The 216,825-nt window shown below is 37.7% G+C and overlaps 8 protein-coding genes and 1 long non-coding RNA gene across 13 annotated transcripts; 4 read left to right on the top strand and 5 right to left on the bottom strand.

Annotated features, from left to right (window-relative positions):
• Positions 1-9,675: 9,675 nt before the first annotated feature.
• Positions 9,676-11,031, bottom strand: setmar (SET domain and mariner transposase fusion gene). Its single transcript, XM_052101329.1, has 2 exons — positions 10,844-11,031; positions 9,676-10,567 (listed from the first exon to the last, which is right to left on the bottom strand). Exon 2 carries the CDS (start codon positions 10,486-10,488, stop codon positions 9,844-9,846), a length of 645 nt encoding a protein of 214 aa, XP_051957289.1. The 5' UTR covers positions 10,489-10,567; positions 10,844-11,031; the 3' UTR covers positions 9,676-9,843.
• Positions 11,032-12,831: 1,800 nt separating this feature from the next.
• On the bottom strand, positions 12,832-14,389 carry brk1 (BRICK1 subunit of SCAR/WAVE actin nucleating complex). The gene is made up of 3 exons (XM_052101334.1): positions 14,223-14,389; positions 13,644-13,726; positions 12,832-13,553 (listed from the first exon to the last, which is right to left on the bottom strand). Exons 1-3 carry the CDS (start codon positions 14,338-14,340, stop codon positions 13,527-13,529), a joined length of 228 nt encoding a protein of 75 aa, XP_051957294.1. The 5' UTR covers positions 14,341-14,389; the 3' UTR covers positions 12,832-13,526.
• A 4,111-nt stretch (positions 14,390-18,500) lies between these two features.
• On the bottom strand, positions 18,501-20,000 carry gpx1a (glutathione peroxidase 1a). Its single transcript, XM_052101330.1, has 2 exons — positions 19,699-20,000; positions 18,501-19,162 (listed from the first exon to the last, which is right to left on the bottom strand). The coding sequence occupies exons 1-2, from the start codon at positions 19,921-19,923 to the stop codon at positions 18,812-18,814; spliced, it is 576 nt and encodes a 191-aa protein (XP_051957290.1). The 5' UTR covers positions 19,924-20,000; the 3' UTR covers positions 18,501-18,811.
• A 682-nt stretch (positions 20,001-20,682) lies between these two features.
• Positions 20,683-102,001, top strand: LOC127625886 (testis-expressed protein 264 homolog). Its single transcript, XM_052101327.1, is given in 5 exon segments — positions 20,683-20,868; positions 20,871-21,155; positions 38,293-38,514; positions 81,945-82,107; positions 100,466-102,001. Coding segments are annotated over 5 exon segments (1,026 nt in total). The 5' UTR covers positions 20,683-20,805; the 3' UTR covers positions 100,759-102,001.
• Positions 102,002-105,396: 3,395 nt separating this feature from the next.
• On the top strand, positions 105,397-160,100 carry grm2b (glutamate receptor, metabotropic 2b). 3 transcript variants are annotated; one of them, XM_052101313.1, is made up of 8 exons: positions 105,397-105,462; positions 105,693-105,777; positions 107,325-107,510; positions 123,497-124,100; positions 143,720-144,557; positions 145,179-146,242; positions 156,550-156,730; positions 158,734-160,100. In XM_052101313.1, exons 4-8 carry the CDS (start codon positions 123,603-123,605, stop codon positions 158,805-158,807), a joined length of 2,655 nt encoding a protein of 884 aa, XP_051957273.1. In that variant the 5' UTR covers positions 105,397-105,462; positions 105,693-105,777; positions 107,325-107,510; positions 123,497-123,602; the 3' UTR covers positions 158,808-160,100. The 3 variants fall into 3 exon arrangements, with proteins under 3 accessions (XP_051957273.1, XP_051957271.1, XP_051957274.1); XM_052101311.1 differs by lacking the exons at positions 105,397-105,462; positions 105,693-105,777 and adding an exon at positions 106,877-107,212; XM_052101314.1 differs by lacking the exons at positions 105,397-105,462; positions 105,693-105,777 and adding an exon at positions 106,877-107,212 and having other exon boundaries at positions 107,325-107,514.
• LOC127625897 (uncharacterized) lies at positions 137,535-141,748 on the bottom strand. The gene is made up of 3 exons (XR_007968381.1): positions 141,448-141,748; positions 140,993-141,130; positions 137,535-137,935 (listed from the first exon to the last, which is right to left on the bottom strand). It is a non-coding gene; the product is annotated as an uncharacterized LOC127625897 (long non-coding RNA).
• Positions 160,101-160,381: 281 nt separating the features above from the next.
• Positions 160,382-176,545, bottom strand: rrp9 (ribosomal RNA processing 9, U3 small nucleolar RNA binding protein). 2 transcript variants are annotated; one of them, XM_052101770.1, is made up of 15 exons: positions 176,376-176,545; positions 176,127-176,212; positions 175,915-176,033; positions 175,471-175,538; positions 175,339-175,380; positions 175,111-175,237; positions 174,807-174,931; positions 171,774-171,866; positions 171,230-171,330; positions 170,369-170,503; positions 170,055-170,117; positions 166,014-166,168; positions 165,690-165,769; positions 165,318-165,391; positions 160,382-160,542 (listed from the first exon to the last, which is right to left on the bottom strand). In XM_052101770.1, exons 1-15 carry the CDS (start codon positions 176,454-176,456, stop codon positions 160,440-160,442), a joined length of 1,452 nt encoding a protein of 483 aa, XP_051957730.1. In that variant the 5' UTR covers positions 176,457-176,545; the 3' UTR covers positions 160,382-160,439. The 2 variants fall into 2 exon arrangements, with proteins under 2 accessions (XP_051957730.1, XP_051957731.1); XM_052101771.1 differs by having other exon boundaries at positions 166,023-166,168.
• A 2,544-nt stretch (positions 176,546-179,089) lies between these two features.
• Positions 179,090-185,526, top strand: si:ch211-213o11.11 (probable G-protein coupled receptor). 2 transcript variants are annotated; one of them, XM_052102087.1, is made up of 2 exons: positions 179,090-179,329; positions 184,116-185,526. In XM_052102087.1, the coding sequence occupies exon 2, from the start codon at positions 184,219-184,221 to the stop codon at positions 185,524-185,526; it is 1,308 nt and encodes a 435-aa protein (XP_051958047.1). In that variant the 5' UTR covers positions 179,090-179,329; positions 184,116-184,218. The 2 variants fall into 2 exon arrangements, with proteins under 2 accessions (XP_051958047.1, XP_051958048.1); XM_052102088.1 differs by lacking the exon at positions 179,090-179,329 and adding an exon at positions 181,739-181,839.
• Positions 185,527-202,327: 16,801 nt separating this feature from the next.
• cav4a (caveolin 4a) lies at positions 202,328-215,249 on the top strand. The gene is made up of 3 exons (XM_052101925.1): positions 202,328-202,688; positions 207,227-207,414; positions 213,695-215,249. The coding sequence occupies exons 1-3, from the start codon at positions 202,470-202,472 to the stop codon at positions 213,843-213,845; spliced, it is 558 nt and encodes a 185-aa protein (XP_051957885.1). The 5' UTR covers positions 202,328-202,469; the 3' UTR covers positions 213,846-215,249.
• Positions 215,250-216,825: the final 1,576 nt, after the last annotated feature.

Here is a 216,825-nt window from a genome sequence, read left to right as displayed (position 1 = left end):
ATACTCAAACATGTTTTCATCACAATTACAAAGAATTTGCCAGAATTCCAAAGGCAACACTGTACAAAGCGGCTCAGTTTAAATTGAATGCTTCAATAAATTTGGAATGTTCTCTCTTTAAACAGCCTGATACTTGGACTGGCAGGTCTTGGTCTGGATCTGTGCCTCAAGGGGTCTAGTCTTGATCTGGGTCCAAGCCTCCAATATCTAGCTTTGTCTTCAACTCTGAGAGAGAGAGCATACAGTAGTACTGTAAATCTATGAGAATTATATTATGTGAAATAATATATATGTGACATAGTCAGTTTCTTTGTATAGACTACGTAACATGTCCTTACATTTTACTGACTTGATTTAATAGGTATCCCCTCCGATCTGATCAACACCATCTGGAGCTTGTAATGCAGCCAAACTTGTTGAATCCAACCCTGTATCACAAATTCTACCATAACACATTGTATGATGATGCGTCATGATGACCACATTGATAAACACATCTAAAAGATGCACAACACAGTTTTGTGTCCTGCAACCATATGGTAGCTTTTGCTGTTCCACCTTAAAGGACAAAGTTCCTCCTCGCTAAAAATAAAAGACAATTATACAGTGATAATGGCTTTGGTTTACCCAGAGGAAATGCTCTTATTAAACGAGCTACAGCATTTCTCTAACTGGGTCTAATGGCTTGCACTTTTATTGCTCCATTAGCCTGTACAGTCATTGATAAGCTACATTATTTTGTATGTCTTTCATGTAAATTAGACTTGTAGCTAACCAAACATGCTATCTCTGCTGAAAGCACCAACTTAGACAAACAAGAATTTCAATGATGGGCCAGGTTAAATACATTATTACAAGTTAATGCATAACACTCAAACAAATAGCTTTTAGGCTGAACTTGATTTAATCGTAGACAGTGGTTTCACATGTTTGAAATGAGTTTTCTTCACTTAAAATGACTATGTAATCTCAACACATACACTTTGTGTAGCAAGAACCCTAGCTGAATTGGGTAAACCCAACAATATTAGGCGTGTCATTGTAACTCAAATCAATCTTTTTAAATTCTTTATGTACTAACTAGAGAAAGTGAATGGTAGCATGATAATTACATGCTGGTTGGAACCACTACAGTGTCATTTAGTAACTATGCCTACTGAATTGCCTACTACATAGAGAGATTCCCTACTTTCATTGGATAGTTTAGAAACACCCATCCTGGTTTGAAAACGCCCTCAGATTGGGAAACACCAAATATTGTTCTGCAGAGACCTATTCTTCCTGTTTTATCAATGCTACATTAACACCACAAAAAGTATTAATGTAGTCCCAACTCAAACTTAAAACATTATAACTTTCCACCCTCATTCTGACACTCTGTCAAAAACCCTCAGTTTTGGTGCTGCTTCTCCTTTAAGACTTAATGTAAACACCCATTGTTTTGATTGGCTCTCTGCTCTTGACTGACCTGCTCTCTCATTGCCATATCACTGCTCACCACTACTGGGTGGTTTATGGAAGTGATTAAAGGTAAAGTAGCCTTTTATGTGTGGTTTTGGAGGCGATCTGATGCAAATGTCTACCACAGGGTGACATAACAACATGGAGAAATTAGAAAACTAGTCATTTTGGAAGCTTGGTTTCAACAAATGTTCTTTTTGCAGCGAGAAAGAAGTTTTGAGTCGCGAATTCTCCAAGAAGCATAGGCGTTAATCGCGGGGGTCGGGGGTCGGGGGTCAGGACCCCCTATCTGAGGGTTGTCCCCCTAAAATATCATTAAAATATGTGTATTGTAAATAATATAATGATATATTCTTAAAATAATTGTTTAATAAATAAAATGATACAAATGCAAACGGGGCAACAACAAAAAAAACCTTGGTGTCCCCTTCAAAAATTGCTCTTGAGAATTGTTATGTTTATTGTCCCCCCCAACATTTTTATGAAATTTTCGCCCCTGCCAAGAAGCTTGGAAAATCCTATCTGCCAACAACCAAAAATAACAGTGTCAAGGTGTAAGTTGGAGAATTGGTGCTGTTTTGAAGGCAAAAATTTTTCACACCAAATATTTATTTAGCTATTTTTCTGGTTAACTGGACTTTGTATGACATTAATGGATTAATGAAAACAATTTATGTCATTATTTTTATATATTTTTACAGTACTGTTTATCTTACCAAAATAGTGTGGACATGTTGTGCTCCACCACATAGAGTATGACTAACTTCTCAAAATAAAAGGAAAACATTGATAAAAAAAAAAAAAAAAAAAACGCACTTCAAATAAATTACATTATTTTGCCGAATGGCTGATGTCACAATTAAAGGTCACAGCCTCATAACAGGGAGGTCAATAAATCAAAGCACATACAAAAAACGTCCACTATCAGTGTTAAAATGACACATTCACCACAAAGGTATAATGATTATCGGAATTGTCCTACTTCCCAATTAGTAAGTGGTAATTATGAGTGTGTCACATTTAAGTTCTTTGTTGTCGGAAAGAACAGGAAACATGGCCGACTTTGGATAAAATGTCTGCCAAATGCATAAATGTTCATTCATACATATTTTTGTGGTACTTTTATTTTGACACCATTATACCTATTACTCAGTTAGCTTGTTGACGATGATGAATTTTGGTCAAATAAAAGCTACTTTCAGTGTGTAAAACTATACAACATGCATCAAATGTTTGCTGATATACATAACTGAATATGACAGAAACTGCAAGCGATAGTAATTAGTTGTATTTAGAAAAATGAATAAAAAACCTATTAATCACTTCAGTCGTAATTACAAACTTGAGGGGTCGTTCGTGTGCAACTTCGGAGTGGGAAACTCATCTTTACGATAATTCCGATAGCACGTGAAGGCAGCATTACAACTTATTTTTGTCAAAAATTATTGGCTTGCATCTCCGGGGACATGAGGAAATAATTGAAAACTATTTATTGACACAATGTTAATGTATTTCTACGTTTTAACCAAGCCTGTTTAAATTGAACTCGGGTGAAACATTATAAACACCACAACTTGTGGTGGGGACTTAAAAGGCTCCGAATTATAGGAATCACCCAACAATTTTGAATTATTATTATTTTATGCAAGAAAATACAGTCTTAATCGAATTTCTGCTCACTCTCGGATGTGGTAACTATGGAAATGTATAGTTTGTACTCTACGGAGATGTAATATCAAAGGATGCCATGCAAACAAGAAATCCATTGAAACCAAACGAGGCACAAACCATTTTCAGCCTCTCGTCTTTCATCAGTATTCATCAATTAGCTCAATTTCTCCTCGCCGAAAAGGGCCTGTGATCTTGCGCAGTGCAGTCTTACACAATAAAAACAACTGAGTTTAACACCACTTTCTCTCTGTTCCAGATGACAGGACCTCAAGCGGGCTCTGATAAGGGGTCGATTAGCAGATTTGTGCTTTCAAAGCTGAGCTGCTTCAATAAGTCACAATTAAACACTGTGCAATCTGACTGTCACTAATAGTAGTGTGGAGGACAGGCATAACTGATGAGCGGAAACTACACAGCTCAGTGGGTTTCTGTAGATGGAGAATTACAGAATGTTAAACAGATGTAAGGGAAAAGAGAGTGCAGATTGATTTCCTTTTAACACAAATATATGAGCTCTTGATGGCTAACCTTATCCTTTTTTTGTGTTCCACAGAAGAAAGTCATACAAGTTTGGAACAACATGAGGGTGAGTAAATGCTTACAGACCACTCATTTTGGGGTTAACAATGCACTGAAAACCCAAATAAGTTGACAATTGATTGAGTAATCTCATTCCCTCAGGAGCATAGATATTTGAGTTATGAGCCCAAAACTTGACATTTCAAGTAATATTTAATTATAACAACTTGATCTTTCCAGTAATGACAACATTAGGGTTACAGTGTGCCTTTAAAGGAATGGTTCACCCAAAAATTTAAAATGTCTCATCATTTACTCACCCTCATCCCAGATGTGTTTGACTTTCTTTCTTTTGCTGAACACAATCAAAATTTTAGAAGAATATTTCAGCTCTGTAGGTCCTCACAATGCAAGTGAATGGTGACCAAAATGTTGAAGCTCCAAAATACATATAACGGCAGCAAAAAAGTAATCCATAAGACTGCAGTGGTTAAATCCATGTCTTTAGAAGACCATGATAGTTGTGGGTTTGAAACAGATCCATATTTAAGTCCTTTTGTACAATCAAACTCCAATTTCACATTCTTCTTCTTCTTTTGTTTTTGGGGATTTTCATTCTTTGTGCATATCGCCACCCACTGGGCAGGGAGGAGGATTTATAGTAAAAAAAACACCCTTAAACATTGATCTGTTTGTCACCCACACCTATCATATCTCTTCTGAAGATATAGATTTAACCACTGGAGTCTTATGTATTACTTATTTGATGCCTTTATGTGAATTTTGGAGCTTAAAAATGTTGGTACCCATTCTCTTGCATTGTGAGGATCAACAGAGCTGAATTATTCTTCTAAAAATCTTTGTTTGTGTTCAGCAGAAGATAGAAAGTCATACACATCTGGGATGGCATGAGGGTGAGTAAATGATGAGAGCATTTTTATTTTTGGGTGAACTATCTCTTTAAGGCTTCAACTCCTGAATTAAGAATAATAATTGATTATAGCTAATAAATGAAATCTGGAGCCCAAATGTTTTGTTCCAAATGAATATACATATATGAAACATATTTGGCCATAATTCTCCGTTTCTCTCTCAGTCTGTGTGACAGTATTCGATACAGCTCCACTGTCTAATCAAGTTGCAGGCTCATTATATCACAAAACTATTGTGCTGCAACCAGACATGCATTACAGTAACATTCATTTCAAAAACACAGCACACTTTAATTTACCCAGCAATTCTTGTGGAACTCTCAACAATATGAAAAGCAGTAACTTCTATTTATTTTGAAGTTACACTGTATTTTATGATGACTTTAGGTAAACAGTTCAGAGAAAAAATAAGAACCATCTTTTTTAGAATATATGCCATTAGTCATATGCTGTATGTACACACAAACACTGTAAAAGAAGTTTGCCATGTTTCACTTTCAATGTGTCAGTCAGTCTACTTAAATTTCTCTGCCTACTTTTCTCAGCCTTAGAACGGCTCTTTCATATATCATGAAAATCCAATCATTCTGACAGGTTCATAGTTTTATGTCAAGCTAAAGTGTGAATAGTTTGGTCTGAAATCATCTTGATTCAAATAAATCAGATGTGAATTCAGACTGCACTTGCCACATAGCAGAGTGTGGCATGCTTTTAATAACTGTCTAACACATCTAATATACAGGCAAGTTTAAAGCAACTATCTAAACCTTTAGTTTCTTTTTGTTGTAATGATAAGCCCTCTTCATTTTTATACAAATAATGGTTCTGGGGATTACATTTAAGAGTGCTTTAAAACATTAACTACTTTTATTCCTTTTAATGTGATGCAAATGACAGCTCATTAATGGTTTCCACAATGTAAATGGTTTTTTTTTTTTTTTTTTCAAAAATGGAATTGTTGAGATTATGTATATATCGATAAACATACAGTCTATATACCTAATAAAAATAAAACATCATGGAAGTAGAAATGACTATAACATCCTAAAGTGACATTGTAATCTGGGCCACCAGAATATTTCTCTTTCTATTTTATGTTGCAGTGGAAATCTCCTGACAATGTTCTACATAAAAACACAGTTTTAAATGAACACCAGCAGTGTGGTGTGGACATCAGCAGAGTCTTGAAGTAAACACACACTCGTTTGATAAAACATTGCCCTACTTTCTCGAGAGGATCTGATGCCAAAGAAAAAAATATCCACTACAACAAACACAAATAGAGGAGTTTAATAATATCAAGTCATATAGATGTAAGTAAACTATTTCTTAAAAAAATATATATACATTTATAAATTTAAGTTATTTCAATTTATATTTGTATAATTATTTATACATAAATAAAAATGTATGTTTATCGATTTATAACTTCAAACTGAAAATTGCTATTACAGGTAATTAATTCAAATCAATTAAAATTAATAATTATTAACAATAGCATTGAATTATTAATAACATTTTTATGACCCTGCATATTTCATTATACTTAATATTTTTATATGGAATATACATCATTATATACAAATTACAAATATTATTTTCATAATTATGATATAATATATTGCATAAAAGTATATTAAATATGATTTATATTTCAGATTATATGAAATAGAAATTATAGCATAAATTATATTATAGCACAGCACATGAAATAAAAAAATGGATGACATTACTAAAAAATTATATATATGTTCAATATGTTATTAAATTAATTTCCTTAATATATTAATAATATTTTAAATATTATAAAATGATATGGAATATATTATATGGAAATTATATCTAAATTATATATATTATTAACAATAGCATTGAATTATTAACAACAAATTTGTTTATGACCCTGCATAATTCATTATACTTAATATTTTATTAATTGCATAAAATGTAATGTGCATCATTCCATAAAAATTATTCATTGCACAAAATTATATGAAATATTATTATATTTTTTATATTTTGCAGATAGATTATATGAAAAATAAATTATAGCATAAATTATATAATTATAACCTAGTAAATTAAATTTTGCAAAATGTATGACATTTTGTATTAATTATTTATAATAACAACAACAACATAATAATAATAACAACAAAAATATTTTTTCAATATGACATTACATATAATGTTACATTTGTATTACTTTAATTATATATCAAATATTATATATTTAATTTGGTTCCATTTTGCCAATTGCTCCTAAACTAAACTACATTTAATGTACTGTATAAATATAAGAAAACATATATATGAATATATTAAAACATATATATATATATATATATATATATATATATATATATATATATGTCTCCATTTCTGAAAAAAAAAGAAAAGAAAAAAAAGAGCAGTGCAGGGTTTAACACCTTGTCTAGGTCACAAATATGGTCCAATGAAGGGCCCTGCAAAATTTGAACATTAGTTTTCCTTTTCACAATATAGAGGTTTCAATAATTTCTCCAACAAACAATGCAGTCCTCTCTCTGGGATGTGACCTCAGAGACGCCAACAACACCTTGATGTGACCTCTTCTGTCTGAATACATACACCGACATGACAGAAAGCTGCCACTTGCTAACTGAGCATACACAATTTCTAATTTTACTCTGCAACAATCGTTGTTAAACACTACAGCCTACACGCACCGTCCGGTCGATATCACACATTCCGTTGCCATAGAGACCTGAGAATGTGCTTACTCACCAAACCCAATGAGTCATAAGACCGAAAACAAAATTGGGAGAATTTACCACAATCTTCACATTAACAGTGATGTGAACTGAGAGGAAACACAATCAACATCATTACACGATTACTACAAAACAAGGTGAATATATGTGTGTGTGTGTGTGTGGTATTTCAAAGTAGTTGAGTTTTTCAAAGGCTGATTCTTGTGACTGAAACTTTTCCCCTTGATGGCCCACCCTGCTAAACAACCAATAAGGTGGTTTCCCAGTCAATGAGGTAGCAAGGCAATGAGGTAAAATAGCTCTTAGGGGGGAAACAATAACAGCACTTCTATGATTTAAAGGTGAAGTGTATATTTTCTACGCCACTAGCATCACTAAACAGAACTGCAAAAATAATGACTGTTATCCAACAGGACTCCCAAACACTCCCATAATCTTCCATTATTTAGTTAAGCAGACAGTTCCAGCCCCAAACTCACACCACTAGGTGAGCCGATGTTGCTGTGTCGGGCTGGTCAAGATACTTAAACAAAGCATTGTTTTAATGGCGCCTCAGAGCAATAGTGTTCACTCATTTCAGAACAATCAAGTATTTAAACATCAAAGAAATTGTATGCTTCACCTTTAAAGACTTAAATGTCTACTGATTAAGATTTCCATAACAAAAAGAAAGTTAAAATCCTGAATGACCACTGGCAGTGTAACCAAAAGCACTTGATGCATATGAAAAAGATGGAATCCATCTGTTCCTTCTCAGCATGCCTTGTGCTATGCTCTGGTTTCTGGTCTCTGTGCTAATTAACCTAGATGTGGATATTAATATTGCGCTGGAGATGAAAACAGCACTGGACTGGAAATGGGGTAGATTTTAGGGTGGCATCAGAATGAAGTGGGTCACTCCCTCCCCAGTGTGACAGGAGAGTTACAGCAGCAACTATATTAAAATACCCATGGGCTCTTTTTAATTGCCCATTACCCGATGGGCTATGGGTATGGTGACAAATGCAGACTGATCTTAGAGGAGAAATTTTTGGTGTAACGTAAGATTCTGCTATATATTTTGAGAAAACTTTGATAAAGATTTGGAATAAGACGTTTATTAATAGATGAACCTACATCTACAAGAACTTCAACTAACATACAAATACCGATCAAGATTTGGAGATTGTTGTTTAAGTTTTTGCACATTTGGGAAGACGTTAACTTTTACATGGGTAGTCCACACACACAAATAACGTCTCCAGGGGCGTTACTACAGGGAGGGCAGGGTGGGCAGCTGCCCTAGGTTCCGGGGTGAGAGGGGGGCCGTGAAGTTTGACCAAAAAGAACCATAAAAATGACTGAGGGCCCAATGGGCAATTAAAAAAGAGGGGGCCTGACAGGTTCTTTGCACTGGGCCCGTTAGATGCAAGTTACGCCACTGAACGTCTCAATGGCCATTTAATCAATCAAATCAACATTAAGATTTAAGGTTGGGTGTGCTTAGTGACTCCAGCCAGGCCTCCTAAGCAACCAAATTGGCCCGGTTTCTAGGTAGGGTACAGTCACATGGGTTACCCTCCTCATGGTCGCAATATACAGCAAGTGGTTCTCGCTTTTGATGGGGGATAGTGTGAGCCTCAACATGCGCTAAGTCTCCGTGGTAACATTCCCAGCAACCCACGTAATAAGATGTGTAGGCTGACTGTCCCAGAAGCGGAGACAACTGAGATTTGTCCTCTGTCACCCGGATTGAGGTGAGGAACTGCACCACCACCAGGACATTGTGGGCATTGGGAATTGGGCATGCCAAATTGGGGAGAAAATCCAAACAAAAAAAGATTTACAGATAAAATTGACAACCACCCTCATGACCTCCCAGATGTGTATGGCTTTATTTCTTCTGCTGAGCACAAATGAAGATTTTTAGATGAATGTCTCAGTTCTGTAGGTCCATACAATTCATGTGAATGGTGGCCAGAACTTTGAATTTCCAAAAATCACACAAAGGCAGCATAAAAGTAATCCAAACAACTCCAGTGGTTAAATCCCTATCTTCTGATGCGATATGATAGAGGTGATGGTTGAGAAACAGATCAATATTAAAGTCCTTTTTTACAATAATTTCTCCTCCCTGCCCAGTAGGTGGTGATATGCACAAAGAATGTGAATTGCCAAAAACAAAATAAGAAGTATGTAAAAATGGAAATTGATCATAAAAAACTACTTGTATATTGATCTGTATCTCACCCACGTCTATCATATCACTTCTGAAGACATGGCTTTAACCACTGGAGTCATTTGAATTAATTTTATGCTGCCTTTATATGCTTTTTGGACCTTCAAAGTTCTGGCCACCATTCACTTGCATTGTATGGACATACAGAGCTGAAATATTGCAAATCTTGGGTGAACTATCCCTTTAAATGGATTAAAGTAGATGTAGTATTAAACTAAATGGAGAATATCCAAAGCCAGGGAAGATTTACACTGCTATTAAAACTGGTTTTAATTGAGAACTGAGATATCTAATGGTAAAAATCTTTAACAGTTCGAAGCCCCACAATAACAGGCTTTTCTCCTTGTATTTTTCCACCAGCAGGCCATGTCTGAGTCTTGCTTGACACTCTATCCCATTTCTGTTCATTTGTGTTGCTGTTGAGTCCAACAACATAGTCAAAGGTCAGTTCTTCACACTTCTCTATATGTCGGTTCACAAACAGAGCGAGTCTGAGCAACAGTGAGTGCACGCGTACCAGCACCATGAGCAGGTTGGGCTGGCACGAGTGGTTGATGAACCTTCCCACATTTCCCACACACACAGAGTCTAAAAACATCTGGGTGACCCTGTCTCCTCCACTGTGCTCCTGAACAGCGATAATGTAATTCATATCATTGGGAGTCTGGGACAGCTGGCGGTGACATGCCTCACGAGGCCCGATGATTTCCCCTGCGTACTCGCACACAAAGCGGCCACAAGGGAGGCGTTCTAGTCTCCACCCCAAGCCTTTGTCCTTGGTGCTGAAGACACCAAGGCAGACCTTGATCCCATTTTGGACCACATGTTTTTGGAAGGAATTGCTGCAGGCACATAAGGCATTGCACTCAAACACAGGCCTGCTGTAGCCGCCCTCCTCTTGTTGCTGGTTTAGAAGTCCCTCGCTGTTGTACATCTGGCTGAATCTCAAGCAGGTGCAGCTGTCTGGCAGGCAGGACTGGGTACGACTAGAACAGCCTGGGAGAGTCACCGCACTAGGATCAAGATCACAGCCTGGTCATTGTGCATTCTCTGGCGCATACTAAGGGAGATTGACTTGGAGTTCAGTGTAAAAAATACATGAATGTGCTGCCATCTAGAGGTGGTGTTGCATAACTACACATAGCATGTAAATAAATGGTTATACGTATTCTTTATCGTCATTAAGACATATATAGAGTGTGGATATTAAACTAGGAGCATTATGCATTATGGCATTTTCCCTGAAAGTTGGAAAACGCCTCTTTCCTTACCACTGCCCTCAATTTTACCTGAAAGTTGGAAAAAGCCTCTTTCTTCACCACTGCCCTCAATTAAAAAGGGGGACATTCTCTAGTCCATTACTCTGATTGCATTTTGTTTTCCGGAAACTTATGGAAGACTCTAGTGTGAAAGACAGCATCATTCCCACGTTTGTTGTGAATACAAAAGTGTCAATGTGAGCAACGCGATCACAAACGGAAAGTCTACGTGACTTCTAAACACTTTGGTTTCTTCAAAATAAAAGTCCACTCACGTTTCACGAGAGACCCAAGCATTTATATTGATGATATTTTATTATTATTATTATGTTTTTCCTATTTGATTTAAAGGTGTTTTAGGAGGCGACTGGTTATAAATATCCTGATGTTAATTAATGCTTATTTTAGGAAAAAAGCTGCAACATTGGAACCATCAGTTTTTACAGTAATACAATTTCAAGTATTCAAGCACAAATTATTTTACTTTGTTTGGAAGCCTCCCAGTAAACTAGGAGGCAAATAGGATATTTTCATGGGATATTGGATATGAAATTAATTGGGGTATGTATGTTAATGTCAGAGCAGTCCTTTAAATATAAAGATATATATTTAAAACGAAAACATGTATTCTATAATATTTTTTGGTGATCCGGGGATCTTCCTTCACATCACTGACTCAACTCATTTATAATTTACTGAATTGGCTGAGTTGCTTGAATTGCATAAATTGTTGACAGCTTATTGTGCAACATATGTGCAACGTTCAGAAAAACTGCCTCATGTTTACGCAGGTTCTCCTGAGACCCGAGCGTGACTGCTGTGTGCATTTTCCATTTGCCTTTTTTGAACTAGTAGCACCAAATAAACATGAAAAAAGAAAGAAAGAAAAAAAACATTCTTGAGCAAATAGCTTTCCTAAAAAAGTATGTCCACATTTTTGTACAGCGGGACACCGTTGAGAAATACTGGTCTCAGAACAGATTGAAATGCATCATATTTTCATCCTAACTCCAAATAAAGTCTCTAAAAGCAAAACAATGTTCTCAAAGTGAAAATGCACAGTAAATATAGGATTTCTAATCAAAACCTGGTGCTAATGTACAGATTAGTGGACATTGTGTTTAGCAGAATGGCATTTCACGATATATCACTCACATTTTTTAAATGGCATATCGGATCAAACTAGAGACTCTAATCTTTTTCCTCAAACTGATTTCAAAGTAAAATCCTAATTAGGTTTCTAACCAGATGTAGTTTGGTGTTCCTGCCAAAGACAAACTCCACTGTGATCGGCGCCATGTTGTTTGGTCACATGACTCAAAAATTATGAAATTATGCGTTGCAAATAGCGTAGCCCAAATACAACGTCCACGCATGTTTACACGGAGTTGCAGGAGGGTAAATGTTTTGCCATGTTGCCGTTTTTCTACTGCTGATTAATTGACCAATTACTTTTTGTTATGCCCAACTAAAACTTTGTGAATATGGATAGTAAAACAAATCCCCCACCTCTGGCAGATTATGTTATAATTAGCATAACCTATTTTCTACTATGTGACTGCTCGTAAACTGTATAATGATTAATAACAAACACATTTGCTTTTTAAGAATAAGCTGCAGTTATCATGTATTGACATGAAAATGTATATAACAAAAATTCACAATACGAATTCATGAGCTGCCATAAAAAGTGCTCTTTAAAAATGTAGGCTAATCAAAATATGACCAACTCAACACATTAGCAAAATTGAAATAAAATTACATAATGAGGGCGAATGATCATTGAAATATTAAAGCATATTGATTACAATTAAGGTCATATTCTTTACTTGAAGAGAACCTTACAAACATATCTATATATTTTTTTAAACGTGGTCATTACACTATAATATTAATAATTTCCCCAGACTCTTCCAGGAATGAAAAACACTTTTTAAAGATTCCCTGATATTTCCACATCTTCAATCACAGTGGGCACTCTGTCCAAAGTATTCAAATAAAACAACATTAAACATGGCTGATTTAACTGACCTTTTTAATGTTTAATCACAAAAACAATATCATAACAATACTACAACAAGAAGCAGGGACCGCTTTAAAACAGTCAATTTGGCACTTAAGTGCTTTCCATCCACTCCCACCTCCAACTCACATCTCTCATGTGCAGAAGTTTGTAGCATGATAAATGTACAGCAGGCTGCAATGTATTTCAAATACTTATTTTTGAATTTAACAATCTGTTTAAAAAAACAGAAAAGACTCTGGTAAAATGGAAAAAATCAAAACTATTTATTTTTCTTCAGGAATAGAAAAGAAAATCAAGGCAAAGTATGTTTTTATCTCAGGTAATGTCAGTCTAGCTTTGCATTACCATTAATATATTTTGTATTTCATGGTTTTAAAACCAGGTCAGAATCAAAATACACACTACATAGGGCTGTTTGCATAAGAAAGCACATCAGAGACCGTAACAAGTTATCTAAAAAATAAAAGATTAAAAAAATGGAGGTCCAGCTATAGCATGATGTCAGCCATAATCAGGCATAAAATGAGGAAGAACCTAAATCTGTTTATAGCATCACAATGGTCCATACATAAATGAACTGATGCACAAGAACCAACCAGTTGGAATTCAGTTTGAATAATGAATGTAAATGTAGACAGGAGGTGAATGTTTGTAGTCATCTTGTCCTTGTCATGGACAGAGTGATGTTTAAGTCAAAGTTTCCCCTTTTGTGACCTTAAGAGACAAAACAGACAACAAACTCGATGTTTAAATATCAAACAAACCAAGACTAGAGATTCCTGCAAACTTTTGTAATTAACTTACTCTGGCTTCTATATACTCAATCCTCCTCTCCAGCGCAGTAAGTTTCTCATTTAAAGTGGCTAAACGGGATCTGCAGGACATATCTGAAAAGAAAGACATGTCAACAATACACTGATAAAGTAATGGTTGCATACAGAAAGGCTGTAAGTTATCTTGACTACAACTATATAGTAAAATAAAATTACATTGCAAAAAAAAAAAAAAAAAGGAATTTACAAATAAACACTGTGATACGTGACTCTATTTATTGAATTATTGCAGCGTTAAGCATTTATGCTTCCATTGATATTGGTATAAATATTGCTTGTTTTGATTATAGGGAGGGCGGGGTTTACCTCCCCTGTCCCAACGGAATCTACGCCAAGTCCAATAAATTGCTTCTCCAACATATATAGACACATATTCTGATACGGTGGGGTCCTAAACAGCATTAAAAAGCCAAAACAGTCGTAAATACCCCACATATTTTCACACATACCAGAGCCAATGGCCTACGTCTCTCGATTAGCATGCTAGCATGAAAGATAGCATAATAAATCGAGTAAAATTAGACGACGCGCTGCAGCTTCTGTATCTTACCGAAGGAATTGAGGAAATCGGCTATTTTCTTAATGCTGCTGGTGATCACTTCGATGTATTCCCGATTAGCCCAGTCTTGGTGAATTTCTCTTTGCACTGGATCTTCCTGTCCGGCCATCGTGAGCTAGTTAGCTTTAGCTGCTGTATGTGTTAGAAGAAATGAGCGCCGCCTGCCGCATTGAGACTGACTCACGTACAGTTAAAGGAATAGAACATTCCTTCATCGTTTACTCACCCTCATGCCATCCCAGTTGTAAATGAAGATTTTAGAAGTATATCTCAGCTCTGTTTGTCCATGTAATGCAAGTAAATGGGGTCCAGATCTTTGAAGCTCCATAAAAGCACTTAAAGGCAGCATAAATGTAATCCACTCCAGTGGCTTAATCCATGTCTTCTGAAGTTATCTAAATTGGTTTAGGATGAGAACAGACTAAAATGTAACTCCTTTTTCACTATGCAACTTGCCATTGCAGTCTCTAGGCATGATTATGATTTCAAGCTCAATTAATTTGTGTGAGCTTGAAATCATGATTGTCATGGACTCAACTCCTGATGTTAAGATTTAGTTACAAAACTGATTATATCGCTTCAGAAGACATTGATTAACCCACTGGAGTGGGTTGCTTTGATGCTGCCTTTGTGCTTTTTGGAGTTTCACTTGCATTGCATGGACCTACAGAACTGAGATATTCTTCTAAAAAGATATTCTTCTTTTGTGTTCTGTAGAAGAAAGAAAGTCATACACATCTGGGATGGCATGAGGGTGAGTAAATGATGAAAGTTTTTTCAATTTTGGGTGAACTATTCCTTTAATGCTGGAATGTATGGAGGGATCATTTGAAAATACAAACACAAATATGCAATGTAAAATGAGGAATGCTATTAGACATTCTGATGCACGTTATAAACAGACAGCTCATCACGTGCATGTTCGTGACAGATCTCAAGATTTCATAACAGAACAGCATTCAATTTATCCAATAAGCAGCAACGTTTAAATTGACAAAAACTAATTTCATATTTAATTATTTAATACCTGTTACACTAATATGATGATGTACAGGCCTTTATTAATGCTCAGTTTTTTTTATTTATTTTTTATTCAAATTCTGTATAAATACAAATGCATGAACATTTAAAGGAAATTGCCTTATTAGAAAAAGTACTATGCTGTATGGTACTTTAATATGGTAGCCTACTGAATATTGATCATATTAATTTACCATGATAGTAACATGGCAATTTCAAGCTATTTTATTGAATACTACAGTATTGTGGTACATATCCAAAGTTGTTGTTTTTTTGGATCAGGCAAGAGGTTCCTAAATATTTCTCATCATCGTCTCCAAACATCTTAGAAGCGGTCAGTAACTTCTTCCTTGGCCACATCTGTGACCGTCTTAACTGCAGCTTCATTAGATTGTCCCAGGAAGAACAATAATGTATTTGACCACTGGACAGAGGGACAAGATTGCAGATGTTTTGGGTGCATACTCTCGTGTAATATACAGTATGTCAGTAATAAATGTGCAACTAATTATTCAACTAATAATTGAGGTCATTCTCCAAAAATAGGAATGAAGACTTTCTGTGCTGCAGACTAAGTCAGTCTAATGTCAGTTCCTTGGTCAGTGGTTGCCAGGTGTATTTTTATTATCAACAAGATCGTGTCAGGAATGAGACTTGAAAGTGATTAAAGCTTTCGTAAACAAATGTTCTCCTCTGTGTTCAGATGTGCGGACCTGGGAGGATCCTGATGCAAAGCTGGAGTTTGAGATTGAGCTAAACCATGTGTGCTGTAGACCAGTGCAGCATATGATTTCAGAATCTGTAGACCAAGGAGAACAAACAGGAAGTGAAAATACTGACGTGGAAGAGGAAAGTACAGACCGCTGTATATTCAAAGCACTGACTATTCCTTCTTGCTTGACACAGATCTAGAGATTGAATGGGATTATGATTTAACTTTTGACTGTGATGTCAGTTTGGTGGAGCATGGTATGTAGTTATCATGAGTGACATCAAGTATCTTATTTTCTTTTTTGATTACTCAGTTTATTATATTCTGAATTTATGTTTATGTACTTTAGAAATAAACAATCAATGCAATTAGTTCTCAAATATTAATTGTTTAGATAAATGTAGCCTATTTCTATATAGAAATCAACACCTTGAAAAAATCTGATTACATTTAAACCATCCCATTCAGGGCCTATCATGCACCATTTATTTCTACATGTTTGGTCAACCTTGGTCTGTTTAGCTTGCAAGGAAAAACAAGAACAAGCCACTTTATGACTGGCCCTGAGTCATTGGTGGTAAACATATTTTTTCTTAACTGAAAGATTGTAAATACAAAGCTATGAAATATAACGTGTTCTAAAATTGTTGCAGCTAATATTTCAAAATAAAACATGTTATTAATCCTTTAAGATCTGAAGGTGTTTTTAAAGATGTCCTGTTTCAGTGGCATGCCCAAAATTAAAGGCTTATAACTTATAACAAAAAAAAAAAAAAAACAAACAGGGTCAATTTTCTGGTATTATTTTAAAGAAAGCGTTTACATTTTTTGTTAAAATTATGATTAAATAATGAGACTCTCACCCTTAGAAACATGAACCAAAATTGACAGTTTTTCTTATTTTTCTATATCTCAAGAGTGTAAATAACTGTAACAGAGTAAAATTCTGTATTGATATGACAAAACAATCAAAAGTTATAGCTTTTCAAAAAAGATTTATCCTAGTGTCCAAAAACATCCCCAAGTGTCCAAAAGCCTCTCCAAACAAATCAAATATAATAATTGGATGTAAGAACTAATTACACATGCAAATACAGCAATGACTAAAGGTATTTTCTCTCTTCAAAGCATGCAGGCATCTCATTCAGTTCCATTCTGTGTCATCTGAGCAGTTATTGAGTCTGTGTCATGTACTTGGCCCCATCTCCTGGAGGCCATTTGTAATTAGAGTGAATGATCCTCTCTGCCCATATTTAGAAGACTTCCTCCTCTGGTTGCAGCGATCTGAATCCTAATGAAGTTGGACAACATACTAAATAATTTCCGATGCAGTCATGTGATCCAGGAAACCTAACCTGTTTTTAGCTAGATAGCACATGATGACCTGTGTGCACATTGTGCTTCATGTGAACTGTCTAATGATCTATGCATCTGATTAAGTTAAGTGTGGGCTTGTTTTAAAGATAATCGCATCTAAGTAATAGTTTGTAACATTTTATTGTCTGTTTATTTTTCGTGACGTTATAAGCGAAAACGTGGCAACACCTGTTTACGTGTAACATGTATGTCAAAGGCATGTTGCTAAATTTTTATCTGTGAGTAAAAAAATAGGCTTGTTGTATTTTACTCTTTGAGAGCTTTTCAACGACATAGGACAAATGGCTATTTGATCAGTCTGATGTTTTTACAGATTACAATAATATGTATAGTGCAAAATTACTAATAAATTATCAAAATGGAAAACTTGTGATATGTCTACCAGTTTCAAAGCACTTGTTCTGTGTAGCTCATAATGCCTACATTCATTTTAAAGTACAGCTTCTAAGCTTTAAAAGGATACCTATTTTGTGTTGGTCAAGACTCTAGTTATTAATATTTTTATGTTTTATAAAATAATTTGTTGGCGCGGGGCAATCCAAAATTAAAGGGTTAATAAGTTTGAATACTGTTGTTATTTATTATTTTGTAATTAACTAGATACCACCAGGGACAGACATTAAGAGAAAAATTTACCCGTGATAAATTATTCTGTTCTGCTTGTATCGTCTCATATATTTTATTCTGCCTATAATTAAATATATTCTAATACAAAATATGAGTTGAACTGATTTCTTTTTATAGATTACAATGATTGCACATGTGTAAGTATGACATACAGTGAAAATATATGCTCTTGTAAAGGTAAAAAATACCCCTGAATATCAATTTCAGGGGGAAAATATTTCCCTTATTTATGTGGCAAGTCATTTTTGTTTAATCATGCTGAATCTAATGATCATTATGTGGCAAGTCATTAAGAGCAGCCCCCCACCACAGACATTATATTTATCAATTTATTTGATGCCTAATCTGTGTTGTCAAATCCCAGAAACACCCCTTAGAACACCGTTTAAAAAATGTGCCATGTGAAAATATTACACATCATTTGTGAAGTAAAATGAAATAGAAAATGTAGAAGTGAAAATGTAGAAAAGTTGAGGTTTTGCACTACTTCAGCTTTTTCGGTGTTGAAGAAAATTAAATGAGGAACAACAGGGAACTTTTTAGAAGTATTTATTTTTCAATAAAAAGTTGCACGATTACTGCTGAGCTCTGCAGTTCGTGGTCAAAATGCAATTGTTGTAATAAACATTTACATTTACATCAGAGACTTCCCTCAGAAGCATTTTAGGAAGAATCGTCATTAAGTAAACAGTCTAAAACACAGTCGCACTATAACCATGTCTGCACAGTCGGCCTGAATCAAACAACAATCTTATCTCAGTTACACTGGTTACATGTGATAGGCAATGGACGGCAGCTTATGGTCTCTATCTTGCTTGCCCACAACACCAGGAGGCCAAGATGTTTACTTCGCCCTGCTGAGAAGCGCTTGGATGTCGGCCTCAATGTCGATGGTGATGAACCTGCGGCTGTAGCGCTTCAGTGGTTCTCCATCCGGTCCAATCAAGAACTTCTCAAAGTTCCAAGAGATGTCATTCCTGTTCACGGGATTCCAGATGATGAATTTGGGATCAGTCATCAGGGAAATGGAGTCGTCACTTGGCTGAGGCAGCTTCTCTTTGAGGAACATGAACAAAGGGTGGGCATTCTGACCATTTACTTCCAGCTTCTCCAGAAGCTGGAATTTGGGCTCGAAGCCATTTCCAGGACGGACGTATTTCAGAGAGAGCAGGATTTCTTCATCCTTGCAGTTCTCCTGTTAAGCAACCAGAATTGCACAATGTATTTGGTAATAAAGCAGATAACAGCACATGATCATAAAATCAGTTTACAATGCTGATATTATGCATTATCACTGTTTAATGTAGAGTTCATATAATGATAGAGTTTCTATAATATAGAGTTCAGCATGATCAAAACCAAAACTGCTATGATCCCCTTAAATGGTAAATAAAGTCACTAACAATTGTGAAATATGTAAGCCCCTTTTAGTTTTATTCTTAGGAAAGTAGAAGTTTCATCATTATAATTCGTATTATTTCATTTACTATAAAGCAGAAGTTAAAATGTCTAGGTTGGGAACATGCTCAAAATAAAAACATACATAGGGAAATGTAACCTTTCAACAAACGTAAAAATTAGGAAAATGTGATTAAATTGGCACAATAAAAAGTTTATTTTCCCATTTGAAAAATATTATTATTATTATTATTTTGTCTTCAAAACAATACTAGCGGAAGTAAAAACGGTAATGGAAGAATCATCCATATACTGAAGACTTGGAAGTCTCACCTGATGTCCAAACTGGTTGCAGGGAGCACCCAGGATAACCAGCCCCTGATCCGCATAGCGGCTGTGGAGCTCGTTCATCTGAGTGTAGTCCCTGACTGTTGTGCCTCAGAGCGACGCTACATTTTCAATAAGCACAACTTTTCCTTTCAGCGAGGCAAAATTCAGCACTTCCCCAGACAAAAGTTTGGCGGACAGATCGTAAAACTTCTTCACGGCCCCTGCCATGCTTAGACGTGCAGCTTACTAAGTTCGCGAAGTACGAAATACAGCTTAACAAATCAAGGAAAAGCATGAACCTTGAAACACAGGGGAGGCGCATATTATAAAAATCAAGGAAGTGCATGTCAGGGCCATATAGAGAGGCTCTGGTGCATGTGTACAGTGCGAGTGGGTTGACAAAGAGTGATAGAGGTTTTATATAGGCCTATTACTTAACTAAATAATTTAATTAATACCCCATAAAAAACAAAAACAATAAAGTAATGAAATCTCATAAACATACATTTTAAGGTGCCATTATAAACATTTGCAATGTGTCTTTTTGTTCATATTCGGGATCTCACAAAGAGGGCGGAGTTACTCCAAACGAGGCGGGGTTACTCCAAAAGGGATTTAAATACATATTCCATTATGTATTTAATAATTTATTTAAATCATTATATAATCATTCAGTTTTAAGTAATTTGGCCGTCCATACGGGGTTTGGTTGGATCTTTGCTGTCTTTATATCCGCTGAAGGCTACTCTTTCTAAATTCAAAATAAAAGCCTTTTTTATAGATATGTATAGATATGGGAGTATAGATATGTAAATAATTTAAACAGTTTCAAAAACCTTACACCTTGAATGACAGACATCATAAAGTTAAATGAAACAAGTACGGCATATTGGTATATGATAATAGAGTAACAAATAAATCTTAGTCTAATTTAGTAAGTCGACTACGCCCCTGAAACAAGCGAATGGTTCAGTCCAGGAAGCCAGCTCAACATGTTCTGTGTTTAGGGAAATGTATTTGCGCTTCCGAAAATCAACGGATCTGAGTCCATTTCACATTTAACTAATGAGGTCGATTGACAAAACTCTTACAGCCCGAATGGTTTGCTGAATGAATGAACCAGGGAGGCTGTTATTTTCTATTAAATCTGTCCACGGTTTTTATTTTTGCACTTTTACCTCACAGTAAAGCAGTCAGCAGACATGTGGGAATGGCAGATGCTGAGTTTCATAGGCATATTCTGCCTAGGGCTTTTTATCGTAGCAATATGTTATATTTTGTACTCTGGACTAACCACAGTAATCCATATCAAGACTGGTTTACCCCCCATCAGGGGCATCTCTATAGGCTATAAATATAAAGTTGGACATTATAAAGACTGTGGATCACTGTTCAAAGAGAGCTGCAGCATTGCACCAAAACTGACATCCATTGGAATCTTCTATGATGATCCAAAGAAGGTGAGAAGACTGGATTTTAATGCATGATTTGGGCTACACTGGTGCATCTGGTTGGGGCCGGTAGAGAACCCTTTATTGCTATGACACTGTGATATAAGTGTATGAAAGCTTCTTATTAGAATATTGTTGCAACACCATAAATCTGAAATGAAAAAGATAATCTAGATAGACATTAGAAGTACAGTGTAGTACATTTTAATGATTTTTTTTTATTAATGAATTATTTAGAACAAGTGTGTGTGTGTGTGTGTGTGTGTATATGTATATATATATATATATATATATATATATATATATATTTCACTTTAAAATATAGTTCCATTAGTTTAAATTAGTTAACAACATTAGTTAACATGAACTTACAATTAACAATAAGTTTACAGCATTTATTAATCTTGGTTAATATTTATTTAAACATATAGTAGTATATTTAAAAAAAATAAAAAGTTGTAAATGTTAACATTAATTAATGCACTATGAAATAACATGAACTAACAATTAGAAATTGTTTTTTATTAACAAAGATTAATAAATGCTGTAAAATATCTGTACAGCATAGATAGATAAATAAATAATATATTCGGCTATAAAATAAAATATTATTTCAGTATTTCTTTGAGCCTGTTTAATGTTTTCTGTTTAGTAGTCATGAAAAGAGATGTTAACCAGCTCCAATGATTCCTTCAAGTCTTTAGCTGTCATTCTAGGGCTCTCTTTTACCTCATTGAGCATTCTCCTGCTTGCCCTTTGAGTCTTTTTGGCTGGACGGCCACTTCTAGGGAGAGTAGCCACAGTACTAAATCGTTTACATTTATACAGATGAATATCTAAGATCTTCTGAATAACTTTGTAACCCTTTCCAGTTTAATGCAAAGCAAAAATTCACGATAGTATGTATTCTAAGATATGCTTTTTTGCGAAGCATGGTCCACGTCAGCAGATGCTTCTTGTGAATATCAAACTCAAAATGTTTGAGTGATTTTTATAAGTCATTGTGGCTCTAACCCACACCTTCAATCCCATTTCATTAATCTGATGCCAGATTTGCCAACTCCTGACTCATTAGCTTTTGTAGACATCATTAGACTAAGGGTCCACATACTTTTTCCAACCTACACTGTGAATGTTTGAATGATATATTCATTATATACAAGAACAATACATTAATTTGTGCATTGTTAGTTAAGACAGATAACGTATTTTGTTCATTATTGTAACTTTAAAGATCAAAACAGATTGTAAGAGAAATGTATACATAACTGCAGATAATTCCAAAGGGTTCACATATTTTTCTTGCCACTGTATATTCCTCCATTGCAGAATTGCTCACCATTAATGTTATTTGCACATTGTTTTCATCCTTAATGCATGTGCATTTAGTATAGTATATTGTGCAGGCATGAAGAAACACCTGCAGCCAACATTTAAAACAGCACACATAGTGTGTTTACTTCTAGTTGCTCCATCCATACTCTAAAATGTGAGACTGACTAATGAAAATGCAGATATATAATGTAGTAATATATGAATAATGTAATAACATTAGTATGTGTGAATAAGAGAGCATGTTTGCATTGTGGCTGTTTAAGTGTGTTTAAAGCAACCTGTGCTGTTTCGTGTTTTTAAAACTCTCAGTATGCAGAGCTCAGCTTATCCAACACATTATCTATGCATTAAACTTGAATTACCTAATGGAGGTTAATTGCTTGAAATAGATTATAATGAATTCCTTTCATTTAAATTAGAGTTCTGTTTGTTTGTTCCTAAGTAGGTTAATCTAAATCAAAAATTTCAAAAGAGAGTTTTTAAGAATGAGAGATTTGTGATTTAACGTTGAAAAACGGTTTGTTCTGTTTATATCCCTGAATGAATTTAGGTAATTTTGGACAGTATGGCGTTTGATATCCTGATGTACCACTAGATGGAGATGTTAATACAGTTATGCTTATAACACAATTGACCATGTGGGGGTGGAATATGTTTGTATGTTCTAATATGTATTCATGATAAATGGTTTTGAATATTCAAATTTGCTTTCCATATAGATATTATTTTCATATTCCTTATATGCACCTCACAGTGTGAGTACATCATTACTAAAACCAGATAAATAGTTATGGCCATTACATAATAAAACCAGTTTTTGACTGACGTACTATTATTCCTTTAAGTAGGCATTGTAGAGGAGGTGAATTCTCAAGTGGTATGCTGTAAGGTTCGGTTTAAATGTAACTGGCGTGGTGACCTTTCATATTGATTGGGAGTTTGCTCAACAATGTGGACACAGTAGGGCAAGTATATAGCAATTTCAAAACCTCGACAAGTAAGAACTTTTTGGATCAAGTCAAACAGAATTAGCTGATCGAAGTGGCCAAAGTTTGACTTTAGAGAAAGGTTTGAGGGTTCTGTTATTATTGTATGAGCCTTAGGCAGGCTGAACTCGAACTCTAAAGAGGAAAGTAAAAAAGGAAAAAAGTTATGCTGTGTGCCTAGTCAGTTTGACCTTACTTTATTGCACTTTCAGGGAATATAAATTAGCTTATATCACAACTTTTGCAACTTATCTGATCTTTGTTGGCTCTGGCTGCACTTGGGGTTGAATCAGTTTCAATTTCAGTTATCATAAAGTGTGCAGAAAAGTGTTTGATTGAATCAGTTAAGCATGAGAGGCCGTACTTTATTGGGAATATAGCACAACGGAGTGTCTGCAACCCCTTTACCTGTAACTATATTCACAATACAGCACAGCCTTGTTTGCCTTTTATTTTTTATGTTACTACACAAATTAATATTTAAGGAATATTCTGGGTTCAATTAAGTTAAGCTCAATCGGCAGCATTTGTGGCATAATGTTGATCACCACAAAATTGTATTTTGAATTGTCCCTTCTTTTCTTTAAAAAAATTAAATAAAATCAAGGTTACAGTACAGTGAGGCACTTACAATGGAAGTGAATTGGGCCAATTTGTGGCAGGTATAAAGATGGGCTGTGTCGATACAATCAAATATCGATATATCACGATACATTTTCTCACGATATAGTATCAATATAGTATGATGTGGTTAGCCACTGAGCCCAAAGACTAGATGCAAGCAAACCATTTTGTTTAATTGTTTAATAATGTCATCTCTGTTCTCTACAGTAGGGATGCACCGATACCACATTTTCTCTTCCAATTCAGATATCGGAAATCTCAGTAGCAGCCAATTCCGATCCCCGATATGTTTTGATGCATAATCAGTTTAGAATATCTTTACATTATTGTGTAGAATTAATTGAGTGTACTCTTTAATATGTAAAGAAACACAAACCTCTAACTACACATTGTTTCAATATAAATGTATAGCTTATTAAGAAAAACTTTATTATTAACTAGTTTACTGGATAATGTAGCAGCAATATTAACAGTAATTCCAGTATAAGTCATCAGAAGAAAAGAAACCAGTGTTTTATTTTTGATTTTTTGTTCTTTTTTCCCCAAAAATGTTTCAACTTGTATCTGGATTTTAAAGGATTCATATCTCTTTTTTGTTCAATTTTGTTTGTAAAATATCAGTCCACTTTTCATTCACACAGTTATTTTTTGGAAGCCATTCAACTTAAATATTGTAAAAAAATTAAACAAATACTAATGATAACAATAAAATAATAATAATAAATTGGTATTAATATTGATGTCTTTTAAAGTTTTAAAAACAAAAGTAATATATTTAAATTGTGCACTTTTTAAACACTTACGCTTTTATTTTGACATTCTGAACTCTCCAGGAAGTCCTGTATGTGTATAGTGATGGCTTTCCAGCTCTATTCAGTGAGCCGGCTTGTCCGGGGCTCAGCTCACTAAAAACAGCTCTTTTGGCTCCCAAAAGGCTCTTTAAATTATTAATTTTTTTAATTTTTTCAAGTCAAACAGTTTGCGATAGTTTGACTATGATTGGTGTTAAAACAATTCTGCAAATATTATTTTTGCTTCCTCATTTGCTTTAGCAACAAAGGAAAAAAAATCCATGAATATATTTAGAAAACTTCCCATATTATATTCAATTTAATAATTAAATAATTCAATTAAATCATACTCTACCTTAACCACACTGTATTTATAAAATGCATTGGTTTGCATTTACATTTAAAGTATAACTTTGAACTTTTATAATGTATAGAAACAAAGTGCATAAATGTAACAATTCAGAACAAATACAATCTGAACAACATAATAAGTTGGCTCCGCCCTCCCTCACTCATCTTTGGTTCATTGGTTGACACTGCGTGTCTGATTGACAGGAAAACAGGTGAGGCTGTTAGTCTGAGCAGATAGTCATAACGAATGTGTGCGCTTGAGCATTTAGGCCTATATTATTTGATTTATTTTTTCGTTCTTTGAATTTGTTAATTCTATTCATTTAAATATTTTGATTATTTATATCTTAATATTTTTATAAATTGATTCGGCTCTTCTGAATTGTGAGCCGGCTCCCAACGTTCACCTACAAGAGCTGGCTCGCGAACGACCATCACTAGCAGTTTAATTCGTTTCTAATTCAAATTCAGGTAAACTGCACCTCCAGTGCCATTCTAAATGCATATTATAAGTGAACCGAACTATTGAACATCTTCATCTGAGATGCTGTTCTTGAGTAGCGCTCAAATATTGCGCACCGCAGTGAAGGCTAAAAATTTGAGCCTGACCGATGTGGGATTTTTGAGACCGATACCGATTTTAGAGTGGGAAAATTCACTGATTACCGATATGGTGACCGATATAGTTAATTTTTGAGCTGGAATGAAAACAGAACTTTTCTATGTGGATTTTGCACCGATATGACTATCGATACCCGATCCGTCTAAAAGCTTCAGTATCGGAGTCGATACGATCCAGGTATCGGATCGGTGCATCCCTACTCTACAGTCAGTTATTTATCAAAAACAACAAAAGAAACTTTTAATTCTAATCACACATAGCATGGATGCTGTAAAGAAACAATTCGACCAAACAAACACTACTGTCAAAGTCCCTGCCACAGGTCTTAAAGAGACAGTACAATTTTAGCACTTGTTCTACATATATAAGTAAATACTTGTAAATAGTACAGAGTAGGCATGTGAAAAACAAACGTGTAACAATATACTGTATGTATGCAATATAATATACTGAATTTCATTACAGCATATTTATTTATAAAGTACATGGACAAATAAAAAAACGAATAAATAAAATGTATATGTTCATAATTTAAGTTAGAAGTATGTGTACAATGTATAATGAATAAAAGCATTAGCTGAAAATAAATTATTTCATAGTGTATGCAAGCAAAATACATTAGAACTGAACTATACCAAAATTAATTTAAATTAAAAGCTAAATAGATCCATGATATCGTGATGTATCGCGATATATCGAATCGTGACGTGTATCTCAATATGCATCGTACTTTGAGGTGTCTCAGGTGATACCCAGCCGTAGTTTAAAGGCAGAAGCTAATAGTTTTTATAAAAGCACTTGCATTAATTCTTCTGTTAAAACCTATGTATTATTTGAGATGTAAGATTGCTTATATTGTCCATTTTACAGTAATTGTAGGCTTTAAGGGTTTGTTGACATTACATTGTCATGTCAAGTAAAATTGGCTGTAACTTAGAAGGATATAATAGGTAAGGGATTTTATCACACTAAAACCACGTTAACACGCATATTGTTTATGTCTTGTGGCTATACTTTTGTAAAAGTGAGTATGTTAACGTAAAACAATTGGCGCCCATTCACTTCCATTGTAAGTGCCTCACTGGAACCTAGATTTGTGCTTTTTAAAGAAAAGGAAGGATTTTTGTTGTGCTTATCAACATTTTGCCACAAATCCTGTTGAATTTAGCTTAACTTGTATTGAACCAATATATTCCTTTAAGGACACAAATTTTCATTAAAATGTTAACTTATAAAGCAAACTCTTAAAAAGCATCCTTTGATTAAAAACCCTGGCATGTTAACTAAGGTTAAGTGTAGGTCCCTGTTGGTGCTACACACAGTGTCTAGCTGAACAGTTGTTTGTGTCATAGTTACTTTTTGTGTATTTTAGCTCAGCTGCATTGACCTATTAGCATCCAGGAACAGAACTATCCATTTTATTATACAGCATATAAAAGTGCACATCCACTTTTCAACTGTCTTGGTTCAGGAAATATTTTCCTCATTAACTTTTTCCTTGTGGATTAATGTGAATTTAGTGATTTGGACTGTGGCATTGATTGATGGTGCCAGACGGGCTGGTTTGTGTTTTTCTGTATCTGCTGATCTCCTGGGATTTTCACACACAACATTCTAAAGTTTATTCAAAATGGTGCCAAAAAACAGTAAAACATCCAGTGATTGGCAGTTCTGTGGACAGAAAAACCTTGTTGATGAGAGAGCTCAAAGGAGATTGACCAGAGTGGTTCGAGCTGACAGAAAGGCTACGATAACTCAGATAACCACTCTGTACAATTGTAGTGAACACAATAGCATCTCAGAATGCACAACACTTCAAACCATGAGGCACATGGGCTACAACAGCAGAAGACCATGTCGGGAACTTTATTAGGACCATAGTGTAATAAAGTGCTAAGTGAGTGTATATGGACTGCCTCGCCATTTGGATTTTAATAAGCAGATAATTAAGAGCCTATGATTGGATAATTATTGTTGTGATTAATATGTTTCAGCTGGCAAGAATTCTTGTAACTCTAACCGATGCAGTGCAGAGCTTGTCATTTCTTAAACAACTATGCCGGAAACATATCCTGTGGTCGTGGAAAAGATGTTACTGTGTTTCAGAAGGGGCAAATTATTGGCCTGCATCAAGTAAAGCAAACAACTAAGGAAATTACTGAAATCACTGAATGTACTGAATGATAGGTTATCCCATCAATGGATTTTTTTTCTTCCCCGACGGCACGGGCATATTCCAAGACGACAATGCCAAGATTCATCAGGCCAAAATTTTGAGTCTTGACCATAACCTCATTGAAAGTCTTTGGGATGTGCTGGAGAAGACTTTACTAAGTGGTACGACTCTCCCGTCATCAATACAAGATCTCTGCCAAAAATGTATGCAACTCTGGATGGAAATAAATGTAGTGACATTGAGTAAGATTGTCGAAACAATGCCACAATGAATGCGGTGTCTAATGGCCATTTTGCACTGCACACCCTGTGGCTACTACTGCCAACAAGACAAATTTAGAACGTTCGTTTCAATGAGTCCAGTGTACATTGCCTCAAGCCACTGTGACGTGACTGCACTTCGCTCGCATCCGTTGTAGACAGGGTGTTATACCTCTACACCGAACGTGCGGTATGTTGTGCCAAAAGCATTTTCACCTATTATAATTATTACATTTTGCGCTGCACGCGCTGGCGATACTACTGCCAACAACATAAATAAATAGTTTAGAACGTTCGTGTCGGAAATTCGTGCTGTAGACAGAGTGACAAATTGTTCAAACAGCCAATGACAGACTCCAATTAAAACTCCAAATGTCAAAAAAATTCCAATGTAAACAAACCCACTAAAGGCTGCTAAAGGTGATTTGTTTTTTGAACGATTATTTAACGACATGCAGAAAACGTCCTTATTACCTGTCAGATATCATTAAAATAGATGCCATGAAATATCTCGCCTGTCTCTGTATGAGCCCTAGTTTTGGTACAGCGGCGAAAAAAGGCTGAGAACAGATTGTTAGTTAAAGAGCAATTTTGTTTTAAAGGTCTTATACAATAGATTTACATGCATCCAAGGTCAAAAACACTTTAATTTGGTCATCATTTTAATTGCAGCATAATTTTTCCCCCAGTGTCGACTCGTATAATGAGCCGTTCTAAAGCATTCATTCTAAACTCCTTTCAGAGAGCCTTCACTGCTCTGATTGGTCAGATGTCCCAGTCGGTTGTGATTGGTCTACTGCTTAGTGTAGTGTTTGAGGGGTGGTCAAAGCTGTTCGGGAGCAGCCAATGAAGACTAGAGGCTGGTTTTTTGTTACCAAATTACATTATTAATTATTACAGGAAGTAAGTCTGGAATTACTAACAACTCGTTTCAGGTGTTCAGAATCGGTTCTTTCTTTTGGGAGTCAATAACTCCATTTGTCGTGCACTTTGGTTTTTGAAATTTTGCAGACTTTTTTTTACATTCACAAACAGCTATATAACACACTACATGAAAGGTAATATTTGAAAAACTATAATAGGTGCTCTTTAAGCCAATCAGGTGATTTCTGTTCTCAGTCATTGTGCACGGCCGACCTACCGACGAACGGACTTAATGTCCAATGTCTAGCTAGCTACATGTTTGTCTGTATTACCATCAAACTTTTAAAACGAGTTTAAACATTCAGACAAGTGTTTGTCAAGCCAACATCAAAGTTTGTCTTCACAAACTTGACCTATCTTATTTAGTCTGATGTTTAACACTTAATAAAGGTGCTGTAAGATATATTTTTTTATGGAATAGTATCCAGAAGATGTTCTTTTATCACTGAAATAAGTGTCCTGAGTCCGGTCTTAATGGTATCTTTGATGTGTGGGGTTTTGAAAAGAGGGGTGATTTAACTCTGGCTAATTTAACTATCAGTCTCATGGAAGTAGAATGGCTAAAATCGCTTATGATTTTGATGAATTCGTATGATTACATTTCTTACACTTCCTGTCCACCTCCATTTCAACTGGTTCCATAGTATTAATGTGTTGTCAACCTACCACCAGAAATTCCAACGTTGAGTGACAGCTGGCCCTTGCCTTCCAAGGCTCATTGTCACAGACAGGCTATTTTTTCCCCCAAGTCCCCAATTAGCAACTGTCCAAAGCTCCTTTGCACACATCCATGGCCAAGTCCTGATCTAGTTCAGCTAATTGGCATAATGATCTCCGCTCATTAAGAGCGGAGCCTGGGGTGCTAAATCAGGGGTCAGAAGCTCCCAAAGTCTGATTAGAAAGAAGAAGAATAAGAATAAGAAGAGAGGAAAGAACAGGATTGGAAAACAATGATCTTCTCTGGGATGAAAGATTTTTACCCGTGGATTGGATTGACCACCCCGGCCCTCCCAGTTATAATTCACTGACTGCTACTGTTGTCTTGAGTCCTCTGCAAGCTTTTGGGAACTTCCTCTCATCAGGCCAAACAATATGGTGAAAGAGAAAGCCCATGGGTCTTAAGATGGTTGCCATGGATAAGAAGAGCTGGGCAGACTGGATCCTGCGATCCAGCCCATGAAAGACATTCCTGTCCCTAAGTGACTGAGAGATTTAGGGTTGGCTTTTTCTCTGTTCTTCATGATGGTCTTTTGCAACCCTCTTGTCAGTCAAAATCGAGAATAAACAGGCAGAGCAGACATCTTGGCAAATGTGGTCATGGATGGGTGGATTACATTGAGGGTAGACTAATGTGTGGGGTGAGAATAAGTTATGGAGACTGGGTGGCTGAATCCCATTCAAATCAGAATAAAAAGTTGTACTGCCAAGTAATGCACAGTATTTAATAAGCCTAACTGTAGGGTATTTATGATTGCCAAGCAACTTAGTGCATTAATATAGGCCACATTTGAAAATTATGTTTTCAGTTTCCTAACGTCGTCATTTTCATTTTTGTGGCTGATGTTTCCTACCATCTCTTACGCTACAGAAAACAGTTTTGCTATTAACCTCAAGAATTTTGAATCTATATTTAAAAACGGTGATATGTTACAAATATCGAGAGTTCATGGCAAATTTGCAGCAAATCACAAGCATGTGAAAATAATGAGTGTCAAGTTTGCGGCTAGTTACTCTAGATTATTTTTAAGGGAATTACTTTTGCAGCTTAGTGCAACTGTTTCTGTCTCCACATTATAACTGCAGAATTCGATTTACCAGATTAATATCCACCGAAAATACTTGAATCGCCTATTTGGGAGCATTTGAATGACTGAGGGTTACTGAAGATGGCGAATGTAAAACATGCAGACAGAAGTCATATAAATGTACACATCCTACAAACAGGACAGGATGCTACACTAGTCGTCCAATAACCAGCTAGTTCATGTAATATTTTTAGCTGTGGTGCTTTTAAAGGGTTGAATTGAGAAATGCAACTTTTCGGAACGTTTATGCATGTTGCATCGTGCTTTGTTTTTGCTTGTAGTTAATATCAGTGCAGTAAACTTCGAGAAGTTGCATCTCAATTCAAATGGTAAAAATGGTAAATGGTCTGCACTTATATAGCGCCTTTTTAACCTTTTCGGTATTCAAAGCGCTTTACACTGTTGACTTGTTCACCCATTCACACACACATTCATACACCAATGGCGGCAGAGCTGCTATGTAAGGTGCTAGCCTGCCATTGGGAGCAACTTGGGGTTCAGTGTCTTGCCCAAGGACACTTCGACATGTGGAGTCGTGTGGGCCGGGATTTGAACCACCAACCCTGCGATTAGTGGCCAACCCGCTCTACCAACTGAGCCACAGCCGCCACCACAACATTCACCTTGTTTTTTAAAGTATTGCTTGTGTATAAATTAAACACACTCAATATACATTTCTTACTTTAAATCAACTGCTGTAAGCAAAGTTACAATTTTTATGCATAGTCCACAGGTTTATTATTGTGTCTTGCTATGCTAATTCTTTATGGTGGGGGGTGTCTGACAGACAATGAATTGCTTTAATAAATTGTTGCAGAATGTTGTGCAGTGCAATGTTCTTAAGTAGTGTTGCACCCTATAGGCCTTTTCCCACTTACGTTTCTGGTACTTTTCCCTTTGTAACTTTCTAGATGAGAACTCTTACATGGAACGGTACTCTCGTGGAGAATTTTCCTCTTTTGCATTCGCATGTATCTATTATCGACCATTTATCTTGTGGTGCTTTTTGCAAAGAAGACGTACAAAAACTCACTCCGTGGCATCCCTACTAGTGACTGAATACATGTTTTCAACCAGCTGCCATGTTTTCAGGAAGAAACTGCCTATTCAGGAAGATATATGAATATGATGCACAAGCCACATGGACTATTTTTATGACACCTTGGTGTCCTTTTTTATCCATCCTTTTTTGTGTTTTCCACGTAAGAAAGAAAGTCATACGGGTTTGGAATGACACGAAGGTGAGTAAATTAATAGTCCTGTTACACAGAATCATCAACAGACGTCTTGTGACTGAATTCTGACTGGCTCTCACCGTCACATTTATTAGTATTTTCACAGTGTCCTATCTTTCTGAGGATGGCAGGAACATGAAAAGGCATTTGACTCTGAAGATACGGATAGAGGGAGTGACAGTTAGAGGAAAGGAAAGATGCAAGAGCTTTTTAAAGCCATTCTAAAGTAATAAATAAATTTGTCTGCCTTCCAATAAGCGCCTTGGAGTCGATTTCCCACAGGACTGCCACAACATCGTAACCCCAGTGACATTTCACAAATTTGCCTGAAATGGATTCGACTATGGCATGACAAGTAAAAACGACAAGCCTTAAAACAGAGCTGTTGTGCTGACAGTTACATATGCTCATCAGGGCCTCTGTTTTTCTTAGTCTAGTGTGTTGAATTATCTTTTACTTTTCAGGCACCTTTTCAGTTATGTGTATAAGGACTTGTCTTTTCACATATTCAACTCTGTCATTACCTAGTAGGGCAAAATGTGCCACCCTACAGTTAACCCAGAATGTCCTGAATCATCTAAATCATCTTTTAAAACCCACTTTTCACAGTATGCTTGTAGTGGATTAGTGGTTAAGGCCACATAGGGTTACACGGTATACCGGTGCTATGGTATTATCTTAGCTTCAAAATACTGCTGATGCCACTATATTTATTAATATATTAGTACCGTAAGTTATGTTGTATGTACGGTAGTAAATATTATTTTCGCTAAAGCTGTCTGCAATAACATTAAAAATGTATTATTTTTGTGTGGCGTCTCCTTCACGCAGTGCCCTTTAAGAGCACAAAATGCTGTTTAGAATTTGCCCCTTATATGGTATTGTTTACTTTTCGATGTGTGGTTTTCCCATGCTTCAAACACACACACACACACACACGTCTGAATCCCAGTGTCTTAATTTGATGTTTGTATCTCCTAATGGATAATATGGATTTAAATAAAACTTTGGAGAGTGAGAAGCTTTTTGAAAAAACACAATTCACGCAACGAGATTTGGAATTAGTTTGGGGTTTGCCTGATGAGACCAGGAAAACCCAATTTCTGTGAATGCCTACAAAGATTTCAAGCCAAAGGGCGAACACCAGCAACCTTATTAAACACTGCAGAATAAACACCGGTTAGTGCCACTTCATTTAACCTAAATGCTTAACATTTTCTTAGCATTTACAGATTTACAGTTTTTTCTAAAAAAATCTAACATTGCACTTATTTATTTTTTTCCAATTACAAATGCTTTTGGGAAATGCAGCCCAGATTGATTTGGCCACGGATTGATCACGTCCCTGAGCTGTGTGATCAAACCGGTGTGTGTGTGTCTGTAATCTGCATTCGTGCTGCTTTTTACCAGGAGAGAGGGGCTAATGCGGTTGTAATGAGAGGTGCTGAAGCAGTTGTAATAATGTAACGAGCTGCTCAAAATAGTCTTTTACGTTACAATATCTTTATTTTTATGTTACCAACATTCATATAATCACAGATTAATGGAATAAAAGTTTAAAGCCATTTCCGTTTGAACTGACTGTTTTGACGTGGCAAATTATTCTTCTTTTTTTTTTTTTCAAACTAATCAAACTAAGAATGCATTAGGTAACAAGTTAGTCCATTTGTGCATTCTCCCAGTTCATCCATCAGTTAATTTCTCCACTCTGGAGCAATAAGTGGAATGGCTAGTTTCTTATAATCACTATGACAAACTGTGTTAAAAATGAAGACACTATCGTGTGGTAACGTGATACTACTTGGTATTTTGATACTTTAGTTGGTATAGTATTGTAAAATATGATTATGGTATCATGACAACCTTAAGTCCACAGGTGAGGAGTAGTGATTAGTGGTCTTCTATTCTGTTCTACACTGCTGTTGGAGTCCAAAATAAGCCCAGTTGATTAAACATTGGACAGAACATGGAAAATCCTTAAAGATTTAGTTGTTGTGATCTAATTTGTAATGTAGTGCTGTGTTGGAAGAGATTTAGTCTCAATTTCTGTCAAATTCTCTGAGTAATTGAAGGTTGACAGGCCAGTCTGTTAAAACATACTCTCAATGAACAACACCTGCTGGGAGCACACTGGGACAAAAGATATCCTGCTGACTTGGTCCTCAAGATGCTCCAGCTGTGAGAAGACTACTCTTTCAAAGAAACATGTTTTCGGAAGAGTTTGGCTACGTACACATGGAAGTTTTGGGAATGACAACTGCACTTAAATGAGGTATTGAATCCCCTAGATTATCATTTTGTTGGCCTTGTTCATAAAACACAAGCAAAACAAATGTGTGTTGGTCTAATTCTACCATAAATTGACCCACTGAATTCAATTAAACCATTTATGGAAGAATGGATTCATGAACGATTCACACACTAATTTGTCCTGCTCATATTTCACGAATAATGCCCAGTGTGTGCACAGAATACACCATGATATGTATTACTCCCCTTACAAAAAAATCAAGACATCTGGCAAATTATCCACAAACTTGCCAAAAATTTGCAGCAAATTTGCCAATCAATATTTTCACATACAAATGAGCTTTTGATTCACTGCAGTTGTTTGCCAGAATTTTGCAGCTCCAGTAGTGGTGAATCTGCAGTAAACCTTTGGCAGCAATGGACAATTTGCCGCAAGTTTGCAGCAAAGCGAATTTTGCGAATTTGCTGTCAAGTTTGCCATAAACTCTCGATTTTTGTAAGGGTCAGCTTGCTGATGATAATGGTATTGTGGGCAAATACATGCTATTTTCTTGGTGTAAAAATGTACAACATGCATCAAATGGTTGCTGATATATACATAAATGTACTGTACATGACCGAAACGGCATTAATTAAATTGAAAAATTAATAAATGCTGTCATTCACTACAGAAACTGCAATATCCTCCACTATGTTGAAAGTTTACATTTCCTCCCAACTCAGAAACTTGGCTATTAAATTATCTCTGAATTTCCCAGTCGTAATTATGACTTGAGGGGTCATTCATGTGCTACTTCCGAGTCGGAAACTCATATTTACGATAATTCCAAAAGCACGTGAAGGCAGCAAAACCCTTACAAAAAACGAAACTAGCTGCGAACTTACAGCAAATTTGCCGCTTGTTATTTTCACATGCAGATGAGCTTTTGATTTGCCGCAAATGTTTGTCAGAAATTTCACAGGTATTGGTGAACTTCTGGCAAACCTTTGGCCACAATGTACAATTTGCCGCAAAGCTTATTTGCATGTGAAAATTATCACTGAAATCTTGATTTTCGTAAGGGTAGACATCTATTTCCTGTTTTTAGAGACTACAGGATAAGCTACATATGGTTACGGCAATGGCTTATTCATAACGCAAGTTACGCATTTAGCATGCAACATTCACACAAGTTTGCTTTCTGAATAGACACTGAAAAGAAATGATTTAAATCTTTATGAATTTATAAAAAATGTATGCTTCAAGTTTAATGCTTCAATGTATGAGACTTTCAGTTTGGAACAACCCTTCAACATGGCGGCCACAATCGTTCTGCCTTCGAAGTGCCCTTTGCAGGGCAATTTTAAGCAGCAAAACGTTCATCCTACTGTTGCAGAATTCACACATGAACACTAGAAAAAAACTGTCTACTACATTTTAAACTCTTGTCTTGTTCTCAACTTCCCTGATTGATATTTTTCATGACTGGCAGTGGAATCTATTCCTGATGGGCACAGCAGAAGGCTTAGTGTGACCTAGAAAGCTACGAGATGAATGAACACCCCTCCAATTTAGAGGATGGATATTGTTGGAAATGTTGCATCCTCTTTCCTAAACAGACCTTCATCTGTCACAGCCCAGCTTCACCTATCCAGTACCTCTCTCTCCCAACCCTTAAGGGACCTAATCCCTAAACCGAGACAAGGTTGTACAATCCATAACAAATTTCCCTGGTGTCCTCATTTGCATACAAGCATTCCTCCGGTAGGTAAAATGTAAGAGCCAAACATGAAAGTGACAGTTGGGCATCGGTCCACCATTACCGAATCTGCCAGATGCCTGGCAATTAAACGCAGGATTGTCAAACTACAACTTAATTTTTTTTCCACAACACTATGCCACCTGCTCATACAACTTTATCCTGTATTCAAATACTTCTGTCTGAAATTTCTTTGTTTATCTTATTAAGAGTGATTTTGCTCTATGACTCACCAAATCATGGACGCTTCATATTGTCTTTGAACATAACTAGGCTATAGTGAGTCAAAAGTGATGGAGTTCTTCCTGTTTATTGTTTAATGTGTATGATTACCAGCACGAGTCTGTTTGGTGATAACTTTAGGCAGCTGATGGGTTTTAATAGCGTGCTGGGCAAGCTGACAACAGGGAATGCTTGGAGGGACAAACTATTATAAAAGAGATTGAAATGGCTACATTCATTATTCGCTTTTTGTTTTTGAGGAACGTGTATGTTTTACAGTAGGGCTGTGGCAATACAATCATATTTTGATATATCACAATGCTTTTTCTTGCAATATTTCATCCGTTGACACTATAGATCTTCGTTTAAGTAGGCTATGTATATTTTGTATTTATTCATGTGTGCATTCATAAAACTTGTTTGGTTAAAGCACCTTCAATGAAGCACCGTGCTGGATAAAAGTGAAGTGAGCTGCGTGAGAGAGCCTAATATATACAATGGAAGAAGCAAAACTTTTTTTTCTCTTCAATGAACGAAACCACTTTATGCAAACTAAGTCTGTGTTTATACTTCTCGGGCCATTGTTTTAAAATGAGTTTCTTGAGGAAAATGAGATCTGTCAGTCAATTAAAAAATGTAATCGTGATTAATCGCATAATTTTTCATAGTTAATCGTAGATTTTGAAAGTACTGAAATTTGACTCTATATTCTTATTTTCCTGTCAGAATCCTCTTATTGTTTTGTTTTCAATCCTAAGAAGGAAATATGTTGCAATAATGCCCCTTAAATAACAATAATATACAACAGTAATTCAATACATAATAAATAATTCTAATTAATTTTATATATATATATATATATATATATATATATAACAAAAATTCAGATAATTAAAATTATAATCAATAATTACATTATTGAGGTAGACGAGTAAAGCATTGATAAGACAATAAAAAAAAGTGGCTTTAGAAGGCAGGAGATTGTTTATCATTGGCCTACAGTCAATAACTTTTGCGATTTTGAATTTGTCAATCTGTCCAAGACAGATTTATTATTAAGACTTTTCTAAGGACGCGTAAATGTACATGTGTCAGACGGATGCTTTTGGAGCGTCTCACTTTGGTTGGGTCGTGTCATAAAGACAGCGTTAAGTTACAGTTAGTTTAAAACTTAGAAAACATGTCTTGAGATTCCTACATTCAGAATGCACTCTGTCCAGCTGTTTAGAACGCATTCTAATCTTGTGCTGTCGCTGGTGTCATGCAAATGTGGTTTGTTCTCTGTACAGTTGCACTTTCCCTATGCAGTTGGAGTTTTACTTACTGCCCCTCCTGGAATCAGGTGGTACTTCAAGCTTGAATTTCTCCGATGGTAGGTCAATTGGTTGGAGATGTGTTTTTTATGTAATTAATTGCACTGAATTAATGCATTATAACGACTATCCTAATTTTAACAAGTCATTAAAGCTCTTTAACTAGCCGAGTTCTACTAGGTCAAGAAATGATTGGATGTGGGATAAATATTACCAAACAAAAATCTTAACTAAACAAAAACATCAATGCATTTCATTGTTGTGATACAACAATACATAATTGTTAGGCAAACTAAAAGAACCTATTAAGTATAAAGTAGCCTTAAAACTGAATCAATTCATGCTATCTTGCGGTTATGCTGGATCTACATTGTGCTTTTGCCACAGTTTCAATCGCAGTCCAATTATGGTATTCTGATGCATTGCAATTAATCGCAAAGTGTATCGTTATTTGGGTATCAATACTTAATCGTATACCCTACAGTATGTAATGTTTGTTAATCTGTATTGTAGGTTCCGGGACACAAGTGTCGCTATGCAGTTGGCAGTATTTTGAGTGAAGGAGACGAGGAACCCAATGAGGAACAGCAGCAACTATATGAGAAGCACGGCTTCCGGGTGTACTCATTCCCAGAGGTCACACACGTTGTCACAGCCTCTTTCCCTCACCGAACCCCCCTCTCTATTTTCCTGGGAGTGCAAAAGGTCTATCCACAACTCAACAGCTACATCAAGGTAAGGGCTTCCTCACCATTATTAACAGAAAATATGTTCTCTACCTCCAGATAAATCTAAAAGTCACTTCTAGAATTCTAAGGTGATTTCCTAGCCGAAGCTTTACAACTTGCCCTGTCATATCACTTGAGAATGAAGAACATGTTGATAGAGTTATCTCACCATTGTCCCATTCAGGTGCAGTAGGTGCTACAATTTGAAGATACACTGGTGGCCAAAAGTTTGGAATAATGTACAGATTTCGCTCTTATGGATAGTAATTGGTACTTTGATTCACAAAAGTGGCATTCAATAGGACCACAATATATAGTCAAGACTAGTGCCAGACAAATTTATTTGTCAGCCGATATTATCATCTGATATTAGCCTTTCACAGATATATCGTATCTATGTTTACCGATATGCGCAGATTATGAACATATAATGCAGAAAACAATGCTTGGGGTGATTTAGAATAGTGTCATAACAAAGTTTGACAGTTAAGCGTTATCTTCACAGTAAGTTAACTAGTTTGTGAAATAACTACTGGAAAGTTAATAAACAATGAACCCATCATTTTCCTTTTTCAATATAGCTAATATAATGTTAATTCTGTCCCTGACAACCATGTCATGTCATGTTTATCACATCTGTTTGCTGTTAGCCAGCTATAGTTTGGCAGTGCAGTCAGTAACGTAGCAGATTGAAAGGTAAACATCACAGCATCTTTTTGCAGCTCAGCAGACAATGGTATGGTGATGAATTGTGTCTGTTGAGTGCTGATTTCATGCTACGCTGTTACATAGTTGGTGAGATACAATGCTGGAAAGTAAATAATCAACATCCATCTTTTACTCTCTGTGACAAAGAGCTTATAGCTAACAAGCTAACCACATAGCTACTTTCATAGCTTTTCAGCTGTGTGGAAGCTAATGTGTAAACATGTATCACCAAACTATTTTGTTTAGGATTCGCAGTTTGGTACCCCCTTCAACCGAACAATCGAGTCATTACATTTACAAAATGTCATATGTAAAAGTCTGGTTTTCCACCGTTGAAAGCTTCCCCTGAACTTGTATAGCAGAATACAGTGTAACACAACCTTTACAACCTGCCTCTAATTGACTGGCAGTATTAAAATAGTCTGCATATGACTGATACTAAACATAGAGTACTGATGTTTATTTAGCTATTTATTTTATTTGAATGTATTATTTATTTAAACAGTCAGCCATTGACTGATACTAAACATACAGTACTGATTTTTATTTAGCTATTTATTGTATTTATATTTATTCTTTATTTTAATGGTCAGAATTGACATACTAAACAGTACTGATGTTTTTAAGCTATTTATTGTATTTATATTTATTCTTTATTTTCTCAGTGTTCATTTCTAGAATTAGTTGACAGTGTATAATAATAATGTGAAATATTCTTTGATAAAAAAATTTGTTTAAGAAAGCAGACTTCTGAGTACCTAGCATAGTCATATTGGTTCAAAATCGGTGCACAATCCACATAGAAAAGGTTTGTTTTAATTCCAGCTCACAAATGAACTACAGGTGAAACTCGAATAATTAGAATATCGTGCAAAAGTTAATTAATTTCAGTAATTCAACTTAAAAGGTGAAACTAATATATTATATAGACTCATTACAAGCAAAGTAAGATATTTCAAGCCTTTATTTGATATAATTTTGATGATTATGGCTTACAGCTTATGAAAACCCCAAATTCAGAATCTCAAAAAATTAGAATATTGTGAAAAGGTTCAGTATTGTAGGCTCAAAGTGTCACACTCTAATCAGCTAAACACCTGCAAAGTGTTCCTGAGCCTTTAAATGGTCTCTCAGTCTGGTTCAGTTGAATTCACAATCATGGGGAAGACTGCTGACCTGACAGTTGTGAAGAAAACCATCATTGACACCCTCCACAAGGAGGGAAAGCCTCAAAAGGTAATTGCAAAAGAAGTTGGATGTTCTCAAAGTGCTGTATCAAAGCACATTAATAGAAAGTTAAGTGGAAGGGAAAAGTGTGGAAGAAAAAGGTGCACAAGCAGCAGGGATGACCGTAGCCTGGAGAGGATTGTCAGGAAAAGGCCATTCATATGTGTGGGGGAGCTTCACAAGGAGTGGACTGAGGCTGGAGTTACTGCATCAAGAGCCACCACACACAGACGGGTCCTGGACATGGGCTTCAATTGTCAAACGTCTTACCTGGGCTAAAGAAAAAAGAACTGGTCTGTTGTTCAGTGGTCCAAAGTCCTCTTTTCTGATGAGAGCAAATTTTGCATCTCATTTGGAAACCAAGGTCCCAGAGTCTGGAGGAAGAATGGAGAGGCACACAATCCAAGATGCTTGAAGTCCAGTGTGAAGTTTCCACAGTCTGTGTTGGTTTGGGGAGCCATGTCATCGGCTGGTGTTGGTCCACTGTGCTTTATTAAGTCCAGAGTCAACGCAGTCGCTCTACCGGGACATTTTAGAGCACTTCATGCTTCCTTCAGCAGACAAGCTTTATGGAGATGCTGACTTCATTTTCCAGCAGGACTTGGCACCTGCCCACACTGCCAAAAGTACCAAAACCTGGTTCAATGACCATGGTATTACTGTGCTTGATTGGCCAGCAAACTCGCCTGACCTGAACCCCATAGAGAATCTATGGGGCATTGCCAAGAGAAAGATGAGAGACATGAGACCAAACAATGCAGAAGAGCTGAAGGCCGCTATTGAAGCATCTTGGTCTTCCATAACACCTCAGCAGTGCCACAGGCTGATAGCATCCATGCCACGCCGCATTGAGGCAGGAATTAATGCAAAAGGGGCCCAAACCAAGTACTGAGTACATATGCATGATTATACTTTTCAGAGGGACGACATTTCTGTATTTAAAATCCTTTTTTTTTATTGATTTCAAGTAATATTAAAATTTTCTGAGATTCTGAATTTGGGGTTTTCATAAGCTGTAAGCCATAATCATCAAAATTATATCAAATAAAGGCTTGAAATATCTTACTTTGCTTGTAATGAGTCTATATAATATATTAGTTTCACCTTTTAAGTTGAATTACTGAAATTAATGAACTTTTGCACGATATTCTAATTTTTCGAGTTTCACCTGTATATCGGCCACCATATCGGTAATCGGGGAATTTTCCCAATCTAAAATCCAAAAATCCTATGTCGGTCTGGCTCTCGTCATTAATAACGTGAAAAATTACTTTTACAATTTGAATAAATTAAATTCTTAAACTAAAAATAGTTCTCATCAAAAAATCCTTCATGTGCACCAATGACAGCTTTGCAGATCCTTGACATTCTAGCGGTCAGTTTGTCCAGATTCTCAGTTGACATTTCACCCCACGCTTCCTTGCCATAGATGCAGCTGTCTTTTCGGGCACTTCTCTGGCACCTTACAGTCTAGCTGATCCAACAGAAGCTCAATGGGTTTAAGATCCATAACACTCTTTTCCAATTATCTGTTGTCCAATGTCTTTGTTTCTTTGCCAACTCTAACCTTTTCCTTTTGTTTTTCTGTTTCAAAAGTGGCTTTTTTTCTTTGCAAATCTCCCCATAAGGCCTGCACCTCGGAGTCTTCTCTTTACTGTTGTACATGAAACTGATGTTGGGTGGGTAGAATTCAATGAAGCTGTCAGCTTAGGACACGTGAGGTGTCTATTTCTCAAACTATAGATCCTGATGTACTTATCCTTTTTGGCCTTCCACATCTCTTTCTGTCATTGTTAGAGCTTTTGGAAACTGTAGTGTACACCTTTGTATGAAAAAATCAGTTTATTAGCTATTTCAAGCAATGTATAGCCTTCATTCCTCAAAATAATGATTGACTGACAAGTGTCTAGAGAAAGCGGTTTCTTTTTTGCCATTTTTGACCTAATATTGACCTTAAGACATGATAGTCCATTGCATTCTCTGACAACTCAAAAACAAACACAAAGACAATGTTAAGCTTCATTTAATTAACTAAATAGCTTTCAGTTGTGTTTGATATAATGGCAAGTGATTTTCTAGTACCAAATTCGCAATTTAGCATAATTACTCAAAGATAAAGGAGTGATGGCTGCTGGAAATGGGGCCTGTCTAGATTTGATCAAAATGACTTTTTTCAAATAGTGATGGTGCTGTTTTTACATCAGTAATATCCTGACTATACTTTGTGATCAGTTAAATGCCACTTTGCTGAATTAAAGTACTAATATTTTTCCGAAACAGTGAAATCTGTACATTATTCCAAACTTTTGGCCGGCAGTGTAAATCAGATAAATTGCCAGCATTGTGTAATAAATTCTCAGAGTACCTCTGTTTCCTTCAACATGATGGGTGAACTGTAGTGTAAAGGCTCTTGAGGAATGAATGCCTAGTCTCTCTTTCTATCTGGATGGATGGAGACAGTAATTATTAAGCAGTAGACTTAATCATAGCAATTAAGGAAGAAAGAAAGAAAAGGAGCAGGGGAGAAGTGCAAAGAAAGCAACAAAAAAGAGTTACAGGACTGGAAATTGGGTGAGAGGATTGGAGAGATGGAGGGACAGAAAGGCTTGGTGTTGGAGAGGATATTTTACCTCCAAAATGTTTAACTCGTGTCTTTAAAAAAAAAAACATGCTCCAGGTTTTTGACTGGAGCATATAACATTTTAAGGTTTCTTGTTAAGGTAGCAGATTTAATGGCCATCACATGTTCTCCATACTTGCTGACACCAGTGTGTGTAAGCCCCTTCAGACCTCCCCATCATCTGCCCTGATGCAACCTCAGTGTGAATGCAACCAATAGGCTGAAGCTTCATCCTCCTCACCTGACTCAAGATCTGCCTGCTCAACTGCTAGATAAATTAGCACCTCCTGTTTGAGTCATTCCCCCTTCCTTTCCCATGCTTGTTTACTTTCTGTCCTTCATCGGGATCTTTATATCATCAACCTACATTTCTAGGCATCATAAAGTAATCCATATGACTCCAGTGGCTTAATCTATGTTTTCTGAAGCAATCCAGTTGGTTTCAGGTGAGAATAGATCAAAATATAACTCCTTTTTCACTGAACATCTCGCCATTGCAGTCTCTAGGCACTATCATTATTTTAAGCTCGATTTCACTTCCTTGTGCTTGACGCATGCACATAGCGCTAGCGTATATTCTTAGTGGGTAATGTGGTGTTTAAAGTATTACATTTGTAAACATTTTCAAAATCATGTGGTTTTAAAGTGCCGATACTTAACAGAATTGAGATGATAATTTTTTTGACAGTGCCTATCCGGAGTATGTAGATGTCATGAAGCGATGGACCAATGTTTGTTTTCTTAAAAATCATTATCTACTTTGAGTTGATATGACAGCTAAAAACTGTACAGGTTGAGCCTGAAATACATTTTTACTCCAAATAACACTTAAAGGTTTTTTGTTCTCCGTCTGAATCACTTGTTTCGGTAGTTTTTACATTGTGTCTTGAGACCAGAAACTCAAAACAGGCAATTAGAATCATCTTGGCGCCGCCCGGTGTTTGCTCAAGAAAACTGTGGATAGGCATTGTAATACAGCTTGAAATCATGATCGCCAAGGGGACAGCTGTCAAGATATATAGTGAAAAAAGAGTTACATTTTAGTCTTTTCTAACCCAAATCAAACTGGATTGCTTCAGAAAACATTGATTAAACCACTGGATTCATAAAGATTACTTTTATGTTGACTTGATCTCCTTTTTGGAGCTTTAAAGTCCTGATCGCCATTTATTTGCATTGTATGGATCTACAGCGCTTAGATATTCTTCTAAAAATCTTTGTGTGTGTTCTGCAGAAGAAAGTCATGTTTGATGGCATGAGGGTGAGTAAATGATGAGAGGATTGTTTAATTTTTGGTTAATTTTTATTTTAAAGTACTGGAACCTTATGATTTTCATGATTTTCAGTTCCATTAACAGGTATAGTTTGATTCTCAAACAAATGACACTAATGAGCCAGTTCTTTTGAATCTGCAGCTTTATATCTGCTTTGTTGAAACTTTAAATGATCTTAGCATGTGGTAATAGACTGCACAGGCCAGTAAATGCAATAAGAATTGTATCTCTTATTTCTAAATTATACTTTCCTCAAAAGTACTATAAGAAACATTACTGGAACCGTTACTGGAACTGTTATGGAACAGGAATCGTTAAGATGGTCATGCTGGTCAGGCTGGTTTTAGAGGGGATTTGATTTTTTTATTTGGTCTCATAGCCTGGCCAAGCTGGATTAGAATGGGAGGCTAGCCTGTCTCCCAGCCTGACCAGCTAAAAATATTCAAAACCCCTCTGAAAGCAACCAACTGACCAGCTGCTGGGCGACCAGCTTAAACCAGCCAAATGGCTTAAATAATGGCCAAGCTGGTTTAAGCAGTTTTTTTTTCAGCAGGGTAATCGTACATCAACTTTGAATTTTGAAGCCACAGTGTTTTTAAAATTTTAATGTGGCTAAATAAGAAATACAACTACTATAAGCTTGTGAGTATAAGTGGCTGATGTAATGGACAATCATTATAGTCCTTAGAGCAGCTTGCTACTAGGGATGGGCATTCATCAATAATTTGTTATTTGAATATTTAAACTCATAAAAAACGAATATTTGAATATTCTATTATTTAAATGAAGATAATTAATGAGAAAGAGACGTTGTAAAATTATTTTAGTCATGAAGGTTGTGTCACCTTTAAAAAAAAAAAACAAGCTTCTAATTATATTAAAAACAAGCTTATGTCATGTCCTGTGTGTTTTTTATAATTAAACAAGCAATGCGTGAAAACTTGAAAGCATGTGCTCACGCAAAGCGAAGAAAAAAAAATGCTAATGAAGTAGACTGATGCAGTTAACGTACAGGACGAGTATAAACACTTGGTATATAATAGTTATCATATTTATTTTGTATCTCATGTCATATTTTTGTTGAAAAAACAAGCATATCCATGTGCTCAGTAAACTATACTCATTTATTCACACCAGTTTAAATGATGGAATGTCCCTTACCTCAGCTAGCATAGTCTTTCTCAGATGCCATGTTTGTTGTTTACAGAAGCGTCGTGGGGATTACTTTGCAACAGGGACGCTGCTTTCTAACGAGCTGCACCTATATGAGAGTAAAGTGTATACCGCTTATACAGTACATTTAAACAGGAACCCAGCTTTCTCGCAGTAAGCCACATTCTCACAACAACCCACCTTTTGGTGTCCATCTGAATGTACCGACAGAACCGTTTGCTCAACAAATGTGATCAACTTCTAATTTCTAATGTAATGGTCATACAATAATGCTTGGCGCAATAAGGTTTCCTAGCCCACCCAGAAACCCTTGTGCTACAGCAAATTGTTTGAGATTGTATTACATATCAGTTATCAATTATTAACAAAACTTCTTGTCTGACCATAGAGTGCTGCTGTCTGTTACATGATATTTTTCTTTGTTTGCTGTCTTATCACATTGTGAGAAGACAGATTTGTTAAGTTGGAAGTTAGCTGTGGAATTTACAGAGGTGTTTGGATTGTGCAATATGTCTCAGAAATAAAGGGTTAGGTCACCCAAAACAAACGTTTTGTCAACATTTTTAGAGAAATTATTTACACATATTGCTCTTGAGGTAACAGCGGCAATATCAAAGTTTGACCTGGTTAGTAGCTTAACATCAACAAGTGCATACACACTTCAGCTTTAACCCACTAGCATGTAATGTGTTCTGTCGAGCAAATGTTCAGCAGTTTTTTCTTATCACATTAAACATCACATATAGCTTGATCTTTCCTTGTGCTTTCATTGGTTATGCTACATAGCACAACTCCGATATCGGCATATGTACAGTAGCAACTGCATATGCATCCCATTACAAGACCTGCAGATACCCGGCCCTAATCAACACCCAGGATCCTACCAAACACAGAGCGGTTCTTTTTTAGCACCTACATTCACTCTGCTCTCTTGATCCCTCACAGGCGGCCTTTTCAAAATCACTCTTAAATATAACTTTTAAGAGTGAAATTCCATTTGAAATATGATTTCAATAAATTCCATTGAAGCTCCCTTTTTTCTTGACAACAAAAGGCTAAAATTTCTCATCATGAATAATCCATGGCACAGGCCTTCCATAGCTAGTGTGGGCTGCAGACGATTAAACTTTTCTTATAGTCAGAATAAGTCATTTGAAGGCAGTTGGCAATGTGAGACAGAAGGCTAGTCCCCAGTGTGTGTTCCATGACCCTCTGGTTCTGTGGGCAGATTGCACGTTGGCGATTCTAATTCTGACTAGGACAACAGAAAGTGTTGAACACACTTTGCCGGATTCAGGTGGAAACATTGTTCTGCTTCCTTTGTGTTTATAATGTGCAATAATGTGAAATTACGGTATCGGTTAAACATGCATGTGTGCCCACAAAATGTAATCCCTTATCCTTGAAAACACTTAAAGACTTATATTGGAAGATGATCCTGAGCTTTATCTAGGGACCAGAATATCAAAGAAACTTGGGGGTGGGCTCTTTTGACTTGGGTTAGTATGCAACTACCTATTAATCACCCCCATTATGGTATGAGGAGTTTTGCTTCAACATGAATTAATATGAGGAGGAAATTTAATACATAATATAATAACTGTGAATTTGGCGACAGTAGGTCGAAAGTTTTGCTGCTTAAATCAGTCGATGTTTGCTGAAATTTGAATCACTTGTTGAACATCTAAGAGCTCCAGTTACCGGAGCTGCATCCGATGCCATATATTGTCACAGTATGTATTGTATTTGTTGAACGCACTTATCTGCCGGCAAAAAAGTATGTTCTTTTTGGTATGTATGCGAGTAGCAGGGTTTCCGTTAGCCTGTAAATAATGTTTTGACTGTAAAAATGTCCTAATGTCTGACAAATTCAAACATGGTCGGACACAATATTAACACGAAGTGTCAGCTGCTACTTTAGTTGATGCCACAAATGCACAGTGCAACACCATCCCAATGATTACAGCGTTTTCGCTCCCACGGAGGTTTAAACTTTACCAAAGCTTGCAGAGTTCTAATCCGTGACTACAGCGGGTTTTATACCACTGGCAAAAACAGCCTGAGTTATTCCCTTCTTACGTACGCGCAGTGAGAATCTTCTCATTTAAAACTTGCGTTGCCGTCTTCTGGAGGTGCTTTTATGCTATGAAAAATCTGAGGAGAATAGTCATAAAGCATAAAGTGTCAAGAAAAGAAGCCAAGGTGAGAATTAAGATGACATAACTTGGGGTGGCCGATATGACCAAAATCTTACATCACAAAATGAGTAATTTTATATCATGATAACAATATATATCACAGAGTATAGTCATTTTTTAAACCAGTTAAAATGGGCTTTTACTGTATATTAAATAACCATATTTTTCATAACTTTTTTTTAAATCATTACTATAATGCTAAATTTCACATTATGCCACATTTCAGTCTGATATGTTGTTGACCTTATTATTATTAAAAATTTCCTCAAGAAATTCAAGATCTTCCCAAAGCAATGTAACAAAGAATATAATAGGCTACAAACGTGTATATAGGCCTAAAACCCCCCTGAAAACACTTGCAGAAAAATAACCTAAGTTATGTAAACACTTCTTTTAGAAAATAAATATCAAATAATTATAAACCCTTCTTGCAAAAAAATGAATGACCGAAATAATGTGGAGTGCATCTTTTGCCTTTATAATATTCTTTTGCGTGCTTCATTTTGAACAGGTAAAATGGATTGAACCCACACCAGATGGCGCACCTTTTGTAATAGCAAGTTCCTCTTAATTTTCTGTGATGTTATTTTTCTTCAGGGTTTTCCTTGGGTCAAAAGTGATTTAAGTTGCACAAGTGATCCTGATCTGGTTTTCCTGTAAATTTCGGGAAGCCTGCTGGACTCACCCGCACTTGCGTGCTCCAGAGAAAGCGCACGTGACACTCTCATGAAACACAGATGCATGTGTCAGATAGATTTCGGTTATTTTAATATTTCTTTGTAAAGGAAAGGACACGTGGTAAATATCATTGTGTTTTTGTTGCTTTGCCTGCTTTTGCTCCCTGGTGAATGTGTTTTTTTATTATTAGACGCTTATTCCATAACAGCTGTTTATTTATTTATTTATTTATTTATTTTTACATAGAAAGCAGCTATATAGAACAAACGTTTGCCGTTTTGTTTCATTATTATATCACATTATAATGCATAGTCAATCGTGTTACAGCGCAAAATCAACACCGAAATGAAATGGCCGGATTTCCAGTTTGTCCGGCAAACGTTATCATTCACGGACACGTTGGCCAGCACCAACATTTCTTAGTGGAAACTCTGGTGAGTAGTATGAATAGATTTCGGATACTTCATCCAGGGACGTGGGCATTTTCTCATGACCCAAATATATTACATAAGAACAACAACCGCAAAACCTTTCTGCTCTGGTTTTGTTAAACATGCGTTGTTTAAGCACTATTATCTTGGTATATATATATAGCACTTATAGTTCAGAAGTGCCGTCCGCCTCGTGATTCACTGCCGTTCCTTTAAATCCAGTGTTTTGAACATGACCTCGCCTCTGCTCCCAGTGTGTTCTTGCAATAATGTGTGTCGGAGAAGGGTGCTTCTCAGCAATTCGTCTGAATCGGGTTGATTTAAGGCTACATTAACTTTCGGAAGCAGCATGTTGATTTCCTGTGTGATCATGTAGGCTTTTCATCAGCCAGTGGAGCACCTGCCGCACTGCATATTTTTCTAAAGGATCCCAATATTAGGAAAAAGGGGCTGAAATACGTTTTTAACATGGTCCACAATCACTTCATCTCACCCTGGAGCATCATGTAAGATGAGTTTGCATTATAATTTCATTGTAAAATATAGATTTTACAAGTGCAAAAGTCATTTACAAGTTGTAACTAGCCTGAAATTAGTTAGCTCCTTGTCAATTCAAGCTCATATTGTTTTTAACTTCATCACACCTGTTTAGACCACGATAAAGCAGATACGCTACATTTTACATCAATGGCGACTTAGTATAACTCCTGCATGTCACGGAGATCCTCAACAGTCCTCATCAAGGCCAGGAAGAGCGAGATAAGGTGGAAATTGTCAGGAGATCATGACTGAATGAATGAGATCAATATTTGGTCAGTCTTAGCCTTTCATTTCCTTTTACCTGAGCACACAGGAGAAACAGTAACTTTTTTTGTACCCTGCTTGCTTTCCTGCTCCCTTGCTGCTGTGTATTGATCCAGGAGCCTCAGGTTACCTCTGCAAGATAACACCACATGCTCGTTACTTCTTGGTTGTTTGAATAACCTCAGTATCTTGGTGCAATTAAATTTTGTTTCTCGCAACATCTACATCTTTGGGATTAAAGGGTTAGTTCATCCATTTACTCACCCTCCCATCCCAGATGTGTTTGACTTATTTTCTTCAGCAGAACTCAAACAAAGATTTTTAGAAGATTATCTCAGCTCCTTAAGTCCTTTGAATGCAAGTGATGATGATCAGCACTTTAAAATCTCCTTAAAGCACATAAAATCGTAGTGAAAGTAATCCATATGACTCCAGTGGAATGATTGCTTTGGGTGGGAAACAGATAAATATTTTAGTCCTTTTCACAATAATTGTTTATTTCCGGACACTCTCCAATGCATCTTCAATGGTGACTCAGTTGACCATGCCTCTCACGTGACGCATGTTGGCATGTTCACGCGAGAACTGGAGCACTATAACCGGAAGTGCAACAAAATGTTTTTTTTTATTATTATTTTTACAATAGATGTTCACAAGGTTCATTGGTTTTCATTTGAACACGCCAGCGTCACACTTACATTGTATGGACCTGCAGAGCTGCGATATTCTTCTAAAGAATTTCTGGTGAAGAAAGAAATTTGTAATTTTTTTTAAGGCTTTAAGGGCAATTTTGGATTTGCTTTTAACAATATTATCTATGCAAAAGGTTAAAGTTCAGCTTTCAGTGTAATTACTTCATTACGTATATGTTGAAATGTAAATGAAAAGAATAGATTTGTATTTTTTTCACCCAAAAATGAAAATTCTGTAATAATTTACTTAAATTACTCTAATGTCGTCCCTAAACCTTATGACTGACTTTAGAATTTTAATGAATTTTCCAGTCTGTCTTTTCAATACAATGGTATACTGCCTTACTTAAGATCATAAAAAGGACCCAAACATATCATAAAAGTTGTGCATGCAACTTGTATGTCATTCTGAAAATAAATTAAAACCGTTCAGTGAAAATCTTGTCCTCCATTACAGGTTAATGTGTGCATGAAAGAAGCTTGTTGAATGCGCAACGGACGTCAGGGTTATCACTGAAAAATTACTTATCATATAGTTTCAGAGGAATTGGCATATTTAAAATGTGCCTAAACCTTTGGGTCCTTTTTTAAGATTTAAAATGAGTCCCTATTGACTGCATTTGTATTAAAAAGATGGACTGGAATATTAATTATTCATTATTCATGAATATTCATCTTTTTTTGTGTTCTGCAAAAGAAAGAAAGTCAAACGGGTTTGGAACTAGTTGAGAGCAAATTATGACAGAATTTAAATTCTTTATTTATTATTTAAGTCACATTGTTTAGAGTAAAAAGTGAACTATGCTGTTTATATTTAGTCCATGTCTTGCAGGAGCTCAAAATTTATGTAGATGAAAAACAACTGCGGTAATGAGGACACAGTAGCCTTAGCATTGGCTTCTACCAATTATATTGTCTACTATCTATATTTGTGAATCTTAAAAATAACAACAAATTATTCTAGAGAAACCGTACAGTTAATGAATCATTATCAAAGTATGAATAGATGTGAAAAAATTTATAAACCTAACCAATAGTGCCATAAAATCAAATGTGAGTTGGAAAACGCGATATCTGAAGCAACCACGTTATTTCCTAGCACTTCTATGACACTTTTGGATTGCGTGTCGACTCGTGTTGAAAGTCCAGCGCTATATAAATTGAGCTACCATGCAACTTAATCACATTGGAATAAGCTTGTAAATATATCACCTAAAAAAAACAAATATTTATTAAGATTGTGGGATTAACAGAGCAAAAAATACATGTTTTAATCTGTCGTTTTACTCGTGATATGTGTGAAAGTGAATAAAACCAGACTATTTGTCAGAGATGGGCCACTTTTATAAAAGGGAACATATTATGCCCCTTTATAAACTATTTCATATAAATCTAAGGTGTCCCCAGAACGTGTCTCAAGTTTCAGCTCAAAATACCTCACAGATCATTTATTCTACCATGCTTTTATACCGCTGTTTTGTAGCCCTGTTCCAAATGGGCTGTTTTAGTGTCTGTAGTAGGGTTGCAACGGTATGAGATTTTCACGGTATGATAACAGTCTCAGAAAATTTCACGGTATATGGTATTACACAATTACTATTATCAGTGAAAACAGAAGGGTTATTTTATTTATTTATTTATTTTTGAGCAAACACTTTATTATAATTGAAACTTGAAACCATTTATTTTATTGAAGTATGTGTAAAAAAAATAGCATGTAACTATAACATGTTATATAACTAAAGCATGTTAGTTTATATGTTAAATTAACTACTAAATTAAAAATAACATCAGCTGTGTGAGCTTTTGAAGTAATGTCCTATAACTATTAACAGTTAACATATACTGTAGGTGCGCAACAGTGAGGCCAGTCTGCTCTTGTCTGTCCCTTAAACTCACTGGTTCTCAACTGGTTTTGCTTCAGGACAGATTTTACATTGGAAATCAAGTGGCGACCTGCCATAGATTAAACATAACCTGTATTTAATGTATCTTGTGTTGCATTTCCTTTTATGTTGCATAGTTTTGTTCATGGTTTTCCAATACAAGGACATGCAGCAAGTGACATTATTTTTGTTGTTGATGTCAACGTTTGACTTTCAGCACACAACTGAATAACACAACTGCATGAATATGATAAATGATTACTGCAAGAGTTAGATTAACATACAGGTGCGAAGGGACTTCAACATTTCTAAATTGCACAAATAATAAATACATATACATATTTGTCTCTGGCTTGCTTTTGCTCGCATGTCAATGATGCTGAGATCTACTTTTATTACAAAATGTATGTCACTGCCAATACTTTTGGCCATGGCTGTACACATACTGGGGACATATTTCTGTTTAAAAAAACATTTTAAGTGGATTTTGCATATTATACCTCACAGATAATTTATTCTACCATGCCTTTATACCACTGTTTTGTAGCCCTGTTCCAAACGGGCTGGTTTAGTGTCTGTAGCTTTAAATGCAAATGAGCTGGAGGTGGGCTAAATGTTGATCTTTAAGATGAATGGGAGAATTTGGAACTCCCAACAGTCAACGGATGTAGAAAAAAATTTCTGCCTTACATGTAAAAGAGCGAATCACCTTTTAAATACTGACATCACCTGTCAATAAACTCTAGAATGCACATTCACATTAGCTACACGATCCTGGAAAATTATGTTTTTTTTTCATTATCTGAAGTAGCTGAAGTTATGATACCAGTGTTTTCTGATTTTCCTGCTGATTTGAAATATGTTCTTTGATCATAATCCTGAAAACTGTTTGGGAGATTCCTGCCTTTCCCATTCAAGTAGACAGGAGCTGCACTTGAACGGCACTTGCTTGCATAGAAAAATAGCTACCCGTGGTGCGCGTGCAGGCACTTTCTCACCCACACCATCATAAAAATTATCATAATTTACATGTTGGGCCAAATGTTCATGCTGCTCCTTTCCATACTATGAAAGTTAATGAGTATGGATGCTGTCGAGCTCCTAAAAGCACCATCAAGGTTGTAGACCATTTGACTTGTGTGCTATATTCCAAGTCTTCTGAAGCCATCCAGTTGTGGGTGGATGCCTAGAGAATAGCGTGAAGACTCCATGCGCGCTAGATCTCTGCAGTAACGCACTCAATGAGCCACGTGAAAAATATTTGTGGATTAGCATTCTCAGATGCGGAGGCCACTGAGATTTTTCCTCCGCCACCCGGAGTAAAAGGTGACAAAAGTTGTATTTTTGTATATTTTATATTCTGAATTCACCGAAGGTGCTATATTTATTGTTGTTTTGGGGGCATTTTGGTTGTTGACACCTGCTTGATTGGTAGGTATAAAAATATGTCAATGCATTAAGGTGCGGGCAAACTACTCAAGATTCTTGATCACATATAGGCAGCTGTCTGACTTGTCATCTGGATTATTTATTGCAAAACCAGACAGTCAGTACAGCAGCACCTTGAATTTCAAATACGTTTACTCTGATCAGAATTCCGATACTGTTCGATGTTCAGATACCACATATGTATGTATTTTCTATCTATCTCAGTCTCCCTCTGTATTTTGGTCTTTCGTTATCTTCCCTCTCGATCCTTCTGTATTAAGTGGAGAGTTCTAATCAAACAATCAAAATGGGCTGAACATTTTGGACGATTCCAAATGCCACATTGACATTTTAGCTCAAAAGCTCCCTCTAAAGATTATTGCAGAAGAATGACAACATGAACCAAATGTTCCTGCTGTTTGCTCATGAAAAAGCTCTTATTTTTTGATAAACCCCTGTTGTCACACTGCAGGAGAGATGCATCTAGAAAGCACATCCTCAATCCTTATAAAGTTAACGAAATATGAACATCTGTAGGGAAAGGTTTAATTAAAGATCTGATTCACATCCAGGGCATTTTATTGACATCTAGTTTAGATAGCATCAACAACCGGGTATCACACTGTGTGTGTTCACAGTCCCAGTTGTCTGGTTTCTTAATTAGCTGCTTGGTATTTCAGGTGAATGTGCGTCTTATTATTGTAGGGGATTGAGCAAAAAATTGCACATGAGCTACTGTCTAGTCTTCTCAAAATTTTTACCTACAGTAAATAACTAAATATATTGTGTAATGTTTTATAATGCCTCAGGCCATTGCTCAGAGCCAGAAAGGGAACAATGTGGGCAGTTTTAAATGCTGTTCATTACCCTTTGATATATCATATTGAAATATGTGCAGTTAATGTGTTTATAATAACCTTGCCGATACTGGCCAGGCTAGTATCTCTATGAGCAATGCTATCCTCATTAATTGTGCAGCTCTTTACTCTTAATGCATGTCAACAATGTAATTTCTTTCTATTTTAGTTTTTTAGTTGATACCTAAATGATACATAACTCCATTACATAAATAAAATATCTTATGATCAAATCTTCAAATGATTAAATTATGACCAAAGTTTTGCCAGGTTGCTATGTCAGGATTGCCTCAACAATTTTGCACATGCATGTCCCAAGAACAATTCCATGGTTTTATAGACATTTATAATTTTAGTTACCATGAAGTATGTTGTAATACCATGTAAATACTATAGCACATCAATATAGTAATAATTTAGTAACATGGTACCACCGGAGGGCTTTTCTGTACAAGTAAAAAGCCCATCCAACTGTTTTAATATTAAATGCTCTGGAGTAATAAATGTTAATGATTCAGTGAGGAATAAAAGGTGACAGTGGAAGTAAACTAATGCATAATTCATGATCTGGAGGAAACAGAGGGGCCATGGGTGCTGCTGAATAGAAATGAAAACAAACAAACAATTTAAATTACAAATTAGGAATAAGGGTCACTGTCTACACCTACAGTAGAAGCAAACTAAAAATATATCACTTTCATTAGAAGCGTGTATGTGTGTCTAGTCTTCTCAGGCACATCAGACTGAGAGCCTAGTCAGGGGTCACAAACAAATTTGGCTTTCGGTCAGGAAGGCCATGTGGTTGAGTGGGCAGCAGGGTGTCTGGAGAGGGAAACACAGAGACCCAGCCAGCAGTAAAGGCCAGCAATGTCAATACTTACAGCACACACTAGAGTTGGGGTACACAAGACTTGGGCTTGTCATGGACTCGGATGCATTTTTACTTGGACTTGACTCGGACTCGAGCCTTTGGGACTCTGGATATTTTCAGAGTCTTGCCAAGTCCATGGCATTTCATTTGTGATGCGATTTAAAAATAAATAAATAAAATAAATAACGAAACTAAAAAATAAATGAACGATCTGTCTTCAAGCAGTTGTAGCAGCCCCTGATGTTGTAGACGTAGCCAGAATTTGTTCCACCATATTGAGCAAACACACCTGCAGAGTGGCACACTCAGTCAACCAAAACGCTTGAATGTTAATACGGAGACTGCTGTATAACATCGATTTTCCGAGGTGGCTGGCACAACGAACACATAAAGACTGGTATGTAGCCAATGTGCTAGAAACTACAATGCAGTTTCGCACGGCACAGGACCTGACAACTGGTAAGACAGTGCTTGCATCGCGGTTTCATCGTGGTTTATGTCAAGTCACCCACATCATGTCTCACAGTTTACTAAACAACATATAAAAATAGAAATTCAGAAAAATTGTATTGGTTATTAAGTCTTTTTAGGCATAATGTATCCACACATGTAGCATCTATAGTCTCTTGTGGTCCACGCAGTGTTGTCAGCTTGAACCTGTTATGGACTCTGTCTTGTGTCCGACTCTGCACCTTTTAGGCGCAGACTCAACTCAGACTCGATTGTTTAAAGACTTGACTTGGACTCGAACCCAACACAAGCACACACACACACACACACACGTACTATCTAGTCAACCTTTCAGGTTCTCCATGTGTCCTTTTGTGCCCTTTACCAACAATGATCTTGGCCCAGGCCTGTGGGGGAGCCAAAATGCCCTCAAGTGCAACAGCTGTGCTTTCAGCCTCTGTGAATCCAGAGGGCATCTCTAGCAATCATTTGAAACACAACCTAAGGGAAACTAAAGCAATTACAGTATTAACGTAGCAATGAACTGCTGAACTGTGAGATATTTGTAAATCATACAGTATTTCCGTAAATGTATATTAGTTTGATGCTGTAATCCAATATCCTTCATTCAAGAAAAGATGGATTGATCCTTAAGATTATTAATTGAAGGTCCACTGAGGCTTGTTCTTTTGCAAATATAATTAATCATCTATGGATAGTGTATATGAAGGACAGTTTACATGTTGGGTCCCTAAACTGGCTACCATTTCTTACCAAGTTTTGTGTCATTTTAAATCAATTATTAGCTTTTTGCAGGTCGCTTAAAGAGTTTTATTTTATAAAAGAGCAAATACTCAGTCTCTCAATTTCTATTTCATTAAAAAGGCATTCATAATAATTATAAAATAGTTGTACATGAAGTATAACAGGTCACACCATAGAGCACTGCTTGACATTTTATATCATCTATTAAAATAAAGATTCTATCACATATTCTGTAAGGCCTGTGGATTATGCAATTTAATATACTGTACTTAAACAGCCATCAGACAAATTCCTCCTGGTCCATGATCACCAAGGAGACTGCAGATGGCAAGATTTATAGTGAAAAAGGAGTTACATTTTGGTCTGTATCCAAAACTAGGGCTGGGCGATATGGCTCCTAAAATCTTGATATTTTTTTTAGCCTATTGACAGTCAGGGATGTTTATTGATACAGATTTCCTGATTTGATTCGATTCCGATTCACAAGCTCTTTATTTGATTCGATATCAATACATATGGGTATATTTCTTTTACAATGTCAATTTTGCTTACATGAAGGAAATTTTCTCTTAGCTAATACTCTTAATTATTAAGGAACCTTTTAGAAAAACGTTCTAGGTACAATTCCAAAATATGAATTTTACTAATGAAATAAAATCATCAAATTGGTCCCATTTTAGCTTTTGAAAAAATTTCAAATTCAGTCTATTCCTTCCTTCAATGAATGTCTTTAAATTGCATATATTATGTTGCATGTATATTTTTGTTACATGTTTATTGTTTACTTACATAATAGTACAATTTTTGTTTCATGAGACCAGAGGACATCTCCAAAAAGTAAGATTTTTGTCCTCATATACACTTGCAAATTGTAGTCCGTCTTTTTTATGCAATGGCTTCTTCCTTGCTGAGCAGCCTCAGGTTATGTCAATACAGGACTCAGTTTACTGTGGATATAGATACTTGTCTAACAGTTTCCTTCACAAGGTCCTTGTTCTGCGATTTTATTTACACTTTTCATACCAAACTATGTAAAGAGACATTTGAAGGAGAGTTTGAAGGTAGGCCTTAAAATATATCCAAAGGTACACCTCCAATTGTCTCCAATAATCAATTTAGCCGATCAGAAGCTAATTGGCTAATTGCCTAAAGGCTTGACATCATTTCCTGGAATTTTCCAAGCTGCTTAAAGGCACAGTTAATTTCTGACCCACTGAATTTGTGATATAGCCAATTAAAAGTGAAACAATCTGTCTGTAAACAATTGTTGGAAAAATGTCCCTCGTTTTATGTGGCAAACTCGTAAAATCGCCCCTCTGTGACGCTTTCTGCAAGTCTTGTCATGTGGAAGGCGTTGCGGCGCATGCCGCTGAGTTCAGCCTCCATAACCAAATTAAAACTGCCATGAGAAATCGTCTGTCCGAGGCAAAGACACAAAATCTAATGACTACCTCAGCATCAGTCTCCCTTGATGTGTTTGATTACGCACAGGCGAGCACCCGTCGATGCGGACCAGGAGGAAGATTTGACTTGTTGATTAAGTTCTGTTCAGTTCATTTTTTATGTGTTTTGTTCATATTTTAATCATATTTGTTTTTTGTAATATTGCGTTGTTCATATGCCATGTTTTATTTGCCTCCGCTGTCACTGCGGGGGGAAAAAACATCAATCTGCTTCGTGTGGCATCTCTGTTGTTCATCTTTTCTCTTCAGAAATAAATAAATGCATAATCTGCTATATACTCGTCCTGTAAATTCATGATAAAAAATTAAAATGTGAATGAAAATAAAAGCTATTAAATGTCTTATTATCATTAAAATATGAAAATTAAAATGACTGGTAATAATAGATTATGACGGAATTTTTACAACCCTGTCCGTCAATATGACAGATGATGAGAAGGTCTAATTTTTTATTGCGTAGCCGAATCTTAAACATTACAAGTAAACATGCTACTAAGATGGACAGAAAACATGGACAAGTTCTTGAAGAGGAAAAATATTGACAGTGGTTAGCATATGTGGGATAGTGGTGTGCTGTTGAATTTTTTAGTCGTAAAAAGTGTGCCGTGGCAGAAAAAAGGTTGGGAACACTGTCCTAAATGACTTGCCAAAACTATAGTTTACTAATATGAAATCTGTGGAAAGTTTGTTTTAATGACTTCAACCTAAGTGTATGTAAACTTCTGACTTCAGCAGTATATATACAGGGTTGGGGAGTAATGGAATACATGTAACGGGATTATGTATTTAAAATCAAAATATAAGTAACTGTATTCCAATTCAGTTACAATTTAAATAATTGGTAATTAGAATACAGATTAGAGATTACTTTGCATTTTATTGTTATTTTTTTCATTTAATATTTAGTCCTTTCATCGGGGGCTTGGATAGCTCAGTGAATATTGACACTGACTACCACCCCTGGAGTCGCAAGTTAGAATCCAGGGTGTGCTGAGTGACTCCAGCCAGGTCTCCTAAGCAACTATTGGCCCTGTTGCTAGGAAGGGTAGAGTCAGATGGGGTAACCTCCTCATGGTCGTGATTAGTTGTTCTTGCTCTCAATGGGGCATGTGGTAAGAAAATATCCCCATCATATATTGTCTACATGTATTGCATATGTAATATTTTGACATTTTGATAATACTGAGACCAGCCCATCTGGCACCACCAATCATGCCACAGTGAGATCACATTTACTGATGCATATCTGCATGATTTTATGCACCGCTCTGCTGCCACACGATTGGCTGATCAGATAATCGCATGGATGATTGTTGGTGCCAGACGGGCTGGTTTGAGTATTTCTGTAACTGCTGATCTCTTGGGATTTTCACACCCAACAGTCTCTAGAATTTACTCAGAATGGTGCCAAAAACAAAAAACATCCAGTGAGCGTCAGTTCTTGGATTGAAATGCCTTGTTGATAAGAGAGGTCAACAGAGAATGGCTAGAGTGGTTTGAACTGACAAAGTCTACAGTAACTCAGATAACCGCTGTACAATTGTGGTGAGAGGAATATCATCTCAGAATGCTATTCTGAGATGTGGTTTGGCGCTATTCTGGTTTCACGAGGGGGAGCTACACAAAATTAGGCAGGTGGTTTTAATGTTGTGGCTGATCATGTATATCATATAGCTTTAAAGTTGGAGCATCCAATAAAATTGTAATAAGTTCCATTTCTCCAAATCTTTGCACCATCTGTGACATTCACAAATGTCAAGTGTAATAAAAACTAGGAAAAATTGAGAAAGCTTGTGTAAATTGTTGCAGGCACTGATAGGAAAATAATGTGTGTGTGTGTGTGTGTGTGTCTGTGTGCGTGCGTGCGTTTGTGTGCTTGCACGCCCGTAGGGTCTGTGCTGTATGAGAGAATGGCTAGCGGTGAATGTCTGGTCAGGTCGCAAGAGTCCTCGCACCCGTCCCGTTCCGTTTTTTAACAGTTCAAACATGACTTTTGTCCCTGAGCCCAGGGGGAATCGAGGAACATTTGCAAGAGGTAAATGTCACATTTGAATATGATTGATCAGCCCTCTGTGCGAAAGTGGCTCAGAATTAAGATAAGATGAATACAAAATTAGTAAAGGGTGGGAGAAGATGATAATTTTGCATGGTTACGGTGCTGGAAATAGATTGTTTTGTGCTTTGTTTTGAAGATTCACATGCTTGATGTTGTTAAAATGCAGTACATTACAAGGTGAATTAATAATTTTTAATAAGACACATAAGATTTTTGTGTGTTAGAGGGGCAGGTTTTGCCTGTAAAATGGTAGTAAAACATGCAATCATGTAATTTTGGGTACCAGTCAAGGTCTACACAAGGACATGGCGTACTAATCATTCTAAATAAAGTCATTATAGGGATTATTCACTCAAAAATGTAATTCCTGACATTTTCTTTCCCCCATCTTGTCCAAATTGTTTTTCTTGAGCACAAAAGGAGATGCTAGGGAGAATTTTAGTCTTAGTCACCATTCACTTTCATTGCCTCTTTTGGAACTATATATGATGACAGAATTTTCATATTTGGGTAAAATATCCCTTTAATGAAAATCTAAAAATGCAAAAAGGTTTGTGTGGGGGTCATGTTTAGGGGGTACATTATGGAAAATAGAAAAATCGTTAACTTAGTATAAAAACAATAAAGTCTAAGGAAAGACCACACCATGGTAGAAAAACAAGTGTGTATGTCTCCGTGAAGCTATTAAGAAATAAGCTGAGCATGTCAAGGCATAAGACTTTATGGCACACATGATCAAACCCAGTTTAAATACTGTGAATGACTGTGAAGGGCACTAATGTGGCACAAATGCAGAGAGAATCGTGTTAAAACGCTTGATTAGCTGAATTATACAATGGTGGATGGATGTTTTTTGTTAATGTGAGTGTGCATGGGTCTGTGTGGAAGGTGGGAATAGATGAGGCGAGCCAGTTGATATTTGCCGAAAAGGCATGTTGAGGAGGATCAAGCTGTGCCAGCAAGCATGTGTGTGTATAATGGTGTATGGGATTGTGTGGTCACCGAGGTGTAAATGAAACAGCACGCTGACCCATGAGGTGAAAATGAATTAGCAGCTCTCAGCTTGTCATATAGTCTGGTCACTGCATTTTCTCTCTTTTCTTTATCGGTCTTTATCTTTCTTGCACTTTTCCCCGCTGATAGTCACACCTCTGGACAAGAGACTGGATTCCTCTACATCCATTCTGTGGACTTGCTGAAAATAAAAACAGCTTCACAAGTTTTAACCAGTTTTAGGAAATAGTTAACCTAAATATGAAAATTCTGTCATTATTTACTCACTCTCATGTTGTTCCAAACCTGTATGGCTGTCTTTCATCTATGGAACACATGTTAGCCAGAATGTTAAGCTTAGTGACTATTTATTTTCATTGAATCTTTTTTCCATACAATAAAAGAAATTCATAGGTGTTTGGAACAAAATGTGAGTAAACGATGACAGAATTTTCATTCTTTTTCATGTTCTTGTCCCTTTAAAGGAATGTTCTGGCTTCAATACAAGTTAAGCTCAATTGACAGCCAGGGGCGGTTCAAGATCATTTTGAATGGGGGGCAGGTTTGCTTGTAGGGGGGCAATTGTATTATACTTTAAAGTATACTTTTACATGGTGTTTGTACACAACCACTCTACAATGTTAAACGTCCACCCACTCCTCTTTCTAATATTTCTGTTAATTAAAAACAGTGTGTCAAAATGAACTGTTTTCGTTTCTGCTTTGTGACGTCACTTTCGAGCAGGCCTCGCCCACGACTGGTGACGGACTCCACCCTCCTTCCCTGAGTGATCTACACACAGTCCGCCATTTTTTTTCCACGCTGGAGCAGATATAGTGAGAAGAATAACGTCTCAGCTTTGTAAGCATCAAAAGTGTTCAGTTGTTGTCTGTAAAAGTGAACATAAGAGTCTTTATGTACTCCCGACATCAGAGCCACTAAAGATGCAGTGGACAAGCTGGACTGGTAATCTAGCACACCGGGCATTTTCCCAGTGAGCCGACGCACTTTGGGGCCGATCAGGGCCGGACTGGCCATCGGGAGAACCGAGCGAGCCGGTGGATAGGCCGAATGGACCGTGATAAGCTAAAATGAGACGCCACAAAATGCCGCCGTGATATGCAGAAAAGGACAGCGATCACATTTGCACCAGTTACTATGTAAAATCCTGGGCCGATTTCTCTTCCAAGTGCAGCCCTGCCTGAACTCCGGTATTTCACGCTGTCAGTCATATAGGTTCTGATTTGCTGTTGCTGTAGTAACCGAAGCACGAGCTGTAAAGGCTCAGCCCTCTTCCGTGAAATGGGGTGGGGAGCAGTAGCTCATTTGCATTTAAAAAGACACACACAATCAGTGTGTTTTTGATTCCACCCAAAAAGAGGCATTTATAACATGGAATAAAATATTATCCGTGGGGTATTTTGAGCTGAAACTACACAGACACATTCTGGGGACACCACCATGTAAAAAGGGGGCATACTAGGTCTCCTTTAAATGTCTCCTGTTCTTGCATTTCATTTGCAAGAGAAGCAGCAGCTTCAACTTTGCAGTCGTCAATTTTACAATTATATCATTAACACAATCTTTAGTTTTTACTTTAGTGTTTTGGTAACTTTGCTTTAAGATTCTCAACTTTGTTTAGTCCAGATGAAGTCACCATGCTTTGTTGTCATCTAGCCACCTTGTGCTCAAAACTTTTCTATTATAGATATATCTGAGTCAAAGCAACTTTGAGTTGTCTTTCATCCAAGGTTATGAGAAATTGGTCAGGTTAATTGGAGAGCTAGCCTAATAGGTAAGTAGGCTATTGTGAGTTTGATTAGCCCATATAGAAGTTTGGAATTGCCCCATAATGATATACACTGATTGGGATTCCTTGTCTTTCTCTCTCTGACCCCCCTCTAATGATGAATTTTCTCAGCAGATCTGCGTCTTTGGATGGCTCCCTCTCTCCCATCCCTCTTTCTTTCTCTCTCTTTGGAATATCAAAGGATCTAATCTCCATGGAAATCTTTTCTGAACGTTTCCTTGGTAACCAGAGTTTCACATGCCTCTGATTTTTTGAAGTATAACTTTTATCTTGGCAGTTTTGAAAGTGATATAAAGGCAACCCTACAATCCTTGGTACCATTCACAAATTTGAGCAAACAAAGATTTAGTCTGCAAAAGAAAACTTTCAACATTATTGGCTGTCTGCAATCAATATTTGGTGATGCCTCCCCTGAAAAGTATAACAGCCCTGAACCACTTATTGTAAAATGCACTTTTTGGGGAGATCCAGGACCATGTAATGATAAGGTACGATTTAAGATAAGGTAATCTCTTCTTTCAGTCTGTTTGGTAAAATGTACTTTTATCTTGTCTTTAGTGCAATATGAACACCTTTATTTTACTGACTCTTGGATTCATTCCTGCTCTTTCCTTGAGCTGCTGTGAGATTTCATTTATCATGAAGAGAGTTTCAGACTTTGGCCATTTCCCAGGAAATAAGAAATGGTCTGTGTTGAATTTTATAGATGGTCCGAAACATCTAGATTTAACTAGCCTTTTCTTGATCGTTCTTAGTCATACTACCCATTTTTCACTTCCAGGGGAGTTGCAAGCCCTCTTATTTTGGAGATGACAAAAATGTCTCTTCCAAACCTGTGAACCTCTCCTTTAAGTTAAGACATGCAAATTTCAGCTTTCCTTGTCATTTCCTGCCAAGGGATTTTCAGCCAGACCTGTAATGAAATTTAGGTGCAGCGGACTGTGACTTTGGAGTCTCGGAAGCTCAGGGGAGCTTAGGGGAGCACCATTTAGCTTAAGGAAATGGCTTTGACAAAAGACCAAACACTGGACCATCTTTCTCGGGTCAGTGATTTACATGGGAGGGACAGTTTAATGTATTTAGCTGGTGCAAATAGGCCAAACTAATCTGAGAAAGCAAGTTTCTTCAAACAAAGTAGTTGTGAAAGAAGATGAAATTAGTGCTTTGTGTGCCAAATTGCATAATGAGGTCTTAGTGATGTTGTACCATAGACTTGTGGTAAATAAATTATTGGGAGAAATTCATACTGTCTGTTTGTGTGATTTACAAGAAATCTGGGTAAACACTAATGTGTTTCAGTTTGTATCTTATTATATTATTGCTTATATACTGCTTATACCCTATTTTTTTACACCCCTTACTTTATGTATTAAGTTTACAGACATGAAAAATACATCAAATAGTGTGCCTTACTGACTGTTTGTCCAAAAGTATGTGAACAATAATGAGTTTGTCTCTACATATCTATACATAATATGAATACATAGCTATCTATAATAGGAATGCCAACTATGAGCCAGGCCCTATTGCCCACAATAATAATGCTCATTGACTTATAAACAACCACCCAGAAATAACTTAGCAACCACCCAGAACACTAGTAACCATCAAAATATGAATTTTTAATTTTTTTAAACGTAAAAAAAAAAAAGAAAAGGAAAATCTAGTTAAGGCTGGATTACACTACAGCAGCCATATCACCCAGCAGCTCTTGCCTGGTTGCCCACTAAAGCTAAGCATGGTTAAGCCTGGCCAGTACCTGGATGGGAGACCTCCCGGTGAGGTTGCTGCTGGAAGTGGTATTAGGGAGGCCAGCAGGTGGTGCTCACCCTATGGTCTGTGTGGGTCCTAATGCCCCAGCGTAGTGACGGGGACACTATACTGAAAAAAGAAAAAAAAAAAAAAGCACCGTCTTTCGGTGACCTGGCTCTCTGTGGTCATTAAAAAAAATTCCAGGACACTTCTTGTAAAGAGTAGGGGTGTAACCCCGGTAACCCTGGTGTCCTGGCAAAATTCCCCCACTGGTCCCCAGCTATCGTGGTCTCATAATAATCTCCATCCCTTAATTAGCTACATCACTCTGCTCTCTCCTCTCCACCAATAGCTGGTGTGTGTGTGGTGGGTGTTCTGGCGCACTACGGCTGCCGTCGAATCATCCAGGTGGATGCTTAGTGCCTAGAAAAGCGCTATATAAATGTAAGGAATTATCTGTATTATTACAGGACTTTAATGCTGATTTTATACCAGATTTTTAATGGGTCTTAGTTGATGCTAGTCAGGGTTAGTCAGGGCTAATCCTGACTAAAGGTCCTGACTCCAGTTTCTTACCTTCCAACAATCTTGTCGAAAGATATCAAACATGTTTGATATTTTTGAGCCGACTATCCACAACTACAGAGGAAATGTTTTAGTGTATGAGGCTCCACGACTCGAATTCGAAGACCTACAGTGAGCAGCCAATGGAAATCGCACGTGGAGGTAGAGTAATCTAGCATTTAGTCTGTTTAATTGTAGCATATCAAACAGTGCATCTTAATAACTTTTAATGGTCAAACAATCAATTTAAATTTTGTTTCAGAAACAGTCTTTACCATGGAATTCCTTCTTCAAGTGTCAAGCTTCTAAGACCTTAAACATGTTTTTAGAGATTAAGTGGTAGATAATTGTGATGGCTGGTAAAGACACACTTGTTGCCCATCCCCTGTATTTTTCAGTGACGTCGGACAGTTGTCCACCCAGTTACCCTGTAGATTACTGTCATTACCGGAGGAGGACAAGTGTAGATGTCAGAAGACAAGACTAGTGAACGGCAACAGTCTATTGTGGAATATTCAATATTATGGGTCTTGAGAAATTGAGGACTGTGTGTGGTCAGCATGTACATTAATGTGAGCGGCTGCTTTCACAGAATGCAATCAATTGAAATGAAAATGGTACATCTCAAGATGCGATTAAACCTATTCTATTGTAACAGTGTTAGAAATGAACTTTTTTATATTAAGAACCAATAATTGCCCCTACAATTGATTTTTAGGGATTTTTTTTATCTTTATGAGGGCATATTTGTTATAACTATATAAAATACACATCATATCACCCATTTTTGTCCAATTGAGTCAATTCATTTTGTACTATTATGGCTTCTAACTACAATATTGAAATCAAATACGAAAGTTATATTGTATTATACATATTGCTGACATTTTTGTGTGCCCAAATTTAAAATCTGGTATATTATTCTCACTTTTGGTGGCATTTTTGCCTTGAGCCCTGTTTATTTCTTACCATGAGTTAGGTAAATTGCAATCCTTATGCTTTTTTAAATCGTGGTTAAATCTATTTGTGTAATGCCCCATTGTATCTCACACCACAATCCACTATTAGATTCCATTTGAATAGAATTGGTTCACTTTAGAGGATATCACCTTTTAGAATCTCCTACACAATGAAAATATATTACCTCTGCAAAGCAATTTAAATATGATTAGGCAATTCGTCTCCACAACAAATCTGTGAAATCTGGAATATTGAGGGATCACCTATCCATATAATTGATTTTAATAATAAAGACATATTCCATTCCAAGATCATCATTACAGAAAAGTGCTTACCTGGATGCGTGGTATGTTGCCCTATTGGCGCATTCATCTCTTTTTAACACTTTCAACCCACAATAAATATAAAACAAATGCCCCAGGCAAAAGCATATGTGCATTTCTACTGTATGTGAGATGATAAAGACAGGGAAACTGTATTTAGATACATTACATTTGAATGTTATGCTACAAGGTCTCGTTTCATAGCCCTAAATTTATCCTGAACACTTGTGCATAATATTTGAAAAGGGTTTTCCTCTCCAAGGTCCATCAGATGTTTATCCCAAGGCAAGAAATTGACCAGGAAAAAAAGCACTCATCTGCTGCTATATAGAGACATCAATAATGCTTCATTCTTGAGTATTCTATGTTGACGTGGCCAGACTGACCTTTCCTCCCATTTCTATTTTACTCTTGTATGTGTGTTGAGTGAGTGATTTCTACTTCTGTGTCTGTTTACACTGTTTACTGTATCTGTCAGTTTTAAAGCAGGAGGCATTTATCATTCAATCTGGCCAGAAATAGGTTTAAAAAATGGTTCTACAAACCCTGCAAGCTTTGTTGGCTGCAACCAACTGAAAATTCTGTTATCTTTTACTCAACATAATGTTGTTACAAACCCGCACAGCCTAGCTGTAGGCCATTTTTGGTTGCTGAGCAACGTAGCCATATTTATACACTGATGAACATTATGACCACTCACAGGTGAAACGAATATAAGGCCACATGTCAAGGTCTGGGTAGATTATATGGTAAGTGAACAATCAGTTTTCATAGTCAGCATGTTAAATGCAGGAGAAATAGGCAGGAGTGAAGACCTGAGCGACATATTTCAATGTGATATTTCATATTTTTCTTTTATTAAATTTGCAAAGTTATCAAAAACCTTCTGCTAAAGCCATCAATCTGCGTTATTTAAACATAATTTTGTTTTAATTTTTTTAAAGGGGTAATGAAATGGAAAATCTAATTTTACTTGACATTTAGGCATAGAAGACGTAACTGTACTATAAAAACATACTGTAAATTTCAGACATAAAAACTTCCTCCCCAGACTTGAGCATTTATACACTCACCTAAAGGATCATTAGGAACACCATACTAATACTGTGTTTGACCCCCTTTCGCCTTCAGAACTGCCTTAATTCTACGTGACATTGATTCAACAAGGTGCTGAAAGCATTCTTTAGAAATGTTGGCCCATATTGATAGGATAGCATCTTGCAGTTGATGGAGATTTGTGGGATGCACATCCAGGGCACGAAGCTCCCGTTCCACCACATCCCAAAGATGCTCTATTGGGTTGAGATCTGGTGACTGTGGGGGCCATTTTAGTACAGTGAATTCATTGTCATGTTCAAGAAACCAATTTGAAATGATTCGAGCTTTGTGACATGGTGCATTATCCTGCTGGAAGTAGACATCAGAGGATGGGTACATGGTGGCCATAAAGGGATGGACATGGTCAGAAACAATGCTCAGGTAGGCCGTGGCATTTAAACGATGCCCAATTGGCACTAAGGGGCCTAAAGTGTGCCAAGAAAACATCCCCCACACCATTACACCACCACCACCAGCCTGCACAGTGGTAACAAGGCATGATGGATCCATGTTCTCATTCTGTTTACGCCAAATTCTGACTCTACCATCTGAATGTCTCAACAGAAATCGAGACTCATCAGACCAGGCAACATTTTTCCAGTCTTCAACTGTCCAATTTTGGTGAGCTCTTGCAAATTGTAGCCTCTTTTTCCTATTTGTAGTGGAGATGAGTGGTACCCGGTGGGGTCTTCTGCTGTTGTAGCCCATCCGCCTCAAGGTTGTGATTGTTGTGGCTTCACAAATGCTTTGCTGCATACCTCGGTTGTAACAAGTGGTTATTTCAGGCAAAGTTGCTCTTCTATCAGCTTGAATCAGTCGGCCCATTCAACTCTGACCTCTAGCATCAACAAGGCATTTTCGCCCACAGGACTGGCGCATACTGGATGTTTTTCCCTTTTCACACCATTCTTTGTTAACCCTAGAAATGGTTGTGCGTGAAAATCCCAGTAACTGAGCAGATTGTGAAATACTCAGACCGGCCCGTCTGGCACCAACAACCATGCCACGCTCAAAATTGCTTAAATCACCTTTCTTTCCCATTCTGACATTCAGTTTGGAGTTCAGGAGATTGTCTTGACCAGGACCACACCCCTAAATGCATTGAAGCAACTGCCATGTGATTGGTTGATTAGATAATTGCATTAATGAGAAATTGAACAGGTGTTCCTAATAATCCTTTAGGTGAGTGTAGTTACCACCCTGCTGAAATGTCTAGTTTTGAAATTTGTCTGTTCGTGACGTCATGACACATTGCTCATTTGTATTTCACATCCCACAACATGTGTCATCGCACTCTTGGCCCCGCCCACTGCCGCAAAGTTCAAGTCAAGAGAGCCTTGTGTGGGTAACTATTCCTAACATAACACCAAAGCGGACCATCTGCACAATTTTTAATTATTTTGTATATGAACATGAACTACACAGACTCTTTAACCGCTGTCATGTATCTTGCCGCTTTTAAAAGATGTGGTGTCAAGTTACAACTCTGAAAGGGAGAAGCAATTCTCTTTCATTCAGCTGCTGCCTCTTGTTGGTTTGAGTACAAATGCATTATGTTCTGCCCATATGCGCTATTTTTATATGTTGGTGTATGTAAACACAGGACATAAGTTGATGATGGAGGTCTTTGACCATTTCGGTGTGTTTCCGGCGATGTGCACCTCAGTGTGCATACAGTATGTGTGTGCATCAAAACGTTGATATTATTATCATTGGACCTCAGGAAAGATAATAAAATTATAAAATAACACTTCGTGACCTTTTAATAGTGTCATTCCAGGTAAACTACATTAAATCTACATTATCCATGATCCATAATTTTTAATTCGATTCACAATTCTTCATGGGATTGTAGTACATACCCTTATACAGATTTCAAATCAAAGTTTGTAATGATTTACCTCTGAGCTTATTCATTTGGTTCAAGTCTTAGAACTCTTTCATGAAGGATTTTATGAAATTCCCATGAAAAAACAATTAATGGGGGAAATAGTTCCAGAACCAAGATTATTACAGTGGCGAACGTAGCTCATCCAGTCAGAAAGAGATCTATCCATTTTAAAATATTTTAATTTAACTAACACTTATTGTTGTTTAATTTAATTTTAATTACAGTGTTATTTAAATTAGCTAATTCTCACACTGCTTTTCACATCCCCTTTCATTATCCATATGCATGCCAAACATCTGCATTCAGCTATCATGCTATATATCAACACAATTTTAATGAGAGGTTTTGGCATATCCCAGCAACATTCTCCCCATTTCTTATGCCGAAGAGAAACAACAGTGTTTCTAAACATAGAGCCTGTTTAGATTGCAATAGAGGGACATCTCAGACAATCTTAAAGCTACACAATCACCAAGCCATAAATTTGATGGGTTTCTCCATTAGCCAACGCAGGGACCTTTACTTCTTGTCACTCACATGTCTTTTCGTGAATAGCGTAGAGTCGCTCTCTGCGTCTTATTGTTATTCCCTTATGAAAGGTGCTACCCCTGGAGACACTGAAGATAGTGTGCATGGTTTATGGCAGTAGTTCATCACTAAGAAAGTGCCTTCCTTGAAGGTGCCATTTTTTTATTGTTATCAGCCTAAATTTAAGGCCCAAAAATGAGTGCTTGTCTGTTCTGAAAAGGCCACGGACAGCAAGTAAAATACAATGCTAAATGCAAATAATCAAATCCAACTAGCAAAATAATCAAGCATAGTTAGGAGAGCAAAATAAATAGGCATCTATTGGTGTTGGCATCAAAGGCTGTGTCCATTCAAACTATTTTATGCAAATTACATGTTGCTTGGTAATATTTATAATACCAATACAATATTTGGCCAATTGTTTTTTCCACATGTTATGCTGGGTTTTTTTTTTCTTCTGTTTTTCATGCATTTGCAAAGTTGTCGATTTTTCTATTCAGCCTATGTCTTGTTAATATTTTTGCATTTTGTTGGGTCTTGGCAGTTTATGTAATTGAATGAATTTCAATACTTAATTTCAAGGGCATTTTAGTTTACTGGTGTACAATAAGCAATTTTGGTTCTGGGTCGAATCACAAATCGATGTCCAATGTAAAATATGGGGATCCCTCCCACTTTGTATTAAGTGTCTTTAACTACTATGTATTAACATTAAAATACATACAATGCAAAGTACTTACTGTGTAACAACATGTACTTCAAAATTCTCACAAGATTCACATTTGCTGCGACTTTGCTGGTTGAGGTATGGGTAGGTTTATGGGTAAGGTTTAGATTACAGTTAGGGTTGGTGTACAGTTAGGTTTAGGATTAGGGATAAGGTTTACAGTGTAACTACAGATGTAATTAAGTGCAGTTACTTTAAATGTAACTACAATTCAACAACATGAATGTACATAATAAGTTCATTGCATCAAATGCTTAAAAGGATAGTTCACCCAAATTCAATGTTCAATGTTTACTCACCCCAGTGTTGTTATAACCCATATTACTTTTTTTCTTCTTCTAGACACAAAGGGAGAAATTGTGAAAGAATTTTGTGCTTCGTGACACTGACGTGCACATAATTATTTTTGTTTATCTAAAAAAAAAAAAAAATAGCGACAACAGAACACAACACATCTGCACACAAAACAGAGAACAGAAGTTACTAAACGTATCTGAAGAGTTTGTAGTCATAATATTGATGCATTTCTATGCCCAGCCTTGTTTTTTGGACTGGTGGCAGCTCACAGTGGATGGATACCCATGCGATACTGAAAATAGGAAACAAGCTATCTATAGAATGTACACAGGAGATCAATGGTCAGTGAACATTTTCACAAAATAATACATTCGATTTCAGATTGTTTCTCACCAAACCTTATCGTATGCTTTCATAACAATCATGAGTCTCATGGAATAATTTATTAGACTTCTGAATTATACTTTTGTGTCGTTTTGAAGCTTGAAGAGGTGGTTCACAATATCTCCCTTTGTGTTAAGAACAAGTAAGTTATTGACTGAATGTTAATTTTTAGGTGACCTAATCATTAATGTACACAGTAGTTAAAGACACCTAATATAAAGTGGGTCCAATCTGGGTCCTGAAGCAAAACCAGTCAAGAAGCACTGATCTAAAGTGTAGAAAGGGAATTTATGCTTAGCATCTGTCTCTTATTGTTGAGAAGAGCAAAGGAAATTGCACTGCTCTGTATTTGAGTCTAGCGGTGCTGGATCTATATGAGGGAACATTAATTAAAGAGAAATGCAGAGTAGAACAGCCAATGTGAGACTCAACCTTTTCTCTTGAATTTGGATGAGAGAATTTGACAGCTTTTCATCTTTGTCTCTGGCTCAGCCTTGTCTTCCACTGTCCCTCTTTTTTTTCCTCTCCATCTGTTTTCCTTTCTTGTTGGAGTCTGCAATGACGCCTCTCTGCTTTTTTTCTCCTTGTCTCTATAAATTCTCCTTGCATGGCTTTTCGTGTTCTTTTATAAACAAATGCCTTATGTCTCACCTTTAGATGCTATGTACAGATTTAGTAACAGATAATGAGGACCAAAATCAACTGAAAATTAGTTTATATCACATTTGCTCATGCAATACTGAATGAGCCACAGAGTTGATGCCAATATAGCTGAACATTAGGGTTCCATAAGTAAAAGTGCCATTCATGATCTTCATAGTGAAATAGATTTTGAGCGGTAACATTAAAACCTTTTAAGACAGACCTACTGTGAGCTTCAATGAGCTTTCACCAAAGCTGTAAGTGAGTGTGATTCATTCATAAATTGCATTTTAAAGAAAACCTGTTCCTGGTGAATTACTACACTACTCACAGTCCTAAAGCGAGATCAACCAATCATGAATGTTTCTGTTTAAAACTGGAATAGAGCTTTTGCATGTTATCAGAGACTAGTTATGTAACATTAAACTGATTTGATTATATAATTTGCAGTGCTTTATGGGATGAAAAGTTAATTTATTCCCTCATAAATATTGTCTTGAAACTTTTGCCTATTGTTTTTTTGTTTTTTAAATTATTTGTTTGTTTTTTGCTGAGTTCATGAAAATGATGTCACTGTGATGCCATTTTTGGAAAATTATATTTTTAAATTTCCTTCTTGAAAATCCTCCAAATATTGGCCTCATTCACTTTTATTGTAAGTGCCTCTCTGTAACCTCGATTTTTGCTTCTTTTAAAGAAAAAGGAGGGACTAGACTAAATACATTTTTGTGGTAACCAACTTAATGCCACAGATGCTGTTGATTGACCTTAACTTGTATTGAACCCTGAATTTTCGTTTAACCATCAATTTAAACCTAACCAATAGTGTCATACAAAGCAAATGTGACATGAAAAATGCAATTGTTGAAGCAACCACATGGTTTTGTGGTTTGCCTTTCAGCTCATGTGTCTACTTGCATGCTCTGTGGGACTTGTTCTCTGGACTTTTGCATCTTAAGTGCAATGCTCTATCTCAATTTAATCACATTTGAACAAGCTTGTAAATGTAGTTGGTTGTGTAATGCAAACATTAAATGTATCACCTTGCAAGTCATGCGAAATGGTAAAAGTGTTTAGATGTCATAAGAAATCATTTTGTGAGCAGCAGGAGCAATTTATAATCTGCCATATTTCCTGTGATTTGTGTGAAAGGAAATACAAGTCGTTGTTGTAGCAACTATATAGTGTTCTTTTCAACAGGAAACTGCTGCAATATGTACAACGAGTCATGTAAAAATCATTTTACAAAAATGTCAGTACAGTATACACCAATGAGCCAAAAAATTATAACCACTCATAGGTGAAGCGAATAATGTTGATCATCTCCTAACAAGGCCACATGTCAAGGTTTGGGTAGATTAGATGGTAAGCAAACAATCAGTTCTTGTAGTCAACGTGTTGAATGCAGGAGAAATGGGCAGGATTAAAGAGCCTGAGCGACTTTAACAAGGGCCAAATTGTTATGGTTAGAAGACTGGGTCAGAGCATCTCTGAAACGACAAGGCTTGTGGGGTGCTACCGGTCAGTAGTGGTGAGTACCTACCAACAGTGGTCCGAGGAAGGACAAACCATAAACCGGCAACAGGATGTTGGGCACCTAAGGCTATCCCATCTGGTCCGAACCAACAGAAGGTCTACTGTAGCACAAGTCACAGAAAATGTTAATGATGGTTACGGGAGAAATGTGTCACAACACACAGTGCATCACACTCCACTGCATATGGGGCTGCGTATCAGCAGTGCCCATGATGACACCTGTCCACCTTCGAAAGTGCCTACAATGGGCAAGTGAGCATCTGAACTGGACCTTGGAGCAGTGGAATAAGGTTGCCTGGTCCGATGAGTCCTGTTTTCTTTTTACATCACATGGATTACCACGTACGTGTGCGCCGTTTACCTGGGAAAGTGATAGCGTCAGGATGCACTGTGGGAATACGACAAGCCAGTGGAGGGAGTGTGATGCTCTGGACAATGTTCTGCTGGGAAACCCTGGGTCCAGCCATTCATATGGATGTCAATTTGACACATGTCACCTACCTAAACACTTTGCAGAGCAGGTACACCTCTTCATGGCAGTGGTATTTCCTGATGACAGTGGCCTCTTTCAGCAGGATTATGGGCCCTGCCCCACTACACACATTGTTTGGGAATTGTTTGAGGAACATGATGAAGAGTTCAAGGTGTTGTCCTAGCCTCCACATTTCCCAGATCTCAATCCGATTGAGCATCTGTGGGATATGCTGGACCAGCAAATCTGATACACAGTGGCTCCACCTTGCATGTTAAAGGACTTGAAGGTTCTACTGCTAATGTCTTGTTGCCAGATCAACTTCAGGGGTCTTGTAGAGTCCATGCCTCATTGGGTCGGCGCTGTTTTGGTGGCACACGGAGGATCAACAGCATGTTAGGCAGGTAGGTATAAACTTTTGTCTCATTATTGTAGTAACGTGATTCTATGAGACCAGGTTATTCAAAACGATTAGGCAAAAAATACTTTCAGTATGCTTTATATATGGAATGATTTTCCAGACATTATTCAAAAGGAATTGCAAATTGTATTTGCAATTGCGTTTTCAATTTGTGGACGCATAAAATGTGACATAATCCAAACGCAATTGCAAATCGCGCATTACCGTTTGCATTTTCGTTTAAGCGAACGCACAGTGACTGCCAGATTTCAAATGGAAAAGCAAAGTCCGTTTGCAACTGTGTTTCCCATATCTTACGAGTTTTGGCCGTCATATTTAAATAGCAATTTCAATTACCATGTCTGCTTTTTCACTTTCTCAGCGTCGCGTATGTAGCCAGCCAAAACTCAAATGGAATACTAATTCCCTTAGTATTTCCATTGATGCCTTACACGGAAACCTGTCAATCAGGGTCAAGGGTGGGATTATGCTATGGGGCGTGTTTGTCTTGGGAAGAGACGTCACTCACAGTCGACGGTCAAGATCAAATAAACCGGCATCTGTTCAGTTCAGGGCATCACCTCTTTATTTATTTTGTATTTATTTTAATGTTTATTTGACAGGGACAAATGCATAGAACATTGCTTTATAAAGAATAGGCCTACAAAGTAGATGCCACGCATACATGTTTCTAGCCATGACTAATTTGCAACCCCTGTCCCTGGTTAGGCTTATAAATTTAAAACAAAAATTACAGAGTATTGAGTTTAAGATTTATAATTAATAAAATACATACAACAAATACATCCCATATATGAAATAAGATATGGGCTTAAGTAGATGTGGAAGTCACTATAAATCAAAGTCTAGACACATTTAACAATACAAGAACACAAAAGGGTGCATATATCTGTGCGTGCTCACACATGCAACATTATGTTTGTATGCATTGTGTTATGTCCTGTACAGTCAGTGTTCACAAAGTTGTTTCAGTTTCAGCCATTGCTTTAAATGTGTATTAAAAACCTTGAAGTCTGTCAATGTTTTAATTTCAGATGCAGTCCACAAATGTATGCCTATTACTGAAAATGATGTCTGACCAAATGTTGTTCTACCTTTTGCGGCTATAGTTTCCAATTATTGTGCCTCTAGTTCTTATTCCGCTCTTTTGTTTATGTACTAGTTGTCAGAATATTTCTGGTGCAACGTTGTTCACACACTTTACAAAACTGTCAAAACTCAAGATATTATGCTTCCTTAGAATGATGCAGTGATGCCATCTTACAGATTTCTGGTCCATTACTTTTAATGCTTGTTTATATAATGACTCTTGACCGTCGACTGTGAGTGACGTCACTTCCCAAGACAAACACGCCCCATAGCATAATCCCACCCTTGACCCTGATTGACAGGTTTCCGTGTAAGGCGTCAATGGAAATACTAAGGGAATTAGTATTCCACTTGAGTTTTGGCTGGCTACATACGCGACGCTGAGAAAGTGAAAAAGCAGACATGGTAATTGAAATTGCTATTTAAATATGACAGGGCCAAAACTCGTAAGATATGGGAAACACAGTTGCAAACGGACTTTGCTTTTCCATTTGAAATCTGGCAGTCACTGTGCGTTCGCTTAAACGAAAATGCAAACGGTAATGCGCGATTTGCAATTGCGTTTGGATTATGTCACATTTTATGCGTCCACAAATTGAAAACGCAATTGCAAATACAATTTGCAATTCCTTTTGAATAATGTCCGGAAAATCATTCCATATTTATACCTTTACATTCATGGGTTAATATAATAAATGAGAATACAGAGGATTATTCAGTTTATCTACAATAAGGCTGATTCTTTGAGAGGCAAGAATGCCAAAGAGAGACAGTCAAATAATACCTGACAATGGTGCTGATGAGGATGGATATGAAACTTCTTCCCCTCCGGCTTTAGTTTATTTGTAGATTGCCACATTGTCCTGGGCACTGGTTAATTTGACAGAATCAATAGTTCAGCCATAAGCCAATTTAAAAAATCCCACAGCAGGGAACTGAACAATACACTTATGGATTATGCATCAGCAATTTAAGTTGTACTGCACAAACCAAAGAAACATGAGCTCCTAAATTCTTAATAATGATAAATTAGCTGACCTTTGATTAGCATAGATCCTTGCACAAACAATAGGCCCAATTTTGGAACCTACGTGTTCAAATCAATAAAATCAACATTGTTAAAACTTGCTTATCTGTGCATTTACATTTTCAAGAGACCAGAGCTCAGACAGAATGGCACAAATACATAGACTCCCTTCCGTCTTCTGTCCCTGTATATGGCCCCAGTCCTCCAGCTTTGTTTGAAGTAGTGCATGCCAATGATCAAAATGAGAGAATTCTCTGAGAAGAAGAGCACCTGGGGAAGATCAATGTTTCAGATCAGATCTCCTTTCTCAGTCTTTGCATTTATTTGTTAAACGTTAAGAGTGCAGCATGCAAGTACAAAGGCAAGTCTATGAAGAATTGGTCCAAGTCCATACTAGTCTGAGGGTCAATATATTTGATGGTTAAGCATTTCAAATGAAGTATATGTAGATATATCATCGTAGATAGATACTGTATGTCGTTAACATAAGAGTTTATGTTGAATTCTGGTCATAATTTAGACATAAATGATGTGTTTCTGTTGCTCATCTGGTAGAGCATGGTGATTGCAATGTCAAGATTATGGGTTTTAACATTTATAAAATGCTTACATTGAATGCACTATATGTCATTTTTGGATAAATCAGAATTAGATTATGAGACTGGATGCATCACAGGCATTACAGCCAGACTGTGTCATGCAGGTGTTAAAATCCTTGTCTAAAAGAAACAGATGGTGGGAGGTATTTAGTAAAGATGCAAAAAAGAGATTTCTCTGGTGTCCCAGACTGTATTACTACACATAGACAGCTGAAAATCAGAGGTCTCTGATGGTCCTGTTTTTTTGTGATTTAGTTAATTTTTAATCTAAGACTTTGATATAAAAGTTCACAAAACACAATTTTGTCTCAACAGGAGGTTCTAAATTCTCTCTTGGAGCTCCTTGAAATCTGTTCAAATGATGCTAGCTTTAATTAGAGGTGTGTGTATGTTTTTAATAATATAGTAAACGTTAAGTGGATGTACCAGGGATGGAGAGAGCAGTACAGTTGTCAAGGCCTCATCAGTGTTAAAAGCAGGGAGTAATTAGGGAGAGAAGAGAGGAAAGAAAGGATGAACAGAGGAGAGAGTAGAGGAAGAAGAGGAAGTGTCAGTGGGTGGACACAGCTCTCTAATCTTTGTGTCTTACTGAGAACCCTGGAAAACCAGCTCTTAACTTTTCCTTTAACCATACATTGTTTGTTTTGATGGTCTTGACAAAGTTACAAAGTAAAATTGATTGTTTCTTTTTTTAATATAATTGGCCCGTATGGGAAGAACCAGATTTGACCTTTAACATTCTGACTGTCTAAATGTTTTACAGCTTTAAGCAATTTTTTGTACATCTATAAATAAAATTTGACTTGTTGTAGTATAGTTAAGATATTAACTGTAAAGGCATTTTGACATCCTTGATCAATGTTTTTTTCAATTCTTAAAAATGACATTTCTCCATATCTTTTGTAACACTTTTTTATGAATCCCATATTTATAATGCATTGTAAAAGCATTATGCATGCATTATACTTCATTCATAATGTCTCATAATACACCTTAGAATAAGTTATAACTTCACATATATAATTATAACTACAGTTATAATACATTATAAGACTTCCACTATTATACTCTATATAGTATTCATTATAACAAAGTTAATCGTATAAGTGCTGTATAGTGTAAACAGTCAAAAGGATTTATGGAGTGATCATATTATAAGTGGTCTTTGCCTGCTCTAAGTAAAGTTACAAAAGCAATATCCTCTTATATAACAGCCATAATATAAACTTGTAACATACAATTAATTTCAAGTCAAACTTATACAGTGGAAGTTATTTAAAAAAATAAGTCTCCAAAAAAGATGCACAAACATTAAAGTTTATTGAATAGAGTCCAGTATAGAATTAGTTTGATATTTTTTTTTCACACCCAAGAAGATTGGCTACATATGTGATCAACACATATGTATTATAAAGGTGTCATAAAGTGATATTTTTTTTATAATTGTATTATCTTCCCTGAGGTCCAGTGATAATGTTATAAAAGTTACAATTTGGTAATATATGATCATTTTCCACCCTGTTTTTGGCACTCTGTTTGAAACTCTCTGTCATGGCCTAAGCGCCTCCTTAAAACTTAAATGTAAACTGTTGAATGGACTCTTAATGTTAAATGTAAACCCACTGTTATGATTGCCTAACATAATGCAGCACCTCAAATTCAGCAAACTCATTTGGAAGAGAATGGACAAGCCCCTCAACATTATAAAATAAATTACAGGGTTTACACACACATCCAACACATTGTATCTGAAAATATTAAACTGTTCATCTCAAGCACAACTGTTATCACTCAGCACAATAAACTATCAAACAGTCATGACATTTAAAATTAAATGGTTTACTTACATTTTTTTAAGTGTTTTTAACATTTCCTTTGCAAAGCTTGAATCATATTATGACTGATTCACAAACAATCTATGCTGACATGAGCCGGAAAAAAAGAGGCAGCAGCGGAATAAAAGAGAATTGCTTCTTCCTTTCAGAGTTGATGGAAAGTATTCATAGAAAGTGTTACTATATATTTTTCCCCTATCATTTTACACTTTGGGACCACAATAAAACAGATTTTCTCTAAGGGGTTCTTTGTACTTTACTCAAGAATTTTTACAATTTGAATTGGTTTTCAATTCATACAATAATGACAAAAGGAGGGTGCCGTTTTTAAGACTATTGGAAGGTTATAAAAAAACAGCTTGCTATGTCTTATGTTTAGAGACAGGGTTGGGAGGGTTACTTTTTAAATGTATTCCATTACAGAATACATGCTGTAAAATGTCATTTGTAATGTATTCTGTTAGATTACTCAAGGTCAGTAACATATTCTAAATACTTTGCATTACTTCATCAGCACTGGTCGATTTTTTCACTTATTTTGACTATAAAATCTCGGCCAGTACAGTAAGACAAAACACAAGTGTTAAAAATACATTCTCTGAAAAAACTAAATATCTTATGCAGTGTTGTTTTTAAAACAAGATCAATCTAATTGATCTTGTTAAGGATTTTTAGATATTTTTACAGGAAAACAATACAAAAATTATTTTCAAGAATATGATTTTTGCCCTAATATCAAAGGTATTACTAGAGAAAAAGAAGTTATGATCTAATGTGAATTTTCTTGATTAAAAAAATATGATCGTGCCTGGTAACGTGCATGTAAAATGGCTAGAAATAGCATTTTAGCTTAGCGTAAAGTTGACAAGGTTTATTTCTATTTCTTCTGCTCCAAACTTACTTCAAACGTACTTCTTTGTCTCCTCGTATGAATGTAACACATCATAAGAAAGTGTTTCAAAGCTGTTCAAATGCACTTTGGATTGCATAATTTATATGTATAAATGTTTTTCATCTAAAAGCACTAAATATTAAAAGAATCAAATGACAATAAAATGCAAAGTAATCTCTTCAGTAATCAATATACTTTTTGAATGTAACTGTATTCTAATTACCTATTAAAGCTGCAAGCAGCAATGAATGGGCCCCCGCACCCTGGTGCACGTTGGGGCTGCTGTGCCAGGGGAATGACACTCCAATTTTTTTTCTGCACTTAAATGTTATTAAGAGTGTATCACAGTGTAAAACATGTCATTTTCTGTTGCCAGTAGGTGGCGCTATGACTAACTAAATATTGGCATATAGTTTTCAAGTTTTCAGGCTGGGACTCTTATAAAACATATAAAGTTTGGAGCAGATTGGACATTTTATGTTTGAGTTATTACAACTTCCTGATTCATGGTGAAACATCAAACTTTGTCAGGCCACCACGGATATGCCGTTCAAAGAAAACTCGCAATTTAGCATCATCAAGGTCTTTAGATTAGTCTGACCAAATATGATGTTGATCTGATTTAATCTGTAGGAGTCGTCCGTTAAAGTACGAGGCCTGGAAATGGCAAAAAAAATTAAGGAAAAATCACAATGGCTGACTTCCTGTTGGTTTTAATATACTTTTTTGTACATGTTGACATGTTACATATGCCTACCGATTTTCTTATGTGTAGGTGAAATGTTGCGTGAGGGCTGCTTCGTTGAAATTTTGTAGGTGGCGCTATCGAGCCATTTTGCCACAATTAATTCTAAAACCAGTGTCAGATGTCAATTTTCCCCACTTTTGAGATGTGTGCAAAGTTTCATGAGTTTTCGAGCATGTTTAGTCCTCAAAAATGTGACTCGCTTCATATTGAAATTTGTCAGGCCGCCACAGACACACCCTTCAACGAAAACTCAAAAGCTTCATAATTTAACATCACCAAGGCCTTTAGATTAAGACTGACTAAATACAATGTTGATCTGATTAAATCTCTGGGAGGAGTTCAAGTATAAGACCTGGAATTGGCTGTTGCCAGTAGGTGGAGCTATGACTAAAACTGAATATTGGCACATAGATGTATTCAGGCCGGGACTATTATCAAACGTGAATTTTTGGGCAGATTGTGCATTGTATGAATGAGTTATAACAACTTCCTGTTTCATGGCAAAACATCAAACTTTGTCAGACTGTCACGCCCACGCCGTGCAGTGAAAACTCAAAAGCTTCGCTATTTAGCATCGCCAAGGCCTTTAGATTAAAACAACCAAATATTAAGTAGGTCTGATAAAATCTCTAGGAGGAGTTCGTTAAAGTATGAGGCCTGGAAATGGCAAAAACTGAGCAAAAATTTTTGTGAAATATCTAAATGGCTGACTTCCTGTTGAGATGAGTCCAAGATACTTTTTTGTAGGTATCGGCATGTTACACAGGTGTACTGATTGTCGTATGTGTAGGTGAAAAGTAGCGTAAAGCGCACATCTTTGAATGTTTGTAGGTGGTGCTATCGAGCCATTTTGCCACAACTAATTCTGAAACCCATATCAGATGTAAACCCTGATACAAAGTAGAACCCTCTTATTACATGGCTACATGCCAAATAAACATGAAATATTGATTTGAGTTTAAATTATTGTATGTAAGAAGAAAGATACTGTAGAGTTCAAGAGACATGACACTACCACAGATGTGAAAGGCAGCAATTTTTCCAGATAACTGTGTAGTTTTTAGTTGTCTTTTTTGTATTTTTATAAAGTAACCTTGAGTCTGTATATACATGGCACTGTATACATTTTATTATTATTATATTGCACATATTTAACTAGCCTTTAAATGTGCTTAGAACATTTTTTGTAATATGAAGTGGTTGGATTGAAAGATGATTAAACCTAAACCATGGTATTTTTTCCCCTTTTGTATTTGTTTACCTATTAGGAGAGAAAGTTGTGTGCACATCCATTTCTGGAGATCTTCCGAGAGGGAATGATCCACTACATGGCTCCTCTGGCCAGACAGGGTGATTTTTATGTTCCTGAGGTCAGAGAGGCCCAGAGGTGGTTAAAGGAGTCTGAAGAGGATGGGAGGACAGATATCACAGGTAAACTAGTTACTAATTTGTCATTTAGTAGATCTAAAGCAGCTTTCAAATACATTTATTTCAGTGACCGTAGACTCCTAGAACCATATTTCCGACTATCAGCCAGATGTAGGGGACTCGGGTTATATGACTCGACTCAGATCTGACTCCGATCAGATTTGCAAATTTAAGGACCTGTGATTTGCTCGATTAAATGCAGAAAATGACTTGACTTAACTTCAGGGCAAATGACTCTAGACTCTACTTGGACTTAAATGTGGAAGGCTCTGGAATGACTTGGTATTTTTTCATGTTATGTGGTTTTATGTCTAGTAATAGTATACAATTAAAAAATATTATTGCTACAACAATGAATTGATTCAAATTTAACCAAGGAACCACTCATTGGTTGCCCTAACCAAAAATGATCTGTCATTTACCGCTAAAAATAGACTTTATGTTTGGTAGAAGGCAGTTTAATAGGCATTAATCACCACCTTATGGAGTTTTAACTTGGGCGTGTCATATTGGATGAACTCCGCGATCACTTACACCTGCACTGGTGATAAACTGAAACTGTGTGTGTGTGTGTGCGTGTGTGCCTGCGCACACGTGGCTGTTTGCCCTCGTCAGACCAAAGCCCAGGGGTACTACTGAGCAAAATTAAACATGGTTGAGCTGCTTGTGACCTAGGTGTGTGTTTTCCATACCAGCTGTCCTGAAGTGTGTGTATGTGTGTGTTCTAATGGTGCCAGTTCCACCTGTTAGTCTGTTACCCTAAAACTAACACATAATAATAAATATAATATATGATAGAGGGTGAAGATTAAAGCAGAGAAGAGGGAAGATTAAAGGACAAATTTAAAGCATCATAATTCAGTCTTTTGATCTGTTGGTTTAATACGTCCTAATGTGGTGCTAAATTTAATATGTTTTACAGTATGTTTTGTTCCTTCTGTCCTCTCCTTATCCAAGCACACGTTTGATCCTGCAATGGGACACAGTGGCATGCACAGACCTCAGCAGGGACAGGGGCGGAAGGAAAGTAGGCTAATTTATATTAGCCTACTTAACTAATTATATCAATAGTAAACTTAACTAATTTCTTTGCTTTTAGAGTATTTAAGCATTTTTCTTATATACATATCCTCATTTTCAACATTGTTTCCTTTATCACAAATAGCCTATTTTAAGAGTGTTAGTGCTAAGCATATTTTTAGTGATGTGCTTCTTTTATAGCCATGGAAAATGTAGTTCTCGTCAGAATTTGGATTTACGCTCCATTAAATTAGAGAATGTAATTATTATTAATAATTTTCATCTACTGACACAAATCATGGCTGGTATTAACAGTGATTGTAATGGAACGCACTTCCCTTCTACCCCTTTCGATGTTGATTTTAAACCATTTATTTATTGAAGCGTGAAAAAATTAAACCAAAAATATTTGTATATTCAAATTACACTTCAAATGAAATTAAAATATAATCAAAATAATGAAGTGGTCGAAGAAATCAAACGTTTTCCTCCAACTTCTTCCACCAGCCCCTTTTGCTCTGACTGAAAAATAACTCTACGACAACAGGTGGAAAAATGATCATGCAAATTAGATCATAAATACAATTGTGAATGTAAACATAATATTAATAATTGAAAATTAGACCATGACCTAAAGATAGTTTAACACAAATCTCTTAAATATTTATTTTAATAAAACTGCTACAACAGTGATCGTAATGGACATAATTTGATGTTCCACTATATTTTCAGAGTTTGGAGATAGATTTTATGACCACCTTCTGGTGGTATCTCCAAACTGCAATTGTAGGAACTGAATTTGGACGTGCTTTTAATTCCATACATTTATATAGTGCTTTTCTAGGCGCTCAAAGTCCTATGTTGTATAGGGGAAATCTCCTCAACAACCACCACCAGTGTGCTGCATCTACCTGGATGATGTGACGGCAGCCATAGTGTGCCATTACGCTCACCCCACACCAGGTATTTATGGAGAGGAACCTCTCATTGAAGACAAATTTGAGACAAATTAGCGCAATTAGCTATTTCTCAGGAAAATAGCGAATTGCACTTTGCCCACTTCATTACCAATACAATAGACCTCATTCACAGCAGTGCAATCTTTTTTTAATTGGAATGACAACTGGGCTGTGTGGGATAGACTTGCAGTCTCTTCAATGGGTTGTACTTTAAACACAGTTTAAAGTGTTTTTGGATCGTTCCGCAAACAAAACATTGAAAAAACATCTTTTCATGAACATTCAGTTGACAAAAAACTCCAGACAACATGAGTTGTGGAATATCAGATGTGATCTAGGAGCTTTTTGCATTGAAGAGATGTTAAGTCTATCCTTCACTGCCTCATTGTCATTCCCATTAAAAATCAAATATGGCGCTACAGTGAATAAGATCTATATACCCATAGCTGCGCGCATACACCCACGGAAAACGCAAACCATAGTTTTTTTGTACTAAGTACCTTGGAGAACAATGATAATATCATGAAATATTAATACAGTAATCATTTAGTTAAAGGGTATTATAGTATAGTACAACCTGGGAATGGCAGTGCTTTTTGTTAGGGCTCTGAACTTTTCCTTGTCTCACTTTTTTCACATTCTCTCATCTCTACTCCCTCACTTCATCCTGACATCTCTACTGCTTCCTCTCTAACCTCATCATCCTCTTACAGAACTGACACTTTTTACAGTACTTTCTATTTCTGTTCTTGTTAAAGTCAGCATGAAACGGCATTCGCAACCCATTTTACTTGTGTAATGTGTCCTAATGAGTGTGGCAGGATGGTCAATGAGGGGAAAAAGGGTGAGACTTAATTTCATACATCAGGAATTGATTGGATGTTGCAAAATGGGCGTTCCAGGCCAGAATGGACTAGACGTTAATATGAGTATTTTGCTAAAATTTGCTAAAACAATGCTTAAATATGTATTTGGCTATTGGTTAATGTTACCCAATAGCCTGCCCAGCCTTGGTGATTTTACCGGGAAAGGAAAAGTAAATACAGAGGTGGAGAAAGTTGTTAGATGTTTATGAGATTATAAAGACAAACATTTTTATTCTTTTTTGTAAATAAATTTTTTTATTGATTCATATATACACCACAAAGAAAAACCCAACATATATACACTGAATAAACATTTCATATTCAAACCCCACTAATATCTCTCCCCATTCACCAACCCTACCACCAACACCCCTGTGGTCCCATTTAATAACACACACACACAACAACAAAAAAAAGAAGAAAAAAACATTTAATAAACATATATAGTTCAACTAAACTACACTCCCCACATCCCCTCCCCGAGAGTCCCCCCAAAAAACTAAATAATTGCCCCATTTCTTAACAAATAAGTCCCAAAGCCCCAGCCTCCTACTTACCCCTTCCTCGAAAGCAGCCACCCTCCCCATATCCACACACAAATCTGAAAAAGGGCACTCCATCCAACTTCCATCCTCTTACAATTATTTGCCTGCCAATCATGAGATTGGTGAGAACCCAATATTTAATGTGATTATCCTGCAAACTTATGACCACCCCATCACCCAAAATACAGAGTCTGGGACAAAGTAAAATTTGAGTACTCAAAACGTCACACATACAACTATGAACTTTCAACCAAAATTCTTGAATCTTTGCACACACCAAAAAAACATGGATTGTGTCTCCATCTTCTGATTGGCATCGCCAGGAGGTGGGTGTATCTTTAAGACCAAGCCTATTCAATCTTGAGGGGGTCCAGTAGAATCTATGGAATATCTCGAATTGCATAAGGCGAACCCTTGCATATTGCAGATGCAGACTTGAAATTTTTTAGAATCAATACCAAGTTTAAATCTTTCTCCCATAATCTCTTGATAGAAATTAAAGCCCCGTCCCCAGACTCAATTAACGGAGTAATACACTGATGCCTCATGACCTTGTGAGCTACTCCCCAAAATATTACAGAGCAGGTGGCGCAGCTGTAAATACCTATAGAACTGAGATCTGGGAATCTCAAAGTGTTGAACCAAATTTTCAAAAGATCTAAACACTCCACACTCATATAGGTCACAGAGTGTAGTAACCCTCCTCACAATCGACTCTGACCAGCAGAAAGGGGACCTTTCAATACATAATGTGGGGTTCAGCCATATGCTCGAGGCAACATTTAAAAAAAAATCTGAATTAAACACTCTGGACACTTTTGTCCATACTGCATGCAAATGCAAAATAACGGGGTGTAACTTAACTTCTCCGGTTAGTTTGAAAGAAAGGCTTTGCAATGGCGAAATAGGGGCAAGAACTTCCTGTTCAATACCAACCCAGGGAGGGGCTCTTTCAGGTGGAAGCGACCAATGAGCCGCATATCTGAGACCGAATGCATAATAATAAAACAAAATCTTGGGTAGGCCCTATCCAGAGTAAAATAATCTGAAATTAATCCATTTGTTTGTACCGCGACTAATGGGTGTATAAAGTAACTTAATCCATCCAATAAAAGTTTCCCAAACCCGTCTATTTCCAAAATCTTAAAAAGATAATCCCATTCTACCATATCAAATTCCTTTTCGGCGTCAAGTTAGATTGCAGTGACCGGAGTCTGATCATTAACCACTGACCACATAATATTGATGACCCGCCTAATGTTAGCAGAAGAGCTACGACCCAGAATAAACACAACCTGATCTATATGTATAAGAGATGTCATAATTTACTTTATCGGTTAGCCAGAATTTTGGACAATATTTTAACATGTAGTTGGATCAGGGAAATTGGACAGTAACTCTTACACTCGCTTGGATCTTTGCCTTTTTTTAAGAATCAGACTGATCCGGGCTTGCGTCATGGTTGGCGGAAGCTTTCCATTCTTTAATGATTCAGTATAACTTCTAACAAAAGTGGAGACCGTTCTTTAGCATAAGATCTAAATAATTTGGCGGCAAAACCATCTGACACTGGTGCCTTGCCTGTAGACAAGGCTTTAATTACCTCGCTAAGCTACTCCAAGGTTATCTCAGAATCAAGAGAATTATTTTTGCTCCGTCTTCATTTTAGGGAGTTCTAATGGTTTCACAAAATTTCTAATATCATCATAAGTAGACAAAGACGAGGAACTATAGAGATCAAGATATAATTCTTTAAAAGCATTTGTAATACAATGGCCATGGTAAATATATTACCACCAGCAGATTTCACTGAGGTAATGGTTGAAAAAGACTCACTCTGTTTTATATATCTAGCCAAAAGCTTCCCTGCTTTGTCCCCCGACTCAAAGTATGACTGTCTTGCCCTGAACAGCCAAAACTCCACCTTCCGTGACAAAATAGTATTTTATCTATCGGGTCAATTCAATGAGGCCATTAGATGACATTTGGAGCTTCAGCTCTGCTTCGGCACTTTTAATATTCCTTTCTAACTCCACAAATAATCATGCTTTGGATTTTTTCATGAATGACTATATGATCCGGCCCCTAAGAACCTCCTTAAGTGCCTCCCAAGCCATGCCTACAGAGGATACTGAGGGCCAGTTGGTCTCCATATAAACATATATTTCAGCCTTTAACATTTGTTGGAAATCAGGATTTTACAAAAGGGATACATTAACCTTCTGGTGTCGACGGACACGTCGGAGCGTCCTGCTGGATCTTTTCATCATTACAGCGGAAAGAAAATAAAATACTCCATCATTTTGGGGAATACAGATAAGTGTAAGACTATAAAACTATAAAAACTATAAAGGGTCTACTTTTATTTGTGTACACTCACAATAACAACAAAACCTTCTGCTTTTGTAAAATAAAGAAAATAAAAAGGGTGAGCTGTAAGCAGTCTCTGTGTTCAGGAGCATATTTCTGAAACGCGTCACAAAAATGAACTGAAACTCCGCAAATACTTATCACACAAACATGAAACATTTGTCTAAAGAAAGCTTAAAATGTCTACTTTAAAAAAAAACTATTCAAATTTAAAACAAATATTCTCCTGCAATGTAATCTGTATGAAACAAAGCAATGTACAGTTTCTCCTGGCTCAGCTTATTATCCCTAATGCGATCACACCCACGGGCAGAGGGCGCTATTCATACGGTAATGTGCTGAGGTGATCAATGCAAATGGAAAATGCCACCTACTGTGTCTTAAAAACAACAAGTTCATTCACTTTTCTGCGCATTTGAAAGATCGCAAGATACAATTTCGGACGAGTAAGTCATTTCGTTTTCATTAGCTGACATGCTATTTTGTATAAATATGTACATATTTTGCTAGTGGGACTGTTTCCAGACTTGCCAGCCAGGATTCAGAGTATTGAAATTTGAAATATGTCTCCTAATAGGCAAGTTTTAGTTACATTTAAATACGGTTTCGGCTAAAGCAGGTATTTAAATTGTATGCTGTATGATATAAATATGATATGTAATATGATATAAAAATAATATGAATGTCTAGATTATATTTTATGTTGCTTACATATTATTGTAGCCCAGTTTGTGTCGAATAGTGTTATCAGACTTTAGCTGTTTTTAAGCAACTGAAAAAAGCACAAATGTCAAGGTATGTCAAAACTTCTCCAGGGCCCAAAACACCCTCAGACCCCAGAGGGTTAAAGAGAAATGTTTGTCTGTCCATAGTGTTTAACTGGCCATGTATTTATTTCTAAGTTATGTAAATTACTTCTGAGAATCTAGATAAACTTATCAGAATGATATATTAGTGTACCAAAATATACGATCAAACAATGTCCCAAAAATGTTTTTAAATAATTTTTCAACTTGTATTGATCCAACAGTATACTTAATGACACAAAGTGCTTTTGGAATTTTTAAGGGAACAGATGTGTGTTTTTTAATATTTATTTAAAATACCTTTGATCGTCTGTGAGCAAATGTCTGCTCTGTGTTTAAATGTGTTTATTTGCTGAGATTTTTCAATGCTACTGTAGTCTCATAAATGACTGACCATTAAATAATTAATATGCATTATCACCTCTTCTGAAGAATTGCAATCATTTACAAAAAATAAATGCATTTCATTTTTTCATGCTGTGTCAGTTATGCATTTCTGTGCAGATATTTCAAGTGATGTGTTTAAGGGATGTTTTAGGTGTCAAGAATTGCCATATTTTGCTGAAATGGAATGAAACTGACCCCTCTTCTCAGACTTTAGCAGTCAACATCTGTTTACTCAAGAAAGATGCTATTCATGGAACTGCAGCAAAATTAATTTTCTTCAAAGTGGTATATTACACCGAAATGTGCTTATAATTTGAGGGTGTGTGTGTGTGTGTGTGTGTGTGTGTGTGTGTGTGTGTGTGTGTGTGTGTGTTTTAAAGAGAGATGTGGGTTGAATGTTACTCCCAAGCAGAGATGCTGTCAGCTTTCTCAGTGGAAAAATAGCCGCTCAAGCGGGGTTTCCTCTCTATTTTGTGGTAGCGGTGCACTAGAGTCATTCACTATAGAAACCACAATATCATCCGCCATTTTAAACAGTATATATCCAATGTGGAAACTCCGGTAAGAGGTAAGTGCCTTGAGTTATGTAATTAATCGGTCTGTTGTGTCTCTCAGCTGTGATGAGTCGTAATGCTTAAGTTGTTCATTTAAAGCAGTTTAAAGCTATTTCCTAGCTTTAGTAGTTTAGTAGTAATACGAGCGATTATGGAGTGCTGTTGTATGTAAACAGTGGCTAACGCAGATTCACTTCAAGTCACCTAACTGACTCATATTACACATAAAAATTATCTTTTGCCACCAACTGCTGGCAAACATATGTAATGTAAAAAAAAAAATTATGTACACATATGCACTGCTCTTACATTTTAGTTTACCAAGCAGAGTGATACACAGTGAAGCGTCTGAGTGCTGATGCTGTGAGACCAACAGTGCTCTTGTCCAATCAAATTCGGGGTCCTGAACTAACTGTTTTATACGTGTGTATGTATGTATGTATGATATATATATATATATATATATATATATATATATATATATATATACTGTATATACTGCTGCCCAAAAGTTTGGAATAATGTACAGATTTTGCTGTTTCAGAAGGAAATTGGTACTTTTAATTCAGCAAAGTGGCATTCAACTGATCACAGAGTATAGTCAGGACCTTACTGATGTAAAAAAAAAACAGCACATCACTATTTTAAAAAAAAAGTGGTTTTTGATCAAATCTAGAGGCCCCATTTCCAGCAGCCATCACTCCAACACCTCATCCTTGAGTAATCATACTAAAAGGCTATAAAATGCTTGAAACTGCCAGAAAATTGAAGATTTCATAAAAAGGTGTACACTACAGTCTTCAAAGACAAAGGACAACTGTCTCTTGCAAGGGCAGAGAGAGATGTGGAAGGCCAGATGTACAACTAAACAAGAGGATATGTACATCAGAGTCTCTAGTTTGAGAAATCAATGCCTCACTTGTCCTCAGCTGACAATTACATTGAATTCTACCCGCTCAACACCAGTTTCATGTACAACAGTAAAGAGAAATCTCTGGGGTACAGGCCTTATGTAAGGAATTTCAAAGAATAAGCCACTTTTGAAACGGAAAAACAAAAAGAAAAGGTTAGAGTGGACAAAGAAACACAGATAATTGGAAAAGAGTGTTATGGATCTTAACCCCATTGAGTTTTGTGCGATCAGCTAGACTATAAGGTGTATGAGAAGTGCTCTACAAGATATGACACATCTATTGCAAGTGTTACAGGAAGTGTGGGGTGAAAGGAGTATCTGGTCAATCTGACAGCTAGAATGCCAAGGATCTCCAAAGCTGTCATTGCTGCGCATGGAGGATTTTTTTTTATGAGAAATCTTTGAAGAATTTCTAGAAATTCTGAAATGTTTTTTCAAATTGTAATAGTAATTTTTCACATTATATTTTTTTTATTATTTTCTCCCCAATTTGGAATGCCCAATTCCCAATGTGCTCTTAAGACCTCGTGGTGGCATAGTGACTTCAATCCGGGTGGCGGAGGACATCAACCCGCACATCTTATCACGTGGCTTGTTGAGCGCGTTACCGCGGAGACATGGTGCGTGTGGAGGCTTCACGCTATTCTCCGTGGCATCCACGCATAACTCCCCACGGGCCCCACTGAGATCGAACCACATTATAGTGACCACAAGGAGATTACCCCATATGACACTTCCCTCCCTACCTACCGGGTCAATTTGGTTGCTTTGGAGACCTCAGAGAGTCCTGGAGAGTCACTCAGTGCGCCCTGGATTCGAACTCACGACGCCCCAATTTTTCACATTATTAATTTCCTGACTATACATTGTAATCCGTTGAATGCCACTTTGTTGTATAAAAGTACCAATTTCTTTCCATAAGAGCAAAATCTGTGCATTATTCCAAACATCTGGCCACCAGTGTGTGTGTATATATATATATATATATTAGAGATGCACCGATCGACCGGCCAGGGACCGAAATTAGCCCATTTTCCGCATGCTCGGCCCGGACCGGTAACCGGCCGGTCAGCCTCACGTCTTACCGATTCCAAGTTTTGTTGCCAGCGCTGCAGGCAATAACGTCACAGCCGCATGTAAACATGTCATTGGCGTGGAAGATCTTCACTGTGTGAGTTTAGAATACATAAAGTTCGAAATGTGTAATAATTTTAAGGCCAAAGGTAACCGTGGGGGAACCACCACAATAACTTTCGGATCAACAAACCTAATTAGACATTTATAACACCATCACCCAGCTGAAAATGCCCATTTTAAAAAAAGAAGCTAAAAAGTGAAATGCCAGAGCTCAGAGCTAGCCACAAGTCAGCAGCCTCTCCTATCATTCCTTGGAATGAGCAGCGAAAATACCAAAGCAATTACGAGGAAAATTATGGAATTCATGGCCCTGGATGACCAGCTGTTCTCCATAGTTGAGGACAGAGGGATCAGAAATCTGATAAATTTCCTCGATACAGAGTAGGAGGTACTTTCTGACGTCGCATTGCCCGAGTTGTTTAATCTCGTGTCATGTAACACGCAGCCTGTTATGTGTCAACATTTGGGTACACAAATCCGGGAGAGGGGAAGTGGGGTGCTGGATAGCAGAGGCAGGCTAAATACTATACAAATTGTGCCGTTGTGATTTAACATAATTTTTCCCACCGTGTCCGATATTAAAATCAGTGCGACACACATTGCAAAAGGCGTGGTCATTGTCGATATGGCTTCAGGATATGAAATTCAATTCTTCCTTCCAGCTGTTGTTAAATCTACATGTATATTTTGTTTTTTTCACCGGAGCACCAGCTGAGTCTTCTCCTCCCATCTACCAGTGATGCTTGATTTAACATCCCGCGTCTACTACCTGCGCGGATATCAACAGCGCAAATGCGTTGTAGGTTGCCAGATTGAGGTCATACATGATTTGTAATTTGTATGATGTGTCGATTGTGTGAGTAGGATGAGTTTCATTCAAGATCTGGCAACTGGACCACCTTGGAATAATATACTGATTTGATTATTCATATAACGTGGTTTGGGCCATACAAATTACGGGAGGTTTTTTTGGGAGAAATAACAAAACAGGAGACTCCCGGGAAAAACGGGAGTGTTGACAGGTATGCAAGCCTTCCCGAAGATGTGCTCAGTTTTACAACTGATATTTGTACATCTAACGTAAGTTGAGCGTATTGGACATTTCAGTTTTTCAGATCTTTGGAATTGTTTTGTTAGACGAGTAATAAAGAGAAAAAGGTCCATTTATAAAAATAGTCGGAAATGACATCTGTTATATAAAGCAACTCATTTGCAGTTAATTGTTATTTCTACCTCTTTCTAGTCACAGAGCACTTTATTTTGAGAGTTGTTTAAAGTGAGAGAAGATCCTGTAACTTAGTGCAGTTTGGGGGAAATTGTAATGTTTAATAATTTATTTTACTATGAAAATAAAATTTAGCATTGAAGAAAGGTAGATTTTGTTTGTATATGTGGTCAATAATAGTTCTTAGAAAGAAAATCGGAATCTGAAAAAAATCGTTATCGGCAGGTCACACTTCGAAATCGAAATCGGCCAAGAAAATTGCAATCGGTGCATCTCTTAATATATATATATAAGAGATGATATATATATATATATATATATATATATATATATATATATATATATATATATATATTTTTTTTTATTTTATTATTTTTTCTTAATATTTTGATGATATTTAATATTTATCTCAATATTGATATACAGTATTTGCTCTGAAATTTATATTGAAATAAATAAAATTGAAATTAAAATAAATAAATCCTTCATTAAAATTATTCACAGCGCTTCACTTTTTCCACATTTTGTTATGTTACAGCCTTATTCCAAAATGGATTAAATTCATTATTTTCCTCAAAATTCTACAAATAATACCCCAGAATGACAACGTGAAAGAAGTTTGTTTGAAATCTTTGCAAATTTATTAAAAATAAAAAACGAATCACATGTACATAAGTATTGACAGCCTTTGCTCAATACTTTGTTGACGCACCTTTGGCACCATTTACAGCCTTAATTCTTTAAGTATGATACTACAAGCTTGGCACACCTATTTTTGGGCAATTTCTCCCATTCTTCTTTGCAGGACCTCTCAAGCTCTATGAGGTTGGATGGGGAGCGTCAGTGCACAGCCATTTTCAGATCTCTCCAGAGATGTTCAATCGGGTTCATGTCCTGTAGCCACTCCTTTGTTATCTTGGCTGTGTGCTTAGGGTCGTTGTCCTGTTGGAAGATGAACCTTCACCCCAGTCTGAGGTCCAGAGCGCTCTGGAGCAGGTTTTCATCAAGGATGCTGCCACCACCATGCTTCACTGTAGAGATGGTATTGGCCAGGTGATGAGCGGTGTCTGGTTTCCTCCAGACATGACACTTGCCATTCAGGTCAATCTTTGTTTCATCAGACCAGATAATTTTGTTACTCATGGTCTGAGTGTCCTTCAGGTGCCTTTTGGCAAACTCCAGGTGGGCTGTCGAGGAGTGGCTTCCGTCTGGCCACTCTACCATACAGGCCTGATTGGTGGAGTGCTGCAGAGATGGTTGTTCTTCTGGAAGGTTCTCCTCTCTCCACAGAGAAACGCTGGAGCTGTCAGAGTGACCATCGGGTTTTTAGTCACCTCCCTGACTAAGGCCCTTCTCCCCCGATCGCTCAGTTTGGCCGGGCGGCCAGCTCTAGGAAGAGTCCTGGTGGTTCCAAACTTCTTCCATTTACGGATGATGGAGGCCACTGTGCTCATTGGGACCTTCAATGCTGCAGACATTTTTCTGTACCCTTCCCCAGATCTGTGCCTCGATATAATCCTGTCTCGGAGGTCTACAGACAATTCCTTTGACTTCATGACTTGGTTTGTGCTCTGACAGGCACTGTTAACTTGGGACCTTATATAGACATGTGTGGGCCTTTCCAGTTCATGTCCAATCAACTGAATTTACCACAGGTGGACTCCAATCAAGTTGTAGAAACATCTCAAGGATGATCAGTGGAAACAGGATGCACCTGAGCTCAATTTTGAGTGTCATGGCAACGGCTGTGAGTACTTATGTACATGTGATTTTTTTTTTTCATTTTTTATTTTTAATAAATTTGCGAAGATTTCAAACAAACTTCTTTCACGTTGTCATTATGGGGTATTGTTTGTAGAATTTTGAGGAAAATGATGAATTTAATCCATTATGGAATAAGGCTGTAACATAACAAAATGTGGAAAAATTGAAATGCTGTGAATACTTTCCGGATGCACTGTATATTCCATTATTTTTCAATAAATAATTAAATCATGAAATGTCAATATATATGTCAATCAATAAATAAATTATAAAATGTGTCAACAAATAAATAATTATCCAAAAGAAAATGTATTTTACATGTCATTTATTTATTCATTTACTGACACATTTCATAATTTATTTATTGAAAGATATAATGACATATACAGTATATTAATGTTTTTATTGAAAGATTTATTTATTAATATGGCACACTGAGTCCTCCATAGTTAATGGCTTAAAAATTTCTATTTTGTATTCATTTAGAGGAATTTATATTTCAACCCTATTTTTCTAAATAGATTCAGAATTTTTAATACAACATTTTAAAACACAGTACTAAATGTATATAAAAATAAAGACTTGCTTTTCACACTGTTTTTCAATTAATGAACACAAGGAAAAATTATATTTAAAAAGTTTCATTTATATGCACAACATGTGCATATAATTTATATCCAAGAACATTTTGTTCTGGACATCTAAGATATAACATTGGATTATTCACTAATTTTTAGAAAACTGCCTAAGGTAAAACCATATATAAAGGTTTTAATTATTCAGGGCTTACAGCATCAGTGATCAGCGGATAAAAGAGACATTTGCATTTGATGTCTTACTCAATTATATTTAGGGGCCAAACACTGAAAGTGCATAGGCACCTATTGTAATCATCAGTGTTCTTTTTTATTCTTCTTCTTCTGCCATTGAGTCTATGGCAGCCCATAGAACCATATGTGTCACACAGATAGAGGACAATCTGAACATTAACTGGAGCAAATTTGGAGTCTCTAACTCAAATCCTTTAGCGCCACCAACTGCCCAAATTTTCACACATGTTAATACGAATAACTTTTGAACACCTAAGCAACTGCATTGCAACACTCTGGAACTCAAAGTACTCAACAACCTGGCAACTGCCCATAGCATCCTAGTAACCATGTAGCAACATACTAAAAGCCCCCAACAACCTGGAAACCACCCAGAACATCCTAATAACCCTATTGCAACATACTAAAAAAACTCAGAACACCTTAGCAACAACATAGCAACCACCCTCAACACCAAAGCCTTGAGGCGATGAGTTTTACATGGGCAGAAACCATTCTAAACATTCTGTTCAATGCAACAATTTACATGGTTTTACGAACAGAAATATGTTCATTGGTCCTGTTTTATGAATAAGGCCCATTGTCTTCTGAAAATATTAAAATCGAATTATCTAAAAAGGTTTTTTTGTTCACACTCTCCAACACCCTTCCAATGCCTACACATGCAAATACTCAAAACACTCGTCTGCTCCTTTCCATCTCACACAAGACTGCTAATTAGTAGCAGTCCAAAAGTAGCATCATTGAAGAAACAACCTGGAATAGCTGATTAAACAGAAGGAAACAAGTTCTTCTCTCTCACTCTAAAATGAGAAGATGTTCAGGGGCATTATTAAGAGGAGGAGGGCGTGAATTTTGGGAATATTTAATAGGCTACGTTCACACAGAGTTTACTAACAGCTGTGACTTTCAACATTTTCTATTCTCACGGAAGCCATAAACGATGCCTGTAACCATAGTGACAGTGACTAAAGTGAATATCAAATATGGCAATTTCAGTAACATCGAAAAAAATTATTTCAAACAAAATCTTTCTAGCATGTCAGGCCACTGGTGGCCATCTTTGGAATGCTCTCAGGAAGCTTTTTCCAGTCATGAAAGTGCAGCTCCTATCAACTTGAATGGGTAAAGACCAAAATCTCAAAAACAGTTGTTCAATATTAAGTTCAAAAAACATATTTCAAATCAGTAGTAAAATCTGGTTGGTATTATAAATTGTGCTTCTTTACCTCAGATTATGCAAAATAAAAATGTCCCGGCTTGTATACTTGAGAACTGCTTTCTCAAGATGATTGACAGGCAATGTCTCTATCTAAAAGGTGATTGGCTTTTTAACCTTTAAGGCAGGACTTATTTTCCTCATCCATTGACCGATGGCCATTCCAATTTTCCCTATTAATTTTAATAGAAGTGGCCCATCTCTGCTAAATATTCTCATATTCAATCGAGGCACCGAGTTCTCTTAGGTCAAGAATCAAGTATCAAAAAACGAACATCATAGAAATACAAAAACAGCACATTTCATCATAATTCTTAGGAGAAATAAAAGTAGCCTGTTCACCCAGTAATTATAAATTAGTCTTAAGAGTGTAGAGCGCAGCATTTGCATCGTGTCCAGACCACAAAACTGGGAGTACTGGGAGCGTTTTTGGTGGAAGCGACTACGTTTACATGGGCACCAGAAAACAGTTTTTTGCGAGGAATCAGCTTATTGCGAGAAAGTGGTATTCCCGTTTATATGCACTTTATAAGCGGCATACCCTATATGCCCGTACACATGCGGCTCGGTCAGTAAACAACTTTATCAACGTAATTTCCATGCAATGCTTGTGTAAATAACAAACATGGAATCCAAGGAAGACTTTGCTATTTATTCTCTGTTGTTTGCTTTATTTCCAGATATCCTAGAGTTGTTTATGTGTTTGTTTCTTTAACTTTCTATCGCAACCTGTTGTGGAATTGTGCTGCAATAGTGGGATTTCCCGCTTATGTCAAATTCCGTGATTCCCCCAATGTGCTAGCGCATATCAGAATCAGAATCAGCTTTATTGCCAAGTATGCTTACACATACAAGGAATTTGTCTTGGTGACAGGAGCTTCCAGTGTACAACAATACAAACAATACCAAAACAGCAGGGAGACATAGGTAATTAAAACAAAAAACAAAAAAGAATACAAAATAAATAATTATACATATACGTACATACACTCACCTTCATACATACACACACGTAGTCTAAATCTATTACAATCTGTTATATAGAGAACAAAAAACTGTATATTATGTACAGAGCAATGTAAGTAATGGAAGAAGTGGATATGTTGGATAATATAAAATAGAATTAAACTGTGTATTGCACATAATTATTGCTTAATGGGGCAATTTAATTGTTCATTAGATGGATAGCCTGAGGGAAAAAACTGTTCCTGTGTCTGACGGTTCTGGTGTTCAGAGCTCTGAAGCGCCGGCCAGAAGGCAACAGTTCAAAAAGGTAGTTGGCTGGGTGAGTGGGGTCCAGAGTGAATTTACCAGCCTTTTTCCTCACTCTGGAAGTGTATAGTTCTTGAAGGGGGGGCAGGGGGCAACCAATAATCCTCTCAGCAGACCGAACTGTCCTTTGTAGTCTTCTGATGTCTGATTTCGTAGCTGCACCAAACCAGACAGTTATTGAAGTACAGAGGACAGACTCAAGGACTGCTGTGTTGAACTGTTTCAGCAGGACCTGTGGCAGGTTGAACTTCCTCAGCTGGCGAAGGAAGTACAACCTCTGCTGGGCCTTTTTCACAATGGAGTCGATGTGTATCTCCCACTTCAGGTCTTGTGAGATGGTAGTGCCCAGGAACCTGAATGACTCCACTGCTGCCACAATGCTGTTTAGAATGGTGAGGGGGGACAATGTTGGGGTGTTCCTCCTAAAATCCACAATCATCTCCACCGTTTTGAGCGTGTTCAGCTCCAGGTTGTTTTGACTGCACCACACAGCCAGCCGTTCAACCTCCTTTCTATATGCAGACTCATCATCATCTCAGATGACGCCGATGACAGTGGTGTCATCTGCAAACTTCAGGAGCTTGACAGAGGGGTCCTTGGTGGTGCAGTCATTGGTGTACAGGGAGAAGAGTAGTGGGGAGAGCACACATCCCTGGGGGGCACCAGTGCTGATGGTACAGGTGGTGGAAGTTAATTTTCCCTGCCTCACAAGCTGCTGCCTGTCCATTAGAAAGCTGGTAATCCACTGACAGGTAGAGGTGGGAACATGGAGTTGGTTTAACTTGGTTGGTTAAACAAAAAGGATCCTTATGTATGTCCCCGGTCTGTCCAGATGTTGCAGGATGTGATGCAATCCCATGTTGACTGCATCATCCACAGACCTGTTTGCTCGATAAGCAAATTGAAGGGGGTCCAGAAAGTGTCCAGTGATGTCCTTTAGGTGGGCCAACACCAGTCTCTCAAATGACTTCATGACCACAGATGTCAGGGCGACAGGTCTGTAGTCATCAAGTCCTGTGATTTTAGGGTTCTTAGGGACAGGGAAACCTATATGTGAACATGAGGGACAGTCGCTATTGTACATTGGTGTGTAGAAATGGGTATAGTTTATTGTGTATGTGCTTTTCCCATTGTACTTCCAGAAATTTTATATTCTTTCCACTTTGTTGACTTGTTGTCTTATGACGTTCGTTATCCGGTCTGTTCACATATATGCGCACTCCTCAAAAACCTGAATGATAAGTGTTTTATTTGGTCACACTGACCCTGTTTACACCTGGTATTACGATGCGTCCTGGGTGATCCAATCACATGTGGTCAGGTGAGACACATCACTGTTTACACCTGGTCGCAAAATGCATCTCGTGTGACCACTTCTGTTCGGATTTTGAGAGGAGGGACTCCTTCATGACATATATCAATCAGCTGAATGATATTAAAGTGCAACAAAGTCAGAAAAGACCAAGAAAGCACGGAAACAATTGTGTGCTGTTTCCCCCAAATTAATTTATTTAATCTAAGCACAAACGCAACATTTCAAGCAGAATTATCCGTTATTTTAGTGTATTTCCTGTATTAACCTGAGTTTAGATGTTTGTGCTTCTCATCTGGCACGGTTGTTATTTTTAAAGCCACTCGAAATGGCAATGTTTAAACTCTTGTTTTAGCTCAGTGGTTAATTGACAGGTGATGTGTTGTGCTTCGCTGCTGTCTGGGACACATTCAGGATGGACAACATTTACACCTTAAATACGATGTGGTCACATGCATTTTCGTATGCGCTTTTTGTAATCCGATCACAAAGCGTTTTAGATCACATTTAGACCCATATTTAGGGCTTACCACGTGTGAACAGATCACCCAAAACGCATCTTAATACCAGTTGGAAACGGGGTCATTAAGCCACATTCTTGGGCAGAAACCTAGGTGTGTTTAACTGCTTTCTCTTAATCCCTGAAATCACACTTTTGTTTCCTTGATGTTTTTAGAATTCCGTTTACTGCAAAAACACTGGAATAAGCCGGCTTCTTAAGTGCATGTAAACGTGGTCAGTAACTGGATCTAAAACCTTTGGATGACTCAGCTCATATCTCCATCTCTGTGAGATAACATAACTCTACATGGGAAAAAGCCACACAGCATGTGTGCAGTGAGAATCACACTCTATGACTTTATATACAACTAGTTGTTCAGTGCAGTTCCGTTCAAATAGCACAGGTTTACCAAGCACACTCTCAAAGAGTCAGTTCAATTATAGATTGCGGATGTCACCCTCATTCACATATAAACAAACTGTGTATAATTAATCATATATAGGACTCTAATTCTGCTGCTGTGTGAATGTAGCTATAGCTTTTCATTAGTGAAAGTGTTGCTTGCTCACTGTGAGACATTAAGGCGAAATTAATCACCAGAGCTCACGTTGTTGTGTTGTGTGTGTGTGTGTGTGTGTGTGTGTGTGTGTGTGTGTGTGTGTGAGTGTGTAAACACACAGGTGCTGACTCTCACAGCGAGCGCAGTTCAGTGAGCCACCTGCCTCCCTCGGAAAGCCGAGACACCTCACCTGCCCCGTCCACCACACGGTCGCATTCGCATGGAGACATAAACTGGGAGTGTGATCGGGATTTTGACCATGTGGAGACGAGCGACACTTCCAGCGTCTCCTCCTTTGAGGAGCTGGATCTCAACTCAGACAAGATGGACAGGTGTGGCCGCACCCCTCCACCCCTGATGGGAAGTAACAAAAACAACCTGCAGGGCCAAGAAATTATGGTCGAGGAAGAGTGAGAGTGAAAAATGCGAGGAAACCAAAATGGTTTTGGTTAATTGTAAGTGTTTTGCATTTATATGGGGGAAAAGCCCATATAAATGGCTGTTTCTTTTGAGAAAAAAAAAACAAAAACATGTTTTGTGAGGATTGTTGTCTGCCCTGCAGAAGTAAGAACAGCTTAAACCAAGTCAAGCTTGTTTAGCTTGTCTGTTTTAAAGGAGTTTGGGCACTTCTCAGTTGGCCAGGCTGGTAAAAATGCTTGTGCACCAGTTATGACCAACTAGACCTGCTTAAGCCAGCTAAGAACAGCAAACCACCTTAGGTTGGTTTTAGCTGGGGGGTTTTTCCTGCAGGATATCCTGAAGGGAATCTATAAATTGTGGCTGTAAAAATGTAAAAAAAAAAAAAAAAAAAGAGCCAGGTTACCTGAATTTCTTGAAAACATTGGTATCATTTTGTTTAGGGTTTTCTCATTAGTATTTCCTCAGTAAATCTGATGTTTGTTTTTCGAACCCATTGTACATTCCTAATGACTGAAGTTAAAACTGACATTCTGTTCTAATTTAATGTGTTAGTCGTTCTTCACGTAAAAGTGTGTAATGTTGTACTTTCAATTATTTGAGTATGATTTGTTATTTTCTTTCCATATACTATGCAGTCTTAATCCTTCTGTAATTACTCATTTGCACCCACAGAAACTCCTGAAACTGAAGACTTGTGTGACTTGAATATTCTTTCATCAAAGCCATATGTTCTTAGACAAACCAAATCTTTATTTGCACCAGAAACTGACAGATAATATTGCCTCGGCAGCAGATTTGCAAAACTTGTTGTTTGTTATTTGCAACTGAAGTTATTTAGAGCACATCATTATCTTGTGTGCTTTTTGTTAGAGCTTATTTGATCATATAAATTGTTTTTACATATACTTTAGATTTTTCTCTGATATTACAAATTACACTTGATCGGTGTAGTATATTTTTTAAATATTACAGTGGTATTTTCTATACAATGAATGTTAATACATTTACAGTATGATAGTTAGGTGTTACTCACAATTGACCATTTTAATTTCTTTTTTTTTAAGAAGCAAATGTGGGCCTCAGCGGATGTCTTGATGTTTGAAAAATGTTCTCTTTGTTCCTAATTTTAGCTGTGTGAATTCACACAGGACAGACTTGATATGTTTAGATACAGTTCAGAATGTTTTATACCTATGTCTCATTTTCTGTGTTAATTATTTGTTCTACTAGTTGTTGAGCAACTAAATAAAGAGTTTTAACAGAAAGGACTGTGATTGTTTGTTCATTATTCGCAAACTATGCTATTGGTGCTATACAAATGCTATGCACAGCTCATATCCTACCAGACCAGTGTGCTTAAAGAGATAGTTCACCCAAAAATTCTCTCTTATTTTTTCTTCCAAGTCAACATGAAACACCATTTCAAAGTCATTTAACTTCAGTAATGTGCTGAGTGAAACAGAACATTCAATGAGAAAAGAAATGTAAAAAATGTAGAGAAAAATGTCCATTTCATACCAGAATGGAGTAGGACCTGAATGCGAGTTTGCAGTCGATTGTGGAGAGGTTGAAAATATTGTCTCAGGAACTAAGCCATATTTATTTGAGCCTTTTCCAGCTGGGAACCAAGATGGTGAATGGAACGTGGAGGCTGAAGGTCAAGTTCACCCTCAAGAGCATCTTGATGTATACCAATGGTATTCAAATCTTTCATTATTTGCTATTATTGCCGGAACCTTTATTACATTTACGGTAGCCAGAATTAAATAACTACTGGCAAGATTTTGAGAGGCAGCACAACATGAAATTAAAAGTAGCATAAAACAATGCCTAAATAGGTAATTGACTATTGGTTGACATTATTTCCCCCTCCTGTGCATTGGAGGAGACATCAGACAAATTGTTACATTTTGATGAAAGATAACAAAGACAAATATGTTCTTTGGAATAGCATGTACTGATGAATTATAACACCAGGATCATGTATGTAATTGTAAATGTAACTGGGTCAGTTTTGATTTCATACTGTTTAAGTTGCCCTTCAGACATACACAAACTACTGTAACCCCCATCTGTATTGTTATGTCTGGTACAGCATTCTTTGTTGTACCAGACATAACAATTGTTTGGTCTCCCGAGAGTTCAAATTACTTTTCTTTTCCCTCTGAACATAAAGTTTTTGAGTAGGTGTATGTACACAGTGACATTGAAATGCACACCTTCTCAGAAATGAAATTTGCACTCACTGAAAAAAATACATCACAATCCCTCCTCTAGAGAAGTTTTGAAAAGCACAAAGACAAAGGTCAGTGTGTTTAAAATAACTATTTCTTTGTAAGAGTCTTGGTGGAGGTAATGTACCCTGATTCTCCTTATACTGTTTTTTATTGGCTAAGATCTTTTGACCCATTGGGTCACAGAGGCCATTATATGAACTGACCCCAACCTGAACAGAATCAACAAATAGATTCTGAAATATTTTAGCATTTCTAAAGAATGCTTTGTGCATTATTCTGGCTGATCTGTTCATAAAACTTCACTTTCATGCTTACTTTAGCTCCAACTATAACAAGTACTTGTTATTTCAGAATGAATGCTTTAGCATATCAGTGGACATTTTTGCAAGATGTTGCGTCATACAAAGTTTTTCCAGAGGGCTGACCACAACTTTCAGATTTGTCTGAAAATCTGACAAATTACTTGTTCCATTTGGGTTGAAAAGATTGTAATGTAGGGGAATACAGCTTGACCCATAGAGACCAGCAGAGACTATGAAGAGTCTGAGTCAGAGTTGAAGTTTCAATTAATGAAGAGAGAGTTTACTGAAGACAAAGTTCAAAGATCAGATCTTGAACTAGAACTAACAATTATTGGCAAATGCAAATTAATTGACATCATCTTTACAGGTTTACAGGCTTCACTCAAAAAAAAAAAACATTTGCTACTTAATCAGTTTACATCATTCAAATGAGCTAAGGCAACAAAATTCTAGAACATTTTATTACAACTTGATTTCATTGTGTTCTATCCATTTTACATTTGTAAAATGGAAGTTTAATTAATCCATTTGAGTTGGGTCTACATTAATTCTTTTTGTGGTGTTAATGATGAAATTGGTCAGGGGATTTCCATTTCTCAGCATGTTTCGCATGGGAGTCGATAGTGAGTAAATGTTACATTTTTGAATTTCTACATATTTTTGGGCATTATGAATATGAATTATTTTTAGTGTTTAATGTTTTGTAATGTTGAGATTTAGAAGAGTTTATGTTATATTGAACTAACAATGATGACAGATAGATGTCAATCGTGAAATTGACACTCTGTAGTGCTTCTGACCAGCATGTGTTTAGCATGCTAACATTTACCTGTTAGTACATAAAGATTTATTTGAGATACATTGACATGTCTAATTTTGTTGGATTTACCCAATTCAGCTAGGTTCTTTCTACACAAAGAGTTTGTGTTGAGATTATATAGTCATTTTAAGTTAACTAATTTCAAACACATGGAACCACTGTCCATGATTGAATCAAGTTCAGCCATTTTCTTTTTGCGTGTGTGTTCTGATAGACTGATATACAGATATTTGTGGAAACTTTCAAAATGCAAAAGCTGTTATTTAGAGACCAAACATGAATTATTCTTAACCACTTTGTCACACTTGGTCAGCAGATAAGAATCAACGGTAATCGTAAATCCAACAGGACTCTTCTTCTTTTAGACCTGGTGCCAGAGGGTGACTGACCCTCTCACTCAATCGCCTGGCTCCCATCCCTCCAACAATTCCTGTAATCAATTTAAAGAAAGACAATAGTAGAGTTAGAGATGTAAAGAAAAAGAAAAGACTGCATCTTAAGAGAATGGACAGACCGTATCTTCTAAATGTTGAATGTCATCAAGACCCAGGCTGACTATTGGCCTTATATACTAGAACAAAACATACAGATAACATACCGTTTTAGGGCCTGCAGACCTGAGTAACAGGGCACAGAAGGTTCATTCCTGACCTAAGGGTCTACACATGGATAGCATTTTTAGCCTAAGGGTCAAATGGGTTAAAACGCACCTGCTTCGTGCTGCTTTTATGAACATGAGGCAAAACAGAAGGTCTTGTGAATTAAGAGCTCTCTCTTTTAAGAATTACTTAAAGATTAAAATGGTTATAATATTGTTTTTTCAAAAACAAACTTATAATACTGATCACTCTCTGAACTACTGATTATAACATCACACTTAATCAATTGGAAAGGATATGATGACATGAGAGGGTGTGGGACCTGAGATCGGAGAATCATATCCAAGCTGACAGTAAATTGTACTTATACTCTTATTCTAACTTCAGCCTGTTTGTCTTTTTCCTCTGGATCTCTCTGCCATTGCAATGTTTAGCAGACATGAAAAGTGTTTGCTGCCCTAATCACCACGCATGTGCAGTCCTCTCCACTGTCCTCTGAAAATATCCAAACTACTTGTGTAGAGATGTGTGTTTGGGATGTGTGTGTGTATGGAAGACAAAGCAAGCTTTGTACTCTCGTCAATGTGTGTCTTTCCATCATTGACCAACCCCCTCCTGATTTCCCTTTAATTGGTTTAGAATCCAAGAGAACCACATTTGGAGGGTGCTTGAGGGTCTAAACACAGTGTTCCAGTATTTTCACTATCTTATCCATTGGCTTCTACTAATGCATACTTACAGTATGTACTTATATTTCTCAGAGAGGGATCAGTACATTAAGTTTTGTTCTGTAATTACACCGTCTTTTATGCTGCCTTACACTGATGAATGACCTCATCATTAAAAGACCCTTTCATAAGAGTTTAGACTCAAAACCAGTTTGTGGTTAGCCTCCATAATTCCAATTGCTATGCTTTTAAATGTGTGATTAAGCTGTTGTTTCAAAGATTTTTATTCATGTCATTTGTAGAGATGGACCACTTCTATTAAAATGAATGGGAGAAATTGGAATGCCTAATGGTCAACAGATGTAGAAAGGAAGTCCTGCCTTACAGGTAAAAGATCCAATCACTGTTTAGATACAGATATCACCTGTCAATCAACTTGAGAACCCATTAGCTACAAGCTGGTAAAATTATAGTTTTTTTTACCATAATCTGATGTAAAGAGGCACAATTTATGATTCCAGTGTCGTCAGATTTTACTGATGATTGGAAAAATGTTTTCTTTGATCATAATCTTGACCAACCATGTATGATATTTCGCAGTTCCCCCATTCAAGTAGATAAGAGCTGCACTTTCTTGATTGGAAATAAATTCCAAGAGAGCGTTCCAAAGATGGCTGCCAATGGACTGACTTGCTAGAAAGACTTTGATCACACTCGTGGTGAATACATCAGCTCAACAGCAAGGACAGCAGATCAGTCTTAAAAGAATCGTCATCAAGATGGAAAATACAGTGGTATTTTGAAATTAGTGGTTTAGTTAGATTTTATTTATTTTTTGGATAACAAATCACTGTATAAAAAATAAATAAAATGATGTGTATACAGTTGTTCCCTTAAGGAACTATTTGTACCTGACCTGACCAAAGTTACTTTTGTTGCTGTACGGCCCTGGCTGTAACCTAATGTATTCAGTCATATTTAGTCATACTTTTACTTGAATATAACTAGTTAATTTAGATAGTTTCGATTACACAAACGATTAACAATCTTGGTTATACATTAATAACATATAACCAATCATAAACCGGCTCAATGATTATCTCATTAAATATTCATGATCTTACAAATGTTGATTGGTGCAAAATACGAACCTTAAATGCATTTTTACAAAAATACAGTTTGAAATTCCGAAAATTGTCTACCAAGATAATTACTTACCCAACCAGGGTGAAGTGTGTAAAACATGAAACAAAAATAACCCAGGATTATCTTAACCCAGGGTTAAAACTGATCCGTGATCATTTTAAATTAAACTGTTGTGACTCCTCCTATCTGCACACATTAAAAACAAGAGAGAGAGAGAGAGAGAGAGAGCTGTGAGAGAGAGAGAGAGAGAGAGAGAGAGAGAGAGAGAGAGAGAGAGAGAGAGAGAGAGAGGTACACTGATTGGGAGCAGGGGGTAGCTGTTCCAGCCAAACCCCACGAATGGATGAAGCTCGGACCCTCAGCACATTAAAACCCCGATAACAATTATTTTAAATTTAATCTTGACCGAAGGATTCATAATTTGTTTCTGAGGCGCCACTTAATACATATGGCAAATATTGCTCAGTAAAAACTCTGAAGTTTCAATAAGGGAGATTTGGAAAGTCGTGACTGGGAGAACCGAAGCGAAAAGATTTAGTTTGAGTTTATTAAACCTCTCGTGATGGCAGCATGTGTTTTGGACTGAACTTTTGGGCTCTCACAAAACCCTGGCTTTGAAAGAGAACAATTAAAGTGGACTTAGGTGGTCTAAAGAAGGTTTGGGTGTGTGTGTTAAGTAAGTGGCCATTAATGAGAACGCATTCATCACTAAACCCCGCTGTGTACAGGTAATATTTCCTCCACCTTCTCCTCATCACCTCATGTGCTTCTTGGTGTCTTTGTTTCAGCACCAAGGACAGATCCAAACACATCCAACGCGTGTACACCTGCGAGACGTCTCGAGCGAGCACTATCACCTGTGGGGACATTATGAATGGATGCTGATTTATCACCGACTGTTTTGAAGCAGACATCTTCGCATCTCTTAACAAGTAGAACAAGATTTTGAATTTCTGCCTGATAATTCTTCCCATGTAAGTAAGTATGCATTACATGCACGCATACATGCACGCACACCTTTGATCGCGCGACGCACTTGTGCATGCATTTGCGCAACCTTTGGGTATATAAAAAAAAAAAACAAACAAAAAACTTTTAACACCATTTGCATGATGGACTGACTGTCTGTAATATCATAAGGAATTATTTATTACTAAATGGGACGATTTATTTACATGCTACAATAACAGCAAGTCAACGTGCTTGAGAATTGCCTTGTCGCGTGAGTGCACGGATCCTTTGGCATTTCTTGAGCAGAAACGCGTCGCGTGATAGGATACAAGCATAATAGGCTTGTAATTGAATGTTAAGAAAATGTTGCTCCTTTGTTGCCAAGAAATCCACTTGGCAGAAGAGCACAAAATAATTATGATTGACAACATGACACTCTCATCTCTCTGATCTAGTTAGGGTGTCTCGATTACAAGGTAGTATTAGTATCATTACACTTTATACAACAAGTATGAATGCAAATACGTAGAAAGATTTTTTAGGTTTGCTTTCCTTTTTTTCTTTTTCTTTTTTTGGTCACATCTTCAGGAATTGACTTTAAAATGATCAAAGAACAGGTCTTGTTTTGAATATTTTTTTACATTCCAGTATCAATGTTGTTCTATATTCCCAGGCTCTACCTGTAATATTTTGGAAAGATTTTCTCAAGAATGGGCGTGTGACTGTTGCATTATATTTCAGACAAAGTCTCAGACTTTTCCGACTTGTTGAAGCATTTCCTTTTAGGGTTGATGTTTTTGTGTGTGTGTGATGGATACTAATGTCTTTATTATGTCATGCAAACATTTATACTGCTTACAAAGACAATAAAATTACATTTATTTTATTAGAAAATAATACAATAAAATATATTTTTATGTATTTTGATGTTTTATTTTTATATATATATTAAAGAGATAATGCAACAAATCAGGACAAATCTAGAACAGGATTCATTAATTTCCCACTGAAATTTCTTGAGCCGCAACTGGCTGTTAAACATATATTAAGCTACACATAAGATACACATAATCAACACATGTGGATTATCTCCGGCACTTTTTGAGTCTAAATAGATGCACAACTTGCATATTTTCAATAGTACACCCAAATGACAATAGTCAAATCATACTGTTCACGTGTTAAACTTGCTATAGTTTAATTCCATGTTGGTTCTTCATCAAATTGAAATGTCAAATGTAATTCAAGTCAATCACTGAAAACACAACCAAACTGAGTAAGAAATAACATGTATAATATGTACTGTTTGTTTACACACATAAGTGGTATTGATATTCACCATTGTCACACAGAAAATCAACATGATATAGTATTTATGTGTTTGAATATAGTACACATTTCTCTTGTAATAAACAAAGAAAAAGATTTCCTGTGATAAACTTGCAATTTTGCCTTTTTTTATGCTATACTATTTAAAGAGAAAGATATAGGAATACCCCTGCGATGGACTGGCGACCTGTCCAGGGTGTCCCCCGCCTTTCGCCCAATGTTAGCTGGGATAGGCTCCAGCCCCCCGCGACCCTGTACACAGGATAAGCGGTTGACGATGGATGGATGGATGGATATAGGAATACTAAAGAGGTGTGGGCACAACTCCAAAAATGGATGAGGTTCAGGTGGAGGAATGAGTGTTTAAGTGTTAAAAACAAAATGTGTCTACATTTTCTAACACTGAATACATCATAGATGCGGTCCACCCTCCAAGTCCACACCCTCATGCAGCCAGAAAAAAACAACACTGCATCTTCATGAATATTCCTATTTATACAAATACAAAATAGCAGATTCCTTTCTTTGAACACATTTTAAACTGTACAATTTGTCCATTTAAGTGCCATTTTCCTGTCTACCAAGTAGCCATAAGATTGTGTAAAACTAAACACCCTTGTTTAGTTCATTCACAGGCATTTTGAATAGTGTAAAGCATCCATAGCAACCTATCTAGGGAAGCTTATTGGACATGCTGAGATAAACATCTCATAGTTAATTTGCTCCATGTCTGTGAATGCTTTCATCCTTGGATAACTAACCGAGCCATTCAACTGGTCTGGCTGATCTCCAAAAGTTATCAATGAAACCAAAGTGGGTCTTATAAAAAGGAAAAAGGACTGCTTTAATTGAATGTACATGGGAATAATATTTAAGAGTTTAATGTATATTTTGATGTTCTTGAAATCAACCAATTTTTATCAGATACTAATAACACACATTATGTCACAGATATGACAGATATGTCACACAACATGACAAGTATTGATTCACGTTAAACTTCTTAGCAGCCATGTTTAAAATTGATGGTGAGCCCAGACTGGTAAAACCCCAGCTGGTCTCTCAGTATACACATAAATGCTGCCAAAAAGAGAGGATCAAGGGAGCTAACCCTCCTGCAAGCTCGGCATCTGAATTCCAGCATTACATGGGTTTGTTACTCAGACCTTTATCTATGGATTTTAATGGCCAAAGTAGCCTGGGGTTCATGGGTCCAGATAAGACCGTGTGGTGCCCTGCGCAATCAGATTACGCTGAAAAACGCAATAAAATTAAGCTCATTTATCATAATTATCAGGCTTTAACCTGATGGAAAAGTTTATTCTCACACCAGATGTGAGCACTAGTTTTATTGCATGTTATAGAGAATAAAATGTAGATTCCCCATACGATTTATGTCTTAATGTGATCATTAATCATATAGAGCTGCTCTTTAAAATCTTCAAAAGTTGAGATAGGGGTCAAAAGTATTTTAGACAGTAATGAAGCAAATTAATGACTTTGCATAAGTGTTTAACCTCCTGAGACCCGAGCGTGAATACTGTGTGCATTTTCCATTTTCCTTTTTGATTTGTAACTAGTGGCACCTAATAAACAAGCAAAAAAAAATTATTATAATAATTCTTGAGCAATACATTTTCCCAAAAATGTATGTCCACATATGTGGACAGTGGGAGTAAGTTGTGAACCTTTAAATAATATCAAGCTATAGAAAGTCAGATTTTTTAAATTACATTTTTTATTATGTTTCCAGGAGTGTTAGTTATTCATGTTTTTGAGACGTAATCAGAAATTAGCATAATTCATTATTATTAAAAATTATGTCCAGCATCATCTAATCACTGCCAACCATGTTAAAAATGCAGTGTTAAAATTATAAATTATAAATTCTTATCTTAAGTACAAATTACCATTGTCCCATGTCTGCCAAACATTTTGAGTGGTCCAAACATCATCTGCAGCCTGAAACTAAACTTTTTAATAAGAAACTAGCTACATTGACTACATCGCAACTAGCTACATTGAGAGCTATAGGATGCTGTCTTGCTCCCTGTAACGGTTTCAATGAAATGAGGAAGCGGGAGAAGGTGATTCCAACTCAGGAATGTCACTTTTATTGATACACAAAATAAAACACGTTCATCCAAGTGCAATGGTGCACCTTCAATTCAACGGCAGCGGCCAACACACAAACAGCTTCTCAGCTCGGCTCTCTCTTTCTTACACTCTGAGGACTGGCCCTTTTATTTCCCCCATCTCTCACTGTGAACACAGAAACAAGAAATTACCAGCAATTCATCTCAGGTGAGAACCCTTACCGCTTACTCCATTTCCAGACGAACACTCGACCATGCCGGGGAACCATCCGGACTGCCAACTCCCCCCACCCTTCTGAAAAGGAAGTTTGGTGGACCACCTCAAACTTAAACAGCTGGAGTGCCAAGTACCAACGGGTGATCTGGGCATTGGCATCCTTCGTGCGTTGGAGCTACTGGAGTGGTGCATGGTCCGATCAGAGGGTGAATGCTTGTCCCAACAAATAGTAGCGGAGAATGAGGACCACCCACTTTTCAATCCAAGATGGCGGCGCGGTAGCACGCAGCGGCCACTCCGGATCCACAATGGTGCTATTTTTGTTAAAAAAGCCCGACTTTTGCAACACATGGACATCGGAGCAACCAGTGTTCGTGTCTACCATCGCCAGACACTACTCAAATATAAGACTCATGCAAAAACCAAGCTGCATGATGACCTGCAGGAGGCGCTACGCGTACTCGGCTTGCTGCGGAGACCAGGCCTCCAGCCCTCGGCGTCGCCTGATGCCGGTGGCCGAGGAGAGGGCGTCGTAGCGGTGTCGCGAAAGCGAAGCGCGAAAGAGGCGGGGGTCTATGCTAGGCTAAAAACAAACCCTAGCCGGCCGGCTCTCCCGTCTATCCTGCTCTCAAATGTTTGCTCCCTGGACAATAAACTGGACTATATCCGACTCCAGCAGGCTACGTGGCGTGAGTTTAGAGACTGCTGCGTCTTTGTTTTCACGGAGGCGTGGCTCAGCGACAGAGTTCCGGATGCCGCCATTCAGCTAGGCGGGCTCGCCTGCGTTTAGTGCCGACAGAAATACAGCTCTCTCGCGGTAAGACTTCGCGGTGGTGGCTTGTGTGTTTACATCAACACGGAATGGTGCAAGAACTCTATGCTAGTCTCTAGTTACTGTTCATCGCTGTTGGAGCTTGTGACTGTTAGATGCAGACCTTTTTATCTACCACGGGAATTCACCACTGTTTGCATAACCGGGTTTACATTCCCCCAGCTTAACGCTAAGGAAGCGCTCTGTGAACTGTATGGGGCTATGAGCGAACTGCAGAGCGCTCACCCCGACCGGACTGTTTATTGTCGCCGGAGATTTCAACCATGCAAATCTCAAGACAGTGCTCCCTAAATTCCATCAGTATGTGGACTTTGCAACGAGAGGCTGACGCAGCTTGATCTTGTTTACACAAACATCCCAGGCGTGCACGGTGGAGCCCGCCCCCACCTCGGCTACTCAGACCACATCTCTGTTATGTTAATTCCAGCATACAGACCGCTCGTCAGGCGCACAAAACCGCTTCAGAAGCAGGTGAAAACCTGGCCAGCAGGAGCCATCTCTGCTCTTCAGGACTGTTTTGAGTGTACTGACTGGCACATGTTCAGGAGGCTGCAACATATGGCGATTCTACCAACTTGGAGGAATACACAGCATCAGTGACCAGCTACATCAGCAAGTGCATTGATGATGTCACTTTCTCCAAGACCATCACCACACGCTCCAACCAGAAGCCGTGGATGACTGCGGAGGTGCGCACGCTGCTGAGGTCCGAGACTCCGCCTTCAGATCAGGCGATAAGGCAGCCCTAAGAACAGCTAGGGCCAAACTGTCACGGGCAATCAGAGAGGCAAAGCGCTGCACGCCCAGAGAATCCACAGTCACTTCCAGGACAGCGGTGACACGCGGCGCATGTGGCAGGGCATCCAGGCCATCACCAACTACAGGACAACATCAGTTGCCTGTGACAAAGATGCCTCCCTTCCAGATGCGCTGAACGACTTCTACGCTCGGTTTGAAGTGCAGAACGACGTGATGGCGAGGAAGTCCACCCCTCCTCCCAACGACCAGGTGCTCTGTCTTACCACGGCAGATGTGAGGAAAACTCTACGTAGAGTCAACCCACGGAAGGCTGCTGGACCAGACAACATTCCTGGCAGAGTGCTCAGAGGATGTGCAGACCAGCTAGCAGATGTTCTTACCGACATCTTCAACATCTCTCTGAGCAGCGCCGTTGTTCCAACGTGCTTCAAGCCCACCACCATCATCCCCATGCCAAAGAAGTCTTCAGTGTCCTGCCTCAACGACTACCGTCCCGTCGCACTTACACCCATCATCATGAAGTGCTTCGAGAGGCTCGTCATGAGGCAGATTAAGACCCAGCTGCCCCCTCACTAGACCCACTGCAGTTTGCGTATCTTTCAAACCGTTCAACAGACGATGCCATCACCACAACCCTCCATCTGGCCCTCACCCACCTAGACAATAAGGACTCATACGTTCGAATGCTGTTCATAGATTTCAGCTCAGCATTCAACACAATCATTCCCCAGCACCTGATTGGAAAGCTGAACCTGCTGGGCCTGGACACCTCCCTCTGCAACTGGATCCTGGACTTCCTGACTGGGAGACCTCAGTCAGTCCGGATCGGGAACAGCATCTCCACCACCACCACACTGAGCACTGGGGCCCCCAGGGCTGTGTGCTCAGTCCACTGCTGTTCACTCTGCTGACTCACGACTGTGCAGCAATGCACAGCTCGAATCACATCGTCAAGTTCAGCTGATGACACGCGACCGTGGTGGGTCTCATCAGCAAGAACGACGAGTCAGCATACAGAGAGGAGGTGCAGCGGCTGACGAACTGGTGTAGAGCCAACAACCTGTCCCTGAATGTCGACAAAACAAAAGAGATGGTTGTTGACTTTAGGAGAGCACAAGGTGAACACACTCCGCTGAACATCGACGGCTCCTCTGTGGAGATCGTCAAGAGCACCAAATTCCTTGGTGTTCACCTGGCGGAGAACCTCACCTGGTCCCTCAACACCAGCTCTATCACCAAGAAAGCCCAGCAGCATCTCTACTTTCTTCGAAGGCTGAGGAAAGCACATCTCCCAACCCCCATCCTCACTACATTCTATAGAGGGACTATTGAGAGCATCCTGAGCAGCTGCATCACTGCCTGGTTTGGGACTTGCACCGTTTAGGACCACAAAGCCCTGCAGAGGATAGTGAGGACAGCTGAGAAGATCATTGGGGTCTCTCTTCCCTCCATCAAAGACATTTACAAAAAACACTGTATCCATAAAGCAACCAGCATTGTGGACGACCCCACACACCCCTCACACAAACTCTTTACCCTCCTCCCGTCTGGCAAGAGGTACCGAAGCATTCGGGCCCTCACGGCCAGACTGTGTAACAGCTTCTTCCCCAAGCCATCAGACTTCTCAATACTCAGAGACTGGTTTGACACACACGTGTCCTGAGTTGCACTTTAATAACTGTCACTTTATAACTGTCTGCTACCTCAATAACTGCTATGTGCATAGAACATTATCTCATAGTATGTTATGTTTACATTTTAGAAACTGTCATCTTTTTGCACTACTGAGTACTGGTCGGTGCTGCACTGTCTATTGTCCTGTTCATTGTCAGTAATTTGTTGTACTGTCCTGTACTTTTTGCACATGTTTGCACGTGCACTTTATATAGGTATATATAGGTAGTTTATATAGGTATTATTTCGTTGTGTAGTCTCATGTGGTCCTATGTTGGTCCTTTGTTGTTTTTATGTAGCACCATGGTCCTGGAGGAACGTTGTCTCGTTTTGCTGTGTACTGTACTAACTGTATATGGTTGAAACGACAATAAAAACCACTTGACACTTGACTTGACACTTGATGGCCAAGCACTTCTTCTCTATGGTGCTGTACTTAGTCTCTCTCATAGAGAGCTTCTGACTAAAGTACAGCACCGGGCAGTTCTCCCCCTCCACCACCTTGGATAGTACAGTACCCAGCCCCCTGTCCAATGCATCTGTCTGCAAAACAAAAGGGGAAGAGAAGTCAGGGGAAAGCAGAAGCGTCCTGCCACAAAGTGCAGCTTTTACCTGCGTGAATGTTTGTTGGCATGGATTGTGTCTGGAGCTCCCCTTTTAGTGATATCAGTCAGCGGGCTGGTGATGTCTGAATAATTAGGCACAAACCTTCAATAATAGACAGCCAGCCACAGGAACTGTCTCACCTCCTTTTTGGTCTTGGGTCTCGGGCAGGTCGCAATCGTAGCGGTTCTACCTATGACCCAATTAGAACCACAGATATCGTACCTCCACCTGCCCAATTGTGCAAGTCTTCTGGTTTGCCATGAGCCCTGCTCGTCGCAGTGACCTCAGATGCCCCCAGATGCTGCATGTGCCACTGCAAATGGACCCTGTCCATAAGACACTGGAGAAGGACATTTTTCACAGGACATATGCAATAAGGGAATCTGGCAATAACCCTTTGTTAAATCCAGTGTCTAATAAAAACAAGCTGAGCCCAACCGATTGAGCAGTTTATCAATACGAGGCATTGGATACGCATAAAATTTAGACACTGTGTTAACTTTCCTATAATCCATACAGAACCGGACAGAACCATCACTCTTAGGTACCAGAACCACCGTGCTGGCACAATCACTGTGGGATTCTTCTATTACCTCCAAATCGAGCATGGCCTTTAATTCTTCCCATACTACCTGTTTCTTGTGCTCGGGTATGCAGTAGGGACAACTACGTACCACTACCCCGGAGCTTGTCTCGATGTGATGTTCTATGAGATTAGTGCAGCTGAGGAGAGGCGAGAACGTGGCAGCAAATTTTTTTGCAACGTGGTAACCTTCTTACGTTGCAATGGCGAGAGGTGGTCTCCACAAGAAACCAGGGTGAACTGATTGGCTTTTAGATTCACCTCTGGTCCGAGCTCCTCCCTCTCCGGAACTACCGTCGGCAAGGATATGGGGACCGCCTCTCTCCATGGTTTTAGGAGGTTGAGGTGGTAAATCTGATGTGCCCCACACCTGTCCGTATGCACTACCTCATAGTCGATTTCTCTAACCTGCCGTGTGACCTAAAAGGGCCCTTTCCACTTTTTGAGTAATTTTGAGCTTGATGTGGGCAGCAATACAAGTACTTTATCTCCCTGTGAAAACTCCCATATCCGAGCTCCCTTGTTAGATCCCCCTCAGATCAAGAACGTAATGAAATTAATTTTTGCTCTGTGAAGGTCCTTCCTCCAAATTTTCCTTCATGACGTCTAACACGCCACGATGCTTACGCCCATATAACAATTTAAATGCCGAAAACACCATGGAGGCTTGAGGGACCTCTCGCACTGCAAATGAGGTTCAAACCACTTATCCCAATCATAATATCATATTTTTTTTAACATCTGATTAAATCGTTCGACCAAGCCGTCAGTTTGTGGGTGGTACACGCTTGTCCGAATCTATTTAACCCCCAGTAATTCATACAGTTTTACATAGTGTATGTGACATAAATGCAGGGAGGTTTTTGTCTTGCAGATTTTTTTCGTAATCCACACTCAGGAGATCATTCTGAAGAGTGCCTCCGCAACACTATGTGCTGAGATGTTGCACAGAGGCACTGCTTCCGGATATTGCGTTGTGTAATCCACCAGGACTAACGCACAATGATGCCCACGGGTCCATTGCCCTGTTTTAAACCAAGCATTGGTGAATGGAGGTTTGATTACAACCTGAATCCATCAAGGCATTGTATGTACCCCCCTTTACACTCACCGGTATCTTGTACGTCCCTGCTCGATCTGGGGCAGTCTGTGGAGTGTAAGGGACCCAGATCAAGGCCCCCATCTCCATTACTGGGCACTGATCTCGGACCTGACCCACCTCCCCACCACTCCAGCAGAGCGGCCCGAGCTTCCTGCCCACACCTGTGCCAGTGGCTTCCCTCACCTGGGAAGAAGAGAGGGGAGAGACAGGGTTTGCTGGCACAGGAAACACCCAAGAACAGGGAGCCAGTTTCGGGGGAATGTTCCCCCGTTTCCAGGGGAACGGAATGCAGTAACGGCGCAGCTTCAATTCAATGGCAGTGGCCAACACACAAACAGCTTCTCAGCTGGGCTCTTTCTTTCTCACACTCTGAAGTTAGGCCCTTTTTTTTCTCACGTCTCTCACTGTGAACACAGAAACAAGCAATTACCAGCAATTCATCTCAGGTGAGAACCCTTACCGCTTAGTCTCTTTCCAGACAAACGCTCGACCATGCCCTCGCCTCCACACTATCTATTTAGTTAATGACTTAACCTCCACTGTGTTGTCTGTCTGCGCTGGTCTCAGAACAGTTTGAAATGCATCTTATTTTCATCCTAACTCCATATAAAGCCTCTGAATACAAAATGTTTCTGTTTTTGGATGAACCTATTGATTCTCAATGTGATAATGCACAGTGAATATAGGAATGCATTTACTAATGTTAATTTATAGAACTGTATTGTACAATAATACAATTTATATTCAAATGAAGTGAATGTGATACACACTGATGTGTGAATGTTGAAATTCAACTTTTGATTACCAGTAAATAATATCCCAAGATCCATGTATGTGGACATCATCTTTATTAGAGCTAACGTATGAAAAATAAATACATTTTTTAAAGCGGAATATCAAACAAAATTAGAGACACTACTATTTATATCCAAAAAGTTTTCAATGAAAAAAACGTAGAGGTTTGTTACCAGAGGCACTTTTGTTGGCACCTGTCACGTGACTCAGTGCGCAAGAAGTTTAACCCTTAAATGTCAGTCTAGAGTCTTGTGAACTGTATTAAGTCAGTTTAAATTAATTACAATTATGCAAAATACAACGTCCATGCATGTAGACGCAGGGGTCGCACAAGGTTAAACAACAAATAACCTTGGTATTCAATATGTTCCCCTGTGTCATTACTAAAAAAATACCTAAAGATGAAGCAAAATATTTCTTTATACTACAAAATAATTTGTTGAACTGGCTGAATATATTGAGTCTAGAAATGTTTTATTGCTTGTCAATTTGCTGGTGCTTTTTTTCAGTCCAATTTATAGCACAATGATTGCATGTGCTGTGCCTCTGGAGCAATCTTGGTTGAAGTGTCTTGTTCAAGAGCTCAGTAATAATGGCTCCTCTCTATAACTCTTCAGTTAATAATTTGTCAGAATGCAGTTTCTTTTTATTTGCAAACTGTGCATATATTCCTGCTGTTTTTATTGGGTGGACCAGCCATCAGTCTGGGTGGACTAGTGCCACACTGGCCTTGTATGGCCTTGCGCCTGATAGATCCATTATCTTGACATATCTTCTTTGTCCAGGTAGCAGAGGGCTCCCAATGGTTCCATCTGTTCCAGAGGAGAGGGAAAAGCTATGATTAGTTTTTAATGTCATTTAAATGTTTTTGTAATTTTGGTCAATGGCTCCAGATGCTGTTGGCAAAATTGAGCTCCAATTTGAGACACATTAGACCTTATAACACCTAGCCATATTAAAGGAATAGTTAACCCAAAAATGAAAATTCTCTCATAATTTACTCACTCTCATAGATGTGTATGACTTTCTTTCATCTACAGAACACAAACGAAGATTTCTTCAAAGAATAGCTCAGCTCTAGGTCCATACAATGCAAGTGAATGGTGAACAAAATTTTAAAGTTCCAAAAAAATAAAAATAACAATAATATAAAAGCAGTATTTTACCAGTGTTTTAATCTATGTCTTCTTAAGCGATCTAATCGATTTTGGGTGAGAATAAACTAAAACATAACTTGTTTTTCACAGTACATCTTGCAATTGCAGTCTCTAGGCACGATCATGATTTCAAGCTCAAATACACTTCCTAGCACTTGACACTTGCACGGAGCGCTAGATGGTGGTAGGAAGTGTAATCGAGCTTGAAATCATGATCGCCAAGGAGGCTACTGATGTCAAGGTTTATAGTAGAAATGTTGAACATTTTGTTCTATTCTACCCAAAACCGATTGGATCATTTCAGAAGGCATGGATTAAACCACTGGAGTCTTATGGATTACTTTTATGCAGCCTTTATGTGTTTTTTGGAGTTTTAAAGTTTTGGTCACCATTCACTTGTATGGACCTACAGAGATGAAATGTTATTTTAAAAATCTTTGTTTGTGTTCTGCAAAAGAAAGAAAGTCATGCACATCTGGGATGGCATGAGGGTGAGTAAATGATGAGAGATTTTTTTTTGCCTTTTTGTCAATCAAAGGCATGTATTCTGGAAAAGTGAATATATCACACATGTCTAGTAAAAATGTTTTGTCAGGTAACCTAAAAAATTTGCTTAATGTGGTAACATCTAAATGAACCGGTTTTATTTATGTAAAAAATGTATTCAACAAAACTAAATCAACTTGACTAAATTAGGTTGCACCAACAAAAGAATTGGCTTAAAGAGTTAGATCAAGTAGAAATGAGCAGAATTTACATTAAGACTGTAAAAAAGAAATCCATAATTTTAATGGTAAAAGAATGTAAAAATGCTTCAGTAAAAAAACTTCAGTTATTTAAAGGGTAGTTACCTTAACAAATACAGTTAAAAGTGATAATATATTTCAAATATATATATATATATGTAATTTTACAGTAAAATATTATAAAAAACATTTAGATGTAAAAAGTTTAATTTTATTGTATAATTAGTTGTAAAAATGAATATTATATTTAACAAGAGAATACATGTACGTTTTTAGGCAAACTTTAGTTTTTAACAAATGTCCCTGAGTGACCCATCACATTTAACTATATTTTATGGGAATCAGGGCTGGACTGGTAATCTTGCATACCGGGCATTTTCCCAGTGGGCCGACTCACTTTGGGGCCGATCAGGGGGCGGACTGGCCATTGGGAGAATCGAGCGGGCCGGAGGGTCAGCCGCGAAACGGGCCAAATGGGACGCGATAAACTAAAATGAGCCGCCGCGCTATGCAGAACTGACCACAAAACAGCGCCGCGATATACAGAAAAGGACAGCGATGTAATTACATAATTTCATTACATAAACGGTAGTGAACCATAAAATATACAGGCATCTAAATTACATCTCTTAAAGCCTGAAATATGGTCACCATGTTTTTTTATGGTACATTTCAGGCAACCACAGCTGCAGGTATTTTTCCATAAATGTTACAGATTTTTTTTTACAGTGAACAGTTCTGAGCACGGTGTGGAACGGTTTCAGTAGCATTTCCACTTGAGCATGGGTCGGCACGGCACCATTACAAACCGTTCTTAGCCCGGTTAGCTAACCGTGCTTAACTGTGCTCAACTGTGCTGGTGGAATGGCTTTAGTATGCGAGGCAAATCGCCAATGCCAATTTGCCAACACCAAGGTAACTCATTTGTTTTTAGGTAGCTGGCAAAATTTGCTAATGTGAGGTTAATAAAATTAAATAAAAAATAGCATATGTTTGGTGTATCTTCATTATTTTATTATGATGGTTTTACTATTTTTCTACACCCCTTTTTAATCAGGGAGGTAGATTACGCTAGCTAGCTCATTAAAACTCAAATAATATATCATTATATGAGTTTTATAATATTTTGTCAATAAATGTAATTTTAGGTAGTCTGGGCTCTTTTAAATTTCTGTGTGTTTGTGTCTGGTGACATGCACAACTCCTGAGCAAATGATGGTACTGTAAACCTCTCGCCTTTTCTCTTTGCTTTCCTTTTTGTGACATGGGACAGGTCTTTCCTGTGCTTAGCGAAGAAAAAAAATATAAGTAGAATATGCGATCATCCTCCATAGCACACTCGCACCAATGTACCTCTCCTGCCATTGGCAATTGACAAATTTGTTACATACATTCAAGCACCTTAGTGTAAAAGAAACCATAACTATGCCAACTGGCCCGGATCAGCACCAAAGGCACAGTTTCGCAACGAGAACTGTTCAGCCCGATGGTGAAAACAGGAAAACAGCTATAATAGATCTTTAAGATCATTAATGTGATCACATGTTCTCTTTATCTCAGTTTCAATGTCTATGATCTTGACTCTAAGGAATATTGTGGTCAGGATTTGAACAATGGAATTTTACAATGTTTCATCAACTCACGACTTTGTCGACTTGTTATAATCCTCTCATTTATTTTAACCACCATATGATAACAGATCTTACATTAATTGTAATGCATGCATGTATACATCTTTATCACACCACCTTACCACCCCAATCCACCGACTTTTTCTTGTTTCCATGGTAACAGAAGATAAGGAAGAGAGCCCTAATAAACGTGAAGATGTTGCCTCATTATGCCAGCAAGGGAGGGTACAGGAGGGGAAACATAAGGTACAGAAGTGCTTTATCTAAAATTAAATCGCATATGGCATTTTTGAAAACTTAGAAGTGCAGCTTCCCAGTGCTCAGAGGCATCTGTTTTGGTGTCTAAAGAGAAGATTACATTCTAAAATTCAAATGATCTCATTCATCAGAATATCTCAGGCAATAACATGGTACAATGTTAATATTTTTCATTTATACTATATATCATTAATGACCCTGTGTTTTCCAGTGCAATTTATACCTTAATATTGTCACTATATGGTACTAGAAGATGATAAACAGGCTGTTTACAGAAAAAAATATAATACAAACAGTAAAATTGATAAGCTTAGAGGGAAAAAATCACACCACTTCAAGGAAAGCATATAGTATTTTAGATTTTGTAATGAGAGGCGCAAGCATCACTATTACTATTGCTCCTAATTTGACTCCAAATCCAAATTTGGCATGAAACCAAATTTTGCAGTGCAGACACATATTAAACCTTAATTGTGTGGCTTTCACTTTTTAAGTGATAATAATAAATGTAGATTCAATGGGCAAGAAAATTCCATATAGTTACATTGAAGGATGGACCCGAGCCATATACACGCACTGAGCATTTTATTAGGAACACCTGTACACTGACTTATTCGTGAAATTATCTAATCAGCCAATGGTATGGCAGAAGTGCAGTGCATAAAATCATGCAGATACAGGTCAGGAGCTTCAGGCAATGTAGGTGCAAAAATTTAGGTATAGTAATGTGATTCTATGAGACCAGGTTGAGTTTTATACAGTCAAGCACCACTCACATATTTTCTTCAGATAATGTAAACATCTAGTTTTTTTTTAGTATTTTTGATGTTTGGAAATAATTATGAAAAAATAAGAGACAATGAAACTTGTGGACTGCACTTTCCCTGGTGTATACAGAAAAAGATCATTTCATATTTTGTTTCACAAAATAAATCATACACTGAGCACTTTATTAGGAACACTATAGTCCTAATAAAGTGCTCGACTTGGTCATCTGCTGTTGTGGCCCATTCGTCTCAAGGTTCGACATTTTGTGCATTCTGAGATACAGAGTGGTTATCTGAGTTACAGTAGCCTTTCAGTCAGCTTGAACCAGTCTGGCCATTCTCTGCGGACATCTATCATCAACAAGGCGTTTCTGTCCACAGAACTGCCGCTCACTGGATGTTTTTTTGTTTTTGGCTCTAGAGACTGTTGGGTGTGAAAATCCCAGGAGATCAGTTACAGAAATATTCAAACCACCCTGTCTAGCACCGAGAATCATGCCACGGTCGAAACGACTGACATCACATTTTTCCCCCATTCTGATAGTTGAAGTGAACATTAACTGTAGCTCCTGACACATATATGCATGATTTTACAAATGTAACTTGTGCCACACTATTGGCTGATTAGATAATTGCATGAATAAGTAGGTGTACAGGTGTAACTAATAATGTGCTCAGAGAATGTAAGTCCCAGGAGAGACAGGAAATTCAAGATATATCGGAAGAGTTGGGCCCTCACAGAACCTGTTACATCCAGTCATTTCTAAAGATATAATTAATAAAACAAATTAAAAAAACTGCTACGAGAAAAGTAAAAGAGAAGTGGGCCCACCAGTGTATAAATGCTCTTAAAGCACATACTGTATATCATCTAAAGAATGTAAGGATGGGTAATGAATGAAAGCTTATATAATAATGTTCACATAAATATCACACCAACTGTGTTCTTGACAAGAGGAGGAGATAGTCTGGAATTACTCAACTGAGATGAAAGCTTTTCCAGCCTGTGCGTTATATAGTTGAGAAAGTCTCCTCTATCAGCTACATTTATTTGTCGTTTCACCTTCCTTTTTCTATTCCCTTAGGTTGTAATTTTTCATAAGCCAAAAGATGATATCCATCACCTTTGACACCTCGAGAATATTATATATTCAGTCACAGAGAGTTATTGATGTATCGGAATTAATGAAGCTAGAAAACATGGCCTCACCTCTCAGATGTAGAGTTCAGTCAGGCTGAATTGCTATACTGTATCTAGACCTGCCCACCTCCTCAATGCAACCGCAAGGCCTTATGCAAGTTAAATTTATGTAATATGTGACTCGGTGCTTTGTATGTCCAGTCCAGGCTATTATCTGATGTATTAATCATTGAAAACAATGTTTTATTTCTATTTTGTTTTGTGCTGAGCTCTAAAATCAATTTAAGAGTCAGGGGTATTCACATCTATTTTTCAGGTGCAGAGAAGATACCGAGATGTGTCCCCAACCAACAGCAAATATTTCTACCAAGTAAACCACACAGGGTAGCTACAAGGGCTCTTCAACTCTCATAAACCCTGACATGGCTGGAGTTCTGGCAGGGCCTCTCGCCCTGGCCTCTACGTCAGTTTGGTTCCTGATTCTGTTAATCCCCCTGGCCCAAACAAGCCCTAGGTACCCCCCAACTCTGGCCGGCTCAAAGCGGGAGATCATCATAGATGGAGACCTGGTGATTGGAGGGCTATTTCCAGTGCACGAGAAGGGTGATGGGATGGAGGACTGTGGAAAGATAAACGAAGAACGTGGGATCCAGAGGCTGGAGGCCATGTTGCTGGCACTGGACGAGATTAACCAGGACAACCGCATTCTGCCTGGCTTGAAGCTGGGAGCCCACATACTGGACACTTGCTCTAAAGACACATATGCGCTTGAGCAGTCGCTGGAATTTGTGAGAGCTTCTCTCACTAAAGTACATCAGCCGGGGTTCATCTGTCCAGATGGGTCAAATCCTGTGCCGGACGAGTTGCCTCTGGCCATTTCTGGGGTGATTGGAGGATCATACAGTGATGTGTCCATACAGGTGAGATAGATTTCCATCCATCCATCCATCCATCCATCCATCTATCTATCTATCTATCTAAAGCATGTTTCTAAAAACATCTCAAATTGGAATACACTTTGGAAAATCCAAGCCTTAAGGTGGTAGCTGATTTAACATGGTTTTAGTTGGTCCAAACTGGTGTAGATAGCTGGACTACTAGATGTTTTTGAGCAGGTAGATAATTTTGGCCATGCTGGTTAAAGCTGTCCATTCTCAGTCAGCAACAAACCATCTAAAAGGTTTCAAAAACCATTGTGACCACCTCAATCAAGCAGGGACTAGAATACTTACATGGTACATACCTGCTGAATCGTTAGTCATACATGGTAAAACATAAAGGGATCATGACATGTTTTCCTTGAGGTTCACTTATAATGTTAGTAAACTAGTCATAATATAGTATTAAATTACCTTTTCCCACCCTGTCTCTGGCCCTCTGTCTGAAACACTCAGTTTTTTGTGCTGTCCCCTTTAAGACTTCAATATAGGCACCCACTGTGCTATGATTGGCAAACACCCCCCAACAACACTCGTGGAACTGTTGTTTCTAAGAATAAAAGAATAAAAACATGCAAGTGATTTGCAAAATCACCTGAAAGCACTCAGTCCAGACAATCACTAATAGCTATATGTCCCAATTTATGTGAAGCGCCATCAAACTACTACAATAATACTGACTGAAATAACAATCAAAAACAGAACAAAGTCAGCATACTGTTACACCCGAATACTTAGATCATTAGGCGTACAAGATATAGTTTTACAATAATGCTATTTAAATCTGAGAACAGTGAAAATAGTCCAGATTTACACAAGCTGCGAATTTGAAAGATTAATAAATCTGTTTCCAGCTGTAATGGACAATCGACCAGGGTGTTGCACCCCTGATCATTTCATGGTTAGTCGGGAGAGGAGACTGTTTCACTGCTTAAATATGGGATAATGCACAGCCCGACGCTTTCATTTCAGCCAAATTACAGGACATCCTGTCTAATATAAGGCAGCTTCTAGCTTGTACTAATGTAGCATTAGCTATAAAACCCAATTTCAGAACTAGTGCGATGGTTGCCAAAGGCTGTTTTGAACATTTTGTCACCATTCTTAAAAGAGTCGGACCATAAAGAATAATATTTTTCAATCCTTTGAGATAAAAAGTGTTCTAAACATTGTAAAAAATAAATAAAAAATCTGGACTTTTCCCTCCAAAAATAGCATTTATAAAAACTATACTGAATAAAAATCTTGTTCCGAACTTGTTCAGTTTATGGATGTCAGACAGATGACAACAGTAACACATTGACTACCCACATTCACTTGAAGAACTAATGATAAGAGTAAGGTTTGAGAACGTTCACCAAATCTTGTGGTTTTCCTGGCTGTGTGTAGCACCTGCTGCACTGCATGTCCTTCAAAATATCATGAATAAATGTCAATCAACAATATCAGAAAATTACAAAACCGTGGAGCTGGGAATTCACCAAATATATTAAATAGTAGCCCAGGGTATGAAATAAGCACTATGCGGGTATAAAATATCAAACACATGGTGGGTAATTTTGCTTATCTTCCCGGCACTGTGGCCGGCTGACTGTAGGGCATCTAAGAATGACACATGACAAGAAATGCCGTTAGACACAAAGACACGCTTGGAGAAACACACTTTATTATATTTTTCAGAACAGACAGGGACACTGAGGATGATATAAATCGAAAACGTTTTGTTTCTGCTCTGGGAACTTTTTGCACTTTTTGGCCTCTTAATAAATCTCCTGAAAGATTTTTTTCTATGGACATTCATGTGTGAGCCTTCTCTTTCCTTGGAAGAACAGACAAAAGCAATCAATTTGAAGTTAGAAATATCTTCAGATTATGTTTTTTGTGTTTCAATAAATAAATAATTTTTTTAAAGCACAACCAATAATCAATCAGTAATCAATATCACGATCCCTCGGCTGGGAGGTTGATAATGTAATCAGATATCGTGATATTTTTAAAAAAATACAAATATTGTGAAAGTATTTCTTGCATATCGCCCAGCCCTAGTGTGAACACATCAAACTATTGCTACTCATTTCACATGCGAAGAGGGTGTTTTGTAAAGGTACAGCCGCAAAAAAAACCGTCTAATTGTGAAGGCTGCGATGTACTCACAGAAAAATGCACCTTTGAAATGTGTAATCAATGATTACATGCCTCACTTTATGAGTATAATTCAAATGTGATTGGTAAAAGATGCTGTTTTAACCAAAGATGCTGTTAGTAAAATACATTATATTCAGTAGATAATGTGTAGTTTGTCATGTTTACATTCTGCATTCATGGCGCTAATGTGCTAACATGCTAAACATGGCCGTAATACTGTATGCTCCAGTAACCCTCTGTAATTGTATTTCATGTTGACACTGAAACTACTGCAAAGATAGGTGTATAACAGGGTGTCAGACAGGCATAAATGAGTAGAATCCAGACAAAACATGATGATTATAGGCCTATCTCACTTTGGGCAGACATGTGAATAGCTTTTGCCTGCAAAACTCATGAATTAAGCAAAATATGAACATTACATTCATTTGAATGAATGTTACATTTGAATATCAAAAACCAGAGTGAATGGGCACTTAAAGGGATAGTTCACCCAAAAATAAAATTCTCTCATTAATTACGTACCCTCATGCCATCCCAGGTGTATGATTTTATTTCTTCTGCTGAACACAAACAAAGATTTTTAAAAGAATATCTCAGCTCTGTAGGTCCTTACAATACAAGTGAATGGAGACCAAAACTTTGAAGCTCCAAAAAGCACATAAAGCAGCATAAAAGTTATCCATAAGACTCCAGTGGTTTAACCCATGTATTCTGAAGTGATCAAATAAGTTTCAGTTCAGAACATACCAAAATGTAACCAATTTTTTACTGTACATCTTGTCATTGAAGTCTCTAGGCACAATCATGATTAGACTTCCTAGTGCAATAAGCATGAGCAGAGCTCCACATGGCGCTAAAAAGGGTAATTGAGCTGAAAATCATGATCGCCAAGGAGACTGCAGATGTCAAGATTTATGGTGAAATTTATTTTGCATTTTGGTCTGTTCTCACCCAAAACCGATTAGATCACTTAAGAAGACATTGGTTGCACTGGCGAGCTGTCTTATGAACTCAAAAACACATTTGTCTTGGCCAGATTTTGTTCTAGATGACATTGCACTCATTAGTTCTTCGATTTTGCTAGAATTATATCAGGGCCTTAAGGGTCAGAGACAGGCTGGGAAATAGTCATGGAAAAACGAAACAATGGCTAAAAATGTAATTATTCTGACACAAAAACACTTTAGTAGATTTCTACTAACATTAGTGGACCACAAGTGCAAACAAACATAAATGCAAAAATAAACTTTGTTTTCAATACCTTTCTGCCATTGGTCAAACAAAGTGAAAGTAACATTGTAGGGTGTTCCAAGTGGGTCCCGTAAAACAAACAGAGCAATTTACAGTTGTTGGTAAAATTAACCTAGGAATGGCTTACTTAGAGTATTTTAACACAGAAAAAGTTATATACTTCAGCTTTAATTAATAATAAAAATGTATGATATGATGTTTGATATGAAATTTGTGTGCAGTAGCTAAAACAGGAAAAAAAAATTTTTTGCTAGTCAACAAATATACAACAAAGTGTTTTAATTATCCTTTATAACATATTAAGACACCGATACACTAATATACACAATATAGCACACAAACATTTGAGTCTTTCACTTATGTGAGAAGGACATGACAGCCAGTTGATGGTTTCAGAGCAGCATTGCATCGACCCCTACAACTGATCTGACCAACAGGGCCCTGACAAGGCCTGGCAGAGACCATGCCACCTGTCCGTCACTGGGGAAGGAGAGCCTAGAGGGGCCTTCGGGCACCCCGCTCAGCCTAGATGCAGTTGGCAGAAGACCCAAACAAGCATGACACGACTGAACATTAATGTAAATGAGATAACACACATGGCAGCATGTCCTCGCTGTTTTTCTCACACCTGTTTTAAACCCATTGCCATCTGGATTGTGAGACGGAATCTGGCCTGACATATTACCATTCGTTGGTTGATGGTATAAAGCTTAATGTGTGGGTAATGGCTACAGGAGGCAGATCCATATCCAGTTCTAGAGTGGGTGGCAGTGATGAGATTGGCAGACTATCCCGCTTATTTTGTGAGTGACGGGTCTCCAGAGAGGGAATAAACACGGATGGCTTCACAAGTCTCTTTTTCATATAACGCACCTCATCCTTGATAGCTTCATTATCTCATCCTTAAATTCATATAAATAATGCACAACATTAAGAGCAAACATATTGAAAAGTGTGGCCCATTTTATGTTACACTATTTCAATATTAAACGATCATTCTTTTACTGTCACCATTGCCTGGCAAGCATTCATGCTTGGGAGAGAGAGAGAAAATCAGCACTTTCACAGCTCAGGAGACTTAATGCAGTCCTCAGTTATGTTATATTTAAGTATCATGCCTCAGATGTTTCTCCAAACATTCCATAGGATAAAGAAAAATGGACACAAATGAGGCAATTGTTGACATACAGTAAGAGTAATGAATTAATTTGCACCATATAGCCGAGATAATTTGGTTTTGGAAGAATTTGATGTGAAATGTTTAGAGGGGTCATGTCATGCATTTTTTCTCCTAATTTTATTATTTTCCTTGAGGTCCATTAATAATGTTAGTAAATTTTTATTTTGCACCAAATACAGTGAAAAATGTGGTTATATATTATCCTTAAAAACCCTGTCTCTGGCCCTCTGACTTCGGGGGCACCAGAATTCACACTAATTTTTTATTGGGTCTTTAACATGCATGGAATTTCTGCAACTTCATAACCATGCACTACAAAATCTCTGAAAACCTGCTTCAATAATCACCAAAATTATATACCACTAGATATGTGTCGACCAAAGAATCAGTTATGCAAAAACCCATATCCATCCATCCATTCAGACAAGACACCGTCAAGCCAACATTTGTATACAAACAAATTATTTTGTATAATAACTTTGATAAATGGGTTGAGTGTTTGAGCCAGAGGATTATATTTAGTGACCCATAAAACTGATTAGTTTTAGTCACAAATGTTTCCACTGAGACATGACACAGTACATGGCCAATGTCAGCAGGTGGCGCACTGAGCACAGAGTCTTTAAATATTTACTTAGCCATGAAATTCATATTTATGATCCATCACACCTACTCGACTTGCCCCACGAGCCAAACTCGCGTGCCCACCCTGCACGCTTTATTTTAACAGCAACACGTGGCATGTGAGCGAGGAGCACGCGGATGATGCTGCAACAACTCCCACAGCAGAAACATCCTTGTAAAAAGTTTGAGAAAACTGGGCGGTGTGGGAATTTGGTCACATGGACTTCACAGACTAAAAACATACCTGCTTGAAGTGCAAAGGGAATAGTTCACGCCAAAAAATTATATTGTCATAATTACTCACCCTCATGTTGTTTTAACCCCTATGACTCTTTGTCTACTGTGAAAAACAAAAGGAGATTTTAATGAGAATCAGAGTCTCAGTCACCATTCACTTTGATTGTATGGAAATAAAGATGCAATGAAAATGAATGGCGATTGTGTTCCACAAAAGAAAGTCATCTGGGTTTGGAACACATGAAGGTAAGTAAATGATGACAGAATTTTCCTTTTTGGGTAACACTTTTCTGTAAGCAAATGTTTCCATTGCTCACTATTTAATCTTTTTGCTTGTCTACAAGGAACATTTACGATATTAAATAGATCTCATGTGTGATATTTCTTTTCTGTGGGTGTTTTTTAAGCGGTGCACTCACCATCTGAACTGAATGTTTTCCTGTCAGATTATTCTGCTAATTAAAGAGGCAGAGCAGTTTTTGCGATGTGTGTGTGTATGTGTGACATTTGGAGAGTTTGGCACATATTGAGGTATGCCTTTGATTATGCCAACCAATCAATACACACCATGCTCCTCTCCTCTCTGTTGCATTTTCTCACCCCCACAAGGTGACAGAATATATTATCATGTTTCTGCAGCACAAAACGGGTGTGTGTGACCACAGAATTTGAAATAATAATGACATGCATAAATATGTGTACATATGGTATCCTTAGATGCTGTGTGGAGTATTGTCAGACCATTTTACCCTTTTTAAGGTGAAGTTGTTTGCCAACAGTTATCGGAAGAATCTTATCGGGGTGTTAGTTAAAAGGATATTTCAGCCAAAAATGAAAATTCTGTCATTATTTGACAAAGAGTGAACTTTTATTTTTGGGTGAACTGTCCCTTTAAGTGTATCTGTATTTGGGTGGTTTACGATTACGATAAATTTTTAGGTTACTAACTGGTAGTGACAAGGGTATTATGCTATAAATGGGGTTCATGAGGACATTTCTATTGTCCCCATAATTCAAATCTATTAAAAAACATACTAAACGGTGTTTCTTTTGAAACTGTAAAAATGCAGATAGTTTTTTGTGAGGGATAAGTTTAGGGTTGGGTAGGGTTAGGGGATAGAATCTTTAGTTTTTACAGTATAAAAATCATTATGTCTATGGATAGACCTCATAAGGATAGCCGCACCAACATGTGTACGTGTTTGTGTGTGTATGTGTGTGCGTGCGTATGCGTCTGTGTGTGTGTGTGTGTGTGTGTGTGTGCGCGCGTCTGTGTCTGTGTGCCTGTGTGTGTATGCGTGCGTGCATGTGAGTGTGGGACAAAACCTCCCTTTGGGGACATCCAGGAATGTCCTCATTTGAAAGAATGTATTTTCTATAATAGTTGTTTTTATAATAAAAAATGCTATATGTTTTCTTTTATATGGACAGGGTTAGGGGATAGAATCTATAGTTTTTACAGAATAAAATGCTTGTCTATGGATAGACCTCATAAGGATAGCCGAACAAACATGTGTACGTGTGTGTGTGTGTGTGTGTGTGTGTGTGTGTGTGAGCGTGTATTTATCACTTTGTGGGGACCAAATGTCCCCATAAGGATAGTAAAACCTGAAATTTTTGACCTTGTGGGGACATTTTGTCGGTCCCCATGAGGAAAACAGCTTATAAATCATACTAAATTATGTTTTTTGAAAATGTAAAAATGCAGAAAGTTTTCTGTGAGGGTTAGGTTTAGGGGTAGGGTTAGGTTTAGGGGATAGAATATAAAGTTTGTACAGTATAAAAACCATTATGTCTATGGAAAGTCCCCATAAAACATGGAAACACAACGTGTGTGTGTGTGTGTGTGTGTGTGTGTGTGTGTGTGTGTGTGTGTGTGTGTGTGTGTGTGTGTGTGTGTGTGTGTGTGTGTCGAGGACACTCATATGGAGAGCTCTGCTGTGGTCTGAGACACAGAAAATGTTAATAGGTTGTAACTGCATGTGGTGTTTTTGGGATGACAAAACAACAGCTTCAGTGGAGAAAAACAGACAAAGGAAGGCGTATTTAGTGCCAATTAAATGACACATACTTTTCATTCCTACATAATAAAAGATCATCAGAATTATATTATTATAATCTATCTCTCTGTCTGTCTGTCTGACTGACTGTCTTTCTATCTATGACATCTGAATGTCTGTTTTTATTTTGTTTGTCACTTTGTTTGTCATATTTAGTGATTTTCAAGACTCCAGCCCTTACCGTAGAGTAATGACACCACTTAGCTCGGTCGCACTTGCAAAAAGTGTCCTGGGAAAAAAGCAGATGGTGTTTTTATATTAGTAGGAGGGTGGGAAAAGCTTGAAAACAGGTTGGGCAGCCAAAGAGCATCACTTGACCCTGTTTATTTGGGTTTCATCTCACATTCAGGACAGGGTCAAACATCCTTCATTCTTTCAGAGCTCTCTAACTGCTAGAACAAAAACTGTTTTGTGTTTGACCAGCCTTTCACTGTTGTAAATAAGAGAAGATTTGCTAAAGATTGGATTATCCTTTGTTAGAACCAAGAATGACATGACAAGAAATAAATTATGGACTAGATTTGATTCTGAAGAAAATTTGAGTAGTGCTATCTTGTGCAAAACTCACTGCTATAATGCAAGGGTGGTTTGGGTGGTTGCTATGTGGTTGTTAAAGTGTTCAGAGTCTTGCTAGTGTGTTTTATCATCTGCTGGGTAAGCCTAATGGATATGAAAAGTAATAGCAAACCTCTCCTCAACAAGTCACACAATTTGAGTTTTTAATCATGTCCACAGCACAAACCTAAGACAAGTTAGACACTGAAGTTTAATCCTTGTGCGCTGTTCGTCTTAGAAACACAATTGTACTATTCGGGGCAAATTTGACCCAAAAACTATAAAGATGTTTTTGGTTTTTTTTTATGAAAGAAAAAACAACAACTTAAATAAAGTAAAAAAGGAAAAAAAGTTATGCATTTCTTTTGTGATTTTAAGATGTTTTTATCTTTTCTTTTTTTTTTTCCTAAAAATTACTCAATTATCCCATTATCTTCACTTCTATAATATCCTTCATTTCAGTAAATTGAAAGATTGTCAAAACATCAAAATATGTGATGCATTGCATGTATCTCTGGCGACATCTGCTGGAATAAAAATAACAATTACATGAAATGACAACTATGGCCAATAGATGGCTTCAGTGCTGCATTCATTGGCTGAGCTACACTCACCTAAAGGATTATTAGGAACACCTGTTCAATTTCTCATTAATGCAATTATCTAATCAACCAATCACATGGCAGTTGCTTCAATGCATTTAGAGGTGTGGTTCTGGTCAAGACAATCTCCTGAACTCCAAACTGAATGTCAGAATGGGAAAGAAAGGTGATTTAAGCAATTTTGAGCGTGGCATGGTTGTTGGTGCCAGACGGGCCGGTCTGAGTATTTCACAATCTGCTCAGTTACTGGGATTTTCACGCACAACCATTTCTAGGGTTTACAAAGAATGGTGTGAAAAGGGAAAAACATCCGGTATCGCGGCAGTCCTGTGGGCTGAAAATGCCTTGTTGATGCTAGAGGTCAGAGGAGAATGGGCCGACTGATTCAAGCTGATAGAAGAGCAACTTTGCCTGAAATAACCACTCGTTACAACCGAGGTATGCAGCAAAGCATTTGTGAAGCCATAACACCGAACAACCTTGAGGCGGATGGGCTACAACAGCAGAAGACCCCACCGGTACCACTCATCTCCACTACAAATAGGAAAAAGAGGCTACAATTTGCAAGAGCTCACCAAAATTGGACAGTTGAAGACTGGAAAAATGTTGCCTGGTCTGATGAGTCTCGATTTCTGTTGAGACATTCAGATGGTAGAGTCAGAATTTGACGTAAACAGAATGAGAACATGGATCCATCATGCCTTGTTACCACTGTGCAGGCTGGTGGTGGTGGTGTAATGGTGTGGGGATGTTTTCTTGGCACACTTTAGGCCCCTTAGTGCCAATTGGGCATCGTTTAAATGCCACGGCCTACCTGAGCATTGTTTCTGACCATGTCCATCCCTTTATGGCCACCATGTACCCATCCTCTGATGGCCACTTCCAGCAGGATAATGCACCATGTCACAAAGCTCGAATCATATCAAATTGGTTTCTTGAACATGACAATGAGTTCACTGTACTAAAATGGCCCCCACAGTCACCAGATCTCAACCCAATAGAGCATCTTTGGGATGTGGTGGAACGGGAGCTTCGTGCCCTGGATGTGCATCCCACAAATCTCCATCAACTGCAAGATGCTATCCTATCAATATGGGCCAACATTTCTAAAGAATGCTTTCAGCACCTTGTTGAATCAATGCCACGTAGAATTAAGGCAGTTCTGAAGGCGAAAGGGGGTCAATTACAGTATTAGTATGGTGTTCCTAATGATCCTTTAGGTGAGTGTATATTAGCCAATGTTGCAACAAACGTAATTTCAAGATATTATCACAAGTTATGCATTGGAAATAAAAAAAAAATATTTGTCAAACTGAGGCATGTTTTTAAAACACTTGTTTTGAAGTGTCATATTTTGCAATGATGCTCTAATGTGCTGTCAAACCTGACCATGCTGCCATAGTCAAATCTGACTGTTACAAAGAAAATACAGAATAATTAGTTATTTATTTCAAACAACAAACATAAATATTCTAGCATAAACTTTGTCACACTGTAGCCAGAATTAGACTTGGGTCAGATGATGTCGATCTTCAAACCTAGTAATGTGCACATGTTTGTTTGATGGTTAGGTTTAGGGGCAGAGTTCGGAAATAGAAAATATAATTAGCCAGATATGAAATCAGTGGAAGTCTATGAGAAGTCCTCATTAATATAGTCCAACAAGCCTGTGTGTGTGTGTTTAGATAGCCGGTGGAGGAAGTCTCACTAAGTCTCGTACAACTCAGTCAATGGAAACCATTTTTATTAAATGAACAAAAATTACCCAAACAGTGCATAAGGTTCTCAGGGGTTTGTTCAGCTTTATCTCGGCCAAAAAGATTTGCTGAAAAACCTCTCTGTCTGTTTTGCTCTTAAAATGAAAAATCCATCGACGTCTACATTTCCATGTTACAATGCCTGAGTGCTACCCTTTAGGGCAGCAATACTCACATTATAGTCAATCTCAGGTTGTCCCTGTCAAATGCTTCAGTGGCGTTCTGACAGGTTTGGCTTCCTGCTGGCTTTTTCATCTGAAAAACAAAAAACTAATGTGTTGATGGAATATCAACATATGCTGAAGAGCTCTAAAAGTGAAAGCCAGTAGCCAGTGACACCTTTGAGGTGTTGACAACTGCATCATTTTTTCTCGACAGCACACACTTATTAACAATACAGATAATTTAAATCCTTATTTCTGCTTTAGACCAATTACTCAAATTTTCTAATGGATCGATGGGGTTTGATCTTGTGTGAATTTAAATGTTAGGGTAAGAAAAAACACAGTATAAAGATAGAAATGCTCTAAAATACCACCAATTCATGTAAAAATTAAACGTTTTCCAAAGTCTAAGTGGGAGTTTCACTAATTGAAAGAACTAATCCATCGCAAAGGTTCCACCTTAGTTCCACCAGTGTTTTTGCTGGTTTATGCTTTATTAACGTAAAATGTGTTAATCGCAATTTAGAAAAATTAACGCATTAAAGGTTTTATATTAATCGCAAGCATTAATGCGTTAATTTTGACAGTTAATTGGTAATAAACCAATTAATAACAATTCTTCAATTATATTTTTGACTAGACTAAACACAATTTATTTAGATATTTCCACATGAAACACATATTTGGCTACATTAAGTTTTTCTATTACACTGTAACAATGAATGATTATTTTAGTTCCACTATTCACAGATTTTCTCACTTTTGTTTCCAGTTTGGCCCCAACAATGTAGAATTAAGCAGAGGTGCGGATGCCGTACCAGTGTTGTGCCTGTGATGAGAATTTCACTTGTCTAAATAAATCAGATTTACTCTGTTTTTTAGTCTGCTCTCCCTCAGGCATGAATGCACTGGGCTCTGTAAACGTGCCTGTCAGAAACTGACATGTGACTACACTGCCCTTTAGCTCTAACAAGGGCATAGATTTGGCTTGAACTTTGAGGGGATTGCAATGTGAAGCATTGACATGTTTCCATTGGTAATGGTATAAATATTGGTTGGGTGTTGAAACTTGCTTGTTTTTATTATTGTGCAGATTACCACTCCCCCCATCCAACCTGGAATCTATGCCCCTGAGCTATAATGTCCATCAACTCAGAGCTGAGACCAACCACTATAGCCAAATATTTTTGTTAAGCCATTGAGTGATTCTTTTTTAATCATGCTACCCAAAATATTGGCCTTAAACATAGGTTGTGACCTCTGTTTTTCCTACGCAATGGGCGAAAATTTTTAACAAATGTACCATATGTTATAAAATAAAAAATTGGATATATTTGGTATCTCAATCTTGGTTGTTTCTTCTAAGCAACAATGAGATTTAATGAAGAGCAAATAGAGATGTTCGCTTAAGTCTCCTACTTCTTAGAATTCTAACATTTGTCTCAGCTGGAGTTTCAGGAAAGATATCGACAGTCACAAAAAGTGCTCAGATTTGCCTACATACCAAAGTCTGCAATTTGAACATTTGCACCATTACCAATGGTGGTGGTGTAGTGAGGAACTTCCATTGTAAGTTCCTCACTGTAACCTCGATTTTTAAAAATTTTTTAAAAGGAGGAACGAGTTGAAATACATTTTTGTGGTAATCAACATTATGCCAATGTGGCAGGGCAGAGGGCGGGGCCGGGTCGTGATACTACACACCTGGTCCCGACCTCCGCCCTGCCACAGCCACATATGCTGTCGATTTAGCTTAACTTGTATTGAAGCCGGAACATTCCTTTAAGGCTTATTTAAGCATCTAAAACACCTACACGTGCTGCTGTGAATTCAGATGTATTGTCATTATTCACAAATTCCTGGTGACTTTACTATCACCATAATTTGCAGTGTAATGAGCATCTCAGGCTTTCATCACCAAAACTCAGCCAGTCATTACAAGAAAAAAAAAATGGAAATAGTAAATATCTTTCTTAAAATACCTAGTTCATCAACAATACAAGATATTACAGTACATCAGTTTATAATGTTGACACAGAAATTAATTCTGTTCATGTTTCATGAACCAAACCTAACTATGACAAACTAAATTTATTGCATTCTTGCTAGAAAATTTTTCAATTTTCTCTTTCTTCTTTGTCAAACAATATACTATTTACAGTGAAAAATAATCAACATCAGCATCCAATTCACATTACTGAGGTGTGACATACCCTGAGGTAAACTTATACTATGCCTAACATTATTTTATTTTCGGTTGCACATTTATCCTATCTTCCGTGATCAGAATTCGGTCTGTTTGAGAAAGACCTAAAATCTGTATCTTTCCCTCTTACAGGCAAAAACATTACAAATAAATAAAATAAAAAAGATTATGAATATTTGTATTATGTCTCGCTTTTACCAAGTTTGAAAAGGGTATCTGTTGGTTAATTTCAGTACTGTCGGTTACTGTCGACAGTAAGTCCAAATTTCTTCAGCTAAAATTGGTCAGTGCTAACTGAAATTTGAATCACTGCCCCCAGTGGCAGTGATAAATGTATCACTGCCACTGGGGGCAAAATGTTTAATTTTAAGTTTCATTTTAGAGTGAGAATCAGCACTGTAAAAATAATTCCTGTAAAAAAACAGTAAATTACTGGCAGCTGTGGTTGCCAGCATCATACTGTAAAAATACAGTGAGAGACCATTTTTTAAATGAACAGAAAGATACTGTTTTTACAGCTACAGTACACAACTGTATTTTTGCTGCTTATTGCTGTTAAATTACATACTAGTCCACCCCATCTCAATTTTAAAAAGATTTTATTCCCTACATTTTGTATTTGTCAATGTGGATTACAAAATTGAAACAAAGTCAATGAAAAAGACTCGAAAAAAAAAACGTGATGAAACAGATACAGTTAATAATCAATGCAACCACTGTGTTGCTACAAAATAAGAGCACTGTCAACAAACCAAAATACAAAAATGGCGTACAAATCGACATAAAAATTAGGCTTCAACACGATACAATACCCACCCCCCCACAAAAAAACACATTTTGGGGAGTTGGGGAGTTTCAGCTCCATTTTAAATAAAGTCCCATTTAAAGCCTCTCAGCTCTTCTACCTCGTCAGTTACCTTTGGATTGACGGTCGCTGTTTGTTTTGGGGTTTTTTGCACTGTTTTTCCAGTTAGACACAACTTATCTCCACACAGCCTTAGTCCCCTTCTCAGCATTTATTTCACTGAATCGTCTGAAAAATAACAGAGGGGAAGATTTTCAGAGAATAATATTACATTTTGGACTGTTCCTCACAAACATGAAAAAGCTTGTGTGAATGTTCTTTAAAAAGTCTCCTTTTTTGATCCATGGAAGAAAGAAAGTCATGGGTGAACTGTTTCTTTAAAGGAATAGTTAACCCAAAAGTCCTTTCATAATTGTAACACGTTCCTACGTTCCTGGGCAATGGAGGAGACAGGAGACAGCGAACAGTCAAAGGTGAGTATTTTATTACTCTGTCTGTGTCTTACAAAGCTTAAACAAAAAGGGCTCTCGGTGGCCAAACACACAAACAGGTCAACAGTATAACATATAGCTTCTGGAACAGGCTCTGGTGTCTCTCTCCCACTCTGACCCAGGTGACGACCCAGGTGACGAGCCATACCGCTCTCTCTCTCTCGCAGACCGACACATGACCACGCCCCCAATGTCACAATAATTGACTTACCTTTAAGCCATCCCAGACGTGTATGAGTTTCCTTCTTCAGCAGAACCAAAGTGAAGATTTTTATAAGCACATTTCAGATCAGTTTGTACATACAATACAAGTAAATGGGTGCCATCAGGCTGCTGGCTGTTTGAAGGTCCAAAAGGCATATTTATGCAGCATAAAAGTAATCCACACAACTTCAGTTGATCAGTTAATGTCTTCTGAAGCAAACCGATAGGTTTGTGTAAAAAATAAATCAATAGGGGACTGGGTAGCTCAGCGAATAAAGGCACTGACTACCACCCTTGGAGTCGCAAGTTCGAATCAACGGCATGCTGAGTGACTCCAGTCTGGTCTCCTAAGCAACCAAATTGGCCCGGTTGCTAGGGAGGGTAGAGTCACATGGTATAACCTCGTCGTGGTCGATATAATGAGGTTCTCGCTCTCTATGTGGGGAGCATGGTTAGTTGTGCGCGTATGCCGCGGAGAATAGCGTGAAACCTCCACACATGCTATGTCTCAGCAGTAACATGCTCTATAAGTCACGTGATGAGATGCACGGATTGACTCAGAGGCAACTGAGATTTGTCCTCCGCCACCCGGATTGAGGCGAGTCACTACGCCACCACAAGGACTTAGAGCGCATTGGGAATTGGGCATTCCAAATTTGGGAGAAATTGGAAATAAAAAAATATATATATAATAATAACATTTAAAATAATAAAACAAATAGATAATTACAAATTTACATAATCGCTTCCTGCCAGCAGTTTTTGCATCGGTGACGTAAGTGCAATGGCACATTCTTGAGAGAATTGTCTTCAGAGGAACGAACGTCACGTGATAGTTAGTTCATTTCAGCAGCGTCTCTACATTGGGGCAAGTGGGGCTAAGCCCCGGCAGAGGTGGTGCCAAATTGCATTACATCATCATAAATGTATATTAAGAAATAATATATTTTCTGCAACTTAAACATGTTTTACTTTATATACATGAAAAAAGTAATATTCGTTTGAGAAATATTATTATTATCAATGTCTGTTTCATAAAATCCATTTAAATGTTCTCATTGCTATGCGTGGGGCTAGCCCTTCATCCTCAATGTTAATCAACAGAGATCTGGAGAACGTCTGTTCAATGATGGCTGGAGGGTCTAGTTTGCCTTTGCCCCAGAGCCAATCAAAAGCTTTGACCATATTTATGTCAAGCTGCCTCGGAAGTTACCGGGTGCAGAGTAGACTTCATTGGTAAGTTTTAAAAGCAAATTAGTTTCTAATGTGCTGCTGGTTGGATTAGTTGAAGTGCACCGTTCATCATTTCAATGAATTGTATTGCATTACATTGAGGTGTTGTGTTGTTGATTCATTATTTTGTATTAGACTACAATTACTGCAAAATATTGGGAGTCTGAAATCTTGATTTGTTTTGTTATGCTATGCTGTTCATTCAAGTTAGTGAGATCATATGCACACCCTTTGAGGATTTGCCTATTTGTGGTTTACTTTCACGGTCACTTGAGCTTTTTGCCGTTGATGTGCACGTCTTAGTGGTGTTTTGTGCTGAGATTAAATCATTAGGGATGTTTGTGTGGCATCATGTATGCATATTAATACCAGGGAATAAACAGGGCACATGGACAGCGGGAATGTGAGGGACAGAGAAGGAAGTCAAAACTGATGCACTAGGTTAAAATGTTTTTCTGGCTTCTTATTTATCTGCCAAAATGATGGACAGAATTTGGAATTATTGGTCAAATATTTGATTGTTAAGTGATTGTTAAGTGATTGTTTGTGCCCCACACTAAATAATGAACCTAAGACCCCACTGGTTCATTTCAAACAGAAACACAGCGCTTGGCAGAAGCAACAATTTAAAGTAAAAAAAAATTCAATTATTGATTTGTTTTTTATCCAACCTATTGGTTTGCTACAGATGACATTAATTGATCGACTGGAGTCATGTGGATTAATTTTAAACTGCCTAAATATGCCTTTTGGACTGTCAGACAGCCAGCAGTCTGATGGCACACACCTACTTGCATTGTATGGACAAACTGAACGGAAATCATCTTGTAAAAATCTTCACTTCGGTTCCACTGAAGAGGGAAAGCTGGGATGGCTTAAAGATAAGTAAATAATGAGAGGATTTTCATTTTTGGGTAAACTAAACCTTTAACCACTGGAGTCATATGCTTTTAAATGCTAGAAACTTTTGTTTCCTTTATGTGATATTTGGAGCTACAAATAAAATGACCTATAAATGGTCTGCACTTATAAACTTTTTTTTTAACCTTAGAGGTTACCAAAGTGCTTTACACTGTGTCCCAATCACCCATTCACACACACACTCATACACCAATGTCGGCAGAGCTGCCATGCAAGGTGCTAGCCTGCCATTGGGAGCAACGTTGGGTTCAGTGTCTTGCCCAAGGACACTTCGGCATGTGGAGTCGTGTGGGCCGGGAATCGAACCACCAACCCTGCTATTAGCAGCTGACACGCTCCACCACCTAATATCATTATTTGTGTTCCGCAGTTCCTTTGAGTCATCATACATATTAATGACAATTTAACAAACAAGTAACAAGTGCAAGCTTGTCACCTTCTAAAGACTTCCAGTGTGGATGCTTCCTCCTGGCAAGTCCAGTGAGAAAAGTTGTCTGCACACACTCGCAGATTATTCGGCCTTCAATGCTGACCAACCATTTTTTCATCCATTACCCAAGTATATCGCCTTGACCTTAAAGTAATGAATAAATAGATTAATGTTTAATTAATGTTCTTAGGAAAGATGGATATAGACAAGACAGTGGGAAAATTATACCAGCTCTGACAATGTCACACATCTCTCATCTTCCAAGATAACTGATAAACAGACAATAAAAGTAAATGATAACTGATGCTGTCAGCCACTAGAAAGAAAGTTATATGGTTTTGTGAGTAAATGATGACAGTATTTTCATTTCTTTATGTTTGACTATCCTTTGAAGAACTGAGAACTTTGTTTTAGTGAAACAAAATTCTGTACGTTTTTCTAATCTGATGTAGCCTACTTACCAAGCAGGGTCACAGGTAGATTACCCATCTTCTAAATGTCAGCTGGAGTGGCAGACATTTAATGGCAAAGATAACAATTTGAGATGACTGACTGTAACTGCAGATTAAAAACGAATAAATAAAAAGCTGAAAGTGCTAGTTGTTGTTGATATTCTGAAGACAGGCATATTCCACTCTTAACAGCTGTTCATACTGTAAAACAATAAATACTGTGTATGAATATGAATATAAACGTACGTTTTGTTGAAGGATGTGTCCTTGTTGGCTTTCTGCGAAGTGAGCCATTAGGAGATGAACTACATTCTGACAACTCCTCTTCAAGAGAAACATAATGTAAAGAGTAGCAAACCTCTCTTGTTATCAAGCTATTGATGCCCTCAAGTCTCGAGAACAAAAAGTATTTTTAGAGAAAGGGCAAGAGCGAAGTACAGCATGTTCCTCTCTTCATGCCTCTAAAAGTACTGCGTTCAAACCAGCCACAATTTGAATATGCATGTCGTTAAAAGTGTAACCACAAGATACATAAATGTAAAAATAGTCATTGATTTTGTTGTTCCTTATCTCCCACTTTTCTTTTACTAAGGTGACATTTAGGAAAATGTGCATGCTATATACTGTGTAACTTTAGGTTACTTACCAGATGGCGTGTGTGATTTGACGGAAGCAAATGCAGACTGATTGTGTGTGTAACTAGTACCTGTCATACCTTGCTCATTCACCCCTTTGCCTGAGTAAAGTACGCTAGCCTGTCATCTGCATAACAATAGTGGCTTCACTGGATGTTTTTAATCTTAGTAATAGATAACTAAGAAATTATACAATCACAGGTAAAGTTGCAAATAAATGTGGCAGAAAATCTAAAATGTCTCCCTCAAAAATGCACACGCAAAAAAAAAAAAATAACAGTATCATTCTGTTTCTGGTCATCATGCAATTAAAATCGTCCAAGTCCACCCATAATACATTGTGAAAACAGTATCTTACTGCTATTCCTAGTAAGCTACTACTAAATTTACTGTACATGTAAATTTACAGGAATGTTTGAGGGGAAACCAAAAACAACCTGAATTTTTGGCAGAACATAACCAAAAACGGGAACAAAGTCCCTTTCAATTCATCCGGAGGGAAAACATAACCGATTAATAAGTGGTTAATTTAATTCCGAATTTCAAATTTTTTTTTCTTCATGAAACCAGTCTAAATAGTTTATTACAGTACATTTTCGGAATCATACCACTTCCTGTTGCCAAAAAAAAGAGGCTCTTCTCTGAACTTAAGCTAGTAACTGGCCCAATTTAGTTGCTTAGGAGACCTGGCTGGAGCCACTCAGCACGCCCTGGATTCAAACTCACGACTCCAGGGGCGATAGTCAACGTCAATACTCACTGAGCTACCCAGGCACGGCAAGATGTATTTTTTTAAATATTTGACATTTTTGGGGATATATTTAATATTTAGAATACATTTCTTGAAAAGACGATATTTTATATAGGCTACTTACTGTATACTTTGCGTGTTATGATTTCTATGCTGATAAGTCCCCCACATTTCTAATTATAACTTATATTAGTTGAGGCAAGTCCCTTATTTTGAGGATATTTTTCCAGATCAGGTCCCTTTTTTTGAGAGATAGATTTGGTAACACTGCAACTGATACAACACCCATCCTTAGCATAGAGTACTGTCATTTATAAAAATAATAATAAAAAACCTTGTTAACCGTTCTTTCATTTTTTTAACCGGTTACCAATTGGAAAAGGAGGCAGCGAAACGCTGGAACTGGTACAAAAAACGAAAAATACTGTTTCTGCTCAGTGGCGAGAGTGCGACCTCCAAATTGCATTCATCATTGATTAAGAGAACACCGTAACTTCCTGGTTTCTATGTGATCTGAAACCATGTTTCTTTGGCTGCTTACACAATGTGCTATCAGTAGTGCAACTTTTGAATTGATACAAAAATGTCTGATTGGAGATGCCGCTTGTAACTCAGCAGAAAGGGGGCGATGTCAGGGTAATGGAATAGTCGATAGCAACATGTCGTATTCCCATGTGATCATGTCAGGAGAACCGAGGTTCTTTCAGATAATGGTATAAACTCTAAAGCTGAACAGAGGCCAAACAAGTATCTATTTTCATGTGCTTTATAATTTTGTAATTTTTTAGAAACCTTAGTTCAGTGCATGGTGTTTAATTTACTTGGTTCACTGTTGCGAATGGTGTTGTACAAAGGTATTATTGCTTAATGGCCATTTTTATATATCTCTGTACAGGTGGCAAACCTCCTTAGACTCTTCCAGATGCCCCAAATTAGCTATGCTTCTACTAGTGCCAAGCTTAGCGACAAATCCCGTTATGATTATTTCGCCCGAACTGTCCCACCAGACTTCTATCAGGCCAAAGCCATTGCTGAGATCCTACGCTACTTCAACTGGACCTACGTTTCCACTGTAGCCTCAGAAGGTGACTACGGCGAAACGGGTATCGATGCCTTCCAAAAAGAGGCCAGAGTGCGCCAAATCTGCATTGCAACTTCAGTCAAAGTCAGCCGCTCGGTAAACCGAGGGAACTACGAAAATATAATTCGGTCACTTCACCAAAAAGCCAATGCCAGAGTCGTGATCCTCTTCACCAAAAGCGAGGATGCTAGGGAGCTGCTCTCGGCCGCAACCCGGATGAATGCTACTTTCATTTGGGTGGCTAGCGATGGATGGGGGGCACAAGAGAGTGTTGTACATGGCAGCGAAAAAGCCGCCAATGGGGCCTTCACAATTGAGCTATCCTCATACTCCATACGGGAGTTTGAGGACTATTTTACCAAGCTCACACCTGAGCTAAACACACGCAACCCATGGTTCAGGGAATTCTGGGAGCATAGATTTAGCTGTAACCTACACGAACACGGCTGTGCCAGTAATAGCCTGAGGAATGGATTGTTCAAGCCAGAATCAAAGATCATGTTTGTGGTGAATGCAGTCTACGCCATGGCCTACGCCCTGCACAACATGCTCCAAGCTGTGTGCCCCAACACCACGAAAGTGTGCGATGCCATGAAGCCAGTGAATGGGAAGAGGTTCTACCGTGAGTTTATACTCAAGACTAAGTTTGATGGTGAGTAGAACTGGCAAGCATATGAGACCTTACAGGTTACCTGCAAGGAAGCATGTAAGTCTCAGTCACTATTGTAATGATAGAATTTTCATTATTTTAATTAACTTTAAGGTCCCATTTCTTGCACTAACACATATTCTTGCAATAGTACATGTCCTTCAGTCCTATGAAGAAGATCTTCAATTATCCATCTAAATTTAGAACTAACCCATAATTTGTATTCATCAAAATCTCCAATCTTCCAATTCAGATCATGTTGTGTCTTTCCACAGAAAGTATCAGATATAATTACATTTATAAACGTGAATGCAATCTTAGACAGGATATTCAGAGTTAGTCTGGGAGTGGACAATATGCTGTATTTTAGTATGAATAAGACACATTTTTTTTTATAGTTGCCACATTTGGATATGAATGTTACTTTTACAGATACATACTCTAAATAGTAAAAAATTAAACATTTTAATTGATAGTTCATTTTGGGGTGAATTTAATCACTTTTGAACTAATGTCATAGGTGCAACTCAATGGCTTCTGGTCAAGCTGCTAGAAAATGTACCTTAAGTTTTTAACTCTGGTTATACTGCATTTAAACAAGACATCTTATTTTTACCTTTTCAGCACCTTTCAGACCTGCCGACACTGAGAATGTGGTGCGGTTCACCTCATTGGGTGACAGCTTGGGTCGCTACAACATCTTTAACTATCGCCAAGAGGAGAATAAATTTGTGTACAGGAAGGTGGGCTACTGGGCACAGGGCTTAGTGCTCAATACCAGTATGGTACCCTGGGTTGGTGAAGCCGTACCTACATCCCAGTGCAGTGACCCGTGTCAACCCAATGAAGCTAAAAGCATGCAACCTGGAGACGTGTGCTGCTGGATTTGTATCCCATGCCAGCCTCACCAATATCTCCTAGATGAATTTACCTGTGTGGACTGTGGTTTTGGAGAATGGCCCCTCGCCAACCTGACAGGTTGTTATGAGCTTCCCGAGGAGTATATCCACTGGTCAGATGCATGGGCAGTGGGACCGGTCACCATTTCTTGTCTGGGAATGCTTTGCACGATTGCTGTGGCTGGGGTTTTCTTCCGAAATAATGACACTCCGGTGGTGAAAGCTAGCGGTCGAGAACTTTCATACATCCTGCTGCTTGGTGTGCTCCTGTGTTATGCCATGACCTTTATTTACATCGCTAAACCCTCTACATTTGTGTGCGCTCTGCGTCGTCTTGGCCTCGGGACGTCCTTTGCCGTTTGCTATTCGGCTTTGCTGACGAAGACGAATAGGATTGCACGAATATTTGGTGGGGCACGAGACAGTGCCCTGCGACCACGCTTCATCAGCCCTGCCTCTCAGGTGGCAATCTGCGCCATGCTGATCTCAGCCCAGCTGTTGGTTGCCCTCGTCTGGCTCCTGGTTGAGGCACCAGGGGTAAGGAAAGAGGTGGGCCCAGATAGACGAGATGCAGTGACTCTGAAATGCAACAGTCTGGATTCTAGTATGCTGGTGTCCCTCACCTACAACTGCATCCTCATCATACTCTGCACCTTCTATGCTTTCAAGACCAGAAAGTGTCCGGAGAACTTCAACGAGGCCAAGTTCATTGGCTTCACCATGTACACCACCTGCATTATCTGGTTGGCCTTCCAGCCCATCTTCTATGTCACCGCCAGTGACTACAGAGTAAGTCGGACAAAAAGTTGTATTCATCCAAAGTTTTCATCCAGTTTCAGACAGAATTGAATTAATCAAATAGCCACTTGTTTGAACTTCACTTAAACAACAATAAGCCTGCTTGGACTATGACTTTTAGTTATCTCTAATATAGTCTCAACTTCAGACAGCATACCTACAATCTGTTCACCAACCGACCGATGCATATTGCACACACAAATCGTAAGCACTTTCTAAATCTGGCAAACCCTAATTCAATGGCTTTACACAACTTCTGCAAATAAGGGGTCACAGGATTTTACCAGTCTGCCTTGAAACAAAATTGTTCTTACAAGGTGCATGCCAGTCTGTTATAGTGTTATCATTAATTTCAGATAAGCCAAACAGCACATAAAAACAAAACATACTGTAGTTGGTCACTGTACAATATCTGTGATGGTCAAACATTCCTGTTAAATGTGCGGTTCTTTGTCAGACTAATATGCAAAGTGGACCAGACTTTATGCCGATAGTGCAAAGTCTAGATACTGAAGTAAGGATAGGAATCTTAAGGAATTTACAGATTTCGGTTGCAATTCCTCTTAGTGATTCCAGTTCCTTTATGATTCTTTTAGTACTTTTGAGGAAGAAATATTTGGAAATTCATAAGAAAATAAATTCTTATTGGATTTACTGCCTGTTACCAAATTATTAGATCATTTCATGTTTTAACAGAACAGATTCTTGCAAAAGGTCTGTTTACACAGACTTTTTTCAGATTAACAATTTTTATTGATTCTCATAAATGAACACAGAAAAACAAAACATATATACACAAAATCAATCAATCTTAACCCCCACTGTTGCCCCTCCCTCCCAATCCCCAATCCCCAACCCGACCCCAAAAACATCCCTGTGGTCGCAAATTATATAGACACACAGACACAAAAAAATTTATAATATAAAATTACATTAAAATTTTAAATAAATAAACAAATATAAAATATAATAAAAATAATCACCCATCCATAAATGATATACATACCCACCCCATTTCCCCACAAACCCATTTTACTTCCCCATTCTTCTAAATGACCCCTCCTCAAAGGCCGCCACCCTTCCTATCTCAGAGCACCACTCCTGACGGTGGGTGCTCCAGCTGACCTCCAACCCCTTAAAATGGTCTGTCTGGTGATCATGACACTGGTTAAGACCCAACTATTTATGTGTCTATTTTCAATGTCAATGATAATGATACAGAGTCTGGGGCAAAATGATCCCCAAGTGCCAAATAAATCGCACAGAGTCACACCAGACTCTGAACCTTCAACTAAAACTCCTGAATCTCAACACACCCCCAAAAGACATGGGTTATGTCTCCATCCTCTGATTGGCATCGCCAGCAGGTGGGTGTGTCTTTAAGACCAAGCCTATACAATCTAGAGGTTGTCCAATAGAACTGAAGTAAAATCTTGAATTGCATAAGGAGCACCCTCGCGTCTCTAGATCCAGTCTTGAAATTGTTTTGAATTCCAGCACATTCTCCCTCTTCCAATTCCAAGTTTAAATCTTTCTCCCATAATCTCTTGAGAGTGGCCGAGGTTCCATCCCCCAGACTCTGAATTAACAGGGAGTAATACACTGATGCCTCATGACCTTTTCCAAAAGCAGTAATCACCACTCTCATAGTATCTGCCACTTTAGGGGAGCGAATGCTAGTCCCGAAAGTAGTACAGAGCAAGTGGCACGGCAGTAGATATCTAGAGAACTGAGATCTGGGGATCCCAAAATGTTGAACCAAATTTTCAAAGGATCTCAACACACTACTCTCATATAGGTCACAGAGTGTAATATCCCCCCTCACAATCCACTCTGACTAGCAGAAAGGGGACTTAATAATACATAGTTTAGGGTTCAGCCATAAGCTTGTGGCAACATTTAGATAAATATCAGAATTAAACACTCTGGACACATTTGTCCATACCGAGTGCAAATGTGAAATAATGGGGTGTAGTTTAACTTCTCTGGTTAGATTGATAGAAAGGCTTTACAATGGCAAAATAGGTCCAATAACTTTTTGTTCAATACAAAGCCAGGGAGGGGCTCTTTCAGGTGAAAGCGACCAATGATCCAAATGTCTGAGACAGAACACATAATAATAAAACAAAATCTTGGATACGCCTAGCCCACCTTTGTCAATTGGCCTATGCAGTTTACTGAAATTTAATCTGGTACGCTTTCCATTCCAAATGAAAGACTTTGCTATGCTATCTATAAAGAGTGACTGTAGCAGGTAGTTGAATTTTGGAATACGGTTAATTTTAATAACATTAACCTTCCCAATCATTGTTAAATGTAATGGAGCCAACCTGCCCACATCGCTCGAAAACCTTTTTATTAAAGGGTCAAAATTAACTCTAAATCAGACAAATTTGCTGGGAATAAAATACACAAATACTTAATGCCCTGTTTCGGCCACTGGAAGCTACTACTGCCCAGTAACGGTGACCTGTTACTGGGCAGTATGCTGTCAGAGCAAAAGCTTCGGATTTAGCCCAATTGACTTGACTTGACTATTCTGAGAATTTAGAAAAGGAAATAATAAATCTGTGGAGGCAAGGCAAAGATCTAGTTGGGTCAGAGATGAATAATAAAATATAATTTGCGTAAAGCGAAAATCATCCTCCTTTCTTATTGCGGCTGCTATTGGTTCCAGGGCAAGACGGAACAATAATGGGGAAAGAGGGCAACCCTGCTGGGAGCCCCTATCCAGTCATCTGAAATGTATCCATTTGTTTGTACTGCCACCACAGGGTGTCTATAAAGTAACTTAATCCATCCAATAAAAGTATTCCCAAACCCACATATTTTCAAAATCTTAATAATCCCAATCAAAGGCCTTTTCGGCGTCAAGTGAGATGGCAGCGACCGGAGTCTGATCACTCACCACTGACCACATGATTTTGTTGAAACACCTAATGTTGTCAGAAGAGTTGCGGCCCCGAATAAACCCCACCTGATCTATATGTATAAGAGATGACAAAACTTTACTTAATCGGTTAGCCAAAATGTTTGACAATATTTTAACATCATTTGGATCTTTGTCCTTTTTAAGAATCAGACTGATCTGGGCTTGTGCCATTGTTGGCAGAACAAAACATCTAACAAATGTGGAGCCAGTTCTGTAGCATAAGATCTAAAAAATTCAGCGGCAAAGCCCTATGGCCTTGCCAGTAGGCAGGTATTTCACTGAGGGAATAGTAGAAAAAGACTCTCTCTGCTTTATATATCTAGCCAAATGTTTTCATGCTTTGTACCCCGACTCAAAATATGAATGTCTTGCCCTGAATAACCAAAACTCCAATTTCCACGACAAAATAGTAACCTCTATTTCAATCAGGTCAATTCTCTGAGGCCATCAGACAACATTCGGCGCTACAGCTCTGCTTCGGCACTTTTAATATTCCCTTCCAACTCAATGAGTTCTTGTGCTTTGGATTTCGATGATTTTGCATGCAACATCCCTTCAAGATCTATAAAAAAGCCCTGATTATCAGCGTTATGTGCGTAAATATTAGCCAAAATGAACCTTTGCCCTGAATTTCTGCTAAAACAACACTGACTCTTCCTAATTTATCTTTAATCTGTTTGAGACGTTTGAATTGAAGCTGTTTACTTATCAATGTAATGACTCCCCTGCTCTTACTTGAGCCAGCACTAAAGAAAACATGCCCACCCCATATCTTCCCAAATTTCTTGAAGAAACACTATTTCATATATCTTATGCTTAAGAAATAACCTTCCTTTTTTTATGGGATGCCCCAACCCATTCACATTCCAGGTGGTGAAAGATAATCCACTCGTATTAACATTTGACATTTTCATAAATGAGAAAAAAAATTATTCTGTGTCAAAAACAAGATTATAAAGACCACATTCCCCATTAGTGCAACAATCAAACCCCGAACTTCCCCCAAACAAAACAAACAGAAAAAGAAAAACGTGCACATTAACCCCCCACACGAACAGTGCCAACCATACCAAATTTTGTGAGGCAAAATTACATAACAGAAAATACTTTGTTTTTATTCTTCCTTTTAGCTGGAGTTTGTTGTACAAAGAAGGTGTAGATTAATTCACAAAAAATGTCTTGAAGGTGTGTTCCTCCACAAAACAAGCTCCAGCTGCTAGCAGAACCAGCAAAAAAAAACAAGCCGTTCAGTTTCAGGCAGTCAAACGAGTGTTCAGTGAGCCAGCTGTTCATGAGTGCAGCAGATGACTAAATCCTTCCAATGCTAATCCTGCAAAAAAAATTCCACAAAGCAATCTCCAGCCGTTAGGCGGAAACAGCACAAATAGAAACAAAGTAGGCGTCCCGGTTCCTTGGAGGCCACATAAGAAACACATCATGACTTCCTCAGTCCATCAACTTTATTAAAGACATCGCTTGTTGTGGGCATGTAGATATTTTACAGCCATCCTTTGTATCCATTCTCAATCTGGCCGTCAATGCAAAAGATACTTAGTGGATTAGCAGCTAATTCCTTCTCCGATGACTCCAGATAATCAATACGTCTCTCGACGTCCCCGATTCTTGTAACCAACTCAGAGAATTTAGTTTCCATAGCCATAATCGTTCTACGTATTACAGCAAGATCCTCTAAGTCAGCAACAACTTTTGTCAGGATCATAGACATGTTGGACAGGTGACATTGAATGTGTCCCGCCGCACCATCCAAACCGAGTCCCTGGTCTGCGGGCCTGTCAGAGGTTTCAGCTTGAGCACGTAAGTGTCTTTTAATATCTCCAGAGCAAATTTTGAATTTGAATTCTTTGCCATGTTGACTTTAAAGAACAGATATTTAGCAGGGTGTATTGAATCTCGCCAGATTATAGCATAAAAATATATACAAACTAGCAAAGTCCACAGCTCGTCGTTTACATGCCCGCTCCTCGCATGGCGTCACATGACTCCCTCTACACAGACTTTTTTAACAAATAATTATTAGTAATTAATTATTTTGTATAAAATAAAATACTATTAATTACAACAAAACTTATGTTTTGAATCTTTAACTACACATTTACAGTACATATCAACAACCATCCAGTAAATACAACAGGGTCCTGATCACCTTGTCTGGGATTATTTTGCGACCAGCTGACTTTGGCTTACTTATTATGACACTGATACTACAGCAAAGATGAGTGTTAAATTGGTACTTAATAGTATTAGAGTAAATTTGTTTCCTTTTGTAGACTAATTAAACCCCCCCCAAAAAAATCACATGACATGTTCTCGGAAAGTGCCTCAATGCAAACGATCATAAAGATGTATGTAACAGGGTTCCTGCAGAGTTTTTAAAATCAAATTTGAGACTTTTTTCAAGACCTGAACAAATAAATTAATACCGTATCCCCATACCAAAACAAACCAACACAATCTAAAAATAAATAATGAATCACAGACCCTTACTTAAACATTCAGGGGCACACATTCAACATGGCTGTAACATTGCTTATCAGTAAAACACATATATCAGACATGTTTTCCACATATATCACATTAAAATTGGTTTATGTACAATTATAGAAATAAATACAAATTAAGGGTTGACCGATATTGGATTGTGCTGATTTGATAATGTGTTGAAAGAAAGCCAGTTAATCTGCCAATAGTTTTTTTTAAACAAGTAGCCTATATTAAATGTTCTTAGTCTTTTCTTCCTGTGATGGAAAGGGCTAGACAGAGGCTACAAGTGTATTTAAATTCCAGATGCACTTTATTGATTCATAGCCTGGAACTTTTTACTTTAAAGGCACTTTAACTGCGAAATACACAGGGGACTCTTATTTTGAAATGTTTGCGCTTCACTTCTTCCAGCTGCTCATTCAAACAGATAAGGGAAATAAAATGTACACTCCTTCAATAATCTACAATGTATTACAATAAAAACAATTAAAAATTAACATTGTCATTTTTCATCAACACTATATCTTCATGATCAACAGTTGATCTTCAGTGATAGCTTGTTATAGATTTCTGATATGGCTTAATGATTGGGAACTGCTCTGCAACATCTGAAATCACTCACAAGCCCCCGTGTGTTTGAAGAGAATATACAACAGAGCCGTATTTTCACTCAGAAGGATGCTGCGCATACATTTATTTAATTAAATCATATTATTTTGAAGTATGATAATCACTTTAGGTCGTATCACGATTCCTGAATTTCCTCCCCCAAATTTAAGACCCTTTTTTAAATAAAAATTAAGACTTTTGTTGTATCATTTAAGCTATTTAAGACTTTTATGACCTTACATTTTGGAAAACTGAATTTAAGACATTTTAAATTGTGTAAATTTGCACCAGCTCCCTCATAACTCTGCATGCCGGTGTGATCATGTTGACTGATCTTAACTCACTGAGCAACTTAACTGGAATTAGTTATTGGCCTCATAGTAGGTGGAGCTGCAGGTCACACATAAGGATGACGTGGACCAATGGAAATATGAAAGTATTAAACAGCAGGTACAAAGTTTTCCTGAAAGTTTGTGCTGGCAAGCTGTTACATACCACTAAAAAAAACATTTGTTTTGCCATATTTAATTCATAATAACGTCAACCCTGTTCATTCTTCAGTTTCGTATGAACAATACTGGGGCCTTTATGCCACAGAGAAGATAGCTACCCCACAAACCTCCACGCTTTAATCTGCACTACATCTAGTGTTGTCTTGTGAAATGTACAAAAGGCAAAATATAAAAAGTAACATGCACTTTACTATGCAGTCATTTTCATATTACCAAAGGTTAAAACATAATTTCTCATGTTTGCTAATGCTTATTACAAATGTCAACAGACAGTGGCAATTTACAAACATATGCTTCTCTCCTATTCTGCTACTTTTTCCTCATAAAACTCAAGACTGACTTGATGCTTTCTACAACAACAAACATGAGATTACTTTTAGTGTTGTCCTCTGGCTCTTTTAACCAGACAAACTCAATGTGCCAGCACAAACATTCAGCAAAGCGATGCAAGTGTCTAGTCAATATAGAAACACTATCTGAGGGATGAGGGCTGCCTATCACATTTTATCAGGAGACTTGCATTGCTGTTGGGCAAGAGATGTCAGAGCTCTATTAGCGACACAGTAAACACGGTCATCAAGAACACCCCCAGGCTGAGAGAGAGAGAGGCATTTCCTGCATCGCTAGAGTAAACAATTTTCAGACACAATCACACTTCATCCAGAGATAATAATACCAGGATGGATCAGGATCAGGATAGTGGTGTCAATATCAGTGTTGGAGTGCTTTGTAGTGTGAGCCAGTTAACCTTTGGATGGAGGGGAGATAGAACCACATCTGAAGGTTAAGTGTCAGAAATTAGATTTAAAAGATTTATTTGACCAGACGGGGAAAAAATTGGCAGATTTGTATTTATTTATTTATTGAGCTGCTCTCTGTCTGTGGAAGCAGTGAGTAAAAACAAAAAAATACAACCCGGTCTCATAGAATTATATTACTATAACTACGATTTAGCTAAATTCTTTTTTACCAGTTTCCTGGTGAAATAAGAAATTGAGATGCTAAAACAACATCTACTATTTCCTTACACATAAATCAAAGTAAAACGGCAGAATATCTGTTCATAAACACTTTTTGCCATGTTCCTCACATAATATGCTATCTTATCAGATCTAAACACTAATAGTACATGTAATAATAAATTGTTTTAAATATTACCAAGGCCGTTTATTGCCTGGAACATTTTACAAAAGTTAGAAAATATATAAGATAAACAGAGGCCTTATTATGTTTTTAAACAGTATATATTGTTTATTAAATCATTGGCTAAGATTGATATCATAGCATTTTTATATTGTACAATGCATCATAACAAACTATAGGTCGAATGAGGGATATGACTTATAGCAACCTCAAGACATAATTTTTCTGCCTGTTGTTTGACCAGTAGTTATTGATTTCATAATTTGCCCAACATCCTTGCAAGTTCTAATTCTGCCTTTACGAGTTTCCCACTTGGATGTTGCACATGAACAACCCCTCAAGTCGTAATTACGACTGGGGAACTCTGAGATCATTTTGATACCTGAGTTTCCAAAAAGGGAGACGTAAACTTTCAACATGGCGGAGGACAATACGGTTTCTGTAGTGAATGAAGGGTTATTATAAATTTTTTCTAAATACAGCTAATTGTTAGCGCTTGCCATTTCTGTCATATCAATTTACTCTATGTATATCAGCAAACATTTGATGCATGTTATTTTTACACCGTGAAAATAGCTTGTATTTGACCTAAATTCCATTATCGTGTCAAAATTAAAGTTCCTCAAGAAATATGAATGAATGAACCTGGCATCGTCCACGTTTCCTGTTCTTTCTGACAACAAAGTACTTGAACGCGACACTCAAAATGACCACTTCAAATGTTGGAAGTAGGATAATTCTGAAAGCACATGAAGGCAGCATAAGAAGTCAAGTCAAGTGGTTAGTACAGTACACAGTGAAAAGAGACAACGTTCCTCCAGGACCATGGTGCTACATAAAACAAGATAGAACAAACACAGAACCACATGAGACTACACAGACTAAATAACATACCTATATAAAGTGCACGTGCAAATGTGTGCAAAAAGTACGGGACAGTACAATAAATTACTAAAAATTACCAGGACAATAGGCACAATGAGAGACAGTGCAGCGCTGACCAGTACACAGTAGTGCAAAAAGATGACAGTTTCTATAAATGCCAAATGTAAACTATACTGTAAACTATACATACTATGAGATGAGTGTTCTATGCACATAGCATTTGAGGTAGCAGCCAGGTATAAAGGGACAATAATTAAAGTGCAACTCAGGACACGTGTGTGCGTGTGTTTGTGTCAAACCAGTCTCTGAGTATTGAGGAGTCTGCTGGCTTGGGGGAAGAAGCTGTTACACAGTCTGGCCGTGAATGCTTCGGTACCTCTTGCCAGACAGCAGGAGGGTGAAGAGTTTGTGTGAGGGGTGTGTGGGGTCATCCACAATACTGGTTGCTTTGCGGATGCAGTGTTTTTTTGTAAATGTCTTTGATGGAAGGAAGAGAGACCCCGATGATCTTCTCAGCTGTCCTCACTATCCTCTGCAGGGCTTTACGGTCCAAAACGGTGCAAGTCCCAAACCAGGCAGTGATGCAGCTGCTCAGGATGCTCTCAATAGTCCCTCTATAGAATGTAGTGAGGATGGGGGGTGGGAGATGTGCTTTCCTCAGACTTCAAAGAAAGTAGAGACGCTGCTGGGCTTTCTTGGTAATAGAGCTGGTGTTGAGGGACCAGGTGAGGTTCTCCACCAGGTGAACACCAAGGAATTTGGTGCTCTTGACGATCTCCACAGAGGAGCCGTCGATGTTCAGCGGAGAGTGGTCACTCTGTGCTCTCCTAAAGTCAACAACCATCTCTTTTGTTTTGTCCACATTCAGAGACAGTTTGTTGGCTCTACACCAGTCCGTTAGCCGCTGCACCTCCTCTCTGTATGCGGACTCGTCGTTCTTGCTGATGAGACCCACCACGGTCGCGTCATCGGCAAACTTAATGATGTGGTTTGAGCTATGCATTGCTGCACTGTCGTGAGCCAGCAGAGTGAACAGCAGTGGACTGAGCACACAGTGTGGTGGTGGTGGAGATGCTGTTCCCGATCCGGACTGACAGAGGTCTCCCAGTCAGGAAGTCCAGAATCCAGTTGCAGAGGGAGGTGTCCAGGCCCAGCAGGTTCAGCTTTCCAATCAGGTGTTGAGGAATGATTGTGTTGAATGCTGAGCTGAAGTCTATGAACAGCATTCGAACGTATGAGTCCTTTTTATCTAGGTGGGTGAGGGCCAGATGGAGGCGATGGCGTCGTCTGTTGAACGGTTGAAGCAAGAACAACATGACTTCACCTTTGATTCACACTGAAACTATATTTCAAAGTCCCAGAAAAGTAAGACACAAAAAACATTTTCTTCAACCAACTTTGTTGTGTACCCAACAGTAAAGCTTTTTAAAGGAATTCCCATGCATCATGGACACTCGTTGACTGCTTTTCCTTCACAATCTGTTCCTATGTATCCATTAAAAACAAACAGAATAAAAAAAAATGTGTTAAAGAAATGTATACAGTACATACATTTTACACAATTTATTTTTGTCAAGCTTTAAGTACAAGTCTTTAGAAAGGTTTTACGATAAAGTGAAACAAATTTAGTTAACTATTAAATTGTTGCATGACAATGTTATCACTTGCTATTATCAGTTGTCTGAACATGTTCAAATCGTTTATTCCCCGTATAGGTGCAGACCACTACCATGTGCATCTCTGTCAGTTTAAGTGGCTCTGTGGTGCTCGGCTGCCTCTTTGCCCCCAAGATCCACATCATCCTTTTCCAGCCGCAGAAAAATGTGACCACACTGAGGGTCAAAGATAACCGATTCTCCACTGCAGCCACTGCACCAAGTTCCACCTACTCGCAAGGTAGACCACATTCATTCCAAAGCTTGTTCTATGGTAAAATTCATTCATGAAACACAAGGACAAATCTCTGTGTAAATCGTTCGTAAAACCATTCTTACATAAATTGTCAAATTAAACTGAATTGATTTTTATTAAAAAGTTTTACATTTTGCAATTCTTGAAGGGATGAAGGGAGATGTTAGGCAGAACGACAACTTCAGTCATCTCTTTGTTTGGAAAAAGATGCAATGAATGTGAATGTTGATTGAGACTAAAGGCTGAAACATACTTCACGCAAATACGCGAGCACTTGGCCAACGCATGGCCCTGTTGTACAAACTTTACGTGCGCTTTTGCGTTGCTCTGGCAGTTACAAACCTCACACCACAAGGGGGCCAATTTAGGCATCATGAAAATTTTACTCTCTGGTCCAGTGATTTATGAAGTCATAAAGCCATCCCAACATGTCCAAAATGACTGGATATCCATAGCTATTTGCAGCATCTCCACTGCAGACGCCTTTCCATTTCTTCCTGGCTTGGACAAATCGATCCTGTAGTTGTTTCTATTTACTCATTAGTGTCGTTATCAGAAAATAGGGAAGCTGATTCTTGAAGGCAGCTGTTCTTGCCAAGCATTTTCCATCACTGTTTTATTCGAATGAAGAGGGGATGGGGGGGTCATAAATATGTTTGAATAATCTAACTTGTTCAGCAAGACTCTCCTCGAAATGCTGCTCCGCCATGACAGTTGTTGACTGAAAACAGAAAATCCTCTCTAGCGGCGCTTGCGGGAATGCAGCGCATACTTGCGTTGGGTTATGAATTGGTCGCTGACACATTTCACTATGCAACGCCGAGTGGAATCAAATTTGGTGAACTATCACATAAATAATCTCCACTACAATACATTTTTACTTAAATTTTTTTAAAGCAGGGTCTAAAAACTAAATATTTTTCATTTTGGTTCCTTCTGAGCAGAAACTAAATTTTTCCATTCTGGTTCCAGCCTTTCGCAGTCTCCTTTCTAAATGTTTACCAGTTACAACAACATAAAAGAATGGTTCTTTTTAAAATTACAGTACTCTGTGCCAAGAGTGGTGATGCACATTGCAAACTGAGTTTTATGAGTCACTTTTTATATTTGGCTGCTGTTTCCTTTAGAAATGAACACTATAAGCGCTACAAATTTACTGCTTACACAATTATTACTTACACACTTCTAAGTTATTATAGCAAAATGCTTTTACTCTAATGCATCATTTGAAAAACAATACATTTTAACACTTGTATTACAGAACCATCTACATTTACACATTTTACAATACAAGTAGCTTGCGTGGTAGTTCACCTGATACAGTGTTGGTCAACGGACTCGGAAGACCGTGGTTTAAGACCAGCCATGGATGCTCAAAGTGAAATGGAAGTATCATTGAAGTGATACAAAATGAATAGGTTGCTTCAGATCAAATATGCTTTTTATGTCGAATTTGCCCTTTAAAACTCTTTCGGTAATGTTTACATGTTGGTTAAGGGTAAAGACTGTTTTGTTCACCTCTCTATCATTTAGGAAACTATTAGTTAGGTTTAGGCTGAAGTCTTAGGTTAGGGATGTGCATTGTACTCATTAAAACATAAATTAAAAATTCACCTTGCATACATCTGATTACACAATCATTTCACTTGTAAACAGCATGCCATTTTGATTTGCAAAAATGTTGCCATGGTCATGTAAATTTCAGATCAGGCTGAGATATACAGTACCTGTTGCAGTGTTGTCAGATCTCTTAAGTAAAAATGGGACCTGGTCTGGAATAACAAGCTCAAACTAAGGGACTTGCCTCACCCAAAATAAGAGAAAATAGCTTAAGATTTTTCCCACCTGGGAGTGTTATGAAAATAGAAGAACTACATTTTCTAGATCACTAGATGTGCATATTATTGCTATTTAGAACGGAGCTGCAAGAAATGTTTGAGTAATCATAACAAATGATTAAGTGGTAACCTTTTGGTTTTTTTTTACAGCATCAGCCTCAACTATAGTGCCAACTGTGTGTAATGGACGAGAGGTGGTCGATTCTACTACATCATCATTGTGAAGACATGCGTTCCAGCAAGACGGGGGCCAATTTTTTATCAACTAAGCAAAATCTAGAGCTTCTAAAGAGCTAGTTGCAATTTTTTTAGACTTACCCTGTGTTTTATTTGATACTCAATTGAAGTATAGGAAACTTCACCCAAAAATGAAAATTCTATCATCATTTAGTAACCCTCATGTTGTCCCAAACCTTTGTGGTAAAATCTGTTATGCAGAATGTTAGTCTGCCACCAATGTTAGTCTAACTCGATGCATTTTTATTTTTGGGTGAACATTTCCTTCAAATAAATGGGCATCTATATAAATAGGGTCACCACTACAATGACCAAGCATGTTTTCTTTCAATTGCTCAGTAAAGCAATTCTTTATGATCAAGATCAAGTCTTGACCTTTGAGAGTGCAAGAACTATTGTAAATGTGACAAACGATGTGCCAATGTACTACGCTTACATTCAATCACACTCAGGGGCCGTTCGGACCAAACACGTTCTTGTGATATAAAGCAGCTTAATGAATGGAACAGAATGCAGGTGTCATGAGATGCCATAAATTTGTCCTTTTAACGTGACACATCGTCTTATAAATCAGGCGTTACTGATTAGGCGATCAGAGGTTTATCAAGCACGTTTATATAGAAAAGCAATTTTAAAAACAGCGCAGATAGATGCAATAACGCGTTCGGTGTGAACGGACCCTTGGTAATAGAATAAAGGAATGTTTTAAAGAGATAGGAAGCTAAAATGGCAATATGCGCCCCAGATTTCTGTACAATACAAAAGATATTAACTAGTGTCAAGTAATGTTAACAGTAGAGTTCTCAGTCTATTTAACTATATTTCATTGGAGTCACTGGGGATGGGATTATATAAGAATGCTTCAAATAACTGTTTCAGCACATGCAACAACAGTGTCTTCAATGCCAACATGACTTACACAAAATATACTACAATTTGATTATTTTTTATGTACCCCAGGGTATATTATTTAAGATGCTGTATTCTCAGGAAATGGGAGACTGTAACCTATTTCTCTTGTTTTAGTTCAGTGTAGTAAAGTAGTAAACCTTCATTCGGTGATGGGTTTATTGTCCTTTTAGTGTTGTGATGAAATCATGTCTCAAGTTTGGTCCTCATGGAATAGTTTATGGTAGGTGTCATTGCAAGATGGAAAGTAACAATATTCTGTATTGCCCTTTTTTTTTTAAACTTAATTACATTAAAATCGTTGAGGTCAGTTTTGAAAATTAGGTAACAATGCAGACGGTAATGTTTAAATGTGAACTTTGGTGAACCAATACGTGTTTTTCTTGTAATATATGTAAATAAATAATTTTTAAAAAAATAAATAAAAGTCTTTATTTGACTCACAAGTTACACTTTTACAGTTCTAACTAATAAATCCAGATTTTCAATGTCCCCAGGGTTTCATTTGTAAATAAATTATGGATTGTACCTCTAATAAATAAATCTAAATACGCACCATTATATAGCACTCTGGAGAAAAATGACTCATCCAAATACTGATAAATTCAACTGAAATTTTATCAAAGATAGATTTTCTTTTACATCACACTCTGACATACAAAGAAAAAAAAAAAAAAAAAGGAAGCAATGTTCTCCATCCAATCCAAGTCCTAGTTATCAGGGCAAGAAACTTCTTGCTCTTTTGTTTGTCTTTTAAGTGGAATGACATACAGTGCGTTCTTCGCTTCCTTTATTCTCCACCATCGGCCCAATCTGACAAAAACAGAACAAAGAAAGAGATGTGTGTAAATATTGCATAAAAAATGGAACAATTCTTGACAACCACACTAGTGCCATCTAGTGGTAGCAGAGTGTTATTGAATAATCATATGATTGGGTGTTTGGTTTTTTTTGGCAACAAAAACATTACCAGTAATTACATCAAAGATGCACAATTATATAATCTGTGGCTGAATAATCTTTAGACTACACTTGAACAAATAGCATTTTAGAAAACCTGACAAAGGTAATATTTGTCAACATCAGTAAAAGCATTAGATAGTTGAATGCCATGTATTATTATTGGTTTAATGTTAATTTATAATAATACAGTGTCTCGTTTGGAAGGATGCGACAGTATACAGTGTACTGAGTGTCCTCATTTAAACGAGAAGGCCGTCATTGTACGAACGGAAACGGAACGTAGTTGCTATGACATCACGCCACTCTTTAACAAGCGCTTTGAGTGAGAATGGAACAAATTCCCTTAAGAAGGGAATGTAAGAGGTCAATTTTAGGAGTTAGAATGATTAAAGAGAAAAGAAAATAGATTTTACAGGTGTACTTTTAGTCTAATACTTTATTTGAATTATATATTAATATAATTATACAGATTATATACTCTGCACCCATCTACTGAGGTACTTCAACTTGGGAATTAACATTACTTGCATTTGAACATCATATTTACGGGCAAATTGGCGTTATTTTATTAGACATTCCCTTGAAACAAAGAATTGTGGGTTGTGAGTGCCCACAATGGATACACCTCATGCATCCTCTGAATTCCAGTGAAAGGTTGCATTCGAAGTGTCCTACTTGCTTATCTGAAACGAGACAGCCTCGATGAAGTATGTGGCCGACAAATGCGACATCCGGAGGACGCAGCCTTCCAAACAAGACACAGCCATACACCGATCAGCCACAACATTAAATCCACCTGCCTAACATAGTGTAGGCCCTTGTGCCGCCAAAACAGCTCTGACCCGTAGAGGCATGGACTCCACAAGACCTCTGAAAGTGTCCTGTGGTATCTGGCACCAAGAAAGCGGATCCATTAGGTCCTGTAAGTTACGTGGTGGGGCCTCCATGGATCAGACTTGTTGGTCCAGCACATCTCATAGATGCTCAATCGGATTGAGATCTGGGGAATTTGGAGACCAAGTCAACTTGAACTCCACCTTATTCCATTGCTCCATGGTCCAGTTCTGAAGCTCACGTGCCCATTGTAGGCGCTTACGACAGTGGACAGGGGTCAGCATGGGCACTCCAACTGGTCTGCGACCAAGCAGCCCCATACACAGCAGCTGTGATGCACTGTGTTCTGACACCTTTCTATCATGGCCAGCATTAAGTTTTGCAGCAATTTGTGCTACAGTAGCTCTTCTGTGGGATCGGACCAGACGAGCTAGCCTTCGCTCCCCATGCAAACAATACACAAACAATTATGATCTTTCATGTCTTTATTGAACACAGTGCTGTGGAAAATTAACTGAATCTACAGGCTAAAAATGTTAAACCTGGCATCCAATTAATTTAACGAGATTTGAGGTGTAGGTTAGAGTCAATTAGGTAAATAAAAAAGAACCCTAGAATGACAGCTAAAGACTTGAAGGTATCATTGGAACTGTTTAACATCTCTGTTCATGAGTCTAATATATGGAAAACATTAAACAGGCTTGATGTGCATGGAAGGACACTGCGAAGGAAGCCGCTGCTTACCAACAAAAACATTGTTTAGCACCTGAAGTTTGCCAAAGACCACCTTGACACTCCACAACACTACTGGGAAAATGTTTTGTGGACTGATGAAACCAAGGTTGAATTTTTTGGTAAGAATACGCATCACTATGTATGGCGTAAAAGGGCATCGAATACCAACATGAAAACATTATCCCAACGGTAAAGATTGGTGGAGGAAGCATCATGATTTAGAGCTGCTTTGCAAACTCAACATTTTGATGTACGTTGACGATATGGGTTTTTTAGTTATCAAAAAAGTAGGTGGGTAATGGCTGAAATAATGATATAATATGATTTAATGAAAGCAAAAAAGTTGTACACAAAATTGCTGAATTTTAATTCACCAACAAAAACTAAATATATAATGTTCACATCAACCATCAGGAATGGGGAAAAATGTGATCTCAGTGATTCAGACCGTTGCATGATTGTTGGTGCCAGATGGGCTGGTTTGAGTATTTCTGTAACTGCTGACCTTCTGGGATTTTCAAGTCTCTAGAATACATATTAGTACTTAACTATACTTTACTTAAATATATATATTACATACACACATTTTATTTTTGGTAAAAATGCTGCAGAACAGAGCTTCACGTATTAATGAAAATCACAACATGCTGATATGATACACTTGTGTTTGTGATATTGCTTATAGATGATAATAATAATACATCCATTTAATATTATATAATTGTTATGATTATTAACTTTTTTTATACAGTAGATTTATACAGTAGTTATATTTGTACATCCTTCTGCGGTTTAATGATCACATTATGGAGTGGTGGTGGTGTAGTGGCTAAAGCACAGGGCTGTTAATCAGAAGGTCACAGGTTCTAACCCAACGGCCACCACCACTGTGTCCTTGAGCAAGGCACTTAACTCCAGGTTGCTCCGGGGGGATTGTCCCTGTAATAATTGCACTGTAAGTCCCTTTGGTTAAAAGCGTCTGCCAAATGCATAAATGTAAATGTACATGCAGAGGTGGGAACTTTCGAACGCTCACAACAAGCAAAAGCTATGACGACAAGCAAAGCTGCTGCGGAGCTTCAACTGAATCATGTCGAAATGAAAAGTGGAAAAAGCCAGGTTTGGAAATTCTTTGGATTTGAGGCTGATGAAAAGGGAAATATCATAGATCAGCAAAAACTTATTTGTAAACGCAATTTTCTGACGAAAGGAGGAAACACATCACAGACACACGGATTTATTCTAGCAAATAAAGCAGGTGAGTTTAAAAGCATATTATCATTTGCATTAGGGCTGAAACGTTTAGTCGACATCGTCGAAAATACAAAATTGACAAGAAAAATGTTCTTGTCGAATAGTCGTTTGATCTCATTTAACGCAACATGAAATCACTGTAACAATGACGCGCGAGAGCAGCAGTTCACGCCTGATGGAGGAAGAATTACACAGATCAGTCCAGATGCACTCTAAACTTTCACAGTTTATTTTATGTAGATCCCAATGTATTAGGGAATGATAAAAAAAATAAATAAAAAAAAGTACATTCAGAAGCATGTACCGTTGTGGAATAACTGAGCTCTTTAAAGGAAACATCCCGCGTAACATCTTAAATGCAATTATATTTAATGCGTTATAGCTTTATTAAAGTTCAAATAATACAAAAGCAGATCATGTTAATAACTATGATCTCAGAAACTGGCATTTCTGTGTGGTCGGTGCCTCTTCTATGAGTTGCGCGAATGTCCCGATCTAAGGGGGAGAGATTGAAACTGCACACGGCTGAGAGACTCTGCCTCAGGGCCACACATCCCTTGAGTGCGGACGCTTAATGCAGCTAGATTAGAACTTACTTGTGACTTATTTAATCATAATATCTATATATATGTCCATATGCATTTCTTATCATGAAGAAAAATGACAAAATGCAGCTTTAATAATAAGAGCACTTTGCACATTAGTTTGGAAATTGTTTTTATTCATTCTATTGTATGCTTGTTTATTTAGGTTTTGGTTTTTTAGTACTTGGTAAAAACTTAAAAGTAAAAGTTGCAAAAGTTGAAGCAAATCTTATACAAGTGTTCAAAAATACTTAAAGCATACATTGTTCAGTTTTGTTACAATTAAAAATTATATATTTAAATTAAAGTGTTGCTCTGTTCTTAGTTCTGCTGCTATTGTTTTGTAGACTTTGTTAATAAAAGAGTGTTGTTTAGTAAACTGTTTTTGTGTTTTGCTTTGGTACCGAAAATGGTATCGAGTACCGTGAAATTTCACAGGTATTGGTACCGACTACTGAAATTTTGGTACCGTAACAAACAAACATACATGCATGTATATATATATATATATATATATATATATATACACACATACACACACACACACACACACACACACACATATATACATACATACATATATATTTTTTTTATTTATTTTCAATAAGAACTCAAACTGATTCAGGGTTGACTTTGTCAAAATAATTTCCTAAAAGAAATAAATCCAGCACTCTCCAATAAAATGTTTCAAGGATAGTGTATTCTGGTGGATCTTCATCTGATATTAAGAACATGTTTGAGTCTGAAATGTCCTATTCTGCTCAAATATCTTTAGTTGTTAATTTAGTTGTTAGTATGGACAGATTTACAAATACTTAAAACCATTGTAACCACAAGATTAACCATGGTTAATCTATAGTAAAACCATGGTTAATATACGGATACAGTATACTGTATTAAAACCATTATTTTTTATAGTTACTACAGTATTACTATAGTAAAATTTGTGTCCACAAAAAAAAAAAAAAAAAAAACTAAAATGGTAGTAAGCCTACATGGTTTCACTACAGTTTACCACAAAAAAAATTTATTACCATAGTTTCTGTTTTCCTGTATTATCACTATGGTTTCACTACTAATTTTATGGTTACTGTAGAAAAAAAATTGTAAATGTATTGCGAGGGGATGCAAAACAATTTAAGAAAATTAATTTCTGCCCTGTCCTCTAAGGGTCTCCTTTGGTCTCTCACTACACCTTAAAAAAAAAAAACACTTTACCTGTGCTCTTGTCCAACTCCTGCCACAAGAAATTTTCCAGAATTAGAGAATTTCAGACTGTTTACAAATCCAGTCTAAAGGAAAAAACCAAAGACAAGAGAAGCATTCATTAACATTCATTATACATTACCGTACAGTCATTGTTAGAGATACATGCACATTTGAGTGGCACATAATCAATGCTGACAATGAGCAATTGCCACATTAAAAAAAATCTATTATGAATTGATACATTATTCATCTTCTTCAAATGAAGTACTATACAAACACGCCTTTATACAGAGACACAATAGTACCCTGCCACAATGGCACAGCTCACACTGAGTGACTGTAACCAGTCTAAAAGAGCTCTATTGGATTTGTATTGCTCACCACCGGGATACTGAATAGGGGCTCTAGGCCTCTGAATCCCTGCCCACACTTCCACAGCTGCACTGCTGAATTATGCGAGCCTGTAGAAGGACAACAATAATGCTTGATAATAATCAGGTGCTAAGAGTGCCATCTCGTATGGAAATAAAGCCTGAGAGCTTTGTGAACAAGGTGTACGTTTACAGAGGAGATTATTATGGTAATATATTGTGCTTGAGGGTAATAGTGTGTGTTTATTTGAAAAGGTGAATAAGAGTATGTGGGTGTTTTTAGTTTAAAGTGCATTGGGTTTGTTGTCTAAATATGTATAGTTTGTGTGTGCACCTGAGGCACCTGAAGCCACTGTGTCCGAGTTGTGCAGTGCCGCCACAGACGACACCCAATAGGGTTGCTCCAGACCAGTGTTGCCATGGCTACTGTGGGCTTGCTTCACTGTGATCACTGGCTTCTTTTTATTAACGGTCCAAATGGATACAGAACTATGTAAACAAAACAGGAGCGAAATGCAATCAATTATATATTAAAGAAACATTTTTTTTTTCTTTTCATGGTTATGACAAGAGTTGAAAAATTAGATACAGTGACAACAAAAGTATGTGAACCCTTTGGAATTAGCTGGTATTCTGCATTAATTGGTCATAAAATGCAATCTCATCTTCATCAAAGTCTAGACAAACACAATGTGCACAAACACACAAACAATTATAATTTTTATATATATATTTATTGAACACAACCCACTAAATATTCACAGTACTGTGGAAAATGTGAACCCCTAGGCTTATGATGTCAACAAAAGCTAATTCGAGTCAGGAGTTGGCAAACCTGGCATCAAATTAATGAAACCAGATTGGAGGTGTGGGTTTGAGCTACACAGACTTATAAAAAGCACTATAAAAATTAATTTTGCTATTCACAAGAAGCATCCGCTGCCCATGCCTCGCAAAAAAAACAAGAGATCTCAGATCCTACGATCAAGAATTGCTGCTTTGCATGAAACTTGAAAGGTTTCAAATGCATCTATTCTTCGGTCCACAGTTAGATAAATGGTCTATAAATGGAGATGATTTAGTACTGTGGCTACTCTCCCTAGAAGTGGCTGTCTAGCCAAGATGACTCAAAGGGTACACTGCAGAATGCTCAATGAGGTACAAAAAGAACCATAGAGTGACAGCTAAAGACTTGAAGGAATAATTGGAAATGGTTAACATGAGTTACTATACAGAAAATATTAAACAGGTATGGTGTTCATGACAGGACACCAACAAGGAAGCCGCTGCTTTCCAACATAAACATTGTAGTGACACTCCACAACGCTACTGAGACCACTTGTCATCAGAGGGAAAAATACATTTTATTAAAATATTCTACAGGATAAAGACAGAGTTACTGTGCACAAGCTGAAGATCAGTAGAATTTGGATGATGCATCAGGACAATGGCCCTTAACATCAAAGTAAATCCACTACAGAATGACAAAGAAAATTAAAAAAAGAAAATACACCTTCTGGAGTGGCCCAGACAGAGTACAGACATTAACCTATAAGAGATGCTATGGAATGACCTCAAGAGAGCTGTTCACACCAGACATCTTAAGAATATGCCTGAGCTGAAGCAGTTCTGTAAGGAAGAATGGTCCAAAATTCCTTCTGAACATTGTGCAAGTCTAATCCGCAACTACCTCAAACGCTTGGTTGAGGTTACCCAAGAGTTCACTTTTTCCACAGCACTGTGAATGCTTAATGAGATGTGTTCAATAAAGACATCAAAGATTATAATTGTTGTGTGTTGTTAGCTTAAGCACATGACTTTGATGAAGTAAAGATCATATTTTATGACCAATTATTGCACAAAACCAGCTAATTCCAAAGGGTTCACATCCTTTTTCTTGCTACTGCATAACTTTGCACTGATGATGTTAGTAAGAAATCTTAACACGTTAATCTCACACCAACACTAAACTTTTAAAACACTTTTAAATGTTTTAAAGTTTTGTGGCTATACTTTCAAAACAGCGTGTAATTTTTCCACACTTATTTTGTTCTTTTACTTCACTCGATATAATTCCAACAAAAGTTTACTATACACATGAATTTTGTTTGCATTTACAAACTGAGAACAGAGTCAAAATTATTTTCTGCAGTTTGTCGCTGGTGCTGTTGATAGCGTTTAAGCTGTAAATGCAAATTAGACACTTGTAACATCTTTTATTAGAATCTTAAAAACTAAACAGTCAAAGCGAAACAATGGATGTCAAGTCCGAAACTTGAGGCTCTGATACACTCAGAGTCAAGTACTTCTTCGTAACAGTAGAGCAACAGTATACTATTTGTGAAATACTATACGTACAACATAACCAATTCTTTACCTCATCCATGTTATTCGTGATAAGAATGAAATGTTTGTTTTGTTGTTTTCGATCAACAATTGACTGTAAAAAACAAAAAGGACATTCAAATTTGTAATTATTCACTGACAACTGGATTGCGTGGATCTCGCCTTAGGCAATACACTGAATGAGTGGAACCAAACTTTAACTCTTAACACGCAGTGAAAGGATGCAGATCTTCATTGCCAATATGCTGCGCAAAATCGTAACATTTACCAATCAGTGGCTAATCAGACATTTTTAGTCACATAGCATGAAATTTGGTCTCATATGAGAGTGTTGATCGATCTTGGGATTTAATAATCGATATTAAGATTTTTCAAATGAAGATCTCGATGCTTTGGAAAAAAATCTATTTTTACCCGGCCCTAATATGCAGTATCAATTGTGCAATTTGCAACCTAGTCTCATAGAATAAACGTTCTACGTTTCACCTTAGCTAAAGGCGCTACAAAAAAGTTTGATTCACCTTCACACAAATTACAAGTACAGCGGTTGATTATTACTTAATTAACAATATTTTTCGCTCTGTAACTTGCACACTGCCATGTTATGATATTGTAACACTTTTAATCTTAACGCATCACTTGAAAAACTATACATTTTAACGTTTCTATGACAGGCACACCTACAATTACACACTTTTTCAAGTGTTATTAATTTCCACAGCAGCTCGCTTGATAGTTTGTTGGACTTTGAACTTGCAAGAACACAGCTTGAGACTAGTCAAGCACAAAAGCTAACACATGAGACAAAAGTGTCAAAGAAGCAACACAAAATAACTTGAATGACATAACATAAATTTGTTTAGGTTAGGTTTAGGTGTTGGTTGAGGATGTCTGTTTTGTTCACCTCTAATTCATCTTTTAGGATACTATTGGTTAGGTTTAGGCTAAAGTTATAGGTTAGGGAAGTGTGTTTTACTCATTAAACATCTTATTACAACATAATTTAACACGCTTTTGCAGCAAATCCCAAAATACTACCAGATTTTGCTTGAAATGATGCCACACAAGTTTGTTCTTCGATTTAGCTAGAAACATTAGGGCCTTAAGAACTAAAACATAAATAGAATAAAATCAGCGCATCTGGTTGAAAATTTTTGTGTAAATATTAGGCCAAGACATACTTGTTACAGGTCTACATGAGTTAGCAGATGTTGGGTCTACACCAGGGGTTTTCAATTAAAGTTTCAAGGGGTCCGGTCTCTACATTTCCTTCCCAGCAAAAGTCAAGAAAATAATAATAACTTGCACGGTGTCAGTAGTCAGTATGGCTTTGAAATTATGGGTTTTTTGGGGGGAAAAGTTATAACTTTCCAGATGGCAGCAATTGTACTTTGTAAAAAAAAAAAAAAAGGCAAAATAGTCACTTCAAAGCAGAGATGGACACTGGCCCAGAGACAAAGGCAGAACAGTGGGGTGTGAGGGATCTTTTCTACCAAACGTTTAGGCTACTATATTGATAACATCTCTGATTCATTTTCACAAAATTAAAACAAAAAACTGTTGCTGATAAAATGCTGATTAATAAACCTAAATTTAGATGGATAAAGACGATAGTCTAAAAAGGTGACACATGAACTGGTCCTGTCACAAACCTGCTTTAACTGAACCATCCAAGTCATTATCAGACAGATGCAGAAAGTTAAACTTATTTTTTATTATAATTTTCTGCAGTGTTTTAGCAAAAGATGCCAGTCTCCATCTACATTGCTGCTCACCATGTCTCCGCTGCTGTTGTTAAAATAACCAAGCCTGGAACTCTACGTAGCCTAATCAGGCTTCATCCGACGCCTCGTGTATATCACAAAGGAGAGAGGCAACACGCACAGAGCAGGCTCTGCTGTTTAGAAGCACTGCTCAATAAAACTGTAGAAACGTTAAGATAGGAAAACCGTTGGGGTCCGGACTCTGACCGAGGTCCGCTTATGGGTGACTGCTACGCCAATGAAGCTAAAGTGAGATAAAAGCTTACCCATCATCACCACCGGTAACCATGTGCTCTTCATTAATAAGCTGGATACAATCAATGGAGCCCCTTCAGACAGACATAAGACATCATTACATATAGGTAGGTGTAAATAAGTTTTACACCGAAATTACACACTTCATTTTAACCTAGATGCTTAGCTAGACCCAAATCCTAAAGGCTTTTCTGCTGCAATAAAGGGAAGATTTGAGGTCATAATGTAAGAAAGGAAGGCAGGCTAGTCATGATTACAAACTCTCATCCTTTAAAGGTCCACATGGGATGGAGAGATGTAGGAGAGAGTCTAGCATGATACTCACTCGTGTCCATGAAACACAAGCTGTGATTCTTCAGCTATTTTCCAAACTCTGACTGTTCTGTCTCGCCCGCCAGCTGTCACACACCGCTCACGGCTCAAACAGTCCAATGCTGTGATCTTATCCTGATGGCCAAATCTGACAAACACACACACACACAAAATTAAACCAGTGTAAAGAAGTTGAAAATATGCATAGCCAAATGTAGATATGTATAATCATGAGGCCTGTATAAGAATAAATGTAAAAACAGTATTTTGGCAGTACCAAGGTTCATTATTTATATGGTACTTAATGGTAGCATATAAAATACATGGTAGTGTTCCCACACTTTTTGACCAATTAATTTCCGTGACTTTTACACAGTCTTTTCAGTGGTTTGTGTTATTACTGGATATGAGTTTGTAAAATAATTTTGATTCAGACTGAATGAATATTTTTGATGGAATTGTGAACCAGTTTGACCAATTAATTGAAAAGAACTCATGAAAGTCAAGAGGATTTGTTCACAAATCGGACATGACTATGGCCAATTCAACCGGTTAAATTGTTTAAAGCAGAGGATAACTATGAAAGTGTACACCGATCAGCCACAACATTTAAACCACCTGCCTAATATTGTGTAGGTCCCCATTGTGCCACCAAAACAGCACCAACCAGAGTCTCAGAACAGCATTAGGCAGGTAGTTTTAATGGTGTGGCTTATTGATGTATATTCAGTCAGACATTTCCACAACTTTCCATGAATTTTACAATTGTAGTAACTTCCATGGTTTTTAATGACCATGGGAACCCAGATGGCAGCTCCATTGAACAATCGTTTCCCTATTAAACACTAACGACCATCTCAAAGGGTGTACTTACAAGGTTTCTACGTATGCGTTCTCCTCCACGTTCCACACCTTCACCGATCGGTCGTGTGATGCACTGTAGAGGTCATGGGTCCCCCTTCTAAAGGCCAAACCCTGAGGAGAGACAGCATTATGACAGCTGTTTGTAGGAATTCAATAACAAAATCATAACACATGGTAAAATAATAGAAAAGGAAATGGGTGGTGTAAAAAATAATAATAATAATAATAAAATACACTATTCTGCACATAGATTTACATATATATAGTATAATTTCTAAAAAACAAAAAGATCATAAAAAACATTGGATGTTTTTATTAGCACTGTCCTGAGAAAGCTATTTGACACATTACACTGTTAAAGTCTTCATATGCATGATTTATGTTGTGTGTTGCCTCAAAGTAATTTTAACTGAAACTTTAACTTCAGTCATTATTTTTTCTTTTGCAATACACTTAAAATATCAGTTATACAACTTTCCCTACTTAAAGTAAAATGTAATTATTATTTTATACCTACAACTGTATGTCTAAATGAAAAGAAATCTTTTACTAACCGAAACGGCATCTCTGTGTCCCGTGAACTTGTACAGGTGTTTACATGTTGCCGCATCCCAAATCATGATGAGTTTATTCATGTCCCCAGTAGCCTATTGAATTAAAGAAAGCACACTTTGTAAATTACAATGTTTACTAAAACACTACTTGAAATTCTAAATGTTCTTATCCTACAACATCAAAGAGAGCAGCAGAATAAATGTCATGAAGTGAATAGAGAAGGTAGGCAGTAAAGGTTAAAGCAAAGTTATTTTTAACTGGAAGTGTCTTCTGCAGATCCCAAGAAAAACAAACAACTATCTTTCTACATTACACATCATATAAACACTAGCAGTGTTAAAGGTGTCATGACAATCAAATTTTCCTTATTTTTTTACATATAAGAGGTCATTGTACTATAAAAATAAGGACTTCCTCCTCACAGTAAAAAGAGCATTTGATGAAACCAAGCTGCCAAAACGAATTGTGCTCTACTTCCCATTGGTTGTGGACAATTGGGTAGATATTGGCATCTGACCACCTCCGCAACAACACGTCAATGCCTACTTTCCTTTTCACTTCACTAGCAGTGATATGGCAAGGAGAGAGCAAGTAAATCAAGAGCAGAGAGCCAATCTTAAAAGTGGGCATTTACTGTCAAGTCTTCAAGGAGAAGCAGCTCCAAAATGAGCATGTGCAAAAAAAAAACTTGAATATTATAAGTGCACCTCAAGGAACATTAAAATAAAAAGACATGAGGCCCTTTCCCACTGATGGTACTAAAGCCTGTTTTAGGTACTTTTCCCCTGGACTAGTACTTTTCATTGCTTTCACACCTGAGGAAGAATAGTTTCTTTTAAGCCATTTTAATGGACATTTTAGCTCCTACTCCAGATTAGGTATAGGGGCAGACTGTGGGAGGTGATGAAGCCTGTGATTGGTTAAAACCTATGACACACAAAGCAATGAGAAAGGAGAGGAACTGCACAACGCCATTAGTAAACACACTAGCTGCTAGCCTGCTACTCAGGGGATTGTGCTAATTGTACAATTTCCTCATCAGTAATAAAATAAAATCAACAAAGTATTAAAGAGGATCATCCATTTCACAAAGGTGTGTGTGTATGTATGTGTGTGTCTGAGAGGTGAGAGCTGCTGCGTAATTTCATACAGAAAATAAAGTGATTTCTGTATTACAACATCGATTTTTTTTTCTGGAATGATGAATATAAATAATCAGTTGTTTATACAGTGTGGGTAATTGAACTCTATTGTACAGCAAACCTTCATAAAATCTAGTTTACATGAAAGTTGCGTGCCTGTTTCTGTGTGGTTAAAGGTGCAATATGTAATATAGTTACTGTATTAAAGCATAAAATTATCATAATATGTTATCAGAGATTTAGGAAACATGCCAAGTTGAAATATTGGCTTTTCCGAAAACAATTCTTAAGCCAGTTTATTCTACTTTGAAATATCCGTTCCGGGCCGGAATTTCGGTTTGTGTTTTCTGCCCACGTGATCCTGCCCACTGCCCAACAGTATTTCAACGTCATGGGTTGCCAGATTTGAAACAAGTTGGAGGGCAAAACAGCGCGCTGCAGCCATGGAAGCCAGCAATACATCTAGCTAACATTGACAGATTTATAAAACATCCACATGAGCTGGTTTATAATCCATCCATCCTCAACCGCTTATCCGAAGTCGGGTCGCAGGGGCAGCTGCTCCAGCAGGGGGCCCCAAACTTCCCTATCCCGAGCCACATTAATCAGCTCTGACTGGGGGACCCCTAGGCATTCCCAGGCCAGTGTGGAGATGTAATCTCTCCACCTAATCCTGGGTCTTCCCCGAGGCCTCCTCCCAGCTGGACATGCCTGAAACACCTCCCTAGGGAGACGGCCAGGGGGCATCCTTACCAGATGAGAGGAAGCCCATTTTGGCCGCTTGTAGTCGCGACCTAGTTCTTTCGGTCATGACCCAGCCTTCATGACCATAGGTGAGGGTAGGAACAAAAATTGACCGGTAGATTGAGAGCTTTGCCTTCCAACTCAGCTCTCTTTTCGTGACAACGGTGCGATAGAGCGAGTACAATACAGCCCCCGCTGCCCCGATTCTCCGGCCAACCTCCCGCTCCATTGTCCCCTCACTCGTGAACAAGACCCTGAGGTACTTGAACTCCTTCACTTGGGGCAATACCTCCTTCCCTTTATTTGCCTTAAATTATTTGCAAACAATAAAAACATTACAAACGTATCCATTAGCTGATCAACTTAGTGCAAGTCTCATCGCTTGCATTTGTCAGTTTGCTCATTCCTGTTGCGTGTCCTCAACCTGGCAACCCGCGTGGGCTTAGAGTCTGGGAAGGAGGGGGTGGGGGAGACAACTCTCTCCAATATTTTGAATTTGGACTGCAGTACCCATTTTAAAAGCTTGATATCTATTAAATATTGCTCCTTTAACTTGCATCAAGAAAAAAAAAAGCCTTTATTGTAAAAGATTGTTTATAAGTAAGTTTATAGTGCGTTTTAAACATTCCAGTACAGCTTGTCCTCCGTGGTTAAAGAGCACTTTCGCCGCATCTCTCACACTGAAAACTGAAAAATGCGACCTTCAGAGGCTATATAAGAATGGATGAAGGTAGGATGAAATTAAGTGCTTTCTACACTGTTCAGAGAGTTCCATTCATCCAAAAATGCTGTCGTTTAAACATTAACCGATTAGGCAGCTGCCTTCGTTTTCAGATGCAAAGTTCGTATAAAACAGCCCTAACAAAACTCAGATCCCGGCATCTTCTGTCAGTGTTGATTTTGTTGTTGCCATTGAATCACACGTGCAAATGGCATCACAAGAAAAATGGTCGATACTAGATTACGTCATTACGAGGGTTACTTCTAGGAGTCGGAATGCAAAAGAGGAAAAGTCATCTCAAGTGTCCCGTTCATCGTAAGAGTTCTCATCTAGAAAGTGACTAAGGGAAAATACCAGTACTGTATGTGGGAAAGGGCCTATGGATGTCATTACAGCATCAGTACCCCCTCACTACAAGTTCTCACCAGGTATTTGCCATCAGATGATATAGCCATACACAGGACATGAGCGGTGTGTCCCACATGCCTGTCTTCGGTTCCTTTTCGTCCTCCTGCAATTTTGTGCACCTTCTTTCCATTCTCCACATCCCCTGTAAATTATATACATTAGTCATTTAAAAGCTTCTGTACATATCAACTAAATTTATGCTACTGAAAGTTCTTAATAGTTATAATTATTCTTTTTTACTGCAAAGCACTCAAAATGTCCACTGAATTGAAAATGGTTAATGTTAAAGCAGAGAGATAGCACTTGGTTTAAGAGACTCACATTTGATAATGGAGCAGTCTTTGCTTGCAGAGAAGATGTATTTCTCGTCTGGGGTGATGACGAGACAAGTGACTGACAGTTTGTGTCCTTTTAACATTCTGATCTCCGCTGGATCTGGAGCTACAAGCTGATGACATTCAGAAGCAAGGTCAGATTAACATCAAGACAGACATTAATAATGCTCAATATAAATTTGTAGAAGCAGGAAGTAATGGAAACATCGCTTACTTCTTTGGCTATGAGTCTTTGCAGCTTTCCCCTCTGTTCCAGCTGTGATGGACAAATAAGAGTGAGTGATTACTTGAGTTAGATATTAAAGAGCAAACTACAACTTTGACAAACAGGATCAGGTGGACATACCACATCCTCCTGCAGCCTTCCAGCTACCAGATCCGTTTCAAATGATTCTTCCTCAGCTCGTTTCTCCTCTATCGGTGAAAGTGCAAATAATAGTTTCAGATAGATTGTATGCTCCTATTGTAGCTAAACAGGTAGAGGTTGTCAAGGTTAAATATTCACACTTTCAGACCAGAGTTAAACATTGTATGTGCTGTAAGTTGCTTTTAAAAAATGTTATGCAAAATACATAAATGTAAACATGAGTCAGTGACATGTCAAGCTTATTTTGTTGTCAAACAAAAACTCAAGTTATGGAACTGTACAGCTTTTAAATAAGTGATTGATGCTAATGATTTAGACAGAATAACAGTATTGACTGGTGTAAATATCTTGAAAACATTGATTTAAAGTAGCAAGAACGGTGTAAATTTAGTGCACGCTGTTTGGAGGTTGCATCTAACACACCTTCTTCTCTCAACTGCTCCAGGTAATGTTTTGCCAGCCGAAGTTTCTTCTCCTGCACGGTCTCCTCGATCTCTTCATCCTCATTTTTTTCATTCCGTCTTTTGATAGGTACAGGACCACTGATGAAAGACAAAAGTAAAAGTGATTCTTTATCTACACATTCATATAGCAGCAGCATTCATCTAACCAAACACATGTTAGAAGATAGTCACCTCTCATTTTCTGAGTCACTCGATATTTCTTCATTTGCCCGTTTATTGAGCTTATTTGATCTCCCTTTGCCATCATCTGTGTTACTCTAAAAATGCAAAAGACCCAGCAGCATAGGAATTACTCATTCATAGATAGATAGATAGATAGATAGATAGATAGATAGATAGATAGATAGATAGATAGATAGATAGACGAAAAATATAAAAAGTAATACTGCACAAAGTGCTATCAACTAACTATAAACTCACCTTTCTTTTTAAAACAGGCTGTTTGTCTCCTTTATTAATCGTCGCAGCGACGGTCTTTTTCTTTAAAAAGAAATTTGACATGACGTATCACAAAAGCGATTCAGGACTACTTGAATTGACTTTAGTTGCGTTTAGCTGGCAGTCACATGTGCACACACATGCTGCTTCCTGCAAATTTTCTTCATGAATGTTTTACTTGTGCGTTTGCGCCACAGCGCCGCTTAGTGTACTGGCGTTTGTGACGTCAATACGTGTTTGTACTATTTATTTATTGTAATATTTATTGTTGTTATGAGAATGATGATGATATTACTCATTCCAAGCACACTTCACCTACATGCTTATTGATTTTTTTTTGTTAAACTTTTGTATATTTTTTCTTTACCTCAAAATATTTTTGGTCCTTTTATACATTTCTGTCTTAACACAATTCTAAATTAAACCTTAAATACTACTTACTATTACTTATTTTTCTATACTTTTAATTTTGTTTTCCTTGTCGTTATTTCTCTGTTTAAATTTGATGCTTCAGCCTGTGGAAGACAAAAATAATTTTGCTACCTGTGCAATGACAGAGCTTGCGCACCTATTATTATTAATAATAATAATATTACTAATAATAAAAATAACAATATGTAAGCACACTCTAAACCCCCTTTTTTATTTCACAGCTTTTCAATGTTATATTTTTTTGTTCTCTAAATTCTGGTAATGTTTTGTTTAACCTTTAAATGTATGGGTGATCTGCCAAAAATCTTTATCACATATGGATCAACAAGCTTCTTGGAGAATTTGCCACAGTTCTTCTATCTATTTAGGCTGTCTCAATTACTTCTGTCTCTTTATGTAATCTCACACTAACACGATGTTCAGTGAGGGGCTTTGTGGAGGCCATGTAATCTGTTGCAGGGCTCCCTGTTCTTCTATTCTAATCTTTTCTATTTGCAAAAGTAATTTTTGGGAGTCTAACACTTATGTTTTCTATGTTGACACACTAAAGCTGAAGATATAAATAACCATCTTAAGAAATGTTATGTGCATAGGACTTTTGCGCAATACTTATGCATATATATATAGAGAGAGAGAGAGAGAGAGAGAGAGAGAGAGAGAGAGAGAGAGAGAGAGAGCATGTATCGTGCATATAGCATATATATATATACTACCAATCAAAAGTTTTGAAACACACCCATTCTTTATTATACATTTTTTTTCTTCACATTTTAGAATATTAGTAAAGTCATCAAAATTATGGAATTACATAAATGGAACTATAGGAATTATGTTGAGACTAAACAAAATCCAAAATATATCAAAACTGTGTTATATTTTACCATCTTCAAAGTAGTCTCCCTTTGCCAAAAATTTGCAGAAATGAACTCTTGACATTTTCTCAACCAACTTCTTGAGGTATCACCATGGGATGCTTTTTAAACCGTATTGAAGGAGTTCCCATCTATGTTGGGCACTTATTGGCTGCTTTTCTTTATTATTTGGTCCAAGTCATCAATTTCAAAAACCTTTTTTTTTTAAATACAATTTTAGTTTTATAATGAAATAATTTAATATAGTGGCACAATTATATTTTTGTCATATAATAGCATACGCCTTCAGATCAAAATATTTTTAAGATCATGAGAAACATTTCAGTCAAGTGTTTCAAAAGTTTGACCTATAGTGTGTATGCATATATGTATATATATATAAATATAATCAAAGAGATGATACAGCAAAGCTAGAACAGGATTCATTACTTCCACACTGAAATTTCATGAGATGCAACTGGCTGTCAAACACATATTGAGCTACACATAATGCATCATTTACACATAAGCTACGTATGTCTATTTTCTCAGGCACTTTTTGAGTCTAAACAACTTATATAATTTCAGTAGTACACCCAAATGACAGTAACCAAATCACTGTTTATGTTTCAAACTAGCTATACTTCCATGTTGCTTCTTCATCAAATAGCAATGTTAAATTTAAAAGTCAATCACTGACACATCAGCACCACCTTGAGTAAGACATATGTGCATATATGAATGTGTCATGCAATACTGATAATTCACCATTGTCACACAGAAAATACAACATGATATTATAATCATTTGTATGAATAAAGTACTTATATAGTGTCCGGGGACCTTACACTGAAGTACACACCACAAACAACAAGAGCGATTCCGTGTCAGTGATCAAGTGATGGAGAAAGGTCCTCTTAACCATATTTTTTTTAAACAAAACAATACCAGCTGGGACTTGTGTTAGCCGTATTCACATGACCTGCTAAAATGAAGCATTAGCAAGCATTCCCTGGCGTCATGTTGCGTATCTGTCTTACCGAATGAAAGCTAATTGGTCAGAAAATTAGTATTTAAAATCAAATTTAATCACTTTCCAAATCTGTGATTAATCATGATTAACTATGAAAAATCATGTGATTAATTCCGACTGACAGCCGTAATATACACAAATTATACTTTATTTTTGCTCTACATATTTTACTTAATAAAATAGGGCATTTTAATTTTGTGTTGTATTTTATTATGGATATGTACATGCTACTTGGTTATTGCCCGGTCATGGCTCTCTCTCTCTCTCTCTCTCTCTCTCTCTCTCTCTCTCTCTCTCTCTCTCTCCTGTACTGTGCTGTTGGATTCACCTGCAGTCCTCTGGCTCCACACACACAGTGTAATTGCTGTGTCTATAGATGATACAGTAGACTCCACTAATGGACTGAGCTGCACATCATGTACATCTGCCTCTATAATGGCTTCCGCTGGTGGCATCAGTCAGTCTTAAGTGCAAAGACCAGAGGACCCAAACACAACTCCATCAAGCTCTTACTGAGTGAGTTCTGGAAAAACTCAGCAGTTTATAAATGACCCATGGAGATCCTGGATTTTGAAACTATAAATGATGTTGGACCAGACTTATTACATCGTGGAAATCAGGTAAAATTATGTAATTGGATTATTTTGTCAGTTTAATATTTGTTTTATGTTGTAAAGAACCTATTATTGCATACTCATAAAAAAATATGTCACTAAAGTTAAGGTTTAGACTTTATTTATTTTTGTTTTACAAATGTAAAATATACTGAAGAGTGAATCTATAGGTTTTAGCTTTTAGTCCTGTGCAGACAATTCACATTTAATCTTAAATACATAAGTAGGGATTAATTCTGTGTTCAAAATTGATTCAGACAACTGATTTAAGTCCATTTTATATGCTTGCTCATTGTTTCTAGAGTACACAGTGTTTGGGAATGAAACATTCCTTTAAAAAGGCAAATGTTTTACAGTATAGTTGATTATATACACTGAAGAATTATGTACACTGAAGCGTTTTGTACAGTTATGGATACACATATGTATATTGTCCATTCAGTCATTTATGAATTAAATGCAAATGCTGTATGTTGCTTTATCTTTTAAAAGCTGGAGTTTATTTAAGAGCACACTTGTGTTTTTTTATAATGAAAAAAACATTAGCAGCAGAAGCTTTAGTCTATGTTGATGTGGTTGATCTACTTGAGTGTTTTTGTGAAGATAAACAGTACAGAGTGAAAGCAGAATCAGGACACCCCTTTCATAACCTGAACATCTGATTATGTTGCACATCTAATTATTAGATGTCCTGGCAATCTCAACTGAGCACAAGAGATTACAGCCGGGGAAAAAAGCATGCCACGTGGTTTAATGAGTTCAGCCACTGTTTCAGAAAGGGACGGGTGCCGGTGGGGACATTTTCACATAGATACATGTCTCTTATGTATAGCAATATAAAGTTTAAAGACCTTGAAGGTCAAGTGTGTCTTTCAACATATTCAATTTCAAACTGATTTTGCTTAACCTTTATATGTATGGGTGTTCTGCAAAATGTATTACATACTATGGTCTTTAGAGATATACCCGGCACGTATATCCATCACATATGGATCAACAAAAGGCCCAGATTTATAATCAAAGAGATGATACAACAAATCTAGAATTTGAGATTCATTACTTCCACACAGAATTTTCATGAGATGCAACTGGCTGTCAAACACATAAGCTACGTATGTGTATTTTCTCAGGCACTTTTTGAGTCTAAACAGATTCACGACTTATATAATTTCAGTAGTACACTCAAATGACAGAAGCCAAATCACACTGTTTATGTTTCAAACTAGCTATACATCCATGTTGCTTCTTCATCAAATAGCAATGTTAAATTTAAATCAAGTCAATCACTGACACATCAGCGCCACCTTGAGTAAGACATATGTGCGTATGTGTCCACGCATATGGAATACTGATAATTCACCTTTGTCACACAGAAAATCAACATGCTATTATAATCATTTGTATGAATATAGTACTCATTTATGTTGAAATAAACAATAAAATACAATACTTATCCTGTGATAGTGAACTTACACTGAAGTACATACCACAAACAACAAGAGCGATTCCATGTCAGTGATCAAGTGGTTGAGAAATGACCTCTTAACCGTATGTTTTTTAACAAATAAATACCAAATGGGACTTGTGATAGCCGTATTCACATGACCTGCTAAAATTAAGCATTAGCAAGCATTCCCCGGTGTCATGTTGCACTTCTGTCTTACCAGATGGAAAGATAAATTATTTGGTCAGAATATTAGTAGCTACAAACTGATTTTGCCATTTTCCTTGAAACTGAAATTCCCAACCCAAAAGCATTACATTGTAACTACAGTAAATAACATCAGTGTGATGTATTTGATTGTATGTGTATCATGACGTCTGTGTTGTGATTGTATTGTAGTGATGTGCAGGTGACAGTGAGCTCACGCTAATGCTAATGACAGAGAAACCAACAGCTGCAGCCAAACAAGCACACTTATTATTCTCTACTTCAAATGTTTCCGACACAATGAGCGCCCTGAATAGAGCACCATGAATTATTCTGTCTGATCAAGACTCCCCATTTCTCTCAGTGTTTAGACACTGCTGTCCACAACAAATCACAAAAACGCACTGGAAATGTTTCACTAACAGCCTATTGATTCCAAAATGTTCCTGTATTTTCCTAAAACCTGCCATTTTCCAACCTAAACAAAAAAATAAAAAAATAAAAAAATAATTTCATCCAAAAAATTTAAATAAGAAGAACTTATATTTTTTCATTAAAAAACAAGAAGCAAATGCCAAAAATTATGAAATAATATGTATTGCATATTTTAATTAAATAAAACTATTTATTAGGGCTGTGGATTTAACGTGTTAATTTAGTGCAATTAATTATATAAAAATAATGAACTAAATAAATTAACGGAAATCAAGCTTTAAGTTCGTGTAACTTTGTGTTTTTCCGTACCACATCAGTAGGGGCAGCGCAGCAACACCAGTCAGGATGCAATCTTGACATATGGATGAAGAACAACAGAATGGAGGGACCACAAGCCCTTTCCCACTGCACAAACTTAAGTCCTATTTAGGTACTTCTACTCTAAACTACTACTTTTCATCGTTTTCGTTTAGAGGAACTTTTTTAGCTCCTACTCTGGGGTAGGTACTTTTTGGGAAAATAAGGACTGTGGGAGGAGCTGCAACCTGTGATTGGTCAAACATGTATGACGCACAAAGCATTGAGAAACGCGAAGAGTAGACAGCCGCCATGAGTAAACAAACCTGTAGCTGCTAGCCTGCTACTCAGAGGATTGCACTAATTTTGCAGTTCCCTTAGCAGATATAAAATAAAAACAACAAAGTATTCAAAGAGTATCGCCTGTTTTATCTATTATGTGTGTGCAAGCGGTGATCAGAGCTGCTGCATGACTTCAACGGGAGACGTGGTTTAAGTTTTCATCGCATCTGTGTGACTATAGAGAAAATAGTGAATCCTGAATTACAATATATAATTTTCCATGGAATAACAGGAACATAAATAAAAGATGTTCATAGCTACTATCTTGGCCATGTTAGCTACCACTTTCATCTGAAATTATACAGTATTAATTTAACCTCTCCCATGTGTAAAACTCTTTAAGACTAAATACATAGTATAGTTTTGGGGGAATTTAATTGTACTCCTATCTATCCCACAGGATATTCTGAGAGAGCAGTTTATTAAAGTAACTGTGACCAGATGACAGTCTACCACTGAACCTTCTTCTTCTGCTTGTTATTATTAAATGAAATATTATTTTCTTTATTAAATATATTATTTTGTCCACCTACTTTAGTGTGTCCTCTCCCATTGTCTCATGGTCTATGTCAGGTGTGATGAAGGTATAGAGTGTTGTAAATATTGCCTAAATGAACATATTCTATTCTATTCTTATACGTGCAAGTACTTTTTGTGCAGTCACAATATAATCGTGCGCGCACAGAACTTTTTTGTGTGCTCAAAATATCTTGCACACTCAAAATATCATCTTACGTGCTCAAAACATAATTTTGTGCACGCAGAATTGTGGCATATATATAACTCCATATATTATTTTTTTAATTATGTATTATTTATATTAAATGATCTTTATTTGGGGGCCTTTCTCAGCTAATATTGATAAATGTGACTAATTGCGATTAATTAATCAGCATGTCATTAATTGGATTTAAAATTGTAAATGTTTGACCGCCCTAGGATTCAAATATCATGGTACACTCACTGTAAAAAAATTAAAAGTATTTTATAGTGGTAAAAAAGCCAAAAATGTAATTTAATCTGAATAAATTTACCTTATAAATTAGATTACCAACAAGAGTCATTTTGTATGGGTTCTATAGAGTAGAAATAGATTGAGATTACAATAACAGGTGAACTTTTTTTTTTAGTGTCATATGTTTTATATAGCTGTTGAAGTTTGGTGTAAAAAAAAAATTGAATAATAGTACTTAAAATAAATAGAATCTGGAAAAAATGTGCTAATGCTGTATTGCAAAAAAACCTTAATGATCCTAAAATATGCATCATTTTCTTTAAGTACAATTTCGTTAATATATATGTAACGTTATAGAGCAGGCAGGCTGAAGACAGGAACGGACAAGGACGATGATTTGAGAATCCAAGTGCAGTTTATTTACAAATCCAAAGACGTGAGTCCAAAGTGAACACCAAACAGAATATACAGAACATGTGTGTGTGTGTATATATATATATATATATATATATATATATATAACCCAGAACATAAACTAAACATAAATTAACTATTAACAATGACTTGACTGCATGACTGCATGGCTATAAATACACTGACAAGTGTAACATGACAACCAATGGGAAAACTGAACTAATAACAAGATAACTAGGAAATTAAACAAGAACCAATGATAAAATAGACCTGATAACAAGACTCGTAAACGAACCAATGAAAAGACAGGACTATTAAACATGGTGACTCAAGAGGGTCACCTGTCAGTCACATGACAAGTAAACCACATGACATGAAACAGAAACAGGAAGACATGACTAAATGATATACATGAATCAAAACATGAACAAGAACTCATTTAAATGTAACAATGTATATTCTTTAATGTGTCCTGGACATGATCTTGACAGGTTTCATGAAATTAATCTAAAACCATGGCATATGAATGTGGTAATCATACAGTACCATGGTATAACCATATCATCACTGTATCATGGTACTGCCACAGCACTTATTTGTAAAGACCAAAACATAAGTGGCAAAAACTTGAAATTGCTGAGGATGTGTTCAGCTGTAATTATACTGATTTTTTTTGTTTACTATTAATTCTTCAACAGATCTAACCTTTGACTTGCAGACCAAAGAGAAACCAATTCAAGCTTGTGGAAGATGGAGAAGCCCGGGGCTCTGCTTCTTGCTTGGTGTACCACACTGTAAAAAATGGAGACATCTGAATTTACTGCAGCACCAGAGCTTAATGAAACCCAACTTAATGAGACACTGAGCCATGGCCACCCCATACATCTGGCACCCGGCATGCAATTAGGGAGCATGTCCAACCCGCAGTCACGTTTGCAAGACATGATGGGGCTTGTTGTCATGGTGACACTTAATGCGGTAGCGCTCTTGGCTAACAGTGGCGTTTTAGCAGTAGTAGTAAAAGCGCCCCATCTCCGCAAGTTCAGTTTAGTCTGTCACCTGTGCATTGTGGATTTGTTATGTGCCGCCCTGCTCATGCCTCTTGGCATTGTCTGTGGCTCGCCATTCTTCGCTGGGGTCGTTTTTTCTGTAATCGAATGCAGGTTATACGTATTCCTGAATGCCTTTTTAGTATCTGCCTCGATATTCACAGTAACTGTAATCAGTGTGGAACGCTACTTCTACATTGTACATCCCATGCGGTATGAGGCTAAGATGACCCCTTGCTTAGCTGCTGCCATGATGGGACTGGTTTGGGTGGCGTCTACTCTGCTTGGGCTTGCTACTGTCTTTGGGTGGCCCAATTACGGTAGCCGAAGCTCCATTGCTGCCACTCACTGCTCTCTGCATTGGAGCCACAGCGGACATCGACGACTATTTGCCATCCTTTTCTGCGCCATTTGCTTTTGCGTACCAGCAGCCATCATTCTTGCCGTCTACGCGAATGTCTATAAAGTTGCCCACTTGGCCGCCCGGGAAAGGGGGCCAATCCCTAGCTGGACGATGGCAACTTCTCACCCAAAGCGTAGGTCTGATTCTGTCAACAGCCAGACTACAATCATAACCACAAGCACTAGCGTCCGCAGAAATCAAGTTCCTCGCAGAAAGAAGAGAACTTTGGTTGGAGGGAAAGCGGCGCTTACTTTGGCCATCATCGTGGGACAGTTCCTTCTCTGCTGGCTGCCTTATTTTGCCTTTCACTTGCATTTGTCACTGGGTTTCTCACATAGTACTTCAGAAGAAGCAGAAGTACCAGTAACTTGGCTAGCGTACTCATCATTCACAGTAAACCCGTTTTTTTACGGGCTGCTCAACCGCCAGATCAGGGAAGAGTTGTGTAAGATGCTCCTGTGTTGCCGATCAAATAGCAGGCCAGTGCGGCCCGCAGCGTCTGGCCATGAACGCACAGGGCACGAAGACTTTTTTCATTTCTTTCACAAAAGCACTGGTGGGGAAGGAACTAGATGTGGCTACCACCACACGGCTACAACAAGGCTGGACCAAACCAGCTTTAGGATACCAGGACAAATACCAGAAGAGGTCACCTAAACCCTCAGAACTATTTTATGACATTGTCCTTAACTAAGAAAGTGTTAAACTTGAGTGAGGAGTTCTATACATCACACAATTAATAACTGGGCCCCACATAGCATCACACATATGTATTTCTGCAACAGCCAGTTAAGTTAAAAGCTGCCACAGGAAAAAGCTGCCACACAGGCTGCGCTGGTCAAGCGTCTGTAATTTATATCTGCTCCAACAGTTACTCATACAGACTTTTAAACCACAGAATAAGTTTATTTTATATACATACGTATATCCATACTTTCTGAAACAGGCAGCCAAACTATCACACCACCACAACAACAGTTTAAATCTTGTATACTCACAGTGAAAACATGCTGATCAAGTGTGATTATCCAATGCACACACACACACACACACACACACACATATACACACATGCACACACAGTGTCTGAGAAGTCAAACGGTGCATATAGGCAAACTGGGGTGCTGATATTATTCGTTCATTTGTTTTTTACGGCTATAAAAATGAAACAAATGTGGGTGGGACTTGATTTTACATGTTGGAAACTGATTGGATAATTAAAAGTTGTGTCTGCACGACAGGCGATTAGAGGCAAGGGGTTGAAAAAAAGAGGGCTTAGTGGTGTCAGTTGAAAAGTAAAGTTGTTTCAGTGATGGAGCAAGTTGTTACATTTTGATGACACATCACCAAGACAAACGTTCTATTTCTTTGGAATAATGTTCACTAAGTAATCATTCACAATAAGGCAAGGAATGTGTTTTAAGGAAATAAATAGGATTATGTTGACTTTAAAGGGGCAATACTTATTGTGACTGTAAACACAGTGACAAATGATGAACAAAAAATGCCTTCAACCCAGTACTGTGTCAGCCCAAGGTGAGATTCCTATTTGCGGGTGATATAGCAGATGCGTCCTCTTTGGTGTCTCCCCCACCTAGTTCGCCTATGCCTAAAAACGGCCCTGCTTCAAACAATCACAACGATTCCAATTGCTGACTCTGACTGCATGTTACAAACACGATTAGCAATTATGACAAGCACAGACTGTATGGATTTATTTGATGCCTACATGTTTATGTCATCAAACTTAAAGCTAATATAATTTCTGCGACACTAGTGCCACCGAATGGAATTGCAGAAATAAACAATGTTTTTAAAATAGATTTCTGAATACACCCCTCACCTGCAGTTGTTTAAACAGTCAGAGCGTGCAGCTCAAAACAAACACAGGAATTTTTATAGTGCCACAGAGACACAGTGTTTACAGTTTTTGAGAAAATTAACCTATGAATAGCTTACTTATAGTTGTCTCTGCATATTAAGCTGGGATAGAAGAAAGTATTTTAACACTGAAAAGGTGACATACATCAGCTTTAACAAAGCTAATTTATTTAAGTTGATCTTTTTTGAGCATAACAGAGAATGCATTTTTATTGTGATACAGCACAACTTATTCTATATTAAAATTGCTATAGTAAAATAAATGACAAAAATACTAGTTTCTTTTCGGCAAGATAAACAGAAATCGACTGTTTAAAAACACTCCATGAGCTGTGTGGGCAAAGCAAGGCAAGTGAATAAAAAGCTTTATACAAAACAATTGCACTATTGTAGCAAACTATTTGTACATACAGTATGTATTTCTATATTTATGATGCACAGAGTTCATGACATCATCTGTCTGATGTATTTCTTTTTCTGTTCTTACTGTAGATACCATACATGGCTCTAAATAAGTGACAAAACCAAATTGTTTTGTTGTGCAATAAAGACACTTGTCACAAGAAGCTTGATTCAGCTCAATTCAGCACACGTTCTGTTGTGTTGTGTTGTGTTTAGAGCTCATTGTTTGGTGTTTGGTCACGTACTGACTTACATGTCTTTGGCTCGTGGACTTTCTTTTCCCTATTTTGAAGTGCATATATATTGAGTCACCCATTACATCACAAAACACATTCATTTGCTCTTTCTTTACTTGTATAAAACAATGTGATCTTTATTTTGGCCTGTTGTCATGCATGGAGATAGAGTTGTATTTACTGGGGAGAATAGTATATTTTAGAAATGTCATGTTTTCTACCATTTTTTATTCCTGATATAAAGAAATATTCATTCATGCTAATTAGTGTACTCCAGAAAGAGTTAACAATGGGCTATCCCTAACAAATGGTTTAAAGCAGTGGTTCTCAGATGGTGGGTTGTGACCCAGAAATTAGTCGCTGGTCTGTATGATAGGGTAATGGACCAAAATGATCACGTGGGAAATCGGCATGTTGCTTCCGAATGTCCATGTACCCTGAAATCAACCCCATTCTGTCAAATAACTGACAACCACCATACCCCATCACACATTTTTGCATCAATTCTAATCACCTTTTCCTCTGGAGTTACTGAGCAACCTCCAAGTCATGGGTTTTGGTCCCATTAAAACCAGAACTTAATCATGTTCTCATAAACAATGGTTCGATAGCACGATTCAGAGGTTGCATTTTTGCAGTAAATTACATTTTTTGCTACACTGATGGTTATGTTTGTGTTAGGTGGTATGGTTGATAATATATGCGCCACTCTGTGGATATTAACATACATTCAACAACAATTCAATCTTAGGCCACTGGAGCTAGTTTTACAAATTTCTGATTTCCATTTTCAGCAGCAGAACTTTTGACCTACTGTCGCCGAAAAACAATGCAAAATGCAAATAATAAAATACAACAATATAATTGTACATAGTTACAGTACGATAGAAACATTTATGTAAACTGTAATAATATGCTATTAAGTACATAACTTCAAAAATTTGGGAGAAAACCCTTCTCATGTATATACTCAGTGCTTGGCGGATTACTTGTGAATTGAATCGGGTACTGATTACAAATTACATGACAAAAATGCAATCAGTAATGTAATCTCATAGATTACATTTTGGGGTAATCTAATCCAATGACTTTTGGATTACTTTCAACCTAATTCTTTTTTATTTTATTTCACATGCATTTGAGTAGGACAATAATTTTAACATAAAAGTACAAAGAGGAAGAAAATGTATTCCATTCTTTATTACTAACAAAAATAGCCTCACAAAAAGCTCCTTATGACATTTGTAAAAAGTGCATAAACATGAAATAAATATTAAATCTAACAGCAATGACAGTGCATGGTCAAAGTTTATAATTCAAAACACTGAGACATCAAGTTATTTTTAAGTGCATAATACAATAGCAGCTTTACAAACATTAATGACCATAATATCAACATAAAATGATCATAAAATTAACAAAAATGAATGACTATAAAATCAACAGCAATAACGTTGCAGGCACAAGAGCAGCAAGAATATTCTAAAAGAGCAGAATATTTTAAAACAGCAGATTTACTACTGAGTAATAGTCAATTGCCTATTCCAAATGTTCATCTGTGAGATTATTGTGCTTCAGGGTAAGAATATGATGATATTGTTATGAAAATATGTAATTAATATGTAATCATGCAATCTATAAAAAGTAAATGTAGTATGATTACAATTATTTCAAAATGTGATTCCTTCCAATTACAAGTACTTATTTATTTTTTTACATCTGATTATGTAATCCAGATTACTTGTAGTCTTACTACCCATCACTGTATATATATATATATATATATATATATATATATATATATATATATATATATATATATTATTTTAGGCAAAACTAAAACTTAATTTGACTTAAAATGTATTTTTGCCCAGTGTATTCAGTTCTGCTTGTTTATGAAAATACTCTGATTTAGGCCTAATACATAGGCTTATATAACACAGTAATTCTGCTTCATGACAGCTGTTTGAATGTATTGGTGCACAGAAACACTTACAGTAAATGGATGGGAAGATGACTTCACATTTATTGCATGTGATTGTATTTCACATGATTGCAACAGGGTTTAGATATAGTATTAACAGTTTGGCTCTAAAACTAAATCATGAGAAAGTGTTTCCTGTAATTATACATCCATAATTTTGGAGACTGTTGTTTTTTTTCATTGTAATGGGGAGATTTGAGTGACTCAAATGCAGATTAGTCTTAGCAGATAAAACAAACTAAACCAGGCAAAGCGGCTGCCAAAAGAACAGTTTTAAGGGTGATGTTACGACCTCGCAATCTGTGAGACAGTCATCTTAGATCAGAGCAAAGGTAAACGGGATAAAATGCTATAAACTGTGAGATTAAACAATGATGATGATTAGTGTGAGAGCTTTCCGGAAGAGAAGTCCATGATGCCATCTGTCTATGATGCTGCAGATAAAAATAGATTGTTACTAACTGAAGCATTTAGTGAGCAAGTCTTCACATCAAAAATGTTCCTGCTAAATCTATTGTAAAATATTACCCTTAGAAAATGCTTTTTTCTATAACAAAAGATACTCAACAGATTTTGATTATCAGCTAAATCTGAGCTTCTTATCCTTGCTTATAAAACAAGTTTGTTTTGGCAGAAAACTTAAAATTGAAAGCATTAGTGATGGTTGATTGAACAAGCATAGCTTTTGTTATTGCTCATTTGGGCTACACAATTTCACACTGTTTGTGCTACGGACATTAATGATTTCACAAATCGTGCGGCTTGTTGAGTGATCAAACAAGGCGTATCACATAAACCTCTGTTTTCCTTCAGTCCAAACTGAGAAAACAGATTTTAAAGCAATACAAATATATACACAATGAGGGACACATATAGTATGAATTGGTATGAATGATAAAATACAGGATTTATAGTTGTTTAAATATATTTTGCATTTGAAGTGAATTATGCTGTTGGACTATAAATAGAAACCAATGATCTGCTAATGGGTCTACTAGTGGAACACATTTTCCTAAACACAATCTGTGAAAATTGCTGACCATGTGTGAACAATTTCCACATTATTACACCCTGTAGAAGACCACCTTGATGCAGTAAACAACTCTTTAATGGATGATGCGGAATATCTGCTTCTTGGCATTGCCTTGGACTTTGGGATTAGGTCTATGTATTTCAATGAACAATACATATCAGGGATATTAACATCATGAAGGAAATCATAATCCGCTTATGTGAGCATCTAACAATCTGCAAGGTGTTCATGACATCTTTTTGACTGAAAACAAGGAAGCAGAATAGCATTGCTATGCTGTAACAAAGACGTTCTTGAATGTTGTTGTATGGTATTCGATCATCTTCAGTAAGATTCCAAACAGAGAGGAGCATATATGTCTTTCTAGCAAGTCAGTCCATTGGCAGCCATCTTTGGTAAGCTGTCAGGCAGCTATTTTTCATGAGCATCTCCTATCTACTTGAATGGGGGAACACCGTATAGCTAAAGCACATGTACGTTCTCGAGTTGATTGACATGAGATGTCTGTATCTAAAAGGTGATTGGCTCTTTGAAGGCAGGGCTTCCTTTCTAAATACGTTGACCGTTCCAATTTCTCACATTAATTTTAATAGAAGTGGCCCACCTCTGTTAAATAGAAGTGGCCCACCTCTGTTAAATAGTTAATTAGCTGGTTTTCTGCAGTAATTGGTCATAAAATGTGATCTCATCTTCATCAAAGTCACAAGTATAGACGAACATACAGTGTGCTTAAGCTAACAACACACAAACATATATAATCTTTCATGTCTTTATTGAACACATCCCATTAAACATTCACAGTGCTGTGGAAAAATTAAGTGAACTCTTGGATTTAATAACTGGTCGAATTTGCATGCTACTCCCCCGGACATAGGGGTATAAAAAGGAGCTGGAATGCAGGATTCATTCAGATTTTTTTTACTATCAGCGAGCTGAATATTGCTGCTGTTCCATTCACCTCTACAAAAGCGCATTCCAGCATCTTTCTCTCCTTCTGCATGCCAACTGCAGATTTGCCCCTGGCTGCTTCGACAGCGCTACTAAAGAGTATATTTTCTGCTAAAAAAAATATTTCTTAAAAAAGCACTCACATTGACGTTGAACGTCTTTTTAAAGATGCCTTTCCGTCCTTGTGTGATTCCTGGGTGCGATCGTTATCTCTCCGAAGGCCATGGGTGCTGCCTTATGTGTCTGGGCAGCGATCACACTGAGGCAGAATTTGTGGATGGCTCATATTCTCATTGCAAGAATATGACCATGGCAAAGTTGCGGTCACAGGTTTCCTTCTTCAAATGGGGGAAAGTAACTGCAGCCGCCCCTGCACTGCGTCTTCTACCCAAGGGTATGAGGCCAGCCCGGCTGGCGCTGGAGGCAATTTGGGGAGTTCAATGGGTGCGGTTTCGCAGGGTACTTCCCCGTGGACCTCCCATTCTCCAGCACGCTTGTTTGCTCGTTCACTAAAAGAACTGCACGTGGGTATTTCTGATCCGGATGTGCTGCAGGAGCTGTGCTCGGCGACCAACCTCACCCTCTGTGTGACGAAGGTCACTGCGTGTGCACTCGGGCAGGCGATGTCCAACTTGGTCCAGGAAGTTGACAACCCCCCATCTCCCAGGCCGGCATTAGGACCCGGAAGGCTCCTAAGCGCCCCTGAGACGGACGACCTAGGGAGTGATACGTCTGCTATGGAGCTGGTCTCCAGACCACTTCGTCCCCTGGTGGAGGGCTAGGAGGTACATCTTTTGTTTCCTTTTCCTTTTTGTTTTTGTTTGCCGCACACTGAACTGGCTGCGCAGTACCCAAATTGTCCAAAAAGAGCAGTTTCCTCACTCCTTGGGTCACATAATTGGTGTCCACAGCCACCATTGTCACGGCCACCAGACACAGAGCACCCGCAGCCAGGGCCGCATGAACCTACAGCCAGCCGGTTGTGACAAGTCAAGGCTCTCCTCCCCAGTCGCTAACCAGCCCTATGCAGGTAAGTGCTTTGAGCTCCCCCTCAGCACAGCCACCACAGGTCGAAGCAACGCTCCTCAACGCGGCGTTGCCTGCTCCCCCCTGCAACGAGGCCTCACCCCCAGATACGTCAGATGTGATCGTCCCCTTAGTGCCCCTCGCCCGGAGCTTGGAAGCATGGCTAACGCTTTCCAACCCATCGTGGTGGCTGGCCAGGACCATCCGACTCAGCTACGCAATTCAGTTCATCAGGCACCTGCCCTGGTTCTGCGGCTTTCGCTTCACTTCGGTGCAGGGTGAGAATGCCGCCACCATGCATGCAGAGATCGCGCCCCTTCTTCGCAAGGGGGCGACAGAGCCTGTCCCTCCAGCCAAGATGGGGAAAGGGTGAGGAAGGTGGTGGGTTGTAGCCAATTTTGGACCTGCAAGTTCTGAACCGGGCTTTACACAGACTCCCGTTCAAGATGCTGAAGCAGATTTTTTTTATTTTGGTTATTATGAACCGTTACATCATCTTCAACAGCAAAGAACTTAGGTGTTATATTTGATACAAATCTGTCCTTTGAAAATCAAATTACAAATGTTTGTAGAACAGCATTCTTCCACCTAAGAAATATTGCTAAATTAAGGCACATGCTCTCGGTTGCTGATGCCGAAAAACTAATTCATGCGTTCATGACCTCAAGACTAGATTATTGTAATGCATTACTGGGAGGATGTCCAGCAAGATCAATAAATAAACTTCAATTGGTTCAAAATGCAGCAGCCAGAGTGCTGACGAGAACCAAGAAATATGATCATATTAGCCCCATTTTATCATCGCTACATTGGCTACCTGTTAAATTTACGTATTGATTTTAAAATTCTGTTATCTACGTACAAAGCTTTGAATGGTCTAGCTCCACGAGTACTTAAGTGATCTTCTAACACGCTATATTCCAACACGCTCATTAAGATCGCAAAATTCTGGCCTATTAATAGTTCCTAGAATATCAAAATCCACAAAAGGAGGAAGATCCTTTTCATATTTGGCTCCTAAACTATGGAATAATCTCCCAAACACTGTTCGAGATGCAGACACACTCTCTCAGTTTAAGTCTAGACTAAAGACTCATCTATTTAGCCAGGCATACACCTAATTTATCCCACACTTAGGCTGCTTTAGTTGAGTCTGCCGGAACTAGAAACATTGAGCATGATCTCAAACTCTGCAATAAATTGAATGGCATCTACGCTTACATCTTTTTATTTGTTTCCCTGTCTCAACCTCGGACTCCTATCCTGAGGTCACCAGAACCGGCTGGATCCAGCACCATTCCTGCTTCATGTTGGACTCCACTGCTACATGTCGCTGAATGATGATGACTAAATGCAGTCGATTGATGGACTACGATCGTGAAATGGAATGCATAGACTAACTATTGCCCACAAAAGCCTTCGTCGGCCAATTGACAGGGACACTTGCATCTATGTGAACCTCTACAATTAATCTAGATGGACTTCAAAGACTTTGGTCATTAATCTTACAGTTCAAACACAATCGATTTTTACTCAATGACACCTTAACACTTAGTTTAATAATTTTAAAACATGATTTTACCTATACATAATTAATATTTACATTACATTCATAATGTTAGCCAGAGGGAACTGGCCCCCACAGTGAGTCTGGTTTCTCCCAAGGTTATTTTTCTCCATTAATCTACATCTTATGGAGTTTTGTGTTCCTTGCCACAGTCAGCCTACGGCTTGCTCACTGGGGTTATTAACTCTTTCCCGCCAGCGTTTTAAAAAAAAAAAGTTGCCAGCCACGCCAGGGTTTTTGACGATTTTCGCAAAACTTTAATGGCCCGCAGAATATTTAATTCCATGAATATATGAAGATGCTATATATCAAAATAAAGATCTGAGCCTCTGCTTTTAGGCAAATAAAAAACGATTTTATTTTATCTTCATTTGTTATTTTTAATGCCATTAAGGCATTAAAGGTAGGCTTTGTCAAAAACAACCTTTCGGACAAAAAAGCTGAGAAAAGGCATTTCTATCTACATTTTGAGCTACATTCTCAAAACTCCACTTACGTTTAAGAGCGATCGCAGTCTGTTTCTTTGATCAAAGAGTTGCGTACTCTTTCAAAACATGCGTCGTGGTCTTTCTTACCAGTATTCCACCTAAAACACGGATACCAGGAAAATTCCGTGTTTGGCGGAAGCTTTTTCATAAAACCCGGAAAATTCCGTGTTTGGAAGGGAAAGAGTTAATATAATTATCATTTAATTATTTTTAAACCATTAAAATCAAATTTTGTCTAAATTACACAATGATGGTTAATCGACTTTATGGACCTTGCAGTTTTTGTCGTCTGTTAATGCTGATGTTCTGTGAAGCTGCTTTGAAACGATGTGTGTTGTGAAAGGCGCTATACAAATAAAATTGAATTGAATTGAATTGAGTTATTAACAATTTTATTCATTCCAAAGATAAAACATACAAACACAACGTAAAAACTGAATCAAATATTCACATTACCCCACCCCCACCCAAAAAAACAAGATATAAGTTCAAACTATATTAGTAAAACACATACCCAACTAAACTACAAATCCCTCTCCACAGCCACTCCCCGAGAACCTTCCAAAATAGCCAAATAACCCCCCTTCCTGATTAACAAATCCAATTTCCCCAGCCTTTTAAAAAACATCTCAAACGCTGCCACCTCGCCCATCTCCCCACACCATTCCCTAAATGAGGGTGCCCCAGCCGACTTCCATCCCATGAGGATAATTTTCCAACCAATCATGACTCAAGCTAAGACTTTTAAAATATTTGTCCTCAATAATAAGTGTCGAGCCTGGGGATAAATGAAAGTTCAGTGTTTAACACCTCACAACCTATACAATCTAGAAGGGGTCCAATAGAACTGATGCAAAATCTTAAATTGCATCAGAGAGACCCCTGCATCTCTAGATGTAGACTTGATGCTTTTTAGGATCCTAGCCCACACTCCCTCCTCCAATACCAAGTTTATATCGTTCTCCCATAATCTCTTGAGAGAGGAAGAAGCTCCATCCCCCAGACATTGAATTAACAGGGAGTAATACACAGATGCTTCATGACCTTTCCCAAAAGCAGTAATCACGATTTACAGAGTATCTGCCGCTTTAGGGGGGTGTACACTACTCCAAAAAATAGTACAGAGCAGGTGGCCCAGCTGTAAATACCTAAAGAACTGGGATCTAGGAATCTTAAAATGTTGAACCAAATTATCAAAAGATCTCAGTACTCCACTTTCATATAGGTCACCGAGTGTAGTAACCTCCCAATCCACTCTGACTGGGTCAAGTCAGAAGTTAAGTCACACCCAGACATCTACAGGAGAGATTGTAGCAGTTAGTTACATTTTGGTATACAATTCATTTTAATAACTTTAACCTTCCTCATCATAGATAAATGTAATGAATCCCACCTGCCCACATTGCTTGAAAAACTTTTTATTAAAAGGTACAAATAAACTCAGACTAAATCACATAATTTTGCTGAGAATAAAATAACCAAATACTTAATGCCCTGTTTGGCATTGAAAGGTGCCCGGTTTGAAGAAGCTGTTACTGGGCAGTATGCAGTCAAAGCCAACGCTTCGGATTTAGACCAATTAACTCTGTACCCCAGGAATTGATAATTCGGTGGAGGCAAGGCATAGATCTAGTAGGATCGGAGAACAATAATAAATTATAATCTGCGTAAATTAAAAGCTTATGCACCATAGCTCCTGCCGCCACCCCTGAAAAATCATTCTCCTTTCATATTGCGGCTGCTAATGGTTCCAGGGCAAGACAGAACAATAGTGGGGAAAGAGGCCAACCCTTTCGGGTGCCCCTAACCAGAGTAAATTAATCTGAAATTAATACATTTGTTTGTACCGCTGCTACAGGGTGTCTATAAAGTAACTTAATCCATCCAATAAAATAATTTCCGAACCCATATAATTCCAAAATCTTAAAAAGATAATCCCATTTTACCATATCAAATGCATTTTTGGCATCAAGTGAAATGGCAGCAACCGGAGTCTGATCATTCGCCACTGACCACATAATATTGATGAGACACCTTATGTTGTCAGAAGAGCTGCGGCCCAAATAAACCCCACCTGATCTATATGTATAAGAGATGTCATAACTTTACTTAATAGGTTAGCCAGAATTTTTGACAATATTTTTATGTCTCGCTGGATCAGGTTAATTGGACGGTAACTTTTGCACTCGCTTGGTCATTGTCCTTTTTAAGAATCAGACTGATCCAGGCTTGTGACATGGTTGGAGAAATCTTTCCATTCTTTAATGATTCTGTATAAACCTCTAACAAAAGTGGAGCCAGTTCTAAAAAAATCAAAAACATTCAGCGGCAAAACCATCTGGCCCCAGAGCCTTGCCAGTAGTCAGGGCTATAATTACCTCATCAAGCTCCTCCAAGGTTATCTCAGAATCAAGAGAATTGTTTTGCTCAGTCATCAATTTTGGGAGTTCTAATGGTTCCACAAAGTTTCTAATATCTTCATCAGTAGATGTCTATAAAGTAACTTAATTTCTTAATGTAATGTTTCTTAACATAATGTAAGTAACTTAAAGTAACTTAATTTTCTCGTGCTTTGGATTTTTTGATGAATGAGGTATACTGTATGATCCGACCCCTTAGAACTGCCTTAAGTGCCTCCCGAGCCATGCCCACAGAGGATACTGAGGACCAGTTGGTCTCCATATAAACACTGATTTCAGCCTTTAACATTTGTTGGAAATCAGGATTTTGCGATACATTAAGTGATACATTAAAGCGGCAACTATATGATTTCCTTTTCTCCACATGTGGCAACACCTCTAAACTCACCAGGGCATGACCTGAGACTAAGATGTTCCATATCTGTCAATCACTCAACATTGTGTCAATTTAGTGACACTAGGGGTCACCCTTGGGAGCCCCAAACACCTCTGATATCTGAGAAAAGGCCAATGAAAATTGGCAAGTGGAATTTGCATGCCACTCCTCTGGACATATGGGTATAAAAGATTAGGATTAATAACTTTTTTACTAATTGCTATTATTTAGGATTAGGGGATTAGAACAAATCCCTATTCCTAAGTATGAATAGTAATATAGTGATGGTTCACAATTTAGCAAACTAAGTTAGCAAGCACCCTGCATAAACTACTCTATATAAAAAATAAATTCCATCAAACAACAGAGGGGTAAGGATGGGTGGATCAATCTTTAAATATCAAGACTTCCAATTCTGGTGTTTAGGAATAAAATAATTGCTCAGATAAAACCAATAGTATCCAGCTGCAGACCCGCAGCACCACCAGTTTCAGAACCCCAGCGCCAGAACCTGAAGTGAGGGAGCTAGGAGCTACTACGTTCTAAAGCCCGAGTAGAAGCAGCCACCTAACGTTTTGGAGAGTACTTTGCTTTTATTACAAAGCGAAACATCATACTTTATCATGTATGTTATAATGATTCTTTAAGGTACAGTACAATAAGCATTTTAAAACATTGATCTTGTGTAATATAATTGTATATAGTTATCCGTTTCATTGTATTATGAGAGTTACTTCCTGATCATGATGGTGAAAAAAATGCTTGAAACTTGTGGGCATTTTATATAAAATATACTTTATTTCACAAGAACATGTGCAGCATGCATTTTTCTTTATGTAAAATAAAACATGTCAAAAAACTAAAAGAGAGAAAATTCAGCATAATTTTAAAAGAAACAATAAAAATATATACAACAAATGACCAATTCACCCCTAGGCCCATTTTATCATGACAATCCTGTATAAATTAAACTTAAAATGTATCAAATGAGGAATTCACTCTCAGGCCCATTTTGTCCTTACATTCTTGCTAAAATAACTCCATGTCATCCCTGAACACAAAATGAAATAGAAAGGGCTCTCTGGAAGCTTTTGACTGTTCCAGGAGATTGTTGTGGGCCTTTTCCTTGTGGTCTTCATTCATTCGAAATGTCTCTACAAGAGATGAAAGCACCACACAATAATCTCAACGTAAAAAAAACCTCAACTATAAGGTAACATTAACTCACAAACAATGCATATAACAGAGGAACGTGGAACAAACACTTTAACACCTTCACAAGATGTCTTCAAAGCGTCACCGCAAGGCTCATTTACAACACGCAAAAATGTATCGAACCATCCGTAGAATTTTTTTTATTACAATAAAGTATGACAACATATTCAAGCTTCATTAAGATGATAAAGTTATGCACAAATTAAATATTTAGCAGATAAACGCTGAACTTAATATATGCGATAATTTTTCACAACATGATGTCAAAAACGTTACACAACTCACCATGCTCTCCGCCATGCTTGTCTCAATGTCAATAACTCCGCCCCTCACTTCAGGTTCTGGCGCTGGGGTTCTGAAACTGGTGGTGCTGCGGGTCTGCAGCTGGATATGTCTCGATAAAACACCCCACCTCTACAATATACACTCTATCCACTGGGGGGAGTACCTCTGTATCACTTGCGATTCCCTATACCGGAAGGGGAAGTGCTTATTTGAGAGAGGACTCTGACTTGGTGTAACAGAACCACAGACTCGAAGATAGTGTTGAACCGAGAGGTATAGTTTATTGAAGGGAGTTGGAGAAACTGAGTGCACACTGCAGTGCAATGGAGATGAAGGGAGTTTGATGAAGGGGCGATGAAGTGAGGAGCTTGGACACACCTGAGTGTTGGAGAGGAGAACTTTGTAGTAACTAGCTGGGGTGAAGGAGCGAGGAGCTTGGAATGGTGATCTCGGGAACGTGATGCTGGAGCACTGGAGTAAGGAGCTTTAGAACACGCCGAAGAGTTAGAGAGGAGAATCTCGTGGAACGTTGCTGGAACGAAGGAGCGAGGAGCATTAGATGAAAGCCAGGAAACGTCTTGGAGAAGGAGCAGGTAAGTGAGTATGTTCACGTGTGAGATCAGACAAAGAGTGAACGGAGAGTGGAGCTTATATGTTGTGAGGCAGATTGATGTGGGAACAGGTTTCAGGTGCGGGTGATTAGTACTCTGGAGAGAGGGAATGTGGAGTGAAAGTCAGGCGGAACTGTTACACTTGGTGAGAGGCCTATCCAGTCAGAACTTTGATCTGGTGCTGATGCCAATGCTGAGAGACGTTTCGAACCAGGTGGAGTTCGAACACACTTAATTTTCTCAGCTTTTCTAACCTTAATTATACATATAAAATTAACTGGATTAAACAACACTTAAGGAATCCCACCTCTATGTGAATTTCATACCAAATTATACTGTATTTCCTCTAAATTAGGAGGTTTAATCTTTTTGCTTTTGTGCAACTACAACCAGTGTTTGAATTGAGTCAGAGCTCTTGGGATGTCCCCTTCCCCTTAACCCCAACCTCTCCCCATTGCCTTAGAATTTAGGCATACCAACAATCATAAATCAAAGGAGAATTATATCTTATCATTATTTTGAGGTGAAAATTATCCAGTCTGACAGTGTCACTCAGTCGCTGTCTATAATTTCCTTCAGAATACTGCGCAAAGCGCACATATGTTTGTTTAGAATTTTCTGACAAAAAAAATCTAATTTGGATAATTTATGAAAACTGGGATAAAGGACAATTAAAATTATTCTAGTTTTCTGTATCTAGTATACCAGTTTTTTAGGAAACATCTGGGAACACCCCCCCCAAGTCCAATTTATTGGGTGTCCGGGCCCCTGCTCAATTGGGCTATAAATAATATTATTTTGGTTAGTCAATTTAATGCATGCACCCATTTTACAGAGACGGTGCCTTTGAGGAACATAAAAATAAAGAAGATTGTAGATGACATCATGCAGTTCTTTTACTTGTGTTGGGTTGCCTTGTGAGGTGCAGTCTGATTGAGGTACAAATTTCACCTCAATCATTTAGGATTTTTGGCTTAAAATGCTCAGACTCCTGTTGCAGGACCACCGAATTCCTCTGGTGTCGACCTATGTGAGAACGAGGTTGCACCGGCAGAACCTCCAAGTGCTAGGTTGAGTAAAACGCTTGCTCTGTAGAAATTAGACAAGCACCTTTAGGCAAGTTGATAAATGGGCTGAGAAAACACACAGGGAACAGACGCAAGACCGCAAGACCGCAAGACCGCAAGACCGCAAGACCGCAAGACCGCAAGACCGCAAGAGCAGAGCACACAAAACAATCTGGCACTAAACAGCACTCACAAGGGAGCATATATAGGGAAGGGGAATTGGACACAGGTGCTGCTAATCGTATAACGTGGCACCTGTAAACACAGAATAAACTAGATTGACTTACCGAGACTGTGACAGTTACCATCAGTAATGTGACTGGATATTTAATGTTGAATGCATTAATTGTCTTCATGATCAGAACAATTGCTCCAACTTTTCAACAATAAATAAGGTGATACATTACATTAATTGAAAGGTATGTCAATTAATATTGTGCAGTGTCCAATATATTACATAAAAACCAGCAAAGATCTTTAGGCAGATGCCCAGGGCCTTGCATCAACACATCATTCTGCATCACCAGTCGCAATCTGAAATAAAGAATATCCTCAATACAGTATCAAGAGCACTGAGAAAGGTTTCTAATTAGTCTAAAGAGTAAATATGCCTGGCTTTGGAGGCATTGGTTGTTCTTTTCTTGGGTGTGTGATGTTATAAGGTATGGTGGGAATTTACTATCTGTAATTATATATAATTTTTGCAATTCCGTTTGTTGACGCTAGTGGCCAGAAATTACAACTTTTTTAACTGTTGCCTTTTTTAAACAGTCTCGACCTCTGTCAGTAACCTTACAAAAGCTGTTTTATTCAGGTCAAATACTACTTACTTAATTTCAGTAACCCCCCTGTAATTGGACAATTTTACTCATGGATTAAAATAATCATGATTGACTGTGAATAGTGAATTTCTACAATAGCATCTGTATCTAAAACTATTGCATTTTCCCCTCTATTTCAAAGGATATTATGGCAGCTACATGTTGAACTAATGAAAGGATCTATGTACATGAACTGTGATGCAAATTTCATCAAGGCTGTCTTGATGAATTTAGAGGATGAGTACTTCCAGCCAGTTGACATGATAATTTGTCAGAGTGCTCAGACTAACCGCATATACTTCACTGAGTATAGACATGTACTTGTGCAGACTGAGGTTTTCCAGAGGGAGCTGCGTAAAGGAAATCACTTTGGAGGTGACGAATGACAACATTTTTGTAATGTGATTAAGTTGGATTTGGGTGATACAAACACAAGTGGGCAATGCAAAAATTTTGCGAGCCTATCTTAATCCACTACTCACTTTTCAATCATCTATAATAGATGCGTGGGGAAGAACAACATTGTCTCGCCTAAATTTTTTTTCATTTGTTTCCAAGTTTCTGTTATTTTTAATGCTGCTTTAGTAATTATATTATATAGACATAATAATCGTTTACGCTTAACTGGAAGTTCCACCCACATCATCCATAAGGCATGTGACTCAAGAATATTGTGGATAGCGTTATTGGTATTGGTGATGTTGGCCTGGATAGTACTTGATATTAGATAGAAAAGAAAATGTATTCTCCATCCCTAAAAGGGGGTGCTTTTGAGCCAAACCTTTTGCAAATTTTTTAAATACTAATTCCCAATAATGTCCAAAGAGTTTGAATAGTCTTCTGTAATATTTGTACTTACTAACACAAAGCTCAGTGCTCAAAATCAATGGTTTCAGTCCAAACTCTTAAATGTTTAAATCCATTCCTGATATACTGGGTTTTTTTATGAGCTCTTCTAAATTTACCAGCAGTCTGCATTTGACCAGTGGGGTATTTATAGCAGATGTATCAGTGGGGTTTGGCATCTTCCCATTGGGGCCTGCTTGGGAATGCCTGTTAAGGCACAGTCACTTTCCTAATATATCCCATATCCTGGTTTCAAGTTTAAGGCAGCTAAGACTGCTCTTCATTCACACTGTATTTGTTGGAGTATGTGTGCAATAAAGGTGTCTAAAACCGTGTTTATGTGTGTTTCGATGCTGTGGGTGACCCATTTTGTGACCTTGCAACCTTTGTATTGATGACGGGCACCATGATGAGGAGGATGGACACAAGGGAGACAGAGATTGACCTGAGAGACACAGGGGATGGTGAGGATGATGAGGGACAACAGGCATGGAAGACACAGCTGGAAACCGTCCTGGAGGAAGAGGAGGAGGAAGATGTCATCTCTACGCAAAGTGACACCAGGCCTCTCATCAATGAAAGGGATCCAAGACAAATAAATGAGTGTCTAAAGGTAATTTGTTCATGTATGGACATATAATGGATAGTTTATCAAAAAAGAAAATTGTCTTTTTTATCCACACATTTTGTTCTAAACTCGTTTGACTTTATTTCTTTCTTGGATCACAAAATACGATGTTATGCAGAATGTTAGTCACCATTTACTTTCATTGTATGGAAAATAGATGCAATGAAATACATTTTTACTGAGGCTAACATTCTGCCTAACATCTTTTGTGTTCCATGTCAACTTGTAGGCCAACCGCGAAGTCTCATTTGCAATGGAATTTTATTTAGCAACTTGTTAGCAACTTCCGTTTTTTAAAAACATAGTGTATTTTATGTTGTAGAACAAAACATGAAAGTCTCTTCAAATGATGTTAACCATTTTAGTCAAAAATGCTGATTGTCTTTCAGGTTTTAAGGCTAAACCTGAGGATCTCTATACTGTAGTTCACCCAAAAATAAAATGGTCAATTATTCACCCATATTTTGTTCCAAACCTGCTTGGTGTTATTTTTTTAAAGAACTTTACACAGCATTTTTTTCATTGAACAACACCAAACTTTACTAATGCTGTTATTGGAATTATCATAAATACAAGTTTCCCACTTGAAAGTTGCACATGAATGACCCCTCAAGTTGTAATAATGACTGGGAAACTGTGAGATAATTTTGATACCTGAGGTTCCAAGATTGGAGGAGTTGTAAACTTTTAACATGGCAGAGGAGAGTACAGTTTCTCTTGTGAATGTTTTACAATTTTTTCTAAATACAACTAATTGTTTGTGCTTGCCGTTTTGGTCATATTCATTTATGTATATACCATTTGATATATGTTGTACATTTTTTAAAAGAATTTGAAAATAGCTTGTATATGACCAAAATTCCATTACAGCAAGCTAACTGAGCAATATGAATTATGGTGTCAAAATAAAAGTTCCTCAAGAAATATGTATGAATGAACCTGGCTTCATCCATGTTTCCTGTTCTTTCTCACAACAAATCATTTGAACGTGACATACTTCTAATTACTACTTCAGAAGTGGGAAGTAGGAAAATTCTGGTAGCACATGAAGGCAGCAAAGAGCTGGATGAAAATTCTTCAAAATCCCCCATTTTGTGATACATTTTTTATTATTGGTTTCTTTCAACAACACAAAGTCAATTTGGCACATGGATATTGGATAGTCCAAATAGCCTTTGTATTTCATGTTACTATGGTGTGGTAGATAAGAACATTGTCTTGACATTTTAGACAACCACAGCTGGTAGCTGTAAATGGATTATCATTAGAGGAATGTGTGTGAATATCTCCAATGGTGCAGCCATTAATAGCCACTGCTTAGTTGTTGAGCAGAGCCGGCAAATCACACAAACTATTAAATACTTACAGTAGTCAACAGCATACTGTATGCATACATGCAGATAATTCCAAAGCGTTCACATACTTTTTCTTGCCACTGTATGTACTAACAGCATATAATTGCACTAACCATCACAGTCCTCAGTTGAAAATAGTCCATGTCCAGAAACATACTAGAGATGTAGCACATGTGATCTGTTATATGTTTAATACAGTGGCAAGGAAAAGTATATGAACCCTTTGGAATTAGCTGGTTTTCTGCATTAATTGGTCATACAATGCGATCTCATCTTCATCAAACTCACAAGTATTGACAAACACAATTTTTTATTCCTTAAGCTAACAACACACAAACAATTATAATCTTTCATGTCTTAACTGAACACATCCGATTACACATTCACAGTGCTGTAAAAAAGATAAGTGAACTCTTGGATTCAATAACTAGTCGATCCTCCTTTGGCAGTAAAAACCTCAACCAAGCGTTTGAGGTAGTTGCGGATTAGACCTGCACAATGTTAAGAAGGAATTTTTGACCATTCTTCTTTACAGAACTGCTTCAACTCAGCTATGTTCTTACGATGTCTGGTGTGAATGGCTCTCTTGAGGTCATTCCACAGCATCTCTATTGGGTTAAGGGCTGGGCTCTGACTGGGACACTCCAAAAGTTGGATTTGATTTTTATGATGCCATTCTGTAGTGGATTTACTTTGATGTTTAGGGTCATTGTCCCACTGCATATCCATTTTATACTATGCTTAAGCTGACGCACAGCCACCCTGACATTATCCTGTAGAATATCTTGATAAACTTAGGAATGAATTTTTACCTTGATGATGGCAAGCAGTCTAGGCCCTGAAGCAGCAAAGCAGCTCCAACTCATGATGCTTTGTTGTCGGGAAAGAACATGAAACATGGACGATGCCATGTTCATTCATTCATATTTCTTGAGGAACATTTATTTTGACCATATCACTCAGTTAGCTTGCTGATGATAATGGAATTTTGGTCATATACAAGCTATTTTCATGGTGTAAAAATTTACAACATGCATGGAATGATTGCTGATATACATAAATTAATATGACCAAAATGGCAAGCCCTAACAATTAGCTGTATTTAGAAAAATGAAAAAAAAAAAAACTGTCATTCACTACAGAAACTGTTCTTTCCTCCGCCATGTTGAAAGTTTAGCACTCCTCCCATCTTGGAAACTCGGGTATCAAAGTTATCTCCAAGTTTCCCAGTCCTTATTACGACTTGAGGGATCATTCATGCGCAACTTCTGAGTGGGAAACTCGTATTTACGATACTTCCGATAGCACGTGAAGGCAGCATTTGTCACAAACGTCATTAAAGATGCACTCAGCGATTCCTGAGAAACACTGTTGATATTCGAACTCAACTGCCAATACAAACACAACCCTCCCTTCAGTGCTCCTTTGGAAGCTCCACCCTCAAAATTCATGCTCGCGAGATGGTTTACACACACCAGCACTCACAATTCTCCTGCAACTAAATCTAACATTGCAACAACAGCATATGTTCTGTGAAACATAGCAAAATATATGTTACCCACTTGTCGAGAAGAAAAAGAGCAACTTCTGCATCCATCTTCAAGCCTTTGCTGATTGGCTGGAGTAGTGTTGTGTGGATCGTTCCAATCCACTTTGTTTTTGTCCCATTTACAGAGCCAGGGCTGTGTACAAATAGTACCTTTTGTTTTTAGCCCACCCACATAACAGATAGCTAGCAGACTGTGAAGAGGTATTTGCAGAGTTTGACAAAATGTTTATTGGGATAGAATTAGAGTGCACAAAAAAGTGCTATCAAGTACTAAAATGCAGATGTATTTTGCAGCATCTTTAAATAATTTTGCTTTATCATATTCCAAATAGCCTTTGTATTTCATGTTACTATGGTGTGGTAGATAAGAACATTGTCTTGACATTTTAGACAACCACAGCTGGTAGTTGTAAATGGATTATCATTAGAGGAATGTGTGTGAATATCTCCAATGGTGTGGCCAATAATAGCCACTGCTTAGTTGTTGAGCAGAGCCGGCAAATCACACAAACTATTAAAGACTTACAGTAGTCAACAGCATACTGTATAACGTGGCAAGGAAAAGTATGTGAACCCTTTGGAATTAGCTGGTTTTCTGCATTAATTGTTCATAAAATGCGATCTCATATTTATCAAACTCACAAGTATTGACAAACACAATGTCCTTATGCTAACAACACACAAACAATTATAATCTATCATGTCTTAATTGAACACATCCCATTACACACTCACAGTGCTGTGAAGAGGATAATATTGAATGTTTGAATGTATTCAATTTGTACAAGAACAATCCAATAATTTGTGTTTTTTTAAGTTAAAACAGATTGTGTTTGTTCAGTTTTGTAACTTAGATTAAGATCAAACTAGATTTTAAGACAAATGTATACATACATGCAGATAATTCCAAAGCGTTCACATACTTTTTCTTGCCACTGTATGTTCTAACAGCATATAATTGCACTAACCATCACAGTCCTCAGTTGAAAATAGTCCATGTCCAGAAACATACTAAAGATGTAGCACATGTGATCTGTTATATGTTTAATATTATGATCCATTTAAAACAGATAAGTACTTCAAAATGAGTTCACCCAAAAACAAAAATTCTGTCATTTTTTACTCACACTCATGTTGTTTCAAATCCATACGACATTCTTTATCCTGTGTAACACACAAGGAGATGTTAGGCAGTATGTTAGTCTTGTTCACCACTCACTTTCATTGCATTTTTACAATCAATGTAAATCGTGACTTGCATATTCTTTTGTGTTCCATGGAAGAAAAAACATATGTCATACATTAACAACACGAGGGTGAGAAAATCAGAATTTTAGTTTTTGTCTGGAAGTCTATGGCTGACCATTTTTATCATAGTGTCTATGAAGTCCTCTGATCAAATTTGAGGTCTACCATTTAAACCCTCTAGCACCACTAACAGTTTAAAGTTTAACCTTTCTTTTAGCTTATAACTTTTAAACCGATATACCTAGACCATAAATGCATATTTCAAATTAACTACTGGCTACACATTTAATAAAAATTTCACCAGATTTGGGTATGATAATCTTGGGACCACAATGTTCAAAATCTTGTATCCAAATCTTCTCTGTTGCCAGGTGAGTTTTGAGGATGTGATAGCAGAGCCAGTGTCAGTACGCAGTGGGGATCGGTTGTGGATCTGGAGTCATGCTCTTTTCGAGGTGTCCAGGGTCTGGTTTTATCGTATCATCACAGCTCTTCTGGCTGTTCCTGTGTCCTTCATTGCTGGAATTCTTTTTGCCATTCTCAGCTTCATTCATATCTGGTATGAGCAGTTTCTCAATGTCATCTTCAAAGTAACTTCATGTGTGTAACTGTGGAACCTACTTAACCCAAACTGATGTGTATTCATATTACCACTATTGTTTGCAAGTCATTTAGCAGATATTTTTATCCAAAGCAACTTATCACAGGCACAGTCCCAGAAGAGCAAACCTGGGTTTAAAGGTGCACATAAAGGTGCACATAAAACAATTGTCATGACTGCAGTTATATCAGTATTCAAAGGTCAACCGATTTAGCCAACACCAATAACTAAGCTGGTGGAAAAGGCTGATAACGATAAATCAGACGATTGTTTTTAAAATCGATTTATTAAATTTCAGTCTTTCTTTACTGTCACTTGTACTGAGGTTACAAGAGTCCAAAATTAATAAAATCCCAGGTGCAGTTTATTTTACAAGGAAAATCCCAATAATCATAAAACCAAAAACAAGATTAGGTCCATAATGCAGTATTTTGAACTGCAAACAAGCCAGAAATACATTGGAGACTCATGGATATTAAATCATGGATATATAACAAAGAAAAAACACAACATATAAACATTGAATCAACATTAAACATTTAACCCCCACTATTTCCCCTCCCCGATCACCAGCCTCACCCTGACCCCCAATGAACACCCCTGTGGTCACCAGTTTTGGGAGGGTTACTTTTGAAATATATTACACTACAGATTACAGAATACATGCTGTAAAAGGTCATTTGTAACGTATTCCGTTAGATTACTCAAGGTCAGTAAAGTATTCTAAATACTTTGGATTACTTCTTCAGCACTGGTACATTTTTTTCAATTGTTTTGACTATAAAAACTCTGCCAGTACAGTAATGACAAAATACACATGTTAAAAATACATTCTCTGAAAAACCTAAATATCTTATGCAGTGTTGTTTCTAAAACAAGATAAATAAAATTGATATGAGAGTTTCGCCGCTGCATCGGAGAGCATCATGGTGGACTCCAACACTGAGGACTTGACGGGGCTGGCGCCTTCGGGCGTGCCCGCCCAGTCTGATGCCGAAGCCGAGCCGTTTCTCAATGCTTGCCCGGGCCGCCACGAGTGTTGGGCTGGACTGGAACCCTCCTCCCCTTCCCTTAGAAGAGGACATTGCCCAGCAGTTCTCAGCAGTGAAGAAGTAGATGGAGGCCATTCAACATATCTTGCCCTGCCGCGGCTCAAGATCCCGCACCCCCTCTGCTTGCCGAGGGCATCCCCCTGCGTCGGTAAAATCCCAGGCAGCTCCGCCCCAGCATGGGCCCAGCTCTCTGCCCCAGCGTAGAGCTCCCTGCAGGAGGCGGACGCCCCACCACCTCCCGGACCCGGAAGGCTCCCAAACGCTCATAAGATGGGCAACCCAGGGAGAGACATGCCTGCCATGGAGCTGGTGCTCAGACTACTCCATCCCTGCTCCCCGCTGCGAGGCACCATCTCCAGGTACATCACATGTGATCGTTCCCTTAGTGCCCCTCACCGGAGCTTGGACGCATGGCTCACGCTTTCCAACCCATTGCGGTGGCTGGCCAGGACAATCCAACTCAGCTATGCGATTCTGTTCACCAGGCACCTGCCCCGTTTTTGCGCTGTCCACTTCACCTCGGTGCACGCCAAAAACGCCTCCACCCTGCGTGCAGAGAGCGCAAACCTTCTGCGCAAGGACGCGATAGAACCTGTTCCTCCAGCCGAGATGGAGAAAGGTTTCTACTGCCCTTACTTCATCGTACCCAAGAAAGGAAGTGGGTCGCGGCCAATCTTTGACCTACGAGCTCTAAAAATGAGGTAGAAACGTATTCTGACATGTGTCAGGCATCAAGATTGGTTCGCGGCGGTAGACCATCTCAATATTGTCTCAATATTTTCCATTTATACATCATGTCTCAATACTGACCCATCACAGACCCTTTCTACGGTTCGCATTCGACAGCCAGACATATCAGTACAAGGTTCTCCCCTTCGGTCTGTCCCTGTCCCCAGGGACGGAAGCCCCCCTCGGCACAGACGCGCTGGTACATAGCTGGCCCCGGGGGCTGCACAAGTATGCATTTCCCCCAGTGAGAATTCTTGCACAAGTCCTGAGCAAGGTCAGGGAGGACGAGGAACAAGTCATTCTTGTGGCCCCCTACTGGCCCACTCGGACTTGGTTCCCAGGAGGAGGCAGACCCAACCTTAGTGTTGCTGTGTCCGGTGCGTACTTTGCGCACCTACTTGGATCGCACGCAGAGCTTTAGGCACTCTGAGCAGCTCTTTGTTGGCCTGGTGGACAGCGGAAAGGGAACACTGCCCCCAAAAGAGGCTTGCCCACGGGATCGTGGACGGTATCGTGTTGGCCTCCCATTCCTGGGCCGTGCCCATCCCCTTCCGGGTTCGCGCACACTGACCATGGCACCTCTCCAGCAGACATCTGCAGAGCAGCGGGCTGGGCAACACCCAATACCTTCATGAGGTCTTACAACCTCCAGGTTGACTCGGTTTCATCCCGTGATTTGACAGGTCCGAATATGTAGAATTCGGTAATGCGGTGACAACAGCTGGCCAGGTGTATCGCTTGCGCATGTAACCTTTCCCCACCCCTGAGGTGAAGACGTGCGCTCTACTACCCCAGTCGAGTCCACAAGTCACGGACCCTGGGTGCCCTTCCTCCCTAGCCCTCTGGCTCTGACCTCAGCAGAGGAAGTTCGCAGCCAGACCCACTGCAGGCACCGCCTTGCCTGCGCTGGAATTGGTGCTTCACAGGTTCTGATTATTCCTATATCTCCTGTGATGTATTTTCCACGGTACGGTTCCCCTGTCGGCAGAGCTCCCTCTTCCCCCTGGTCGCTGTGTTTGTAGAGCTCCTCCTCGTCGAGGCAGGACCTACCACCGCGCCACTTCCATGTGTGGCTGGTAAGCCCATGTGTTGTATTTGCCACATGTTAACCTCCCCTGTTGGGCAGGATTTGGTCTCCGCAGGGTCTTTTCTAAACTAAACACTCTTCAGTCCTCCTGTTGTGCACAGGTGTATCTACTTCCCTAAAGATACAAATTTTAATTTAGCTGACAAACTCTCTCTTCTTTGGCTGATGGCTGATATTTTGTGCTTCGTGGAGCTACACTAATGTCTCAAAATATTTGTTTTAAATAGTATGTAAAATTAGATCTTGTTTCTCCCACTTCAGCCACATCTGTGTTCTGGATGATTGCATTTTCTGAGAAGTGCCAGATCACACACAGACTTGGCACTGCAAATTATCTTTATCTGTCACTTAGACAGATTTATTAATTTCCCGAAAATAATTGAAAATAAAAAATTATGAAAATAATTGGTATATCATTACTTTGTATGGAAAGTAGTACTTTTTGTTTAATTTTTTTACAAATGGCTTTTTTTCCCCTCACAGTCACTTCACTTGGCTGGGAGCACTCTATTGGCACTTTTGTAAGGGAATTTAGGGTCTTGAAATATGTGAGCTATGAACTAAATTAAACTGTCCTTATTCTACATTATTATGTAATGAAATATATAAATGGAATTAGTCGTGTTCAACAACCATTATAAATTAGATAAATGTCAAATAACTAGATTATTTGTCTGAATAAAATTCTCCACCATTAAAATCGTAATACAAAGTCTTGTTGTATCCGCTCACAATTTCTTCTGTAAGGAATTAGATTTAATACGTGAATTATGATTAATTCACTAATTGGAGTGATATTATTCTTATGGCTTATTGAAAATAATATCCCACGTATTTAGGTACAGCTTTGAAGCTAAATCTTTTAGAAACAGGGATGAGATTATTTATCAAAATATGCCACAGTCAAATCATCTTTGAATACAGACTAACTTTATTGCTATTCTAAACATAAATCTAATCTAACACACATATACATGAGACAGGTTAGTGAGAAGAGTGACAGAATGTGAAATAAATTATCAATACAGTGAAAAGGAGGAAGCATTTAAAAAGCAATTGTCAGAATTACCTAACAAGTCTAGGTATTGTATAAATCATGGATTTAAATGCATACTGTACATTTTAGAAAGTTAAATCGGTAAAGTACTGTTACTTTGTGTAAAATGTTCCTGGATTAAGATGAAATGTGTTAGAACTCGAGTCGTGCCAATCTGATGGTCTTTTGGAAACCTTTCAAAGAAAAGTCTGCTTTAACTCTGTGTGGAAGTTCAGAAGGTCATGTTGAGGAGCCTTTCTGACCAATGACCCTTTTTGCTTTGAATTATGGTGTTTAGAATATCTTGACCATTTCATTGTCCAAAGACAGGCCTTCAGTAGGACTGTTGATGCTTGGTCCGTTAATTTATGATGCTGAGGAATTCCAGGATTAAAAAGGTTGGGTTTATTCTAGATTAAAATCATGTCATTTCAATTCTTCTGCATGCATAATACTACACGTACCATCCTCCATCGTGGACTCCAGCCAAGGCTGAGTCCAGGGCACTCTCCCACCCATTGCTCGCCAGTCTAGATAGCGTCTATTTGGTCGAACTACTTCCACTTTTCCTTGATGGTTCTGTAGTCACTTTAAAGTTTTTTTTTTACTTTTCACTAAACTGTTGGTAGGTCGGTGGTAGCCATGTCTCAGCTGTGTGGCCAACAGCTAAGACACTTCCTGAAATACATTTTAATTTTGTTCGTTGCTAACGAGATGAACGTCTGCACCTCGTTTATTGACCACGTTTTTGCGCACAGCCATTTCTTTTTACAATTTGAAAGTCGCGTGAACAAATTATACTGATATCGCTGTAGCTAACTTTAAAACTTGCGGGCTGATGTCCCATGTCAAAAGTTCTGTGACACTGGTAGTGACGATTCTCTCTAACCAATCAGTGATTTTCACATTTAGTCTCAGCTCGGCTCGCTTGGAATCACGACCGAGTTGGTACTAAAAAAGTACCAGGTACTATCCACAGTGGAATACCCCCAAAAAGCGAGCAGAGGTGAGTCGAGTTGTACTGAGCAGTGGAAAAGCCCCATAAGATTCAGATTTGAGGTGCTTTATTGGCAAAACAAATTATTTTACATTTGTATTGTTATCAAAGCAATAGCATGTAAATGGTCAAATGAAACTGATGCACTAGGTTTAAATGGGTTTTAATGGCAAATATGCACACACAGAATGTATGACATCAATATAAAAACAAAGCCAAATCCCGAACATTTAGGCCATGTCCACACTAATATGTTTTTGTTTTGGCCTTCTGTCCACACTGAGAAAACATTTTTGTCCATCAAAAAGGAGCTTTTCAAAAATGCTCTCCCAAGTGGATACATTTTAAAAACGCCATCTTCCTATTGTAGTGTGGGCAGGGAAAACTGAAATATCTGAAAAAGATGATTTTTTGTTGCCATGTGACATAGTCATTTGATCCATTCAACCTAAAACAATCAAGATGACAGCCTATGTTGTAGCGCCGTTGTTGTGCTTTCTATCCACTTTGATAGTGTTGATAAAGACAAATGTTACTTTGTACAACCTTCACATTGCATTTCTTCAAAGAGGAGTTTACTTGGAATTGCTGTTCAGCGACTGAACCTGTGGACTATTGCGTTTCAGACTGTACGTGGAACAACAATTTTTTGCATGCACTGTAAGAGGATTTAAGCGTTTGTATACGTGTGAACAAGAAACTTTTGGAAAACGCTTGAAAAAGGCAGTGTGGACAGAGAGCATTTAAAAATCAAAAACGCTGTTTACAAATGTATCCGGACTAATGTGGATGTATAGCCTTAGGCAGTTTAGAAACCCAGAAAAGATGACATTTGGTCACCCTATTAATGTTAATGTGGCTGTGTTAGTTGTTTGTGAAGTACCCTGATGCTAAACCAATTTTTTTAAATCAAAACTTTGCAAACTATTAGTGAACTCCAGCTGTTTTGATTGGGTGGACCAGCCTTCACTCTGTGTGGACCAGTGCCAACTTGGCCCTTATTTGGCCTCGCCCCTGCTTTTGTAATCTTTCATCATTTTCTAACAACTTGCTCTAACATTGAAATGACTATATTTTCTGCTAACATCACCTAACAAGGCTATTCGATAATGATAACCAATAGCAAAATTGTTAATTATCTATTGTTTTAGCAAACTCGCATTCAGGTCTGGCTTCATTTCGGTATGGAATGTCCAATTTTCCAAACTGGATAAAGTCCCACCCTACATTTTGTCTTGTTGAATATCTTGCTTCACTCAAAAATACATTAAAGTACTAAATCAAAATTGTCTTTTTATTTAGATTTTTAGCTTTCACTTTTCTATTCTCTCTTTCAGGTTCTTCACACCATGTGTGCAGGTGATTTTGATTAACACTGTTTGGTTGCACACATTATGGAGCAATGTATTAGACATCTTCATCCTACCCTTCTTCCAAAGCGTTGCCAAGTGCTGCAGTGGTATTAGTGTTCTTCTAACACAGGAATGAGAATTGTTCACTGGAATCAATTCTAGTGGAAATTTCAGAACAAAAGATTATGGTCTGATGCCTGGACTATCAGACAGGATGTGTGGTGTCTAAAAGATTTCTTGTGGCCACTTGACTCCTGGTTTATCTTACAGGGGACCTTGCCAAACGACGAGCATTGTAAATGTTAACTGTCAAAGACAGAGAGCAACTACATTTTCTTAGCATGAGTTTGCTTAAGTATGAAAGTATTTTAAAAGGAATAGTTCACCCCAAAATGAAAATATATTACTCGCCTTCATGTTGTTTCTCAAGCTCTAAAAATGTCAAGTAAGCACAATTATAAATATATAATAAAATTATCATAAAAGTAGTCCATATGCTGTATTTCAAGTCTTTTGATGCCAGACGGTAGCTTTGTGTGAGAAACAGATGGAAAATTAAGTCTTTGTCGCAGCTCTCAAATCAAATTTACTGCATTATTAAACTTGGCATGTCAAGATTGGTTCCGCGACACGCAACAACCTATGTAATTTGGCATTATAATTTCAAAAAAAGGTTAAACTCTTCCTCATACAAAGCTCATTTGCCTTCAGAAGACTTTAGTGTATATTACATTTATTGTTTTGTTATTTTGGAATGAAATGAGGGTGAGTAAATGACAGAATTTTCATTATTAGGAGAAAGGACAGTAAAGAAGGTTTAACTGGCAGATGTTATCTTTACCTATAAATAAATAACCTTTGGGTGTTCCAAATTCTCCCATTCATTTTAATTGAAGTGGCCCATCTCTGCTAAATAGTCTGTTTTCGAAATTCGCCTGTTAATCAATTTAAGCATGCGTATTATCTGAACCAGCCTGACAAATAGCATTGTTTTAGAGTGACCTGAGCTAAAGCAGCACAATGTATGATGCCAATGTTGTCAGATATTACTGCTGATTTGAAATATGTTCTTTAGTCATAATCTTGACCAACTGTTTTGGAGATTTCTGTCTTTCCCCGTTGAAGTAGATAGCTCTGTATTTTTATACTGCCTTCATGTGCTATTGGAATTATCCTAAATACGAGTTTCCCCACTCTGAAGTTGCACATGAACTACGCTTCAAGTCGGAATTACGACGGAAATGTGGAGATAATTTTGATACCAGAGTTTCCCAGTTGGGGAGAGACGTAAACTTTCAACATGGTGGAGGAGAGTACGGTTTCTATAGTGAATGACAGTATATAGTAATTTTTCAAAATACAGTTAATTGTTAGTGCTTGCTTATTCGGACATATTCATTTATGTATATCAGTAACCATTTGATATGTTTTTGGAACATTTTTACACTGTAAAAATATATTGTATTTGACGAAAATTCCATTATTGTCAGCAAGCTAACAAGAGTATTATGGTGTCAAAATTAAAGTTCCTCAAGAAATATGTATGTATGAACCTGGCGTTATCCATATTTCCTGTTCTTTTTAACAGCAAAGCACTTGAACATGATGTACTCCTAATTACCAATTCAGAAGTGGCAAGTAGGATCATTCCAAGAGAATTTGGGTAAAACATACTGCTAATAGAGCGCATCAGAGCCCGCCCACTTATTCAGCCATCTGGGTTTAGGAAGTATTTTCCCCATAGACTTTTTATAAAATCCTATTTAAAGATTTGTAAGCCAAACTCCGAGGAGAATAACATCACAAACATGGTTTTGAGGAAAAAAGCATTTGAAAATTGGACAAAAAGACCAAAGTACAAGAACATCTACTTACCATCTTTCATGAGGCGAAAAACTACAATCCCATGAAGCACTGCGAATGATGTCATTGAATAAATACTATGAGAATATATAAAACTATTTGTTTTAGGTTGTTGATAAGTATAGAAACAATATATGTTACGTTAATTGCAAAACATTTCTATATGTACAAATAGATAAGTAGTTTAAGGGTGAAGAAACATAGATAGCATCATTCACAGTGCATCTTGGAAGTGGGCGGTCACTCCAAGGGATGTTTAGTATGATCTCTGATTGTTAAACTTTCTCTGCTGAACCTTGGGTAATGCAGTTGTTTACCATGAATTCCACTATCAAACTTTTCAAAGAAGTTGAAATAATGCAGACGGATGGCTTTAACAGAAGCATATACCAGCAATGAATAACCTCTGAGCTCAAGGTGGGTGCTATCAGAAAGAGGCTCATGACCAAAGCACAGATATTCAAAAAACAAGGAATTTAAACACACAAATTAATAAAAAACAAACCAAAACTCACACAATGGTGAAAACAAACTACCTGTAGGGGAGAAAGGTGTCCAGGCTGGGGCAGAGGGTAACGGAAACGTGCTGGACTAGAAAACAGGGCAAACACACAGGACCGAATGGACGGGGAGCAGGACCGACTGGAACAAACAAACAAACCAACAGGACCGACTAGAATACACACAAGAAGAACTAGTACTGGACAGCACACACGAGCAGACTAAAATAGGGAGAGAAATCAACAGGTTAATAAGCCAGGGCAGATGTGACTGATCAAGTCAAGTCAAGTCAAGTGGTTTTTATTGTCGTTTCAACCATATACAGTTAGTACAGTACACAGCAAAACGAGACAACGTTCCTCCAGGACCATGGTGCTACATAAAAACAACAAAGGACCAACACAGGACCACATGAGACTACACAACAAAATAAAATACCTATATAAAAACCTATATATACCTATATAAAGTGCACGTGCAAACATGTGCAAAAAGTACGGGACAGTACAACACATTTCTGACAATGAACAGGACAATAGACAAAGTGCAGCTTTTGGGATAAACTAATGGGCAAACAAGGAGGCAGGGTATGACTTAAGACATAGAGACAACGTGGCGACACAGAAACAAAACAAAGCCACGTGGCAAACGCCACGCAATGCACACAACAGGCGACAAAAAGAGTCGGCCACACACAAACACGAAACCTCAGACCGAACCTCAGCACAATGTGAAGACGGCTCGCGACCCAA

Source organism: Xyrauchen texanus, chromosome 32 (assembly GCF_025860055.1).
Source record: "Xyrauchen texanus isolate HMW12.3.18 chromosome 32, RBS_HiC_50CHRs, whole genome shotgun sequence".
Taxonomy (NCBI): domain Eukaryota; kingdom Metazoa; phylum Chordata; class Actinopteri; order Cypriniformes; family Catostomidae; genus Xyrauchen; species Xyrauchen texanus.
This window is presented reverse-complemented; position numbering and strand designations above follow the sequence as displayed.

Bases quoted from the DNA above. Each gene is read 5' to 3' on its own strand.
- cav4a (XM_052101925.1), top strand. From the start codon at position 202,470: ATGACGGGCACCATGATGAGGAGGATGGACACAAGGGAGACAGAGATT. The intron at 202,689-207,226 runs GTAATTTGTTCA...CTCTGTTGCCAG, and splicing joins AAATAAATGAGTGTCTAAAG to GTGAGTTTTGAGGATGTGAT. The intron at 207,415-213,694 runs GTATGAGCAGTT...TCTCTCTTTCAG, and splicing joins CTCAGCTTCATTCATATCTG to GTTCTTCACACCATGTGTGC.
- grm2b (XM_052101313.1), top strand. From the start codon at position 123,603: ATGGCTGGAGTTCTGGCAGGGCCTCTCGCCCTGGCCTCTACGTCAGTT. The intron at 144,558-145,178 runs GTGAGTAGAACT...TTACCTTTTCAG, and splicing joins ACTCAAGACTAAGTTTGATG to CACCTTTCAGACCTGCCGAC. The intron at 156,731-158,733 runs GTAGACCACATT...TTTTTTTTACAG, and splicing joins AAGTTCCACCTACTCGCAAG to CATCAGCCTCAACTATAGTG.
- si:ch211-213o11.11 (XM_052102087.1), top strand. From the start codon at position 184,219: ATGGAGACATCTGAATTTACTGCAGCACCAGAGCTTAATGAAACCCAA.
- setmar (XM_052101329.1), bottom strand. From the start codon at position 10,488: ATGTACAACAGCGAGGGACTTCTAAACCAGCAACAAGAGGAGGGCGGC.
- brk1 (XM_052101334.1), bottom strand. From the start codon at position 14,340: ATGGCCGGACAGGAAGATCCAGTGCAAAGAGAAATTCACCAAGACTGG. The intron at 13,727-14,222 runs GTAAGATACAGA...CTTTCTTTTCAG, and splicing joins CGATTTCCTCAATTCCTTCG to ATATGTCCTGCAGATCCCGT. The intron at 13,554-13,643 runs GTAAGTTAATTA...TTGTCTCTTAAG, and splicing joins TTGAGTATATAGAAGCCAGA to GTCACAAAAGGGGAAACTTT.
- rrp9 (XM_052101770.1), bottom strand. From the start codon at position 176,456: ATGTCAAATTTCTTTTTAAAGAAAAAGACCGTCGCTGCGACGATTAAT. The intron at 170,118-170,368 runs GTGAGTATCATG...GTCTGTCTGAAG, and splicing joins CTTGTGTTTCATGGACACGA to GGGCTCCATTGATTGTATCC. The intron at 160,543-165,317 runs GTAAAGTGTTTT...TGTTTTTGTCAG, and splicing joins GGAGTTGGACAAGAGCACAG to ATTGGGCCGATGGTGGAGAA.